General features: G+C 35.9%; 8 protein-coding genes and 1 long non-coding RNA gene across 40 annotated transcripts; 4 read left to right on the forward strand and 5 right to left on the reverse strand.

The window, feature by feature from the left end:
- Positions 1-1,948: 1,948 nt before the first annotated feature.
- On the reverse strand, positions 1,949-26,338 carry LOC129276552 (uncharacterized). 2 transcript variants are annotated; one of them, XR_010295725.1, is made up of 12 exons: positions 25,551-26,160; positions 24,025-24,189; positions 23,166-23,353; positions 16,935-17,146; positions 16,205-16,301; positions 14,542-14,673; positions 12,205-12,402; positions 11,731-11,821; positions 9,478-9,601; positions 7,590-7,794; positions 5,760-6,055; positions 4,519-5,484 (listed from the first exon to the last, which is right to left on the reverse strand). XR_010295725.1 is itself a non-coding variant. In XM_054912934.2 (11 exons), exons 1-11 carry the CDS (start codon positions 25,898-25,900, stop codon positions 5,901-5,903), a joined length of 1,917 nt encoding a protein of 638 aa, XP_054768909.2. In that variant the 5' UTR covers positions 25,901-26,338; the 3' UTR covers positions 1,949-5,900. The 2 variants fall into 2 exon arrangements, 1 of the variants encoding a protein (XP_054768909.2); XM_054912934.2 differs by having other exon boundaries at positions 1,949-6,055; positions 25,551-26,338.
- LOC129275779 (bifunctional peptidase and arginyl-hydroxylase JMJD5-like) lies at positions 25,665-33,425 on the forward strand. Of its 8 annotated transcripts, none has more exons than XM_064109609.1 (7): positions 25,665-25,754; positions 27,294-28,073; positions 28,924-29,122; positions 29,452-29,572; positions 30,004-30,167; positions 30,560-30,668; positions 30,938-33,425. In XM_064109609.1, exons 2-7 carry the CDS (start codon positions 27,326-27,328, stop codon positions 31,109-31,111), a joined length of 1,515 nt encoding a protein of 504 aa, XP_063965679.1. In that variant the 5' UTR covers positions 25,665-25,754; positions 27,294-27,325; the 3' UTR covers positions 31,112-33,425. The 8 variants fall into 8 exon arrangements, with proteins under 8 accessions (XP_063965679.1, XP_063965681.1, XP_063965676.1 ...); XM_064109611.1 differs by lacking the exon at positions 25,665-25,754 and adding an exon at positions 26,035-26,119; XM_064109606.1 differs by lacking the exon at positions 25,665-25,754 and adding an exon at positions 26,036-26,332 and having other exon boundaries at positions 27,286-28,073.
- A 2,300-nt stretch (positions 33,426-35,725) lies between these two features.
- On the reverse strand, positions 35,726-81,220 carry LOC129276551 (chromodomain-helicase-DNA-binding protein Mi-2 homolog). Of its 20 annotated transcripts, none has more exons than XM_064109590.1 (38): positions 80,932-81,220; positions 79,869-79,963; positions 77,591-77,665; positions 76,556-76,988; positions 74,002-74,099; positions 72,320-72,511; positions 71,295-71,438; positions 69,568-69,747; positions 68,693-68,920; positions 67,870-68,049; positions 67,133-67,375; positions 66,509-66,645; positions 66,008-66,119; positions 65,353-65,544; positions 64,678-64,814; positions 64,060-64,261; positions 63,302-63,423; positions 62,468-62,641; positions 61,882-62,023; positions 61,175-61,306; positions 60,525-60,642; positions 60,023-60,240; positions 58,699-58,843; positions 57,870-58,036; positions 56,913-57,099; positions 54,877-54,972; positions 54,367-54,443; positions 51,759-51,892; positions 50,945-51,089; positions 50,031-50,511; positions 49,277-49,667; positions 48,452-48,584; positions 47,677-47,872; positions 46,295-46,446; positions 45,327-45,564; positions 42,535-42,708; positions 42,084-42,131; positions 35,726-39,044 (listed from the first exon to the last, which is right to left on the reverse strand). In XM_064109590.1, the coding sequence occupies exons 1-38, from the start codon at positions 81,038-81,040 to the stop codon at positions 38,977-38,979; spliced, it is 6,495 nt and encodes a 2,164-aa protein (XP_063965660.1). In that variant the 5' UTR covers positions 81,041-81,220; the 3' UTR covers positions 35,726-38,976. The 20 variants fall into 20 exon arrangements, with proteins under 20 accessions (XP_063965660.1, XP_054768902.2, XP_063965669.1 ...); XM_054912927.2 differs by having other exon boundaries at positions 56,895-57,099; XM_064109599.1 differs by having other exon boundaries at positions 35,726-39,041; positions 45,453-45,564; positions 67,133-67,378.
- Positions 81,221-90,182: 8,962 nt separating this feature from the next.
- LOC129276174 (translocon-associated protein subunit gamma-like) lies at positions 90,183-102,297 on the reverse strand. The gene is made up of 5 exons (XM_054912599.2): positions 102,096-102,297; positions 94,858-94,990; positions 93,836-93,934; positions 92,377-92,508; positions 90,183-91,555 (listed from the first exon to the last, which is right to left on the reverse strand). Exons 1-5 carry the CDS (start codon positions 102,220-102,222, stop codon positions 91,489-91,491), a joined length of 558 nt encoding a protein of 185 aa, XP_054768574.1. The 5' UTR covers positions 102,223-102,297; the 3' UTR covers positions 90,183-91,488.
- Positions 102,298-150,926: 48,629 nt separating this feature from the next.
- LOC129275778 (adipolin-like) lies at positions 150,927-174,361 on the forward strand. The gene is made up of 7 exons (XM_064109481.1): positions 150,927-151,087; positions 155,033-155,144; positions 157,292-157,332; positions 158,283-158,447; positions 159,377-159,579; positions 166,642-166,720; positions 171,304-174,361. The coding sequence occupies exons 4-7, from the start codon at positions 158,304-158,306 to the stop codon at positions 171,400-171,402; spliced, it is 525 nt and encodes a 174-aa protein (XP_063965551.1). The 5' UTR covers positions 150,927-151,087; positions 155,033-155,144; positions 157,292-157,332; positions 158,283-158,303; the 3' UTR covers positions 171,403-174,361.
- A 14,033-nt stretch (positions 174,362-188,394) lies between these two features.
- Positions 188,395-218,704, reverse strand: LOC129275777 (protein RCC2 homolog). The gene is made up of 10 exons (XM_064109803.1): positions 218,482-218,704; positions 205,511-205,607; positions 204,580-204,723; positions 203,346-203,477; positions 200,222-200,310; positions 199,714-199,828; positions 198,150-198,313; positions 195,237-195,411; positions 193,346-193,451; positions 188,395-192,600 (listed from the first exon to the last, which is right to left on the reverse strand). The coding sequence occupies exons 1-10, from the start codon at positions 218,602-218,604 to the stop codon at positions 192,348-192,350; spliced, it is 1,398 nt and encodes a 465-aa protein (XP_063965873.1). The 5' UTR covers positions 218,605-218,704; the 3' UTR covers positions 188,395-192,347.
- Positions 218,705-224,953: 6,249 nt separating this feature from the next.
- On the forward strand, positions 224,954-238,800 carry LOC129276548 (UPF0415 protein C7orf25 homolog). Of its 5 annotated transcripts, none has more exons than XM_064109529.1 (11): positions 224,954-225,027; positions 225,524-225,829; positions 226,934-227,143; positions 228,382-228,625; positions 229,930-230,067; positions 230,658-230,761; positions 231,647-231,842; positions 232,548-232,732; positions 233,408-233,488; positions 234,199-235,488; positions 236,084-238,800. In XM_064109529.1, exons 2-10 carry the CDS (start codon positions 225,734-225,736, stop codon positions 234,361-234,363), a joined length of 1,419 nt encoding a protein of 472 aa, XP_063965599.1. In that variant the 5' UTR covers positions 224,954-225,027; positions 225,524-225,733; the 3' UTR covers positions 234,364-235,488; positions 236,084-238,800. The 5 variants fall into 5 exon arrangements, with proteins under 5 accessions (XP_063965599.1, XP_063965600.1, XP_063965603.1 ...); XM_064109530.1 differs by having other exon boundaries at positions 224,970-225,027; positions 234,199-234,417; positions 236,139-238,800; XM_064109533.1 differs by lacking the exon at positions 225,524-225,829 and having other exon boundaries at positions 224,978-225,027; positions 234,199-234,417; positions 236,139-238,800.
- Positions 238,801-239,075: 275 nt separating this feature from the next.
- LOC135156653 (uncharacterized) lies at positions 239,076-245,816 on the forward strand. The gene is made up of 3 exons (XR_010295710.1): positions 239,076-239,822; positions 239,869-243,175; positions 243,298-245,816. It is a non-coding gene; the product is annotated as an uncharacterized LOC135156653 (long non-coding RNA).
- Positions 243,179-274,121, reverse strand: LOC129275774 (rho guanine nucleotide exchange factor 10-like). The gene is made up of 19 exons (XM_064109528.1): positions 273,950-274,121; positions 271,729-271,908; positions 267,050-267,166; positions 266,299-266,391; positions 265,637-265,807; positions 264,230-264,283; positions 262,358-262,390; positions 255,983-256,074; positions 255,006-255,175; positions 253,864-253,970; positions 253,126-253,262; positions 252,654-252,745; positions 251,886-252,010; positions 251,358-251,689; positions 250,760-250,911; positions 249,390-249,532; positions 248,373-248,544; positions 246,642-246,914; positions 243,179-246,087 (listed from the first exon to the last, which is right to left on the reverse strand). The coding sequence occupies exons 1-19, from the start codon at positions 274,082-274,084 to the stop codon at positions 245,669-245,671; spliced, it is 2,997 nt and encodes a 998-aa protein (XP_063965598.1). The 5' UTR covers positions 274,085-274,121; the 3' UTR covers positions 243,179-245,668.
- Positions 274,122-288,358: the final 14,237 nt, after the last annotated feature.

Genomic DNA, 288,358 nt, shown 5'->3' on the forward strand with positions numbered 1-288,358 from the left:
CACCACCACCACCACCACCATCATCATCATCATCATCATATAGTTGAGCTAAGGTGGGGGCGCGGTGCATTAAAAAAGTCTAACAGAAGGGCTATATAGGGGCAAGAACCGCTCTCTCCCTAGTCCAGATTGGACCTTGTTGTTTGGAAGTGCCTTTTCCCAAAGCTAACATAGAGGGCACATGTCTCCCAATCTCTAATCAGCGCCAATCCACTCATCTTCCCTCCCCAGAAGATGAGTGGATTGGCGTTGATTAGAGATTGGGAGACATGTGCCCTCTATGTTAGCTTTGGGAAAAGGCACTTCCAAACAACAAGGTCCAATCTGGACTACTCTCTCCCCAACGTGGATGATGAATGAACGATGATGGTGGTGATGATGATAATGATGAATAAATGATGATGATGGCGATCTTCCTTCCTTTTAATTTCTTTCTTTCTCTCTCCCCCCCTCTTTCTTTCTTTCTCTCTCTCTCCCCCTTTCTTTCCTTTTCTCTTTCTTTCAAAAGTGGTGAAGATATGGGGGGGGGGGGTGTTTCGAGAGGAATGAATGGACATTGGTTCAATTCACAAACTGAGAAAGATAGTCTCCTTCTTTGTCTACTACTCCGTGTTAACAGTGCCTGTGTTAGAAATAGGGCCCTTTTTCAGAAAAACTCATGACAAAAACTCAACAAGAACTGTCAAAAGCATGAAGCGCTGGATTTATGATTGAAATTCTAGACCTGTAATCGACAACACGGTTTTTGAAACAGGAACCTTGATACAATTACTTTACTCAATCTCACCTGCGATCTAAAAAGGAAACTCAAAGGGCACGGTGGTTAAATTACTGTTGAGACACAGACATAATGTTAAATAAAGTCAGGAAATATATATTTTCCAAATACCGTTAATGGATGATTGTTTATCTGCAATGTTTTGACTAGACCGGTAGCCATAGAGGCTGAGGCGGGAGTTGATTTTATTGTGTATATAAAAAGACTGAAAATAATGTTAAGCACGCACGCTATCGTCATTTCTAAACTAAATTTAAAAGGATGTAATAATTAAAATAGCTAAGTCGGATACGTAGGCGATGTATATATAAAAAAATCTGATTAACTTTAAAGGGGGAGTGAACTGTGTGTGGTCTCTCATTGACTGTGTGTTATAAATACATAATCTTAAAATATACGTTTTAGATATCTACTAATACTACAGAGAATAAATTGACCTATAATTGTATTTGTATAGAGAAACTAAAATGTTTTGAGAGGAAAGGTAATTGTTTTGCTACTTGGTAACATAATTATTGCGGTATAAATGTATTGAGTAGTTAATTAGCATGTTTTCATTCAAGTGGGTCTATATTACTAGACTACATTAGCATTATGGGTCAGGAAACTGGCCAGGTACGAGTAGTTGAGGACTTGAGATGGCGCTAAAGGGCAAGTCCACCCCCAACAAAAAGTTTATTTGAATAACAAGAGGAAAATCAAACAAGCATAACGCTGAAAATTTTATCTTAATCAAAATGAGAAAGTTATGACATCTTTCAAGTTCACTTAGTAATCATAATAAAAAACAGTTATATGCATTTTGTGGTCTCAGTGCAAACAAGGGAACAATTGACATCACCCACTATTTCTTTTGTATTATATGAAATATAAAATATTTCAATATTTTCCTCTCATTGTCGTGTGAAACAATGGAAAGGATTTGTATGTTGATGATTTATTAATAAAAACATGAATTAAAAAAAAAATCGAAACATTCTTTAATTCAAACAATAAAAAGCAAAAGAAATAGTGAGCGACATCATAGACTCTTTCGTTTGAATGTCACTAAAATGCTACCCTCCCCAAATTTCTCTCTTTGTCTCTCTTTCTCTGACAGAACGACATCCATTTCAATTTCTCAACTGAGGTCCAACAACCAAAACAAAGGGATAAATCTCACATCATTCATACAACTACTGTATTTTTGTTTATTAAATTACAGTAGAAAACTCCCGTTGTTATTTTCAAAAATTAACTTTATCATACAATTTGTGTTAGGATTAAATATACATGAATGCATTCATAGACTTGAAGAACAAGCCCCAAAAATGGTGAAAAGTGAAAGACAAGATTCAGTTACAGCAACTGATGTGGGCCTACAAAATTTTTTGGGAAGGGGGGGGGGGGTGGTCACTAACAAAACTTTGTTCTAAATAAGCATTCTGGCATATGATACACACTTTAGGATTGCTTCTAACCATTTCCTATTGGAATAAGATTTCTATACTGAAACTCAAACTTTGCTTTAACTTACAAAGATCAATGCATGGAGGTATTATGGAAACAGAATCAATGCATCAAATTCAAGTACATTGATTTTGAGAGCAGGAACCTGGGAATCAAAGGGAATTTCCTCTTACTCTTTCCCGACACATAACAATATGACCTTCTTTATAATATTCTGTAATAATAAAAAGTAAATCGAACATTTAATATCATGCACAGGTCAGATCTAGACACTGATCCACACAAATAATAGTTCTTTTTTTATCAGTGTTATTTGTGTGAATTCGTGATAAAGCCCATTTTGCACAAAATAAATCTTAGTTCCGGTTATAAAGTAGAATTATGGAATGATGCGTGCTTGAATCACCATCAAGGGATATAGCTGCTTTATGCTTTCAATTCTTTCCTCAATTTCATAAATGAACAAAGGAAAAAAATATATTAATGATTGTATTTCCGAACTTCCGCGGCATTGAACAAAACAAAAAGTAAACAGTATTATCCGTTTCATGGTACAATATTTTGCATTCGGTGAAAGAGAGAGGTACTCTATTCAATTCGGCTATGCCTTGTTGAATAGTGAGCGCATCTTTCTGTACCATCACACTCACGCCTAATCACTATTTGTCTACTACACCATTGATTTCTGCATCTCTCTCATCTTGTGAGAGATATTAATTGTTTGTGATTATATTTGTGCATACTTAAATCTTATTCTTACTTTATTTATATATTCACCTCATGTAAAAAGGACCCAAAAATATGAATTTGACAAAGTACATATATTCAGGTTATGTTACACATCATACAAATCAATATAAGGAGTGGGCCCTGACTTCCATCAGCAATGGCTGCAACACATCATCTAGTATGACCACAATATAAACATCAAATATTCTTTTCAAAGATATATACTTGTATAAAAGTATTAGTACTGCATTAATTACCATAATAACATTAATTCTCATACTTTTCCAGTATCATAACTTTTAATGAATGTATACACAATGAGATTAGTATTACCAAATACAAATCAAATATAATTCATAAAACTATCATTTCATATCACCAAGGAATAACCTTGATGATTGTGGTAACTGTGAAAATTCATGGCTACTGAAAGAAAACTGGGGGGCGTTTCACAAAGATTTAAGTATGACTTAGAGTCGCACTTAAACGCCTTTTTGCGTGCGTTATAAAAGGCATTACCTCATTGGTCAGATCATGCAAAGAGGACCCGCACTACTGCCTATTGCATATACTGCTGCGTATCAATTAGATTGCGTGTTTTATTTCAGATACGCGTCAGCATTTAAGTGTGATTTAAGTCATACTTAAATCTTTGTGAAACACCCCCCTGATATGATTTCAATTGCGGCGATAAAATAGTGTATAAAAAATCAATATGATACAAAGAGTCAAAATATATACTAACAATTATATATATAAAAAATATGCATATTATAAAAAAATATGGGGAGTATTTCATGAAACAAATAGTCTATGAGTCTAACTATTGTTATAAGTTACTGAAATCCTTGCACCCGATTGGCTCAGAGCAAATATGTCAGTCAAAATAGCTGACTATTTGTTTAATGAAACACTCCCCCGTTAGTACTGTGTTCCTGGGAAGAATATGAAGTTAAGGTAATAATACATAACATGTGTGTTTATGGTGTATCATAAAAACAAAATAAAAAAGAAAGCGTCAGGAAATAAGTGACCAGCCACCCAAAAACTAACAATAACTCGCCCAAAAAGGATTTTTTTCCGACTTATATTGGGATTGAAATAGCACATCCTAAAGCTTTAAAATGATATATAACTTATTAAATTGGTCAACAATAACCCATGCAAGCACTTGTTTGAATGTAGAAAAAAATTAACAGAGAGTTCTGGGCAAAGAATAAAGAGAAAATGAAGTTTGAGGTTCACTCAAATATGAGATGTGAACATTATACAATCTCAGTGAAACTTCCAAGCAGTGCGGAAAATTATTCATCTTGACAATTTCAAATTTTGACAGTCTGATTTCTCTTTCAGATAAGCTAATTTCCTACTTCTTACTCTTTAAAGAGTATGTGCCCAGAAGTATGTATTTTTTGTACTTCGTATTTATTATTTTGATGTATTTATAGTTTGTGAATGATTATTTTTCTGTATAATGCACTTTTTGTTAAGAAAGGAGTCCGAGGACAATTTTTGTGTTTTTTATACATGACAATAAAATGAATTGAATTAAATTGAATTGAAAATCAAATTAAAATACGGGAGTACGCTTTTATATGGTAAAGTACCAACAAAAAAATAATAAATAAATAAATTTTGCAACTTGTGTATGTCCGTGTTTACCAGTATATTGTGATTGTTTTGTGTTACCTTCTGTATTAAAATGGAAATTTGAGTCTCCTTATAATCCTTGATCGTGTCTTTTGTAATCCCCCTTAATTTTTATCTTTTGGAAGTAATTAATTTTTTTCCAAAAGAATGTTTTATTTCTTGCCTTCGTTTCTGTTGAAGACAAAATAGGAATGTGGCCTCGCCGCCGCACCAATGAAATAGGTTTTTCTTTGGCCACGTGGAAAATACAGATGTTTTGCCAAAATACTGACTTTTAGGTGGAAAAATACTGAAATTGTAAAATAAAACTTGGCAGCTCGAATTTTTGTTTTAGCCGTTTACAGAGAACATTCCCTCCCTGGTTTTGGCCTGGCTTGCCACATATAAAAACCAAACTTAGTTAAGTATCTGGAATTAACGTTTCAACAGGAAATCTTATCCTCATGACAAGTTGACCAAAGGGAAAGAGAAAAACTTAGAGCAGCAGACTGGCTAAAGTTTTGAAATAAATAGTAAAAATAATAAGATAGTTAATATCTTTGTTACAGATAAACTCTGGAACTGGTAACAATTAAGTTAAAATAAAATGTTCACAGAATTGAACAAAACTTACACCAAATGATAAAAACACTTAATAAATTATATCTGCCAAACAATTTTTCTTGAAAATATATAATCACAGAGTAATGAGCAAATGAAGATCAGAAAAATTACCGGAAAATGTCTGTCCATATATTGTGTGGTCCCACATGTTGTTCCCTGTGTTATGTACACAAGGAAAAGCATGTTGTAATGAAATTAATACAATTTCAAGCAAGCCTAAATTATTTTGATTAAAGTTTGTTATTCTAAATAAGCATTCTGGCAAATGATAAACACTTCAGGGCCCTGTCTTACAAAGAATTACAATTGATCCAATCAATTATAAGTCTATGGAAATCCAACAGTGTCATAATTTTTGTCCAGGAAATTTGCAAAAATGTCCTTTGAAAACAAAGGCAAACAGACCAAATCGTCAAGAATTCAATGAATTTATGAAAATACATCATCTAGAATTTTTTTTGGAACAAAGATGTATCTTTAGATGTGTGTGTTGCTGGCTTTCCATAGTTGAGTTTGATCAGATCAATCGCAACTCTTTGTAAGACGGGGCCCAGGATAACTTCCAACCATTTTGTATCAAAATTTCATTTTTATACCAGCTTTAAAGTAGTTATCCATTAAAAAAATGTAATCACTGTCTTCTTTTGCCAAATATGAGGGAACAAAATCATATTTATACAAGTACTTTGGTTTAAATCAGTTTTTCCATTTGCTCCACGTATTTCTGTTTTACTATTTGGGCATCAATTAAAACCTGACGGTAATGAGTCCTCAGCTCCTCAATGTTTAGAGAGCGGTCAAACAATCCGTAGACATAATCTCGCCTCCTTTTTACTTCTGGCAGCGCTTGATACAGAGAGATGGGGGGAAAACACATTAAAAAGTTATTTTATTTATTTTTCAATTCATTCATTCATTTATATACTTACCTGTCTATCTAGATTTGTCAATAAACATCACAGGCTAATTAAAATAGCATGAATAGTTTCTTTTAATCAACATTTTAGTTGTAGTGAAAACCTTGTGTTTATTATCTAACACAAGACCTTAACCTGAGTGCACTTTCAACTGAATGATTAAACATGAGTATATGGTGCACATTTGAAATAGATTTCAAACACTTCCGAAATAGTATTCAGTTTGGGGAATATTTCATCATCCACATGGTTGAGCAATTAACCCATTGCCAACTGGAACCAGATGATCCGTGTACAAAGCCTATGTGAATCACAGATTTCAGCAGTCAACGGGTTAACATGCAGAATGACATAGACTGCATTTATCCACTCTCTTCTTGAATTAAGGTTTCAAAACAGGTTTCAGCGATTTTGTTGCAGATGGTAAATGCAAGTGAGTTTAGATGATGGGGTTTGGGGAGTTTCTTTGAATCGGGCAAATTTGTGCCATCCAAAAACACGTTTCTGCCAGAGACACGTTTTTGAAGGAGAGATTTACAGAATAAGATAAATTGCAGCATTGTACCTAATTTTTTAAGTAAAATTATCAAGTAAAATTCTATAGCCACAACTAGAAATATCACCGAAGGCAATTAATACCCCCATCCCATGTCTTTATCTCAAGACCAATGCTTGTGCCAATTTCACGATCATTGGTCAAAATCTGAGGAAGTAGTTTAATCCGCCATTAATTTTTCTGGGGTTTTGGACATAATATAATGTTACCATTAATGCAACACAATTTCTTACACATATGAAAAATGTGTCTTGCACATCTTTACCACAATACCAATGTGTGTGCCAAATTTTAGGAGAATTACATGTAGTTAGAAAATGAAGTAGTTCGATCCACACATTCGCAAGGACTGTCACCTGACCATAAGCTGATTTCCTACACCCCCCATAAAAAATTGTTTGGTGTCCCACAAAAAAGGAAACCGAGACTCCTAGTGGTAGATTTCAACATAGAAAAACGACTTATGGTCTATCATTTACATAATAATAGAATTCAGCTTTACCTCTTACTTTGATACCAAATATGATTTGAATGATTCACGCACAGATTATTTAGGAGAGTTTGAAATTTTATGCTAGAACCAGTTGCAGAAAAATGGGTTGAGATTTGTTTGTTAAGGTTATGACGCCCTTGCGTAAGAAAGGGATGGCTCATTAGCATATCTTTTTGCATTCTTTTTTAAGTTTCTTTCACTCGTCTCTATTTTTGGAATCACATCTGAGTTTCTGCGCAAAATGTTTCTGACATGCATCAGTTTTGATTATTTTTACTCCACTATGTATGAACAATTCACAAAGTATCAAATCACAGAAGTGATATCTAACTCTAAAGACGGGTTTCGTTTTTTTTGTGGGACGCACTATAGTTAAAATAGAAGCAACGTAATGATGTAAGAAAGTATACTCACTTTCTTCATCAAACGTTGGTTCTTCATCATATTCCATTTGCTCATCATTGTCATCTTCCTCATAATGGCCATGATCCTCCTCCTCCTCATCATCATCGCTGTCACCATCAGGCCTGAAACGTTGGTTCAGTGCTTGGTTTACTGCTCGTAATTCCCTGGCATTTGCAAGGAGCATTTCTTTAAAATGTTCTTCATAGTGCTTGTCCTGTCAAAGAAGGGGGAAAAAAAAAATGAAAATGAAAGGGATACTCCAGGCTGAAAATAATATAATTTGAACAGATATAGTAAAATCGGTAAAAAAAAAATGACACTTAAAACATACATGTAATCAAAATCGGACCAGCAATAACAAAGTTATTGTATTTTACAGCTTAGAATTTTAAAGTTTCGCAATATATTGTGTAATGATGCAATGAGCAAGCTAATGATGTCATATCATAACACACGCACCGGTGTGTTGGCTCAGTTGGTAGAGCGTCCGCCTCACAACCAAGAGGTCGGGGGTTCAAACCCAGGCCGCGTCAGACCAAAAGACGTTAAAAGATGGGAATTGCTGCTACCCTGTTTGGCGTTCAACGATTAAAGGGATAGAGCCTCGTCGATCTGGCACTGCATAGTGGCTGCCGGGCCCTCGATCAATTGGGCAACGCAAATTTTCAGAATATTTCATTTCATGTCTATTTCGAACAATAAAATATGGATTTTTTTTAAATATAAAATTATATTTTCATATTTCATAGTTCATATTTTGTCCACCAAGAATGAAAAAAATTGATTGACAACTGATTTAATGTATGTATGAAAATATGAAATAATTATGATTTCATGTAATAGCATAATGAATGGGAAAGTGGGGACATGACATCATCAGCACAGCTAATGAATATTCATGACAGCCTGCATTTAACTGTTTTCACAGAATATTGTCAAACTTTGAAATTCAATAACCTTGTTATTTTTTTTATCAGATTTTGACGATATGTTCAGCATTTTTCTCAGTGAATTTTACTCCATTTATTCAGATTTAATAACTTTCAGTCCTGAGCAATAAACTCATCTACTCATTACTGAAAAGACTTCTCAACTCATCTGAACTTATCTACTCTTTTCAACTCCTCATCTACACATTGCTACCAGTGCCCCATTGCATCAAAATGACTATTACAGTAACTTTGCCTTCCAATGGAATCTTCCATGGAATCCTTGATATTGATTGGCTGTTGAGTATAGTTACCATGGTAGATACCATTGGATGGTAAAGTAACCATAATAGTAAGATTAACGCAACTGGAGCCGGGACTTCTCATCTTTCATGCAACAAGTGATCTTTCAGAATTCTTTCAATGGACTCTCCCTGCTCTTTCAGTGATCTTTCAATGATCTCTCATGAGTCTTACAGTGATCTTTGCAAAAATTTTGAGAGACTGTCGAAAGATCATGGAAAGACTAATTAAGAACGTTGAAAGTTCATTGAAAGACTGCTGAAAGACCACCAAAAGACAATTTTCTTGAAAGACCGCTGAAAGACTGTTTTCAACCGTTTCAAAAAGTTTTGGGATTCACAAGGACTACGAAGACTACTGAAAGATCCATCAGGAATTGTGAAAGACCATGGAGATCTTTGAAAGTTGATTGAAAGACCTTTGAAATATCAAGCAAGTTTCATGGTCTTACAGCAGTCTTTCAGAGGTCTTGCTCTCTGTGGAATGGGGGTAGCCTGTTTACAGTCCTTTAATATATCACCATAGATACTTATCACTCCTTTACTTTCTCGCCTTTCAATTTTCATCTCTATCCCTTCACCATCCTACAGTCCTTTTAGGAACAACCATATGGTTAACATAAGCCTCCTTAATGTTAAGACAAATAAAGTTGAATTTGAACTCACATGATAGCTCTTGAAGTGTTGAAGGCACATCTGGTGGCTACCCTCTTCGTAAGCAAACTCTGTCTTCAGTGATTTGACCCTAGCAGCTCTCTCATTGATAGAAAGCTTAGCAACAAACGTCAACCTACATCAAAATTGGATTAAAATACAAATGGTAACATTCATAACCAAATTCATCTGAAATAAATTGGTATTATCAGTGTAAAAGTTTTGCAACTATTCATGGCTGAGAATAAGTAATGGTATGTGATTCGTCCAAGACTACAATGGTCCATTGTTGCTGGGTCAGGTGTAGGCAAGGTTCGAGCCATGTAGGCAGAAAGCTAGAAGCTCTGCGAAGGAAATGACGTGAGTGGTAAGGCTAACAGGATTTCTTTTAGCTCAGAAGTTTATATTTATCTGTCAGAGCTGTTAGAACCAAGCTACTGCAGGAAGGACCATGCCAAAGCTGCTCTGCAGTCTTTATAGACAATCTAACCTCAAGATGAACTCTCACTCTTGGGTGAGCCTGCAACACAATGCTGCCATTTGCTGGAACTGGTACTCTGAATGCTCAAGGCCGACTTTGAAGGACAATCTCTTCGGCTCTGAGTGCGAATCAGCTCAACAATGCACTACCCTGATGACGACAAAGACCGCGATCAGCTGAGTGTGGAATATATGAAAGACAAGAAAGACAGCATCCCATCAACCTATAGATGTAAACCGAACCCCAACTAACTGTTATCCTGTATGTATCAGTTGTCATAGCAAATGTGAAACTCCATTACTTGTTATGTTTTTATTTTGAGGGAGAGTAACAAACAACAAAAAAGTCATACAAGCTGTTATCTTCATGAAAATGAAACATAATTTGAATGAGAATTTGACCTTCCATAACTTGGACAGGATAAGATTTTTGAAGGAACGCTCCAAAGACTTACCAAGACTGACCGCGATATTTCACCTATCAGTATCAAAAGGTACCTTACCCCATGATTGGGTCAGTCAAACATCACTTATCTACAAAAAGGGAAAATTCACCGCGCCGAAAACTATAGACTAGTCTCGCTTACATGTGCAGTCTCTGAGCTGCTTGAACACATCACTTGTAAGCATTTGATGGACCACCTAGAGTCAAACAACATTCCTGCATCTCTACACCATGGGTTTAGATCTGGTCAATCAACCGTATCTCAACTCTTCATGACTGTTCATGATCTTGTATGAGTATGACAAAAGAAGGCAAACTGATGTGGTCATTCTTGATTTTTTAAAGGCCTGTGACAGGGTCCCTTGCAACAAGTTAATGCACAAACTTGCCAGCTACAGGATTAAAGGTACTCTAAATGCAAAAATTTCTCACCATTAGGGACGGACATCAATCTAAAACAGTATTCGTCACATCCGGCATGCCACAGGGCTTCATGCTAGGCCCATTGCTCTTCCTATACCATATAAATTACCTTTCAACCTGTGTAAAATCACAAGTACGCTTATATGCAGATGACTGCCAACTTTACAGGCAGATAAGATTACAGAGAGATCACCAGATACTCTAGGATGACCTCAGCAAACTAGAAACATGAGACATGACATTTAACACAAGTAATTTTAAATTAGGACTTCTTAGAAGTTTTTTTTTCAAAGTGGCATGGAGGATGTTCAGTTCATGAGTCTTTCTTACAGCAGGTCCTGCATTTGGTGCTAATCGATTTTTTCTCATTCTTTATTTTATTTTTGACACTCTATTTGTGTTCTGTGCTTACCCCCCCCCCCCCAAAAAAAAAGAACCCTCTAGTTTTCTGTGTTTTTTCCCCCTAAAGGATCCCGTCTACTCTTCAATGGAAGTGACCTCCCTCATGGCACTGGGATGCTGAGTATGTTATACACATAAGGCAGAGCCCCCTGCAAATCAGTTCTGACCGCACAGAAATGTTGTTAGTGCTAACAATGCGCGAACAGAAGCCCTGTTACAACCGGTAATGTGGCAGCAATGTCTAATGTTACAACAATGCATTACTTATACACATTGCAATAAATGTTTTGACTTCACAATCCGAAATATGTGACTGGGCTTACTGTTAGCGCTCTATTAGGCTGGCACTGTTACTGTGCGGCCGGCACATGTTGGTATGCTTAAATCTAGAAATTCAACCATAATGACCTTTATTTTGTAGCAAAAACTTTTTTTCTTGTCAATTTTTTTGTTAAACCAACAAACCCTCTTCATAAATTGTTTCCAGGGCCCTTCTCTCCGGGTTTCATACATACCTTGAATCTCTGTAGATGGGACTAGGCGGGCGAGCTGAATGAGGAATGATACCTTCAAAGATTACAACCCTTCCAAATCTAGGTAGGACACCTACAAGTAAACAGAAAAAAGTGATTGGAAACAACAATATAATAATACTATATTGACAATTTAAAGCCGACAGCAAATAACTCTATACAATTACCATGTAAGACACTTTATTATGTAGAGTGTTCCCAGGGGCAGACATGTTGGAGGGCAAACAATAAACACCTGTGCTTCCATCTGTGATAAATCATTGTTCTATGATTTGATGCACAGGTTTTCCATTTGATGCCTTCAATGTGATATCATCTTAAACTACTCTATAAGCAATAGTTGATGCTTTATTTGTTTACATATTAATGGCAAGAGTATTGCAGCAATATGGGTTAGTTTACTATATGGGTAATCTGCAGTAATGAGGGTCAGTCACACAAGGGTATATCACTCACTGATCACTGGTTCGGAGCTGTGGCCATTGAAGTGCAAGAATGTTGTTTCTCCATACTTATCCTCACTCCAGTCATCGGTGAGGTACACCAGAAATGTCCACTCCTTCTCTCTGATCTCACAGTCCTCGTGGATCCTGGTGTGATCGTAGGTCCTCAGGAGGTTGCAAGAGACATCATAGGGATACCACTGGTCGGTACCTGATAAAAGATAGCAAGATCAAAGATTTTAGGTTTAGGAAACATGAAAGACATCTAACTATTCAACAGTACTTGTGGATTCTGGATTATTTGAAAGATCTTACAGTCCTTGTGGATCTTGGTGTTGATTGTAGGTTCTCAGCAGATTGCAAGAGACATCATTGGGATATCACTGGTTGGTACCTGAAAATTTGATGGGTCAAATATTTTATGTCTGGGAAACATGCAAGACAACCACTTGTAATAATGCACCAGTGCTCAGGAATCAAGTATCATTAATAAGGTAAAAGAGACATCATAGGGAAACCATTGGTAGGTACCAGATGAAAGATAGTAAGATAAAAGACTTTAGATCTACGAAACATGAAAGGCAACCTCCTGTCATTTACAGCCCTTGTGGATCTTGGTGTGATCATAGGTTCTTGGCAGAATGCAAGACACACCATAGGGAAAAAATTGGTTGGTACTCAATACTGAAAAATAATAATAAGACAAAAGATTTTAGATCTAAGAAACATGAAACATCCGCCTATTCTAAGTCTTCATGGATCTTGGATTATAATAATCTAAATCAAAGTCCTTGTGGATCTTGGTGTGATCATAGGTAATCAGCTGGTTGTGCAAGACATCATAGAGATACCACTGGTTGGTACCTGATACAAGATTGTAAGATAAAAGATTTTAGGTCAATGAAATATGAAAGACATCCACCTATTCTAAACTTCTCATGGATCTTGGATTATTAGAAAGATATCACAGTCTCCATAGATGCCATACTGATAGGTTGTCAGGAGGTTGCAAGAGACATCGTAGGGAAACCACTGGTTGCTACCTGATAAAAACATGAGTCAAGGAAAAATGAAAGACTCCTGCCTATTCTACAGTCCTCATGGACCTTGGATTATAATAAAGATTTCACAGTCCTTGTGAATACTGGTATGATCCTAGGTCTTCGGGAGGTTGCAAGAGACATCGTAGGGAAACCACTGGTTGCTACCTGATAAAAAAATGAGTCAAGGAAAAGTGAAAGACTCCTGCCTATTCTACAGTCCTCATGGACCTTGGATTATAATAAAGATTTCACAGTCCTTGTGAATACTGGTATGATCCTAGGTCTTCAGGAGGTTGCAAGAGACATCGTAGAGATGCCACTGGTTGCTATCTGATTTTAAAAAAATGAGTCAAGGAAACATGAAAGACTCCTGCCTATTCTACGGTCCTCAAGGATTTTGGATTTTTTAAATCTTGCATTATGATAAAGATCTCACAGTCCTCGTGAATCCTGGTGTGAGGTTGCAAGAGACACAATAGGGATACCACTGGTTGGTATCTAACGAGAGACTGTAAGAAAAGAGATTTAATGTCTAGGAAACATCAAACACATCCACTTATTCCCAATGCAACATTTGCATCCTCTGGCAAGGCATTTATCTACATTTGCCACTCTACACACAGGTGTGGTAAATGGGTACCCGGTAGGAAGGAATTCCTTCAATGCTCAATGCGCCCAATCAGGGTAGCTGTGCTAAAGCCGGGGTAATAGTATGCAGCGCTTAGATACATTCGTATTAAGCGCTATATAAATTTTGCATATTATTATTATTATCATTATTATTATTCTAAAGACCAGAGAATCAAGCTGATATTATAGCCTGAGAACCAGTGAATTAAAAGCAACAGATATGGTGGTTCATGCAGAATGCTTGACAAATTATATCAAGGACTCATGAAAACTGCAATTCTTGTAACTTTTAGAAATAATAATAATATTCCGCATTTATATAGCGCTTAATACATCAGAACGACGTCTCTAAGACGTTACATTACATTACTTTACAGACATATTATTACCCCGGTCATCGGATCCTTGCATGCCCGCATACAATGTATGCACCTTTTCCACTCCCTGGGGAGCATTCCAACAAGAGTTCCAAGACTCAATTGCTAGGCATACTACATATAGGCTTTCACATCCTACCGGGTACCCATTTAACACCTGGGTGGAGAGTGGCAAAGTGTGGATTAACGCCTTGCCAAAGGACGCTAGGCCATGGTGGGATTCGAACACACGACCCTCTGATTACAAGGCGAGAGTCAGAACCGCTACACCACGACGCTTCCACACGGTGGAGACCTCACCTGAAATGAATTCAGCCACCTTCTGTGTAGGTGTCCACATCTTGCCTTGGACATAGCTTTCAATAGGAAATCCTGCAATCCATTGGACGTTATCACTGTCAAGATCAAGACTGTCATCGTAGTAGAATGTTCCTGATATGGGAGGAAAGGTAGAAGGTTTTTTGACTGATAATAATAATTTTAAATAAACATACAAATAATAACGTAAATAGCTACATATATATATAGCACTTAATAATTTGTGTTTCTAAGAGCTTTATATGCAATTATTATCCACTGCTTAATAACACACCTTATGAAATTAAGGATCGGATCCAAACAAGGGAGCAAGATATGCCACACCCCTTTATTTCAAGAATCACCACAGCAATAAGCTAAATCTAAGAAAATTGTCTTTTTGCGCCCCTAGCTCTATATTACAATTTGCTGTTTGTGCCACCTCTTTTCCAAAATACTAAATCGATCACTGGTAATTATTCTGCTACTGAGTCAGACCGAGGCACCATTTCACTGCTACTTTGAAGCCTCAGTCACATTTGCTCTAAGGCAGCTGTACGGCGAGTCAAAAAGAGCCGTTTTATTCATTTTTATTCAAACCACCTATATGTAGCTGGTACAAAAAATGTTAAAACAGCTGTTTTTGACTCGCCATAGAGCAAATGTGACTGAGGTTTCAGTAGGAATCACCCAATCAAATTATCATTTGTAATCCTCCATTTTCTGCATTTAAGAAAACAATGGTGTAACAGGAAAATGCTTCATGCGACCAAGCCGATGGCCACAATCAACTTATTAACCCGATGGAGACTGGTCGATTCTGCCAGAACAAAATTTTCTAAAGATCTGGGCCCCATCTTACAAAGAGTTACGTAACTCTATGGAAATCCATCAGTGTCATGATTTTTTATACAGGAAATTTGCAAAATGTCCTTTGTAAACAAAGAAGAAGACACCAAATTGTCAAGAAATCAATGAATTTATGGATATATATTCATATCTAGAATTTTTTTTGAACAAACACGCATTTCATTTGTTGACTTTAAGTTTGCTGGCTTGCTATATTTGCGATTGATTGGATCAATTGCAACACTTTGTAAGATTGGCCCCAGAACCCTCTTTACATGAGCTCAGTCTCCTATGGGTTAATGATCCTAAGATATTTAACTTGGGCAGGGGGCTACTCTAGGCTAAAAATAATATGATTTGAACAGATTAAGAAAAATCAGAAAAACCAAAAACTGAAAATTTGATAAAAATCGGACTAGGAATAACAAAGTTATGGCATTTTGAAGGTATGCATTATTCCGGTGAAACAGTTATAATCATGTCTTCATAAATACTCAATGAGCAATCTGATATCATATCCCCATTTATTCTTTTGTATTTTATTACATGGACAATTCCATAAAATAGGTACATCCGATCCCATATACATGTATGTGGGACCTTCATGAAATTTTCTGTCTCTGATTCCTGGTTATTTCGACAGTCTTTAATGCTGTCAAATGACCATGACTTGGTCAGTTTTTAAAGTGAATTAAAACTTATAAAAGGGGGTCGGATGTACAAAAAGGTTGATTATTTTATGGAATTTCAGATTTGGATTTTTTTGTTCTATCTCTATTCTTATTCCCATCTTTGACTGCGATATGAATATAGTTACCATGCTTTGGAACAAACTCTCTCAGTTTCATCAAATCATCTGCATCGAAGAGTCCATCAAAAATGTAAAGTCGTTTACCTTGGGATGTTGTATAATTCTAGGATTAAAAACAACACAAAAACAAACATAACATTATTATTATTTTTTACAGAAGGTAAGATCACAAAAATCTTGTCTGTACTAAATAATGATACCCCTCCCTTTGAATATACACTAAAAATGTGAAAGCTCTGCTGCTCATTGCATAAAGAGTTACATCTGTTGCAACTTTGCCATTATGGTAACTACCATGGTTACGGGGCTCAGTAGCCAATCACAATCAAGACGATTATCTTTGGAAAATGGCAACTTGTCAATGCTGACAACTTTCATCAAATGGTCCCAAATTTTGGTCACAATTACTGAGAACAATAAAAAAGATATAAATCATAACCACCAGGACGGTGCTAGTCGGCTTCTAATTTACATGAAGATATATATATATATACACATCACAGAAAAGCAAAAATATAAGTGGAATATGAAATAATAAAAAAAAAGGAATGGGCAAAGTAATTTTAGGTCTGTATGCAAGTAGACTGACTAGCTTTTTAAATAGTAATCAAACAGGAGTCTGTTTATAAGAAAATACGAACAACTCTCATGCAACCCAGCCCACTCACCCACCTGCCCCCCCCCAAAAAAAAAAAAAATATTTTTTTAAATTTTAGTAAAAAGAACTGAATCTCACCTTTGTCAAACAGTTTGCAACATCTTCGATAGATTTAACCTTCGACCCTTTCATCTCGGAGAAGAGCGTTTCCCGAGCTTTCGCCTTTTCTTCAAAGTGGAGTTGTCTACGCTGCCTCACTTCGCTCTCTTTCGTTGCGTTCATTGTGAATGACATCTTGAGACTCATCATGCCTTGCTTGAAATCCATGCTTGGAGGTTTCATTATGTAACCTGAATTATATACCAATGTCTTGTCTTTTAAATACTATTTTAAAATCTTGTATCATTGCAAAAAACCCTTTTTTCTATTCATGGTGTAGTGAATTTGCAAGGCATTTAAGGGTGAGAGTCACTTTTTTGGAAAAAATTGCAAAATTAAACATCGTTGAAATTAGATGTAATTAATATGCATGCAATAACAAATTAACATTTTTCTTTATGGATGTAAGCATTGATGTTCAAATAATACAACTGCAAAAGACTAGGGTGATCCAATGTAGCATAAAAGGGAGAAGTCACGTGGGATCATCGCGCGCTTCACTAGCTACGACATTCGTAACCGAATCTACCAATCTAGGAGGATCTTGAGAGGTCTCGAAGGAGACCCCATCTTCATACAGGAGAGCCTGACTAAGTCCAGATCTACTCTGTTTTGGGAAATCAAGTCCAAATACAAAAATAAATATAAAAGTATATGGACTCAAGATGGCCGCATTCGCGTCATAACAAACGATGGTCATCGACATACGCTGACAAAGGAAGCCCACATTCGAAGATTATAATCTACTGGAAGCATCTACAATAGCATCTCTTCAGGGTTTTGGATACAGTGAACTACATATTGTTCATTATAGGTTGTCGCGGTCAAACTACTTTATTTTATAGAAGTCGACCCTGATCTCGGATTTACCTTGTTACCATTGAACTTTTCTTTTTAACAATTAAGCTTGTCTGACGTACTATGCAGGATTATCCTTCACACCCAGGATTATAGTTGATCGCGCGTAAACAATTACTGATTTCAGCTTCTAATCTGATCTTCTCTGAAAGAACACTGACTGTAACGTATTTAATACCTTTTGGGTTTGCCTAATGAAGTGATGAAGTGGTGTTGTTCTATGAACTGTTGAGGAACCATTTTGTAATATTCTAAACGTAGCCGTTTGTTACCACACAGACCTTTGGGTCACTGTTTCGGTTAATTCTTTGGTACTTTTGAACAAACTTTTATGTATATTGTATTTATTTATTCATTTACTTTTTTTATTGTTATTGCATATACTTGTTGGGGTAATGGTACAATTTCCTTGTGTTCTTTGTAACAAAAATGTAAATTCAAATCATAAAGCACTTAAATGCACTACGTGTTGTAAATGGGTACACATATCTTGCGCACGGATTCCAGTTAAGGTGTATAATGATACTTCAATGGTCTTTTTCAACTGGGAGTGTACTATATGTATTTTCAAGCATCTACCATGTTTTATAGAAGAAAGCATTTAAGCATATAATGAAAATGAAAGTAATACACATCATCGTAAAAAGAAAGATAACGTTTGTTTGAAATATGATCAGATGTCTGATAAAGGTATTAAGTTTGTTCACTTGAATGTAGCCAGCCTTCTGAAAAATTACGATGAAATTAAACATATTTTGAATGTAAATGACATACACGTTTTTGCTTTAAACGAGACTAGATTGGATAGCTCCATTGTAGATAGTGAAGTTGAAATACCTCATTACTCTATCATTCGTGCGGACCGTGATAGGAACGGAGGCGGGGTGGCAGTTTATGTGCACGAATCTTTGCATGTTGAGTTGATTAATCATAATTCTCTTTCTGGGTTAGAGGCAATATGTTTACGGATCCACTTAAAAAACACTAAACCGTTATTATTCTTTAATTGGTACAGGCCGCCTAATAGTAGAATTGAGGTATTTCATCAATATGAACAATTTTTAGAATTTGCTTGTAGTTTTGATTGTGACATTATTGTCATGGGTGATATTAACTGCGATATTACGAAAAAAACATTTTATGGAAACACCAAGATCTTTGACCAAATTAATACTGTTTACTCGCTAAAATTTATAAATGACTCTTCATGTACCAGAGTGACAGATTCGTCTTCTACGCTTGTTGACCACATGTTAACTAATAACATGGATAAAGTGAAAGCTCACGGTGTGTTATGTAATGGGATGAGTGATCATTACATTAGTTATTTTATATGGAAATTCCAACAAAAATTATCATCTGGTGAAACTTGTATAAGGTATAGAAAATCCAAAATCCGTCATCAAAACTGGAGGATAATAAAAGATTTTGATGATATTAATGACGCTGTCAATAAGTGGGAAATAATGCTATTAGAAGTTGTTAATAAACATATGCCCTTAAAATCTAAGCGCATTCGTAAAAAATCTTCTCCTTGGATGAATAATGAGATCTTGTCTTTAATGAAAGAAAGAGATAAAGGTAAAAGAAAGGCCAAAACTAAAAACGATAATGATTTATGGAAATTATATAAAACTCTGAAAAATAAGGTCACTTTTGTCATCCGGAAATCTAAACGTAAATATTATTGTGACAAATTATCAAATGTAACAAATAGAAATGACTCTTGGAAAATACTAAAATCCGTTATGGGCAAAAACAACAATTCGTCTAATAGCACTTTTCCCAAAGTAATGTCAGATGAAGTGGCTAATGGTTTTAACAATCACTTTGCTAATGTGGCGTTGGAAATTGCTGATGAGTCAACAAATGTACACCATGATCATGTAGCGTCCACTCTGCATGAAAACTTTAAATTTTCGCCTGTCTCTGAAAACGATGTCTTGAAAGAGGTTCATAATTTGAAGAATACAAAGTCTGTTGGTCTAGATGGTATTTCAGTATATATAATCAAAGAATCAATTCCAGTTTTAATCGAACCTTTTACTTTCTTGATAAATAAATCTTTATGTGATGGTGTTGTGCCTGAGAAATGGAAAGTAGCCAAAATTGTTCCTATTCACAAGAAAGGTGATAAGTTTGAATTTAACAACTATAGACCGATATCGATTCTACCCTGTGTGTCTAAATTAATGGAAAAAATTGTGCAAAAGCAATTGCTTTGTTATATTCAAACTCATTCTTTACTTTCTGCTTTTCAATCTGGATTCCGTCCGAAACACTCTACCATTACTGCTCTTGCTAAGGTAACGGATGACTGGTTTCATTCTATGGACAATGGGCAGTATACAGGGGCTATTTTTATAGACCTTCAAAAGGCTTTCGACCTGGTCGATCATGCAATTCTCCTATCCAAACTTAAAAATATTGGTATATCTGGTGATGAATTGCATTGGTTCAAAAGTTATTTGACTAATAGAAGAATACGTACATCCATTAATGGAATTTTATCTGAAGAAAGGGTCATTTTTAAGGGAGTACCCCAGGGATCTCTCCTTGGACCCTTACTGTTCATGTTATTTATTGATGATATAATTTCTGTATTTAAAGAGTGCACCGTACACCTTTATGCTGACGACACAGTAATATATTTCTCACATAAAGATATTAGAGTTATCGAACTCATCCTTAATAAGGAGCTGGAAAGTCTATCTGTCTGGATGAACAGGAATAATTTGAAAATAAACTATGATAAAACTGTAAGCATGTTGATTGGAACACCTAAAATGCTTAAAAGGTCACAACATTTACAACTAAAAATTGACTGTCATTTACTGACTCAAGTGAATAGCTTTAAGTATCTAGGTGTCTTTGTGGATGAAAACATGAAGTGGGACTATCACGTAAATTATTTATGTAAAAAACTGGGGAGAATGATTGGTTATATTGCACGGCTAAAGCATTTTGTAAATTTGTCAGAATTAAAGTTAATATATAAGTCAATAATTTTACCTCATTTTGATTATGGTGACATTATCTATCAATCTGCAAACAAATCTCTGCCTGACCAACTTCAAAAAATTCAAAATAGAGCTGGAAGAATAATCTTGAAAATTGACCCCTATTCACACACTTCAACCTCTCAAATTCATTCTATTCTTGGTTGGGACACTATTCAAAAGAGACAGTATACTCACTTGATATTATTCATGTATAAGATTTGTAACAACATGTCCACTGAATATATGAAAAATTTGTTTCATACAAAAGATACTCCTTTACCCTCTTAGAAATGAAAATAATATATGTTTACCCAGACCTAGAACCAATAGTTGTAAAAGATCTTTCTCTTACCGAGCTGCATCTGAATTCAACAGAATCCCTTTGTGCGTGCGTAATGTCATCATTTTCAATTCTTTTAAAAATACATTTTTGAAATATATCTGTGCTAAATGAAATTAAACCACTGATTTGTACCGGGGGGAGGGGGGTAGGTGTAGGTTATATGATTTTTCTTTGTTTTTAATGATTTCACTTATATGTCTGATGGTCAACTTTCTTTATTTTATGGTAATCATAGCATTTTTGTAAGTAAACTGGCTCCATGGAAGACCAGCAGCAATGCATTATTGCAGCTGAATATGGACTACCAGCCGTATAATTTACTTTATTTTTTTACCTTTTATTATTGTATCTTAATATTGACCTCATCATATCATGTTATATGTATTTGTATGTACTTTGTATCTGTTATTTTATATACGGAAATAAAACAAACAAACAAACAAATGACATGCGATCAAATATCTTCCATAACTTTCAATGGAAAGAGGACACATCGAGTAGAGGCCACACAGGAGATATACCCCATTTGTTCTTTATTCTAGTACTTAAAAATGTCACCACTTTCCTGATTTACATCATATTTTGGTGATATTTTCAGACAGTGACATGCATATTTCATTATTCTACATTTATTCATATATGGGCTTGTTGTTGGGGATGGTAGCGAACTGTAAGTTCCTTTTTTTTTGGTGCAAAGTATTTTGGGGGGATCATATATTAGCACTTCATATGGCAGTGGGTCGTAAAGTCATGCGTTACTTTATGAACAGCATTACAAAGCACTTCTTGTTAAACATAAATAATCCTCTTTGTGTTCAGAGTACTACCAATGAATTCAAGTCTTTTCTTTTAAGTTCTCTTTATCACTCTAGCGGGTAAAATGGGCATATTTAAACAACATCATATTATTTACATAAGCTTAGTTTTTATAGTTTTCACTTCATATTTCACCTTTCTATAATTTGTGTCAGCAATCTGCATCTTCGTAGATGTCATTTATCAAAGTTGTTTTTTTATGGAATTTTTGTAATGTATATAATCATTAGCGTTTGTCCTATCTTACAGAATGTTATAGTATACAAATAATGAATGTTTATGAGTGCAATGGACACTGGACAGAATATTTCACGAGGTTAAAAAAAAAATCAATTCCACGAGGCATAGCAGAGTTGAATGGATCACTTTTACTGAATGAAGTAGTCTGTTCATTGCACGAATGAAAAAACATTCATTATTTGTTTTATAAGACACCTAAAAAAAAATCCTTTTCATTTTGGATTGAATTTGGTTTGATTTGGAGAAGATTTTGCTATGCAAGCATGGTCTCTGTTGATTGTCACATACATACTGTAGGTTTCACGGGCCTAATTACAACTGGCAGGCAAAAGATATTCATTCGAGCCAACCCATTCTCAATTTTTAAATTTGATATTGCTGATTGACAAAAATGAATGAATATGATTGACAATCTAACACTGGGAGGGAACCTACTGAACTTCCTTTTTTCCAAATTGGAAAGATATATCACTACTTTGGAACTATTTTTTTACTGGCGGAAGAATTAGGGCCATTTTACTCTCTCAAGTGATGAATTCGATCCTGTCAGGTGTAGTCTTCATAAATGCCGATTTATTCTTAAAATTAGCCTGTCGAGGTACCCTTTTCTGGTCAGGTATGGAATGTCAGACATATATCCTGTCCACTGGTAGTAAACATTCAACCCTCGAATTTCCTCCTTATTTTTTAAGAATTTTTTTTTAAGTGCCACTTTAACACACAAATCTATGGGAAATTAATTAGGCATGTGATACCTGCAACACGCTGCAACACCAGTGTGGTGCAAGTGGTCCTGGTGAGCATGCAATGGAAAAATCGTATGGATCCAAAATTACGTCATTGTACGTCATTGTAGAATGATCGATATCAAACTACCCATAAAATGACAAGGATCTATCTAGGTGAGTATATTTTGTGAGAAATTAAAATAAACCAAACTGAAACTCTTACCAACTGAGCTATCCCACACCACTGCTCTGTTATACTTGGGACTAAGAGCCACGAAAGTATCGTTGTTATCTTCGTAAAAGAGAAGTTCACCATAATCATTCTTGCGCCAATAGTGATTGAAATAAAGCACCACGGAATACTCCTTTTCTTCACCCGTATTATCCCTGGTCAATTTAATGTGGTCACCTCTGAAAAAAAATAGAATGCAAAGACAAACAAATTCATGTATTACGTTCAAGACCTTGCTACTCTCATTTCAGTGTTATCGTCAAATGGCTCCATCTTATCTGTCTGAGTAACTTGTAAATATGAACCTGTTCGATATAGAAGATCATTTTCATAAGGATTTATATAATTGTTAAGGCAAAGTTTTAAAGGAACTCTGGAATAGCGTCCCGCACAATTTAAGGCAAGTTTATACAATTGCAGTATTCAAATCTGCATATAAAAAGTACTTATTTAAGTGATAATATCATCATAGCATTTCTGGGGAATAAATAGTGATTAACTTTTAATAATTTAACAACATATATTGGTTATATCGCTTTACCCCGATACATTAACATAATCATAAACAAATTATGAAATACTCAGTATTTTGTCGATAGGGCCTATAGCAGAATTTCGACAATGTCGATCGATAATATTGAAATATCAACCAACACCAAACTTGAAGTTGAAACAGCATTTTCCTGGTTTAAGTCACCAGTCCATTCACTGTCGTTTATTACGTCAGCACTGGTGACTTCTTTCCATTCCCATTGACTTTGTACACAACGAGTGCACACACACGAGAAAGAGGTGACTAATTTCACGATAAGGCCATTGAAACCACCATTGCAGTGTCAGCTTACCATACCTTCTAAATACATTAATGGAGATGCTGAAGATCTTAAGAGTCGTTCTATCAACGCCCATTGTAGATGAGACTAATCCTTTCATGACTGAGATGAAGAGAGAGTTCTCAAATGGTCCAGGATCCAAAGATGCAGACCAAGGACTAGGACCATCTCTGCTGTTGAACCTGAATGTATGTTCAAAGAATTGTTTTAGTTTTAAAAAAAATGTTAATTTAATAATTTTAATGAATAGAGAAAAATCAAACAAGCATAACACTGAAAATTTCATCAAAATTGGATGTAAAATAAGAAAGTTACAACAGTTTAAAGTTTTGCTTATTTTTCACAAAACAGTTATATATGCATAACTCAGAGACATGTAAATGAGAGAGTCGATGATGTCACTCACTATTTCTTTTGTTTTTTATTGTTTGAATTATACAATATTTCAATTTTTGCAGATTTGACAATAAGGACCAACTTGACAGAACCATCAAATGTTAAAACAATGGTAAATACCACATGTTCCTGAAGGGAGAAATAAAACTTTGTTTCATCAGACAACAGGGAGAAAATTTGAATATTTCATAGTTCATATAATAAAATACAAAGAAATAGTGAGTGAGTGATGTCATCACACATCAGTCCCCTCATTTGCATACCGACCAGGAAGTGAATATAACTGTTTTGTGAAATTAAGCGAAAATTTGAAATGTCATAACTTTCTTATTTTACATCTGATTAATTGATGAAATTTTCAGCGTTATGCTTGTTGGATTTTTCTCCTAATTTTATTAAAGTCAACTTTTGGTTGGGGTGGACTTGTCCTTTAAATGAACCGAAAGTCTGAACTCTATTTACATGTTTCTTGAACAAAGAATGGCATATAATGTTACTTATGTAAATATAAAAAATCTACTACAACTTTCAATAACACCACAGAACTACATGTAGGGGAGATCGGGGTTAGTTGGAACGCGGGGTAAGTTGAAACACTGTAATTTTCTTTAACGCCTATCAAATAAATTTATGCAATACTGCCCTCAATTTATTGCTATTATACAACGGTGTTGTATTATTAATAGCAATTAATAAATTGAGGGCAGTATTTATTGCTATTAATAATACAACAGTGTTGTATAATAGCAATAAATTGAGGGCAGTATTGCATAAATTTATTTTACAGGCGTTAAAGAAAATTACAATGTTTCAACTTACTCCGCATCCCAACTAACCCCGATCTCCCCTACCTGTGCAAGATGAGGGAGAAATTAGACAGGAATAACTGTCTTTTATTATACTAGGGATTTATTCAGCAACTTCTGACATTACTGATATCAAACGTAGGTCGTAGTTTAGCAGAACAGCTGACGGTACAGAGACAGATAAGATACATACATGTATATTATATTTCATCCTAACATTTTTAGGATTCTTCTAATTATATGCTTTCACCAAACGCTTGCTGGTTCTACTTCAAGTTGATCATGAAACAGATTATTTGGTCAGTACGTGTCTCAGTGAAAATATAAATTGGCATACTCACTCCCATTCTGCAACCAAGTTTGAATAATCCTGCAATGTTGTCATCAACCGAAAATCCAAAACATCGTCAAAAATTTCGACGGGGCGCCCGTCTAAGGTTTGGTAAGATTTCCTATTTCTCCATTCTCGACACCCAGACGGTCCTGCTAAATTTTTGATCAAACATGACGACGTCTGATCATCTGAAAGAATGACAGGTTCAAATGTAGGTAGAAATCTTTCTGAGTGTATTAGTGAGTCCTGCTCAGATAGGCCACATAACATACAAATTACTGCTGTCAAACTTTCCAACATTCTTAGAAGATTTGCCATCATGAACTGCAAGCACTTTTGCTTCTCTTGCCTGACCATGAACTGCCAAATATTAACTTCCTGTGTACTCGGGCGCTAGGCACGGGTAGCTTTCCGCCGCTCTCTAAGCATGCTCTCGCTCAAAGCTCTCGCTGCATTGATATCTTGCATCCAGCGCGCGCGGGGAATTCCCTTATACCAGTCGATCGATGTTGGGCTAGGGTTAACATGCAACAGGTGGTAGCCTATATGTTACCAGACGTACGTGTACGTTGGGATGTACGTCGTAAGTGTGGTTGTAGTACTACTAGCCTGGGAGTGGTTGTGCACAGGACAGAAAGAGAGAAAGGTTCTCGCAGAAGATTGACTGATATCTCAGCATCATTCTTGGCCTGTTCCAGTTGTATAAAAGGTTGATTTGATCATTGTGAAGTCTTCAACTGATCTGAGCTGAACGAGCCGATGCTAATGACGTGTCTTTGAATTTTGATGATGAGTGCTATTAATTATGTTTATGTATTGTTATTGTAGGGCATTTCAGCTGACTTTGTGTCAGATCAGGGCAGGGGTGTTCCCCGTTTTTTCTTTAGTTCTTAAACAGTACTAACAAGTAACAACTGTCTGGTCTGTGATTAGACCAAAAGCTTCGGTCTCTGTTATGTTGGTTGTTCAGCTGAACTCCGTTGGCTTCACTCACCAAATACAGAGACCGAAGTTCTAGCGCGATCTGTACAGGGGACTCAATGGCCATATGTTTATGTACTTAAGATCGGATAAAACGGGGAAGTGAATTTGCGCGACAGCCGAGGTAAGTCACTGTTTTTGTTCCTTTTAACTTGATTTTTCTCCGTTTTTGGGCAATTAATGCCAAGAGGGAATATTAATTTGCATTTTGGTCGTGTTAATTTTCAAAATTTTTATTCATTAAAGACAAAAATTGAAGAGCCCCGACGGGGGGATTTCGCATTGCAAGTCCCCTAATGGTGGCTGCACGCTAGCGAGCCGTCTGTGTACGAGGAGAATTTAAAAAAAAAAAATGTTAAAAAACTCCTCGAAACAGACGGCTGCCAGCTGTCTAGTCTGTGATATGACTGGGGTCATGTTATTTCCTCAATTCTGAAAATTTAGGTATTGATTAACAGATATTATTACTTAGTTTAATAGCTCTATGGTTTAATACTATAGTTAGGCCTAGTATAATATTAAATATATTTAGTTTTCCATTCCATGTCCAGGCAGTCCAGCCTTAAAATAGTGAAGTGCCCACTATTATTCCAATTTTTGATGACTAGTTAATGAAAATGCGAATTTTACAATTTTTCATAATTAGTGCTCTTGATCTGTTGCTCTGCAATTATTATTCATGCACTTATAACAATAAAAATGACCCTTCAAACGTGTCTTACAAATTCAATATTTTATTTGAGGCTAAATCTGTATTTTACTATCACAGAAAGACATCGACATCAATTCAGGCTTGGAAAGATGATTCTACTTACAGTCCTCCTTCAGCTAATCGCAGTCATCCATGGAGCAGAAGATCTTCCCCAGGGTCACCTCCAGCCGTTTGGTCATCATCGACCACCAGACGTGGTCATTGATGAACTCTATGACTTGCCAGACCCACAGACCTTCTGGGATGAGTACGTGTCTATCGAGAAAGCTGCAATTTTCCGGGGAGCTGCCACTCGCAGTCCCGGCTTCATCCTGTGGACCGAGGAATATCTAAGCAAAGCCTATGGAGACGTTGAGGTTCGACTGGAAGGCAAGCGTGAGAGAAAAAGCGGTATCCCCGTTGGAGAGAAAGGTCTGGGTCGGGATACTGTACGCAACTTCCTCCAGACATTCCGCGAGAAGGACACCTACATTGTCTCACAGCTGCCGGAGCCAATGTACCAAGACTTCTATATCCCACCGAGCATCTCCTGCGGGAACATGCGTAACCGCATCATCGAGATCGACCTATGGATGAGTTCCGGAAACACACATAGTATCATCCACAAAGATGCATTCAACGCCATAAACTGCTTGATGAAGGGCACCAAGTATTGGAAGCTCATTGAGTTCAAGTATGAGAAGTGGCTCTACAAGACGTGGGAACCAAAGAGAGAGCTTGGAGGCAACTCACAGGTTGATGCCCACAGCATTGATCTTCTGAAGTATCCTGACATTGCCAAAGTCAGGTGGTCCAACATCACTATCAATGCAGGAGACTGCTTGTTCTTACCTAAATGTAATTACTTTTACATCTTTTTTCTTGTTATGCCTTGTTGAGTCAATATTATCATGGTATAATTCCTATTTATGTTTAAAGGTTGGGCTAGGTTATGATAAATCTTATTCTTTTTTGTTCGGGTTGAATCAAGTATTCTGTATTTTTGATGGCGCATGTAGCAAGATAAATTTTCCAGAGGTACACATGTTTATGCCTGCAAGGGATAAAATGATCCATTTGCTGTAGCAATCATTTATTAATACATTTCAAAGAAAAACATTCTACCAGGTGGAATATGCAAGAGAGCGACATCTTTCATTTATATTTTCAGAATCAGAGGTTAGGTTTTTTTCTCAAACAGTTTCCTAATGAGTTGTAATATATATCGTGAACCTTCTACCCGTGGTGCAAGCAGTGTGTAATTCACTGATAAGTATTAGCTATGGTTATGACAAGAAGGAGAGGCTTTAGGATAACTGGCATAAAACCAAATGAATTTGGTGTCATATTAACTACCGGTAAATGAAATGAAAACATGCCTGCGAGACATCAGTTAATATCTATTCCTTGAAACACAGAGCGCATATCAGCTGCTCTGCTAATATCATGTTGAGTTTTTGTAGAGCACTAAAGAGAATCTTGAAAAATTGATAATTTTCTTAATGAATTATCAAAATTTCCATTCAGTTATATTTTCTTGAAAGAGTGTGAGATAGTAGAAAGCTTTGAGCACCAAAATCAATACCCTATTTTTAGCCAGGGTAATGTAGGAGTGCCTTGATCACCCAACAATGTCAGTGGATGTGTGCTATGTAAATACTGTATTTTCATAAGAAATTGTTATTCTTTTGTTGTCTAATTCATCCAGCGTATTATCATCAGGTGTCATCGACGGGCGACCCCAATATGGCCGTCTCTGTACTCTTTTCTAGGCTTACCCAGTTTGACGATACAGGATGTGACCAGACTCCTATTGGTTTTACTCCATTGAGTGAGGTTGATGTTCTCTGGAGCTGGCCGGGACATGGAATCATGAGTATGGGTAATTTGGATGTCTGGATGTTAAAGTAAGTTTTCATTTTAAAAGTTTAATCTGTTAAGAAAAAAATTCTTTCCACGTTGTTATATAAATATGTGCCTTAATACTAGTGCATTTAACACTAGCTCGATGGAAAAATATATAGGCTTAAATCAAATGGTGTTGTTTTTTATTTTCATTTCATCTGTATAATGAAAATCTCCATTCATAGATATTTTCCTTCAAAGAATAACAGATCATTGTAAAAAAGTTAATTATTGCTAATTTCAGTACATGTCAGAAAGTTGGAATAATGTATAAAATCATACATAATTATTACCATCATATCATGTTTCTGTGTTTTTTTTGTGTGTGTAGAGCCAATTACATGGAGTTTGCCGAGGAGTATGGTGAAATGACTGAAGAGGTTATGAGAAATGATGTAATGACAACTTTCCCAGAACTAGAGGAGGAAGAAGTCAGGAGAACTGTGCATGAGGTATGTCTAATATACATATTCAAAATATTGTAGGCCTTAATTGTTTCCTGAAAGCTCAGAGATGCCACTTTTCTGCCTATAGTTTGAACTTTACATCTGGTATACTATGTGCATTCCCTTTCTCTGTTTTATAACTTTGCCTGACTTGTTTTGAGGATGTTTTTAACAAGAGATATATTTACAGTACAATTAATTGATAACATCTCATTCATAGACCTACTTTTAATGGGATTGCCCCCCCCCCTTCCATCCAGTGCTTATATGTATGTTGGCACAAAAGGATGACTTTTTGTGAAATTAAACTGTGAAACACTCCATGTCATGAGTCATGCATAACTCACCAATAGCTTTACGAAACATTCCCCTGGATGGAGAGTGGCAAATGTAAGTCTGTACCTGTCATATTCTCCTTCCTATCTCACCTCTTTCAGGCATGGAATGTTATCGACAAGTCGGGCAAGGGTTTCTTGACGACAGACGATATCGATGATCTTGACGTTGATACATGGAGAGAACATTGCATACGTATGACGGGACACGATCCTTCTAATACAGAGGAGTTTGAATTCTACTACATTGATGTTGGATTTATTGAGTAAGTTCATTTAGGCCTCGGTTCAGTACATGAAATTGTGCTGGCCATCTTCGAAGCTTTTCACTTAGTCTGTTGTCATTAAATTTACCTTCCTTGAAATCTTGATTCAGACAAATACTGCAATTTCTACCATTTGTTTTCAAGCGGAATATTATCAATGTTATTATAATTATTTGTTTCTCTAGTGGCACAAATCAATTAAATAAAAAATAAAATTGTGTAGTAATACATGCAGCTGGATTAGACAATAGTTTTGATGGGCCGACTATTATATGACCCCTGGAACGGTATTGGGACTAGATCCGCCAATTAATACATCTACCTAATGTTCTCAAACGATGTCTTATGTCAAAAGCATTATTGTTTCCATGATTTATCTTTCCATGATTTAGGGAGCTTTTGGATGGGCTAATGGATACTTACCCAGAGAAGATTACAAGGTCCATGTTTGTCAAGAAATACATTGGTGCTCTCGGAGGGACAGAAAAATATGCAGATGATGTAAGTCAAAACCTCCCATCTCATTTCCCTGAAAAATAGGGTTGGGTTTGCCCACAAATTTCAATTTCCAAAGGAGAGTGTAAAGGCCCTGTCACGTCGTTCCATGCAAGCCTCGCGGCAATCACCTGCAACTCGCCCGTTTTGAAGGCATAGTGCTTAATATCGACCGTTCCCTCTTTTTTTTAGACACCCTGTAAACCGTTGGGACAGTTATAACAACTATAATCCTTCTACATATTTCCTTTGGTTTGTTTTTAATATTTTCACAGATATTTGATGGGCTAGCTGGAGAATCGAGTGCTTCAGCCACCCCTGAACAGGTCAGAGCCAATATGGACATGGCGTTGAAGAAATGGAAAGAGAATGCCCCTATTGATTCAACTCCAGAGATTGATGACTCCTTTGAAATGAGTGATGTTCATTTGTTAAAAGAAGAACTCTAAAGGGAATCCGGGGCCCATGACACGAAGCTTAGCAGTCATTGTAGAATTTTCTTAACGATTAATTGCATTGACTACAATGTACATTTAATCGTTAAAATCAAGCGAACGATTAATCGCTAACCTTTGTGTTATGGGACCCAGGACTCTTTCTTGTTTGTTAGGTCATTATTTTATCGGTAAATGTATTCTTTTATTCAATTTTTTATTTAAGTTTCTTAAACCTATATTTTGTGTCTGTAGTATGTAAATTTCTGTATGTGTATTTTGGTAAGAAATATTGAACATCATACATGTATATGGGTACTTTGTTAATTTTTTTTAAATTTTTTTAATACATATATGTTTCATATGTAACATTTTTCTATGATTCATTTCTTTTGAGTACATGTTCTAATCTGTAACTTAACTTCTGGGGATGAAACCTTTTTTCTCTCTTTATTTCACATGAATTTTCATGCATCATTTACATGTTAACCCCTTGCCTGATTTGCAAACCAACATTGATTTTATGCCATTGAGTGCGGTGGATGTTCTGTGGAGCCGAGTGAGCTGTTCTGTTCTGGCTACCAACATTTCCCGCAACTCGTCCACAAGGCTTGCATGGAACAATATGAATTTAATTATAAAATTATTTGCTACTTGGCTTTGTCTTTGTCATGAATATGATAACTGGCATTCTTTAAAAATGTGGTATACATATATCTATGCAAAAAGATAAATAGGTAAAGGTAACTCTGCCTAAGTTGAATCCTTTGGGATCACAGAAATATGTTTGACTTGGGAGAAATATGACTTAAAGGTCTTTAACACATGTTTTGCATAAAATAGTATAAAATTGCTTTGTCTTTAAAGTTTACCTGTGTGTACATGCATGTTTGAACTCTGAACTGTCGCAATTATCAGGATTGATCGTATATCATGAGGTCAATTTTAATAAGCAGCGTTTTGATTTTCTTATTTTACATATTGACATAACATTGCGACCATTTGAATACTTCAATAGGTGTCTGCATTATCTGTGAGATGCAACTTTTTTTACCTTGTGCATGAAATTACCACAATGTAATGGTAATAATAATAATGGTGATGTCTTATTGATCACACACACCGTCCAAAGACACTCATGGCGCTAGCCCGGCAACAGTTCCTTTTAATATATATTTAAAAAATACAAATGCAAATGTAAACGTAGTCAACAAAGAGATCTTAAGTTACTAGTACTCCAGGTACAAAGGGTACATAATTTACAAAAAAAGGAGAAAAAGTTCAGTTTTGTATCACCTGCTGGAATTCCTAATGAAACTACTGGGTAATTATTAGTCTTATATTGTGTTATTTGTTTGTGAATTTTATAGTCAATTGGTTCATAGAACAAATGTTTATATATATATGGTGCTTTCATATTTGTTAATATTTTTTATCAGTACTTCCTAATAATCCAGATAATTATCATTTTGTCTTTCTCTTGTTTAATGTTTGGATATAGAGGATTGTTTAAGTACAATTGGCATAATCTGTAAGTGTTGTCTTCTTTCTTTTTCTTTAGAAGGGGGTTTATGGTATTCTTGCATATTTATACCAGGAAATGATTATGAATGATTGATTTTCTATAAGAAGTTTATTATAAATTATTGTATGAGCAGTTTCCATTTCAAATGACAGCTCCTTCCCAAGAAACGCTTTCCGTCTATCGCAACTCACAATGGATAGTGCGATCAATCACTAGTGGTAATAGATCATTTCTTTCTAAAAATTCAACCAATTGACCTACCACTTTTTTCTAATTTGATAAAAACAATTGCTGGTTTGAATCTAATTTCTATTCTTTTTTGTTTTGATACGATGACCAAGTTTTTATTTTGTTTCTCTTCATATTACAAAGAAAATTTATTTATTTAGAAGTTTGATTATAATAACATGTTAACATATATTTTGATTTTACATTATTCTACGTAGGCACCAGCCAATGTGGAGAACCTCTGGACAGAATTTTTAAATTCTTTTAGGTGATCCCCAGCATTGGCTGGTGCTCAATTTATATTTCTCTTGTAATGTTTATATTGAATCTGTTATGTTTGTTATTATCTTTCCTGGAAATACAATAAATAAATGAATATGTCTGAATGCTCATTTATCGCGATCTTAAACACATAGGAGTTATGCTGAAAATTTGTTTACAAACTTAGTTTTCAAATCAATCAATTACAAAACATGCAACTATAAGTTTTGTGTAATATATTGGTTATCAGTACTACAGTTTGGGTATGTAAGGTTCGAAGTTTGTAATTTGAATAAAACATTCTTTTATTCTTTTTTTTTTCAACGTTCTTGATTGTTTTTCTGTGTTGTCGTTGTCTTGTGTGTTCCATAAACAATATGTTGGAGTAGTTAATGCAACTGCTTATTTGTGATGAAATGAGAGAATCTAAATATTATTTATATTCTATTATTAATTTCCTCTACAGTTGATCTTACATACGAGTTGACTTTCACAAGTTGTATATATATATATATATATATATATATATATATGTGTGTGTTTAAAGACTGGGGAGTGTTTCACAAAGATTTAGTGTGAATTAATTTCGCACTTAAAGGGATGGTCCATGCTGGAGATATTTATATTTCAATAGAGTAATATTCACAAAGCAAAATGCTGAAAATTTCATCAAAATCGGATAACAAATAACGAAGTTATTGAATTTTAAAGATTTGCATTATTCCGGTGAAACAGTTCGAGGCATGTCTTTATGAATATTCATTAGATGGGCTGATGATGTCACATCAAATTTTTGGCATTTTGCTCTGTGAATTTTACTCTATTGAAAGAGAAATATATCCAGCCTGGACCATCCCTTTAAGGTCACTTAAATTCAAAGTTGCCTGTGATTTGAAAGGCATGGTGCTAAGATGACACACACTACTGCGTATTAATAAGATTGCTCATTACATAACATTTGTGAGCAAGCATTTAAGCACGACTCAAAGTCCCACTAAATTCTTTGTGAAATACCCCTAGATTGTGCAAAATGCATTATTTAGCTTTGATGTAGCATAGAAACCAGGGGTGGTATTCTGAAAATTGTCTTAACTTTTCTTGAAACTCAGCAAGATAACAGCTCGCTAATATTCTCTTAAATCTGTATTCTGAAAATTGTCTTATCTCTGTAAGGACGTCCCCTATTTCATCTCTGACACGCCTAATATTTTATCATCAACCAATCATTAAACTTTTTATGTTTCGGTCAACCAATAGAAGCGTCCCTTCTAAAAAATAATGAAGCACATTGTTGACATGCAGCGTAATTTCTTTTGCGCTACCGACGCTTGTGCTTGTACACTACTGTGCTAAGATACACGTGGCTTTTCTCAGAGTCATATTTTCTCTGACAAGATTCTTCATCTCGAATGCCAATTTTCAACTGCCGAAAAGTCTACCAATCCGTCGTTATAACGTCTTTGATATGTCTCCTTTTGTAAAACATGATGTTCTTGCGGGATGCAACAAGAAATTATTATTGTTGACCGAGAAATATCGCATTCAACATTAAGTTACAACAGCCCCCTACCTCTTGTAAATTTTCTTGTATTTTGCAAGGAAGTAATTTTCAGAATACCTTTTATCTCGATATGTTATCTTGCGCACAGAGATATATGCGCCATTTTAAAACTTTACGCATCATTGTAACTCTGACGTCATAAGCGCTTTTTATAGTTACAAGAAAATTTACAAGAGTTTTCAGAATACGGATTTTATTGTAACTCTAAAGATACAAGAATATTTCTCTTAAGACAATTTTCAGAATACGGCCCCAGATTTAGACATGTTCAGTTTCCACACTGTACTTTCACTGTTATTTTGCTTCCATTTGCTCATTCACTGCATTCCTACATCGAAGAGCTTCAGCAATGTCTGTATCATTTCCATTCAAATACAGTCGAGGCCAAAAGTTTACATACACCCATGGAATTCAGTGAAATTTGTTCGCTTGCCAAACATCGTAAAATTTACTTTATCTTCAGAAATCTAAATACTACCAAGACAAATTAGGTATCAAATGAAAGAGCGTATGAAGCTCTTTCACATGATTGGGATGCCGTTGGGATTAAAGTATATTTCGGGTGGAATATTCTTTGAAGAAAAAAAGTAATATTTGTGCCAATTGTATTCTATTGTTCGTCATTATATTTTCTAACATCGTTTCATAGAAATATATAATTGTCAAATGTATGATATATATTACATTTTCTACCATGATATGTCACCACTGAACAAATAAGTGTAATCTGAAAAGTTTGTGTTGAGAAGTAACTAGCATAAATATGAAGACTTTTTTTGGGGAAAACACCTAAATATTTTTCAGCTCCTGATGACAAAGCAATGTTATGAAGGGGCATTGTTTGATATAAAATTTGTCATGATGCACAAATATCTTATAAGACACATGTTATGATACTTGACAAGTATCAAGTTTTCTTTGAATTTCTTGGGTGTATGTAAACTTCTGGCCTCAATTGCATCTCTTAAGCTGTGTTGAGAAAAAGATTGGCATAACTGATTGCTTAGAATACCAAAGTAGCCACACACTATGAAATATACACTGGACCACACACTTTATTTGTTGTGCAATTATCTTTTCTTTTTAATTTCTCCTGACATGTACACGACTTCTCAGTCCCATCATCATTAGGTACCAAATGTAATAAATATGCATGGTGTTAATCATCTCTCATGCCTTTCACATTATAAGGAATGAATTAAATTAGTAATAAACACATTACATATGAAAAAAAATATTGGATACTTCTAAATTTACTATCTTAATCTAATGTTTTGCTAATATCTAATTTTTGTTCAAGATTAAGTTCTTCATAGACCTTAAGCATATGACGTCATGACCTCAAGTGCGCCCTCCCTCAGAGGATATTGGAATACATGTAAATGGAGTTGTCAGAGATGCGCCAGCTACAGATCATCAACGCATGGGAGGCAATAGCTTCAGCCTCTTCCATTTATTAATTTGCTTCTTTTATTATCAAACATGTTTTAAGGGCTCAATGTGGTCAACTGTACTGCCGCGCTCTAGGTTGAAGTATAAATTGTAGGATCGTAATAGAACCTTAAAGCATAAGGTCTATTACTTTATCGTCAAGTCATTATAACAAATACCCTGCATGTTTTCTGTTAGTACACATTATTCATGCTACAAAGAGAGAGAGTGCAATGTTGGGTATCGGTAACTTTTTTCATGGTCGTTACTTTTCAATAATTCCAACATCACTCTATCTTACCAATATTGAAATGAAATAAGAAGTGACAGTTTACAAATTGATTATTTTTGCCTTTCTAATGAATCCAGTCTTAAAAAGATATTTGCATTACATAATTCTAGCACTAATAAATAACTTACAATTTTATACCAGATGTATTATTGTAATGAAAATATTGAGATTCTATCCAGTTAGCTGTGCATTGGAGAAAAGTCTCTCTTCTTAGTGATTTTTCAGTTTTAAGTAGCCAAAAAGCAATGAAATATATCATAATCATTTCCATCCTCAGTACAATTTAAAGTGAATAGCAATTGCTACATTCAAACATGCTTCATGACACTACAGTGAGCATGCCCACATATCACATAAATTAGAAATCGATTGTAAGGCTATTTTTACGATTGATTGCATTGACAGTTATGCATAATCGAACACACAAATCAGCTGTACAATCAATAGCTAATCTTTGTGTAACAGGGTCCAGAAATACTAAGTGGTAGTCCCGGTAAGATTGATGTGATGATTTGATCCAGCTTATGTGATGATTGAAAAGTGAGAACAAAGAATGATTTCTTAGAATATAGCCAATAAAACACAATACCACAAGATAGTTGAAACAATTTCACAACTGGACGGAAATCAAATCAAATGCTATCATCAAATAGCAAGCCAAGGTTCAATAGGAAATATAATTACTGAAAGCTATCATGTGTGATTTTATCTATCTCATGAAGGGACAGCTATTATGGGTAGCCATGATGGCCCTGTTTCACAAGACTTGTTATAATAAAAGCCGCAAATCTGTGACCAATTCGCTTTCAACCAGTCAACTTCCTAAATTTCAGAAGGTTTTACCTCAGAACTTATGATAAACAAAAAGTTTGTTAAACAAGGCCAACATCTATGCAACTCGAATCTCTAATTAGTCAATGAATTCAAGAACTAAATTTATTGTGAAACAGTTTCTTAGGTTTCTTTTACATAAAGGTTAAACATATTTTAATAAGAGACATGTAAAGTGGAAGCCAAGGGGATATTCATTTTCTCTCTTTAGACAGGTGGCTTTTATTCAGGTGCTTGTAGATTGTATACTTAGATACTCTACCAAACATAAATGAACATTGCATGTAATTTATTTTCACTTTAAGATGCTACGTTCCCCTACACTTGAATCCACGTTAATCGAATCCTCAGAAACTGTTACTTCACGGAATACCCAAACCATGACATGACTACCTATACAATATCACACAGCCAAGACAGAATCATTTACAACCCGGTAGCCTGCTACAGCAGCAAATTTCAGCTCAAAAAAGGCACAAAATATTTCTCTTCATTTGTTTTCACCATTACCCTTCAAACTTTCTTCGTCGTTAAAGCATTTTAAGTTTTCTAAAAAGCTGGCATCATGTATCTATTTCTTTACAATATTAGATGAGACCACGAACATAGTGCTAAGGTACAGAATTAGATACGAGTCATGTCAGCAGCTACAGACACATTTCACACTATTGTACCAACAAGTAGAATCACTGAGCAGTGGTGTGTGCAGTCCCACGTGTAGAAAAATAATGTAGTGTTCTCAACAAGTACCTGTACTCTAAGATACACCTAATTTCTGTATACAAGGTTTTATACTATACTTAGTATATAAAGCCCTTCCTATCAGATTCCATGCTCATAAGGAAGCCATGTCTCTGGCAATGTGTCAATTACTTTCTTATAACTATATTACTGCTACATAGTTGTACAGTGAAACCAATATCTGTTGGTATTAACCATATATACTATACCCAACAACTCTCGACAGAATTCATTGAAACGCTTGAGGTATGTTTGTTTCAAAATAACCACCTTTTCATGTATCTGATCATTACCGATTTTGCATCATGATCAACTTTCGGTGAATCTCACATGGAAATCAACATAATATACAATGAAAGAGAACCACTTCTTAGCACAGCTAAACATGACAAACAATCTACATACAAATCTACAAGTGTTAGATAAATCTCCAGACAAGTACAATGATACAATTTTTCAACAACAACAAAATAAAATAACTACACCTTAATGGAATAATTAGATGAGGCATTATAAAAAAAGCACCTAAAGTATGACCAAAATATACACATTACGGAATACACATATATTGAACACTGTCGACAACAATGCATAACAGCATCGGTGCATATAAAAAAAAAGCACAAATGACTAGAAATAGAGAGTAGTTGATACACGTTGACCTAACTACATTCAGCACACTTCAGTAGATCACTACCGTAGTGTATTTATTTTTGATACTGCACATATGAAGATTTTGTGCTCAACATTTCCATTCTTCCACCAGCACCACCCCCCTTTCAGATTGATGTTGAGAACTATCAAGAGTTGTGTGCATTACTTCTTACACTCAACGAGAACTTCATTTTTTGTTTGAATGTAATGGCAAAAATACTTTCTTACACGATGGAGATGCATCTCATTCATTTATAGACTATGGAGTCTTTTTTTATACAAGTTTCACACAAATGGTCATAGTTTAATTTTACATGCTACAATGTACATTTTACACCAAAAAATGGTTGAATAACTTAGTCGATGAGGATGACTTCTTTCGAGCTCTCCCCACTGCTTTCACTTTTTCTGAGGTCTTTTGCTGCTGTAAAAAAATCATATAAAATAAAAAATAAAGTTGGGTAAGGTGATTTCCACCAAGAAAAAAGTGGAAAATAATCAGCATACTAATTCAATTAAGGATAAGCAAAAAATAATTATTCACAACCTAATTTGTCCAACAACCAATAATTAAATCTTCAACAATGACCTTTTATCTCTACCAACCCAATTATAAACTCAAATTGTATTGCTACATATCTGATAAGCAACTTTCTCAAACGAGACCTTTCATGATTGACAACTTAATGACCAATCCCCCAGTCCCCAGAAGATATCCAGGAACAGATTACGGCAGATACATATTCTATTCATGGGGTTGCATGAGGTGCATCCAAGTAGCCTAAAGACCATTAAAGGAGAAGATTAGCAGACTAGCAGAATAATACTTTTAATCGTGTACTGATACGCAACCTGGCTGAATTGCACATTGATACTTTTTAAAAAAATATATATACAAGCTACTCAGAAGCAGAAAATCTGGCCATTAAAGAAAGATTTTACAATTTTCACTTCAATCTAGAGAGTGGCAGTACAGTTGACCACCATGAGCCCTTAAACATGTTTGATGTTTGGTAATAAAAGAAGCAAATTAATGAATGGGAGACTCTTATGGATGAATCGATACTTGAACCAAAATAAATTACACTCTTTTCCAGATCACTGTTTGTCCAGATATTTTATGTCCTTAGTAAACTACATGTATAATTAACTAGTTGATGAATTTGAATTCTCTTCTTGAATGTAGCTGATCAAGTTTTTATACAGGGTAACTAATAATGCTTTTTGGCACAACAATTATCAAAATTTAAAGATCTATTCAAAATAACTGAAAAGAGAATAATTTATTTACACTTGTAATGTAATTTTTCTATTTTCCAAACATCTGAACTGGAATTTCATAATAAAGGTGCAAAGTGCTTCTTTCAGTAACTTACTGTAAGTCATCCAGTTTTAAATGCGGTTTACTTTACTTTACTCGATGCATCCTCCTCCCTCAACCCAACCCTACTTTGTTAGTAAAAATTTGTGTTAGTTTTTTTTTTTCAGGCAATAATTCTGATCGATGCAAACAAATAAATCCTCTCCTTTTAAAGTAAAATAAAAACTAAATGAAAACAAAACCAATGATTGAATGGATGGAGCATGTGAAATAGCCAGTTTTGTTCTATGTTTTAGGGTCATAAAAGGCGGTGAAATTTTCATCAATAATTTTAATCTGTCATTCTTCAACTACTTTTGATATCTTCTTGTCCAATGAATGAATGAAATAAAATGATGAAGTATGCATGCCAACATAAACTTATAAAATGAAAAGCAAAATCATAAACTGCTTAAAGTTTTGAGAATGTCTGGCACTGCCATATTGCTTTTTGATTACTTCCTTACATTAAATTCAATCTAATATCAACCATCTGTTTGATTTAGAGAGTTATGTCAAATTTGAAATTGATTTCCTGAAAATCATGCAGAATCCTCTTTGACATGCTCTGAGCATGCAGCAAATCTATTTTGCATTCATGATCATTTATGCTTACTATCCCAGTGAAATATTTGTCAAGCAATATAACTGCAAACTATTTGTGTCCCATGCTCACCAAACAAACAAAAACCCAAAGGAATTAAAGGAATATATTTGAATGCAAAAAGGAAAAGTGTTTCAATGGCTCAACTTCAAACTTCTGCTTGCAAAATAGCTGCTGGTTAATTTCAAAATAACTTGTATACTTTGATACACGAAACAGATGTTTTAACTATCTTTCTAACATAGCTTTCTCTACAATTGATTTCATGAACATTTAGTCTGCCTAATGCAACTGAGCATTTAAATCTATACCAGTGTTTTCCAGAAGCTGAAAAAAATTAAGCTAAACTGCACCTTTTTACCATAAATATATATCTGCTCATAGCAATTGCCTGACTGACCGATAGCTCTGCATCCATTCCTATAAACTCTTCTTTTAGTGAGGACATATGTGCAATGTCCTTTAATGTGTTATATATAAAAGTATGTCTCTACACCAGGACTTACAGTAGTAGGTCCCTTTGTTGTTTGTTAACATCCCCCTGAATATTGCTACCAGTCAATTTCCTATATTATGATTTTGTTATTAAGAAATTTACAGCTCTATCTAATTTGATCTAGACTGCTTTTCTTTTTTGATAGGCGAAAATAGTCTGTGTTGTTTTAACATTCTTTTAAACAGATTTGCAGATTACCAAGTATTAAACAACCAATACCAATAGATAAGCTCTAAATTGCTCACAACCATCACTGCATAGAAAATGGTCAGCTGTGTGCGTAAGAATGAACTTGATGAGACTTGTTTCTCTGGAAGCAAAGCTCAAAATATTCTCAAACTACGGGAGTATGAATAATTTAGAGCAAATCTTTATGACTTCACTAAGGGTTATATAAACAAGGGCAATTCCATAAAATATGTACGTCTGACCACTTATATGTTGGACCATCCTCGAATGATTTGTCTCTGTTTTCTAGTTCTCATAAACTTTTAATCTTCTCGGATCATAGGTTGAGGTCTTGAAGAATAGTAATGATAATAATAATAATAACCATTTACATGGCACTTAATACAATGTTTTCCAAGCGCTGCATACATCACCCCAGCTTTAGCTGGGCTTCCCTGATTAGGTGAGCCTTCAAGGAATTCCTTCCTACCTGTACCCATTTACTACACCTGGTTGGGGAGTGGCAAATGCAGATAAACACCAAGCCAATGGATGCGAGTGTCATGATGGGATTTGAACCCCGGAACATGTGGTTCAAAGTCTAAAGACTTGTCCACTGAGCCACAGCCCCTCTACTGAAGTGAGATAGAATGAATAGGGAAGACTGGGGGTCAGACGTACAAAAAAAGGGTTATTTTATGGAATTGCCCACCTTTCCATTTTACCAGATGCATTGCTATGATGTCTGTCATTCATGCCATTCAGTAAAATGAAGGTAACGAGTGTTAGTATAATAAAAATAATAGGAGAGTTTTTCGTGCACACCTTCACTTACCCGTGCTGGGCTCTCCCTTCAAGATGGACCCTTTGCTCTGGGAAACACCTGGGTGGGGAAAGCCAAGGATGAGATTACTATAATGATAATAATCACAATATTCCTTTTTTATATAGCAGTTAAAAGCATTGGTTAACATTAGTTTGACTGTTGAAATATCTGAACGGTGAGGTCCTATTTGATATCTGTGTGATATGCTGCAAACATAAAACTCCAAATGAAAAAAAAAAAACTGAAAATTATTCAGTGCCTTAAAAAAAGTGAAATATTAAGTGAACAGAAATATTCTAAAACCAAACTTGAAAATTTTTCCCTTCTTCACTTGGCAACGTGAACAGAACACAATAGAGTCACATATGAATACACTGGAAGAACAATTAAAATTTTTTTTTTCCCCAATTGCTAAGCTTTACGTTACGGGACCCTGCAATTCCTTTGAGCTACTACATACCTGAGCTGGAGATAGCACTTGATGCATTGCTGAGCATGGTGGAATAGTAGTTACTGCCGGAGGGTTGGGAGGAGGAGCTGGCTCCACTGCTGGAGCCCTTACCCCCGGCCAGGGCCTGGGGGCGGGAGCTGCCCGGTACTACCTGGACGTTACCCTGTGGGATGGGTTGAACAGCTGTAAGAGGGAGGGAGAGAGAGGAAGGTAGTTTTGATGAAAAAAATGATTGATTTTGAAAGCTTATTGAGAGGAAGGTATTGATGTAAATGTCGAGTAGATTGAGTGATGACTACAAGGGGGAAAAGTGTGATTGAAATGGTGAAGATGATTTGATATAAATTAGAAGATAATGGTTATGATTGGGAGGATGTTGCGGTGATGATGATGGTGGTGGTGATGATAGTGATGTAAAGATGTTATAATATTGATAAGATTGATGTTGATGACGATGGTGGTGGTGGTAGTGATGATGATGATGACGATGATAGTTGAGATAATGACAATATTGTCAAATATAGTATGATTAATTATCATGGATTCATTTTTTTGAAATAAAAAATTATGGATCCATAAACCAATGCATTATACCTCGGTCAAATTTGCTCTACGGCGGCTGTACAGCGACTCGAAAACAGCCGTTTTATTCATTTTCATACAAACCTAAATGTAGCTTGTACCTAAAATGTTAAAACGGCTGTTTTCGACTCGCCGTAGAGCAAATGTGAACGAGGTATTATTCTTATTTGTTGACAACAATCTGTTTTCTGTTTATTTCCAGACAACCCAAAGACATACCACTGTAATAATGGGGCAGTTGATAAAAAGAAAATGACAACAAGTAAAACAAAAGGAGATAAAATTGATTGCAATTCAATGGTGATGATGAGAGTGATGCATGGTGAGGTGTACTGAAAATGTACACATGTCAGTGTGATATCTGCCATAACACGACATGGCATAGCCCAGGGTCAAAATGGATTTTATATGAATATAAAGTGAAAGGGCGGGCAACTGAAAAAAAGTTCTGTATTTACAAACATTTAACCAATACATAAGATGTTATATTTGATTTGACTGCAGTAAAATATATCTGAAAAAAAGTTCTGTATTTACATACATTTAACCAATACATAAGATGCTATATTTGATTTGACTGCAGTAAAATATATCCCACAAAAAATAAAAATTAGAAATAAAATGATGAAAATGCATTGCTTTTATTAATTCAAGTAAATATTTTGTAAGAACTACCGTAGTGAGGAATAAAATAACAGATATAGAGCATTACGAGTATCACACAGATCTTTTATACTTTTCACGATAATGTGATAATTACTGAAGTCTTTCACCATGAATACAGATCATAAAACTTAAGCATGATCTAAGGGCCTGTATTCTACTTTCAACCGATAGAAACAAAACTTAACACATGATTTTTCCCTTGCGTGTGTTTAGCAAGGCTTGGCTTTAATTGTCTGCATCAAATGGCTCCAAACTATCATTTTTGCTGATGCACAAAATGTTTGGTGAAAGTGTTTGACTTTATGTGATGCTATTCAAATATATATTTATATTTTCTTTTCTTAGGCCCGTATTCTGAAGTCAGGTTTGATTTAGACCATGGTCTAACTCTGTGCTGAAATTATGGGAAGCCAAAAGTGTCAAAATTTTTATTAAGTTGTATGTTTCTTATGTTTACTGTGCTCTTTCCTGATACATCAGTGGTGAAGACAATCATCTATTTATACTTCCTAGACAATTATGAATGATTTGAGAGCCAAATGAACTGAAATATGATATCTCTACTGTTAGTGATTTATGTAGCAATTGGCTATCCATACTTAAACCACAACGTTAAACCTGAGTTTAAGTTAAACCCGACTTCAGAATACGGGCCTTAGAGTAGAATACAGGCAAGGGTGGTATTCTGATAGTTCTAATTAACTTGGATCAGACAAACTTAAGTCCACATTTTTATGGAATGCTTGCTTTTTAATCTTACATCTTTAATATTCGTGACAGAGTAAATGTGCCAAATAAACTCATTAAAACTCAATGTATACTTGTATTGTCCTTTTCTTTTAATTTCATAACAAAATCATTTTAAAAAGTCTGTTTACAGTGGAATTAGAATAATGTGTACTTGGTTGATAACTGGCCCTCTATAAAAGAGTAATCTGAGTTAATCTAGGATTAACTAAATTATTGCTATGAGAATACCACCGAAAGAGTTTACCAAGGAAGTGGGTGTCACGGATAAGGCACGGTGAAAACAGTTATGTCCTCAGCTCCAAGTATACCATCTAGAAACCTCCAAAAGAAAACCTTATACATTAGTCTTTTCAGTGCAACTGAGTATACAGAACTTATTAATTATAACTTTGTATTTTTTCCAGAAATCCACAGCACACATGGATGTATGAGCAAAATGAAAAGAATTAGAAATGTGCATTTTTTTTAAGAAAAAAAAAAGTTTGGTGAAAGAATAAATACTAGATAACAAAGTGCACTTTCCTTTGTTAACGAGAATGGGATTAATTTTGATGAATTCAAATCAAAGATAAGATTCTGCAACATTTTGTTACAGGAATTTGAATTTCTAAGGTTAGCCAGAGAAAGAGAAATAAATATGAAAGGTTAATGGTTTAGCTAAAGACCACCACACGAAGAATTCACAGATATATTGAATCAACAAGATTAAAATTGATAATTCATATTATTGAGGTTGATAGAATGAGGAGTGTTTTGTTAGAGGAAACCGTTTCTGTTGATGCCAGGTCACGACACGCACTTACTTCGACCTAGCGCTGCGGGGACATGCTTGGACGAGGCAGCGGCGGAGGCCACTGCAGCCGCTGCGATGGACTGGGCAGATACCCGGGAATGCAGCCCTGGGGCCACCTGGGTTAGGTTGTACTGACCGGTGGGTCTGTAGCCGGCGTAGTTGGTGGCGAAGCTACCACCAAAGCTACTGGAGCTGCTGTACTGAGCGTAGGGGTTGTGGCTGGAGGCACTGGCAACGTTTCCTTGAGCCTACACAAAGATGGGAAGAATGAAAAAAGTTGTGAGAAACATTGAAAAGCAATTCTTCCAATACATAAAGCCAAGAAAATAAGGAACAAGCAACCGAACATCTGCATAGCTGGTAGTATTCAAGAAACTGCCTCTCTATAAATGGATACTTGCAAATTTAGTGATGAAAGGTGGAAATGGCCATTGGCAGATATCTTCGTCAACCTTAAAAACAATTCAACCTTAAAAACAAGTCAACACTAGAGTATCCATATAAATTATTCGGTTTGCATCACCTATCATCACATAAGTGAATTTTCAGACACAGAAAAACATCATCCAATCAATAAACGTTCAAACAATTTGAGAATAAGCCTTAGCAGTATCTATTCTGGTCCAGTAATGCAAGGCTCATAAGTGATTGAGCAAATGCTTGATTTTCATGTTTGATTATATGTTGTGGTAAATGCAATCAATCATAAAAATTTGTTTTATGATCATTGGTAAGCTTTGTGTTACAGTTCCCTCGGGAGCATTTCATGAGCATTTTTTACCAACAAGTTGTCAGATCTGACAACTGTTCTTGATTTTTTTTAAACAGCCGATAGGAACTCTCACTATGGTAATTGTCGGATAAAACCGGACTTGTTGGATCAAATGTCCGACGAGTCCTTTTATGAAACGCTCCCCAGATCCTCTTCTACACTGAACCAAAGCAAGAAGGTCATAGGTTCCAATCCCCCGTACATACCTGTGGAGCTGGCTGGGTAGCCAGTCTGCTTAGGATGCTACGTTCCGACATCTGGAGCCTTGCAGCCACCGGTGGAATGCGTGAGAGGGTTGCGGGTAGACGGGCCACGTCCGACTTCATGTCACTCAGTAACTCCTCTAACTGATTAAGTACTGTGATAGAATCAAGAAGTTAATAAATGAATGAATGTAGTGTAGAGCTTCTACGAGCAAGGGAATGGTGAATTATGAGTTTCACAGAAGATCATAACCAATGTGCCATTATCTCTGGCTATTTCTCCATAGTTTTTTAGTTTCCAACATTACTGAAACCCCCCCACCTTTGAATATTTATTCACCTTTATGACACCTAGATAGATCCTAGTGATTTGATTGGTTGTTTGATATCAATCATTAGGCCCATCTTACAGTGACATCAACCATGCAATTTTGGATCCATTCATCATGCAATTTTGGATCGATACGATTTTGTCCATTGCACGCGCGCACTAAGCTAGACTGCTGCAGGCACTACTCGTGTTTGCAGTGCGCATGTTGTAATGACGTAACAATCAACAGACCAAATTTGCACTGAATGAGCATGTTTTGAATCGAAATTCATGAATTTCATATGAAAAAAATATATCACATTTTAGGTGTCATATAAACCAAATAATGATTTTTTTTTCATTCGTGCAATAGACAGAACACTTCATTCGGTGAAAGATGAAATGATCCATTCAACGAGGCTATGCCTCGTTGAATGGATCATTTCATCTTTCACCTCATGAAGTATTCTGTCCATTGCACTCATAAACATTCATAATTTGTATATTAACCAAATGACCAATAAGCCTATATCTCTATATTTTTTTTTGTTCATTTTGTAGTTTACCTGTTTCAACTTTATGTTAATGAAATAAAAACACCCCTTTTGTTGTCTAATTCTTTAATAATAAACTTTTAGTTACATATATAGACAAGACTGTTAATTGCAACTTATTTTTTTTTGCCTCTGTTTTAAGCTTGATATTTCAGTACTTCAACTTTTTTAAATTGGATTAGGTCTGTAATCATAAAGCAAGATCTTCAAAACAGAGTTGTCACATTAGTCTTCCATAATTTAATCAAAGATTTAAACCCTAATTATCTAGGGGGCTTTGCAAAATACTTGCAATCAACTGCAAGTCAATTCCATGCCTTGAAATTAATCAGAAGTCTTGCATTCGATGTCAAATTCACCATCATTTGCCAGTCAGCTTCTTGGATTAGAAAGTACAATATGCTACAGGGAGAACGGATCTATCATCCAGAAGAAGCAAAAAAAATTTGCAATTGACCACAAATGATTTCATCACATCACCCCTACGAATATCTTTGTGCAAATGGTCCTGCAAGACTCACCTTTATGTAGTACAGCATTGGCTGGTTTGTTTCCTGCTAAGGATTCCTTGGAGAGATGCTGATGGCTCTCGGCAAGGCATTCCACCTCTGCAAAGCGGGCGTTGAGGGCCATGGCAGGGTGGTTGGGGTCCTGGGTCAGGTTGAGGTAAGCGGCACGGCGAAGCTGCTCCTCGATTACCAAACCCTGCTCCAGAAGCTGTAGATGGAGAGGTCAAAGGTTATACATCATTATGAAATTACAAAAGTGGCTCCAAATGATATGATTGGTTGTGCGTACACAGTCATTCATTTGGCTCAATGCAGAGGTTTATCAATGACCGGTTTTCTGCAAAGAATAATGACATTTCATGGTTTGGGGATGAGGATGGCAGGTTTTGAAGTTTTTTTTTTTTTTTTTTTTGGGGGGGGGGTCATTCATGTTGATTACATTCTTCAGATGATGAAACTCTGGAACCAGTTTATTAAACAAACACAACTCCAAAAATCAAATGCCACATGCTATTTTAAAAATTAGAAGCATGCAATCAGAACTTGGTTGCGATCGTCTGGGTTGAGTTTAAAAGCAACATTTAAAAAAGCCCCAAATGATACAGCTCATATAAGTACAATATCAATAAATTTACAGTTTGTTTAACTGTTTTGTTTTCATAATTTTTCAGTATTACACAATTAAGGATCCACTTGGAGGAAAATATATTGAACACAAAAATACAAGAACCACATGTAAAATTGCTGGAGATAAGAACAGAAAGAACCAATTTTTTATTGTACAAACCTTGAACCTGCGAGCAAGGAACTTGTTCTTGATTTCCAAATAGTTGCCCTTGCCTTGATCGACCTTGAATGGTTCATTAAGGATGGCATAGGCAGGGTCATTCTGGATATCCTGCCAACGACCATAGCCATGTCTGATGGGGGTAGGTGTCGTAGGTCAAGGATCATCAACAGCAAGTTGTAATGGTAAGAGAAAATTACAGACATACTGGGATAATAGGAGTTTTCAATAATTCGCAAATTGTTATTTCTTTCAATGATCATGAAAAGAAAGTTGTGAAGGATTAGAATGTGACAGACACACCAGTGAAACTGGATTTTTTGCAATAATTCCTGAATTTGTTTATTTATTTTGAGGATCATCAACAAGAAGTTGGAAAGTTAGGATTGGTTGACAGCATGACAGAAATAACAGAGGGATAGTAATTTCAAAATAATTCCTGCATTTGTTAACTTTCTTCGTTTGTATTTCATATGAAAAGTTCCTTTGATTCAGTACCTGAATGCTTTTTAAAACCTTTTTGATGTTGTCAAATGTAAAATGTCAGTATACTGTCATTGCTGTCATGCAGGTTCCAAAGGATGTCTATTACATGGAAGAAGGTAGACACACTGTGGTTATATCAATATTGACATTGATCTTCATTAGAAAACTTAACAGATGACATGCACGTATATTCCAATGCAAGTCAGACAATGTGAGGCCATATTCAATCATTTTCAAATTAATATTTCAGACAGTCTGGATACTGTATTACATATTCAAAGACAAAACAGAGAATCAAAATGGCCACATGGCTATCTGTAAGTCTGTATTAAAGGATACTTGACGATACCATGCAGCAACCAGTAGTCATGCTTCCGATGCCAGATCTCAGCCTCGTTATCACACATCTCCTTAGCCGCTCTCTCCTCATTCAGCCACAGCGTATGAAGCTCTGTAAAACCGCCATCGGCAATGTTGAAGACAAATGGCCTCTTCTCTGGCTTCTTCACAACCACCTTCTCCTTTTCAGCCACTTTCTCCTTTTCTTCCTCTTCTTTCTTTGGTTCGTCCTTCTTGGTTTGGTCATCCTCCTTTGATTCTTCCTTGGTGTCTTCTTTCTTTTCCGTCTTGGAGTCTTCCTCTTTGGTTTCTTCCTTCGTTTCTTTGGTTTCACTATCTCCTTCTTTCTTTGCCTCGTCCGTCTTCTCTTCTCCCTTCTTGACTTCCTCATCTAGATTAGAGACAGGATACGATAAGTTGTTTTCTGTGAATGTACCTTATGGGTAGATGGTGCTATACAAATACTGCTCATCATTATCATAATCATCATCATATTCACCATCACCATCATGATTATCATCACCAACACCACCAACCATATCATCATCATAATCTTCATCATCATCATCATCATCATCACAATCATCATCATCACCACCACCATCACCCATATCATCATCATCACCATCACCACTATAATCCTGTACATTATTACAGTGGACATTTTTCTTAGTAAATTTCATGAAAAGAATGTAAACACTAACAAAATTATTTGATCTCCCTTCTCTGATAAGGACTTCCTTTCAAAACTCACCTTTTGTTTCCTCTTCCTTCTTGACTCCATCACCTTCCTTGGATTCCTCCTTATCAGTCTCCATAGGTTCATCCTTTGTTTCCTTGGCAGCGCCATCCTCTGTCTCCATCTTCTCTTCCTTTGCTGCCGTCTCATCTCCCTTCTTCTCCTCCGATTTATCCTCCTTCTTCTCCTCTTCCACCTCCATTTTTTCCTCTCCTTCTTTTTTCTCCTCATCTGCCTTTCCTTCAGCCTTGTCAGGCTCTGTTTTGGTTTCATCAGTCTTTTCTGATTTGGTTTCACCTTCGGGCGTCTTGGCTGCCTTGGCGTCCGAGTCGCTGGTCTTGGAGTCCACTGTACTGGCCGGGGAGGCCACTCTGGCTGGGGTGGGGATGGGCGAGGAGGTCCGTGAACTTCCCTTGCTTGATGAACCCTTGCCGGTCAGCTGGCTGATTAGTTCCGGCAGACTCACACTACCATTGATAGGCTCGAACTCTAGCACCTGATCAAGAAAAGAAATGCATTGGAAAAAAATATATTACACAAGCTGTACAGGGGCCCAAAACACGAAGGTTAGCGATTAATCGTATGATTGATTTCCACAAATGATCGTACATTGTAGTCAATCGTAGAAAAATGTTATAAGATCATTGCTGAGCTTTGCGTTACGGGCCCCAGGGTATAACATTATTTTGTCAGAAAGGACGTTACATGCTTCAAAGGGTACACTTTTTGTTTTGTTTATCTAATAGAAACTGAACACAGTATATTTATAATTATATTATTTTCATACTCTATGACAAGTCATGAAGCAACAAGAGGCAAACAAGACAAGGCTACTTGAAATAAATTCACTAATAAACTTTCAACGTCAAAGCATGTAAAAATTGCTACTCACACTATACGACAAGAGAAAAGTAAAATAAATGACTTGCCTTTTTCCTGATGAGGCTCATGACTCCTATCCTTGTGAGGACGTGTTGCCGTGACAACCCTTCCCTTGGGACACCATCAGCGAAGGTATCTGCTCCATCAGAGCCTGGTTCACACAAATGCCTCATGAACAATGATACGTAGGCCCTAGGGGAATTAAAAGGATTAATTAATTAACAGAAGATACAATGAGTCTATCAGATTATAGCAGGATTGATTGGGCATTGTGATATCTCTGTAATCCAAGCTACAGGGGGGAAAAACATGAATTGGTGCAGAGGTTCAGGGTCCGAGCCGTGGCCTAGTCTTTCGGATGGTGTTGTTACCTGGCGTAAATAAACTTGTCTAACTGATACACCTCAGTACAAACTCAATCACACATACACACATACTACCTACTTTAATATTCACTTTCCAAAAAACAAAAGAAAATCACAAGTGAGGGAAATAGTGAAAATAAGCACATTTTTCAGACAAAAATAATTCAATTTTCAGGAGCAGAAGAGACAAGATGCTATTAAAGTGAGATTCTTGCTAAAAGTGGCACAGACTGTCGATACGGTATGATACCTCATATCTATGTGATACTGCCTCCAGGGCCCCATCTAACAGAGAGTTGTGATTGATTCAAATTTTCAAATCAATCTTGTATTGCAACTGATCTAAATTTGAATAATTAAAAGATAAGTGGATCAATTCCAATTTGAGTTTAATCTTGATCAATTGCAACTCTGCAAAACAGGGCCTATATCATTTGCTGAATCAAAGCAAAACAAAGTTGTAAAGTAATAATAAGATAGGGTAATGTCCTCTCACCTAAAATGCCTTTCTGGCTTGCCCCTGAGATCTCTGACTAGCCACTGTGAGTTGTATGGGTCTTGGGGAGGCATGCCCCATCTCATGATAGCGTTCAAGAAAGCCTTGCGTTGACGGGCACTGAAACCAAGGACCTAGGCACAAAGTACACAGAAATTGAACTTATATTCAGATCTATATTGCAGAGATAAGACAATTGACACTAGGCCCCCCCCCCCCGTAAAACAAGTTACAGTTAGATTGGTACATTTGAATGACAAGAAATCTCCAGTAATATATAGGCTGCTATAATGATCATTCTGTCACCAACAACATGGATATTACTGATATATCAATCCAACCGAATGCTATCAATTTATATATCAATTTATGCAATCTGCTGTAGATAGCACACACAAACAATTTAACAAAAATGCATATATCACTGATCTGTTTATCCAGCTAAATATCATCAACGGTTTACCCCAACTCTGCACAGGAGTACTTCTTTCACTTTGTGAACGATTTTCGATAAGCCTGAGTCGAATCGATTTTAAAATCGGTGTTCGATCGATGTCATCGAACGCCGATGCAGATTTTGCAAAATCGGTGCATCGAAAAAAAAAAAAATACGTCGGCCGGCCGATTCATTTGGTTCACACAATCAAACATCAACATAAACAGTAATATCCGTCTCGACTACTACTTACTTCATTTATATTGCCCCCAAAATGAAACGGATTGTGTAATTATGATGCCTATTCACCATTAATTTGAAGTTTATTTCGATCATAGTTCGAGTCTTACTCGTCTGCACGGCTCGTCTGCTCGTGCCGAGATAATTTATGCATGATGAATTTATGAATGGAAGTCGCCATTGATCGTGCATGCGCAGTACTGTGCTTTAATCAAATCAGAAAATGGCCAGAAAATGGATGCGATCAACGTATAAAAGTAAATCTTGCTTTCATGAACAATATTAATATCATGACCATAGAACATGATTTCATCGTAACATTTAACAATAATTTGCATATGATAATCATTAATATGAATTTAGAGCTTGATGTGAAACGTTTGTATTTCGTTTCAATTTTCAATGGCGGACATCACATGACGATCGACTTGAGTGAGTGGAATCGCACTTGTCTAAAAAAATAATTACACGTCAGGATTGATTATCGAACATTGTCAACATGTAGAAACTCTTTTGATGATCGTAATATCACCATATAATAATATTTTACATGACACAACAGAGAAAAATTACATTTGATATTTTTTCCCATCAATTTGAAGCTTGTTTGTGCCCAACTTTGGGCTCTGATTTCATGAATGGAAAATATGTCAGACGTCATCGAACGCGCATGCGCATTGTGCTTCTTTTCTCGGAGCTCGGAGACGTCCAGAGATGGAATAAAAAATAAAAATAATGCCAGTATAATACTATTAATTCTTCCATATGAACATAACATACTTTGCTGACATCCGTCAATATTTTTAGTATGGCCATAAAATCTTATTAAATCGTAATTATTTTACATCCAATAATAATTTATATGAAGTTAGAGCTCGATCCGAGATAGTCGTATTTATTTCGATCACAAGCTCTTGTGTCTAAAATAAATGGATTATCATTATCAGGATTAAGTCTCGAACATCGTCAGAACTCATATTTTCCAATCTTTCCTCACAATCGTTATATATCAGCATTGAATACCAATTCAAATGACCATCCAGAGAAAATTACGTATTTATTTCCATCAATTTATTTGGAGCTAATTTTGGATCCAACTACCCCGCCAACTACACAATCTCAGGCAAGTTACAGCGCTCTCCCCGCTGTTTGCACTTGTTAGATGGCGCTGGCAAGCATGCCTGTCGTTTCGGGAGAGTGAGTGAACGGGGCTGCGGACGGGGCTGGTCTGTGCGAGGCTGGACTGCGAATGCTAGTTGACCGAAAATCATTCGGATCGACTCTGCGTGATTCATGTCTTTAATATTGTTTCATTTTAAACTTATATGTTATCATCTGCAAATATCATTGTTGAAGATATTTTGGGAAGAATTCTGCATTGCCCCCGGCCTTTTTTGTGTTTTGTGATCATGGAAAATACAAACGAACTTTGCTCTGTCATCTGCTTTTGCAACGCTCACCCGGCGCGGCCAGCGCAGACTGTCAGTGCATGTAGTGCATGCATAGCGCATGCATCGACGGCCGGCCGTAGCAAAAAAAATGACTCGATTTTCCCCGCCTTCAAATTTCGATGCATCGATGTTCGATCGAATTAAAGCTGTCGAACACCGGATTTCAAAATAATCGATATGACTCAGGCTTAATTTTCGATAACATCTTTGCTTTCAGCCAATCAGATTAAAGGATTTGAATGGAATATAACAGTAGTCAGTGAAAATCACATACAGCAACTGGTTTCATAATAAACTCCCTTATATACCACTATTTGAAATATACCGTAATTTTTTTTTAATCCCCCTGCTAAAGGTTTCTTCAATAAGTTCGGACTGGGATCAAACTCTCTTTTCAGAGAAAGTCAAAACAAATTTGGAGATAATTGATACTGATTATAATAATAGATCAATATTTGTTGTGAAATGGAAGTAAACTTACCTCGATTTGACCGCCAACCCTAGCCAGGAGAGGTGGGAGCTTTTCCCTGTCCCTCTCTGCTCTTCTACTCCTTCGAACTGGTGACAAAAACATAGATACATGATGGTTGCATGTTAGCAAGTATTTATGCTTAAAAAGTAGTGATTTGAAACAATAGATACTAAATAAAACTACAGAATGATGTAAGGTATTGTATGGACACTTCAATGCTATGCAAAATCCTGAACATCACTTAATTTTGTTTTATGAAGTACATCACAAAGTTTTGACACGTTATTTATAATTTCTTCCTTGAGCATTTGTTTTCTTTAAAAAAAAAAATCATATTTCATAATTATTACCAAGTCACCCAAATTGTCTTGTTTTGAATAGTCTGTGAAAACAATGATTAGGCAGTCTCTTTATCAATTGGTTCTCTCTGGTAGGGCATTTATTCAAATTACAATGTCTTTCAGAGGAATAAAACCTATTCATTGCTAAAAATCATTCTCCCTTGTAAGAGAAACTTACTGTTATCATTCTTGTCATCATAGTCCTGGTCATCCTCCTCATCATCGGTACCACCAGAGTAATCACTGAAGTCATCGTTGAGTTTATCATCCCATACTGCAAGAATTCAATGTGAGGGGTATGTTATTATACATATATCTAGGGAGAAAAATATGAACTGCAATACGCACAAACATCCAATGCTAAATAGAAAAAAAACATGCAAGTTTGATGCATAGTTAAATCATTCAAACACATCAATTTTCTTTTTTTTTTCTTCATACATTTTGCTATGCTATATCCATTTTCTTGACCCATTTTATTTTTCTCAAACATAGTTACTTTGCGTGACATTCATCTGCAAATTGGCACTCTCTACCCAAATGGGTAATGAACTGTCTACAGGCTACCTGGCAAAATAGCATTAACTTATATATTCCAACTTAGGCTTTCTGTTGTGAATTTCATTTTACATGCAGGAAATAATTGCATAAGACTCAACTATTTCAACTATTAATGTTAGCTCTGGAATAAGCACTGCCGTAAAATATTTTTCAAAATCTTTAATGTTTTAAATTATAATAATAACAATCACTTCTTATCAATTATTAAATTACATACAAAACAAATGATTGCAACTGAAATTTGTTAATATTGTTAGTGCAACGAGCAATACCAGTAACATTCAGACATTGTTAATGAGTAATATATGTACTTGCAAACAAAACACCAGTCACATTTTATCATGTTATGTCTACAGCTACTTAAACAGACAAGCACATGTTTTAGTTGTAACTTTCTTTTGAAGGAACTTCCATAACATTCACAGTAGTGTATATTTCGGTTGAACGTTATGTAAGTTCCATCAAAAGAAAATGGTATCAATTATCCAAACACACACATAGATCTGGCCGTGGAGGATTATCTAATGTTACTGGAGGTGCTGTGACAATGCTCAGCACCCCCAGTAACAATATCCAGAATAATCCTCCTTGGACAGGGCCCTGAACACACACTACACATATCCTTACCAACCCACACCCATTTGACTTATGATGATGGCAAAATAATTCATATTTAACTTCATTGAAGTTTGTCGTTGTGTTTGTAATTTCTTTCAGGTTATGACAATCCATATCCTTTGCAAATATATAATATTTTCTTAAATAATTTTCATCAGTACTTATGATTGTGTTTGATGTCTCAATATTCTTATCACAAATGACATACATTGTATTAGTGATTTCAATCTAATCATGATTGATGATGATGATATATAATATTCATGGGGTACATTGATTCTTTTTAAGATTATAAAGAAATGTATGGTAATGTGTTAATAAGACTAATTCAGAGTCCAATTAGACAATGCATAATAAATAAACAAAGGAACGATTCTCAAAGTATTACATTGATAATTATGCGCTATCAGGAAAATGAACTGCACGTTCAATTGCTTAACTATTGTATTTAACTATATTGTTTTGTAAGTTGTTTACAGATATGATCAACTTTAGTCTTTAGATGAAATCGAAGTCAGTTTTCTGATGGATCTCAAGCTACAATATGATACAGGTAGCTGTTCAGATTCATAAATTGACAGATTTTGGGTTCATCTTTGTTTGAATTTTTCAAAGTCACCTAAAATCTTTTCATAAATAATTGACCAAGTTATAAAATTGATCTGAGTGCAATGTATCCAAGATCAATATAAGTGTAACCTTTCCCAGCATATAAAAGTAAACATGAAAAAAATTATTTCCCCAACTTCCCAGCCCTATTTAATCACCTTATATAATCCAGTGGTTATTAAATTAGCCCAAGTGAGTTCCTTTTGTAAGTATTCCCATTAAATACCGATATGTTGTTGGTTATTCCAGGGGTTAACGACACGTAAATGGTGATGACGGTGATTATATATTTGTGCCGAGTCTTCCCATTAAATAATGATATGTTAATTATTCCACAGGTTAATGACATGTAAATGATGGTGATGGTGGTGAATATATGTGCGATTTTGAGCGCGGTTGTCGTCTTACCATTCTTCCCAAGCCTACCTCCTCTGCTGGTATCTTCCTGGGCAGCGTCGTTATAGTTAACCTGTCTCCTGACCCTCTTGCCCTTGCCCAGCGTCCTGGCCAGGTCCTCCTGCTGCTGCTCGTAGTGGTGACGCAGGAGCTTCTCCCAGTAGGCAGGATCCGATGGCTCCAGCTCCTGCTTGATGACCTCCGTCTCAGGCTCCGGCTTAGGGAGGAAAAGAGATTTTTTTTTATGGAGGAAAGATTTTTTAATTATAAATTATTATCATCATTATTATTAAAATTGTGGTGATGCAGGAGCTTCTCCCAGTAGGCAGGATCCGATGGCTCCAGCTCCTGCTTGATGATCTCCGTCTCAGGCTCCGGCTTAAAGGGGGAAGGAGCTATATTAATTGTTATAAAATTGTGGTGATGCAGGAGCTCCTCCCAGTCAGCAAGATCCGATGGCTCCAGCTCCTGCTAGGTGACCTCAGGTTCCAGGTTAGGGAGGGACAGGGAGAGGTTTATATACATGTCTAGACAAGCAATAGAGTCACAATCATTTTGGATGGTTATTGTTTTAGTGATGTATGAGGTATTAATCCATTATGTTTCAAATATATGTTCCCTAAAAATATCATGTCACAACGACAGAAGTTTTTTATGTCAATAATCAGATGTATCTACCTGTTTTGTTTATTTAATATAGTTTGCTCAATGTCTAATGCAATAAATTTGAAAAGAAATTGCTCAAAGAAGAACCTGAGATTCATATTAAACAGATATTTTTGTACTAGATAGTTCAGAGTTGACGGCTGTGAAAGGAGTCATTCGCGGCATATCCCTCTCTGTTTAAATGTCTAAAATATTGACTGCATAACTTGCCAATCTTAACTTCACAATACAAAATGATCATTTGTCGCAAGTTGTTCAGATTGAAGGCTTATTCAGAGCAAACAATATGAGCGAAAGGAATCACAGTTTGTTTCATCCTACCTCTTCCTCGGCCTCCTCATCCTTGACCACATAGCTGGCCACCTTGAAGGACTGTAGGTACTCATTGGACATGTCATCCTTGGGTTCCTCTACGTTGCCTTCCTTGGTCCTGTCCAGGAGATCGTTGACGGTCTTATCGTCCCATTGGATGGTGCCCTCGACTTCCTCTGTGGTTGTAAAAGGTAAATGGGGAGAACAGTTGGAAGATAGCCTCAGACAGCTTTCACAGTTGCGATAAGAACTGATTGATATTGATACAGATTAGTTTCACGACTTGAATGAATAGAATTGAAGATTTCTGATCAAAGGGGTATTACTCTTCTGCCTAATAAAACACATGGGTAGTGGATTCATATCCCAGCAACAGAATTAATTCCTTCAGCAAAAACTTTATCTATATTGTGCTGCACTTAACCGGGGGAGGTGAATGGGTACCTGGCAGGTCCGATTCCAAGAAAGGAACAAAGGGTTGCAAACACCAGTTGAGGCTAATTCCAGGGTAATAAATAGAGCACATTTCAATTGGCTACTATAGAGGCAGCGCTTTATTAATGCTACTAATCATATCACGCTCCTCAACCAATAAAAGCTAAAACATGACAACTTTTTAGTAATGACAATCATCATGAAACAGCATCCGGGTTTACAATCCTGACAACACCTTACACTGACAGTGACATCAACTCTTCCCAACTGACGCCACAGTCACACCGGCAAAAATCATCTTCAGACCGACCAAATATATTACCATATTTCTAATGATATACGTTTGATTGGTTTGGAGTTTAGTTTCATTGGTGTGACTGTAGCATTATCAAGTCACACTTACCTGCCCCTTCATCATCCTTGAAGAGTTGTTCGGTTCCAAACTTGAGGATCTCGTCCAGTTCTTTCTTGGACATAGCCCCCTTGGCCTGAGAGCCAAGACCGGGCCTGACCACCAAATGGGTCAACATCATCTTCTTCTTAGCCACCTACACAAATAAATGGTCAAAATATGTAATAATTATGAATATGTGTTATCTTTGTTTGTTATAAAAAAATATCTAAATGTAGTGCCACTTGCATTATAGATGAATAAGTTTGTGGTATGGTATAGCAAAGTAATGACATCACAATATTGTCCCTTGTGATATTACTGGGTTTTTTTTTCAAGTTAAAGTGAGCCAGCAATGGATCCACAGGATTGAAATGTGTTTGGCTATAATTCAATTGTACTCAAATAGCCCTTCGTCCACACTTTGAACCAATCAACGATCACTGATCTCTTCAATGCATTTGCACAAGAATCAAGTCTCTCAGAAATTAAAGCATGCTACATCAAACATTTTATGCATACCATCCCCAAACTCTCAAAATAATATAGCATCCCAAATCCTAATGGCAGAGCTGCCAAGTTGTATTTTGCATTTTCAGTATTCTTATCCCCCAAAATCAGTATTTTGACAAAAAAAATCAGTATTTTTACCGTGTGAGATAAATATTTTGTATTTTCCCCCAAAAAAGTGTATTTCATAATAAAATGCTTGGCGCACTCGCCCATCACGGCGCTCAAGCTGCATGCAAGCTAAAATGTGCACTGCTCTTGCAGATGAAAAAAAAAAAAACATTGAAACTTGTGTATATCTCACCCTGGTTTTTACAAAATGATTGAAAAAAAAAAACAAGTTACCTGAAATTACATTGATCTAATAACCATATTTGTGTACGTTTTATGAAATAGAGACATATAGAGATGATTTTTCTCAATAAATTTCGATTTTGTAAAAAAAAAAAAAAAAAACGGAAAAATCGTACTACTTGGCAGCTCTGTAATGGTAATCTTTTCGCAATATGAAGATTTAACCCTATCTGGCCAGGGTATTTTGGGAGTTCATATGGCCGGGGGGGCCTCCCAGGCCCCCCTTGAGATCTTGGCTGTCGACTGCGCGATCGCGCTGAAAATTGGCAAGCGGGTTATCTGTGACATAATCTACAAAATTGTATAGTATTTTATTTCATGCGAATTGCTATTAAGTGATTATGCTAATTTATGCATAATTAGTATGCAAAATCATTAAGCCACATCAAGCTCAACATATAGTATAATGTACAAACTCATCTCAAATACTGTAACTCTTGTGTTCTCTATCTATGAGAGGTTCTTGACTTACTTGAGTGATTCTCTCCTCCACCGATGCCCTTGTGACGAAGCGATAGATCATGACCTTGTTGGACTGACCGATACGATGCGCCCTGCTGAAGGCTTGGATGTCATTGTGAGGATTCCAGTCAGAGTCGTAGATGATGACAGTGTCGGCCGTGGCCAGGTTGATACCCAGACCACCGGCACGGGTTGACAAGAGGAACACAAACTGCTCGGCTCCAGGAGCTGTGAAGAGATTCAAAAATGATGTCAAGACTATTTGATCTGATGTATTATAGGATTACACACTTATTATTTTTAGAGCGAATAAGATGGCTAGAGCTTGTAGCACTTGTGCAATGGCAATCATCTTTTGTTCAAGCATTTTTAATACAAGTCTAAATGACTTCAGAAAATGTTACAAGTAGAAAAATCCCATTGTAGATCAGGAATGGCCTATCAAGTATTTAACGTTTGCTACTCATCATCTTTAATAACAAATTTGAATATTGGAAAATGAATGTTCGTACCATTAAATCTGTCGATAGCCTCTTGCCTGAGACCTCCTGTCACACCACCATCAATCCTCTCATACTTGTAGCCTTCACCTTCTAAAAAGTCTTCCAGGAGATCCAACATCCTTGTCATCTAAGAAACAAGATAAAGATATCTTTAGTTAGTCTTCTGGGAAACACAAGGGATTATTACCCTAGGATTAGTCACGTAATTCACAATTCAAAATCACAAAGCAGAAGGTGGGTGGTTTAAGACAGTGAAGGTAATAAAGACATAGAATGAAAGAAGCTTGTTTGCCTTGGTTGAATAGACTTAAACTTGAAGTGGAGGATAGTAGGCGGGTTGGGTTGAGGATAAAGGATGCACTTATTCGTGCAAAGTGGGACTGAAATGGTGGGAGGGGGGTTCATGAAAGTTGTAAGTACTGACTAAAATATCAGCTCTGTTAATTTTAGTGAAATCCTTGGTTGAGAAGCAGGGGGGGGGGTCATGAAATTTGTAAGCTAAAATCCTCGGTTTTGATTGGTTGACAAGCACTGATCAGAGAACGTGGACAAGCGTCATGGAAACCGTTGGTGCTTAGGTGTTCAGCAGGGATATATTACAAACATCATGGCTCAACAACTATCCTGCAGATCGAATAGCAGCTGCACTACTTGCTCACCTGTGAGAAGATAAGAACTCTATGATTGTCCTTCTTGAGTGCCTTCAACATCTTACTGAGGAGTACCAGTTTACCACATGCCTTGACCAAAGATATCACCTCAAATGCTCCATTCTGGAGTCTTTGAGCCTCCTGAAATGACAGAGCATAGAAGCAAATTTCTACATTTGTTCAATTTTTTTTTAATTTTAACCATGAAACTTTTCTGCTAAGGGTCAAACAATTTCATAACTAAATCATCATGACTACAGTGCCAGCTTAAAACTGTAAATTTCATAAAGCTGTTTTAAAAGTCATACAAAACTTTCTGGAAGAATGGAATATAGTAAAGCTAAAAGTGTTCCTCATTTAATTTTAACATATAAACTACAATTTAAATATGTAGATAAACATTTATTTACATTCTTTCTGTACTTAATACCTTAATTTCTATGTGAAGTCAAAATTCGTTAATATGAAGGTACAAAGGTTGAATTGAATTGAAATCATTTCCGTGTCTTCATTAATAACATATACAAAACAAAACAAACATTTCACGAAAAAAAACTATACAAAAGAAAGGTTATTATGGAAATGTGGTGGGATCATAAAAAGTGTGAAAAAAAGAAAACTTGTTTGGATCACAGTGAATTTTGCAATTGACATTCATAGAGTCACGTCTTACTTCAAACTCCACACAATTGATTGCATTAACATTGGTTACTTACAGCAGCTGCAGTGGGGAAAAGATAGGGATGGTTGCAACATTTCTTGAGATCCATCATGATGTTGAGGAGGGACACACTGCCGCCCCCACTCTTTGCATTCAGGGCCGTGAAGTTGCGGGTCAGGATATATTTGTAGTACTTCCTGGAGGTCAAAACAAAAGTGAATGGCTAATTAACAATACATACAACAACAAATTCACCAAACTGAATATAAAAAAAAAAGAAAGGAAAAAAACCACCAAAGACATCACAATATGTCTAGTAGCTATATTTCTCTCAGTAGAAAGCTCTATTGCTCTAGCTCGCCAAGTATCTGAATATAATCAAAACAATGACTGGCACTACAATTACATATGGAATATTCACAAGCGCTTTCTGGAAAGTAGAAAATCTATTGTTAAATGCCCTTCATGGAAATGACATCTTTATCAAGGGTCGGTGAATCGAAACAGCAGTTTAGTCTGTTACTCTGGACAAACAACATTGTGATTTGACTTGCATTTTCAATACATTTACTGTGTTTTATGATTCATTCCGCATCACTACGAAAACTTACAAATGACAAAGAACAAGAATGATTACATACTTCTGTAGGGGACTCAGTTCCACACGGACGATGAACTCGCTCTTGGACGGCATACCCTTGAGGACGTCAGCCTTGAGACGTCGCAGCATGTGAGGTCCCAGGAGGTCGTGGAGCTTCTTGATCTGATCCTCCTTGGAGATGTCGGCAAACTCGGCCAAGAAATGCTGTAGGTTGCTGTGCAGGTCAAAGTTCAAAGTTAACTTCTCAATGTGTATTATGCAATAACCAGTGTCATTTGTGTAAGGCCAAAGTACAAAGTTTGAAGATAACTTCTCAATATGTAATACTTGATAACCAGGGGTTCACTTCACACAAATCAGTGACATGTTACAAGCTACTATCATTATTCATTGAAACAGTACCATTTGATTGGTGGATGCCAAATTTGACAGCAAATTCTGTTATAAATTAATTTCATGAAAACACCACCATGATTACCATTTGATAATCCATGTTACAAGCTACTATCATTATTCATTGAAACAGTACCATTTGATTGGTGGATGCCAAATTTGACAGCAAATTCTGTTATAAATGAGTTTCATGAAAACACCACCATGATTACCATTTGATAATACTGTCTGCCAGCACCTGTCAAGTCTGGAAAGGGACTACTATGAAATAGATGTGATGTACATCTACAGAGTTCATATCTTGCAAAGCTTAAAATCTTGGGAAAGATCCTGAAAGCTGAATTTCTAATATCCACGCTTAATCTAATGCTCAAAGAAGAAATGTTTATAATTCTTTACCATGTTATAGACAGAGAAATAAAAATTTCAAACATTCATGATTTTTAGGTTCCCTCTAATGTAGGAATTGATGTCGGCTTACTTAAATTCATCTGGACTCATGAAGTTCAATAAATGGAAGAGTTCCTCTAGGTTGTTCTGTAGTGGGGTTCCTGTCAACAGTAGCTTGAAGCGGATATTATAGCCGCTCAGAATCCTGAAGAACTGTAACATAAAGGATAAAGAGATTCCATTGGCACATTTTCTTTACAAATAGCAATAGTAATACTGCAGGATTGAAGGTTTGCGACTGCTATGATGAAAATAATTTTGATCCGCAAACTCCCTCATTCACTTCATCAATATTGAGATATACATGGAGGCAAAGGCCATTTGCCCCTTAAATGACTGAAATAGCCAACAATGTAAATCGCTCATAAGCGAAAATCAAATGTATGATTCATAGCCAAAAACAACATATAAAGTTTGTGAATATCAATATTGAAGTTCACATGCGATACCAGTGACATAAGGAATGTAATTGCATAGAAGAGTACAATGCAAACTCATGAAAACTCATTAATACAAAGTACGATTGATCGCTAAACGGACTGACCAATCAATATCAATGACACATGCACATATGGTTTAAAATACTGACCAGGGACCAAACAGTGCGGTTCTTTCATATTTGTAATTGATCGCAAACCTTTGTGTTACGGAGCCCAGGTTATGCAAAATTTCAAGTTAAATTTTTCCCAATTTGAACAAATTTCTGTGGTCCGAAAACTAATGAAATACAGAAGTCATAACTTCTAGTGATAAGGTGAAAACAAATTAAAATCATTAAAATGAACTTACCCTTGACTGGTTGTTTTTGAGCCTATGAGCTTCATCGACCACCAGGACATCCCAGTTGACCGACTGGAGGGTGGTCGCATCGATGCTGATCAGCTCGTAAGAGGTCAAGAGAACATGGAACTTGACCAAGGAACCTTGTCTCATCTTGTAGGCCTTCTTGCCTCCTTTCACTGCATCGTCTTCGAAGGAGAACTCGTTCTCTCTGGCAGAAGAAAACATTGACAAATCATTAAATATCTACAGGGGCACTGTCTTTCAGAAGATTAATAGGCTTATGTACTGGAGCACTAGTCTTGACATAATATATTTTAGAATATTAAAGGGGAATCTAACCCAAATAAAAAGTTGTTTTAGAGGAAAAAGACTCAGACATATTGTAGGTGAAAGTTTGAACAATATCGGACAGACAATAAGAAAGTTATGAATCGATAATACAAAGCACACAAGAAAAGTAATAAAACAGTTTGAATGTTTGGATGAGTGCCATAGTGCCAAGAACTGAATAATAGAAAAAATATGACTTCAGTTTAGACTTGAAAGTCTCTTACTTTTGCTCAAATAAGAAATGAATTTAAGGCAGAAGTCTCTGCACGATCAAACCGAGTAATCAAAGTTTACCTGATAACAGCTCTGCTGTCTTTGTCTCCAGTGTATGTGACGACATAGAAGTCAGGAGCCCAGAACTCAAACTCTCTCTCCCAATTGATGATGGTAGATAGAGGAGCACTGATCAAGAAGGGGCCTTTGGTGTGTCCCTGAGAGAAAAAAGGATATGAAAATGATTGTACATTCAGATATACACCATGATAATGTTACTCACAGTAGACTACTAGACTTTTTTTTAATCATGGTAAAAATAATTTGAGACCACAGAAAATGAATAATTTGCATTGATATACTTTGATCATTACAAAACTGTGAAGGAAGACTTATTGAGATTTATGTATCAAAATAAACTTAAATTGACACCTCAGAAAATTGCATGCATGAGTTCTTTGTTTACAATGCAATGTAAATTGCTTTGGATGACAATAATGAATCTAAATTTATGAATTAGTCTTACGACTTTTCAATCATTGAAATCAAACCAATTTAAAAGCATTTTTTCTTTATTTTAACTGTTCTCTCTTTCAATATCATTACCTTCTCCTTCTCCTCTTCCCAATATCCCCCCGCGGCAATGCAAGTTTACTCTCCAAATAAAGAGCACAGCATACGATCACCCATCCCATCTCTTTCAAAAGGCATGGTTTCCCCCTCCCCCCTTCAAAATATACAATCTTGGTTACCTACCTCCTTATAGAGGGAGTAGAGGAAAGCGATGGTCTGGATGGTTTTACCCAATCCCATTTCATCGGCAAGGATGGTAGAGATATCATGAGCCCAGGAGTATCTCAGCCAGTTGAGACCTTCCAGCTGGTAATCGTGAAGCTTGCCTCCACAGGCATCGATGTACTGGGGTTGTACCTCAAACTTCTTCCTCAACTGTGAAACAAAGCACAGAAGAATGCATGGGGGAGTGTTGCATTAAACCTAAAATCACTTGCCAGTCAAATGCAGGTATAGCAGAGCGGTCAACTTTAATTGACAAAAAAAATCTTGTTCTCTATTTCTTATTATCCTACTTTCAAGCCTAATATTCAAATTTTTCTAAAAATTTTGAAAAACATACAAAAAATCATCATTCTTAGTTTCAAGAATCCTATTTCTAGAAGAAAAGTCCTATTTAGTGCCACTTCCCCTTGAAAAAAATATTCCGCTAAATAGGATAAAATCCTACTAATTCGCAGCCCTGCTAAAGGTCAGTAATAAGTCTTTTACAAAATTGCAAATTCACAATTAATACTTTTTTTTTTATAAATATTGATTCTCTAAAGCCATTTGTGACACTCTAAATTTGTTAACTCAAGCATGAATAATATTTTGTACATAGAACAAGGGTACTTACATCTGTTGTTGGTTCCAATTTCTGGATAGCTCTTTGTTCTCTTTCCTTGCTTTTCTTGTTCTTGCTTTTGCTCCTCTTTTTGCTCTTCACTGGCTCACCAAACATCAAGGCTCTGGTTGAGGGACAACACAGACATTGTTAGTGCTTGCATTTCTTGTTTTCTTATTCAACATATAGATTTTCTTTGAAGATATATGCAGATAACCTTGTAAACAACATCCCAATACGTCATGCACTAAGAAGGTACATTTTTGGTTGAAAAGGCATGTTTAGCATTGCAATTTTGTTGGTGAAAACAGTAATTGAAAAGAGAGAAACAATATTTTGAAGGAAAAGAAACCATCAATTCAATATTGTTGAAAAAAATGGCTAGAACTTTGCACAAGCAATGCACATCAAGTTTGTATTGCTGTACAGAATAAACAAATGCATTGGACAAGTTAGAGAAAAAAATATATACAACATATATCCTTTCAGAGCAAAATGAAATGTGATACTTACTTGAGGTCCCAGAAGTACTGGATTTGCTTGTTACCCTCAGGGATCTTTCTTACAAACTCCTCATCTTCCCACGTAGAGTGGTCATAGGCCAAGATCTTCCACTTGATGAAGAAGCTTATATTGCCATAGCGGTCAGTCTAATAAGTGGAGAAAGAAAAATAAATATTAGTTTATGTCATGAATATCAAAATAGAATGCAAGGTTAAGGCATTTCACAAGGATTGATTAGAGCTGAGCTTTAGGGTTACAGCTAATGTGCAATTGTGAACGGTAATTTTCATGAAATAGATGTAAAGTGAAACCTGTCTATAGTGACTGCCCGAGGGAAACAAAAAATGTTTGAACAGGCAGGTGGCTGCTACAAACACGTGGCCGCAATACACATGTTTCCACTAACACCAGTTTGACTGTTTGTGAATAACACATCTTGGAAGATGTGACCTTCAAACCTTTTCAAAATGATTTCCCTCAAAATAAGGAGGCAGGGGGGGGGGGCATTTCTTACAGGAAATGTTTACTAAAATGATCAAGAAAAATAGGAAAAGCATATAAAAAAAGCTTGGAATGGTACAAATTTAAGACGATTCCAATGTCTGCAGATGAATGATGTCCACATTTGCTTACCTTGCTATTAATGATCCTATGTATCTGCATCCACTCAGGCTGCACACCGTATTGTACAAACTTTTCAATGGTGGCAAGAATTTCAGCCTCCACTTCATCTTCCTCTTCTTCCTCCTCTGTGTCTTCGCCCTTCTTCTCAGAGTCTGTCTCAGATTTGTCCTCTTTTTCTTCCTTCTCTCTATCCTCTCCCTCTTTGGTCTCTCCTTCCTTGGCTTTGGATTCTGCTTCTTTTTCCTTCTTCTCCTGCTGGTTTGGATGGATAGAAGGTAAGAATTGATAATTTAGAGGAGTCGTATACACTAATTTTTTTTAAAATGCAACGATTATTATCAAGATATGAACATGTTCTATTCGTCTGCTTCTTTCTTCAGTTGGATGGATAGATAGAAGGAATGAAGAATGGAAAGTCAAGGAGTCATATGTACTTATTAAAAATATGAACCTGTACTTATCATTTAGATCTCTTTTATTCTACATGATGGATAGATAAAATGTAACTCAGGAGTCATATGCACAAATGAAGTCTTGTGAAACCTGTATACAAAGATAACCTAAGGGACAGAACAGTGAAAAATGGTCTATATGTGCAGGTAGTCTTTATAATAACAATAATAGATACATTAATATGTAATGCTAATTTTTTTTTTAAATCTGCCTATCATAATGAAATTAATGAAAGGTCATTTGACCAAAATTGCCCATGTGGTAACTGTGAACTGGTCTATTGTGTAACTTACTTGCTCTTTCTCCTCCTCGACCTTGTGTTTATGTTCTTTATCTGATTCATGATCATGATGGATCTTGGCTTCTTTCCTCTTGGCCCTAGCAATGCTCTCTTCGTCATCGAACGTGGGCGGGTCCTCCATGTCATTCTTACGGATGAAATTCCTGTGCAGGATACTGTGGAAAACCTCCATCTGAAGAAAAATTGTAATAATGATAAAATTATTAAAAACAGAACATTCCTTCTACTAATAAAAATAATGCAAAAAAAAAGGAATACATATGATGAGCATTCCTTGAAAATAATGTAGCCCTTAGACCTCGCAAATACAAATAAACTGTGTTAGAAAAAACCCAAATGACAAATTTTGTTGACATAAATAGGTTAAGTTATTTCAGTGTCATAATGTTATTTCATTTCACTTCTACATAATTATAATTTGGCATGAAGCAAAAAAAAAATCACTACAGATGATACAAAGATACATAATACATAAATGATTTAAATAATGAGGGAGTGAATATATTATGAACGAAGGAATAAATGGATGAAGGTTGAATGAAATAATAAAGTACAATATATGATTGCATAAATGAAAAAATTAAAAGTAAATTAATGCAGGGAATAATTTTCCTGGTATCACATCACAATTTGCTCCACATTTTTGAAAGACTGCTATGCATGAAGACTTTTGTAAAGCATATTTTTACATAGGACTGTACATAACTTAATTGAGAGCTTTTTTTTAATGACCAAAAATGCTATTCAAATTTGTAAAGCAAAATTATTCCCTGAAATGGATGAATGAATAACATTTTAGTCCAAAGAGCACTGACCTGTAGTTCTGACACCCATTCACAATGCCAGAAAGACAAGCCATGGAACTTGCAGAAGAACTCCCTGATGGGCTTAGGTTTCTGCTCGCGGAGCTTCTTCAGGATTGGATCCTCCTCCTTGGGCTCGGCTCCTTCCTCCGGCTCCTCCTCCGGCTCCAGTGGAGGCATCTCCGGTGTGTTCCATCTCCAGGTCAGGATCTTCTGGACACGCCCTGAAGGCGGTTCACACTGCAAGACGGAACAATATTGTCATGTCAGTGGCTGATCTATGCAAACCTTGTACCACGTAAGGCGCCAAACAGTGTTAAATTGAAAATGATTACACAGCTTCATTTCTATTTCCTGTAATTAGCACTTATTCTAACTTGCATTTCAAAGTACACATCTATGCTGCAAATGTGTAATATTTTCAACACTACCAGTCTGTAAAGATTTGTGTAGTCAATCAGCAAAGGCAGATCAAAGATTCATATTATGTAGCATGGAGCGTATTTCCAGGAACTGTATTTTTACTGTGGGGTGCACATTTTTCAAAATAAAGTCTCCAAAGTTGCATTATGTTAAAGTGGAAAGTACTGCTAGGATTGTAGGGCACACCCATGACAAATACTTTGGGTGATTTCAAGTTCAGTGTTGACCTTTTGGTGTTGGTGTTAGGTCAATTTTTACATGAGTATAACACCAAACATAAAATGAAGATGGTCCCGAAAAGTCACTCACTAGGTGTTGAGATGTCAATAATGTGATCTGGATCAGTTTTACAAACTCTTAATAAGTTTTGGAGCTAGTGGAAGCCATCCAAATATCAACACCTAACACCAGGGCCAACACCGGACTTGAAATCACCCAGTATAAGTAATAATATTTTGACTCACAGCACATCTGGGGCAGACCCAGTCATCTTCAGGGACTCTGCGTAGGGGTGGGTTGAGGCAGAAGATATGGTAGGAGGACGGACACTGCTCACAGCACAGCAGCTCCCCACCGTCATGGCAAACGCGGCAGAATTCCATGTGTTCGTCTGTAGGTTCAGGCTCAGGGACGCCCTCTCCTTCCTGTAAAGTAAAGAACATGAATGATGTGGAAAGTATTATCAAACTGTTTGTATGGAATGAGTAATTGAGACTGATAATGTAGTGCAGTGTACTAGTTGTCTAGACATGAGTTTTATTCGTATGCCTTTTTTCTCATGTAAGTGCTTAGCAAATATGTTCTGAAGCAGTTCTGAATAAAATATGATCCAGCAAATAAGAGCAAAAATTTAATCTTTTCTAATCATTTGCATTTTTTTTTTAATCAAGAAAGCTTAAATACATGTCTGGTAATATTTTCTTGCTGAATATGGCAATGCCTCAGATATCTTCTGTGATCATCAGTGATTGCTTAGTTAAAAAAATACTTCATTTAATTCTTTCTATTGAAACAAAACCTTTCCTGAGTCATTTTACAATGAAGATAAGCTACATTTTTTTTTAAAGACAATTTTTCTTAACAAGTCTTTATTCAAAATTTGTTCGATGAAAATTGTGGTAATGTGATAAGTATTATTCTAAAGGTTTTTTTTTTATGTACATCAACATATCGAGGTTGGTTTTTAAAAATTTGTTTGTAAGGCGAAACACATTGGCCTTTTTAACTCCCTATTAAACTAGAAAAGCACAGAATAGGTTCAGTGCACAAAAATCTATTTTCTGAGCTTTTATAGTGCAAAAGGTACTGATTAGTTTGTTTTTTGTTGAGCCATGGACCTATTACAAATGGACAATCAACAAGAGAATTTTATAGCCACCAACTGTTTTCAGCTGTCAAAATTGCTGTCACAGTTAACTTTCTCCTTAAACTGTTTTTATGACCTTACCTGTGGCGAGTGTTTACGCAACACTCATGTGAAGCGACCATTGTCACCGCGAAATCAATAGCCCTCTTTCGACCAGAGATTATCATGTTCTAGCTCTGATCTATCTGTGCGCGAGGGAAAGCCCCTGATTTATGTCACCAACAATGCAATGCGCTCTTAACATCCAGTTTTCAGTGCATGATATTACGCTTTTGACATTGTGCAATTGTCATCTGATCATGAAAAAAAAATCCTGTGAGATTTTCCGCCCATATCTAAATCACCTTTGGAGCGAAGGTTAGTGCGACTTTTGACGTAAAGATTCTTCTAGAATGAGGGATTTTTTAACGTCTTTCTGCACATTTTTCCGACGATTTTTTGCTGCAATTTCGTTGTAGATATTCTGATCTGCACCATGATAACAAAGAACTCTATGAGTGGTTGTTTGCGATGTACGTAAAAAATATGCGAATTCAATGCTGTTTTCTAGTTTCTGCGATCATTTTGATTGCACTAGCATTCGCTGCTGTGTATACTGCTTTTGGAAGTGAACGAACAACATCGCAATGTGTGGGAGCAGTGCACAATTGATTTCTGCTGTCCGTCAGTGAGTGTGTTTTGCGATCGGCTTGATGAGCGTCAGCTGTTCGCGCTTTGTTGATGAAAGGTGATAGGATTAGCGGTGACCGTGTAAGATTCAAAGGAGAGGTTTGTTGAATGTCCATTTGTAATAGGTCCATTGTGCAGCATTCTCTCTGAACTTACGCAGTGTGGGCAGCTCCATTTGCCCTCTGGTGCAGTCTCCAGCTCTGGGTCTAAGCACACCAGATGGTATGCCTTGGGGCAGGTATCGCAGAGAATGATCTCACCTCCTTGTTGACACACTTCACAGTAATCCTGATGGTCGGTCTGTAGAATAGTATACAAATATATCAGGCTTTGAGAAAGTTTAGAGGAAATTATTCATCCCAGGTTGATCTATACCGGTAGTCCTTGTTGATCTGTAACCTAGGCCTGAACGAATGCTAACCAGTTCCTGTGTGGGCTGTGCGCGGCTTCTACTCTACTCCAGTTAATGAGAGGTCCTCTGCGCTGCAGTGCTGAAGTTTCACTCAAGATGTAAATTCCATCGCGCATGCTAACTTATAGACTCTGTAGTATCGGATCTCGACTCACCTTGTTGGGTATGTTTATTCACAATTTTATCATCCTGTGTGAAATTGGTGAATAATAAACTAGACCAAATTCCACATTGACTTTTCAGATATCGGTAAGTAATTTGAGAGCGCTAGCTAGCTACAGTAAGGTTGCATTTTTTTTTTGCAGATAAACAGTATGGATCCGGATCCAGTCAAGTCAGGGAGCATGCACAGTTCTTCCTTGAGAGATGGTATTGAGCGGAGCATGCGCAGTCCTCCTCATGAAAGTATATCAAAAACTATTCTGAGCTATTTGCAGATAAAATGTGTCTTTACTATTGAAATTATACTCTATCACATGCACATGATAAATAATACATTAGAGTAGATTTAAGTAATTGTTTGAATTCTAACAATTAAAGTTGGAAACGATTTATATCTAATTGAAGCACATGAAACTGAACAAATCTAAAGAGTTCTACCAATAACTTAGGATTGCAACCAATTCAATTGTAAACATTAAGGTTTTTTCAATTAGTAAGTCTTTATTACACAGTTTTTATTTAATCTTTATTCATTTTATACTTGTTTACTTTATGACCTTCCAGCCATGGTCTAACGCAATGTAAATAATCAAAATTTGAATTTTACCTCATAACCATCTTCATCGTCAGAACTTGTCGTCTTCTTCTTTTTCTTCTTCTTGGCCGGAGCCTTGGGCTTTGCTGTTGGTTTGGGGGCTCTGTTACGGGGTGCTGGGCGACTTTCGGGCTTCTTTGCGGTAGCTTCTTCTTCTTCCTCTGCTATGGAATGTTCACTCTCACTCAGACTATCACTGTCCTCCTGAATATAAAGATGATCAATATTAACCAATCTTTCTTAGAAGGGATAATCTGCATTCATGTTTGCATGGCGTCTACAATGATATCTTGTACAGCACTTGCAGGTTTTCATTTGATGTAACGCTATACATGTAGATCTCAAGAAGTTGTTCTTATTCATGAACCTCATACAATGTACAATGCACTTGCATGAGATATTTCTTTTCTACCATATGTAGACAAAATAAGTACCGGTAATAGAACTTTCTATTCACAGATAGGCATTGTTAGTTGACTTGATGAATAAATGTTTTCTTAAATTATCAGGCAGTTACTATCAGATTGTATTAAAATGCATGATCTTAACACATCTCATGTGATTTCAGTTTAAAATGGGTTTAGGCAAAATGCAAACAAAATCAATGTTTGCATAGAAACTTACATCTCCAGGGTCAAAATTCACAGGAAACTGAACTGAGAGTATTTACATGTACTCATATTTTCACTAATTCCTACCAATACAGTCCTTCACGTTTATAATTTCGTGGAGCTCAATAAATCGCTCTCCTTATTTTTTTGAGGAGCTCAATTGAGCTCCTCAGAATCGCTCTCCTTGAGGAGCTCAAATCAATTCAATACAATACAATTACAATACATGTATGATAAATTGTAGATTTTTCTTAACATCATATATGGAATAGCTGTGTAGCTATTAATTAATCTGTGGTGAAACTAGGCCTGGGTCAATACGTTTACAAAATATCGCGCTCCTGCTTAAAAAAAATATTTAAAAAATACTGTACAAAAAAATTGCTAAAATTTCACATTTTACATCTTTAAATCCATGAAATGGCTATCTATTTTCCATAATTCCTTGAAATTATTTTGTTTAGTTGAAAAATCAGAAAAATGAAGAATATTCACCTCTTTCCTGACTCTGATTTGAATTTACACTCGGTAAATATTGTAGTCCCACATGTAGACTTCCATGGTGTTGCCATGAAAATCTACATATGGAACTACAATATTTACTGAGTTTAAAATCAAATCAGAGTCGGGAAAGAGGTGCATATTCTTCATTTTTTTGGTAGTTTCCAACTAAATCAAAATAATATCAAGGAATTATGGAAAACAGATGCCTATTTCGTGAATATAAAGATGTAAAATGTGAAATTTCAGCAACATTTTGTGAAGGCTTTAAAAAAATTTTTTTTAGGAGGCGATTTTTTGTTCTCCTTATTTTTTTAGGAGCGCCGATGCGATCGCGCTCCTCAAAAATGAAGGTCTGCCAATACAAAGTTTGCAAAAGTTTGATTAACATACAAACTTTTAAAGTTAACATATACTAATAATCAGATTCAGAAGGAAATTATAAACAATAGATTAGAATCACAAAGTGAGATATCATTCAATGAAAATTATCAAGGCCTTTTAAACTTTCTATTATAATGATACATTCTGGTTGTTGTTTTTTCCTGGCAGTTTGTTCGTTAATAAAAATGAAGAACTTACAGAGGGAGTTTTCCTCTTCTTGCTTAATCCTCCAACCTTTATCTTGAGTGGTGCAACAGTTTTCTTCTTCTTGCCTTTGTCCTTACCCTTTCCTTTACCTGGTCAAAAAGATGTACAAAGCAAATGTACATGAATTATGTATGGCAGAAGTACCAAACTGCAGGTCTAACTCTCATGACTTTGAATATGAAATGAAATTATATAAATAAAAATAATAATATAGGATTTGTATAGCGCACGTATCCACCTTGCTAAATGCTCCTATATTACCCCGGCTAAGCTAGTCTACCGATTCCATGAGTACTTCCTGCTGATACCCATTTACCTCACCTGGGTTAAGTGCAGCACAATGTGGTTAAATTTCTTGCTGAAGGAAAACACGCCATGGCTTGGAATAGAACCCACGTCCTTCAGATTCAAAGACGAGAGTCTTAACCACTAGACCATGACACCCCCCTACATCAGCCTACACTCCACTTCAACCAGTTCAAAGTAAAGCTCGGAAATTAAGGTGGTTACACTGGTTAATTAATCTGCAAGAATATTACACAATATCGAATTATCACACCTTTGTATGGGCAGTTTTATGGAAAAAATACTGAATTAACATTTCAGGAATGTGAATTTGTACAACTCAATATATTTTTAATACCGTATTTTCCGAAATATAAACCACACCCTTTTCCGTCGGGGCAATGATCTAAAATGGGGGGTGCGGTTTATACACGAACAAAGAGAAATCAGACCTCAGAAACTTGACTGACTTGACAAAAATTTAGGATATATAATGAATGTGCGACATGTTTGAAATGTGGACTTGTGAAAAGAATGAAATAAAAGTAACTTTTACACCATCTCTGTCTTTCTCTTGTCATCATTTAATTAATGATTTGTTGTGGCTTTCGCGGGACGCGAGTAGCCGAACGGCCAATCCATGTTCGGTGAGCACTCCTCTGCAGCGCCCGCTGGCATGGCTGGCCGCAGCTAGCGGCGTACAGGGAGACTGAAGCATCGCGCAGTAGTAAGATTTTACCGTTTTGATTGACCGAGCTGTTAGTGTAATTGACAGCTAAAATCATACCTGTTATTGACCAGTAGGACATTAACTTTTGAAGTTGCCTACTATCGCTATTCCAAACCAAAAATAAGAAAAATCCAAGAAAAAACAGAAATCTTGCTCGCTGCCTGGATTTGTCACAAATTTCTACGCGTGCAGCTACATGTAGCATGCGAGCTATAGTGTTGGAGCACCATCTATTGCTTTTGTAGCAACGCATAACGTTGTCAAGTCAAGGAAGCAATGATTTTAGGCCACATCTGCAGTTGATATGTCAAAGATTTACATTTTCTTCCATGAATTGAATAGTGCATTTACGAAAATATGATTTTGTATTAAATTTTAGTGATTTTCAGATTTTCTAATTTGAAGTAAAATATTAATTTCATACTTGTATGAATATCATGGACTTGATCTCGATATAGAAATAATTAAGAGAACAATTGTATTATTATTATTGCTAGCGTAACAAAATTGTGAATTTCATCCACATTTATTTCTTTTTTCCGTCTCTTGTTCATCTCTTCTCTCGATCAACCAATGAGGGGAAAAATATGATGCTACAATTTGCATTTCAATCTTTCTAATTTTTTTAAAATATGAAAAAGCTTTTGTTTTTCAAGCATTCTTGCGAATTCTGGTTTCATGTCCTTTTCCTTTTAATTCATATCAGGAAGCAACGCCAGATCATCCACCCGCCCCCCCCCCCCTCCCTTATAGAAATCTCTCAAGAGAGCGATATAACGCAATGCGCATGTGCTTTGCATGCAATATGCTCGAAAAGAAAAATAAAGCTGATCGACGTGACTGACAGTTCATATCGGCAAACAATTTGTTTCTCCGAGTCCGTTCTCAAATTATTTGGTCATGTGAAATAAACACAATTCCTGTTCGTCGCCAACATGTGATAGGTCTGTTTTGTGAGTAATCATGCAAAATATGTACAATTAATATCGTCATGAATCCATACCTGAGATAAACAGGAGGAATCACCATGGACACGTACACTGTATGATGAGCTCAGGGCAGCTGCCCGTACATTCAGCACCAAGCACAGGCATTGCATGAGCGAGATCATTGCGTCAAAATTGTCGAAGTAAAACACTTGCAACGCAAAAAATAATCACTTTTTCTAATATTTTATTGCTTCAGTATCACAGAGAAAACATGACAATATTGCTTCAAATATATAGAATATGACACAGATTTCACTATTTCTGAAGGACATTGATTACCTAATTTTTTTTTTCGAGAGTAAAAAATTAGGGGTGCGGCTTATACACGGCCACGGTTTATATTCCGGAAAGTACGGTAAACATAGTTTATACAGGACGATAGTGCAACAAACACAAGAAAATTTCTTTCTCACTCAGTGAAATAATGAAAGAATTTGACAAAGCCCACAACATCACAAGCAAATTCACTGCAATTGAAATTTGAGTAACAATCACAATGCTAGACATGAAATAGAATTTGAAGATAACATTTTCCCCTTACCTTTACCTCCCTTCTTTTCTTTCACTTCTTCCTCCTTCTCCTCTTCCTGAACCTTCACATCTATTTCCAAGCTCTCTCTCTTTGAATCCTCTTCTTCTTCTTCTTCAGCCTCTGCTTCCTTCGCTGGAGTTGGAGGTTTGAAGTCAATGACGGGCGGGGCCACTGCTTTCTTCTTCTTGGGGTTGTTGGCAGCGAATTCTTTCCAGAGAGCTGCCAAGAGGTTGACCAGCTTCTGTGAGTGAAGTTTTGGGGCCCGGTCCAAAACCAGAGGACGGATGTTATCAGTGTAGAGTTTGTAGTTGATGAGTTCATCGTAGTCGGATTCGGTGTACTCCATTTCAAACTCCTCGATGCCGTACTTCCGCATCAAGTCCATCGATGTCTCGGTTTGTGGCTTCGGAGGAGGGATCAGGTTCAATTGGAAATCCATTGGCTGAAAATAAAAGAATGAAATACATGTATGAAAGCAAGGAGATCATTTCATGCTACTGAAATATCATTGCATAACAATATTAAACATGTAACTACCCAACGTTAATGATGATTTCTTTAACATCAGTTTTCCAAGTGTCACTATTTGCTACTATGTAGGCCTACATTCAACATTTAATTTCACATGCATTGGATCATGAAAGAACATGCATAACATAAATCTTCATTATTCATCACAAACGAAAGTGAAACATATTTCAGAAAAAAAAAATAAATCATGAAAAAAATAGAATAACAAAGAATATTAATATAATGAAAAAGACAAAATAACAAAAATATTACAAACATTTTCAACACCTGAAATCAAAGTGAAAAATAAGGAACAATTTACACTGTAATATGTGCTGGAATGGAAGCATCTACTTGGAATCATTCTGCTTGGTGGAATTATTTTAGTTCACAACCCAACCCCTGCTTAACATGCCCCTACACACTTTTTCAATCAATCATCACATGCAACCTAAGTGCACTGATGTATCTAAGGGAAATAATGCCACAAGAATTTTGAAATTGAATGTCAATTTTCAGAGATGCGACTCCAACCTTGAATTCTTTCTTCTTTTTGCTCTTAGTTTTGGCCTCTCCTTCAGAATCATCACTGCCATGGTGGTCACTCACCTACATGCAAAAACAAGCCAAAACCACAAGCAAGAAAGATATTAATCCAAACCAAAAATGATGAAAATGTAACATAGACAGTATTCAATGGGGTCATGAAGTGATCACAAAGCATGTACACTGTGCAGTCAAACTAAATATTATTATTTTTTAAATACACGGAGCCTAGGGACGAATCCCCCCCCCCCAAAAAAAAAAAATGCTCAAAATAGCACTGAAAACTTGAATATGGATCCATGGAAAATCCCCAATCATTGCAGTGTTAAAGCTTATTGAATGTTGCACATTCATGCAGTATATGTGAAAAGAAGCCACAGGAAGAAGAAACAAAATTTGCCTGTCTTTAAGTGACATTTTCACCTTAAAATCAATTGCATGTGCATGTACTTGTCTATCTCAAACATCTAACATTAAAGGGTCTTTAAAGATTGAGTTTTAAACCTACATAAGGACTGCAAAACTTACTGGCAGCAAACCACAAATCGTTGTGTTGGTGCAAGAACACTCTTAACTCCACACTTTTACACATTGCATGCAAGCAAAAACGCCCTTAGCAGCACGTACATGTATAAGAGCATTGCGTAAGGATGTTCTTGCACTGACACAGCGAAATGTCTGTGTACATGTACAGTACCAGTCACAATTCTTTGAATCACTATTCCCTGTTTCAACCAGAGAACAATAGATTTGGTCCACTGATTCTATTGTTCTCTGGCCGAAACAGGTAACAGTGAGTCAAAGAATTGTGTACTTGATAGACTACATGACAAAACTGCTGCCATGACAAATAAAAACATTCAAAGCATACATTCAATGGATTTGAGTGCAGAGTGCAGATTAAAAACACTATCATCTTGTAAATGAGAATCCTGTGAGGACTCATGCGTTTTGTTAACACTTTCATCATGAAACTGCTTAAGAACAAATATAAATGGACCTTAATTTTTTTTAAAGATACGGTGGACTGTACATACATGTAGAAGGAACTGCCTAAAAAGAATTGTGAAATAATGGCAAATAAATGTGCACTTAAGAATTAATAGTTTTCATGTATTATATGATCATGATTCATTGTAAGATTTTGGTGATTAGGAATTGATACTATTTTGCTGCACATGACTAACATACAGAAAAGAGAAGATTTATGATTAAGGAACTACATGTACTGTACATGTATAAACATGTAGCTTGGACAATTCTGCTACATTTTTCCTTCATACATGTATCTATAGTACATGTATTAGAATACTTGAAGAGCAATAATTGACAGCACTTTTATACATAAAAATTTACTTCCCTCTTTACAAAGCTCAAATTATTTTATTTTTTTAGTTCAATTCCACAAAAAGCAATTTTAATAGAAAAATAAATCAAATATACATGTCATTGTAAAATATTGAGATAACTTGGATATTTTTTTTTTAATTCTTAAATTGAATCAAACATTTATTTCAGAGCATATCTGGAAGGTACATGTGCGGCCACATGCATATTGTATTCTATTAAATATGTAATTGTTGAGAAATTGGTTTGATACAAGAAAAGAAATATTAAAAAATACTACCGGTACTAAAAATTAACATCTTGACACTTTTATTGTAGATTAAAGTTTTAAGTAAACTATCAGTTTTTTATTTTGGATCGATCTCAAAAAATCATCTCTGTGATTTATGGTATTGTTTCATTCTAGATGATTTTTTTTAAGGGAGTAATCTTAAGATTCACCAAAACTTAAATACTTTAATCTAATGTACATGTATGCAACTATGATTTACCGATGACTGAAACTCTGCAAGTGCGATGAATTTAAAACAATAACTACTATATACAGGGCCCTCACAATAAGGTCTTCAAGCAGACATGATGTAGGCCTACCAATCCTTTCAAATTCTTCAGTAAAATGACAATGTGCAAATTAGTGAACAATCTATAAGTGAATGGTAACAGAAACAAATTAAATACAAACTTAATTATAAATGTATGCAAAATTATGTCTTTTTTCATACATGTATGAAGCCTTCAACTCAAGAAAATTTAATTTCTAATAATGAATTAGATATTCCACATCTACAACTTGTACATATTTATTCAAACTAATACAAAAGTGATCAACAGCATGTATTAGTCACCAACAATAAAGATGAAATGCATGCAATAAATTAAAAACAGGGCCCGCTTTGACTGAAACGCATGAACAAATTACCTCACTATCTCTCTTGCGTTTTTTAGATTTTCCATCCTTTCTTTTGTCCTTCTTATTCTTTTTACTTTTTTTCTTCTTTGGTGGGGTATCCCCATCTGTAAGAAAAAAAAAATTTACAAAAAAATGTTGACAAAATGTGCATCACTACAATTGAAATTAAACACTAAAATATTTTCAAGTTTAGCGGACTGGAAATTGCCATTTTAACCGAATGCCATGTACCGGTAGATATTCTGAAGTTAGAAATTTATTTAGAATCATAAACAACTTGATGAACATGTACTGTGTAGGATAACCCAATAATAACTTGCTACAAAGAATGAAATATATAATATATGAACAAATTTTCAGTCAAAATATTGCTTTCCTAAAATATTCTTTTTCAGTCAGACATTGTATTTTGCATTGGCAAGCGCAAGCAGCTAGCCGCAACTAATTCACTCACACAGCTGTTTTCATACATGTGTACAACACAGCAAGCAACACACGCTAAAAGCTATTCACGTGTAAGCTACACGCTACTACACACACACACACATGCTTTGTCAAGCACGGGCAGCGCAGACAAACCACACAGGCTCATTCATTCACCGTGCGAAAATGAACAGATTGATAATTATCTTCATAACTAATCCGCTTGCGGCTCTTCGCAAAAAGCTCTAATTTTCACAACTTTTTCAGTCCAAATCAAGAAAAATAATACCAGCAGAGTAAAACTAAATTGTCATAGCATAACATGGACACACATTTCTTAGGATTTGGCGCCGGGAGTTCAAAAAAGTGTTATTGGAAGATCGCCGGTGTTTTAGCGTTCGCTAGAGACGATGATCGATCACGTCGTTATTTTAGTTACGATGATCGGCGGACCTTGACCAATCTCGGATATATTGCTTAAAAATCACGATTTCGAGCTGAAAATTAACACGAGCATTCTTGGAAACCTAAAGAATTGTTAGATACACCATAAACTATGCCACAACAAAATTTGAAAGAAAACCAATCACTGTATCACACTCATAAAAATCGTCAATATCATCGATATTTTCAATAATCATTCACATACCGAACTCGGCCTGTTCGCCTCCCTCGTTGATGGCCCCACTCTCACCGGTCGTGTCTAAATCATATCCATAATCTTCCGTTTCTTCGTCCTTTTTGGCAGCTCCTGGCATTTTGGAATGATGTGAGAATATTCCGCGAACGGAATCCTCCAGCCAGAATACTCACACCCTGTCCCAAAGTGATGAAGAAAATCCGGGTTACCGAAAGGGGAGGAAGTCGGAAGATGGCGGAGACAAAACTTACCCCCTCGACAAAAGGGTAGTAAATCGTTAATTGCACATGCGCATAATGACGTCAGTGGCCCTTACTTCCATCCCATAATAATTACTTCTCCATCCCATAATAGTTACATCTTAGTTAATGGCATAGGCTAAGGATAGCTTACTACTGGGATATGTAAGATGTGTTTGGGGTGATTTTGGAGGGGACATATTTGAGTTATGATGAACTTGACAACAACATACCCTTATTCAATGAAGCATTATAAATTGACATTGTTTACAACACTCGGCTTATAATGCGTGTTTCTTTACAAAATGTACCTTATTTACATATCTGAAGCCTGCGTGGTATATATATGTTTCCGCATTAACATAATTTCATGAAAGTTCGGAGGCGCGGTCTTCCACGGCTCACATTCATATATTGACATTTTGACAGTTTTTATTTCAGCAAATCTTGTAGTGATAGTGGGAGATTTCTTTTCGAATCGAATTTAGGACATTGCAATTGAAATGTTTAAAACATTCTTACTATGTTCTTCGCCCAGTAAAGTACATCACCCTTTTGAATTTCTTCATTTCGTTCTTTGGGCCTACTCAGCAAAGGCATGAAAAATAATTTGAACTTTTTTATTTTCTTTCTTCGTTCAGCAAACTGGAACTTAGAGCTCATTTATACCCTACAGGCCATATGCATGCATTATGGAGACAGTGAAATGTTTTAAACTTGTTCATCTTGTTCTTCGCTGGGCAAAATCTTCCTCCATTTAAACTTTCCAATTTCGCTCTTTCGATCTGCAAATAGTTTCAACTTAGGAAAGTTTTAAAACTTTTTCATCCGCTTTGAACTCATACCCATGCAAAATTAAACTTTTTCGTTTTTCTTCGCTTAGGCTGAGGCTATAGGGGAGGCTCAGCTCCTTAAGACACTGATACTTTTTTGTCAGTCTCTTAACTGTACAACCAAACATCATAGTTTAAACTTTCTCATTCTGTTTGGTGTTCAGCAAAGTTGTACTCATTAGTTTAAAACTACCTTTCAACAATCAACCGTCTCATTTGAATTATAGGTTCAGATTTCTTTTATAACCTCGGTTTATCCCGAAGATACTCCTCATTCAGAACTTTGGTATGGTATATTATACATTTGCTTTGTAAGAACATGGACCTACTAGGGTCCATGGTAAGAATAATGCCAAATTCATGCAATGATCGATGTGCCATGTCAATCCGTGACAGGCTCCTTATCTATACTACCACATTTCACGGCTATAGCTGGTTCCATTTTACATGTTTTACTTAGGCAATTATGTATAAAAATCTAACATTTTTTGTAAAGCAAATTAACTCATTATCACCTCGTTGCATCGACGGGAATAATTGTTCGAGAAATGTTCCAACAATTATGTTTAAGCTTTCTTGAAACTTAAGTTCTTCGCACACCGATGCCCGATACAATAGATCCAGCTATCATCTTGATCATTTCCTACAGAAATTCTAATGTTCTTTCCTCAACTCATATATATGGATTTATGTCTATATGTCTACATAAAAATGTAAAACGTTTTCTGAATTAAATTGACTTATACATCACATTTTGTAGAATGTTGTAAAAGCCTAGCTGCTTTTACAACTTTTGCTCATTCTCCTGAAGTTTCAAATTTTTTGGTATGATTGAGGATTGTCTCATTCTCGTGAAGACGGTATATAAGAACACACTACACCTGTCGAAAAGTCGAGTTTGGGTAGTAATTTTCAAGACCAACATATATGCCCACACACTCTTCTTCTTCGCCATGCCAGGGAAACCTTCAGCAGTTACATCACCTTTTTATTGTTTCTTCCTCTTTTTTTTTTTTTTATAAATCCCCTTCATTTTTCTCCTTCCCCCTATACTACTTGAAAAGTCATATAATGCGGCGATGGCCCCTGCTCCCATTTGAGGCGCCGCCTCCCCCTAAAATTTTGAATACAGCGAAGCATTATGAGGTGGGTCGTCTTGTTTCCCGCGGCCCCTATAAAGTCACAAAAATATCAAGAAATCGTAGCGTTTGGCAATAACTGATTGGTCTAGAATAAGCCAATTTCCCCTCTCTTAAGAGAATACCACACTGGCGTACAGATGAGGGGCTTGGGGTTCTGAACCCCCCCCCCCATTTTTTTTTTTTTTTTTCAAGACCAAGAAAAAAAAAGGAAAAAGGGAAGGGTGAAGTATGATATTATTTTCTTAACATTATGGCGGCGATCCTGGGGGCGGGGGGAGGGGCTCAGTGCCCTCCACTTTTTGGAGCACTGAAAGTGCCCTTTTAAGCGAGAAAAAATGTCCCCTCACGAACGTGTTCTGTGCCCCTTTCACCTGAGAAAGACCCGTTTGTGTGTTAACGAGTACTCCCTTGCCTTTTTGTAAGTGGCCTTTCTCGAATCGGTGCCAAGAAAAGTGCCACTCATGAACGTGTTCTGTGTCCCTTTCAACTGAGAAGGACCCGTTTTATGTGTTAACGAGTGCCCCTTTGCCTTTTCATAGCCTCATTATAGGTGCCTGTTATTCAAATAAGTTGTTCTTAAAAAGCACTCTTTTCGTGCCCGATGAGCGCCAGGTTTCTCTATTTAGCTTTCTTAATGTGATTAATGCGCCAAATCCAATCTACAGAGTGCCCAAGGCGCATGGTATATGGATTCTTCTCCCTTCTGCAAACGGTGCATCCTTATTTAATCGCATAATCCCTTTCAAAATATGATTTGCCCCTTTCGCTAATTTATGTTACTACTTATATGAAGGAAAGAATTTGTAAGAGTAACCCTGTGTGCATAAAGTTTCATGAGTCATGTGAGTGGGGTATATAAGTCTTTTTTCCCCTTTGTTTTAGGAAAGTGCCCTTTTCGAAAGAAAAGTTTTAACTTTTGAATACAAAATTAATTTTGCAGTAGATTTTTACATATAGTATTCAGAAAATTATATTATCGTTTTTTTTATTCCACTTTCCCTTTCTTTATTTTTCTCCTTTTTTGTGGGGGGGGGGGGGTCCATGCACCCAAGGCCCCCCCCCCCCATCTGTATGCCAGGGACTGAAGGTGATAGCATATACCAGCCTATAATCACGACGGCCTTGTATGAGATACATTGGCCCTACACTGTATAAACACTGTTTAAAATTTTAAGCACGTTGTTTAAGTCCATCACTCTAACTATATAGTTTAAACTTTGTAAACAACTGTTGAAAAATATTTATAAACAACTGTTTAAACTTTTTAAACAACTATTTAAACTTTTTAAAGTTTAAAAAGTTTAAACAGTTGTTTAAAAAGTGTAAACAATTACAAATAAAGTTTAAACAACTTGTTGTTAGAGTGACAGGCTTAAACAATATATAAGCTTCTTTTTTTTTACTGTGTATATTAGTGAAAATATAATTCTCTCTGGTTTATTGCCACAATGCCCATAACCATGGCAACGCTGTTATTTGATTGACACTTTCGAAAAATGTAAATTTTACATGCATCTTCTCTCCAAAACAAGTGGGAATACTGCTGGACCAGCATTATGTGGGCATATATCCCTAGTTGTCATGTTCATGATTCTTTCAGATCTTACATTCTAATCTGGGGCCCGTAACACAAAGCTTAGCAATGATCGTAGAACATTTTTCTACGATTGGTTCCATTGAATATAATGTACAATCAATCATAAAAATCAAGCGTACGATTAATCGCTAACCTTTGTGTTACGGGACCCAGGCGTTTCTGTCTAGCTCCTCTATAACTTATTCCATATTGGCATCAATCTTGTAGCCCCTCACGACCATATCATCTTTTTTTTTGACCTATTCCATAATGTTTTTTTTTCACTTGCGGGCGTATGTGCCTTCTAATTATCATTCTGGTTGTTTGCTTGCAAGCATTCATGCTTTCTTAGCAATCAGGTAAAAAAAAATCACCACCACCACCAACAAATATATTATTAAAGGACAAGTCCACCCCAACAAAAAGTTGATTTGAATAAAAAGAGAAAAATCCAACAAGCATAACACTGAAAATTTCATCAAAATCGGATGATAAATAAAAAAGTTATGACATTTTAAAGTTTCGCTTAATTTCACTAGACATTTATATGCACATCATGCATGGTCGGTATGCAAATGAGGAGACTGATGACATCATCCACTCACTATTCCTTTTGTATCTTATGAAATATTGTAATTTTCTCCTCATTGTCAAGTGAAACAATGATTAATTCCTCCCTGAACACGTGGAATTAGCATTGTTTAATACTATATCGTTCTGTCAGGTTTGTCCTTATTGTCAAATCTGTAAAAAATGAAATATTGTATAATTCAAACAATAACAAAAACAAAAGAAATAGTGAGTGATGGACATCATCGACTGTCTCATTTGCATGTCACTGAGATGTGCATATCACTGTTTTATGAAATATAAGTGAAACTTTAAAATGTTATAACTTTCTTATTTTACATCCGATTTTGATGAAATTTTCAGCATTACGCTAGTTTGATTTTTCTCTGTTTATTCCAATCAACATTTTTCGGGGTGGACTTGACCTTTAATTTAATGAGTTTTAATTTGGGGTTGTAATTTTTCTTTCCAGCAATCTGCTTATAATTACAATCCTAGTCCTGCAAATTGTGAATGTTGATAGTTTAGTTGAATATTTATACTATTAAATATAAAACAATTAAACTTCGCATTAAAGTACTTTTAAACATAATTATTGTGTGTGGTCTCTCATTGTCTGTGTGTTATAAATACATAGTCTTAAAATATACATTTTCAGATATCTACTACAGAGAATAAATTGACCTATAATTGTTTTTATAGAGAGAAACTTAAATGTTTTGAAAGGAAAAGTAATTGTTTTGCAACTTGGTAACATAATTATTGCGGTATAAATGTATTGAGTAGTTAATTAGCATGTTATCATTCAAGTGGGTCTATATTACTAGACTACACTAGTATTATGGGTCAGGAAAATGGCCAGGTATGAGTAGTTGAGGACTCAAGATGGCGCTATTGGTTCGTATCTGCTTTAATGCGAAGTTTCATTGTTTTACTGTGCTTTAAAATGTTTTTTAAAAACATAATTTGTACTGCATTATTATATATTTTTTTCAACTTATATGCACTTATGTCTCCTCCATCCTAAAAATAAACTTTGCATTAAAATACTACTAAACATGTGTTTTATAATGCGAAGTTTAATTGTTTTAATGTGCTTTTTAATGTTTTTAACATAATTTGAAATGTTTTTTTTTTATACAAGTTGTCACAATTATTGGGGGGGGATGATAAAGTTTGCCCCAATATTTTCATTGGGGACAATCGCCCCTGCACCCCCCCCCCCCCGATCGACGCCTCTACCACATATCACATACACCGGGTGCCATTTTATAAAGAGTACAACAATGGTAACTTCGCCATTTCGGAAACTATACAGGTCATTTTTATAAGTGCTTTTTTGTATTTTTCATGACAATTTCTCTTCGCTCTTTCCATAATATGTATTTTTGTTCAAATTTCAATTTTACAGTAGCATTAAAAGACGAGTCCACCCCAACAAAGAGTTAATTTGAATAAAAAGAGAAATCCAACAAGAATAACACTGAAAATTGTATTATCTTATCTGTCAGTTACTTGTAAAATATGAACCTGTTCGAAATCTTAGATCACTTCATAATGATTTATATAACGTACCCGTTTTATGGCGAACGGGGGTTGCTCATGCAGCGCCGGAACTCTGGAATAGTATCCCACACAATTTAAGGCAAGTTGATACAATTGGGCAATTTAAATCTGCATTGAAAGCATATTTATTTAACTGAAAAGAATATTATCAAAGCATCACCAGCAGTCTTCCCTCTTCTTTTTCCTAAAGCGCATTGAGACCTTTGTAAGGTGTAATGCGCTATACAAAAGCTGTTCTATTAAAATTTCATCAAAATCGGATGTAAAATAAGAAAGTTATGACATTTTGAAGTTTTGCTTAATTTCACAAAACAGTTATATGCACATCCTGGTCGGGATGCAAATGAGGAGACTGATGACGTCATCCACTCACTGTTTTTCTCTGATTATAATTAATCAACATATTTCTGGGCATGTGGACTTGACCTTTAAGACTGATACATCCCTTGTAAATTTGTACCTGAAGAGCGCAATTGATTGCAAATATTTTCTTGCAGCACCCCCTGAGACTTATCAACTCCCAAGTCTTATTTTAAAACCGATTTTGAGAAAACTACTTAGAATCATACTGATCCTTTAATTTTATTCTTTCGTCTCAGATTGATTCTCTCCTTGGATTTGGGTTTCCTCTAAACCCACTTGGTCATCAACCACCCAATGCCTAGATGGTGTACTTCCCACTTTTTGTCTAATTACTATTTTGCACTTTGTCAAATATAACTTGGTTTAAGGGTTGGTCCAGGCTGGGGATATTTAAATCTCAATGGAGAACAATTCACAGAGCAAAATGCTGAAAATTTGATCAAAATCGGATACCAAATAACGAAGATATTGAATCTTAAAGGGGAATCCAACCCAAATAAAAACTTGTTTTTATAAGGAAAAGAAAAATCAGACAAGTTGATAGGTGAAAGTTTGAACAATATTGGACAAACAACAAGAAAGTTATGAATTTTTAAAAGTTGTAAATATTGGTAATCACTATACCCATGGAGACTTCAAATTGGCCGCATATGGGATGTCATAGTGATGTAAGGCAAGGACTACTCTTCCATGTACTCCAATACATATTATGGCTAAAATGTCATTTTTCCTAAAAGTTTTATTTCAAATTACATTTTTCTTTCAGGAGGACATAAAACAATATACTACCTGGGTTATATTTAGATTACTGCCCCAGGGGAATGGGTACTTAGGAGAAAACCACAAATCCCTGATAATAAAGTACATGGCCTATGGGAAAGTTGTCCTTGCCCCTCGTCATAATTTACCTACCCAGTTGCCAATTTGAAATCTACATAGTATTAGTGATCTCAATTTTAAAGCAGCTATAACTTTCTTATAGCTTGTCCGATTTCTTTCAAACTTTCACCATTCTGTTTAATCTATTTTTCTCCTTCCCAACACAACATTTTATGGCCAAGGCTGGTTTCCCCTTTAAAGATTTGCATTATTCCCCGGGGGGGCACTCAGTATATAATGAATAGTGGGTATGTGCCGCGGAGGGGACCCCCATTTTTACACTCAAATTTCCGTTCCAAGGCATAGCATTTTTGTCTTTTTGAGAAAAAAGAACAAAGAAAGCCGCTCCAAGGCATAGCATTTCCTTCTTATCGAGAAAAAAGAAGAAAGAAATCCGTTCCAAAGCTTCGCATATTTTTCGTTACGCCGTTCCGGTCGCATTGATTTACTACAAGGAGCTGCAATTTTGGTGAAAAGCGGCCGTAGAGCGCTTTTCGACCATCGCCTAAGCGAGAGCGCATCCGGCGGAGGCCGCGCTAGCTGCGTCATGCACGATTGCCCTTTCCATAGGGATGCATACGCACTCACAGAGATACGGAGATCCAGTTCCGAGGACCCCCGTTTTCACAAACATTTGTAGTTCCGAAGCCCGTTCCGAGGACCCTCCTTTTTACAATAAGCCCCGGATAAGCCCGCTCCAAGGCCCCCGTTTTTTGCCTCGCCCGCGGCACACCCCTACCACTTTTTTGATCGAGTGCCCCCCCCCCGGGCATTATTCCGGTGAAACAGTTCTAGGCATGTCTTCATTAATATTTATTAGGTGGGCCGATGATGTCATATCCCCACTTGTTCTTTTGTATTTTATCATATGAAATTAGGTTTATTCAAAAATTTTCTACCAAGAACTTAAACAATTGGATTGACAACTGATTAAGTGCATTAGTTATTTATTGCCGCAACTTATTTCATCATAATGGAGACATATCATTTACACACGTATGAAAAAATGAAACAATATTATATTACATGTAATAACACAAGAAAAAGGAAAGTGGGGATATGACATCATCAGCCCACCTAATGATTATTCATGATGTGCCTAGAACTGTTTCACCGGAATAATGCAAATCTTTAAAATTCCATAACTTCGTTATCCGAGTTTGATAAAATTTTCAGCATTTTGCTCTGTAAATTTTACTCTATTTATTTAGATATATTTTCAGCCCGGACCATCCCTTTAATGAACCCCACATTCATTTTACTACACACAGCAGTAGCATGTTACCCTTAGGAATCGTCGGATACAAAATGAAATATGTTGTTTCTTGTATTTATCACCCAACAAGTTAATTATTCCATTCAGTTCATATCGATTGTAAATAAGCGGTGTTAGACCAGGGGCTCTTACAAAGAGTTACGATTGATCCGATCAATCGTAACTCTATGAAAATCCATCAGTGTCATAATTTTTTCCACAGAAAATTTGCACAATGTCCTTTGTAAACAAAAAGAAGCACAGTGAATTTCCAAGAAAACAATGAATGCATGAATATACATCATAGTTAGAAAATATTTTGTACAAACATGTATTTTAGATGTCCACGTTGCTGGCCGTCCATAGTTGTGATTGATCGGATCAATCGTAACTTTTTGTAAGACGGGGCCCAGGTGTAAATTAGACGAAATCAGTAGGCCTTTCACCCAAATTGATAAATCCCCAGTTGCAGGACCTCCTCGGTTGATGGGAAAAATGTATTTAAAAAAAATCCTAAAGTAGGTCATGACAAACTCACCACCACCAATCCTCTACACACGCACCCCTCCCCCAGTTACTTGCACCCCCCACACACACACATTTCTGTGATTTCATCTCCTGCATTCTTTTTTTTTTTTGGGGGGGGGGGGGTCGATTTGTATTTAATCTTAGGAAGGAGGAATATGTGAATGTAGGATTATAAATAGGGTGTGAATCAATTATAACGTGTAAATTCATTTTTTTTTTATTATGTTTTTTAATAGAGGTAGATAACTCTTTCTCTCTACTTGCAAGTAGCTCACACACAAATGTTACTTTCAGGCAACAAAAAACAAATAATTTATAAAATAAGTGTTTTTAATATTATCAATGGATTCTTTTTCATGATGCAACACAGACAAAATGGAGAAAAACAAATTCTTCATTAATCTAATTCTTTTAAGAAACAGACAATAAATGTGACCTGAAAAAACCCCTCTAATTTTAACTTATTCTGATTCATGGAATGCATCATTTCTGTAAGGTAAAATACAGCTCACTCAGGTTTTTGAAGAGCAACAGTTAAAGGCATTGTGAATGAGTGGATAAGTCTCCAAACTATGAACCATAAGGTCCCGGGTTCAAATCCCACCACAAAACCCACATCCTTTGGCAATATCTTCATTTGCCACTCTCCACCCAGGTGGAGTAAATGGGTACCCGGTAGGAAGAAATTCCTCAAAAGCCAAAGCGCCTAGACAGCCCAGCTAAAGCTGGGTTAATAATAAGACTATCATGCTAAACATGCTGGGAGAAGTTTTCTGAACTGAAGTGGCTACCCTGGGTAAATATGACATAATCATCATCATCATTATTACCATAACAACTTGCACATTGTTGCAGTGGAATTATCTGATCACATTTCTCCCTAGATTGACAAAAACAGAATTTAAAAGCTCAAATAATTTTTCACCTTACTCCAAAAGTGAACCTTCCCTTCACTTCGTTAAGTCTGAGAATCCCTGGCAGTTTGACAATGAACATGGTTATGTAATATCTTCTTGCATAATTCAATGTCCAATAGAACCATGCAGTTTAATACTCACAGTATCAAGCAGGACCCAGGGCCTCATAACATAAAACTTAGCAATCAATTGTAGAGGTGATTTTCAAGATTGATCATGCACGATACTCAATGCAATCAATCGTTGAAATCATCCCTACTATCAATTGCTAAGCTTTATGTCACGAGGCCCAGGGGCCCGTTTCATAAAAGACTTGCAACTGTTGTAACTTTGCCAATATGGCAACTACCATGGTAACAGGGCTCATGAGCCAATCAGAATCAAAGTTACCATGGTAGCTGCCACAATTACAAAGTTACAACAGTTGCAAGTCCTTTATGAAACGGGCCCCAGGTGATCCATAAATCCCCCATTGTCACAGATCATCAGCACAACCATCTGGAAAGTGCTGTAAATATTTATAATTTATTTACCCATCAAATTATTAGAGAAAAGGCCACAAAAAGTCTTGAAAAAGGAAAATAAAGAATGACAAGAGAATGGAGATTTGAAACAATTGCAAATATTATTGATGTTCATATATTCTACACTAAATTTCATCTGACTACAAACAGCTAACAAATGAGAAGAAAAGGTGACTATTTCTGTCCTGTTGATAGGAGGGCCAGGAGTCCCGCAGAGAGCGCTTCTGACAGAATATAATTGCTGGAGAGAAAATTGGTCAAGGTAAATTTATTTCCTTTTTTTAAGCATGGATATTACAAATAGCGGTACTAATGTAATAGTCATCATCATCATAATCAGCAGCATCAGACGCAGCATTATTATCACTATTGTCACCTTCATCAGCTGCATCATTTTCCTCCTCCTCATTAGCATCATTATCATCATCATCATAACCACCACTATCATCACCCACTTCATCATCGCATTCCCCATTCGTCAAACCACCTTCATCATGACTATCATAATCATCATCATAACTACATGTTTCACTATCATCATCATCATCGTCACCATCATCACCATCATCATCAATGATCATCAGCAACATCACCATAATCATCATCAATGATCATCATCATCATCATCATCACCATCATCATCATCAATGATCATCATCATCATCATCATCACCATCATCATCATCAATGATCATCATGATCATCATCATCAATGATCATCAGCAACATCACCATAATCATCAATGATCATCATCATCATCACCATCATCATCATCAATGATCATCATTATCATCATCATCAATGATCATCAGCAACATCACCATAATCATCATCAATGATCATCATCATCATCATCATCATCACCATCATCATTATCAATGATCATCATCATCACCATCATCATCATCAATGATCATCAGCAACATCACCATAATCATCGCTATCCTCCTCCTCCTCATCACCATCACCACCAAATTCATTACCATCCTCATTTTCAACACCGCCTCCACAGTACACTGCAATCACCAACTGTATATTTATTTTTTTTCCAGAAAGGATACATGTTTGGATCTTGTGACTTGAGAGCGAAGAAAGACATGAAGAGAACGAGTAGAAGGAAGAGAGCATTGTTGTAGAATATTGAGAAGGTTGTGGCTTCGTAATCGGCTACTTCGTTCTTCTTCCACAGGATCCTGTTTGAGGAAAAAAAAAAAAAATAGCAATCAATGATAACACTCATATTCATGATTAAAGGTCAAGTCAACCCCAAAAAATGTTGATTTGAATACATAAAGAAAAATCAAACTAGCATAATGCTGGATATTTCATCAAAAATCTATGTAAAACAAGAAAGTTATGACATTGAAAGTGTTGCTTATTTTTCACAAAACAGTGATATGCACACTTCAGTGACATGCAAATCAGACAGTCGATGATGTCCTTAACTATTTCATTTTTTTTATTATACAATATTTCATTTTTACATATTTGACAAAAAGGACCAATTTGACAGAACTATATAGTATTAAACAAGGCTAATTCCACAAGTTCAGGGAGGAATTAATCGCTGTTTCACTTGACAATGAGGAGAAAATTAGAATATTTTATACTACATATAATAAAATACAAAAGAAATAGTGAGTGGATGATGCTATCAGTCTCCTCATTTGTATACCGACCAACATGTGCATATAACTGTTTTGTGAAATTAAGTCAAACTTTGAAATTTCATAACTCTCTTATTTTACAACCGATTTTGATTAAATTTTCAGTGCTATGCTTGTTGAATTTTTCTCTTTATATTCAAATAAACTTTTTGTTGGGGTGGACTTGTACTTTAATAAGCTTACTATCCCACTTCCTCTCCCAAACAACAACGCACCAACTTGATCATTTCAAATCTATTTCAGTCAAATTTCAATTACATGGCAACCTGACAATGAAGAAACAATTTCTTATTATCTCATAAAATCTGTACACATTATGAAAATGCTTTTAACCAAAGTTTCCTCCTCATTTAAATATCAAGTCAATATTACCTCAATCATAAAGCTAGTAAGGCTTGGGAAAATAAAAACAGTAAAAATTTATTTAACACAGTATTTATTTTTTTCCATAGAAGGGATACTCCAAGCTGAAAAAAAAACCAGATGACCAATAAACTGAGTTGTTCTTTAATAAAAATTTGGGTAGAAATAGATCAGAAATATCTTAATCAAGCTTGATCACTTGATTCACTTCGACAGACTGATCTTTGCATAAGCATCAGCCCCAGCATTTTTCACTCGTGCCAGTATGACCGTAGTACATTACTTTCACATAAAACCAAGATGAAGTAAATTGGAAGACAGAGGCTGAAATGGAGACAATGCAATTATCTATGTTAGTACAGATTTACACAATGATTTAAGATGCTTTCTCTTTCATAAAAAATGTGGGGCTGTCCCTCGTATTAAATGGGTTAGTTGGCAGGATGCTTGTGTAATCTATGTTTGAGATCAACTCTCTAGAATTTCCTACCTCTCGTCTTTTTCCTTGCGTGACATCTTCTTACTGTCTGCATCACTGAGCTTCTTCATCACTTCCTTGGTAACTGCATCCTCTCTCTTGGGAGCAACTCTGTCAGATGAATCAAACCATACAAACAATAAATAGTGCACATTAAATCATTTAAAGGGGAATCCAACCCAAATAAAAACTTGTTTTTATGAGGAAAAAAAAATCAGACAAGTTGATAGGTGAAAGTATGAACAATATCAGACAAACAACAAGAAAGTTATGAATTTTTAAAAGTTGTAAATATTGGTAATCACTATACCCATGGAGACTTCAAATTGGCCGCATATGTGATGACATAGTGATGTAAGGCAAGGACTACTCTTCCATGTTTTATTTCAAATTAAATTTTTCTTACATGAGGACATAAAACAATATACTACCTGGGCAGGGGAATGGGTACTTAAAAGAAAACCACAAATCCCTGATAATAAAGTACATGGCCTATGGGAAAGTTGACCTTGCCCCTTGTCATAATTAACTTACCCAGTTGCCAATTTGAAATCTACATAGTATTAGTGATCTCAATTTTAAAGCAGCTATAACTTTCCTATTGCTTGTACGATTTCTTTCAAACTTTCACTATTCTGTTTAATTTAGTTTTCTCCTTCCCAACACATTTTATGGCCAAGGCTGGATTCCCCTTTAATGAATGTACTTGGCAGACGGTTTATTCATCATAGGGGATGTTGCAAGAATTTTTTTTGCAATCAATTGCACATTTCAGATGCAGATTTGCAAGTGATGGATCAATTTTAACTCTTAAAGCAACTCAATTTGAACTTGTTGTTTTCAAGAAGCGTACCATCTATCAATTAAAATTTTTTAGATCAGATTATCTTTGTTTTGTGTAATTCATATATATTTTTCTATATTTTCATTTACTGTATATATAATTTTATTGCATGTACTTAATCTTCGATCTGTGTAAACATGTATATTTCAGCCATTGGCTTTCAATCATGTGAATTATTAAGTCAACTTACTTGTGCTTCAGGACAAACTTGACATTCTTGTATGCGAAGGCAACCAACCAGCTACTAATGAGTGTCATAATAACAAACATCACAATGGATTGAGACTGGAACAGATCTACCTGATGAATACGCCAAAACAACCCTGTGGGAGCAAGAGAAAATAGTCATTAAAATGCCATGCTTAGATTCAGAGTATAAACAAATTCATAAATGTGCAATGTTTATCATTTTATTTCATTAATGACAGTTGGCCACTGATGGGAGTGACCATAACTGAAATGTACTTTAAAGCTTAAAGAGATTTGTAGAACCTGATCACAATTTTTGGTTTTGAGATTTACAAGGAAATAGGCCAACACACATATGGTAGTGGGTTGACGTATTTCCAAACACTTTTCATAAATTCAATCATAATAAACACAATATTTTCTTATTTACATTATTACAACATTCATGTAACGTCCACCATAAATACAGAAATACCTACAAAAATTAAAGATGCTAAACTTTGCCAGGATCAATGCTTTAATGATAACTCTCTTTGGATCACGCACCCCTACACCTAGCCCCTCTTCGAGCTTCGCATGCAAAACGTTTTATTTGGACTTTTTGGTAATTTGTAAATGGTCATTGATGGTATGCCTATTTACCGAACGAACATGTTTTCTGTGAAAAAAGTTAAAAATTTGTGAAAATTGCTGATCAGCTATTTTGATATTTTCTTGTTTTGAATGTGAGAAATAGAAAATAGTTTGTTTTTGTCAGTTTGAAAATAAGTTTTGATTTCGCCCAGTCAGTAGAGGCGCACGGCCAATATGGGAGACTCTCTCCAATAGGGGAGACAATCTCCCACATTGGAGACTTGCTTTGCAAAAGGACAAAATAAACAACACCAACAAAAGCATGATTTTTTCCACCCAAAATTTTGTCTCACTGAGGTCAGAAGCCCATTTGTTTTGTGTGTGATTGACAACAAAATTCCTTATCAAAACAAAAGTAGACGGTGAATTTTTAAATTAAAGTAGACGGTGAAAAGGGGTATTTTAATTTTTCATGAGGAATCTGCTTATCACATTTTTATTTGCCGCCAAGGTAATCCTTTAGCAGCAAATGTAAACAAAGGAAATTGGTCTCCAAAACTGGAGACTGTCTCTGAAATTGGATACCCAAATTCTTTACAAAAGTCTCTGATATTGGAGATAATCTCCCACAATGGAGAGTCTCCAATATTGGCCGTGCGCCTTTACTGCCAGTTTATCATAACCGTAGGCGTAGCCGATTCAGAGTCAGACTTTCTATTCAATTTCCGTTTGGAAGAATGATGGCTTTCCATAGGTAGGGAGGACAATGAGCATCCTGGAACCCGCGACACTGCCTGCGAGGAAGCCGCAGCTCGCAAATGGTCCCAATGTCAAAGTATCTTTGCCAATGTTGATGCAAAATGAAAACACGATAAATACAATAAAAAATCTTTTAAAAATATAAATCTTAACATCTTCAAGATAAAAACAACACTCATACTCACAAATACTATACTTGTCCCTACTATTATCGTTCGTTATCTAAAAACTGGCCGATGCCGAAGATTTCAGTGGATTTTGTACCCAATTCCTCCCGAGTTTTCTCTCTAAACGCACGGCGAGACCAATGCGGAAGTGACCGTGTTTTTCCACATTTTGATCATTAAATTGCTTGGGATTGGCAACTGGTAAGTCTATGAAAAATGTGGGCTAACTTCAGCGAAAGAACTTTTGATAGAGATTCTGACGTCAAAAGTACATAGGCCCCGCCCCCTCAATCCAGAAATAATGATGAAAAAACTTTTAAAAAATATGATCCCGTGCATTTTTTGAGCTGCACATTATATGGTCGTTAGAAAATCGTATTCTAGTGTTATTCCTGTTGGTTTCATGCCAATACCTATCAGGGTTTTGGATTCCCAAGCAAAAAACAAAAAATGACGTCATCCAGTGCTGCTGAATATTCACGTTTCCGACGATCTTTTCGATCACGTGGTTACGATTCCTCATGAATATTGATGAATCGGTAGCGTGGCGCGACGCTTGACTTTTACGTCTAGTCTAAAAAACAGTCCTTTTTTTGAAAATATTAAGAGAAATACAGTCGCTGCCATGTAAAGTGAGGAAAATCAATCGAATGAAAAAAATAAAAGACTGGATATTAGTCTAAATTATTTATGAATGGAATTTTCCACAACTTGAATGGAAAGACCGCATGCGAGAGATCAAATGGCACATGTTCGACCCCAAGCCTGTCAAGAGACCCAGGGAATTCCCCTGATTGACGCAGAAATTCAAAGCTTGATCGATGGGCTTCAACATTCTATTTGAAGAAATAAAATTCAGAGAGGATGAGAGAGCGTGAGAGAGATAGGGGGGGGGGAATATCTGGGATTGAATTGCTGATAATACAATGAAACTGTTATTTAAACTAAAAAGTTATTTTTATAATTTAGCTCTAAAAAAATAGATATAATTGTTATTTGTTTAGGCCTGTTTTTATTACTTTTTCTACTTGCCTTTATCAAAGATTTTCCACTGTTGCTTTTACTCTGCTTGACTCATTTTTCATATTTTATTTTCTATTTTATTTTATTTTTTTTTTTGGGGGGGGGGTGTAAATTGTTACCTAGAGGTATGCGAATGTGGGCGTATCTTCTGTGATGAACTTGGACCAGCTCCACCATTCCACCTGGGCAGCTTCCTCGTTGTTGTCAAATAATAAGAACAAATCTTCGTGAAGACAAAAACTGCAGCATTTTATATTGCAAACCAAAGAATAGGCCTTCAATGTCATAAAGACATTGATATCTTTGCAATACGCCACAGCAGGCATTGTTGCACGTGTTGCACTGCACCGTACCGTATTTGATTTGATGAATGAAATGAAAATAAGAACGGGTTTCATGACATGAACCAAAGGGCACAGAGTAACTTGAACTTGTAAATGGGGAAATTCCACTCAAACATAAAAGAGTATTCTAAGCATAAAACTGAAATAATTGATATGTTTGATACAGTGCTATATTGTTATGGATGTTTATGATTTAGAGGTAAATTAATGTTTATGATATAGAGGTAAATTATGTTTGTTTCTACTGATACTTTTACCGATGTGTTCAAGTCACCCCCATTAATAAATGAACTTGCTTTTACTCTGCTTGACTCATTATTTATATTTTATTTTCTATTTATTTATTTATTATTATTTTTTTTTTTTTGGGGGGGGTGTTGTTACCTAGATGTATGCAAATGAACTATCCAACTTTAACAATGAAAACAAGACCCAACTCGTCTGGCATTTCTCATCATGGATCTCCGCAACTTAGATAGAAGAGCGCAAATTTGTTCAGTTTTTTATAATTTTCCGGTAAAAAGAGCACTCATCACGAGTTCTATTTATTATATTAGTTTGATCAGTACATTTTCCAGAATACATAACATTAATTATCTGCATGATTCGTTTCAAGAAGTTCATTTTTTCATTTTTTTTCAAAATTTCGACGTGATAATACATTTAATCAATGACCAAGGACCTGGATTGGAAGAAGTTATCGGCACATGCCAAGTTTTTAAGTTTTAGGTGAGTACTAAAAAAAATTGTACAGTGGGAATTGGAAGCAAGTTTCAGGACATGTTGCTGATGAAATAAAAATGAGGTGTAATGAGGCTAATCAGTATTATAAATATTATGTAAAAAATAAAAGTAAACTAGATTTATTTATTTTTAATGGCTGTTACGTTTAAAAAAGGGGGAAAAAAATATTTATAATTACTAAAAATAATATCCTAAAATTGGCAACGGCATGTCATGACTGTGGCTAAGGCCGGTCTAGTACCGTATATGCAGTGCATCAGTACCGGGTGCGCTGGCCGTGGCATGTCCGTGGCTACGTTCGAAGTTCTGACGGAGAAGAAAAGATGGAAATAACTTCCACCAAAAACATGATCTAGAAGTCGGATATGTCAAATGATCATCATTTTATAGGTAGGGATGTCACACAAAAAATTAAAATGTATGCAAACCATATCAAGCTGCACCTCATTTTGATCGGTATGATCTCCTCTACAAAATAAGGTTACGTTTTTTTAACGTTTATATGTTATATGTTAATTAGCCCTAATTAATTATGCGAATATACGAAAAAGTACCTGTCAAATGTTATTCTATGGGAGAACATTTAAAAATTGCATAAAATGGCTGTTAAACAAAAAATTGTGTCCCTATAATGATTTGCAAAGGCCAGCTTTACTCAAAATGATAAATTTGCATGATTTTACTTTATTAGTTTGAGTTAATATGCAAATTAGTAACTTAGTTATGCATAATTAGGATTCATTTATGCGATGTTACTGTTATTGGTATGTGGAAGTTGTAATGAATTTCAGAGAAGTTCTAAATAATCTTGTGCAATATATCCTCAATTTTAGATATTCCTAGTAATTAAGAGTGAGCAATAATGCAAATTAAGTACTCATTAATTATGCATATATATCTGCTTAATGAGTACTTAATTTGCATGATTATTGATATTATACATGTAGTGTGTGGAGTAATACCAGATTACCAGTCATATACATGATACATCTAACTTAGGTCTATCATACATCTATCATTTTTAAATATTTGATCTTTATGTTTATGTTTCTAAATTATTAATTCCAAGTCTTCTTTCTCCATGTCTTCCAGGAGCTTGTAGCTGTACCATATATTGCCCCGTCATCAGTATTTGATGATGAACCACTCTGGGTAGCCGGTTACAAGATTCGATCAGGCCCCCATTTGCTCAAAATGTAACCATTGGGCACACTCATCTTGACCAATTTTCCTTCTGTTAAACTAGTACTTGACCTTTAGTTAATTCAGTTAACTCTGGAGAATGGGAATGATTTAATTTCTGAGGAGCAAGCACTGCTTGTGAATAAGGAGGGGTGACAGCGAATGAGTATTTTGTGGAAATTGTGATGTGTAATTATAGAGATTGTGAATTCCAAGACAAGACAAAAAAAGAGAGATTACATTGTAAAAGCAAGATGAAGATGGTGTGGGAGATGTGCATACAAGATGTCAGCAAAGGATGATTTTGAAGCATACCGGAAGCAATGGTGAAAGCCAAGAAGCAGATTAGAATGAGGTTTAAGGGTGATTGGTGCATGCATGGGTGTAAAGAAATGGACTGAGCATGTGTTGTGTTAAAATTAGAAATAGTAGTATAGACATAAGTGAGAAAGTTGAAATTGAAGGCTTATTTCTGGACAATTTTCATACATAATACAATTTTAAATATTTAAAGCCCCCAATTCTATTCTGTATTGAAATGTTATATTGTGCAATATGTCATCAACCCCCCCCCTTTAAAAAAATGGGGATCACCTCATTTAATCTGATAAAAATTCACTAAGGCTACTTGAAATGTTTTGAATTACTAACACACATTGTATTCCATGTTTACCTTGACAAATCTGACATTTTTGCATTATTTATCAAAATCCCTCAAAGAAAAGTGATATTACCATACACTCTCTCACTCCCTCTCACTATAGCATAACATTCATCCCCATAAATAAAATAGAGCGGTCCGAAACGTAGTGCGCATGCGCACAATATATGGTGAAAATCAAGGGTCAGCCCCTTCTATTATCATCACGGGTAAAATAATAATTACATCTACAAAACGTTTTATGTCAACAAATTTATTTCTTAAATATAATATTCAACAACATTCATTTTTTTATAAAATGTAATCAAAATAAGTCTAAATTTTCATGACAGTATTGATACCAACAATTACAGGCCAGAAAACAGCCCTAAATAACAAGGTTAATGCCATTTAAGACGATCGATTTCCTACAAAATAGCCCTTGGTGATGCCCTTATAAAATTGCTTTGCGCAGGAAGGCGCAGTAACTTGATGAAAAAATGTCAACATTTTTGCATTAAATATAACTTTATGAACAACACTTTGCCTTTGTTTTTCTTCTGAGGGTCCATATATCAGATATATTTCCATAAAAACTCACTTTTTTCAGGATTTCTGGCATATAATTCAAGATTACGTCGGATTTCGAAAGGTTTCCCCGACAAAAATTACACAGAAATCTATGATATCCGATGTAAAAAATCTTCCTCTTTCCATTTCCGGTACCCATAATTCCCTCAAAAATACGGAAAATACCCAAATTAACCTATATCTACAGCTACCCCACAATCCTCAAATCCAAAATGGCGGATTGGCGAACATCGTCGAAAGGTCGAAACGATGTCAAAAAAGTCGAAATTTCGTTGAGGAAAAATCATCAAAATACAAAATAATGGGGATGATATGAAAATAAGGTATTTATTCTTGATAAATATGTGCTCTAAAATAATTTTGAAGTTTGTATCGCTTCGATTGAAGCGGATTTAAAAGCATCAATTATACAGTGGCAGATATGATTTTCGCCCGCTGTGCGTTTTGTGACATCGCTATTATAGGTATGAAATATGAATCATCGTTTATTTTTAAAGAAAATCGTAAATTTCTATTTATGGGGAGAGTTTTACTTTTTAGAATGCATTTTTCGTAAATAACGTCTCGTGCACAAGCTACCACAGACTACGAGCCGGGCTGCAGCGGCAAATTTAAAATTGAATATTAATTTAAGGTCGTTCGAAACTAGCTATTCATCGACCATTTTACATGACAACTAGCTTCGGGGAAGTTAGGGGGCTGAATCGGTTATCTCTGTCCCTTTCTGGTCTCACAAAGGCCATAGTTTGACACTTAATATCTTCACTTTTTGGAAACCTTTGGAACTGGGAGTTGGTATGTTTGCTTTGATTTTGTTTTCTCTTTCATGTCATTGTAAATAAAAATGTGAAGACGTTCAAATAAAAATTTTAGGATTTCAATTTGTCCACCCTACCATAGGCATAGTTAAAAAAATAAAATGCGTTAATGTGCACATTCGAAAATACATTTACCCAATTCTCTATAGAGGTCTACAATTTATTTTAAATTACACTCAAGACAGGCAACATTTATTTAATTAGCTGCATTTGCTGCAGCAGCACAGCACAGCACAGCCAGTCACGCACGGCAATGGAAATGCATTGCAACGTGGCACAGTACAGTAGCACACAGTGCAGTGAGTGAGATCGCGTTTCTCACACAACACAACTCAACCGACGATCGCGGATCCTGATAAATAAAATAACATTTACATAGGTAAAAACATATTTCTTACACGTTGGAATAGCCGAGACGATAAATGCATTTCCGTAGAATAATGCAGACGATTTAGTTGATACATTCCTGCTGAAATCTTGGAGCAAAAGCTCCTCTTCCTTCGTCAATTTCTTTCCACCTGCCATTTTTCTTCTGCAGCAGCCGTCGAGAGATTGGTCCAGCAATGGACGTAGATGGGGTACATCCTATATGTTTCCTGTGAATTTTCATGTTTTTTTTTTTTTTTTTTTTTTTTGGGGGGGGGGGTCAAGGGCCAGACTGTCCAATAATAAATGTTGGAGAAAAGGTGCTTTAAGAATGACTATTTCTTGATGTTTGATTAAATCGCTCATCTATAAGTTATAAGTTACAAAAATGCAATCCTACAATTATAACAATATTATGGAGAAACGAAGGCTTTGATTTACAGGAGAAAAAATTGAAATATTTCATATTTCACATATTATAAATACAAAAAAAAATGAGAAGGTAACGTCATCAGTTACCTCGTTTGCATACTGACCAGAATGTGAACATTTTTTTTTTATGAAATGAAAGTTTGGAATGTCATAACTGTTTCAATTCATTTACAAAATTTGATGCTTTTTTCATTGTTATGTTTGTTCGCTTTTCTCTTCATGTCGCGTTATTTTTGTCAATTACAAAGTTTGTATTTGTCCGTAATTGTAACCCACACATTGCAAATATTTTAAACAAGCACGGATCTACTGGTTTTCTTCCCTGGTATATAGATAAAATATTTTATTAAAGAAATATCTCACGTTTATCGGTGGCGTAATGGAGGGGCAAATGGACATTATGTCTTGAGCTCCCTTTTAAGCGGCAAACAATTATGAAGGAAGAAATGAAATGAAGAAAAAAAAAAGAGAATGTGAAGAAATGCCAGAGTACGAGTGGAAACTCAACTTTCGAACTGGTCCCTTCTGACATTACAAACTTGGAAGTGACACAATAATATTTAAGCCATTTGTAGGCTAGAGGTGCACATTTTTGCACTTACTATTTTTCGATTTATCTATTCACATTTCAAGCAGAATAATCAGTAAATAATTGCAATTCTCCTTTGCCCATTCAATTTCTGGCATATATGCATTAATTGTTCAGGTTCAAATACTAGAATATGCATTGATCAGGTTCAATCTCTATGCGGCTTCAACTCGACCAATACATACAAACTGTTCAAACTGTAATGTTTTGAGCGACAGATGGCGCTATACCACTTTTGTTGTTGGAGGCGCCAAGACCGAAATTAGTGAAGTAGAGCTTGTCTGGAAAGCCGGGCTGGAAAGTCCGGGGTTCGATTCCGGCTACAGCACTTTTAGCAATCAGGCATTTCCATATAACTCTATTTATCATACATAAATGCTATGCCATTAGCATTACCTACATGTGCACAATAATTGTTGAAAAAATGTCTATGAAATGTTTCACCAACCGAGCTTAGGGACATTGTTATATTTTCTAGATATTTCATTGGTTGATTTAAATGTCAATTAATATTTCCGCCAGTACAATTGCCATATAGGTAAAAAATGTACTTAATATTGATATGAAAACATTAATAACTATGTTAACTTGTTACATCAGGACCGTGTTAATGTTGATTTTTTTTACTATCCATGATCATTAATGTACAAAGGATTTTAATTATAACGAGATTTTCTAATCAAACAGTCTTCCTGCTAATACCTTTTTGCCTCATAATCTTGTTCGTCAATGAAATCAACCAGTTTTAAAAACATTAATAGTTAAAACTTAGCCAATCATAGTTTAAGTTCCATTTCAGTGGTCAAGTCCACGTTGCATCCCGTTGCATCTTACTTTAAACTGCTGCACGGTATCGATTTTAAACAGCGTTGCAGATCTTATGCACCTATTTTTGTTGCAATAAATAGGTAAATTTAATAGATACAAATTCCGTAAAATGCATTCAATTATGACTTAGAGAATAATCATCTGAATTCTCATTTGAACATTCAAAGATTGCCAAAATTAATGTACGAAAGCATGATGAAGTATTTTCCAAACATTTAAAATAAGCTCTCCAACAAAGTGCATACAAATATAATTATAATTCGAAACTGTTTCGACCACGGATTATTATCGTGGAACTACTTTAGAAAATGAAATTTCCCCGTACTACAAGCCCAGTTCGAGGGGGTATTATTCTAAGATCAAGAGTCGATGAAACCTAAACAAAAATCTAATTTACACCTCGGATAATGAAAAGGCCTTGATGATGAGTTAACAATGACGTGCTTAAAAATTGACGAATAAATGCCGCCAAATTTCCCACCCTGCCATTTGCCCGCTGCTTCTCAGAGTAGATGGCTTTCCATAATTTAAAAAAGGGGGCGTATAGCGCAAGTGTGAAATATATGGGGTTGTGCTTTGGGGGGCAGAAAAACACGTGATTTGAATTCAGTTGGATAAATTACCACCCCTTATATTTACAGAAAATTAATAAAAAGAATATTTATATGTAAAATAAATTGATTCGTCATTATTTTTTGTTTATATTTTGAAATACAGGCTCTTTTTGTTCTGTGGAATAAAAAGGAAAGAAAGAAAGAAAAAACTACATCATGATTATGAAGAATTTAGATCTGTGAATGTCCCATATATATATTTGTTTTCGGTAGGAAGAGTATACTTGTTGACAGAGTGAGCGAATAGGGGGAAGGGGCTGCTGCATTACTAAAAAAAAAATTTTCATTCATATTTTATTTTCCCTTTTGCATTTCTGTCTCTCATACCCGTTGTCCTATTTCTTGCCACCCCCATTTGCTGTTCTCATTTCCCTCTCTTCCTTTCTAACTTTCAAGCTCCCCCCTCCCCTCTCTCTCTCTCTACCTCATTCGACATTATATTTGCTGCCCCGTGAGCTACGCCCGTGAGTGCATTTTCTTTTACGAGCCAGCCTATTGAAATCATTCAGAAACAACGATGGAGCTATAATGATTGTGTGAAAATTTCAATAATCAGATTAAGATCCGAAAGTGAATTGCAGCGTTGTATGAAAAAATATCGCTTCCCACTTACATCCTTAAAAAAAACGGATGTGGAATTAGCTGTACTATACTAAATTGTACGAAAAGAGTGGAAATGATAATTCCACGCTTTTGTGTGTGTGTGTGTGTGTGTTGGGGGGAGGGGGGTGCAAGGGTGACCGCCCGTCTTATATGCAAATTCCGGGCTCCGACCATGCCTATAAAAATGCTTGTTTCATAATTATTATCGGGTTGCGAAATTAAAGCGAACAATGCAAGAAAGAAAAGGAGGATGAGCGTTTTAAGTGTAGTACATTTTATATGTTTCTGAATTTAATTACACTCTTAGGAAAAAAAGGTGAGAGCTGGAACCCTTTTGTCCCGTATTTGGAACCTTCGAGAATCAAGAAAAAAGGGTTCCCAAAAGATTTTTACGTGCCCAAGAACCTTAAATGGTTTTATAAATACCCCAAAAAGATTCCAAAGTAACAGTTTAAGGTACTTTAGAAGGTTTCAGGGAACCTTTATAGGTTCAAATTACGGGACAAGTATGGAGCCCTTTGAGAACCGGTTTTTCTAAACGTGTACATACATTATAGAATTATAGTACACGACCAACACCACCGCTCTTTCCATCTTTACCCCTCCTCTCTCTCTCGCTTTAATAATATTTCCCGCGGCTTTCTCAACTAATTTCATTACGCCACGTGGCGCCACTGCTATAATTTTAAGTCTGCATACTCGTCAACTGTTCTCTTCAAGAAATTGAATATACATTATGTTCTTAATAGCTAATTCAAACACTTACATGTAGAATGTCATATTATAATTAATATTACGTCAGAAATGAAAAAAAAAGAGTAGAGTATGATTTGTAACTCTTTCACTGTTTGATAGTCTTTCATGATAATTAGAATCATGTATGTGAATTAATAGTCTTTCGGTGGAACACACCTGTTGACAAAATAAAAAAGGTAAGTATATAATAAGATTATATTTTATTATTTTTGACCTGCCTAACATTATCATTTTTATTGACAAGAGTGAATTTCTGGTCAAATTGTACAAAATGTGTACCTGGAACAGAAAATGTTTGAAAGATGGCATGACACACATTGAGGTTACGCGCCGTTTTAACCGTCCAAATGATTAAGACAAATAATATTTCACACTTTCAATTTCTCGCCTGAAAAATGGGACGCATAGTTCGATTGATACCCTAAGGATGAAGCTGTATAGTTTTTCGATGGATATTAGAAACAGGTATTTCCGAGGGAAATCGAAAGAGGTGTTTCCAAGCCGTCGAGTAGGTAATAATCTTGCTTGTATATGCCCAAGGGGAGGTATTACACCTGTGTATACATCGCTGTTGTTAAGAGTATTCCATTCAAGTGAATATTTCCGGCGTGAATACCCCCCCCCCTATATGCAGATAGTTTCATTAGCGAGTTTTGCAATTGCAAAGGGAACGGATTCCACAACATAGTAAATCTATTGAAAATGCCCCTCAAGTCACAGTGAACATATAAAAGGTCTTGGTAAAAAAATTGGTGAGCCAGGGACAGATGATCGTCGTAAGTCTGCGCTGACGAACAATTGCAAATATGTCGTTTGTTCAGCGCCTTGGACGACACTGCTCGACAAAGACTGCTTTGTCATGAAGGGCTTCTTACAATAGATTCTCTACGTTCCAAAAGCGTCTTCGAAGTGTTGTGAAAACTCCCTAATACAACGAACACAAACTAGTTCCCTGACACCCACACTGTCCTAACTCTTCCTTTCCATTTTGAAAATATGTACTTTCACTATATTTGCCTGGGTCCATCACACGTGATCCTCTTTCTTTAGGTCCCCCTCCCTCACTTCCTCTCTACCCCCTCTCTCTTTCTTCCTTCTCTCCCCTCTCTACACCTTCCCCACCTATTACCGTTTTTCTCTTAGTTCTGATACAATTTCTATTCCCATTTTGACTATAGACTCCACAACAAGCATGACAGTGGAGTAATGAGCCTAAAATTTTGAGGGGGCTGACATGGCGTAAGGTGAACAAGTTCTAAAAGGCTGCGAGCGAGCAAAAAATCTTACATTTTTAAACAAAAATCGAATTTTGTGTTACATTTGCAAGAAAGTGATATCACATTTCACCCTATTTTCTCTTCCTTTCCTTCACTTTTCTCTCTTTTTTCTTCATAGTGAAACTTTTTTTTTTTTTTTTTTTTTTTTTTTGGGGGGGGGGGGGTCCGTGCCTCCAAGCCCCCATCTGTACGCCAGCGCATCATGAACAATTAAAATGAGACAAGACAATAACTATCATGACCATGGTTGTAGCGAACAACTTTTTTTTCCGGCGGGAGGGGGGAATTCTAGATTACATTTACATATTTCAGTGAGAGAGAGAGAGTGAGCAAAGCGACCAAACTAAATCTAAAGAAGTGGCTTACATTGGCCGTAGTGTCCACACATGGTGGACGTTAAAGAACTGAACGGTTAAAAAACCCGTAAATTTTAAGATGAATAGAGTGAAGTTACAATTGCATCCCTCTTTTTTTATTGGGGGATGGGGGTCTCTGGAATTACAAATGTGTCAGTTTTCTGCTCTGATGTGTAAAATCATATTTGCTTTGTAAAAAAAGAAAGACACCCTTTTTGATGATTGAAGATTGTTTATGAAAATTAAGTGTTGCAGGTATAATACAAATATTTTAAAAATGGGTTTATGAAAGTATTAGTTCACTCCATGATGTCACGATTTCGTATGACTTTTTGCTATATATTTTTTAATCAAATTTTGATAAAATCATCGAATTCACATAATTTTTGTTCGATTTTATTCTTTTTATCAAAACGAATTTGGCATCAGGAAGAATGTTCCTTACAGACGCAATGTCTTATTGCTTACTTAAAAACAGAATCAATTATAGATGATGGGACAATCCTCCCACTGGCAACGCTACCAACCTGTGATGTCGTATTGTCAATAGAAGGATCTCCATAGCATTACTGATTTCTACATTCAAATGCTCATATCTTTTTTTATCGTTTGTCCAACTGCTCTCAAACTTTCAATGCTCTCATTCTTTGATTTTTCTGGTTTCATACACGCTAGCTTGGTCCAAGGTTTTCATTCTTTAGTCTTGCCCCTCTACCAGAAATTCCCCTGTCGACGCCCCTGTGTTATAGGTGTGTTTTCCAAACACCTTTGGTCCATGCCGACTTCGCTCATGGCGACTTTACCATTTTGTTACTCTTATTTTCTTGATTTTTTTCACCTTTCGGGTGAGACCTATAATCTTAAACATGCATGACCGCATATCGGACCTATGCACTCTTTTCACCGGTGGGCAGGAACGAATGGGTAATTTTTTAAAAATCATAATAAGCGAGGGGGCAAGGCGATCGAGCTGACTACGAGGATTATTGTTTACTCATATGAATTGAAAATTGAGAATTGGATGTGCGCCTTGTTGAAAATTTTGCCATAAAAAAATACGTTTGGAAGATTTCAGGAGTTGGTGGTGGTGGTGGTGGTGGTGTGTGTGTGTGTGGGGGGGGGGGCAATCTCCCCTCAGGACCGCATAACTATTATCATGAAGGCCCCATTAGTTGTCAACAATGGGTAGGTCAACACTCTTTTAAAGTTACACAATCCCTTTAAAAGACAACGACAATTTCAGCAATAAAATCTCACAGTCAACCGTATATTCTTTCATAAACTCAGCAATTCTACAGAGCAATTAAAGAAATATTATAAACGAACTGTTTTCCTGATCACCTAATACTTTCCTTTATTTTTTCTTTCTCAACTTGACATGTGATGTTTGCAAAAGCAACATGAAGAGCGCAGTAAATATTGGTTATCATTGTCATTATGGTTATGTATCATATCAATATTATTATATTATAATATCACTATCTCGATCATACAATCTAGATATCCACTGCACTTGGCAAATGAGTTTTAGTGACTTTGTGTTTGTCATTCCAGGGTCGCGCAACCTCACCCAGACCTCACAACTCATGCGTAAAATAATGGACCTCCGTGGTAAAAATACACTATTAGTCATAATTTTAGCACCTTGTAGTTTTCTATTTCCCCTCGCTTTTCCCTTACTCTTCCTCCACCTTTTTATTTACATATATACCCTCTTTCTCTGCGTTTCTTTTCTAGTATTCACCCCCTCTCTTTCTCTCTCTATTTCACTCTCTTTATCCTGATCAATATCTTTTCACGCATTTGGTTCCACCTATTAAATTATAATACCCATACCTGTTATACATCTCATATAAATATATATTTTATTAAGTATTCTTTATACATTAAATACATTAAATATTCTTTATACATTCTTTCTCTCACATCTTTGTTTCCAAACCTTCAATGGAAGGGGATGAAACTTTATTTCCGTCTCGGGGCCGGGAGGGGGGGGCCATTTTTCAAAAAAAAAAAAATATGAACCTGTCCCCCAGAAAAAATCCTTTGTTACTTACAAGGGTTTTCTTGGGTATTTGGATGACTAATCGATCTTTAACCTCTTGCATTTCGTCTGATATTTCCTTGATGATAATGACAACCAGACCCTGGAGACAGGGGCGCCAGATCTTAAAGCCTGAGCAGCCCCCGAGCCCATCATGGCACCAACCCTCCCCAGGAGATCACACCAAGCGTCTAAACAACTTACCCGACCACCACCGACCACCAAAAACCCATCCCCGAAAAGGTGACAACGCCGACAACCTTAAACTTCCCTCACTATACAGCTCAATCCCGCTGACTTACACACAACGAATAAAGACCATTCGCACACCGGTGAAAAATAAAACGTCAAGTTAACAAAAAGACCCACGCTAATCATGCGTTAAAATCGGAAATAATTTCTTCCTAATTCTGTTCGAGCTTTTATTGAACCTTTCTTTGCTATGACAGTCAGAGACCGCCTGGTGGTTTCGTTCGCAACTTTGTTTCCGTTAAACGGCTGTGTTAAACTTCAAGGGAGAAAATAAAGCAAGAGGATGCACTAGATTTACATTAAACATCTAACAAGGCACCAGTAAACTTTGAAATAAAAAAAAGTATGGAAGATTTGGGGGAAGATTACTGACACCAAGTGTGCCGATTTGTTGAAGTTATATTTAACAAGAAATATAAATGTTCGAGACTATCTCCCCCATAACAACTGTAATATCCCGTACTTTTATTTTCTACCTTTTTCCACGAAGACCTTTTCTCTTCTTTTTTTTTTTGGCGGGAATACGATCCCTCCGCGATACTTCAACATCATCTCTTTGCTCTCAAGGAGCTCACTTCGACCGTAACATCTGGACAAGTTAGCGCCGGGCTGGCGGGGCAGATTTGAAACCGGGCGAGATCAGTAAAATAATAGTTTTTATTGACTTCGACAGCCAAGCATTATGGAGATAAATCATTACTTTTATCTTATCTTGGGTTTTGATTTTTCTTCCGTTTTCTCGTCGGTGCTCGTTGAGATCCGATCGATTTTGGTTGTAATCATCGGTGAACGAGGCTGGTCGAGCGGCCATCTTAAAGATCGTCTGTAGCGTGGAAAGGTCGATAAAGATGGCGTCAGTTTTCCACATCTGTGGTCACAGTGACGCCTTCCGCCAAAGATGAATTTTGGAGGAAAACAAAAGATGAAATAAAAAGACAAAAAGAAGATGAGTAGGTTTAAGAATTATACTAGGATAAAAAAAGCTTTTAAATAGTTTTGTTTGTGATCCGGTGCTGTCGTTCAACTGGTAGAAAGACCTGAAGCGCATGTATATTACCAATTCACCACCGATCAAGAGGATCACATTAAAATGACCAATTTTAATTTGTTTAAAAATTTCACACAAAACGAGGGTCACTTTTCAAATGCACGATCTCGCACACTGTTAGAAAATTTATCCTTAAAGTAAAAGAAGTTCCTGCAGCAGAGTCTCGAGAACACCTGTAATCTTACCAGATCATGTAAAATTACAGGAAATTTGTATTTGGTGATTAGAACCTCACAAATTTCCTTTAATAAAACGCCCGTTTCTCCTTTTTAAACAGACCTGTTCTGTTAAATTGCAGAAAAATTCATATTTTATGAATTTACAGAATGATTCTGTTATTGCTTTCTGCAAAATCTTCTTTTTTCCCTGTAAAATCAGGGTTTTTTTCAACAGTGCAACATTTAGTGAAATGATATAGGCCTTAACAGAAACATAGATGTGAATGTGTTCACGCAGTATCTTCAGTCGTAAATGAAAAGGTTATGATTGAGCATCGGTGAACCCTTTCTCCCTGTAATATAAGAAGGTGTGCAGAAACATAACCGGAAAAATATCTCAACCATGTTGACATTTTTTTGGTAATCACTTGTAGAGTTCTATATATTCCTTTTATCATGTTTATAGACGTACAATCACGTATAGATTACGTTTCAATGTGAACACGGCTATGCGTGGTCGACGATAATTACCTTTTCTCGCAGATGTTTTCAGACGGACGAAAATTCAACCATATCATCTAATCTCATAACTTTCCACCTTGGAAATCGATTTCTGTCTCTGACGCCGTCCCCATTACCAGCTCCCGAAGTGGATAAGAAACAAAAAATCGACGCGAAAGATGAAGTTCTCTCCTTTTGCTCTACAATATCGTATTCGTTATTACCTATCGCGCGCGTGTGTGTGTGGTGTGAGCGAAACCTTGGCCTCGTGGGTAACATACTTTCATGTTTTTCGGGAAATTCGAGTGTCATTCTATGGTATACGATTTGAAAGTTGCGTCGATGCTTGTTATGGATTTATCAATAGCGTCCTCTCCAGGCCATTTTACTCTTCTTCGTTCTTGGAGTCGAGAGAGGCACGATCGAAAATCGATTGCTGTTCAATTTCTCTCAGTGAAACTTAAATAGGAAAAACTTAGGGGGTGAGGGGGGGGGGGGGGGGTGAGGAGGAAGGAGAACTGAAAGGAGGATGGTAGTAATGGGAGGAAGATGAGGATGGCAAACGGGATCAGATTTAGTATAGGGCAAAGTGAACATTAGAGAAAGTCAACCAAGATAATAAAATAAAATAACAAAAACCGAAACACTTTAAAGAGAAAACGAAAAACTAGAGCTAACTTTTTTGCGTCATTCTAACGGTTTAAAAAGCGTTAGAAACAATAGACAATGGAACAATTAGAGAGGAATTGAAATTAGAGGAGGTTAACACCAACCCTTTTTCTTGCATAATGACAGAAAACTTAAAGATTTGTGAGAGAGAAAAGAAAGGAACAGAAGATAAGAGAGAAGGAAGAAGGGAGAAAGAAAGAGGGAGAGAGAGAGGGGGGGGGGGGGAGAGTGGAACGGGGTCCCGAAAACGGACAACCTGAACCCGAAAATCATTGGTTATTGGTTGAATAGTTCTCAAACACCGAGAAGAAATCTCTGCTCTGTGATTGGTCAATACTACGACGACGTCACAAGTCCACTGAAGCAAAGTTCTCAAGCGGAGCTCAACAGAAAAGAAGAAAAACGTAGCGATGGCCAGCTATCAGAAGGGTAAAACAGGATTAACTTCTTGTATAAAAGTAAGTTTGCTCTCCGCCGAAAAGGAATATCTACTGGAGTCTACCAATTAACGCAGTCGTTGACGGGCAGAGTACTTTAGAGAAATCGTTCTTTTTTTCTGAAAGCTTTATCAGTAATTCTCCAATCAAAAGGAATTCTTCAATCTTTTCCCTTCATTTTGGTTCGCTCAGGTGCCGGATCTTAGACTTATTTTCCCCAAAGCTGGAGGGAATTTAAGAGGAACTTACATAGAGTGGAAGTATGCATAACCTGGTTTTTCAGTTTGGATTTTAAAGGCCGGAGAGAAAGAAGGAAAATAGACTATTGGAAATAGCTCAGAAGGGGGTATAACTGCTTATCAACGGAGAAAAGGGAACCAAAAGATCGTGTGTGGGGAACATATTTACTCAATTCATTTTCTCCTTCCTCCCCTTTTCATACGCTGCCTCGTTTTTTATGATATATTTTGCAAATTCGCAACACTTCAGAACTGCATAACGTTGATTGCTCGAGACGTGTGGCGCAGCGCTGGTCCAGAGCATCACACCCCCAAGCTCCGGGGTCGCAACTCGCGTGTCAACCTCCCACAACCTTGGAGCTCGCACCCGCGTGGAGTCGGGAGGTGGCATAATTTTGGAGATATTCTTTTTGATCTTTCTCTCTCCCTCTCTCTCTTTCTCTTTCTCGATCTACCCACTCTCCAAGTTCTTGTTGGGGGAGGTATACAGCGTGTAAAGAGAGGGCAAATGAAGTGCGGATTTTGCCCGTGACCTCAAATACAAGTTCCAAGGAATGCGGAGTTGAAAGGAAGAAAAAGAACGTGCATGTACCGGTATAAAATACCCATCATAAAAAGGCAGTGTGTTCTTAGTGATGTTTTGGTTTTCATTGGCGCCCGAAAACCAACCATAAATAAGAAAAGAAAACAACTTTAGCAGGACCTATTGTTGAAGTCGAGAATTGAGGAATCTTCATTGGACAGCAAAAACAACAACTTTATTCATCCTAGGGCGAAGCAGGGTGTTGGCGAGGAATTGCAATCATTGTGATTGGTAAAAGTTAAAACGATGCCGAATTTAACAAGATGACGCAGAAAATACTATACCAGAGCATTTGAACCGTCCGAATGCTGTAACGGATTGGAAACCTTCATTTTTTACAATAATTGAAGACAAAAATCGAGAACTTTCTCTCGGAAAACGTGAAAAAAGTTTCGTAAGTCTTAAAGTTTATCATCAGTGCTCTGGATGTAATCTCATATACGGTACCGGTCTTCTTATGATTCTTGTTTGGTGCCATGTCGTATACCTCATGCAAGTAGCAGCGAAATTATACGGAAACGCGATAGCCCCTTTGTATATTGTATCACTTTGCTTCTTGAAGTCTAATCTTTGGATCTCGACACCCCTTTACCACATGACAAATTGTTGGCTTTGAATAGTGTGCTTTCGACAGCGTTGGCTAATTTTCCTTTAAGGTCATGTTGTAATGTTGCCATTCTTGGCGAGGGCAACAACACCTGCAACATAACGAGATACCACTTGCGAAACTCAAGTTCAGTACTACCACAGTCAGTTTGGCAACACGTGTTTGAAAACGTATTCATGGACATGCACTTCTCCTTCATCGAGGGAAACTTTCTCCAATTATTGTGACAATGACCCCCATGAACTGCGGGATGGCAATCGTTCCTACAGAGAAAGAATTATCAATCTCTTTATAGCGAATCTTCAAAGTTTTCTTAGGTCTATCGGAGGTCTATACGCTCGAGTCGATCTGGCCATAGTGCTTGTTATCTACGAGGTTATGAATTTGCTAGAGTGCCATTCTCATGTATCGGATGTTAATGTATACGAGTTTTGCATCACGCTGCTTTTCGCGCTTGAATGAGTAGATAAGGTGTACGGTTCGATTTGAAATAACAGGAGTTTCAGAAGATCGCCTTTTGTTCAGGAATGTAACGAAGAAATATTTGTACCTGAGGAATTCAAATTGTGGAAATCATATCTTTATACATTTTAAGAGGAAAATCATTTAGCGTGGATAATCTTTAAAATCCCTTTATTTAAGTCATCATGAACGACAATTACTCAAGGAAAACTGAAAGAAAGGAAACATCGAGAAGGTAACAGAATCATGTGAACGAAAGGCAGTGATAAAAGTGATAAAAATATCTATATTTATTTTGACACCACATGCGGCTATCCAAAGTCATAGACGCCGAGTTGAAAAGAAACGACATATCGAATAACCTCGACTATTGAATATTCATAAGTGTATGAATATTCATTGAGCATTAATCATGTATATGCATCAAGTATTTACGAGGACGGTGTTGATTTTATGCGGGTTGTGGCTGCACAGTTCGACGAGGGGCGTTTCCGAGGTCGAGGCCCAACCCACCAACGATGAATATATTCAAATGAACATGTTCCCAGACGATCCAGACGAAGACTACGGCAGTCTAGTCTCAATGGTAAGCATATTTTTCCTATCTTTACTTCTAGCACTCGAGAATATAGTTAGAGGCCCAGGTACGATTTGCCCGACATACCAACAAAAATATGGCCAAAATGTTCAAAATTTCAGTGTCTTCTTTCGTTTTAAGTTTTGGAGGTTCTGTTCGTCGAGGAATCTAGTCAAATAACAGGTTCTGACAATTTTCTCAAGTCTGATTGGGAAGTCCATGTCGAAAGATAATTTCTCTGTGTATAGAAATTGTAAAAAAAAAAAATTTCTTTTACATTGTTGCATCACATCTGAACGATCTCAATTTCTAATCGTTTGAATCGCTTCTTCTAATAATATACCACCCGTGTGAATATGTTTCATGATTCATCAAGCTTTTTGAAGAGCCCATTCATGCTCCCAAAACACGACAATATCTCTAAACCCCATCAATGGCTTCAGTCATTGTTCCTTGGAGCTTTTAAAGTCAGCTGGGCCCTTCTAATAAAAGGTGTCTGTCTCTGACCCCGACAATAGACAAGGAACAGTTAGTCCCCGGCAGTATCATTGTGGGGCCTTTGATGGTAGGCCTACGGATCTTTCTCATTCTCAGACCAATTATAGTCCCATTACCATGATTACCCCCACGTAACTTATACCTCAGCCACACAGCCGAAACCAATTCACCACCGATCAAAAGGATCACGTTATATTTCGAATGACGCAGTATCGAGCATTGATGATTTTTGTGTCGTTGTATTTGATCCACTGTATTGGTGGTTATAGCGCAGGTGCTGTCCATACGAAGGTTTTATCTTCGAGGTTTTGGTGAGCTTGATTTTAACGCAAAATACGATTTATCGAATCATAAATGTGCCCACTTGAACACGGCCCGGTGTCAGTATACCACAAGTGTTCAAGTTATCTCGGCCATATACTGCACAATTCTAATGGATTAAGTGTCGTTAAAAGGTATGTCCATTCGATAAAACATGTTGAAAATGCCTTTATAATGGTTAATTATGATGAACATTACTAGGTCAATTTATTTCCTCTTTTTTGGGGGGTAGGGGTAGTGCATCTACCTGGTTAATAACATCCCTGATAAATATAGGTTAAAATTGTGTATAGACGCGTTTTTTGTTAGACGCGTCCTATGTTCGTCGTGGTGCTTGAGGTATATAATGATCGAAGCAATAAAGGCTCGTTTTATAATATTTTAAGAAAAGCTTAGGGATTAATTACCTCGCCTGGCGTTCTATCAATAATAGCGACGTCTATTTGGAATGGATGTTTTATCTCGAAGGTGACATAAGCCGATTCCTTGCAGGTAGATGAAAAGAAGCGCCTTTGTTCGGATTAATTGCTCGGTAAATGAACGCGCGCCGTTTTGAGACGGTGGGATTGGTTGTCTGCTCGTTGTCGAGTATAACGAGTTTCTACACGTATACGGTGGAGACGAGGAGCTCTCAAGAACTTTTTGTCTCTTTTTTGAGTCCTCACACAATGCTCAAACAAATCAAACCGAACGATACCACCCAAAAGCCCCAACAAAACACAAACAGTGCCCACAACATAGGGTAAATAGTGAAGATGCAAAATGAAACACTCCTATAACGCCTTTGTCGCCAGTCGCGGTGCTTTTTAAAAACAAAATTGTATGCTTAGCCAACATTCAAAGCCATTTCAAAAGAATAAATAAAACTGTAGAAAGTTGAATATTATTTTACCTCATCTAAACTGTAAAAAATTATCGAAGATGTAAACCACTGTCTGATTTATACCACATCCCCATAGCTTACTCATAACAAAAATAAGAATTACTTGTCATAATCCATTTCGGAAGGCAGAAATCGGCATCTATACGGTGCCCACTGAACTGACCAACATTATTTTATCGAAACTTGAAATATTGACAGTTATATAACAATGCGTTTAGAATTCCATTCACCTTGAAAAAAGTAAGCTATCATGTTCATATGCGGGAGGAGATGTTAGATTCAAGGGGATTCAAGATGGCGTCCGTTTGGACTTCAGCTCTGGCCCGAGTCCCATGCAACCAGTCGCCGGAAATATCAGTCCCAAGTCTCCTCCTAATCGAAAGAAGATTCCTCCCCTGTCAAAACTTGTATGGTTTCAAATTCGTTGATATGCTTATTTGTGAGAATAATCCTCCTTGAGACGGGGTTCAATCTGTGTCCAATTTCTTAGGGTAGTATGTCCAACTTATGGATAGATTTGTACTGGCCAAAGTGGCATGTAACTTTCCAGAGAAGATGCGGATGTGATTCAAATTGCTTCATTCTATTTAAATTGTGTTGTTTTAATTATTTTGAATGAACCCGAGTTTTTACTAGGACATGAAAAGCCTCATATCTAGTCATTACTGCAGTATTTATTTTTAGATATCTTAGTTTATATACAATTATTATACAAATTTGATTAATGAAACATTTTACCAGAATATCATACTTATGCATGGATGCTTGTGAAAAAGTCTGCTGGGCAAACCCTTCACTCGAGTTAAGAGTCTGAATATGCAGCCTACTTATGCCCTGTGTACTGAAGGCCTGAAACAGCAAGTTTTGTTTGTGCTAGTCTTTGCGTGGAGACACACTTGCTGATCAAAGTTTCAATCAGGGTCTGTGCCTGCAGACTACTTGTGAACCCAGGTTTAACCCTATGTATGAAGATATACATTCTATCGTATCAGATCTTTATCACTTATGTGGTTTGAGATGTTTAAAACCAAAATTATATTTTTTAAAAATGTAAATACCATAACATACTTTACAGTTCAAACTATGTATTAATCAAATAAAAAAAATAGAAGCCATCAATTTGCATCTTTTCTTTTCTGTTGCAATTTACAAAGATGGGAGTTGAAATTTCATTGGGAGATCCGAAAGTTAAGTCATGATCTGTGAATAATATAAACGACCTTTCTTGATAAAAGCAGCCAGGCAACCGAAATATGCTGGACATATTGAACGGATATACGGATTGAACGGATATATGGATTAAGCGGATATACGGATTGATTGAGCTTACTATCCGCTACAGATGCTCTTCCGAATTTTCATTGCAATGCCTTATTCCCCAAGATAGTTACTTTCTATACAATACCATTTCTCTTTCTTTTTATTTTCTCCTACTTCTCCTCTATCACTTGTTATGTTCCCCTATTATTGCCTTTGAAAAAATACTTTTCTTTTTATCATAATTATTCATCATGACGTGACCATTATACTTCCCTGTCATAAGTGTCTTGAAGGAAAACAAAATCTTCTTCTACAAAAATGTTGTGTATTTTTCTCTTTTTGGTATAAAACCATCTCTCACGCATGTAACGGACTTTCATGACGTAGGCCCTACTTGATATGCCTGTAGTTTTACGATATATCAAATTTCAGATAATTATTTTAAGAAAGTACTTCAATATAATTAAAATAATTAAATCTTTCCTGACCAAAGCTTTAGGTAGACATTAGTTCCATCCACCTACCATAATAATTATCCATCATTGCGTTCCCATGGCAACACTACAAATCTTAGTCTGGAACAAATTTCGCCTGAAAATTAGAACCAAACTACCTCCTTGTGCAGATTTGACCAGGGATGATAATCTGGCTGTAATTTACTTTTCTCAATGATATGATCGAATCTGACAATTCAAGGAAAAAGAACGGATGGAGCTTTCAATTATCATTAAAATACCCCAAAAATCACAACAAAATGCATGTTACTTCTGCATCTCATCATGGTATAAGCAATTCCATACTTACCTTCAGATCTTAAGGTTGAGTAAGAATATATCAATTATCCTTTATTAACGAAAATCACCCTTTCTGCTTTTTCCAAATCTAAAGCAGTTGATGTGTCATTTGACTTTAATCTGTGTAGTTATGGGCACTACGTTTCGATTTTATAATTTCTTGTTTCTTATAAGTTCTTGTATTACTTTTTTTACATTTCGTATGAGTGTACTTTAAGGTCAGTGCTTGAGTACGATTACATTATGTGGAACTATTTTGCTTAACACTATATAGGCAATTAACAGGAAAATATATCCGTTTTTAACATGTAAATACCGAGATTCGTAGAGCCTACAAATAGCAATGTAAAGTTCGACTCGAATGGACATCATTTTGATTTCAACATGTTTAGTGGTGATGCACTTGTGATAGGAATACGATTGATTTTTTTTATTTCATCGTATTTTGAAATGATAAAAACGTTTTAAAGTATACACTCACAGCATGTCGCAATCACCAATGTTTAACAGATGAATAGGGCCTACTTACAAAACGCACGTGCGCGAGAAGTATTTTGATTTACAATGTATTTTAAAAGGGCGAATATCGGGGGGGGGGGGATGTTAATGATATGAAATTTGAACTAAAGAGTGCAAAGTCCTTGGTTTGGCTATAAACCCCACTCGGTTGGTTTTATATTAGCCGAGTATCAGATTGCAAAGAAAACACACACAACAATAAGATAAAATGCACTTGGCGACAAGTTTCTTGTAGAAACATCGTAAAGATGTGTACAAAAGCTTAAAAACGCGGCAGTAAATCGTTCAGATATCGAATGGATTGATCTCTCTCTCTTACTCTACATAGGTGCCATTTTTGGATTAAACATAAGGAAATAATGGACAGTTTAAAAAAAAAAGGTTACACAGATTTTATGATTCCTCACACCTACCTTTCTCTTAGATAAATCAATAATTACTTTTAGAGGTCAAATTTAATTTAGGGTAATCGACGTCAGGCTATACGACTATGGGGTCGCACGAAAGGTTGAAAAGCGTACCATGTCACTCAATATGATAAAATAAGTGAAACAATGTTACATGACAGAATTTACGTGATATAACTTCTGATTGTTTGCCCTTGACACGGATTTTTATATATACTGTGTACATATTTCAAATTAATCATAATTATATACCCCTAAAATTGACAAAGAACTAAAGAAACAAAATACAGTTGATACGGATCAGTGCACACTTAAGCCTCTAAAACTCATATCAGCCTGACTAAACTTTGGGACGTGAGGTTAAAGTAAATGTGAAGTATAACAATATCTCAATAACAATATTGCTAAGGGTTTGCATTTTATTTTAACATTAAAGGATATAACATTCTTTTTCATATGGCCGGCAAAACATAAGTTATGACCTTAATATTCGAGTGAAAAATCTGAAAGGGTTAGAGTAAAGACTTGATTTTGATATTGAACTTTATCATTTTCAGTCAGCATTAAAGGAGAATGAAAATCTTGGAGCAAGTTAGCTTTTGTGAATGCAGAAAAATCAAAGAATAAGATCAACAAAAGTTTGAGTAAAATAGGACTAGCAATAGAAGAGTTATGAGCATTTGAATGTCGAGATCAATAATGCTATGGAGATCCTCCCATTGGCAATGCGACCAAGATCTATGATGTCACAGATGAACAACTCTCCCCTTTTGGACACTGAAAATATACCCCAAAACATCTCTTTTTGCTCATTCTAATCATATATGACAAACGATGCATCAATGATATAATGTTGTGAAACCTCTGTACTTGTCCTCTCATAAAGAGAACACCTTACCTTGTGATAGACTCTATAAAAGTGAGAATATAAGTGAAATAAGTACTAAAGTAATGAGGGAGTTGTACGTGTGTGACATCACAGATCTTGGTCGCATTGCCAATGGGAGGATCTACATGGCATTAGTGATCTCAATATTCAAATGCTCATAACTTTCTTATTATTCATTCAATCTTTCTCAAACTTTCAACAATATGTTTCTTTGATTTTTCTCTTTGATATGGATTCAGCTGGTTTCAAGGGTTTCATTCTCCTTTAAGAAAAAAAAAGATATTTCATATGTCTTGAACTCTCTAAAAAGAGCAATTACTGATATGTTCACTCTAGAGAATGAAAGAAGATATCTTTTTAAAAGAAAGTGAATTTTTAGTTGAATTTAGGAATGAATTGGATGCCGAGTTATAAAATCGTATAGTGGCTGCTTAGGCTAATCATGCTTATTATCAACCTTTGAAACACTGAGAAAGAATATGATTTTTTAAGTTTCGTTAATTCTAGATTCCCCCATTTTCTTGTTAACCTGTTGACTTCCGAATTATGTAATTCTTAGAGACTTTGTACATGGATCACTCAATTCCAGTAAGCAATGGGTTAGTTTCACTCCATGATAAATTACTAGTCTCTGCGAAACAATTCAGGACACTCCTGGGGGAGCGCAAGAAGTGTACCAAAAAAAATCAACCTTCCCTTTTTACAGAATATTTAAAAATTGGTGTTAAGTTCACAAAAGAACCCTTTCTCAAGAGTGTGGATTCTTAAGTACGCGTCAAGTAAGCATGCGTGCAGGTATACATACCCCGACGACATTCCGATTTAGCGATATCCAATGACCCATGTCATCGTCCTGTACTTGTTTAAAGGATTTAGTGCGGATGAGTGAGGATTCTTGGTCCTCAGGTGGGCAGATCTAACAGAGGAGCCATTCTTTTTTACTTGTAACAACTGAAGACGGTAAGAGGTCCTTTTCGATTTAGCGGCAGGGAGAGACAGGACTTAGTCCAGGTTCCTATTCTGTGAGAAGCCGACAGAGTACACACATTCTCAGAAACTTCAATGATTGCGGAAAGAATGGGATGTTATTTGCGTGTTTATTTATGAAGTTTCGAGCTACTTGAAGTGCGCTTTAATCTCTCCGTGGTGATCGGAAGGTTTTGAGCTCAGAAAGCCAAACCACTTGTAAAAAAAATTGTAAGATGTGCCACCTGCAAAACTATAAAAGAATAGGGGTGGTTTTAGAAGTTTAAAAAAAAAAAAAAATCTTGCGTAGTACATTGTTGATGTTGAGTTTACAGGTGATGGAATTTTCTAGTTTAACAATAATCATTATGAATTTCCCACTTTCTTTATACTGTCTATACCTCCTCTCCCTCTGTCTCTCTCTGACCTGCATATAACCTTATCCTACATGCCCTAGGTTCTTCTCTTTCACACTATTAAACCCAATACACAAAATGAGAGCATGCTGATTCAGACTTGTCTTTTCTACCAGCCTGTTTTCTACTCCCTCTTCACACAAAATCTCAACCTCCCACACACACACACCCTAACGCACACACACACAAACATACCCACATACATGCATGTCCCTACTTAAACCTTATTCCATTCTGTCGTTCCTCCCTTCATGCATTTCCCAAATTTTCTCCTTTTTCATCCTTTATCATTTTTAATCCACAATATACACATCTTGTCACATATATAATACACCCATCGCAACTTTCCTTCACTCTCGACTTAACTTGATAATTTCGCGTCATAAAGCCGTAGCTTCATGACGATTCAGATTAGTTTTTTTTTAATTGTTTTAATTGGTGAAACACAGAAGTACACCAGTATTTGATTGATTGATTGAATTTATTCTTCTTCATTTCAAACAAATTTAAAAAGTAAGAACAAATCAGAATATGAATAACAGAAATGAAAAAAAGGGAACTCACTGGGAAGCATCGCTTGTTTATGTGAGTCCCCTGAATTAAATAACTGATTAAAATTTATCAAATACAAATAGAAATTAACAATATTCAATTGAAAAATACTAATGGGGTCAAGCTTCGTATGTTTATGCACTATATAAAACTTAATACAATCATTACAACATAATCATACCCGTGGTAAGTAATATACAAAACAACGATTCAGATAGTGTTTATAAAATAAATATTTGTTGAGCAATGTTAAACACAAATCCTAACTAGGCATTGATTATCATACATGACATACTTGTCGAACATAAATGAGTCATAAAATTGATCACCTCTCAGTGAAATGTCAAAAACTATTTGGCTCCGGGTGCAAAGTCTCTTAAATGCCATTCATCTGTATGTTCATTCAAACCTTTCCCCATGCTTTTCTACACTCTACTATTAATTTCACAGAACTTTATTGTAACTCTTAAAAGCAGACGATTTTATCTTCGACAAGTCGGAAAATGGGAACAATTCTCACAAAAAGCACACAAATCTTATCAATGATTCATAGTGACAGGTCATGTGTAACAATGTCATTGATAGGATACGATATTGGAGTTCTTTTGAACACGTTGAATGATGATTAGTATAAAAGCGTATGTCGCAACCTCTTTGCCCGCTGTGCACATTACATTGTTTAGGATCAAATTTTGGCCCGAGAGAGCGGGGCAGGATTTTCATTTCAATATGGCATCGACCCACACTCTTAAAAAAATAAAATATTTAGGCCTATTCATATATTTTCCAGTCTGCATTACTCTCCAAGCACTCATATTCACTGTAGCTATTTAGAATATTTAATCCTTTTTTACTGGTAAATGATTAAAGATAACGTTTTTTCTTTCTTTGAAATCTACAGAAGATGTTTTCTCCATCTTCCACACACAAACGCACACTAGTTCCGTTCCCGTTCTTTTTAACTCCTTAAATCTCTTTGCTTAATTTGGCACTTGTTCACTTTCTCGTTCCCTTTCACTCTCTCTCCCTCTCACCGAGAGCTCATATCCATTTCTCTCTTTATAATCCACCAGAATCCACCCCTTCTCGCGATACTTTCTCTCTTTCTATCCCACAAACACACACAGACACCCACATCATTTTAGATACAGTTTCATAATGACATTATCAACAGCTACATGACTGATTTTTTCATGTACCACACACGAACACACACAAACACACTTGACTTTAATTTTCTAACACACACGTATAAACACACACATGTAGCCAGTGATGACTACGTACTTTGTACATAACACATGTCACATTTAGACCTATACACCCACACACAAACACCCTCACACAATCGACAAAAACCTCCATGAAATGCTAATCAACTTTACCCACTCACCCACACGCACACTTTCTTCGATAAGATAACTGATACCACTCACTATTTGCTTTATACCCTTTATACAATCATTTCTGCGATTGGTTGTATCCCAGCTAGTAGTAGTATATTGTCAATTCTTGACGTCTCTCTCATAGTTTCTTTGCCCTGATGGTCGGTCGGCCCTGAGACCTATCGAGACCTCCAATGCTCCCCGGGACTCGTGGCGTCAGTGTTTACACCGTTTCGCTTTCAGGGGCTTTGTTTCGTGGCGTCGCGAAGGCTGAGCCCTGGTCGCCTCTTTAGTCCTCTCTCTTTCTTCCTCTCTCTGTCTCTCTCTCTCTCTCTCTCTGTCTTCTCCCGTCCTCTACATTAAAGCACAGTATTCTGCGTATTGAAAGAGAAGGGAAGAGTGGCGAATAGCATGATCTATTACTGTAGCAAGAAAAGTATACAATAGACCACAGTATCTTTCCAAGGAGTACTGGTTAACTCCTTTATCATACTCATAAAGTAACATAGAGCGTGATTAGATGAAGAGTTTAGTGTGAGCATGGAGGGAAAAGAGGGTGAGAGCTACAAGAAAGGGTAGTCTAAACTCTCTAAAAGTTGTAGAATGAATAGCTTCGTTCTACACGATTTCAAGCAAGTCAAGATAAATGAGAAAAGACAACCCCACACCCCCACAAATAGGGAAGGGGGGGGGGGCGAAGGAAGAACAAAGTGTAAGTTATCGCCGAAAAAGATCAACCCATCGTTGTATTATCAGAATAGTGAACTAACGAGCAAAACTAGCGAAAATTGTGGTGAAAAGTTAATAAGCAAAAGCGATTATATGATCAATTTATAGACTTTTTTTTATGAACCAACCAATCAAGGTTGCTTGGCGTTAAGTCTTGACACCTTCTTCAGAGATGCATGACGTCATGACATCGTCCAGAATCGTGAGATGGTGGCGGCAAAGATGACGTCACAAAATGTCATTATAAAACTGAGACTCGATGACTACCACAATTTCGTTCTAAATCAAAACTTTCCACAGGATTGCATTATGAGTTTTAAGGGTTTTGATACTTGTTTTTCTCGAGCCTACTATTATTCTTTTTAGAATTTCTTAATTCCAACGACACTGGCGATGAATGGATTGTACCGTCAAAATGATGTACATAGGAAAACTTTCCTAGCATAAAGAAAAAACGAATTAAGAACATGAGAAATAAAAGAATAAGAACTAGTGGAGGGAGGGGATATAAGGATAAAATGTTGAGGAAAGAATACCTGAAAATCAGGCAGAGAGGTAAACTATATGGGATGAAATTTGTGATAGAATAGTCTGAGTGTTTATCTGCGAGTGCATTGTAGACTCTGTGTGTGTGTGTATGTGTGTGCGTTGTAGACTATGTGTGTGCAAGAGTGGGAGAGGATATTGTTCATTCCACTTTGCAGTATATTATGCTGAATTATTCTTCTTGTAATATGACACGAAAAAAAAGATATTACGAATGCAACTGGTATGTCTGAACCCTCTTTATATTAAATCCACATCTTCAAGTACATAATCTCCCTAGAAAAACGAATAGTAACCCCTTCACCCTCAACAGAAATATGAATATTAAAGTATAGCTATGGAGAATTACAGGAATTCATTCCCTTTCTCACTTGAGCTTCAGAATGTGTTATTTCAGAAAACAAGGCCCGATATATTTCGAATTCCGACCATCCATGAACTTCGAATATCCTCCTATTTTGTCAAAATAAATAATCCAAAGTGCGCCTGTCAGGTGCGGATTTCTGGAGCTCGACATGCGATACGGGTCGAGATTTGAAACCGAGCATGTTCGTTCTCTGGCTGGCTGGCCGAGGGTTGTCCCCATCTTAAAGGGAATACCGAATCCAATTGACCGAAATCGAAATCACATGAGTACTAGAGCATGTTAAAACATCAAAATGTTTTCAATAATTCCAAAAAAAATCCGTCGGAAAATGAACATCCTTAACATTTTCAGTGAAGGCTTTCGAAAATGAACGTTGTTACAATTTTAAGTGAAGCGTAAGTACATTTCCAGTAGTTTAATCATTTCGTCCTATCACGCTTTAAGTAGGGACTAAGTATGTCGGCAACATGTCTTCACAGTGCTACCAGCATGCAAGCTAATCGTTCATCATTTTGCATGTTTATTGTGTGTGTATACTGAATTTTACTTGACCTTGGTTATCCTGACGTTAAAAGCAAATAAATTTTTGGTTAAAATTTTCATCATAGTTATACATCTCCCCTTTATTATGGCACATTTCTTCTTGTCGGTTTCTTGCAGTCGTTGATACGTCCCTATACAGCAGACAATAAATATTCACTGGAGAAAAATTAACCTTTTTCATTTCCCCTCTAGTTCTCGACCCCGTTTTCACATATACATTTCTTGGTTCAACGCCCGTTTGAGCCCCGAAGGTGCTGTAAATAAAACCATATATTATTCTAATATTGAGCTCAAATAATAGTAAAAACTTACAGTTTGTCCAAAATCTGAGCATGGAAACTGACATTAAAAAAATTAATTTCCACTGTATCTTAATCTGGTTTATCAAGATCGATTTATGCCATGTTTTTTCTCAATGTTTGTATTTCAATGTATTCAAATTTACAACTTAAAGACATTCGTTATTAAAAGTTAACAGTCGCGCCACTGAAATGACACAGGGCGCTCCTTTATGACCATTACTATTCTGAATGATACCATAATGTCCTCATTGCCATTCGCCTTTTGGTATGTTATTATACATTTGGGGAAGCTTCCGACTTCTTTGTTTCTTGACCGAAATTTCACATTTCCATCGCCTTTGCTGGAAGCCTTTTATTTATTCATTTTTTTTTTGGGGGGGGGAGGGGCAATTTGGCTTTTGAATGAAACATCCTCTGGCCCATTTCCTCTTCTGTTAACATGTGGACTGGTGATGTATTGTCGTAAGGTTTTGTATCTTATTAAAAAAAAAAGATGACTCTAGTAAAGGTCAATATGTCAGTTTGAGTACGTAACCTTACAAAGAGCTGACCATGCAACATTGACAAATAAAATAATATTGTTCATTACAAGTATAAGCACAGGCAAGATAAGGAAGTATAATCATAATTATTATTGTTATTATTATTATCATTATCACGTTCAAAGATTAGATTTTTTTGTATCGAAATGGCAAACTGAGTTGAAACTTGGAAATGTATTAATTGACATTCAATTTCAAAGTATTTACGACAGAGAGAAACATGCAGTATATCGTAGAAATGTGTTGTGCAGTTTTACTGTTGTACGGGATGTAATCTGTTTCAATGTATCAAAGTCCTTGCTCCCGAAAACTTACGAACTGGGGCAAGTCGTAACACCCAATCGTAAAATCATTATAAGATTATGAAAATGAGATTATGTTGGATCAGGATTTTGTTACTATTCGTAAACTCATTATCCAACAATAGATAATACCTTCATGATCTAACTGAGATCTGGATGCATTCAACCTCAATCTGGTGTGCACCAAACACTGATGGAAAAAGACATCTTTTAAAAATTGAAACTCTGGAGGATTCTTCTTATTTCAATTGCATAAAAATCAACCTCGTAACAGTGACAAAACAGCCTGTATCAACTATGCATAAACACTTACTTCTCGTCTGACCGCAATTTACGCATTAAACCGATTTAAGCTGCACTTTGAAGGTTTAAGCTCCCCTCTCTAAATAACTATTTTCTTGCAAATCTGAAAGCAAAGTTCTTTCTCCCTCCTACAAATCTTTTCTTACGGTCCAAATTCCTTCCGTGCCGTTTTGTATTTACTTTATTTCACATCGTTTTCGCGTTTGAAAAATAAATCTTTTTCTGATTCATGGAACACCAACGTTCCCCTTAAAGGGAGAAAACGCCCTTAACATAAGTCAGTTTTGATATCAGCAGGGCCCCGTCTTACAAAGAGTTGCGATTGATCCAATCAATAGCAACTATGGAAAGCCAGCAAAGTCAACATATAAAATGCATGTTTATTTAAAAAAATTGATATGAATGTACATCCATAAATTCATTGATTTCTTGACAATTTGGTGTGATCTCCTTTGTTTACAAAGGACATTTTGCAAATTTCCTGTAGAAAAAAAATGTGACACTGATGGATTTCCATAGATTTACGATTTATTGGATCAATCGTAACTCTTTGTAAGACGGGGCCTGAAGAACAGGAAAGCACCTCATATCGTGCATATGGCGACTTGTCATTGATTGCTTTTCTCTTTGATCTGATAGGCCGGGAGAATAGAAAATGTCAGTGAAAACCAAATTCAAAAGATCTAACATAAATTAGCAACTTCGCGATGTATTACCACGAGAAAACTGGATGATTTTCTATGAATTCGCTCATCAGTTAAAGATAAAAATATAATTTTGACTTCATGAGGTATCACACTGACTATTTTTGTACAAAAAAGATACAATATCATTGCAATTTCACGACGTATCAAGATCATTCCAGGAAAAAAATCTTTGAAAATGTGTAAATTAGGTAAAAGAATTTATATTGTTGAAATTACGCTCATATCGTAAATTGATAGCCAAGAAGGAATACAAGTTGATTCCGAGATTGCCCTCATTCCGTCTCTCAACGGACCATAATAATGTATGCAGTGTAATCACCAAAAGATACTTCTGTGTATGATTTTCGTTTATCATCAATCTCACTCTTCAATTTTTATTCCGTTACATTAAAGTCTTATTCAGTAACCTTCGTCTTTTTTTAAAAGGTACTCATTCACAAGAAATCTAAAGAATGCAAGAGGTTCCTTAATCTGAGTAGAGGCAAAGAAGTCACGTAATTCTATCTTTTTTTCCGGAATAAATAATTAAGATCCTCGTCTTAGGGGGTGAAGTACGGGTCCACTAAGGATTGGGAAAAGAAGGGAGATGGAGTATAATTTGTGATCATGATGATTCTACTTTTAGAATATCTGGTTCTTCAGGATTTATGAAGCCCTAAACTTAGCTCCTTATCACTTAGCAATTCAATTTTAAGTAGTTGAAAGCCAACTCAGTAAGATTTTATGAATATCGACGCAGGGGTTATTCATGAATAATTGACGACTTTAAGAATGATTGGAGCATGAGAAGCAAAATAGGGTTTTGATATCAGTCACATTAGCCAAATATCAAATATAACCATGATAACGATATTTAATAAAATTCTTACCGTAAACATATATAAATCAAATTATTTTTGTTCAGTGTAAAATATGAATTTGCCACAACGTAAATCAAAACGTTACAAGTATGGTCACAAGCTTAAACTTGAACAGGAAAACTGTGGACTTCCTATATGGCGTGTGATATTCAAGTCATTCATACAGTTGTCGATTACTTTATGAACATCTTTTTTGAAACACCCCAGTCCCTCATATATCATGTATATGGCTTGATTGTTAAATTATAAGCTAGGCCAATTTGTAATGCGCATATGTAATTTATGGCTCATCTCATCTAGGTTTCAGTCGCCGGGATTATCCATAAATGACTTAATAATTCTTATTTTGTGATTATACTGGGATATGTGTTTGAAAAAAAAAGGCAATGTGAAACTAGAATAAAGGTTAGGACCTCCTAGGACCTTGATTAAGATGTGTATTTGGTGCTCAATGTGGCGCCTGTGTCATTCTTGTCCAGCAAGTAAGCATTAGGAAAAAAATATTGTAACTCAACTTAAACCCATTCTATATTGTTTCTTCTGTCTCATATATAAATTAAGAATGTTCCCCTTTATTTAATTCTTTCTTTCTGCCTCTCTCTCTCTCTATTTCTCATTCCCATCTTCGTCACTCTTCTGTGGATCTCTGTCTTTCCCCTCATAATGCTCATTATCCCTTTTACTAGTCTCTTCATTTCTTTTTCATATCAAAGTTCCATAACTATCAGCATCATTTTTTTTCTTCCTTCTCCTCCATCCATATAGTTCACCCCTTATGATATCTTACTTTCTTTCTTATTTTGAAACAGCTGTATACGATTGTTTTTTTTTTGCCTTGTAAGGCACCCTCGTCGATTATCTTGCCTTTAAAAAGCGGGGCAGTCCAACACCAATTTTCAAGAGTTTTCTTGGCGCCTGCGTGAAAGGTTCAATTATAGGCTAAAGGAGTGGATTTGATCAATTGAGACCAAGATCCCATGATGACGTCTGGCAAGTTGCACTTATGTTCATCCTTGATTTATAGAATTAAGAGACAATGCCAAAACAATTTTAAAGGTGCTTTCAGAATCGAATGGTGAAAATCACCATTTTTTTAAGTTAAGAATCAAAATAAATGTATAAATGTACCATTATTTTGATGTCTACAATATAGAAACATGGAATGATGATATTTTTTGTGAGTTATAACGAAAGCCATCCAAGCAATGTGCTTTCCATTATTCTGAACCCCTCCCTGTACTTGCTGTATACCCTGCAACAACCAGGTACCAGTACAGTGCCTACCAATTCATGACAGCAGAGTGTTGTATGAGCACCCGTGGTCGTTATATGTCATCTCTGGAAACAAATTTCGATCCCTGGACTAGGATCACCTTGTTCAACCCAAATGAAAATGCATTTGATTTTGTTCATTCCATTTACCAATCAAAAACACTTTGTACAAATCTGCAAAGAGTTTTGAAAATATTTCGGGAGAAAATATGCTCATGAAATTCCACTAAACTCATGTTTCTGAACCCCAAATAAGGTGAGACTTTCTCATTATTTTGTAGCTTCGTATTCCACTCATAACCCTGATTATGCAATCTAAAGTGGGTGAGAGTATTCCCAATTTTCCTGCATGTGTTTGGACTTTGGGGTAGTATTTACCCATACTTGTCGTGCTTGTATAAAATATCTAGTTAAAGAAATCATAATATGCTTTGTCACTACTTCCATTTCTTCCCACCCTCTTTGTAAAATTCTTTTCCCTTCTTTAAATTCCCCTATTTTCTCGATCTGCCTTTCATAGAAAAATGTGTCGCCCCTTTCATTCACTGACGTTAGGCCTGAACAATACGAACCCATTCAAAGGTGGCGGACGGCTACTTTTGCCACTTTTATCACGGACTTAAATCTCTATCTGGCGTTACACTTTAATACTTCCACTTCCGAGTGATAGACGTAGATGGTCGTTTTTTTTCTTCTTCCCATTTTCTACATTTTTTTTTCATTTTAGCTTCGAGTGTTTGCTCTTTAATTCATTTGATATTTTACTTGGGGAGGGGGGGGGGGCGGGCTCCAATCTTCAACTTCCTTAACTTACTTTCAGAGATTGATGTTTTTTGTTGTTGTTTCTTTTCCACCGTCTTTCTTTCGTGTTTTTCTTCTATTCCTTCTTTTGCTCCTCAATCTGTTCCCTTTTTCCTTCTTCTCAAGTTCTATTGTGTCCTCCTCCTCCTCTACTTCTCTTCTTTTTTTCATCTGTATCATCCTATTCTAATTGTTCCTTGTGTTCCTCCAGTTGCAGTTTGATTCTTAAGTTGAGATATGCCTCTTTTGGAACAGAGGCAGGATCATATACATGTATGTAGTTGGTAGACTTAAAAAAACCCAATACTGTGGAATTAAAAGCATTATTAAAGGTATTGAGAACATTGAATACTGTTTTGGCGATGAAGAATAATAGATTACCAGTACATTAAAGAATAGAGATTTTATATATTAAATTTCCTGTGTTTCGCAGCTGTCTCCATAAGCTTGTGTCATACTTGAGAAGAGCTGCTATTTTTAATCATGTAAATAGCTTGTTGATTTGTTTGAGTCGTCTTGTGATTTATATTGATCAATGAATAGTTTTTTAAATGATGGTAAAATTTTCTTTGGTGAGTCGTATTGTGATTTATATTGATCAATAAATAGTTTTTAAAATGATGGTAAAAGTTTCTCTGCTGCTGATAAGAGTTACTTTTATGCCGTAATCATGCAGACTGGTAACGTTAAAGGGTGCAGCGACAGTAAGAGAAGTTCCATCTCTGCCATCTCTGTTTCTGTCCGCCCATTCTTCGTACAATCCCTACATTCCAAATTCTATTATGGCATTAACTTCGTTATATGAATTTGTTCTGATTCGATAAATCTGCACACTTAGGCTTTTTAGATTGTTTTTCGACACGAGTGAATACGAAGCTTGCTGCGCGCGGTTTTATCGCAGCTTGATTTCCGAATTCTCGTAGTTTTCTGTTCAGATGTTACTCTGATAATATTCATCATAATTTATTTTCCCGTTTGACATCTTTCATATCAGAATTTTTCAGGAGCTTCTTGTTCAGGTTTATGATTCACATTAAAGAAAAAAATAATAATATTTATTTGGAATATATTTGATTCCTTCTCTGTCTGTATGCTTTTTAAAAGTATATATAAAAAAGTATAGACATTATGTATGATGTTTTTCAAATTTATTACAATATCATAACTATATCAACATAAAAATTGTAGCAATGTTCATCCTGATATCTTGAAATTTTGTTAGAATTCAGAAATATTTTGTAACCTGATTGGGTAGTGAATAATAGGAAGGAAAAAAGGTTATTGTGCACCAAAGCTAACTACAAACCCGATTTTTGCTAATCAATGTGCGGGAAAAATTCTATTTAGCAATGCGAGAACAGTATCACGAACTGTAGAACTAAAGTTCTAATCTGGAACTAAGGCTATGGCAGGTGAAATATCTCGCGGCCAATCACCGCGAAAGCTGGTTCGTTAACACTTCTGGCTAAGACTTCAGTGAAGGCTCTGTACAAACGCCCATACTGCTATCGTCAATATTTCTTCTATGCCGGGCGATGGTGCACAAACCAAGAAACTTAAAAACAAAAACTCCCAACAAACAAAGTAACGTTATAAATCATACATGCGTCAGCGTCGGGCGTCAGCGTAATAATGTAGAGTTGCGTTATTGACATGTGCCGCACATTGCACACCTTAAACATCGTAGGCACTGAAAAAGAAAATGCATATTAAACATAATGATGCATTTTCCAAGATAAATATCTTCTTTTTGTATGATATAGTTCATTATAGTGACATAGACTGAATAATATTTTCAATGGCGTAGGCTATGACTATACGCCAATGAAAATGACACGTCTTGTTCACCAATTAAGCCTATATATACGTGATATAGATGTTTATATGGACATTTTGCGCAGTTTACTTTGCTCCATTTTAATCATTGGCAGTGGGAACACTCCAATGACGAGAGCGCGTTATGATTTTTGATATGATTGAATTTGACATCGCAATTTTATTCATTGTTTTTAAACAAGACCCAAGGGGCGTCTGCGTTGGTATGTTGGACATGCCAAAGGTGTTTTCCCAAACGTCAAAGGGGGGGGGGGGGGGAGGGGGCCAGGGGGTAACACCCTTCAAGCCAACTTTCGAAAAAACATTAATGTGATATTATTGAAAAACAAAATTAAACCCCTTTCCTTTTGTATATCCAAAGATAGTAGAAAGTACAATATGCCTAATTGGCTATGTAGTAATAACAGTAAACAGTAACTAATACTTTTTGAATTCCCCAGTAAAATAATATAAAGACAATAAAAGAATGAAAGCAGTTGGAGTTGATACAAAGTCAAGTGGTTGTAACCTATGTTAGATGTGGGCGCATGTGTAATGGATGCACAGCGGAAGGCCAAAAGCCTTTATCCGGGCTCCCGACGGACCAGAGCTTAGGTGATGATCGTCTCATTAGCCCCGCATTAGCAGCGGCTATTTCGGACGGAAGTAATTTCAAAATGGTGACGACTAAACGGATGCGATATTTTCGTGACTTTCTTTTCTCAAGATCTATTCCCAGTGATTTTATACTTAAAGATATACAAAGTAAAACCGACTGGCTTATTTCCTACCGTTTTGGGGGCCAAAAATCTATAATATCTTTCTCAATTAAACTCCCTCCAGCATACCGCTCTTAAAATATGATCTTAAGTGCTCTCTTAAAGTGTACCATTAAAGAACTTCCAAATTTATGATATTTTGTTCAGTTGTACTAACTCTAAAATATTTATTTCTAAATACACAATATAATACCTATGATATTTGTGTCTTATGAACCTTCGGACACCCTCAAGAATTGTTTTGTACTCTTGAGTTATTTGCTAGATAGCACCAATAGCATTCCTTTCCTCACCACAACAGCGCAAACGTTGTATCTTTTCGGCGTTTCAATAGAATCAGTTACTTATTTTGCTCTCTCTCTTTCTCTATCTTATTTTCTTTCACTATTTTCGTTACCGTCTCACCTTGTGGTCATTTAGTGTCATTTTTAAGTCCTTGTATTGTATATACAGTATCACTTAAATATAAAAAAGTCCTTGTATATCACTTACGTGCGCACGTGCATGTGTAATGAGACCTGTGCGTGTGTGGGTGGATGTGGGTGTGTTACGAGTGGTTTAGTGTGGATTTGTTGAAGTGGTTTAGTCTTTAATTTTTGGCAATGTCTTTCATTTCTTTTACATTCTCATCACAATCCATTGGGTGTTTCTCTCTGCGCACACGAACACCCCACACACACTCACCCACCCTTGCATACACACGCACACTAATTGTGATCTTGCGCAATCGCCGTCACTTCTGATCGTGATATCTCGTTGCTTCTTTCTCACATTTTACGTCTACCCCATTGACAAGGGAAAAGAGAGAGAGAAAGAGCAGCGAAGTGGGGATGCTATAGTCCCCAAGATGACCATCGAACACCAGGTATATACCCCTCAGTCGCCCTCTCTTCCTCTTCCATGTTGAATCTTCGGTTTCCCCGTACTAAATTCCTTTCACTTCTTTATCGTCTTTTCTTCTTTTCTTTCTTTCTTTCTTTCTATCATCCTCCCTTCCTATCTTCCGTCCCACATCCTTTGCCTCTTCATCCAAACTATTAGTTCTTTTCAATGTTTACAACCAGTCGAGAAGATGGCGGAACACTCCACTCTCTTTCATTTTGTTTGCTGACAGGCAATAACTTCAGATACTCCCCCCTTCTCCATGGTTCTATAAAAATTGCATGACAAAAGCAAGAAGCTCTTGTCTGTTGCTCATTGATAATAATCCCACCAACTGATGAGGAGGCACATTGGTATCTCTCTCAGCAGGTCAGTTACCCGACTTTTAAGTAATAACCCGGACTTGACTCCGGATAACCATCCTGAACTGATAACCTCTGCAAGCACCTTATTGCTGTCATTTATGAAATTTAACTTATTCGTTGAGAAAACACAAAATTTGTGAAGTGTTGGTTAGGCCATGCATAAATATAGGCTTAAATATTTATGGGATACTTCACATTGTTTATCTAAAAAATATGCATTGTTTAATGCCTCATTTTTGTCCTAAGAAATAATAGAGATATATCCGAAAGCATATCGCTAATCTGGTCAAAAGATTTGACACCCTTAGTAGTAAAAACATGAGCACTTTCATGAACTGCAATTAAAATATCATACAGTTCTCAAATTTTAGAATAGTTGTGAGAAGGATGACCATGCAAAAAGTGGGCCAACCCTTAATAAGCTACTCTCTCTAATCCGCTTCCAACCATATACTCATGCTCATAATCCATTTCCTATTCCATTTCCGGCGCAGACCATTTAATTTTGACAGGGAAATAGGAAAATAATTCAATTTCTCTACCCCTCTCTGTTTTACCAACACTCTTTAACACGATTCGAAAATGTCTCCTAGTCCGTTGTGTCGCTATGCATCAGCATGAATGGACGAAATTTAACCAATAACTTCCCAAATTTGTAAAGTTTTGCGTTCATCATCAGACCGATATCTACACTCTGTAATCAATCGCTATATTCTGCGCGCGTTTTTGTTTTCTTCTTGTCTTGCAGACGACCAACATGATTTTGCAATTTTTTTCGCGCCAAAAGCGAAAGGTTGGGTATATGGGCGACGAACAGATGCGTGTGGACAAGTGACAATAAATAACGGGGAAGGGTACACCGAAAAGAAAGGAAATTAGATTGTTCAAATAAATAAAATGATAACTTGGCGGCACTCCTTGCAGTGACATTGTTCAAGTCATGTTAAAATTGCAATATCATTGTCATCTTTTGTAACGAATTGAACAATGAGGGTGAAATGTGAATTTCAATATTAAAGGTTAGACCAGATAACATTTACGTACAAGTCTGTTAAGTTCAGTGTAGGGTTTTTTAAGTACACCAATCATGACCAAAGTTTTAAGAAAACGGCCATCGTGCATGGCAATTTTTTAAGAATAAATTTGAGAGGATATAAGCAGATAATCAATAGTTAAATTTCAGAGACAGAATTCAAATTCATTCTTTTTAAATTTTGTTTTATTTCATTTTCAACAGAACGAAATGAAAAGAACTGACCACTGCTACAGTAAAATGTGTTTTTTGCAGTAAAGTGAGTAGATGTGTATTCAAATTTTTAGCCTCTGGACTGAAAACGCATGCGAAGCATACCATAATGCCACGGACAGGAGAGAGAGAGATAGAGAGAGAACGAGAGAGATGGGGAAAGAGGGCAGACTTTTCTTACATCATGTTCATTTGCTTTAAACAAAAACTCTGATTGGCTTAGGTCAGTCATGAATAAGAGTGAAAGACCAATCAGGTTTGCTCTGTCAACACACTTGAAGATGTCAGTCTGTCAGTGATACCACATCAATGACGGAGATAAATGAAGATGGACGTGAGATGAATTTTTATAAAATCCCAACATGCAAAGCATGCAAATGGTAAAACGAAGCTTTTTTAAAAAGTTGTTTGAAAAAGTGGCTGATAATTGATATATATTTTAAAAAGGGGTTCTTTCCAAAAGTACTTGGACTTCCAAATCATGATTCATGTCTCTCACATTTTCTCATGACGATAAGTTATTACTCACATAATATAGATAAACAAATACATATATATATATATATATATGTAGGTCTATATGATAAACTATATTATTTTAGGTATTTGGGGATATGCATACATACAAGCCGAGTCTCAAATAGATACATAATTATTGCAGTTAAAATCACTTTACGGTTTCGAACAACAATATTCGACAACATATTTCAAGTTTTTAGTTTGAAAATCATTGTTTTTGGATTACCTCTCTCCATTCGCACGTACCAAAAATATACCAAAATAATGCAGTGTATAAAAACTCAGTCCCATTTTTTATGATGTATTATATAACTGGTATGTATATACACCATGAAATCTATCGTAACTGTCACATGGACAATACGGTATATGACTTTGAAGATCTTAAGTATCTTGCGTATCCACCTGAAATATTAAGTATGAGCGAAAGAACAACAGTAACACACATAAGACTTCTATGAAGTCGAGCGTTTTAAATCGCGTTTCAACTATCCGTAACAGAATCTGTGAAATTTCTTTGAATACTTGGCCCTCACGAAATTACACGAGACAAACCAAGGCGGGCGACGGCTTGGCAACCCGAGGTAGCCGTTGGGTCTGGACGTTCGAGTTGACCAACAAGCGGCCCCAAGTTTGCAGAGAGATTAGCGCCGAATTATCGGGTTTTATCTATTGAATTAGACAAGTGTTTTTGTATTTTTACATGTTCTGTTTTCCTTTCCTCTGCGAATCTTCATCTGTGTTCTTCGGAAAACAGTTTCGTCAAACATTGCATTCTTTTAACTTGTCCGTGTTATTTGCAAAGTTTTAACCTCGACGCCATTACCTCCATACCTAGTGTCTCCCTTGAACATAGTAATATAGAGGAATCAAATAATTGGTCTGCTACAATTATACTTGTAACACAATAAACTCTGTGTTGGGGACCATTTTGAGATATCCTTACGCTGAGTTGGAACATCAATTGAGCAAGTAACAGTCGTAATTGGCGCAAACTCTTGAAAAAGGACACACACACACAAAGATACGAATGACAGGTAGCAATAAAACTTTAGAGGGGTAGATAGAAGAGGAGAATTAAGGGAAACAGATATATAAATGAAAATAGAGAGGGTGGGGTGTGTTAAGTAAGGATGCTATCGATATCAGCCCATACACTATGGGCCCTACTGACAACGGCCCTGTTCCACAAAGCTCGGCGATTAATTACGAGTCTGACTTCTACGATTGATTGCATTGACTATTGTGTATGATCATTCATACAAAAAATTAGCCCCACGATCAATCGCTAAGATTGATTTCTTGACATGTTGCTCAGTGGGGTTAGTTATCCCTCAGGAATCGATATTACCACCGCTCATATTTATTTGAAACTCCGATAACACCGTTATGCAATACCGTAAATATAATTCTTTCTGATTTACACCATCAATATTTAACCCGTAAAGAGGGACCTTTTATAGCTTCCGGATTGCACTAATATGGCCAAACTTGGCGTTGACATGCGAAGTCATGAAATTACCGAAGTGCAAATTTATTTCTGAGTCACGTAAAGAACGGCATATTTGGTGTTTTATTGTCTTCTGCCATTCATCACTCTTTTTCGATTTCTTACAGAAGATGTGTTGTCTTTACATAACTTTGAGATTTGTTTTAGCATGGAGCTAAAATAAGTAGGATTGAGCAAAGATTGCTGATAAAACTTGGGGGGATGATTTGTGTATTTAGGAAATTGACCGCCCTGTTCTGACATTTGTTTAAAGGAGACATCCAAAGAATCAAAAGTATTTTATAATGACTTTATGTGGTCATCATTGTAAAGGGGAAGTATTACTAATCAGATATATAACTTCACTTTTCAAAATAGTGATCAGAGATTGCAGAAATCAGCTCTCAAAAATGATTTATTTTCATGCCATATTTCTGCCTTCCACCGGTCCTCTTGCGAGCTCCAGCTGAGTGACGTCACACAATGAGCAGTGAGCAGCTGAGTTGACAGCAGCCCATTAGAGACGATCTTTCCAATCAGCGTTTTTTGCTCTTAGAATTGTTTATTCCTCTTAAGATTGGTCTTGTTATATAGATAAAAGTTTGAATTTACTGAACAGTGAAAAAAAGTGCACATTTAACGTATTTTGGTAACCGATATTTAGCTTAAATTTTTTTTTTTTTTTCAAGAAATATATGTGAATAAACAAAGCATATTTTCACGTAGAAATCACACTTGCGTCACATTAATGTTATAGTCAATATAAAGCATAGACATTCTTCTTTATGACTGAACAAAAATTATGAAATTTCATTAAGTAGCAAAGTCAGGAAGCACAAAAAAAACACGGCAATATCCATCGCGAAATTACTGAAATTGCAGTTGAATTGCCGAAGCATTATTAGGAAACAGCGGCGAGCGGACTTTCTTTCATATATCTTAAAAATGCCTTCCTGTTAGGGCGATGGTCTGTGGCCAATTGCGTTGGCCATTGTTTTGTCATGTGCGAGGACCCTGGTTCGAAACTCGGATTTTTTTTTTCTGGGTATTTTTTTTTTATTCCTTCCCCGTCCCTACCCATCTTTTTTTTCTCTTTTTATTTTCTTGTGAAATTCTATTCAGACCTGTATTTATCAAATCTTCCTTCTTAATTGCTGCTTTTGATTTTCAAGTTCTTGATTAGATTATTTCTACTCTTATTTGGGATGGGAGGGGTAGAGTTAAAAGTCAAGTCCACATCAACTAAAAATTATTTGAATAGAGTGATTTCCCTTGTTGTTTTTACTCAAAACAGTCATATACACAAAACAATGATATGCAAATTAGAGTTGTCACTCACATCACATTCGTTTCTATTTTTTGTGGCATTTTGTTTTTTATTCTTTGCAGATTTGACGATAGGAAACTCTTCATCTGATCACAATAGGTTATATTTACGGAACTGTTAAAATAGTAATTATATAAATTTGAATCAAAGTTTTTATGAAATTTCCTGCAATATCTTGTTATTTTTCTTTAAATTCAAATGAATTTTTGATTGCGTGGACTTCTCCTTTACTCTTAATGTAGGGAATGCATAGCAAAATTTATCCAGAAACAAAATTGTCTTAGAATATGCAAATCAGTAATTGGACACATATGTTCACTTTTCTTTCATCCAGGCCACTTCCTCACATCCACCAGGCTTTCAGTCTTATAACAAAAATGATAAACCATCACACAACATTCACAGTGCTTCACAATAAATATTTCACTTCTGTTCATACATGCAATAAATATTGTGGAAAACAAATAAAAGGCGTACCCATATTCAAATACCGTTTAAAAGGACAAATATATTATACCTTTCGAGAAAAATCAGCACGTTAAATATCTGATAACAAAACATAATTATGGGGCACTGCAAGAAACTTATGTTCAATTGCAAATCAAGCGTAAGTCTTAAATTCAAATTCAAGCGTAATAAGGTCGAGTTGCAATCGCAATTCAACTACATGTTTAATCAAAGGACTTACCCTTGATTTGGGACGTGTGATTGAGTATAACATTTCTCGCAAAATGCCCTAGTAACATTAAAATTGTTCTTTCGTTTTAAATTGTGTGTTATTATTTTTGACAAGCTGTATTCCTGTCCAAGTCAAATTTCTTAGTTCTCTCCAAAACTGTGCTCAAAATTGTTTCCAAGATTGATAAAGAATTTTTTTCTTTTGTATCATTATCAGTCTACAACTTGCAAACCGTAGGTCCTGGAAAGAGTGAAGAAAAAAATGGCTATATCCAAATCATAGTAAAAGGACATGATGGAATCTCCCAGATTGAGGTAGCAAGCCGAGACCAGAAGTCACCAGAGTCAGCAATTGTGCAGATCTGTGTGTAGAAGAGAGAAAAAAAGAAATAGTTTAAATAATCAAATCAAAGTATGAATTTAATTATCGTGATGATTGATGACGTGCGGTGGCATGTAATTCCCGGTCAACAACAAATGATAGTAGGTTTAGACACCTGAAAAGTTCCACTCAGAACACTGGTGCTCTACCTCAAGTGATGTTTGTGTAGGCCCCACTCCACTTCACTACCGCTACACTACCGCACATGTACGCCACACCTACCCGGGTAGGTGTGTAGCGTAGTGTAGGCTGTAGCAGTACTCCAGTAGTGAAGTGGAGACTACACGAACATCACTTGAGGTACGGTGCTCTCTGAGTCTCTGTGTCATTACAAAGATTGCATTTATCTTCATTGTTGAAGGCATTACGCATACATATATGCAGCAACACTCTAATCAGAAAGAAACACCAGACTCTAATTTTGGCCCACCCAAGGGTTCATTACATGCCGCCGCGCACAGAAAATTCAAGCCATAGAAGTCGTGGACCCAAGAAGTGAGATCCCAGCACGCGCGACCCACTAGTTAGAAATCCACTGCCAAACGCGGTTCGTGGTTAGTATACTAATACTAACCTCGCAATACGTACTAGTAGTATACTAATACTAACCTCGCAATACGTGTGAGTGATTTTGGCCAGGAATCAGGGTAATCACTGCTGAAAATTTGTCTGGCTTCATGACATCGGCATCATGGTGTGTAATTCTGTGTATAATAAAAACTTAAACATTCCTCTGAAACAGCAGATTTTCAGCCATGGTCCATACCACTCAGTGCTCCTAAATAATTTAATCGCCTGCCTGAGTCCTGACCAGTTTTAGAAATCTGAAGAAAAAATCTGCTGGAATTGTGCCACTCACACGTATTAAGTATACTAACCTCGCACCACGAACCGCGTTTGGCAGTGGATTTCTAACTAGTGGGTTGCGCGTGCTTAGCCTGGAGGCGTCTGGGATCTCACTTCTTGGGTCCACAACACACGACTTCTATGGCTTGATTTTTCTGTGCGTGGCGGCATGTAATGAACCCTTGGGTGGAATTGTGCAAAAACATTATTTCTAAAATAAAAACTTTTTAATTTTAATAGTAGTTATGCCAAAATGCATGATTCTAAACTTATATCAGATCTGTATCTGTCATCTGACCTGAATGCATCGTCAGAACAAGTACAGTTTCCAAACATGCTTACCTTGACTTTTGACTGGATCAAACAGCGTAGCCTGCAACATGCATCGGGAGCAAGTGAATGGGACCGTGCAGCTTGGAGTTTTTCAATAGTTAGTAGAGCAACACAACGAAGACTGTCGAGTGGACAAAATCGATCTTTCCAGTTCACAATTCAATAAAAAACGGGCAAAATAACACAGTTCTGGTTCCCTTATAGTCTGAAGTTGTCGAAAACAGAATTCGGATGTCACATTACATGAAGAAAACGGTAAATTCGGAAGATATTGAAGAGGTCAGTAAGGTGATTCAGTGTATTATGCACAGAGGGATGATGAGCTCGATTATTGTGTGACGTCATTATTCTCGACTGTTTTCACTGCGTGAACTCATCGGTCTGGGGGCGGCTGGGGGGCTTAGAATGGTCTCTAATAATTTCATTTCTTGCATTTCCACGACATCAATAAGACTTTTTAGTGACATATTTGTGTATAAAAAGACAAGACCTTTCCATTCATATATAATTTGTCTATAATCATCACAAATCGTGAATTTTCTTTGGATGTATACTTTAAGGGTTCAATGCTGTCCTTAATGACGGTATACATCACCTGTTCTGTCAAAGCATAGAAAGCCAAAATGAAAAAAAAATCGTATTAACGTTTCTCATTACAACTTCCTTACAAAATTGTAACTGTAATTCATGATTCATGTTTGTGCAATATTAAATATTTTAAAGAGAAACCTAATTGAATGACCCCTGTCTTTAAAAAAAGGGAACAATAATGATGATATCCCATCTCACTTTACTTTGAGGGGAATAGACAGGTCGGCCCGCCCTGCCTTCAGCCCCATACATGTTCGACCTAATACCATTATCAACACGTCATTCTATATCCTGTCTTGTTTGACGTTCATTCGAAACGATTCGTTTCTCGATTAAATCAGAAAAATCAATCAATTAGCAATTCAAGTAACAAAGGTTCTCTCTCCTTCACTCACAAGGGGAAAATATTCTAAAAGAGGAGTGAGCTACAATGAATTGAATTCAATGGGTACGCGTTATAGTGATTGTGATTCTAGGACATGTAGAAAAATATATTCAGTGTAAACGTTCAAACTTCTGAACTTGTTCAACCCTTGCCCTTTCCTTTGCTTGCGAACTAAACATGCTAAATTATGCATTTTGATTATTGGAAACATGACTGTTTGAATTTCTTCTTTGTAATGTTTGGCCTTTTCGCCATTTACTATCTTCTGGTATAGGTTTAATGTTAAAACTCCATTTACAACTTTGATTTAATTCATTAAAATTGTTTTTTTTAAGCTGACAAAATATCAATAGAAATTTATCATGAAGAATAGGATGACGATATTCCAACGGATACCAAATACAAAAGCTAAATGTTGAATATATAAATTGAAAAAGTATGTCATGTCGATGAAAATAAACGGAATGTCTGTTATCTGCACATTCATACTCATGACCTGTCTTGTATTCTTTTTCTCTCTTTTCAGCCCCCCCTTGCTATTTCTATCGACCATTGGTTCCTCACTCTTTTTCGAAACTATTATTTTTGTATTCATGCTTGATTTCCACTTTCCCCTCCTCTCTCCATCAACGTCCAATGAAAGTCACGATAAATTATTCAGATATAGAAGGGGACAGGATAAACCGGAATCAGACAGAAATAAAAATGAGAAATTCTCACGATTTTTTTTTTTAAGACTGGGGTTTAGTTTTGAAACACAAAAGAGAAGCAGGATGAAATGTTCTGTATCGGGGCGGTTTCTCGGCACCAGACTCCCTATTCTAATCGTCTCGCTACATTTGAAAAACCAATATTACCCTATGGCAGGGCTGGGGGTCTGTTCCCACAGCCACTTTTTTTTAGATGGCCCCCACAAATTTGAAACTGCCCTATTGTATGCCTGCTCCTCACCAGCTTCTCAATACACAGAGTCATTTTCAAAGTAATTTATATATGTCATTTTTATTTCATTTCCATTCAAACATAATACAAATTAATACAAATTAGATACGAATTAAGGGATTTAACATTATTACAATAAGATAATTGAATAATCAGTGATTGTCAGACGGACTTAAGATTGTATTAAAAAATATAAAATAGAGCATTATGGAAATTGAAATGAAGCGTTTCCCTACCATCTGACCATAATTGTGACCATATTCGTATGATCATTTTTTTTTTGTCCAAAAAAATAATTCTTTTAAAATGTTGATTGATAATACTAAACAAGAGAGTTTTGTCATAATTATCTTCTAGAAGACGATTCAGATGAGCTAGAAATAACTCAGTCAACATGGTCAAATCCTCAATCATCGTTGTTTCAATGGCAGATTCTATAATTTCTACTCCATGGATAAATGCTTAATTAAAACATTGCCTTGGTTTTTTCACCCAGATTTTGCAGATTAATGAAGATTAGATCAGCGAAATCCATATTACAGTCATGATAATTGTTTCATCCCTAGTTGCAACTTTTTTTATTTTCACTCTGCAATAGATCTTTTTAATGTTCTATTTTGGTGTTCTGTCCTTCCCAAATTACAGATTGAAACAATTAATTGCAAATTTCAAAGACAAACTTCCTTAATCTAATAATCTGATATTAATAACAATGTGCATTCGTTGTCCAAACATTCTTTGGCTGTTCATGTTTTTCTCTCTGTGTTTATTTTCCTTATTCGTTCATGTTGATAAAGCAGAACGCGCCTAGTTTTGTTTAATCTATATATCCGGATTATTGTCTCACATCAATTTTTTTTTTTTAAAGCGTGGAAGAATATTAATGAAATTCTAGTTCTTTTGCATTACGGACAGAGGGCTAAATGACTTACCAGTGAGAACATACCCATATTTTGACTCGACTTGGCCTCTTGTAGCTCCGGTTTCAAAAGCAAAAAACCCCTTACTTCTTTTGCTCATTCGTCTTATTTTTTTTTCGAGGACTGCTTCTGATCATGAAGCTTTACCCTAGATGTCAGAGAACTCTTGAAGTTTGGGAATTTAACCCTCAAAATACAGAAGATTGGTTTAGTTATTAGGAAGATGTATATACCTTGGGATAATCGAATTGAAAGGGTTTAAGTAAAAAATTGGTGTATTTTGAGAAAGATTGTGGGGAATTTTCTATTAGAGAGGGGGGATATAGGAGTGAAAGAAATAAGAAGAGAGATAATCTGAAGAAGTTCTGATAGAGAAGAATAAAGCTAAATTATAAATGGAAAAGGAGAAGATCGAATTATTTAAAAAACAAAAAAGTACGCAAAGGGAGAGATGGATATGCAAAGTCAAGGAATTACATTTGAAAAAAAAATGAAATGTAGAAATCTGGATGGGATACAGAGCTTGGACTAGTTTCAGTTTCAGTTTCAGTTTAGTTTATTTCATTTCCATTTTCTGATAATAAACATAACAAACATATATATACATATGTATAAATGTACAAAACAAAATAAGTGTTATAAGTATACTTCAATAATCAATTAACAAATTCGTAGGAAATAGATGAAATGTATACAATTTTTGTTCAAGATACATTTTGATGATTAGACAAATTATAGATTACAGTTAGCATGTGAAAATGAAAATGAGGGACTTATTAAAAAGCGAAGCTTGTAATTGTAAGCCCCTTAGGATAAATTTGTAGTAATCTTAATCGTATGTAATTAAAAGTAAAGTAAGACAATCTAGACCATATATGAAGAATGGCAAAATAGGTTTGAATAACAAGGAAAGAAAGGGGGGGCAGTAACTACATAGGTTAGAGGGATAACGGAATATTAACTAGGGAAGAACCATAAGAAAAAAAACAACCACATCAACAACACTCGAGTCAAGATATATAAATTTCGATAAAATGGTCTCAGAATTTGAAAGAAATAAGCATAACAAAACTAAAACAAAATATGGCTCGATATATTAAATAAAAATCCCTGAAAAATTTACGGTTTAATGAAATAATCCAATAGGAATGAGAAAAATAACCATTACAGTAATAAAATGATACATAAAAATGAAATGAATGAAGGAACAAAATAAAGGTGAAAAGGTGTTTTTAGAAGAAGAATTTGAGTATGAACATGATGGAAGGGGGAAGTGTCGATTCATGATCCATAAGTTGACGTGACCACCGTAGCAGGGCTCTTTTGTATGTGCTGCCTGATAATGTATGAGATTGGTTAAGGGACCTCGCCACAATGGCGACTTCACTAAAACATGAGAAAATAAGTCTCGTATACAAAAATACAATGGACAAGAAAATGTCTTGTTCGATGTCTCTTGGCAGCTATTATTGATGCGGGAAAGAAGGAATTTTTCTGTCTTGAAATGGAGAGGTTTTACCCCCTCCCCTCTCACAAACAAACACACACACATCCACACACTCTCGCTCTCGCTCACATACAACCACACTCACATATCATCTCCTTTCTACACGACACATACACACCCACACTTACACACACACACCAACACATGCTCTCCTGTCTCTGTCACACATAATTATCCACACACTATCTCTCTCTCTCAAACACTCACACATTAACCTCTTTATATACACCACCCTCATTTTTACACACACACATGAACGCACACACACAAACAAACAAACACACACACACACACACAAACAAACAAACCGACATACAGTTTCTCTATGTCTATCTCTCTTAAGAAAATGCACATAGCCCCATATCCCACATACACCCACATCACCATAAGTATGTGTATCTGCATGAAACACCACACACCCTCAGTCACACACACTCACTTTATCAGCTCATGTCTTGCTCGGCGGTCGCCCTCTCTCCAAATGCCCCAATTCTGTTGTATTTTTTCTGCATATTTATATTTATGAAACCCTTCCTCCCAACAAATAAGAGCACCTCTCTCAAGTTATGAATGCTATTAGAAATATAATGGAAAATTCAAGTCCACATTCTATTTTTGTAAATACAATTATTTATAATTATAGTCAGAGAGCTACAATATTATTCACTTCTCTCCTCTCTCCCCCTTGCAGCCCCTCTCCAATCCCTACTTCAATACATGAGGCATAGAGTTTAAAGTGTAGCAGTCTTTTTTAGCCCTCAAACATGTTCCAATTCCAACTCTCCATGGATGCTGAATAGTCGATAGAAATTTGCCCTTTTCATATCGAAGACGTGTCGCCCCTTTTGTGAAGCAAAAACCCACAAAGGTTTTCCTAAACCTTGTAATCCCTACTTCTCCTTGTTGATTTTACGCCCCTTGAGATTGCGCGGTCATTTCAGTCCCCTCAGTCAAACCGGTCCCGTGTGAATCGCGCTTTGAAATTAGAGCCTGATCCTGTCGCGTTGTCGTTTTAGAATCCTTTTAAAGGCACAGGGAGTATAATATCGGATGCAGAATGAAAATGGTTCTGACCTCGCCACTACAAAATTAGGATACGCATTTAATGGATCCATCTGGATTATCATTAGGACCGATAAGCCACTAATGATAGATTAAACAAAAATCTAATCTGGTTAGTCTATCCAAAGGAGAAAAGACAGAAAGACCTGGTCGAGTGCTTGTATACATTATCGGATGCGTAGTTTAAAAAAAAAAAGCAATGGTAGGCCTATTATTTCTGGAGAGACCAATGCCTTTTTAATAAAGATCCCCAATATGTCCTCATCTTGCTTGGCATTGCTTAGCTCTATAAACTGCGAGCGTTCTTAAATCGGTCCTCATAGATCTTGCCTGCCCATATTATATCCATTGCGTTCGGCATGCTATAGGTTCTATAATTTTTGTTAAGAGCCTAATCTTCCTCTGGAAAACAACCTGTAACCCTGGCAAATCGATGACCAGGTTAGATGGTGTATGAAGTAGCGTGTGAGGGTGTGTGTGTGTGGGGGGGTCGTGGTCCTCACCCATAGTTTGACAGGAGTGCCGAACCTCCTTTATTATTATAGCCTTCTCGTTCCTAATTAGCAGAAAATGTTCCTATATTTTGTTATATAAGTGAAGAGATTTTCAGTGAAAAATGCATTTTCAACGTGAAGTCATTGATATTTTAAGTTAAGCATCTGAGTTGGGTAATTAGAAAAGCACTGCAATAAGCTTCTATACACATTTAAATAACTTTTGAAATCCTCCCCCTCCATGATTTCTACAATATCAAATTTCCATTTGTAAGATTACTATTTACTTCCAATTCAATAAAGGTAGAAGGTCGAAGAGTGTGCTCAAAGTTGATTGGTGATTTTCAATAATCTACATAAAAAATTAACTGTTTTACCTGGTTTTACCTTATTTCACGAATGTAATTATATTTATTTAGCTTTAAAAAGAAATGATTGATTGAAAAGGATATTCCCAGAACTCGGAGCAAATAATATGTTTCCAACACTAACGACATGCGATCATTTGAATTTATCAAGGTGCTTGTTGATTGTGCGATTATTCAATCGTAAAGCGTGGCGCCAATCCCGATTCTTCGATAATTGTTCCCATAATTTTGCTTTGATGAGCGTGCTCTAAACTAGTTTTCAAAACTAGGCTAACTCCTGTCGATAATAGGACCAAGTCCCTCCAGAATGCAAAACCAATATAGCCTAAGAAATCCCCCATGACTCCATGCTTCGGGCTTATTCACGAAAGAAGAAGTCAGTTTGTTTGCCCTGACGAAATTCCAAGATTTGTCCAAGACCCAATTTTGGCGCTTTTTTAAATCTTCCTCAATCGTGTTTAGTTTATCGCCTGCCGTATTCTTGTATATCTGAACAAATATGTAAACTTTGTCCTTTGTAATCAACGACTATAACACTGTTTGATTTTCGCGTAAAGAACATTTATCGGGTTCGAAAAGAAGGCGAGGAAAAGGTAAAGTTTAGAAAAGGCGTCGTCAACTGTTTTGAACTTACTGCCCCGGTCACACAATAACTTACATCAGCTTTAGGCCTATAACTTGAGTCAGATAGACCTTATTTAAAATTACTATAAACTGATTGTCGCGCTGTTACCTTTTTCGTTGAATTTTGCAAAAACATTAATTTGCAATATTTAGCTCATATTCAATAATGAGGAGGGGCTGCCTCTATCAACACATACAATATTCACATTTATTCTACAAATTTGGACACCATCAACTGGTAATTTGGCAATCAGTTTGCACAAACATACAATTCAGCTTATACTATATTATTAAACCCATAACATGATTATGATAATTTTATGATAATTATAGGAACATAAAGCGGGGACGCCCCCGAGTCTTGAACACTCGAAAACAAATGTGAATATTTACATTTCATGCCGTGTATAATTATTACTTCGATCGAGACTCAGTCAAAGTCTTGAAGCTTATACAAAAGAAACTTAAACAGAATTGTAAATATTCGTATGTTTTGAAAAGTACATTTTAATAATAATGATAAAGTATATTTTGAAGCAATTGTACAATTAAATTTCATTTGAAACCACATCACTGGCGATGCATTTTTGCGGCAACGTGTGACCAGGGCTCGAAGAAGATCGGATGCTTTGTAAATGAGATTAAAATGGTGATAAAGTATGTTCCGTTGGTAAGCATTAGCTTTTCGCACCTTTGAGCTCTTTCATGTGGTTTCATGTTTGAAATAGGGATTAAAATCCTTTAAGGTGTCGATATAGAATGGATTTCGAACGCTAAGGTGTTGATCCTTCGTTGCGGTAACCAGATAAACCGAGGGCTTCCGTAGACTCAAGTGTTTGATGGATTTTCCGCGAAAATTAGACGCGTGTTCGATTTTACTACCTTTCCAGTTGTCTAGCGTTTTTTTTTTAGATTTTAATCTAATTTTTGAAACAAATTGGTCACAATCCCTTTTAGTAAGTTTTGATTTAAAAAGTGACTTCAGAAACCTAATCTTCGAACATGACATGACGATTAAAGTTGCGCTTCGATGTGACAATATACATAATAAAATTTTATCTTAAAAGTGTATTCATCATACTTCCATAATTCTTCATTACCAACGGTTTCATTCGGACTGATAAAGTATTCAGAATGAAAAAAAAAACGATCTCATTGTCAGTGTTTGCCCCTTGTGTTCTAAATCAACGATTCTCCTCTAATGTTGAGAGAATTGTGTTGTGTGGTCCAGTGGTTAGAGCAAGCGGGTCGAGGTGGTCCAGTGGTTAGAGCATTGAACTCATAATCGCAAGGTTGTGAGTTCGAATCCCCACTCTGTCATTGTCTCCACTTTGATAAAAGACCCGAGAGTCATGTATGTCGTCTAAACCGTCAGCCACTATCACTGATTAACCTAGACGTCAGTTGGCATAGTGTCATGGCGGCCTGGTACTAAACAAATGAACCCGCCGAATGAATAAGAGAAAATGGCTGCTATTGGAGTTTTCAGACTAGCCAAAGTCATACGATCGTCAGCTGCGACTCTGTTTAGAACCAGCCCGCCATGACACCATGGCAACTGATGTCACATTTCGGTACTCTACATACCAGCTCGGCGTTTACCAGCAAAAGCTGTCCTGTCGAGTTCCTAAGGGAGTTACCTTAAACAGAAACAAAATCTTGAAAGTATAACAGAATTTACTTATTTGAATGTACGTCTGACTATATAGTATCTGTTTAAGATCGTCATGAACATGTTATGGCTGAATTTGACCAATATTCTAATATTTAACTATCTTTCAATAAAATAATGCCCAATTCTTATTTTAAGAACAAGCAATCGAGAAACATTTCTAGTGAAATCGTATCAGGTTGCAAATTTGTACTAGATTGAATAGATTGTCTTCTGAGTATAGTATGATAAAAGAGAATTTGTACACAAATTATATCATGAATGTTCCCCAAGATTCATGATATAATTTGTGTACAAATTCTTCAATTAGAAGACGATGATTTTGCACTATAGAAGTCAACGAACTCCTTACAAATTTACAAAATGTAAAGGTTAACGCACAAAATGAGTTCATCAACATGGAACGTTATAGTATTTTTCCTTCTTTTAATTTGCAGCAGACAGATGATCCACCTCGCAAAGTCGACCCCGAAGGAAGTTGGTTGTCGTTCGTTCGCCATTCATCGAGGGCATCGGGATCCTCAACGTCGACATCGTCATCGACATCATCGAAAAAGAAATGCGAGAAGAAAAATAAAGACAAAAAGAATTCAAGAAGATTGGTGAGTAGTCACTGTTTTTATTCATTTATCTGTTCCATCGCCACATATAAGTAATGTATCAATATTATGGTGGCCCTGAAGAACACTCGATGACAAATCACTGTGCTTAAAGTTTTGTGAATTTTGGTAGCCAATTTGTCGACTTTGGCCGTGAATATATAATAATAACAGCGAGTTTTCGCTCATCGACGAATATTCAAGTTTGTGACATTTTCATCGAAATTTGGCGATTATTCGTTTTGACAATGGTGATTTTGGCTTTCATCGAGCTTACTTTCTTGGCTTCAAGATCACCATACGACCACTTTTAGAGGTTTCATGAAGACAGTATAGCCTTATTTTTCGGAATATACATCTATGTGTTATCACTTACAATCTTCTGAAATATTAACAAATGACGGAACAGAGTTGGTTTGATGTCGCAACATTTGAATGAATTGCAATTTCGGAACTAAACTTGTTAATACATTCCGAAATTTGAGAGAAGAACAAACAAAACCTTTAAAGAAGGTGTCACAGAAACCTGAAACTGTAAAGACAAACTAATTGGTGTATTATGAGACAACCAATGGTGATCTTACTTCATTAAAACCAGGCGTTCACCAAGTAAAGTGTATCGTTTCGGCATTCCTCAGTTCAAAAGCACCCACAACAATCACGCCAAATGCATACACTCGACCCAGCAATCCAATCACATTTTCTCCTTAGTGTTTTTCATCAATACCACCTGACAATAGGCGACGGCTCTTGACATATTCAAGACGACGAAAAGCTTGTAGAAGCAAACTGGGAATGGTACCCTCTAGGCCATGTAAGTTAGGAGAGTGTTTCATGAGACAACTTGTCAGTGACTGAAAAACTTGCTCCGAGCCAATCAGGTGCGAGGATTTCAGTAGCTTATAACGATAATCAGTGATGATCACTGACTATTTGTTTCATGGAATGCTCCCCCTTGTCCGTTGCCCTGTTGAGAAGCGCCACTGGGAAGCCATCCTTTGTTTCACGACGTCTTCAAGCATTACGGGTGTCCGTTGAATTGTCATCGGGAGGGGGCTCGGGGGGTTAGAGGGGGCTTAGCCCACCGGTGATGACACCCCAACACTGAAAGCTTTTCTTCTATGTATCTTAGTTTAGAATCATCCAGAGCGTTAAGATGGACCCCCTGTCATTCTTGTTTTGATTGACAGTTATTCTTTCTATTCTTCTGATTATTTGTGACAGGGATGACAAGAGTCTTCAAAAAGAAGGTTTGACAATGTTATTAGACCCTTAAGAAAACCGCTCCTAAACTGGCAAAACGATCTTTAGTCTGCATGGTCTACACGGTTGCTTAACGGGTATGAACTAAAGTTCGATGTAACTCATTTATTTAAAGAAAAGAGAGATAGAAAAACCCTGAAGTATACAGGCTGCTGTGGCGTAAATTTGAGTATACTCAAAACCTCAAACATCATTTTTGAAGTCCGACGACCAATATAGGTATTTTAGTTATAAAGTTTTTCGAATGACACAAAACCAAATTATTGTGCCATTTAACTTAAATTACATTTGCAATCAATTACTACTGATTATGATAGAACTCAGACTCACACCCAAACACGAAAATGATACTCATTATTTTCGTATACATGTACTTCCAAATAACTACAACGCGAAAATGATATATAGAATTTCGTTATACAGTACTACCAAATAAAAGAAAAACCCAAATAACAATATAGCAACAAGAGAGTGGTAAATCGAACATGAATCCTTTGTTTAATGTTACTGCAATATCGGGGAGTGCAGGTCTGGTGCTCTTTTTTCTTCACCTTCACTTCGAAACTTTAGTTCGGCACCCTCCTTCATAACTTCGAACATATGAGTACGGGCATCCGTACCTTACAGGACAAGTCCACCCCAACAAAAAGTTGATTTGAATAAAAAGAGAAAAATCCAACAAGCATAACACTGAAAATTTCATCAAAATCGGATGTAAAATAAGAAAGTTATGACATCTTAAAGTTTAGCTTAATTTCACAAAACAGTTATATGCACATCCTGGTTGGTATGCAAATGAGGAGACTGATGACGTCATCCACTCACTTTTTCCTTTTGTATTTTACTATAAAATATTCTAATTTTTTCCTCATTGTCAAGTGAAACAACGATTAATTCCTCCCTGAAAATGAGGAATTAGCATTGTTTAATACGATATGGTTCGGTCAAGTTGGTCATTATTGTGAAATTTGTAAAAAATGAAATATTGTATAATTCAAATAAAAGAAATAGTGAGTGAGGGACATCATCGTCTGTCTCATTTGCGTGTCACTGAGTTGTGCATATCACTGTTTTGTGAAAAAAAGCGAAACTTTAAAATGTCATAACTTTCTTATTTTACATCCGATTGTGATGAAATTTTCAGTTAGTTTGATTTTCTCTATTTATTCAAATCAAAAATTTTCTAGGGTGGACTTGACCTTTTACTTCAAAATGAAATTCATTCTCATAAAAATGTCATGAAATGAAAATTTAATCATTCTGGCTAGCCTTTTTCGCCCACTCGAATCATTTCAGATCGACGACAAACCCACCTTGAACATATTTAAACTGTGGCTTGCTGGAGGATTAGGAAAGTAAAATAGTTTGTTCATCGTACAAGGTTGCTGATGATTGTTGAATATCAAGTTCCAAAGACCGTTTGTGTACAATCACCATCAGTAAACCAGAGCGATAGTTTCCGAGAGACCCATACATGGAAATCACGCTAACCAATTCATTTCCAACATCAAGAACTTTTCTTCCAGGGGTGTTGGTGGAAAAAGAACTTTCAGGAGAATGAAATGACCCTTAGCGACTCTCATTATTTTGCGGTTTTGTCGCCCAATTGTCGCCCTCTCATAACGACTAGCACGTCCTTGGGTGTGCTGCTTTATCGCATCATTTGGGTGAATAGTAAGAGAAAAGTCGATTTTTTTTTCAACAATTCTTTGTAAGCTAGGTGAATTTTGGAGAACATAACGAGAAGAGAAAAGGACCAGTGATGGTAAATGGAGCAAGTCGTGAAGCAATTAGTATTCACACCTTAGCCAAAAGATCTTATTTCACGGTTTTTACAGGTATTCTTGAAATTGAATTTGATAACAATAGGCAAGCTCAAATCGCTCCACGCGTCAACGCGCCATTACAACATAAAATATGTGGTTCACAAAATACGAGAGATACCTGGACGAAAAGTTTCCGACTTCCTAACTTCACAGTTCACAAGGCAACCCTTATTTTATATTAAAATGTTCTTTTTATTAATCCTGACTCTTTCAAAAAAATATACCTTTTTGTACTCTCAGCGTATAAACATCCCTTGCTGTTTTTTTTAGAAACTTTCAGTAATTCTTGCAGCCACCTCCAGTGATGGATAATGCCGATCAACCTCAACTATATGGAAATCCATCAATGTCATAATTTTCATACAGGAAACTTGCAAAATATTCCTTCGGAAACAAAAATGAGCACACTGATTGCCTAAACAATGAAGCATATACGATTTTTACATTAGAATTTAGAAAACATTTTGACCACACATATGCATGTGAGATGTTGGAGTTGCTGGCTTTCCATAGTTGTGGTTGATAAGATCAATCGCAATTCTTTGTAAGACGGGGCCCTGTGTGAGTGTTTCATAAAGTTGTTCCTAAGTTACGAGGGACTTTGCGAACGACTGGTGATCCTTTCTTAGGAGCTAAATAATCCAAAATTAAAAATTAAAATTTGGTGCGCATAATTTACCTTAAGAAATGATCACCAGTCGTTCTTAAAGTCGCTCGTAACTTGCGAACACCTTCATGAAACTCCCACAACAATAAGCCTCGAACCATCCAAGGCCTGCACAGCTAATGTTCTAGAAATTTGTAAATTCGTACATGTTTTAATTTTGCAATCACGTTTTTTTTTCATCTCGTTTTTTAGCCAGTAGCTGAGGGGCCCGCTGGACCGCCCGGGCCTCAGGGCCCTGTCGGCCCACCTGGGGCACAGATCACAAAGCAGGAACTACTTACAGAATTTAGAACATTGATAAGAGGTAATGAATGTGTGTAGATAAATGTTCAATTATGGTTTTTAAGTTTTTAAAAACATTTAGTCTTAAAAAAAAAGGTGTCACCGTTTTCGGAAGTTTCTGCATTTTTTTAGATTTTGTATTGTATTCACTGTAAAAACGATAGCTGTTTAAAATTTTAAGCACATTGTTTAACTAGCCCGTCACTCTTACAGCTATTGTTTTAATTTTCAAACAAGTTGTTTAAAAATGTTAATCAATTTCAAGAAAGTATGAACATTTGTTTGTTAGATTTATGGGCTTAAACAAGGTTGCTTAAAATTTTAAGCAACGTTTCTAATTGTATGATATTATTATTAAATTGAACGGACGTGGACAAGTGCGATACCGCTTTGGCGATCATTACAAAGACTTCATACGAACGAACAGTAGTCTTATATGACACATATTTCATTCAAATCATTGATAAAAACCTTCCTCTAAAGCTAACTTCCAGGACAAAGAAGTTAATAAAGGGGGAACTGACGGGCAATATATTACAACTCCAGCCAGAATCAAAGAAATTTCTATGCGACAGTTATATTTCTTTAAGAAGGTGTGACGGTGGGCAATACATCACGCGTGAAGGAGAGGTTTGGAAAAGCCCACTGAAGGAACTATTGAATGGGTTTTGTAGGTTAATGATCTCGCAGCTCCGTTTTCAATTTCTCGACAAGTGGGGGGGGGGGGAGAAATAGGAAAAGGGAAATGGGAGTTATGTAGAAGAGAGTGTTAACTCGGATGCTTTAAAGGGGCAACCGATAATAGCCCTTAAAGGAATTATTTCCTGATGTGTGGTCCCTTAATTGCGAATGGAAGCCAATAACACTTTAGCGGTTTCGGTTATTGATTTACACCTTAATTACCATCAATGTCGTGAAATAAGCTGAGATTTGCCTAAAAGAAAACGGAACATCGCATAATTAAACGGAGATGCTAACCCTCACACATTGGGTTCAGCATATAATCTTCAAGCAATTAAATTGTGATGAGAGATTCACTAGCAGAATTCAATGGCACACTTGAACAACCTCAAGAACAAGCCCGCGCTGGAAAGTGGGCAAATTAAAATCTATTTTGAGGGGTACGAATACTTATCCAATGAACCAATTGATAAGGACATACATGTAGGTAACATTGGTCGTATGCAAAAAAATATAAGTCTCCTTCTATAATTCAATCCACTTCAATTTAACACAACATTTATTTTTCTTCCGATTGACATTTCATCCAATTTTTCATATAAAATATACAAATCAATGATATAATAATAAACAATGAATGTAAGTAGTATGTAAATTATGTATATGGAAAAAGGTGTAAAAACCTATAGAAGGGTGCTTGTGTCGAGATACACCTGTAAACATATATGACTAGACATATATATATTTATGGGAGGACAATAATATACCCAGATTATCGCATTGTATCACAATGATAATAATATTGATAATTTTTTACATTGAACCAGGTGCCAAAGATATATTTTACAATCTTTGATCAGAAAACGATTTGATTCTTTGAATGTTTCACATGTGGAAGTTACATATGCCATGAGGTCACTAATTTGTATACAGACTTTTTTTCTTTATAATAATAATAATACATACATGACCTGACGTGTGACTTGTTAAAGCAGTATAACACTTAATAATGAAAGTAAATAAGAATATTATTTGACCACGTAATTCCAATTGCTTGGCAGAAGTAAAAAAAACACAAAAAACCCCGATCTCTCCGTGGTGGCTACAGCTACGCTCGTTTCATTACCTTAACTTTGATCAAGGACTTAACTTAGATTCCAGTTTGATTGTGCATTATTCCTTAACAATAATATTAAAACACAATTTTACAAAGTGATGGATGATAATGATGATCAATGACCGTTTTTATGGCGAAGGAAAGATCACAAATTCAAGGTTATATTTTTCAATAGATCTGACAAGTCGTTTGTTGAGGAATAAAATCAAATGTAGTTTTTCGATCCCGTTCCTAAAAGTCTTTGATCGTGCCGCTAGTTGACAAAGACGATGATTGTTTACTTTTCTTATTAAGGTAGATCTCGTATTTCCATTTATATCTAAAATCGTTTTCTTATCATTCTTATTCGTTTTTCTCGATCTTTTCAACAGAAGCGGCAGAAAGACGAGCGCAGATTATTATTGGAGAAAAGGTATGATTCACTACTAACTAATTTAGTGGGGGTGGCTGGTTCAAATGCGGGCGCAACCCGTTCACATGGATTTGTAGACATGGAAAGAGTGGTGCCCCAAATTTAGTGAACCCCACCAGAAAATGAACATATTTAAAGTATTCAAGTTCTATCATATTAAAGATATTCAATTATGAAGTCGGGTGATGAAATATTACATTAAATAAAGTTTGTTTCTCTGGGCTCGCCGAACATTGTAGTGATGTTGTCTATATTCATCACTCAGCATTATGAAAGAGTCCCCTAACCCTATGTTGTGGTTGGGTTCACTAACTTTCGAGCACAACTGTATGCCGATCAAGGATCTCAGAGAATGTGGAATGGGTATGAACATCTTAAAGAAACACACACACACACACACACACAATATGACAAGCAATTTTCCACCCAAAACTGTGATAATTGAAAAAAATGTCACTTAAAAAAGGAGGGTACTCTTTTTTTAAGTGTGGGCACAGTACCAGTTTGGGGGCATGGGGAAATGTGCTCATGCCCTGTGCCACACTTCCGATCCGAACATGACCCCCCCCCCCCCTTTATCATAAGAGCAAGGTATTGAAATACGTTTATATCCATACAATGGGGAAAAAAAAGATTCAATATATAGCTAGAAATTATATACTTGTCTAAAATTGTAAGAATAAAATTCAGACAAGATATCCAAATAAACTTAAGTTCAATCAAATCAGATTTCCCATTTTTACTCATTATTATTGTAGTAATGTAATTTCTTTTAATCTCTGCAATTATTCATAAAATGATATACATGAATGTTCATGTACTTTGACATCTTTCAAAAATAAGTTTATTTCATTGATTTTCAAAATTATTCCATTTTATTGCGGTCACCTAGACTCCAAAATGTCAATGCCTGCTAACCAATTTTCTATTATTTTTGAAACCCTTTTCAGTGTCCGAGTTGTCTTCTCAACATGACGGAAGGAACAGAGTTACATCTTCCGAATCTCGAAGAACTCGAGCTCCTTCCAACCCTTCCCATCGCTTTCCATTGTAAACTCAGTAGGGACCTTGACATTCCCGGGAAAAGTCTAATTGAAGTCGTCAATTTTAGAACGGTGAGTAGTTCAGATTCGATTTAATTGAATGGCCCTTGTGTACATGACGTCATAATCTCATAGCGCCCTCACTCAGAGGATATAGGAATACGCGTAAACGGAGTTGTCAGAAAATCGCCAGCAGCAGACCTCCTCCTTATGCAAAGCTGTTGCTTCAGCCTCTAAGATGGCGGCGCGGTGACGCCAGTGCATAAGGTCTATGATTGAAATTCCCATCACATATTATGAGTAATTGCATGAATAATTAGATCAGATATAACAATAATATTGAAGTGTTAGCAGGGACATGATTAATGCACATCGACACGTTGAAGTCACAATGGCGATCATAACGTCCTGAAAGTGTGCGACACACCGACATTCGTCTGCACAGCTCGACTGCCGATTGCTAAGAAGTTGGATGAGCCGTTCTGACGTCCAGAAAGTGTGCGACATTATTTGTCCGCACAGCTCGACTGCCGATTGCCCAGAGGACGGTTGAGTCGTTCTGACATTTGGCAACGAACTTGAGAACAATTGAATTCAATACAGCATCACGCCAAGGCCGATCCTCACAATGTAGCAAGAATACGTTTGGGTCGCAAAATTCAAAGTATAATGTCATGAAAATCATTAGGATAGTTTGCGGTAGTGTTCTTTGGGCCACGATCATGACTACATCCACAGAAGTGGAACTTTTGATTTAGTTATCTTTATCTGTATGTAAACTTGATAATTAAGCCTACGTTAATTCGGTTCTTTATTGATACGAATCACTAGCAACTCCTTTCTTAATCAAATACCGTATTTAGTTTATTATAAATCAATCAGATCAATAATTTCGACTGAATGTTCGAGCAGCCATTATGTTCTAACTGAAAATAACTGACTTACCTTTACATCTACCCTTTTCTCGTATTCCCTTTTCTCCTTCAAACCCCTGTCTTCAGCCGATAGATACCGGGTCATTTCAGCGAGGGCGAGGGTTGGATGTCCGCTCAGGTAGATTCACAGCCCCTCGCACAGCCATATACCAACTCTCTGCAAACCTTCACATAGGCCAGCGGCTCTCCGACGTCAAATCAAGAGAGCTCAAGCCGCGAGATAATGTCCGAATTCTCATCTGTATCAACTCCATGTGCCAGAGACACACGTAAGTACCACATTGTTGGATTGAAATGATTTGATAAAAATCCCCCTCCAAAAAAGGTTCCAGTACTAGCAATTTTTTCTCACTCTAACACTACAAATCTCACACTAACAAATTGTGTTATTGTGAAAGCTCTCAATCAGATATGACTATTTACGTCTGGACCGACCTTCTGAACGTCACCATTCGAAAGATGTGACCGGGGCTTGAACCTCGAATCTCTGCATCAATAGACCAGTTCGGAATTACCACATGGGCAATTTTGGTCAAATGACCTTTCATTTCTTTCATTGTGATAGGCAGATTTCAAAGCGAGATATTTTGTAAGCATGCCTTACATAGCAGGATGCAGAAATTGCATAGACCAGGTGACTAAAATAGCACACAATGAACACTCTATGAAGGTATTTGTTGCATTTCTGCTATGAATGCATTATCTTGTTGTTATATCAATATACTTGGCCAACTGTGAAATACCTGTCGCTAATGGACGCATTGTTGTTTTTGTGTGGATCTAATGAAAAACCCAATTCAAAACAATTATGAATAATCAAGACATCAAAGTTGGTGCTTATCTCATTAAATATTAAACCGCCATGTCACTTTAGTACCAATGACCTTCCTCTGATCATGCGCAGAATGGAACTCCGAACTGGCAACTTCCCACACGTTCCATTGATTTCAGGCGCACCCCACAACGTCCAGTTAATGTGAGTCTATTGCTTTAGTGTGTTGTAGAGAGTAAAAAAGAGAATGATGGCACTAGAAAGGAAACAGAATTATTCGATTTATAAGCTAATGAATTGAATTAATTAAAAAAAATAATAACCAAATGAATTAAAAAAAAATGTTTTTAGCTCTGACTTGGTGATCAAAATAGATAGATAGATAGATAGATAGATAGATAGATATATGGATATATCAAAGATTAATACTAGAAGGCCAATAAGCCAGTTCGGAGTTCCATTCTGCGCATGATCAGAAGAAGGTCATTTGTACTAAAGTGACATGGCGGTTATTTTCATTTATAGATCCACAAAAACAACAACAATGCGTCCATTAGCGGCAGGTATTTCACAGTTATTTCACAGTATTTCACAGTTCACATGCTATTGCATTCATAGCAGAAATGCAACAAATACCTTCATAGAGTGTTCATTGCGTGCTATCTTAGTCACCTAGTCTATGCAATTTCTGCATCCTGCTATGTAAGGCATGCTTGCATAATATCTTGCTTTGAAATCTGCCTATCGTAATGAAAGGAATGAAGGGTCATTTTACCAAAATTGCCCATGGAAGACTCCGAACTGGTCTATTATCAGTAGACATGGTAGACATGCATGCTTTCTAACAAGAGCTTGTCATAAGTTTGTCAGACATAGCAACAATTAACGTACACACTGGATTCCAGGTAGTCCTGTTTTGAATTCATTCACTGAAAACAGGGTAACAAAATGATAAAAGACCATTGCCAGAAGTGAACGTATTTAGATGAAAACATGCATCCATGCAAGCATTGCGTAAGAAAGACAGATTGAATTAAAGAAATAAAAAAAAAGAAATTATTTAACACATTGAAAATGAGAACAGGAAGAGGGAGTGAGCATGCAAGGGGGAAAAAAGATAGGTAGATGGATATGCTAAAGGAATGTAGGAGTGCTATAATTAATGCACACATGCATGAATATTGTCCACATAATCGGGGGGAAACAACGCACAATCTAAATTACAAGGATTTAAAATAAATCCGTTACGACTGTGAATAGTGACCAGTCGATGTTGGGATTTAAGATTTAAGATTAATCCACAAAGATTAAATGCTAATAAATTTGGATTTAAAAATCAATTTTTTTTTAGATTAACATTTAAATCTTTAAGGATTGATTTTAAATCATAAATATCGACTAATCACTATTCACAGCCGTTAAGAATTTCCTGTCTTTTTGGAGTGTACATTGCCACAAATGACGGTGTTTTTGCGGTTTAATGTGGAAAGAGAAACAAAACACAAACCCTTACAATGACAAAGAATTGCAATTATTATTACAATGTGTCTTGATTGGTGACTGTTTGAAATATTCCACCGCACCCACGGCTCAATGTCAATATCTCATTTTCAAACTTTTTTTCAAGGAATTCCTTCTGATCGTGTATTTGACCTTGGTATTGGTGTGAATGGTTTTTTTAATTCCCTGTTCCAAATTGTAATTTGGCAAATCGTCCACTTATCACGTGGTCTACATTCATTTAGTCCTATGCCATTCCGTCCATCAACATTTCTTCTAACAACCATTTGGTCCAATAATCACTTCTTCTAATCACAAGTTCGTCTATGACCATTTCGTCTCATAATGTTGGTCTAATATACATTTTCTTTTCATTCATTTCGCCCAATTAACACTTAGTCCAATTAGACAAAATTATATATGGACTAAATGCTATTGGACCAACTGGTTATTCGACGAAATGGTGAGTGGACGAAATGGCAGTTAAACCCTGTGGATAGTGGACGAACTCATGGTAGACTAAATGACTGTAGACGAGTTGGTAATTGGACGAATTGGCATTAGATAAATTGAAAATAAACCTAGTGGTCTTCCTAAAGGTATACACTTTAAAAACTGTTTTTAAATTCAAAGCATGTTTATGCCCGTCACTAACTGTTTGTTTTAAAGTTTTAAAGAAGTTGTTTAAAAGTTTAAACAAAAGTTAGAGTTAAATCTTTATTTTACACCGTCATTATCAAATACATCCCTTTCTTAAATTGTCTTGAAGCATTAGGAGTTTGAGCTCGTTTGGGGGTAAACTCGTCTACATTACAAATCAAATTTACAAGCAAATATGTAATAATGTCGGTGTATAGGCGATGTATGATTTTAACGAAATTTCTGGTCAAAGCATCTATCAAACTCTGGCATGATAAATGCGGAGCTCATTTTGTTGCCACGCTCTGTGAACGCTACTTCTTTTGTAAAGCAAAAAAAAAAAGGAGAAGAATTCAAATCTTTTTCAGAATAAATCTTACTCTAATGCCAATCAAACGATTTATCCTTGATTATCGTCTAAGCACGTTGGGGAACTGTCGCCTCTGATAATGTAACTGTTATGAATGTCTTTATCTGTCCATTCACCTTCCAGCATACGTTCCCATGATGCCCCGCTGTCATGACAACAATTTTATCACCACTCAATGCCCGCCATTTTGTCCCGAAAACAATAGAACGCGTCAAATTCCCATTCAAACCACACATATTCCACGGTGAAAAGGGTGTCCCAACCCCTCCTCCGCAGAAAAAAATGAAAGAAGGACACAAAAGCGTCTTTTGAGTTGTAAGAATAAGTATATTATTAAATATTAGTTGTAACAATGCTTATGCTTGGGAAAATTGAGACGAAATTCAATATTTTCGTTTGGAGGAAGGTCACCTACGTTTTAACACGTTATTGAATTGCATATAGAAATAAACCTTCAATCCATTGTTACGATGGTAGAATACTTCTACAATGTCAATTTATGTATATCGTTTTAGGATCAAGTTTATGTGGAAATATCATTCGAAGTCAAGTATGACTTGGCAAAAGTCCTACTTCATTCTCTCATCTAATATGAATTTCCATTCCCCGAATAACTCCACTTTCATGCGTTCCTAATCCTATAGTTTGTTTTCATATTTCTGAGGAAACCCCCTCCTAAAAAAATGTTGATTTCCATTCACCGGCCTTTATTCGGAATTCGTGTAATAATTACTTACTTCTCATCAGTACCATAATTTATTTCGTTCTGAAGTGTAAAGTCGCTCCAAAATTAAGTTAATGCCGTAAAGAGGAGTCATAGTTTGAATTATATAGTATTTAACATCATCTCTGTATTTTCTAACAATATATCGTCTAAGTAAATTATAAAATTATTTTCCTTTAAATGACGGACAATGAGTTGAAAATACAAGAAATAGCAGTGTTATGTGCATTTTTGTTTTGTGATGTCACAAGCGGTCAACTGTTCATTATGGCATGTGGGCTCGCTCATGTCAATTCCATAAATTTCAATTTCAATGGTTCAATAATATTTGTCTGATATAATAATGTAGAATTTACGAGTAAAATTATTTATTAATTTGATAATTATTATTATTCTGAGGAAATTGCATTTTACATGCATGATATATACGAGTGAGCTGCTCGCATGTAATGTCACTAATCTAAAAGTTCAAAATCTACAATTTTATTCTTTAATTGATTTCAACCAAACATTCTTTGGTATGTGTCCCATCATATTATGCTTTTATTAAAACCAAAGGGCGATCTTCCCTTTAAGAAATGACTTGATTGGATCTCGTGTATAGAGAATCCCACAGAAGAAAATCTCGCAGCGTGATAAAACCAACTTCTTTTCACTGCTTTTGCTTCAGTTTAATCGTCTTTTCCGGGAAGAATTTTACGCCAAATTTAAGACCCTCAAAAGCGCGGTCGCCACAAGTAGAGTAAAAAAGTATAAGTAAATGTAATAATAGCGTACCGCTTCAGATGCGTCTTTCAGTGTTTTTTCCCTTACAATAATACTCATGATACTGATGTATGAAAGATGGTGCGGGTGTGTGAAGAACGTCATTAGTTTGTCCGAAGTTAATCTGACGTGGCAGCGAGAGAATTGTACATATTAATTACGACCATTATGTTGCATGCTAACTCCCCTTGATATAAATGTTTACATCTTAAAAAATGGAACTCGGCTTCACAAAACTTTGTAAGACTTATTTGGCACACAAAGGAGTGTCCAGTCGTACTGTTACACACGTAATATGATTTTTTTTTCTAAGAAGTATCTGACATGGTGATGTTTCGTGAGAATGGTTCTTTTCTGGGAGAATCTCGGTACAAGAAGACAAAAAACTTTACTCAAGTATGAGGGTATCTCGTTGCTTTCTATTGGAGAGGAAAATATGAATAGAGAGAGTAAGAGAGAGAGAGAGAGAGGGGGGAGAGGGGGATTAAAAAAAGGGAGGGGGTTGAGCCATTCCAGTTTTGGAGAGAGGTTCCTGTTTACAAAGTAGCAAAGTACATTTTGCATAAAAGGAATACCTCCATGCATATTTGTGTGGTTTAAACGAAATAGGTTCAGAATAGGAGGTTACGGCCGTTAAATTCAGAAACTGTTTCAATAAATCATGAAAAAAATGATGTTTCAAAGTGCCCCTCCAAAGTGTGCCACCAACACTGCGAAATCGGAGACAAGAAAATCATATTTCGAAATAAATCAACCAATTTAGCGCCTGGGAGGAGGACATGACGTCTCCGGCGCCGATAAACACAAACAAGAATTCTGGAAGGATTCATAATTTTGTTGACAATCTTTTTTGTTTCTCTCTTTCTGAACTCTTGGTGAAACAGTTGATGTAAATTATTTCATTTTTGTGGATGTCAGGAGGTTATGAAAAGAATTCGGAAACATCTTCACACTGTTGTTGTACCGATGACAGATTTGAGAAGTTCACGGGGGGAGTCGATCGAAATTGTATAGGGCTATATACACCATGTACACTGTGAATTTACTGTTTTTAGTGTGAATTATGAAGCAAGGCGAATTTGAGAGATCTAAGAGGCACATCTGTTCTTTTATATCATAAAAATGCTACAAACAGCACAATATCCCATTTGTTACAGCTCAAAGACACGGCCGAATCGGTCTTCAATGTAATTTAGCGTTGATGAGAAGATTGTCCATTAAATACTGTATCAGTAAAGAAAGTGGCGACGTCTTTTTACGAAATAATGTAATGAGTATAGGGGACCATAACACATCTTAATTTACACTTAAAATTGAGAAGAACATTGGCTCCTAAATTCTTAATTAGCATTAGACAAGTGTTATAGTGTTGTAGATGTGGATTTCGCGACATAAATAAACGTAAGGGATATCGGAACAGAATTCTTTCTTTCAAAGTTGGAAAGTATCTACTTTGACGGGGGGGGGGGGGGGTAGCTGGTCACGTTAAGCGTGGTTATTAATTTCAGAAAGTTCGATTTGCTAGTTTTGTTTTATTTCATCTTGTCTACAAATCTACACTTTAAATGTAACGTTGATGCGCGGACGAGATTGTTTGTGTATAGGTTTTAGAGTAGGTCTATAGTATTGACTTCAGGGATGGGCTTTGGGATGGTGCCTGGTTATAATCGCCTTAAACTCTTTAAATAGTTCTTAAAACCTTTAAACAGATCTAAATATCTCGTGCTTCTCATTTAATGCTTGGGCTGGCATGTCTCTTCAATACCCTCACCTCTGCCCAGTGTTCTATTCACGGTTTTGATAAATTTCTTTGTTATGCAATATGCATTTTACTTAATTCTGTTTCGGGTTGTAAATTACCATTTCGCTGGCGGGTGGGGGGGGGGTGAGGGGGCACTTGACTGAAGATAAATTCAGTAGGCCTATATATGTGGCGTTCTGGACAAGTTTTTTTTCTCGAAATTATCTGCCGAAATTATGTTATGGTTAAAAAAAACTAATGTTTATATTAAATAATGATTGCCCGTAAATTTTGTTGCCATATTAAGCAAAATGCAATTTTAAGGCGCTTCGCGCTTTTCGAGCAACATCCCATTTCAAACCAAATCCAAGCTCCCCCTTCCTCCCTACAGATCCTTAAGTGAACTCAAAATAAAAAAATGATAATGATAAAAAATGCAATAAAATGAAATTAAATTAAATGATGTGATATGAAATGAAATGTAATGTTTTGATAACACCTCTATTCTTTCAGTCTCTCATTTTGCGGCCCTCTCTTTCTCTATATCTCTGTCTCTGCTCAATGCGGTATATGTAATTAAGTTTTCGTTTAGGTCTTTTTTCAAGCAATCTGCTTATGATGACAATTATTCTGCAAAATGTGAATATTATCATAAATGATAATATGGCACTATATAATTTTGGGAATGACATTTTTGTACTCTTAATCTATAGATTATGCAAAGCAAAGTAATTTATGTAATCACCATAATTATTATTTTACGAAAAACGTATGATATGTATTATATGAATGCAGAATGCATCTTTTTTTTTCAATACAGGTCATTAGAGTTTGTATCAGGCATGGAGAGTAACAGTCGAGTATTCACCGTGGCAGTATCTGGTCTCCTTCAAATAGAGGTAAACATATTATCCCCATTTTATATTCTTACAACCCATCTCCCCTCCCCACCACAAGGGGGCGGTACAGATCCAGAATGTTTAATGCATGAGGACATGTATAAAACATGAGCGTTTTATCCAATCCTACATGGGCATTATGCGCATTTTGACGTCATTACTCATGAATTAAACATTGACCTTCCAAAATCAACCTTCAATTTGGCCAAATGGCAGCCATGTTTGTTATGTACAAAAGATATGGAAAATCAAAACCGCGCGAAAATAGTTCCCTCTCTAGCACCCTTCGGGAGCTTACGTATACGTAAGATCGTATCTCTGTGCAGAATTTAGCACTTTTTTAAAAAGAAAATTGACAAGCCAAAAAAAAGAAAAAGATCATCGCTTCAATTACCCCCTTTCCTTTACTTTGATGTCTGGATGCCCCCTTTTCTTTTTACACATCTATTATTTTTTTCCCCAAGATTTTATCATTCTTCATGGGGGGGGGGGGGTTAGATACATCGTTAAATGTGACCCTTTACCCGTATTTGTTGTATTAGTCAATCTATTGATCGTAACTTCGAAACAAATTAAGTAAGCTCTCCCGGTGCGGCTATGAGGCGCCGAATGTACTAATATTATATAGAACAATTATTTGTTATATAATCATTATTTATTAAATAATAACTATTATTTATATATAATTTACATTTTATTTGTAAATAACTACTATTATATAAAATATCATTTCTAATTATTTATATATAATTCCAAGTAATACTTCATTATTTGTAAATAATAATAGTTCGACATTCCATTATTTATAAATAATGATTATTTGTTTTTCATTATTTATAAATAATGATTATTTGTTTTTCATTATTTATAAATAATGATTATTTGTTTTTCATTATTTACAAATAATGATTATTTGTTTTTCATTATTTATAAATAATGATTATTTGTTTTTAATTATTTATAAATAATGATTATTTGTTTTTCATTATTTATAAATAATTTGTTGAGTTTTCCATTATTTATAAATAATGATTATTTGTTAAATAATGAAAACGTCTACTTCATTATTTATAAATAATTTTTTCGAGTGCACCATTATTCTCATTATTTATAAATAATCATTATTTAATGTTCGAGTTTTCCATTATTTATAAATAAAGATTATTTGTTAAATAATGAAATATCTACTTCATTATTTATAAATAATAATTTTGTTTCAATATCCATTATTTATAAATAATCATTATTTATAAACAATTTTTACAGTTTGCCATTATATACAAATAATCATTATTTATATACAAATAACCATTATTTATTAAATAATGCCATTATCTATTAAATAATGCCATTATTTATTAAATAATGGAAAACTCGCTATAACATGCAAATGTGGGACCGCCCATGATATGAATATTCATGATGCGATTTCCTTTTTCGTGATTTTTCTTCACAAATTTTTGTCCATTTCCTCTTCATAATGACATTTCTTGAAGCAATTTTCTAGGGATATGGTCTGATTGTAATATTCTTCATTTTCTATATAACCTTGTCTTCGTAGAAATATCAAAAAGTGTAATTTTATACGATTTTTCCTACAGTTCACAATCCCCATAGGCGCGCGTGTATCGGAGGGACAACCGGTGAATCGACGGAGTGCTCTTCATCGAAATACTACGTTGGTTGGTCCCCGGAAGTGGCGGGCGGAATTTAGCCCGAATCCTCGATGGAAGTCGATCAAGTGCATATGAGCTGAGAGAGTGAAATATCAGTGTACTTGTACAGGCCCTTCTACTTTTTATAAATATTTATTGTTGCTTTTTTTGTTAAGTTAATTTTTCCTGGTGTAGAGATAAGTTTCAGTTCTAATAATGCACTTCAAATACATTTTGGAGTGTCTGTTTGAGGCGTTTGGGGCGATTTCACCCTGGCCCCAAAATGCTCGCAACGACAATACGGGGCCATGGTGACCCCTAAATTTTTAAAAACTTATTTTTCTATTGAAAATTATCACAAAATTCACCAAAAGTGTGCACGAAAGCCTTCGTATTTCACTTTTAAAACTCCAAAAAGTGCCCAAATGACAAGCTTGGTCGCTTCGCTGTGTCGCTTTCAACTTGAGAACGTTTACGCGTCTGCTTCCCCCCCCCCCTCCTCCGAAAGAAATTCTGTATACGGCCATGCTCTAAAGAGCCTGGCACATTGATTTATGTATACTTCATTTTCATTATTTTTATCTCATTATCAACATGGCCTTACGCAGAATTTTTTTCCAGGGGGGCCGGGGCCGGAGCATGACGCGCGTAAACTTTCTCAAAAAAATCTTGAAAGCGAGACAGCCACGGGACCAAGCCCAAATGACAAGCTTGGTCGCTTCGCTGTCTCGCTTTCAACTTGAGAACGTTTACGCGCGTCTGCCCCCACCTCCCGAAAGAAATTCTGTGAACGGCCATGCTCAAAAGAGCATATGGCACATTGATTTATATGTACTTTTCATTTTCATTATTTTTATCACATTATCATCATGGCCTTACACAGAATTTTTACCGGGGGGGGGGGGGGGGGGAGCAGCTAGGACGCGCGTAAAGTTTCTCAAAAAAATCTTGAAAGCGAGACAGCGAGGCGACCAAGCTCAAATGACAAGCTTGGTCGCTTCGCTTTTTTAAGATTTTTATGAGAAAGTTTACGCGCGTCCTGCTCCCCCCACCCCCCCCCCCCCGGAAAAAATTCTGCGTAAGGCCATGATGATAATGAGATAAAAATAATGAAAATGAAGTATACATAAATCAATGTGCCAGGCTCTTTAGAGCATGGCCGTATACAGAATTTCTTTCGGAGGAGGGGGGTGGGGGGGAAGCAGCTACGCGTAAACGTTCTCAAGTTGAAAGCGACACAGCGAAGCGATCAAGCTTGTCATTTGGGCACTTTTTGGAGTTTTAAAAGTGAAATACGAAGGCTTTCGTGCACACTTTTGGTGAATTTTGTGATAATTTTCAATAGAAAAATAAGTTTTTAAAAATTTAGGGGTCACCATGGCCCCGTATTGTCGTTGCGAGCATTTTGGGGCCAGGGTGAAATCGCCCCAAACGCCTCAAACAGACACTCCAAAATGTATTTGAAGTGCATTATTAGAACTGAAACTTATCTCTACACCAGGAAAAATTAACTTAACAAAAAAAGCAACAATAAATATTTATAAAAAGTAGAAGGGCCTGTACAAGTACACTGATATTTCACTCTCTCAGCTCATATGCACTTGATCGACTTCCATCGAGGATTCGGGCTAAATTCCGCCCGCCACTTCCGGGGACCAACCAACGTAGTATTTCGATGAAGAGCACTCCGTCGATTCACCGGTTGTCCCTCCGATACACGCGCGCCTATGGGGATTGTGAACTGTAGGAAAAATCGTATAAAATTACACTTTTTGATATTTCTACGAAGACAAGGTTATATAGAAAATGAAGAATATTACAATCAGACCATATCCCTAGAAAATTGCTTCAAGAAATGTCATTATGAAGAGGAAATGGACAAAAATTTGTGAAGAAAAATCACGAAAAAGGAAATCGCATCATGAATATTCATATCATGGGCGGTCCCACATTTGCATGTTATAGCGAGTTTTCCATTATTTAATAAATAATGGCATTATTTAATAAATAATGGCATTATTTAATAAATAATGGCATTATTTAATAAATAATGGTTATTTGTATATAAATAATGATTATTTGTATATAATGGCAAACTGTAAAAATTGTTTATAAATAATGATTATTTATAAATAATGGATATTGAAACAAAATTATTATTTATAAATAATGAAGTAGATATTTCATTATTTAACAAATAATCTTTATTTATAAATAATGGAAAGCTCGAACATTAAATAATGATTATTTATAAATAATGAGAATAATGGTGCACTCGAAAAAATTATTTATAAATAATGAAGTAGACGTTTTCATTATTTAACAAATAATCATTATTTATAAATAATGGAAAACTCAACAAATTATTTATAAATAATGAAAAACAAATAATCATTATTTATAAATAATGAAAAACAAATAATCATTATTTATAAATAATGAAAAACAAATAATCATTATTTGTAAATAATGAAAAACAAATAATCATTATTTATAAATAATGAAAAACAAATAATCATTATTTATAAATAATGAAAAACAAATAATCATTATTTATAAATAATGGAATGTCGAACTATTATTATTTACAAATAATGAAGTATTACTTGGAATTATATATAAATAATTAGAAATGATATTTTATATAATAGTAGTTATTTACAAATAAAATGTAAATTATATATAAATAATAGTTATTATTTAATAAATAATGATTATATAACAAATAATTGTTCTATATAATATTGGTACATTCGGCGCCTCATATGCGGCAGGCCCAAATATGTATGAAATAAATAAATGCAGTGAGCCATATACATGACTTTATTTTACATTTCTATGTTCTGGATAGGCCTATAAAAACAATGAAACAAAGAAGACAGTTAAAATAAAGTCTGTCACATTTTTTTTTTAAATTTCCATTTTCAGGAGGGACAATACGCGTCAGTGTACATCGACAATAGTTCAGGTCGAAGAATTGAGATCCAAGTTGGATCGGACTATAGCGGAGTCTTGATGGGAGTCTAATCGGTCTAGAGCTTCCTTCAAAATTAAGATGTTTTGAAATTGACAAATTTGAAATTGAAATTGAACAACTGCAGCGGCAACAACAATAACCCATTATCATGATTGATAGCGGATGAACATGAGACTATCAGTCGATGTTGGACGTCCTTTCACTGTGGTAGAAGTTTTATAAAAAAGGAAATTGGGAGATTGTTATCAAGTTTGAGTTCTAATCATTGATTTTATATTTTAGAGATAAACCATCGAATTTCCTTGAACCTTTACTCCGACCAAAAACAAGAAAATCCAGCTCATCTCAGAAGACGATATTTTAATGATCAGCTATGACAAGCGGCCAACCCACGTAAAGGACAAATGTGATATTTTGAAGCAGAGAAATCTTTATTTACTTCTACGTTTTTTTTTTCAAATTTGGATGTGAAAGGAAAATAATGCAACTTATTCATGTGAGCAACGTCATAAAGGCCTTGCCTATACATCATATCACATTCGAAAAGAGTGAAATGGATTACTGCCATCATGTAGACATTGCTGTTATCATTTTGGTTTCGAGTCGGTTCGAATGGGAACTAACCGGTTGTCAAGTTTCATCCGAGACCGATGAATGTGGATTGACTCCATACATTGCCGAACAAGGTCCGGCGATCGGGCCGATACTATCCAAGATGTGATCGGTTTGGAACCTATACTCTTTAGTTCTGGCATATTATTGTCTGCTTCTTGGATTCAGGCCGACACAAACTTATCACGTGATTCTCAATCGATAGCATTTATCGATGGCATGTAGCCTTCCTACTCAAAATCACGTGATTTCTGATGGAGTCTTAAAACTAAATTGAGAGGCGACCCTGTCAAATATTGAGTGACAATTTTAATACCTTACTAATGAGTTTGTTTCTTTACAAAATATCATAACTTGTATGAGTTGCTACATCGAATATTGAGTAAAACAAAATATTAATTTAGTTAATCAAACCACTGAAGGGTCTTAATCATTATCACAATGCATGCTAGTTTGCACGGTGTAAAGTGCAACGCTTATCTCGACAACATTTTGCTTATGTGTTTTTATAAACTATTCCTCTACTCATAAGCTTAAAGAATATGATTTAGCTGTTTAACGAGAAGTATTTTATGTATTCCAAAGGTAAAACTTGTCCCCCATACCCATAACCAGTTACCTGTGTAACATCGCCGAGAATTTTTGTTGTGTTCGTACAGAAATTCACTCATCGTGGATGGGAATACTCTATAAAAACACGCTCTAGGTTAAAATGCTTGATATGATATTTCGTAATGTTATGTTGTTGTTTCATCAAAAGTAATTCATTTTAGTGGCGAATAGACATGTGGTCATTTGTGATGTTTAGAGAATCTCACGATATCTTCTTATTCATTATTCAAAAATTGAAATAACTTGAAAAAAAATCATTATAACGAGCCTCAATTAGAAGATGGTAATAGATGATTACAAATATAATTACTTTTACAATTGGAAAAAAAATTAAATAAATTGCACATCGTTGACGAAAACGTGTTTTTATTCCACTTTGCATCATTTTATCTGATTCCAAGACGATCGAGTCGCAAAATCATCTTTACATTACTAATTATAGATATTTAAAAAAAAATTCCACAACGTTGGGTGCGATATGGAATTTTGTTTGTATTCAGGACAATAATGACCAATCAATCGATTTATGTAAGATATAATTATTATATGATATCATGATATTATCATGTGATTGAAGTTTGTGTATAGAACTATCATTGTATAAAATTAAAATTGTACACAGATGCATTATGGGTAGGGAAGTGACGTATCAATGGCAGTTGTTATGTGTATTTATCGTTCAAGATATTGAAATCTTCGTCATGTACCATGTCTCTATGTAATATAACTTATTGTGAACTGTATATTCCTTATTTATATTTAAAAATATGTACATTTTAGACTGTGTATCAAGAATATTGCAAGATGTCTAGATATTCATTTTATGATCAAAACAATATGTTGTAGAAGTTTTTGGATGTATATCACATTTTAATGGTTATGAAGATATTCTTGTATTTTGTTAATTAAATCAACATTTGACTGGAAGTGATATTGATTTTCATAAGACTTCGTCCGAGTTTCTTCTAGATTTCTCGTAAAATAAAATGAAATCAAATTAAAGATTTTAATATGTTTTAACAAAGTTGAAATCTTTACATGTACAACATTCGAAAATGTATTATGGAAAAAATCTGGAAAAAAAGGAATTTCCTTGGAGTTTCAGTACATGGTCTTCGAGAAAACGTAGAGGAACTTTTTCTTTTCATATCGATAAATATTTTTAGATAAAAAAGAATGTACCGCCACAAACAGATTTTCTGTCAACTGTTAATATTATAATTTATCTTAAATAACGATCCATATTGGATGACTTCCGAGAAAATATTTCAATGAAAGGAATCAAACTTTTCTGAACTAAATTTTATATCTTATATATATGAGCAGATTGTTTTGACTATCTAATGTCAAGAAATTTGTTTTCTTTCACTTTACCAGTGAATGATGTAGTATTTCGCATGGTGCTCGACCCTTGTTTATTAACTCTTCATCCAATTTGATGTCAAAATTTCGATATATATTTTATTAAAAGCTTGATAAAATATATTGTATTGTTATTATTATTGTTAAAAAGAGAATGCACTATTCTCAAGTTTGCCTATCTTTATTTTCAAGACCTTCGAATACAGCTTATTACTGCCATTATGACCACTGTCAGGTTCATAACGGAGCTAAAATGTACTTGAAATATTTATTTTTCGCATATTTTTGTATTTTTCTTTGAATCTCAGGGTTATGTTTTGTATGGAACCCTTAATTAAAATGCCATCGCTCTGTCTGTGTTAATCATCAGTTATAAATTCAAGTATGAATTCAATAGAATAAATAACGCTGTAATCATAAATACTTCAATGCGTCTGTTTGTCATGAAATTAATTTAAATAATGTCTCGTAAGATGATGACAACAATGGGCAGATGGTGGTGGTGGTGGCGGTGATGATAATGTTGGTGATGAGGATGTGGTGATGATGATGCTGGTGGTGATGAGGATGAGAATGATGGTGATGGTGATGATGATGGTGATAATGATGATGGCGATAATGATGATGATGATGTTGATGATCATGGTGATGATGGTGATGATGATAATGATGGTGGCGGTGATGATGATAATGATGGTGGCGGTGATGATGATAATCGTGATGATAGTGATGGTGATGGTGATGATGATGTTGGAGATGATAGTGACGATGATGTTGGTGATGAGGATGGTGGTGGTTATGATAAGGAGGATAATGAAGGTCATGAGGAAAATTGTGATGATAATTATAAATATGATGGTGATGACTATGATGACGATGGTGATAATGATGATGATTATGATGATGATGATGATGATGGTGGTCAATTACAATGATGATGATGGTAATGATAACGACGACGATGATGATGATAACGATGATGATGGTCAACTACAATGATGATGATGGTAATGATAACGACGACGACGATGATGATAACGATGATGATGGTCAACTACAAGTGAGAGGGGAGGAGGCATTACAGGTAATTTGACCACTGTGTATCCCCTGAAGTAAAGATGGGCATTTATTCTTCTGATAATGAAGAGTAATTTTTAATGGTGTCATTTATTTAGAAGTGGTGTTCAATTCTGATTAATTAATGTCTTTGAAAATTGATGGAAACCAGTAAAATTGAAGTTAAGATAGTTAGCATTGAATCGATATTTCTTCATGTAATTATTATTGAAATTATTCTAGATTAGCTCCGAGGAAAGACTTGCTAAGAAGTAATTCAATCTAAAGCAAACAAAAACAAACAAACAAACAAAAAGAACCGAGAAGCGTTACTATCTCCACAGTTTAGTGGTCGAATTCATTCTTACCCTGTTGTGAGCAATCAAAGTTGGTATATCATCACCAACACAAAAAGAATCTGCATTATAATGCACAGTTTAGAGAAATAAAAAAATAGAAATGATGTATCAAACCATGGAATTACAACAAAAACAAAAAAAATAATGAAAAAGGGGAATAAGATATCGAAATAAAGCAATCATACAAAACTGTTCTACGGGTGTTTTCATAAGAGAGGCTGCAACAAAACAAGAATGCTAAAGAAACATTTAAAAACATATTTATTCATTTTGTTTCTTTCACATCTTCACTAATTCAGCTGCACATCATAATCAACGAACACAAAGACAGAACTGGGGCCTGTTGCAGAAAGAGTTGCGTTTAAACGCAAGTCAAAATATCAAGCGCAAGTCCCGAATACGGGCGCTTCATTGGCTGAAAATCAAGTTGCGCAAGATTTTTTGAGTTGCGTTTGATCGCAACTCTTTCTGCAACGTCAAACAATTGGGCTCTGTTAATTAAAATACTTATATTATTATCATGATTAGCCAATAGCCATTACAAAATCACTCTAAAAAGGACGTCAAATTTTTGAACTCTAGCAAACATTGCTTAAAATTTTAAACAAGTTGTTTAAAGTTCTAGACAAGTTGTTTAAAATGTTTAAACAATTTCAAAAGTTGTTAGAAAGTTTAAACAACTTGTTGTTAGAGTGATGGCGGGCTAATACAACGTGCTAAAATATTACCGCGTAGACAAAACAAAAATAAGGCTTAAATCAATTACAATTCCCTCTCGACCTTGAGTTTTACGTTATGATTTCGAATGGCCCCTCATCGGTCGGTTTGTGTTCCCGGATTTGACTGCGACCGTGGCCGTGACTGCTGTGTTTTTGGAAGCGTAATTAGGTCATCGATCGTTGATCGTAACACTATCGGACGCGATCGTGGGAAGATGATAATTTTGAAACGTCCGACTTACAACTGGAAGGAAGCACGGGGGAGCGTCGGATGTCATCGTAACTCTGGAGTTGGACCATCAAGGGGGTCACATGGGAGGTTCAATTCTTAAGGAGGGGTAAAGATAAGGGGTGAAGGGGGGAAGGAAGTGGACATAGAAGGGGATTAAAGAGATGTGAAAGTGAGTGTTATGAGAGAGGATGGAGAGTGCATGTGTGAGTGGGTGGGGCCATTCATTGACCTATGGTGGGTCAGAAGGTGTAGGTCAATATAAGAGCGAAGAAAGAGAGAGAGAGAGGGGTGGAGAGGGAGAAAGAAAGAAAGAAAGAAGGAAAGAAGAAAGAAGGAGGAGAATGGGATGGAGGATGGGGAACTCTCTATAAAGAGAGGTCACATATCGTTGAAGAACTACAATATATATTTTTTTAGAATATCTTTTTCTTAGTCTGTTTCTTTCGTTTGTTTAATAGTACATATTTTATTTTAGCTAAAATTGCCACAGAATATAAAGTCTGATTTACGGGGAAGGGGGCAAACCTCCATGACAAACTAAAACATAAGAATTTGAAATACTGGTGTAGAATAACGTATAAAATCTATTCAACCTGAAGTAATATATAGTTTTGCAAAATTCAAGACCTGAGAACCAATTGAGGTTGTAAAGTGTTTCGGCAAACGAAATCAACATCCATCATAAACAAAATTTGATGTCAATGACTCCAATATACATGACCTTAAGAATGATATTCCATGCATGGTCGCTGAAGAAATACGATAGCGCTGTCGAATTACAGGCTACAACTTCTTCATCAGGAAAATGAGCGCCAACTAGTTCATAACATGCTTCAACATTTTGTTTGCTATGTTCCGCATTGTCTGCACTCTGTCCACACACATTTATTCTGATTTTCGGGACAATTAATATTTGGAGCCTGCTCATGTTAGCCGGAGACATTCCCCCAAAATGCTTCTCAAAATTTAGATCAACTTTCACTTGTTTATTCCAAAAAGAGCAGCTTTTTTCCCATGCGCGCCAACACAACTTCATAAAAAGAAATGTTCGAAGGAATGACGCGCTAACTTTATCATCGGATAGACGAAATGTCAAATATGACCCGACACGTAATTATCAAATTCATGAAGTTACATTTTTGTGATTCTTGCTATAAGTAACAATATTTCCGCAGGCGCTCTGGATCATATGAAAGATTAATGTCAGAGAAATAAAATTGATCTATAATTCTGGTCACACAAACGCGTGTGGTCGAGAAATGGAGTTTGAGTGTTTCCAAATCGTGCTTATTTTACATCCCAGCTTCAAACTGTAGTGCTTATCATTCAAGCGAAAAATAAATTTTCGTTAAAGTCATTCACAATACAATTTTACCATTCAACATCAACGATGAGTTTCATTGGAAAAGGGGGAGGAAGAAATAAGATACAGAATGCGGGCATTCGGTTCGCCATCACTTGCACAATAAGAGATAACAAGAGACGGGGTTTGCATTCGGGGCGCAGGGCTCTCCCACAATCAAATCACGAAAAAAATCGAAATCTATTGATATAATTAATGAACCACTTTGCCATGAATACATCGTCGACACTTCTACAGCAGGGGCACCGAGCCGGGGGGGTGGGGGGGGTGATGGCTGATTTGCCCTCCACCAGATTTCCCCTGATTGATTGATTGCTCGAAGATTTTTTTTTTTGGGGGGGGGGGGTGGTGGTCGGATGAGTGATAGTGCTTAAAACTGAAGTTCAAGGAGTTTCACCTACAATTTTACAAACAATGTATGCGATTGAGAAGCGCGAGTTGAATTTCTTTTAATATACTGATATGGAAAGGACCATTTTATAGATAATTTTTAGGAGTAAATGAATAGGATACATATTTCACTAAACATATAGGTCCGTCTATAATGCGAGCTCGAAGCAGGAGCTTACTTTTTTGGGGGATATTCAGACCCCAAAGATCTGTAGAAATGCATGAACAGGATCAGTTCGTAACGCACTTAGCACTTAGCCGTGGTGTAGTGGTTCTGACTCTCGCCTTGTAAACAGAGGGTCGTGTGTTCGAACTACTTTATACTCCTTAAAATCAACTCTTAAAAGAAATATCATTCAATCTTATTCATCCCATACTTCAAATTAATCCTCATTAACCACTATAAATTAAATTAAAAATATAAATTCTACAGCTATCTTCAGCACCCGCACCTGAATTGCACCCACTTGTTCATTAATTACCAATCATAGTCACGAACCCTTTTTTATGAGGCCGCCATCAATTACAAGCTTAACCGCTCACGATTGCGGTCTCCTGCGTTCATTAAATTTTGTTAATGTTCCTTTTTTTATTATTAAAATGTGAAGTATATGCCCACACCATGTTATTTTCTAATTATGTATTATGTTTATATTGTATACATTATGGATTATTTTGTATATTATACAAACAATGTAAATATTTTTGATAATGTATTGTGAACGCAGAAATATAAATAAATCAAACAAACAAGGCGTTAATCCACACTTTGCCACTCTCAACCCAGGTGCTAAATGGGTACCCGGTAGGATGTAAAAGTCAATGTAGCTTGTCCAGTACTGTGTGCGCCTCATCGGCGACTGACTGGAATACTCCCAAGGGAGTGGAGGATGTGCACACATTGTGTGCGGGAATGACTGATTAAATCCGATGACCGGGGTGATAATATATCTGTAAAGCGCTTAGACACGTTGTTCCGATGTATTAAGCGCTATATATAAGCGGATTATTATTATTATTATAATGCGAGCGCGAAGCGCAAAGCGATATTTTAGATATTCATAACTAAAAATAGGACGTTTTATGATGTGGGTCTCAACCCCCCTCCCCCCAAAAAATTATGAAAGCATTAAACGTGAGCTTAGATATATATTTGTGTACTCTGACTTGAAAACGGGATCTTCTAAGCGATATCATGCGGTAAACATTCGAATCTTCAACAATAAATGCTTAGCATTATTTTGCTTGTATAAATTACTATGACCCGCTTTAGAAAGTTTCGTAATTGAACTCAGGAAATAAATCGTAAATGCCCAATCCCCCAATACGCGTGTTTCAATGCTTGCGTTTGATTTTAGATTTGAATTTGATCGTAACACATTTTGCAACGCGGAGCCCTTCGCCAAACCTTCAAACACCCACAATATACGGTGACAGAAAACATTTATTACTACACAAGCCAAAACAGTGAAGGTGAAGGTTAGGACAATGCCTACTTTCGAATTTTGTAAATACAAGAGTTGTTGTTACGGGAGGATAGCTCAGTCGGTAGAGCGGGGGGGGGGGGGGGGGGTTCGGATTCCGGTAACTCGGGTTCGATTCCCACTTGGTGCGCTAGTGCCCTTTGGTAAGGCATTAATCCTCTTTATACCAGGTCCCTCGGAGAGGACCTTAAGCCGTCGATCCTCTGATTGCTTGCTTACAAGCATTCATGCTTTCTTAGCCATCAGGTAAAAAAAAATCACCACCACCTCCAAGAGAGTCCTTACTCTTTTCATTCTTTTTTAGAAAGAGGAGGTTGAAAGGGCGGGATCTTCTCAGAATATTGGTGCTTCGTCACACTCCTTGTGAAATAAAACACCGAACATTTTATCTAAATCGAACAAGGAATATTAATGTTATGACATCGTGCAATTTTGCATTATTTCGGTGAAACACTTCTATTCATGAATATAATGTATGCAATGAGCAAGCTGATGATGTCATATCCACACTTATCATGTTGTACTTTATTTTATGAAATCATATTTATTTAAATTATTTATCCTCCAAGAATGAAACAAATTGGATTGACAACTGATCCAATGTGTAAGGTAATCACTGCTGCAACTTATCTCGTTACAAGAGACACCTATCGTACACACATGTCAGGTATGGAAATATGTAATTATTATGTCATATATGTAGATGTGATATGACATCATTAGTCCACCTGTCATATTCATGAAGCGTGCATCTAACTGTTTTCACAAAATATTGCTGGACCATAAAATTCAATAATATTTTGTTATTTGTATTTGTGTTTGTTATCAGATAATGATGAAATATTCAGCGTTTCGCTTGGTGAATTTTACTCTCTTTTTTAGATATGCTCATTTTCAGCCAGAGTACCTCTTTAATCTCGCTCTGTTTTGTTTGTTTATTAATTTATTTTAGCTAAAAATCAGCTCAAATTACAAAATTTGGTTTACATGGTAGGGGGGTAAGCCATCAAGACAGCTTGAACTATTTAAGTTAACATACCGGTCCTGCTGGTGTAGAATCATGGGACCTTCGTTTACTGAGAAAAGATTGCACAGTTAAGAGAAATGGTGTTGTAGTTTAATATTTCTTGTTTGAGTCGAGTTTGTTTATTTGTTCAACTGTCAAATATTGTTTGTTTTAAAGAAGCTTCATTGGCAAGGAAACGCTAAACAAATCTTTGAAACTATGTAAATGTATATAGGCTCTCTTTCTGACTTTGGCCAGATGTTTTACTCTATCTCTCCCCCTCCCTCTCTCTCTCTATCTCTCTCGGTCTTTCCATGGGGAATCCGTTCTTCATTACCTCTGAGAATATCTTGATTGGTTCAACCGCCCAGCAGACTCGAATTCCTAACTCAATTTTTGGCGGCAACTGACTTCCGCCTCTCTTACCCTCTCTCTCCCTCTCTTTCTCTCTCTCCCTCTCGCAGGGCCTTCTTCTTAAACTTGGAGAAGAAAAGTGTGTTTTCCTAAGCAACTTCGCAGTCTCTTTCACCCGCCTGTCTGAATAAACTTGACTAAAAAGTTGTGATAAGTTCTCTCTCTCTCTGCCTCTATCTCGTGATGGTCTTGGGATTGGAAAGAAGAAAATCGTCTGCGCTACGGGGAGACAAGTTCAGTTACGTTTGGCGTCCACGTGTAGTATTCCCTTCTGTGACAAAGTCACTTGGGGGACTGGGCAGGTTCCCCTAATACCCCCCCCCAAATGAAATAAATAAAATAACAACATGGAGAGGTGGCGGACGAGGAGGAAGTGGGGGAGGAGGAGGAGGGGGAGGGAGGAAGATGAGGACGGAGAAGAGGGATGGTGGAGTAAGAGGAGGAGGAGGAGGGGGAGGAAGAGGGGGAGGAGGGGGAGGAGGAGGGGAGCAGGAGGGGGAGGAAGAGGGGAGAGCTAGGAGGAGGGGGAGGAGGGGGGGGGGGGGAGGAGGAGGAGGGGGGAAGAGGGGGAGGAAGAGGAGAAGTCGGTGAAAGAATATAAAAGTGAACTTGTGCCTTCAAAATCTGGAAATGTGCATTATTTTGGTATCCTTATCATTAATGTTCTTCAAATCTCTCTTTTTTAAATGTTGAGTTTATGATCGAGGGTAATGTATTCGAATCGTTGGAGAGAAAAAGAGGGGGAGAAAGAGTTAGAGAAGGAAGAGGAGTATGAGGAAGAAGAAGGAGAGGGGAAAGAGAACGATATGGAAAGGAATAAACAATACTTTGTTCGTCCAAATCAACAGGTTTCGATAGGGTAAAGTAAACATAGTGAGTTCACATGACCTTTTTATACCTTGCATGCAAACGAAATATATACAGTTGTGATGTAAACTATGAAACGCTTAATAAAACGAATACGATATACAGCATATAATTTATAAGACAATACAAATAATTTTTATCGCATGAACTCTTACGGTTTCCCTTGTGAATACTTTGCTCCAAAAATTACATAACCAGCTATCATAGTTTGGGGGCTTACTCATAGTTTGAGAAGTTCTTACTTTTGGCGCCAAAAGTTAGAACTTCACAAACTATTGGCCCCCACAAATAAAATATGATCGCTGATTTGCTGGTTACGCAGTTTCACTTCGATCAGTCATTGATATCTTAAATCGTCCTGTTTCATTCCTTTCACTCTGTATTTTTAATGTAAAAATAACTCATAGCGTCTTCTCTATATTTATGAATAATCATTATCCCCGCCATTTCGTTGAAGAAAAAAGAGAACCCTTTTTCTCTTTATGCTTGGTCCCTTATCACACCAAGGAAACCACTCCAAATCGATCAAAACTAGTGCGTTATTTCCAATGACACACATTTTGGTCGGTTATAGACTAAATTTCGTTGGAGGGACTGTACTGTAGCATTTTCTTATTTCAGATTTTGTATTATGACGTCATCGTTTACTGATCAGAAGAAATTGAATTCTGTTGCGCCCTCGCCGGGCAACCTCTGGCACCAGCTTAGCATGTTCATTACCGTGTAGATTTCCCGAGATGCTCGTAAAATAAAACCCTTACTACATTTCCTCTTGAAGGAAATAGGATTGAATAAATTGCTCTAAGGATTTGCGTAAAGTGTGACTGCTTTTTATTTTTATAAGAGAATAGATCGAGGGGCGTAGACAGGTTAAGTATATCGTTTAATTTACAATGTGACCACTGACAACCAATATTGACGTATGATATAAAGTTATTACCTGTTTTAATCCGGGGTTTTACACCGGACATTTTAGTCATCGTATGTCGACGTGCTGTATGTGCAGCCATTTTATCCCTTAATCTCTGAAATAATTAGCATTCCATTTTTTGTATATTTTCTTGAAATAAATCAACATAATTCATACATTTACAGGACTGGAATGATTCAAAATAAGAACCAAATGCATGAAACACAAATGAATTTAAAAAAGGCAAATAAAATATCAATAAACAGTAAATGGAATCAAGAGTTGCACTTTTTATTAATACCAAATTAAAAAAAATCAGATTCTTTATATGAAAAGATAATTTGTATTGTAAAAAGGGGATTTTGTTTTCATTCTAAAGAAATTGGATGTCCCCCCCCAAAAAAAATGTCCCAAGACCAGGGGAATAGAAGAAAATGAAAGGAAATAAAAAAATTGTAAAATATGAAATGACTTTCTGCATATCATATTAAAATTGTCATAGCCTATGTTTGTCGGTCTACGATGGCTAAAAGGTTCAGGAATGACAGCCTTAATAAAATCGATAAACTTATCACCACTGGCGTAAGTCATCGGAGATAGATGGGATAGCGCCATAAAACCTAAAAACAGCAATCTTAGTACTAAGTTATACATAGACAGTCATAAACACCGTGTGAGTAAAAAAAAAAAAAAAAACTTGACACCTCATTAATCCCGAATTTAAGGAAAAAAGTGCCATGAACATATGATTATTATATATGAGCTGAAATATTTTCTTCAAATAATTTGATACCATATTTATGTAGTATAGATTTATGCTTAGATAATCATATGCCTAGGGTGTCCTTTGCTTTGATGTACATTTTGATTTGCGCCAAAGTAAGGCATGACTGCAATCGATGAATCCAGATGTCAATGAAGTCATAATCCTACAAGGGTTGTAGTAAAATCCATTACAAAACACCCTTTTCAATAATTAACATTAGAATTGTAAAAACTTACAAGTTTATTTCATTGGGAAAGGTGTTTGCAATGGCGTTTACTGCAACTCATGTAGGATTATGACATAATTAGCATCTGGATTCATTTATTGCAACCGTGCCTTACTTTGGCAAAAATCAAATTTTACATCACAATAAGGAATGATTTTCCAAGCGTAAACACACACCACATTAATATGGTATCAAATTATTTAAAATACTCTTCCAGGCCATATAAAATGATTGTGTTCATGGCATATTTTTTCATTGAATTGGGGATTTGTAAGGTTTTACTCACACTTTGTGCCAATTGTAGTTTTTTTGCAACCGAAAGGGGGGGGGGGGGGGTTGTCCCTCTTTGTTTTACTTTCGAATTATTTATAATTATTTTATGGGGTTGAAGCAAGGGTCGGGGGTTTCTAATGAAAAAGAAAACTGGGGTCGACATATTCTTTAAAAGCCCTTGATTTCGAGCTACATCTTTTGTCACCGAAGTGTTTACACAAGAATTCCAACTAAACTTTTCTTCTTCCTTCTAATTTTCCTTCTGCCCCTTCATCTTTCTTTTCTTCCTTCTTCTTTCTTTAAAGGTGTGGGGTGCAAAATATAATTGATTGCAGTGGATGACAGATGATTTGTTTTAATGTAAAATAAATCGTGCCTTTCATTCATATTATTTAAATTGTCATTCATTCATTCCTTCATTTATTCCTTCATTCACTTAATCATTTATTTATTTATCATTATGACTTATCATTTTTTTTTTGGGGGGGGGGGTTGAAATTCACAATTGCCACTCTCACAAGACACAACAAATTCACTACTAAAAGACACTCAAAAATTTAAAGAAAACCCCATATTTTATTCTCAAAAGCAATGTACAAGCATATATCTCTACATTTTGACTACCCAATGTTTCTTGTTTAACGAATTCTTTACAAACATATATGACACAAAAACGGTACGTAATATATACGAAAATGGAATCGTTTCACAGGAAAACAAATAAATGACATGTGATATACTAAACCATTAAAAAAGAACCAAAAAAAAAGTTGAACATTTGTTTTAACATACTGACACTTAATACAAAGATTGTAGAATATATGAAAACTTCCATCAATTTGATAGTTTTTCGTGATTTTTTTATATCACTGTTGAAATCTAGGCATTGAAAATAAAGCAATAAAAAGATCCCACATCAAAGTGACATCTAAATCTTAAGAATTTGTAACTAAAACTGATTCAAGCAGTCATATTCACACAATTTGAATCTTATCGTTTATGATACCAATCAAAGGTATATATGGGAAACAAAGTGTATACTTCTCCAAAAAAAATGTTCCCACTTTGTTTCTTTTCCGTTCATCTTGATGGCCTTGTAATGACAATTTCCATAGGAAATTTCATCTAAAATCCTGAACATACTGAAAGTAAGTAAAACTCTTGTATTGCAGTGAGGCCTGTACAAAAATGATGTGAAGACTATTCATTTTAGAAAATAATTTGACAAAACATCAAATACAGACTATATCAAACTATAAATTAAATGCATATACAATAACTATAAAAAAAATGTACATGCATATTCCTAATCCCTGAATCGAAGATGAAAAACACTAATTACAAACAATGGACAAGTTAACGCTTACTAGTTATTTTTAACTATTTCCTAAAGACGGGTGCACCACGCTTCATTCATGAATAATGGATTGAAATTATTTGCTATGCTATGCCGGGATGCTGGATTCATTTTAAACACATTGTAGTATTGTTCAGGATATCTTGAAGGAAAATTTGTATTTTTGTTTTTCTGCACATAACAAAATAATCTACATTTGAAAGGCAGAATTTTAAACAAACCTTCCATATCATTTTGGGCAAAACAAGATATGAACTGTTGCAAAAAAGGAACAGATTGTCAGATACTTCAAACTGTAGATCAAAATTCAAGTACCTTTCAAATCTGAGCAGGAATTATGATGATATTCACGATATAATTCAAGAATTCAAAAAGCCAATTTTACTTTAAAGGAAACTCAAGTATTTTTCAAATCAAAGCAATGATGATGATACTCAGTGTTATTTCTACAACTTAAAAAGCCTATGGCTATGAGCGATAGCTCAGTCGGTAGAGCGGTGGTTTCGGAATCCGGTGACACGAGCTCAATTCCCACTTGGTGCACTAGTGCTCTTTGATAAGGCATTTATCCTCATTACCAGGTCCCTCGGAGAGGACCTTAAGCCATCGGTCCTCTGGTTGTTTGCTTACAAACATTCAATGCTTTCTAAGCAATCAGGTAAAAAATCAACACCAAGAAGTTGTGTAAAACTATGTAATCATTCCAAACAAATACAAATTGTAAACCTGAATCTTTTTTAAAATATATCAAACAGAGCCAACTCTGTTTCCAATACCTGAAATAAAATGTATCATTTATCATTTTAAATGCATACATGTAACAATAACACCAATGGGTATTGTAATAAGTATTACAGCTCCTCCTCTTTCTATTGTTTTTTTTAGGTTTGATTATCAAAATCATTAATGATTGTATCAAATGGTTACTGAGTAGAAAATGTGCAGCACATCTGTTGTTGTATAAAACATACTTTTATTCATTACATCAATACAAATATTGTTTTCTATCTATTGCTGCATGGCTAATGGGGCGCTGCAAGAAACTTGTGTTCAATTGCAAGTCAAGCGACAGTCCAAAAATCAACCATAATTGGACGTGCAAGTGCAGGCAAGTAAAAAAAATGCAATTTGGCCACTGTTAGATATTCGAGTTGCAATTCAGTGGATTCACAATACGGTGCGCCATCTATCGGTTGGCAGCGGACAAGCCAATTTCTAACTTTGGGGTCGATCACGCGCAGGCTCGGCTAGGCGCAGCCAGCGCATAGTGCTGGTGTAAAGATGCTTTAAAAATGAAAATCATATACTAGTAAGCGGAGGAGGAATAGACCAAAAACGGTCTAAATTTCCAAAAGAAATCTGCAGCAAATTTCTCTCCCACCTCCTAGACCCTGGTACACAGCATAATTTAATACTACCTGGCCAAGCCGCGTCAGGCAGCGCAGCATCATGCACTAGGCGCGCTCAGCAGATGTCGACTTTTTCCCATGATGCATTGCATTGAATTGTGAATCCACTAAATTGGGCACTGCTAGAAAGTCGAGTTGCAAATAACTGCAGATCGATTGCAAATTTCTGTTTAAACAAAGGACTTGCACTTGACTGTAGAGGACTTTCAATTTTGAATTGAAAGTAAAATTTCCTGTACCACCCAACAATATGAGAATGAGCATACATCATATCTTTAGGCATGGCAGATTGGGTATGAAGCCATGCGGAGATGAAACTACCACTCTTCAGAAACTCTAGATAGATTTCACAAAGCAAACATGGGGAAATATCATTATGGACATCCCCCCCCCCCCAAGTATGTAAACTAAAAGGCAAGTTTCATTCTTGACAAAAACTTGAAAAAAACCCAAATGATAAATAAATTTTATTTTTTTTCATTCTCTTTGTTCATCATGCATGTTTGTTATCAGTTGAGTTTTATCCATAGTTAGTAGTATATTTATGGAGAAATTATAATAAAGTAAGTCATGAATACATACAGAGGCCTAAATCTATACAGTTCTGACCAACTAGTGGATATACGGGGTAGCCAAAACAGAAGTTTGGGCTAATCATGTGAATACAACATTAGAACTGCAGTGTAATTTGAACCCCCACCCATTAAAAAAAAACAAATACAAATGATTTGTTCTAAAATACACTATATGACGGACATTATCTATGATATACCATTTCATATGGCAACAATCTTTAAGCTTTATATTGATTGCAGGGAACCTTACAGGGATCCTTTATATGTTTGATAGAGCAGTCTCACAATATGATACTATCTAAAACATTTACACTAACAAGACCAAGATAATGAACGGCACTAAAAACTTAACCAGAAATTAATAATGCAACAACACAAACATTGGGTATATCTTAACGTGACAGGCTAAGGAATTTCAAGGCACAATTATGGCAACGGAAAGCAATTAAAGCAAAGGTTTTGAATTCATACTTTTCTTTAAAGTATGTTTGAATGCAAGCAATTTAAATGACGATGTGAATGGGTATACTATGGAATGATGAAGATGCATAACAAGAAATTTAATGAACAGAGATACAGTAAATACATATGAAAAAATGGTGTTGAAACAGCTCAAACTCTTGAATAAACTAATTCTGAAGAAATATATACACTCTTATAGTATTCAAGATCATTAATAATCAGCCTATTACTACGACAAGTCCATTTACCGATCTTGGCAAAATCAACTGCTTGAAAATTACAGTATCAACTTAAAAAGAGTTGCTAGATATCAGAATTGTTTCTGAGATTTTTAATTCTTCATTTTGGCAGAATATCACTGACGTAATAAACCTGAAGTCATCAAAATAGCAGCAAAAGTTTGGTCCAATATGCCCTGCCATGAGTGTAGTCCCACCAATACAATTCTGTGTGTATTGCATTTAATTACTTTTATTGGCGATATTATCAGTTGCCTTTCACAAAAATTTGATCATGTTCAATATTCACAAAGCACATTTTTTTTTATTTTGCATTTCATACCAAAAAAATCAATGATTTTTTCCTTCACTTGTTCATTTCACAAAGAGTTCATTGCAATATGTTTGATGAGTTCATTCAATAAATATTTTGACATATCAGAGATAAGTGGATGAAAACGAGTACTGATTTCTGTGAAAAATATGCAGAAGGAAATGGAATAGTCAAGTGACAAGGTATATTTTCAACTTTATTTCATAATATTGTTTTCATGAGAGGAAACCACAAAGCATTAAATTGTGAATATTAATTTGTGTTGCAGCCATCAAATAATATTCATATAAAAGTTTAATCCATTTTTTTTCATTCTGGATTAATTTGGTATTTCAAATGAAAACAAGTTGACTGCAGAGTTGGAATTTTTATAAAATCCTTAGAATATATCTTGATTTCAAACGCCTTCAGAAATCAAAAGAAAAGTTAGCATTAACAGAGAGATTTCATTTTTTATAATAAAATCATAACAAGCACTGAAAATGATTGAGAATTCACACACGAAATCCGGCTTTGATAAACTTACGATCAATATAACTCAATGGCATCGACTATTTTAACCTTACTCACTTTCCAATGAAAATTCAGATTTTGGGGAAGTTACGATTGAAAGGTAAAGCAATATTAATGGTATATTTTATATATTGATGCCTGGGCCATTTCATAAAGCTCTTAGTAAGTTACACATAACTTTATGAGAGACTGATAATAATAAAATTAGAATTAGAAGCACACACGACTAGAATTCCCACTTTATGTATAATGGAAGTGAAGTTTCTATGTTAAAGATTGGATTTCAACTTTACTTGATGAGAATACAAGTTATTCAGAACTTCATTAAAGCACGAGAAAGGGTGACCAGTCATGAGTAAAGTTGTGTGCAAAGTCACATGAACTTAAAAACAAGGGGGGGGGGTGTTTCACAAAAAGTTAAGTGTGACTTAAAATCATGTTTAGTGCTGACGCGCACATTATATGTAACGCACAATCTTATTGATTAATACGCATGATTTGACCAATGCGGTCATGCGTTTTAAACGGCACCCAACTGGACATTCAAGTGCGACACTCAGTCATACTTAACTCTTTGTTAAAACCGCCCCAGGTCAATAAAACACCACCCTTACTGCATATATAGATAATTGTAATTAACATCATAGTGGTAGAAAGTGATTACTTTATAAGGTAAGATGAAAATAAAGCTACAAAACTTTGGCACAATATTGTCTACATGACAATTCATCATTGTTGAACTGCAATATGGATGAAAATGAAGAAGTAAACAAAGATGGAAATTCATGAACTGCATTCCATACTTTTCCACACTTCTTCATTAACACATACATACATGTGCACGCAATCTGGCTAAGAAAAGAATTATTACAAATAAAGATGATCCAAGTGAAATTTTTTACGGTTTTGTTAATAAATAACAATTCCTTTTTCCAATTGTTTAAAAAAATGAGGCATATACCAAAAATGAGTAACAAATGTTGTTATGGTGCCAAACGGAGAAATCAGGCGATTACATTTTCATGTCAGGTGCTCGCACCTGTCACATGATCACATTACAAATAGCCAAACGGCATTCCTGAGAGAAAAAATCTACATTCAAAAGTACTATCTGGTTGCAGTTAACAAATGCATCTTGTTTGCGTTAGAGAGCATACATGTAGATCATGGCCAACCAAATTCTTTTAATAAAAGCGCAAAAGTAATCTGTCTAGAGTTACTCATCGGACGCAATACTTTCAACTACCTTTTTTTTCTAGATTTGAAGTAGATGATTTATATTTATTAGCATAATTTATCATTTTTTAAAGCATAAAATCGTGGGATTTGTCTCACCATAATGTACATGTACATGAACGCTATGAAAGAAGCTGCTTAGCCTCGTCGCATCATAACGGGCAAGGCTTTAGGATGACTTAAAATTTCTGCTGGTGTATTGAAGAGAAGCAATTTTTAAGCTTGAAATAAAAAGGGTGAAACTGAAAAAAAAAATGCCATAGTGGTTTGGCAATGATATGACTTTTATAGCATCTGTGCAGGACATTTAGACACCAACTCAGGCAGAATATATATATCATATTCCACTTTGAAAATATACAAAGAAACGTGACACTAATTCAGAGGTATATTCTTGAACAATAAATTATCTTTACAAAACTACAATTCAAACACACATTGTTATCTTTCGAGTACCGATTCCACCTCACATACTGTTGCCATCTCAGGGCCCCGTCTTACAAAGAGTTACGATTGATCCGATCAATCGCAACTAGCCACGGCCAGCAACGTCAACATCTATTATTATGCATGTTTGTTCAAAGTATTTTCTAGCTATGAAGTATATTCATGCATTCATTGTTTTCTTGAAAATTCACTGTGCTTCTCTTTGCAAACAAAGGACATTGTGCACATTTTTTTCAAAGAAAAAATTATGATATCGATGGATTTCCATAGAGTTACGATTGATCGGATCAATCTTAACTCTTTGTAAGACGGGGCCCTGCTGATTGTCGGCCCTAAGGCTATGCATCGCTCTCTGAATTTTGGAGAAAGAGGGGAGAGAGAGAGTCAGAGAGATGGACAGAGCCAGACAGACAGACACAGAGGGATAGAGAGAGAGAGCAAGCGTGGTTGGTCCTTAAACTTTTTAACATTTTTATTTTCTTTGAACAACTATTTTCTCAACAACTTACCCGCAAAAAAATCCTTCTTCCCTCACCTATATAGTACATTACTGGCAAATATTCTACCTTGAATGCAATCAAACAATCCATTCATTTAAATACCCCTCACCGATACTACAACTCCTTATAAAAGTGGAAATCTGTACAGGTAGATGTATATACACACACATATCCCATTTCATACTACATGACAAAATATGTAGTCTGGAAAATACACATTTTTGTTAGTTCAAATGCTTGGTATTTCACGGGTTCAAAGAAAATCCTTGTATTTAATCACAATTGTAATGCTTTTCATATTTGTTTGCTTGAAGATCTCTACCCATAGGATTTGCATTTAAGATCACCATGCTATGATCTACTTTCTGTCCCACATATTGACAAAATTGTTGATCCAAAATTTACAGTTATTTAGCAATCAAGTAATAAGACAGCTCAGCTCAGCTCCGGCATCGACAATCGATTTGTTGAATGGAGAAAAGGAAAAGTAAATAAACCTTACCAGATGTCCAAGAAGTTCATTAAATTATCTTCTTTTATGTATTTTTAAAATTTGGTCCTTGCATATAATCATTGACTGAATCATTGTGCAAAGGATGTGATTTGATATTAAGGCTTGGTCCCACTGCACTTACGGATGCAGAGAGGATGTAAAACGGAAAAGAATCTTGCCATCCATCGGAAAAAGTTATGTATCCGTTGTGTACTCTTTGCATATGTGTTTCATACGCTCTACATCCATCGAGCATTTGTCCACTGTGATTTGATTGGAGCCACCCCTGAAATTTGCTTATCCGCTGTATCCGTTATGACTATGTTTTATGTCTGTCGGCCAGTGGGACCAAGCCGTTACTGTTTATTACGTATTACTGAGTAGTTTTCACTGCAATTTTATTCATTGCATCTTCTGAGAAGTTCAATGAAAGATGAAATAGTGGGGACTACATTTCAATGACTTCTCAAATATGAAACAGATCTAGAGCTATGTGATGGATAGCATTCGTGTGAGATAAATCAAATAGACAAAATGCTAGGCGAGTCTCCTTTATTGAAGCAACCAATGGCAATTAGAAACGGTATTGTAAAATGGATTCATAACATCGACATCTCAACGAGTTGTACTATATAAATTCTAAGGCAATCTCTGATATTCAAACCCTGGTTTCCTGTGATGGTAAACAATTATTCTTCACTTGATACAAAAACGGACAAACAAAAACAAGAAACAAAAAACTAAAACAGAACCTCTATCATTCACACCTCTTGCACGAATGTTGTGTGGTCTTCGGTTTCTTAACTTCCCGGTGTGAATACCGGAAGCTTCGCCAGCTCTTCTTTGTCTGTTTCGGTTTCGTCACGAGCGATGAAGAGGGAGTGGCCTGATCCACAAGTAAGCTGGTGGATGTAGACGTTTTCAAGTGGCCGTGATTTTTTGGCGGTCGTCGAGGATCTGGATTCGCCCTCTCCGTAGGCGAGCTCGCCGTACGTCGGAAATGGGCCCCAGCTGATGACGGCATCATCGGCGGCGACGACGATGGAATGATTGCTGGTAGGGAGGGAGAAGGGTTAAATGAAGGCTATTTACATGGAAATCCTCTTCTTAAAGCCCCAAGCTCAACTTATCATTGAAAGTAATGTCTTGAACGTACAGTCCCCTTGACGTGTGCCCTTCCAAAAAAAGATATATTTCTGTTTTCTAGCTCATATGAAAAGTTGTCGAGCACTCAAATAAATCATGGCTTGAGTGAATTAGATTTTAAAAGAGAAAAATTGAAGTTGTTTGTAAAGAAATATTATGTGATAGAAATGTTGCATTACATTATATGAAGGATCATGGGTGCGATGGAAATATAGTGAAACCTAGTGGGAGAATGTACAATTGTATAGAAGTGATAAAGAAATACAAATGCAGATGGACACAACTGTAGATGATATCAAATCTATTCATGGTAAATCAATCATATGTGGATGGGATTTTTTAGAATCTCAACAAGAGAATCACATTTCATCACTGGGCTGTTAAAACCTTGTATCTCAAAGCTTAAAAAAGAGAAAAACTCAGGAAATAGCTTGATTTTAAAGTTATGACAAAAGTAAAGCAACATTCTTTTGCCTAGAAAGAGAGCTCTACGAGAATATCAAGACCATTTTCAGACAATATTATGTGACCGTCATTGGCGTGTTACTAAAAATACAGCTTTTTCTGAGCTTTCATCAAAATGTTTATATTTTGAGATAAAAGGATTTGACAGCTGGGCAACGATCTTCTTTAGTTGAAAGGACAGTATTACCTGCAACCCATGCTCCTGACGTTCCAGCCACAAAGGTCAAAGACAGGTTTGGGATACATGGTGGCTTCCCCCGAGGTCTTGGCTTGACCCCAGAAGAACAACTGACCTGTAAACAACAAGGAAAGAAAAACGGTTGATTGTCAATCAAAAGGACTCAAAGGCAAAAATCAATTATCTTGCGACTTTACATATGTTATGATGAACAGAAGAATCGGTCATTTTACACTGATCTTCTTGCGGTTTCTAGCTGTTTTGTAGTCACTTTTTAGCCGCTTGTTTCTTGTTTGTTTTTTAAGCCATTTCTCCTCCTTATTTTGCAGTTTTATAGCTGTTTTCTCCTTAAAAACAATAAATTTTGTCCATTTACATTCCACCATAGGGATTAAAACATGACACAGCTACAGAACAGCATATTTTGTCCATGTTGAACAGCTTGGTGTCACTGGGTTTCGATACAGTCTGTCCAAGTCAAACCGGCCGTGGCGGGACCAGCAGGCATTACTATGAGTGATACTGCTAGATATGTAATTTATGTAGTAGGTCATTATTTCTATGACGTTTTATAGGCAGGGATACCAGTCAATTTTACTCACTTAGCCTGAAGAGTCCGAACATTTTAAACCCCCATGTGCTGTATAAAGCCAGATGCACACCACACGATTTGTTGCAAACCGGAATACAAAGAAATTGTAAAAACATTTTAAATAAACATTCGAACCGATAATATCTTAGTAATCAGAGTTCAGAATAGTGGTAGTACTGTAGGAATTAAAGCAAAGTCACTTCAAAATCATAATGATGTCATCATCGACTGCTACTTGAAGCCGTCCAAAAACTAGTTTACTGGAAACTAGTCGTGTAATGACAACGCTCGAAGCAATCTTGGAAGCGATCTTCCAAACCAGTTTGGAAAACTACCTCAAGGTGTAGGTTTCAAGATCGCTTTGCCTTGTTAAACTGGTTTAGCGTAAGTGAGGAGACGACCATTCTCCAGGAAGTGCTCTTTTAACATTTTGATCACGGTACTCCACAGGCTGTGTTTAAAATTGTCTATACTGCGGTTTTAAATTTTGCACGAAACATGCCACCCCCATAGAGAGCATTCCCGTAGCAACATGACCACTTTACGTGAAGTGGTTTTGAAAACAACTTTCGGTTGATGAGATGAGAACGCCAGCAAAGCGATCTTCTAAACTGGTTTCCTAAACCGCTTTCCGGTAGTAACACGTTTTAGAAAGTATAATGAGAACTGGGTCAATGACTGAAATATCAATGTCTTCCTTTCATATAAACCAATCCATACACCCGTCTTTTTGTCACAACAAAGCGTCTCAGGAGCCACAAGCCACAAATATGACTTACACTTTTACTTCAAGAATGATCGTATATGTGAATTATTCAAAATTCCTTTTCTTGTTTGTAAAATCAGAAATGATCTTGCACCCTCTTACCTACAAAATCTAATCTCTAATAAAGTTCCAACATCTCGAAATCTCAGATCTTCTTCTTCTACACACTTGTCCCTTTCTCCTTCTCGTACATTTACTCGCTATGGTCAGCGTGCTTTTGTAGTTAGTGCTCCCACTCTTTGGAATCGTCTCCCTCTACATATCTGTCAGTCCACCTCTCTTGAATCTCTCCTCAAAACACATCTCTTGTCTTAATTTATTCAATATTATTAAGTATTAATTGTAATCGTATGTAATTGTGATTGATTTACATCTACCTTTATTTTATTTTATTCTTGTTATGATATGAAAAGTATATGTTCACTAATTTGTCTTATGATTTTTTGTTATTCCTTCTTAAAGCGCTTAGAAACAATTGTTTAAAGCGCTATATAAATGCAACATATTATTATTAGTAAATGGGAAGAAAACCACTGTCTTACCTTGTTCTGTAATCACCATGCAGTAGCTTGATCCTGCATTGATTTTTGCCACTCCCTTTGTGTCAAAGAACTTGACGCTCCTTGGGACTGGTTCATCCTCAGGCTTCTGGTGTCCTAGGCGACCGTATCCGCCAAAACCCCATGTGAACACTCTGTTCTGCATGTCGATAGCAATCTAAAGAGGGGGGAGAAGAAAATTATGGTAACACCGTTTAGCATCGGGTTTCAGGGGACCTACAAGACTATATCCACTAAAACCCTGTGTGAGCGCTCTCTTATGCATGTCCATAGCGATCTGGTATTAAGTGAATGGATTGGTCAAACTCATTTTATGTCCACCAATATTTCCAAGTGTTAATTTATGTTTGTTTCCTAAAAAAAATAGTCTTGCTATTACTGGTTATACTTGTGGATTCAATATGATTGTTCCTCCAGTCAAGGGATATTGTTTCCACAAAACATAACATTCAATATTAAATGAACTTCATTAGGTTAACTAGTGTCAGAAAAATTAATTGCAAGAAAATTATTAATATTCACCTTCCTCTCTTTCCACACAATGATGTTGGCACTCATAAAGTCAATTTCAAGCCAAATTGTTCATAGTACTTCATGTACGAGTTACATAAACACATGTGTTTGTGTGACATAAACAATGTTTAGGGACAGTGATTTTCCGCGATCACAGAAAATGGACGGAATTCACGTAAATGGCCTTTTGAAACGGAAAACGGCTTTCCAAACGGAATATCACAGACACGGAAAACGTATTTTTCCTCAAAATGCACAGAAGAGCAGCAGAAATTACTTCAAAATCTCAACAAAATATGAACACGAACTGGCCACAAAACACAATCTCACTTCGCTTCAATCATGACAATCCACACATCGTGACAAAAACATTCACGAGCTGAAATATAGCGACCAAAACAAGTACCAACGTAAGTAGAAGGCAGTAACACAGCCGTGTGTTGCTGTCCTCTACGTTCGGTGAGTAACACCACGATTGCGGTACGGTATACTCCTCAAATCCAAAATGGCGAATAGGCTAATGTCATTGCCTGCTCAGAACGATGTCCAAAATGCCCGAAATTATCGATAAAATTTCATTCAACCCTAAAATAATGCCAATAATGTGAAAGGTGAGGATGTATTCATGCTAAATATGTTTCTTAAAGGAGAGTGAAAGCAGAAAAATCAAAGAATACGATCAACAAAAGTTTGAGTAAAATAGGACTAGCAATAGAAGAGTTATGAGCATTTGAATGTTGAGATCACTAATGCTATGGAGATCCTCCCATTGGCAACGCAACCAAGATCTATGATATCACAGATGAACAACTCTCCCCTTTTGGACACTGAAAATATACCCCAAAACATCTCTTTTTGCTCATTCTAATCATATGACAAACGATTCATCAATGATATAATGTTGTGAAACCTCTGTACTTGTCCTCTCATAAAGAGAACACCTCACCTTGTGATAGATTCTATAAAAGTGAGAATATAAGTGAAATAGGTACTAAAGCAATGAGGGAGTTGTACGTGTGTGACATCACAGATCTTGGTCGCATTGCCAATGGGAGGATCTACATGGCATTAGTGATCTCAATATTCAAATGCTCATAACTTTCTTATTATTCATTCAATCTTCCTCAAACTTTCAACAATATGTTTCTTTAATTTTTCTCTTTGATATGGATTCAGCTGGTTTCAAGGGTTTCATTCTCCTTTAAAATATTTGATGTACTCGTAAAGATTCGATGAACGTTGATGTCAAAGCGTTGTCAGTACAGTGGCAGATACAAATTTTGTCCAGCGAGAGTATTGTCACATCGCTACTCACAATGCAATGTGTGATGATTTTTTAAGGAAACGGAATTGTCACTTTTTCATGTACACAAAGTCTGTGGGGAGACAGAATATCTGTTTTTCAGATATGCTGAAACAGAATTTAAGATTTTCTGAAATGGAAAATCACTGTCCCTAAATGTTTATGTCACATTTGATCGACTTCTGAGCCATTTTGGTTAAAGGGGAAGTTTACCCTGAAGAAAAGTTATTTGTCAAAAAGCAGAAAATATAATAAAGAATATTGGTGAAGGTTTGAGGAAAATCCATTAAAGATTAAGAAAGTAATTATAATTGTAAGTTTGGGATTTGTGATGTCATAAACAAGTAGCTGCTCCATACATGTATATGTTATGTAATATAAAATGCATAAATTCTGAAGATACAGTAAAAACAGATTTCAATTTTCTGAGAAAATGACATTTCATTGATTCATTATCATACAATGAATAAGAAAGCTCCTCGCATATGACGTCACAAATCAAAGAATTAAAATTCTCATATCTCTTTTATTCTTTGATGGATTTTTCTCAAACCTTCGGCAATATTTTTCCTGCTATTTTTACAACAAAGTTTTTGTCAGAGTGAACTTCCTCTTAAAATATATTCTGCCTGTATTTGACATGTGTAATCAAACATCACCATACATGTATTTACTTATTTTTATTCCAGATCAAAGATCAAAACCCAAAGTACAAGACTTCCGACTACTAAACCTAGGCCTGTTAATCATAATCATACCATCCCCAAGAAATAAATAATGGGTAATTTATATAGCGCCATCGTAGTATATGTAAAAATCTTGAGGCACACCTGTTAATACCCTGGCAATAGCTTGCCACTTCCAGTGAAAAGTGTATATGAGGAATTAATCCTGCTAGGTACCCCTTCACCTCACTTGAGTCAAGTGCAGCACAATGTGGGTAACTTTCTTGCTGAAGGAAAACATGCCATGGTGGGATTAGAACCACTGACCCCCTGATTGGGGATGAGTCAGAACCACTGGGCCACCGCACGCCCACAAAAAATAATTCAAGATAAATTACTCAAGTTTGAGCTCACCGAGTGGTTGTTCCCACATGCGATATCTTTGATGACTGTGCCTTCGAGGTGTTTGGTTCCTTCCCGTCCCTTTTCTAAGAAACATGTGATTTTCTTGGGAGTTGAGACACATTCTGAAGAAAGCTTGGTGGCCGTTACGCTGTATTGCCCATTCGTATTGTGACCTGTATACACATGCAAATTCATTTTCAATTTTCAATTTCAGGTATTATATCATCCATCAATGTAAAATCAATGAAAGTCAATGGACATAGGTTGAGTGGTTCAAATATACCACATTAATTAATTTATGAATTTCATAACAGTGAAAAGGTAACACATAATTAAATAAATCTGGATGGTTTTCATAAAGCTGTTCATAAGTTACAAATCACTTTAGGAAAGAGTTGTGATTGATCCGATCAATCTCAACTATGGAAAGCCAGCAACGTCAACATCTAAAACAAATCTTTCTTCAAAATATTTTCTAGAAATGATGTATTATTCATGCAATCACTGATTTGTTGTCAATTCAGTATGCTTCTTTTTGTTTTCAAAGGACATTGTGCAAGGTTCCTAAAGAAAAAATTATGACATTGATGGATTTCCATATATAAGTGATTGATCGGATCAATCGTAACTCTTTGTAAGACCAGGGCCCTGTCTTACAAAAAGTTATGATTGATCCGATCAACCTCAAGTATATGGAAATACATCAATGTCATAAATTTTTCTTAAGGATATTTACACAATGTCATTTGAAAACAAAGAAGCATACTAAATTGTCACGAAAAATAATGAATGTAGAAATATACATCATATCTAAAAAATATTTTGAACATGTATTTTAGATGTTTGACATTGCTGGCTTGCCATAGTTGTGGTTGATTGGATCAATCATATTCGTAACTCTTTGTAAGACGGGGCCCGGATATTTGATTTGTATTCACATTAGATGAAGTTGAAATCCAATCTTTTTAGATTTAAAATTTGCTTTATTAATAGGCAGAAAGACTATTCCTATTTTGTCATAGCAGAGAAAATATGAGTATCTCATTAAGCACAATAAACGATCATCGGTAGTGCGTTAACCCATTGTTTACTGGAACCTGTCCAAAGTCAGTGGGAATTACAGAATTCAGCAGTAAATGGATTAAGTTGTGTGTAACTCACTAGCTGCTTTGTGAAATGGCCCCCTGACAATATGCATAATATTGGTGAATATCAATGACACAATTATGTATATTTTCTACAAAACTTCAGGGTCTCGCTTCATTCGAAACTTTCCATTGTAGCAACATATCTAATAATAATAATATCTGGATTCATATAGTACCTGAGGATACAAAGCGGTCCTACCATTACCCCGGCTTTAGCTCGAGCTGCCATCACCAGCGCTTAGTGCGTTCAAGGAATTAATCCTGCCGGTTACCCATTCACCTCACCTGGGTCGAGTGCAGCACAGTGTGGATAAATATCGTGCTGAAAGAAACACGCCATGACTAGGATTGGAACCCACAACCCTCTGTTTAGAAGGTGAGAATCAAACCACTAGACCACGACACGCCCACAATATATCTCTCACCTAATTGGCTGTATTCCTGGCTACCGAATGAGTGGATAACCCCTTTACAATCCAGGATCATACTGAAGTCTGCTCCACAGGCTACCTTGACAATAGGGGATCCATAGTAGTTTGGCTGTAACACAAAGAATGAAATACAGAACCAAATATAAGTTCATAAGTTATTGTAGTCCAAGTTCATGGAAATGTGCTTTCCATCAGCATTACAAACATACATGAAACACATATAGAGGAATAGAAAAATGGCGAACAATACATGTAAAACATACATGTGCGATTCCTCACCAGAAGTCATGGGGTTCATGTTGAGAGAATATTCTCATTTTACCTGTATGCGATCATGATACATATTTATAGAAATATGTGTGTCATTATCCTTATAAGATTCATTATATATTTTTTTTTAAACAAGTACAGGGCTCAAATTCAGAGCACTGGGCGGGCCACCCGGCGCCACCCAGCGTAGCAAAAACTATACATGTATCTACATCTATATACATCATCTCACCTTACATGGTGTCCCTACAGTGGAGCTTTGAACACCGATTCCACACTGGCCCATTCTGTTATCACCAAACGAAAACACTGTGCCCTCATCTGCAAGGAGGCAATGGATTTACAGTTGAATTGACAACAATATATCAAAACTTCACATACTACACTGTATTTACATGTTATAATTCTGAAATGAAATAATGCTGAGTAAGGGAAAGTCCAACAATGGAATGATTTATTAGTGCAGATCTGGGGCCTATTTCATAAAGACTTGTTCGAGTAACAAATGCACCATTTCTATAAAAAATTTAGAATCAGAAAATCCGAAAGGATTTCAGTCGCTTTTAACTGTTACTGCAAATTCAAAACAAGTTTTGTGAAATGGGCCCCTGACATGGCCCTCAGCACAGGGCTTCAATTTTTCATAACAGATTGATGAAATTTTCTATCACTAAGTCCTGATACATTATACAAATATACCAGGCTTTGATTAAGTATAGCGGGAATTATTTTCCGAAGTTGGAATGGCATTACTATTTTTCCCTCAGGGCGAAGTCCCGAGGGAAAAATAGTAATTTGGCCAGTACTACCGAGTACCGAGGGTAAATAATTCCCTCTATACTTTCGGAATAAAGGCCTGATATATTTGTTTTGTATCCTTTAATAAGGTAGAACAATACTCTTGTGCAAGTAGTTCATCTTACCTTAATCTGAACTTAAATATAGATAACGCGCTGCGCAGACTGATCTACTTTTCCCAAAACCACACGCTCAGCGGAATGCGGATTTGTGCCTGCGCCGTCCCTTCACGGGACTTGCCCAGTAGAGTCAACTCGCTGACCAAGAGATTGCATGATCTGTGACGTCAATGATGGAATAGTCGACTATTCCATTATCGACGTCGCGGAATAGCACATTTTCTTCGGTGGGCGTTTCATTTTCGACATCATCGCAAAATAGTGAGAATATGTTTGGTCACATGATGCTATTTAAACCAATCAGCATACAGGATTTAATTTATGAAGGATATAAAAATGACTATGGGCGAGTCCTTTTCAGGACCAACACGTACCCATGAAATAATATATGATGTTTGATGAAACCACTACACACTATGAATTAATCTATAAATGATAATAACCCTGTCCATTTGACAAGAATTAAATAAAATTGAGCAATAACATTAAATAAAATGTGGTAAATAATCAGTTCGTAATTAAGATTTACAGACTATGTTATGCACACATCACGACTTTAGTTCAGATGAACTTCTTTGGGTGAACAACCCCTGATTTAATCCCTACAGCTTGCTCTAATACACCATTTACGAGCAAATTCTGCAGACCTGTACAAGTACCAGCATAAATACCCAAACATGGACCCTGTCTCGTTAAATATATAATATCAATTGTACACTTGATTGTAACTCCTAGTCACTAGTTACTCCCTCAGTTATAGAAAAAAATGTACAAAATGTTTTAATCAATTGAAAATATCAAACACATCGTTTTATATTGCATCGGAAGACAAGGGCCAAGTCACATAAAAATGCAATCAATCATAATTGTTAATGCGAATCTACGTAACAAGTACACCTCTTTGTGGAAAACCCCCCTACAAAGATTCAGTCACATACATACAATTAATTTGGTGGATTGACAATACGGTGTGCCATCTATCGGTTGCAGAAGACAGGCCAATTTCTAACTTCGGGGTCGACATCGTGCCAGGCACAGGCAAGCGCAACAGTGCTAGTGTACTGCAATGTGACTGGGATGCTTCAAACATGAGAACCATGAGGCAAAAGCGGAGGAAGAATTCAACAAAAACGGTCTAAATTTTGCAAAGAAATATTTCTCTCCCATCTCCTGGACCATGGTAAACAGCATCATTTCATGCTGCGCCGGCCGAGCCACGTGGGCCAGTGCAGCATACCTGCATGTATACACTAGCGCGCGCAGCAGAGAGGTAGACTTTTTCCCATAAGGCAGACCTTCATTTTTGAGGAGCGCGATCGCGCCGGCGCTCCTACCGTGCTCCTTAAAAAAAATAAGGAGAGCAAAAAATCGTGCTCCTAAAAAAAAATTAAAAAAAAAAAAAATATGAAAAAAAAAATTGCTAAAATTTCACATTTCACATCTTTAAATCTATGAAATGGTCTTCTTTTTTCCATAATTCCTTGAAATTACTTTGATTTAGTTGAAAACTATCAGAAAAATTAAGAATATTCATCTCTTTCCCGACTCTGATTTTAATTTAAACTCGGTAAATATTTGCAGTCCCATGTAGTCCCATTTGTAGATTTTCATGGCAGCACCATGAAAGTCTACATGTGGGACTACAATATTTACCGAGGTAAGTTCAAATCAGAGTCGGGAAAGAGGTGAATATTCTTCATTTTTCTGATAGTTTTCAACCAAATCAAAGTAATTTCAAGGTATTATGGAAAAAAGAAGGCCATTTCATGGATTTAAAGATGAAAAATGTAAAATTTTAGCAATTTTTTTTTTTTCAATTTATTTTTTTATTATTTTTTTTTAGCAGTAGCGCATACGACATCTTGTAAACGTATTGACGTGACCCAGGCCTAGTTTCACCACAGATTAATTAATAGCTAACACAGCTACTGCATATATACAATGTTAAGAAAAATCTACAATTTATCATACATGTATTGTAATAAATTGATTTGAGCTCCTCACGGAGAGCGATTCTGAGGAGCTCAATTGAGCTCCTCAGAAAAATAAGGAGAGCGATTTATTGAGCTCCACGAAATTATAAACGTGAAGGACTGATAAGGCATTGTGAATTTCGGGCTGTCTGCTGCAACCAATAGGTGGCGCACCGTACTGTGAATCCATTGAATTGTGCATTTAATTGTCACCCCAAGTTTCTGAAGAAAAAAACCACATCTGAAAGTTACGATCAATTCTTAAAAATCGATTGTGTCTCTTCTCGTTACACTGACCCGTCCAGGGCCCAGTTTCATAAAGATTTGTTATAATAACAAATGTACAATTCACTCTCAGCCAATCCAATTGGATGACTTCAGTAGCTTTAAACTGTTACTGCAAATTTGTTATCATAACAAGTTTTATGAAACCGGCCCCAGAAAACAGTAGAATGGTACAATTCACCTGTTAAACACATTGTGTGGTTGCGTCCACACGAGGCAGTAACAATGTGATGATCCTTGAGTTCTTCAACCAGCGTAGGGGCATCCCTCCTGTAGTCATCGCCATGACCGAGTTGTTCCCTGTCATTACGACCTAGAGGATGAGGGTGGATAAGATACATTAAAGATAAATACCAGCTGTGGTAACGATCTCAAAATGAGTTCGAACAGAATCCAATGAAATTACCACCAAAGTGTTTTTATGTATAAATAAAACATATACAGTATATGTGCCAAATAGTTCTGGAAGAAAATACGTAACTGCTGAGAAATTAGCAAAATAAGCATGGAATTCCATCAAATGTCGGGTATTTTTCGAAGCAATATTATTATATGTCCCACATATGCTTTCCTGTGTAAGTGATCATCAGAATTATCGATTTTGAGCCAAGATTTCATGATTTTACATTAATGTACCAGATCTAGATGTATGATAATATTTAGACAATTAACCTTGATTTAATAGACTTTCTAATGAAATAATTGTTTGCAACTTCTGTCTTTTACCTTTAAATAAGTCTTGAGAAAAGCTTTAAACTGTATAAGCTATATACATTGACTAAATATTTCACAATTTCTTCTAAGAATGGGAATTCACAAAAAGGACAGGAAGTGCTAATGTTACCATCTCATCCATTACCCCTTATGGCAACAAATTTCCCCCCTCCCCCCCCCAAAAAAATGTAAAAAACATGACTACAAAATAAAATTCTAATCAATATGATGATTTCCCCACTGACATTTTGAAGTGGAATTTTTTTTCTGTCAATACAGAACTGGACATCTGTTGATCGATTAATCTTGCCAGTTAAATAATACCTCTTCTCACCTCATAGGAACACTATTAAAATAAGGACCTGTTCACTTGATGGTAACATCTTACAAAGAGTCGCGACTGATCTGAGTAACCACAACTATGGAAAGCCAGCAACGCCAACATCTCAAAAGCATGTTTGTCAATTTTTTTTCTCCAGATATGATGTAGATGCATACTCGTACATTCATTGTTATCTTGAGAGTTCAATGTGCTCCTCTTTATTTACAAAGGGCATAACACAATTTCTTGTAGGAAAATTATGATATAGATGGATTTCCATAGAGTTGAGGTTGATCAGATCAATCACAACCCTATATAAGAAAGGACCTTGAATTCTCTGATTCCAATATTCAGAAAAAGGAAAATTGACAGAACTAACCCCATGTCATGGCTTTCCCTTCCTCTGTGATGATAACACTGTGGCAAGAGCTTGGTCCAGAATGGACATTACGGACCCGGATCCCGTCAAGAGCAGAGAGTCGATGCGGACCCCACAGGTTACGTCCACCAATGATTGGTCTGCCTGGAGGAAAAAAAAGAAGATTGATGAGATATTGGAATGTCAAAAAAGGTGCGCATATATGAGTACTTTTCTAATCATGTAATTGTTCAATAGTATTGAGTACACAATCAAACAATGTGATAATACATAGTCATACAAGTATGTACCAACACTAGAATAATCATAAATTAAGCTTTAGTACAGCTTTCAATACATTAGAAAAATGTCTAGAGCTACAAGTTTTACAGATGTGTTTTTAAAGGAGCCAACAGCACAGCTATATAAACGTATTAGAAAAAAACATCTACATGTACATTCAAGTAAAATCTGCTTCCAAAACAAATCGTGTTTACCATGTCAAGGAAATCTATTTTATTCATGAAAATCTAGAAATTAATCAGATCAATGAGGGATTTTTTTTTTCTAAACTGACAATGAAGACCTAAAAAGTCTTTTATTATTAACAATTTATTTTGGCTACAAAATACAAATGTAGCACTCCATAGCTCAACTCTGCAAAGCTATCAGGCACACAGAATTTGGTTGTTAAGCACTTGGGTCCAAAATAGAGCACAAATAGACTTCAAACAAATTTTCTTGGTATCATACCAAGAAAATTTGTTTGAAGTCTATTTGTGCTCTATTTTGATCTGCTCCCTATCTTTCTAAGACTGCTACACAAAAGTATTTTGTGTAGCAGATATTTATATAGGAATGTACAGAACTTAGTTGAGAGCAAATCTCTAATTACCAAAAATGCTCAGAAAAATTATTCCCTGAAAGTACATGTAAAATAAATTAAACTTACTTGCAGCTGCTTTGGGCAATTTGTTTCTGCCGATCAGGTCCCAGTTTGTGCCTCCACTGAAAAGAAGGGTACCCACAAAGGGAGAATCCTTCAATTTCTGAAAATAAAGAGAAAAACGGGAAGGTAAATGAAAAGGTTGAAGTTAATTCACAAATTGGGAGGAGATTTAATTAATTAAAAATCAAATTGTTTAAAAAATAACTTAATAATATTATCTATGGCTGTATTTACACTCTTTCAGTGTGTTATTTTTAATAAATCTGAGCCCCATTTCATAAAACTTATTATGATAACAAATTTTGCAATAACAGTTAAAAGCTACTGAAATCCTTCAATCTGATTGGCTGATATTAAATTTGCTATAGAAGTTTTGCATTTGTTATTAAAACAAGTCTTCATGAAACAGGATCCTGCTTGATATTATCTATAACAATACACCCACTCTACTGAACTGTGCATAATACTATTAAATATATTTTACTTAAATCAATCATTCAAATTTTGTACATGTATCATCGATTTTATCTTGTATTGTACATGTAACCACTGTAATTCAGTCTTTGGACTATGAGAATTTTTTTTTTTCAATACTTCATCAAAAATGCTTGAAGTAAATCTGATTAAAAAAAAAAGATTTTGGAGAGATTATGCTTTTTAAAAATGGCAAAAATCTACAATGTAGGCTTTCTTCCACATTTCAATCTAAAAATAATCATAACAAACAAACAAAGAAGATATTGATCATCACTACAAAATGTGATCAATATAAATATGTTGTGCATGTACATGTACATGTATGTACAGATGTGCACTGTTTATCTACATGTATGTCTGCTAACATAGCACTGAAATTCACATTTCTCCTTTTTCAGGTCCCATGGATAGGCATGATGTCAAAATGCATATATGCATTATGGAAAGGCCCAAGAATTACTTTAAAAAATAATTGAATAATGTGTTCCAAATGGTCAAATGGCAATTAATTAATTTCAAATTAAACATAAGTCTTTGTCCTCCTTTGTGTATTTATAAAATAAAACTAAAAATTTGGAAAATTATGACTATGACTGGTCTTCAGAGGAATCACATAATAATAAAAGAAAAGAATGTCTAGCTGTGACCAGCAGTGTGTGTTGCCAATTTGTTTAACTCAATATATATAATGATTGAAGGATAAATACTCTTGAAATATGCTTATACAGATATTCCTTTACAACGCGATATTAGTAGATGTGCATGTAGGCCCCCCACTTACAAGCTGAGTCACTCAGTTCCATAATTCATATTTCCCTTCTTTTCCTTTTAACTCATTAGGTTGTATCAAATATGGAAACAAGCTGCACACAGAGAGAGGCACAAGTGCATTATTTATTCCTGAACTATACAGTATATATTTTATGTACATGTACATGTACAGTGTCCATGTTGCTAGCTATGTTTTTTTTTATTTGAAATATTCATTCTATTTGCCCAACCTTTTACAAATACCTATCATTTACATGGGAACAATGCAAAACATACAACTGCTCAGATTTGCAACAACAGTAATACATTATACAATTCATTATGACCTCTCATTCATGAAAACTGACCTCCTAAACAACCTGAAGTCATTATAATGTACATGTAGAGTTATCAAATTCTGAGCATGAGAGGATAAAGTGACCTTTTGACTATATAGGAATTATAGAAATGTGCATTATTTTGGAATCCTATCAGTCAATTCAGGTCTTATTTTTCAATGTTGCTTTTATGAAGGTAATAGGCTTACATTATAATAAAACAACTACAGATTAGCATGCTCACCTTAACCTTTTATGACAAAGTGACCTTAGGAATAATTTAGAGAAATTATGGTCAATTCAGGTTTTTTCCCCCATGTTGGTGGTATGAGGGTAATAGGCCTAGTACATGTACATGTACTTCTGGGGTCCGTTGCAGAAAGAGTTGCGTTTAAACGCAAGTCAAAAAATCAATCGCAAGTCCAAAATGCGCGCTGCTGATTGGTTGAAAATCAAGTTGCGCAAGATTTTTAGAGTTGCGTTTGATTGCAACTCTTTCTGCAACAGGCCCCTGGTAATTACAATTACTACAATTTGTTTTACTAATAATGTGACATCTACATGTTTTATTATCAAATTAAATAAGGGAAATTTGCAAATTGCTGTAAGCTTTATAATTTTTTTTTGATTGGAAAACATTTATTTCAAATAAATAATAATTAGGCCTATATGTGCTTCACAAATTGAATCAAGTTTTGCATGAGATATTCAAGAGAAATAGTATTAATATGAATTTTATTGAATTACAATATTATAGGCCTACACTAACAGGATACATGAAATCACCAACTTCAACAATCAAATCAAACATCAATGACAATTATGAAATAAGATTTATATAATATGATTATAATATAATGCACATTTATTTGTAACACATATAAAAACAAAATCACTTTGTGGGGAAAATGTGTTGCATTGTATTAAATGGTACTAAGAAAGATTTTAATCTTGCTATCAAAGGATATGAGTTTTAAAAAAAGAGTATAGAATTTGAATCTATTCAATTTTTCTTTATTTCAAACTGAAAGCTCTGGGGTTGCATTTTGAGTAAATTTTTTTTTATTCAATAGACCTTTTTTTTTAAATAATTCATAAATTGAGAAATACTGTAAAGTAAGAATTTGTATATTATTACAGATAGTATAGTTAAATACATTTCATATTTAAATCATTTACAACATAGAACCTAGTACATGTAGGATCTTTGTTTACATTAGTAATTATTTAAACATAACATGTGTACAAATATTTTATCAATAAAATTAATTTAAAAAATCCACAACAATATATTCAACAAAAATCATACAAGAGTTTAAATCATGAATTACTTTTAAGATGTACACTGTACAATCATTATAATGCACGGAACACACATAAAAATTTAAATGCAATACTCTTTACAGATTTCAAATTTGGTGACAGTATGCGAATTTCAACAAACTCTGAATGTGTGCAAACTGTGCATGAACACTTGCATTTTATTGATTGCTCAGGTTTGGCCAGATGTTAAGATCAGGGGAGCTTTTCATGAAACATATATATATATAGACTTTTCACTTGAATATTGTTACAAGCTACTATAATCTATGCATCTGATTGGCTAAGAGTAAATTTGTCAATGAAAGTCATCATTTATTTCGTGAAAAGTTCCCCAGGTGAGGTCAGCCTAAAATTGAGGGCTGCATAATGATGCATATATTTTGGCACTCACTATCATCAACTATTCTTTCATGACATGATAAATTATACTATATAATTTGTTGAATTGTTAAATTGTCAAATTGGAAAAACAATGTTATACCCTTTTTACACACGCTAAAATTTCCTTAACCCCGTACTATAGGTGGGGCTAAATTGCCATTTAGCCCCACCTATAGTACGGGGTTAAGCTTAGCCCACTTTCTTTTTACACAGCATTTTTGCAAAGTGGGCTAACCCCACCTTTAGTACGGGATTATTTGGCCCTGCAAAAAAGCAGGGTTATCCCAGCAATTGCGGTGCTAAGAGCGATAGTACGGGGTTAAGATCGCTAGTGTAAAACGAAAGTAGGCTAAGCTTAACCCCGTACTATAGGTGGGGCTAAATGGCAATTTAGCCCCACCTGTAGTACGGGGTTAAGGACATTTTAGCGTGTGTAAAAAGGTACGAGTGAAGTACTTGTACTACGAATGATCGACAAAAACCACTAGTCCGGGGTTAGCGAGTTTCGTGTGTGAAAAGCAAGCATTCCTTATCCGGGGTTAGCGATAACAATTTGGCATGTGTGAAAAGGAAAAAAAATAGTACGGGGTTAAGGATAGTACGGGGTTAGCGATAGTCCGGGGTTAAGAAAATCCTGTGTAAAAAGGGTATTAATTTATATGCACAAACAGGGAAAAAGTGCAAGTCTATAGAAATTTTTGATGTTGACAACTTATACTTATTTTTTTTTCTTGACACTTGGATCAAGAGGGATTTTATAGTTTGAATCAACTGAGGCAATTTTGATGTAAAGAGCAGGAGGAGAGGGAGGAGTAGAAAGAGGGAGGAGGCGGAGGAAGAGAAGTGGAGCAAGAGGAGGGGGAAAAAGAGAATGATAAGGGAAGCAAGAAAAGGAGAAGTAGTCTTGAGGAAGAGTAGAAAAAGGAGAAGAACAAGGAGATGGATAAATAAAGAACAGAAAGGAGGAGAAATATAAGGGGGAAAGAGAGTCTGTAGAGAAAAGGGGGAACATTTATATGAAGACAAAAAAAATTCAAGAAGAGAAATAAGTTATAAGAAAAAAAAATCTAGGAATGAGAAAAAGAATGAAGAAAAGTTAAAAAGGGAGAAGGAACAGAAGAAAAAGGGGGAAATAGGAAATAAGGAGACGCAGAATGGGAGACAGAACTTAAGTAGAATAAGACAGGGTTCCCAGCTTTTCAAGAAAACAGAATTCCCTGATTTTTCCCTGATATAGTTTAAATTCCCTGATAATCATTTAATCCCATTCCCAGTTTCACATGTTTTCGAAGTACATGTAGTTGCAGCTACAGTGAATTACATGTAGACTCTATATTCTGTATAAAAACAGTTAATATAAAACTAAACTTGTTTAACGTTTAGGGGTCATATTCTGGCGACAATTTGTTTAGGGGCAAAAATGTGTAAATGAAGCCCGCGAAAAACTTGTTTAAGGGTTATTTTGCACACAGAGAAAAATTCATTTGGGCCAGAGGTGTTACTGTTAATTTGTTCACGCATGGCGGCACCCGGAAGGGGGCGGGGGCAGTCAAATATATTGCTGTACACACGCGTGACCCAAAAAACGCGTTTAAAGGGGTGTTCTTTCAGTTTTGGATGCGGTCCGCGTGTGGACTCGTTATGGGTATCAAAAACACAGATTTTCAAGAAAAAGGGTGGTTTTGAAAGACTGGTCAATGGTCAATCGCGGGGTCAAACGTATTTAGGGTATGTTTTTTTCCCCAAAGCCTTTTTTTAAGACTAGCCAAATGTTTTATTTCCCAAGCTTCCCCCCCCCCCCCCCCCCGAGGTCATATTTTGGCGACATCTTGTTTACGGGCCAAAATGTGTAAATAAAGCCCGCGAAAAACTTGTTTAGGGGGTTATTTTGCACACAGAGAAAAACTTGTTAGGGGGTGTTTGGATATTTCTTGGTCACGTCACGCATGTGTACAGCAATATATTTGACTTGACTTAAAAACTTATTGATTTTCTGCGGCCCATCGCACCTGAAAAACTCAAAATAACAGAGCTCTATGTTCGCAACTATAACACAGTCATTGAGTGGGATTTTTATAAGACATGCAGTTAATATGAAGAATGATATCTTATAATGCAGCGCAGTTCTTTGAATTTAATAATGTAAATTTGTAATTCATATTCGTCTTTCATAATCGCAAGCGGTTCCTAGCTATACTAAGGACTTACAGGCATGCATTGCTAAGCATACTGAAATATTCTAAGCATGCACTTGTGCACCCATGGGTACATTACCGCCGCCGTCCACAGGATAAACACTTGCACGGCACTTGCAATGGCTTTCGGGCTATATCTTTTAAATTAGCAATATATATGGATTTAAGATCAGATAAGCTTTTGATATGAAACTTACAAAACGATATGAAGCCAATTTCAATTCCTCTCTGTCTTTCTGGTACTTTATATCGATGATTTTTCTTGATGTCGAAGCAGGCATGGCGCCGATTCGCTGGTTCTCTCTATACGCACAGAGAGGGCGCGCGATATTATTTAATAAACTTGCTTGTTTACGTCAGATCAGCTGTACTGCTGGTTGCGTTCTAGGCGCTCCGCATTTTTTTCGCTGTTCAGCGTTATTTTATGATGTAGCGCCATCAGCGATTATACGTGACATGCAACTTGTTGATTTTTGGTACAATTTCCTATTATGCGCTGGCGACTTGAATCTAGACTGTTCGATAGGAAAAATTCGCATTTCGATTGTTGTTTGCGTAATTTCCACCGCAGTATGAAAGATGACCAAGGACGGATCGAACGAAGTATCGTGCTTGAGATTTGGAGGTAAGCGATAAAAACACTTTTATAAATAATTTCCAATTCCTTTTTACAATGAACTTAAATCATACGATCAAGATTAACATAGTGGAAAAATATTGAAAGGTTTGCCGTGTTTTAGTCCCTCACATTCGTGTGATGAATGAAAACGTCAAAATGCACTATGAAATCACATGCGTTGTGCGAGGTTAGTATACTATTACTAACCTCGCATGTTGTGTGAGTGGCACTTGTGACCCTTTCGCACATTGCTATATAATGCAGCGCTTAGAAACATTTGGGCAAAATCGTGATATAGGCCCCGCTCGAGAAAAACTTGTAATCGATTATACTACCTCAATATCTAGGTTGCTAACTTCAGCTCACTATATATACTCGTGATATAGGCCCCGCTGCTGTGTTGAATGGCTTTGAATGTCCGTTTGCGGGGCCTGTTTCACGAGTATAGTACTATAACCGTTATATAGACCCCGCACTACGGCACTTCAGGCACTCCAACACAGTAGCGGGGCCTATATCACGAGTATATATTAAGCTTGCATCCTAAGATAGTCGCGAAACTGGCCCCGTCCAATGCGCTTTTCCCAGCGTTCGCACGTGTTTAGTCGCGAAACTGGCCCCGTCCAATGCGCTTTTCCCAGCGTTCGCACGTGTGTGGGGCTCGGATGACGGCTATTAGTATACTCGTTATCGAGGCCCCTTGCACTGTTATATAATGGAAAATAACGTGGTCGTGGGGCTTGTTTCCCCAGCCGGTGAGAATTATCATGGGCGGGGCTGTAGGGGGCCGGGGGAGGCTCCAATTTATTTTCCAAATAAACAAGGAAAGAATGTCATGGGTGGCGCTGTAAGGGGCGGGGGGGGGGGGCTCCTTATTTTCCAAATGAACAATTAAGGAGAGATAATGATTTACTTCTTCAGAAATTTATTTGTGGATACTTATTCATTAATCATTTGATTTATCTGTTTTCATTTTTTTTTCTTTTGTGATGTAGAGAGTCAGAGGTATCATTCATTTTTAATTATTTTTATGTGTAAAATTTCATTTATTTATTTATCAATCTATATATTTAAATTGATTAATTAATGTATTTATATTTATTCATTAATAATTTAATTCATTTTTTTTTCTTCTTCTTTTGTTATAGAGAGAGTCAGAGTTATTCGTTTTTAATTCTTTTTATTTGTGGAAGTTCATTTAATTTATTTATCAATCTATTTTAATTGATTAATTAATGTAGGCCTATTTGTATTTATTTATTGATCATTTAATTCATTTGTTTTCAGTTTTTTTTTCTTTTGTGATATAGGGAGTCAGAGCTAGGTATCATTAGTTTTTAATTCTTTTAATGTGTGGAAGTTCATTTAATTATTTATCAATCTATTTTAATTGTTTTATTAATGTATTTATATTTATTTATTAATCATTTAATTTATTTGTTTTCAGTTTTTTTATGTGATAAAGAGCGTCAGAGGTATCATTCGTTTTTAATTATTTTTATGTGTGGAAGTTCATTTATTTATTTATTATCTATTTATTCATTTATTATATTTTCATCTTTTTGTTATCTGAGGTCTTATGTTGATACAGGGTCATACATTTCATTTATTTTTCATTTATTTAAAGGTCAAGTTCACCCCAGAAAAAATGTTGATTTGAATAAATAGAGAAATATTAAACTAGCATAACGCTGGAAATTTCATCTAAATCGGATGTAAAATAAGAAAGTTGTGATATTCTAAAGTTTCGCTTATTTTTCACAAAAAAGTGCACAACTCATTTGCATGCAAATGATACAGTTCCGGACTCGCTTTTTTTTTATTGTTTGAATTATACAATATTTCATTTTTCACAGATTTTACAATAAGGGCCAACGTGAATGAACCATATGTTCAGGGAGGAATTGTTTCACTTGACAATGAGAAGAAAATTGGAAAATATATTTCATATAATACAATACTAAAGAAATAGTGAGTGGATGGCGTCATCAGTTTCCTCATTTGCATACCGACCTGGATGTGCATATATAACTATTATTTTAAATTAAACTAAACTTCAAAATGTTATAACTTTCTTATTTTATCTGACTTTGATGAAATTTTTAGCGTTATGATCGTTCGATTTTCCTCTTTTTATTCAAATCAACTTTTTTGTTGGGGCGGACTTGTCCTTTAAATCAAACAATTGATATATTTGTTTGTATTAAACTTTTTTGTTTTATTTGATGTTAGACCATTTCAACCATTATCGTTAATTTATCTTTTTTTGCTTATGGATTTGATCTCTCTGTGTACCATATATTATTATACAAAATATATTTTGTTACCTCATTGAAGCCAATACGCGAAACGTTAGAAAGAGAGAAAGAGAGAGAGAGAGAGAGAAAGAGAGATGGCCTAATGCGCATTACTATTTCAAGTTCTCCTTCGTATTGTTTCACTTACTTATTCATTTCCTGGTTTATTCATATATTCATTTATTCGTTCATATTTGCACTGTTTTGGGAAAAGATGTTGTCTATCAATTGACACGATAGGCCTACCCTTCAAGGGGGCAGTTTACCCTGACGCAAAGTTGATGATAATCAAAGCAGAAACATAGAAAAAATATTCGTAACCTAAAGGTTTGATGAAAATGTATATTTTTATTGTCACGCATTTCGGTTAAGAAGTTCGATATTCTCTGATCAAATATTGCCATTCTCATACTTTAATTAGTGTTTATTATATGAAATAGTACTCTACTCATTTATGTTATGAATGTCTTGCTAAGATAAATTGTGAATGTCACTTTCACTTGCCCAGTAACCTACACAATCAAGGTATTAATGGATAATTTGTTTTTCTGTTCCAATCATGTAGAAGCGAAAACGGAAATCAGCCCCCTTAGTTTGGTTTTTGAAAACACAAAAACAAAATCACAACGAGAAAAACGTGTTGTCATTTGGCATTTGTATATAAAAAAAAACAGAAAAATGAAATTAGAAATACTTTTGTGCTTTATCTGATTTCTCATTCTAAATTTGTGTTTTTATATATAAAAAACAATCTCAGAACATGCCACGAATCGTGACCTCACTGTCAACTAAGTAATATGTACGATGCAACTGCATGACAAACAGCGCCTGTTGGATGTCGCCTAGCAACAGGATACTATGTGAGTGGTAATTAAACTACATGTAAATCAATGTAAAATAATGATATTTACAGATAAAGTGTTGAACAAGATGTCCCCCCCCCCTCTCTCTCTCTCACTCCTACATGTCAGCAGTGCTTAAAAACGTACCCTTTTCGTGTCGATATATATCAACAAAATTCTTCTCGAACTTAAATCGCATTCGCATCCTATTTTCAAGTGTGAAAAATTCAGTTCGCGCTCCTCTTTCATATCTTGTTCATGCGTTACCGTAAAGTCCTTTTCCCATTTTCAGTTTAGTAATTAAATATTGAATAAACGTTTGCTGTTTAGGGTTAAAGAGAGCTTACCCAGTCAGCAAAGTATCTGGCCCAATATGGGGCCCATATTGGCCCAGATACTTTGCTGACTGGGTAGTGTGCTCCATTCATATAGCTTTTAACACATGGATTATAATTTTTAAAAAATGTTCACAGTTATCTCGTTTAGTTCGGCCGTATAATCATGGTAGGCATATCTTGTTGGTAAAAATTAAATTAAAATGTACATAAACTTCCATAGCACAACCCCCCCCCCCAAAAAAAAAAAAAAAAAAAAACACTTTTACCTCTTCCTCTTTGACTGGCCGACTATGGATTTCATGAATGGCAATGTGTCCGACCAGCCTGTATCCCCGCCCCTTTAAAAATACTGGACCCGTCAGTACCTGTGTGTATATTTTTTTCCTGACAAATTCAACCAGACAGACCACCAACTGTCTTCTCAAATTTGAGCTCCCCCCCCCCCCGCTACGAAATCTCGGATCTGGGGGACACATTAAACTCCTGAAATAAAATATCACAGAAAGGGAAATAGTAGAATAATTCGTGCATAAAAATAAATTTTAAGAACACATTGAGACACTTTTTCCGAAATTATTAAATCTTTTAATAAAAACGAGAAATCGGGGGGGGGGGGGCAAGGGTGTATGAATTAGTAAATAAATGAATACCATATAGGCGAAGAAAAAATGCGATATTTGGATGGTGAATTAATGAAATGACGATCAATCAATATTTTTTTTGATGAAATTTTCGGCATATTATGCTCAGTGAATTCTACTCTATTTATTAAGCTATAAATACTTTCAACCCGGACCATCCATTTAGGTTTTAAAATGAATGCAGGAAGAGAAAATAGGTTAGCTGTAGAAATACTGGCATATCAATGAACGGTATAGCTTTTTAAAAAACAAAAGGTTATTAAGGTTAAAAAAAAGTACTTTGAAAGAAGGGCCTACTTTTATACGCAAAATGAATAATATACATAATGATAGGCCTATCCCCAATTGCCGGGGGGGGGGGGGATAAGTCTCAGTAAAATATAGATTAATTTAATTAAGTGTAGATATCCCTCAAGCAATAATGAAATTGACCAAAAGGACTTAAATGGATGAAAAGTGGGGAGGCGGAGGAGGCATTTATGAAAGGAATGGAAAAAAAAACCAAATATACACAGGAAGCCAGATGAGTGATTCAATATTGAATAAGAGAAGAAAGCTGATTTCAAAAAAATATTGACTATACTTACATCCAGGTGATTATAAATAGATATATGATACATGAATGAATAAATGGATTCAATCGCAGCATTACGTCAAGTGAAATATTGGGGAAAAATCATTTACAAGAACTATGTAATTTGATTATTGATGACACCTCCCCATAGGCGGCGGAAGCGGGGGGGGGGGGGGGGGGGGGGCAGGTCCCCCCTAAATTTGCGGTGGGGGGACGGTCCCCCCTAAAATTGAGGTTGATAACCTTTATGCACCTCCCTCCCCGCAAAAAATATAATTAAAATGAAATGCAGGGGGGCTCCAATTTATTTTATAATAATAATATTATAATAATAATGAACTTCCACACATAAAAAGAATTAAAAACGAATGATAACTCGATCTGACTCTCTATATCACAAAAGAAAAAAACTGAAAACAAATAAATTAAATGATTAATGAATAAATATAAATACATTTATTTATCATACATATTAATCAATTCAAATAATAGATTGATAAATAAATAAACGAAATTTCACACATGAAAATAATTAAAAACGAATGATACTCTGACTCTCTACATCACAAAAGAAAAAAAAACTGAAAACAAATAAATTAAATGATTAATGAATAAATATAAATACATTTATTTATCAATATAAATACATTTATTTATCATACATATTAATCAATTCAAATAATAGATTGATAAATAAATAAACGAAATTTCACACATGAAAATAATTAAAAACGAATGATACTCTGACTCTCTACATCACAAAAGAAAAAAAAACTGAAAACAAATAAATTAAATGATTAATGAATAAATATAAATATATTCATTTATCAATATAAATACATTTATTTATCATACATATTAATCTATTAAAATAGATTGAAATAAATGAACTTCCGCACATAAAAATAATTAAAACAAATGATACCTCTGACTCTCTATATCACATAAGAAAAAAAAACTGAAAACAATAAATGATTAATGAATACATTAATTAATCAATACATATAGATTGATAAATAAATCAATAAGTTAATAACTGTAATAACACATAAATAATTGTTTATTTGGAAAATAAATTGGAGCCCCCCCCGCCCCTTACAGCGCCGCCCATGATATCCTTTCCTTGTTTATTTGGAAAATTAATTGGAGCCCCCCCCGCCCCTTACAGCGCCGCCCATGATATTCTTTCCTTGCATATTTGGAAAATAAATTGGAGCCCCCCCCCCCCGCCCCTTACAGTGCCGCCCATGATATTCTTTCCTTGTTTATTTGGAAAATAAATTGGAGGCTCCCCCCCCCCTCCCCCGGCCCCCTACAGCGCCACCCATGATAATTCTCACCGGCCGGGGAAACAAGCCCCACGACCACGTTATTTTCCATTATATAATAGTGTAAGGGGCCTCGATAACGAGTATACTATATTATAGTCGTCATACGAGCCCCACACACGTGCGAATGCTGTGAAAAGCGCATTGGACGGGGCCAGTTTCGCGACTATCTTAGGATGCAAGCTTAATATATACTCGTGATATAGGCCCCGCTACTGTGTTGGAGTGTCTGAAGTGCCGTAGTGCGGGGCCTATATAACGGTTATAGTACTATACTCGTGAAACAGGCCCCGCAAACGGACATTCAAAGCCATTCAACACAGCAGCGGGGCCTATATCACGAGTATATATTAGTGAGCTGAAGTTAGCAACCTAGATATTGAGGTATGATCGATTACAATTTTTTTCTCGAGCGGGGCCTATATCACGAGTATGCCAACATTTGTAATAAGCGATTATAATTGACAAATGTTGCATCATTATTATTATCATTATTGACTGCCCCCTCCCCCCCCCCCCCCCCCCCCCCGGCATGGCCATGGGTACGGCAATTATTTGACTGCAACTACTCTGAATTACAATTAAAAAATTCTATGGCCAAGATCTCATAACAAAGTGGCTAGCTTGTGAAAGAAACATTGGGTAAAGTAAAGCGGTTTCATTCAAAGCGGCATGCAGCATGCAGTAACCACTGGCACTGTCCGAGGGTTACCGGAGCGTCTCGGCATGCTCGGTGCGGCGCGAGGGCGAGCAGCGCAGCGCATGTGAGCACCATGCCGCCGTGGTGCAAACCATGGGCATGTAGCGGTACTTGTCCCCATATGTGCCTATTGATGTAGTACACGGCGTGCATTGAAAATTTGCTACTCACGATTGTCTCTCTCGGTTGTTGATTTTCAGCTGCTGGACGAACTTGCTTCAGCTTGGGTTTCTTAATTTTCCTCGGCTTACTATCTCCTTCTTCTCCTGGCAGTCTCTTCTTTCCACGAGGCATGTTGGCGACTGGAGAAAAGCAGATTTCCGGATAAAAACAAAATTATAGCGGGACAGTAAACACAAAGGACGCGAGATCGGGAAAAAGAGACGTTGTGTGTACCTAATTAGCATAATGACCTTTTAAAGGTCAAAATATACCGGTATTCCAAGAAAAGGAAAATACCTTTCGAGGTTTGTTTTTGTTTTAAGTGCTCTTCCCCCAATCCAATTACCTGAGCGCCAATGACATCTATCGATTATTGTGATTATACTTTAATTAATGGATCATTATTGGATAAAATTTATTTTTTCATCATTTGTAATATTGTTACCATGCAGCATCTTCATCATCATCATCAGCATCATCATCATATTCAGCGTCATTATCATTCATCTTCATCATCATCATCTTCATCATCTCCATCATCACCACCACCACCACTAGCGTACCTACGGGGGGGGGCAGAGGGGGCAGTCTGCACCCCCCCCCGACGAGCCACAACCCATGCAAAGGACGTATCCCTGCCCCCCCCCCCCTGACGAGCTTGAAAGACCTTTTTTGCCCCCCTGACGAGCTTGAAGCTTTTTTTTTTTTTTTTTTTTTGCTTGTCAAATTTTTTTCTGGTACGAAATCCTTCATTTGTGATTGAAGACCTTTTTTTTTTTTTTTGTTGGCTTCTCAAATTTTTTTCTGGTACGAAATCCTTAATTTGTGATTGAAGACCTTTTTTTTTTTTTGCTTGTCAAATTTTTGGGCGGACGGTTTTGCCCCCCCCCCCCCCTGTGAAAAATCCTAGGTACGCCACTGATCACCACCACTATCATCGTCATCATCATCACATCATCATTAACATCATCAGCAGCATCATCATATTCATCGTCATTATCATTCATCATCATCATCATCGTCATTGATCACAAAGATAATGTTGTTTATAGGGGACGGTCCTCCATCTCCCCTGAATATCGGGCCCATCGTGCATGGGGATCCATTTTTTTAATACTCATTCAGTTCAATTACGTCGCTATAAATTAATTTTTGTCATATGTGTATTTTTTTTCCATAATGGTTAGTTTCGGTCATTATCGCTCATTTGGTTTACGTAGCAGACGAAGCTTACCTGCTAGTATATAGTATACCTACGCAGACCCGATTGCAAATCAAAATCAATTCGGGACTCGATATTTGCTTCATAAAACTGTAGCTATGTTATAAATATCTGTAGGCAAAGTTTTATAGTAGAAGAACATTTTTACTTTCAACATTAAATGTTTTAATTAAGTTTATTTGGACTGTATTAATTGTTTCAAATGAAAAGGGTCTTGGAACGGAAACTATCATATGTTAATCACGTGACGTTGTACACAGAAATATGCCATGTTCTGCCTGCTCGATCTCAAAGTTTGGGGAAAAAATGAGATGTAACCATTATACCAGTCATAAAGTATTATACATCAAACTGTAGGTAATCTATTTAGCATTGAGATGACAATCAATCTCGACCTCTTTGACCCTCAGGGATATTCCATTGGGAAAACAAAGGTGCCAGGGTCTCGAAAATATGGTTGATTTTAGACCGTTTGCCATAGCAAGAGTTGTGAACATGGACACTTTCAAATGAACAGCGAGACGTTATTGGTGAATTAAATGTAATTATATTTACATCAAATTGATGGAATTGAATAAACTTTTCACACTATTATCAATCTGGTGTGAGATTATTAATAATTATAAAGATATACCCGAATTTCTGCAATATCACGTCCATGAAAACCACTGTTCCCTGTGTTGAAGCTGTGTGTGTGGACTTTCGGACACTCAAATGCACGCGACTAACCATTATGTCTTCAGACTAAGTATTCACTTTGTTCTAGATGATTTGAATGTTATATTCCGTATTTTTTGTACAATTTTTTTGTATTATATGAATAATCATTTTACTTTGTGAACAGTGTTTCGTTGATATACTGTTACTTGTATGATTTTTGAACTGAATGATTTTAATAAATACTATTACAAAACAAAACAATTTTTTTTTACAGGTGTTCAGATATTTCTTTTAACATTTGTTCCCTCGATCTCCTCATCACAAACTTCGCATTCTTTTCCAATTCTCACATAGGCCGACTAACCTTCCTCATTTGGACCTATCGGGGCTTCTCCCATTCACTTATACATCCGGGGCAAGCTGGAGCCTGGGGGTTGCATGCAAATGAGCTTTGCTCCTATTTATTTAGAACCCTTACTTGGGGGCATTTCTTTATTGAATTTTTGAAAAAGGGCCCCTCTCTGGTCAATGGATCCACTTTCAGTTTCAGTTTCAGTTTGGTTTATTTTCATTTCAACTCAAGTCAATTTAACAGCAAAAGAAATCATTACAAATATATAAATGAATATGCAAGTATATACAGTATGACAATATGACATAGATAAATAAATATTTACAATAGACACGAAACAATATAACCATATTAATAATGATATTTACAATGAAGTAGGTAATCATAATAATAACTGTAGACTATTCATGATAAAGAATTTTGCATATAATTTCTTTTATTTATCTTTACTATTTAAATAAATGTTGAGGAAATGGAGGGATCCACTAAAAAGCAGGGCTTGTTGAGTGTGGATTCCTCAAAGAATAAAGTTAAAAGACAGGTTTGTAGGTATAAGTATAAATGCAAGAACGAGAAAAAAATCCTAAAAATGCTATTGTGATGGATGGAGTACGGAAATGATGGATGAATGTGAAAAAAATGTAACCGAGAAGAAAGACTGGTGTACCTGTGTGGATGAAAGAGAAAGAAAGGGAAAAAATAAGGGTGATGGCAGATGAAAGGGAAGGACAAAGAGGAAAGAAGAGAAAGAAAGTAAGAAAGAGAGATGTTGGGTCCTGAGCGCTTAATTTGGACTTACTCTATAAGATTCGAGAATGTGCTTTTTTAGCTTGATTTTAAAGCAGTTCAGACTAACGGAGTTAATGATGTCGTGACTGAGTGTATTCCAGTATTTAGGACCGTAATAGGAAATTGTTTTTTGTGCAAGTTGAGTGCGGGTACGGGGAAGGTGAAAACGGAGGGATTGTCTTGTTGGGTAATTGTGAATGGCGTTATTTTTTGTAAACATGTTAATTAATATGTTTGGGAGGGAGTTTGAATTCAATTTGTACATGAATTGCCCTGTTTGAAAAGGAAATAGATCTGGAAGTTTTAAAATATTCGACTTGTAAAATAAATTGGTAGTATGAGAACGGGGAGGAGCATTATGTATAATTCTTATAATATTATTTTGTAAGATGATAATTTTGTCTGTAAGATATTTGTTGGCGTTACCCCATGTCATTATTCCATAATTCAGATAGGGAAGTATTAGGGAGGAATATAGTGTAAAAAGTGTTGATTTTGGAAAAAAGTGTCTTATTTTATTCATTACACCAATATTCCTGGATATAGTTTTGGATATATTTTGAATATGAATGTTCCATTTCAATTTATCGTCAATCATGAGACCTAAAAATTTGGTTGAAGAGACCCTATTTAGAGGTGTGTCATCCAAAAGGATGTATCCAGGTAGATTTTGCAAAGTATTACTAAATAACATAAAGTTTGTTTTCAGGATGTTAAGGGATAATTTGTTAGCTTTAACCCATTCAACTACATGTCTCAGTTCACGATTTATAGTAGATAATAGTGTATTTTGGTTCGCATGAGAATAAAATAATGTCGAATCGTCTGCAAATAAAATGAAAGATAGAACATCTGAAGATTTATAAAAGTCATTTATGTATATTATAAATAACAAGGGACCCAGTATGCTACCCTGCGGAACTCCACAATTTATTTGTCGCAATGCAGAACTGTGATTATCTATTTGAACAAATTGTTTTCTATTCGATAAATAATTCCTGAACCATTCCAAGGCTTTCCCTCTAACACCATAGTGTGACAACTTTACTAATAGGATATCATGGTTAATTATATCGAAAGCCTTGGAAAAGTCCAGGAATATTGCAATTGTATGTAAATGTTGATCAACGGCATGTGATAATGTATCGATGCATTTCAATACCGCTTGAGTTGTATTGTGATTTGCTCGAAAGCCAAACTGTGATTCGCAAAAAATATTATGTTTGTTTAAGAAGTCTGTTACTCTAATAAATACGATCCTTTCCAAAACTTTGGATAAGGATGGTAACAGTGATATTGGTCTGTAGTTTTTCGTTTCAGATGTGTCTCCTTTTTTAAATATTGGGATTACTTTAGCAATTTTAATGTTATTTGGTACAATGCCACTTCGTGGACGTGTGCCTCCCCTTTGGCCCAAAATTTAATATACCCTAGTAATAATCATAGGCGGATCCAGGGGGGGGGGGCCAATATCATTTGCAGATTTTTGCATTGTGCACTCGCATTATTTGATTTGCCAAGTAGGCTTACATATTGTCTTTGTTTATTCCATAAGATTCTTTATATATCGATTCTGTAACAGAGTACTTAAAATCCCCCTTTTATGAGTTTATCAAAAATTTCGTCTCGCGATTTGCGCTAGCATTATTGTTGAAAATATATCAACTCATAAATCCTATTCATGATTACAAAAGTGCTTGAAGTATTCAGTTTTCAAGCCTAAATGTCAACAGATTTCACTCACTCATTAGGCTCATTACATTAATAAATATGATAATAAAACTTTCATGAATTCCTAATAACTAAATTGTCCCTTTTTCAGAAAGGAATATCGACAAGTTTCATATCGCGCTTAGGAAGAGGAATAGGAAGATATTCATCATTTCATATGATAACAAAATGTCCTTAGGCCTTGAATGTCCAGGTCCTAGGTCAAAATGATAATAATAATATCAGCTCGCGCTTCGCACTCGCATCAAAGTGCTATGCACATCCTTTTCACAATTCCCCTATATATATATACACAGTGCTTTAGATTAAAATTATAATTATCTAAAACTAAATTACTCTAAAATTATCAAAGTTTCAGATCAGAATATCAAAAATTTTCTGCTCGCGCTTAGCGCTCGCAATATTCATGTAGAAAAATACCAAATTACCCATCCTTTTTCATGATTTACAAAACATGAATAGAGTGTCCCATTTCTTAGGTCTGAAATCTCATTTTTTTCTGCTCGCGCTACGCGCTCGCATCAATAAATATTGTTTGGTTTTATATCTATACCGTTAATGATTACAAAGAGTGCTTAGAATGTCAATTTTTTAGGTCGGAATGTCAAAAAAAATTCAGCTGGCGCTTCGCGCTGGCATTATTCAATAGTTGAAATATGTATCGTCTTCATGGCTGACTGCAAAACGTCCTTAACAGGTCCCTTTACGATCATGCCAGAACCCATATTAAAATTTTCTGCTCGCACTTCGCGGTCGCAGTTATTATCTAGTTACATACGCATCTTGTTCAGGTTCACAAACATTGCCCAGAATATTCAATTTTCAGGACAAAATACATGAAATTCCAAACATTTTCAGCTCGCGCTTCGCGCTCGCACTTTTTAAATAGGGCTAATGAGATTATTACACTTTTTATGTTGTTTTATAAGAATAAAAACTAAGAAATAACTGTTAGGACAACGGCGTTTTGCCCCCCCCCCCAAAAAAAAAAATTCACGACCAAGAAAATAAAAGAGAAAAGGAGAGGAATAAGGGTGAAATATAGGCCTATTATTTTGCAAATGTTATGTCAAAATCTATCACAAACTTTGATTTTTGTAATAAAAATTTCAAAATTTTTGCGAGCACTTCTTAATAATTTGATGCGATACGCCATATCAAGCCCCCTCCAAATTTTGGCTCATTACGCCACCGGGACAACCCATTCAAAGAAACAAACAAAAATCAACTTTTAGCTGCCGATCGGGGAGAATATGGGTGAAAAAAATTTCGGGCCCCCCTATTGGCGGGAGCTGGATCCGCCCCTGAACAATGGCTTACAGATGGGGGCTAGGGGTGCATGCCTGATCCCCCAGAAAAAAACAAAAAGAATATCACGACCACAAAAAAAAGAAGGAAAGGAAAAACAAAAGGATTGTTTATTATGTCAAAATCATTCACAAAATTAAAATTTTGTAATGAAAATTTCAACATTTTTGCTCCATCGTTTCACTCACTCGCCATTTAATAAAAATAGATTTTGTCCGATAGATCTCTATACAGGCCCTCTAAATTTTTGGCTCAAAATTACGCCACTGCCGAGGACCAGCGCGGCGGTACGGGACCCACGTTAGAAAATCCCGGGCGGGCAGGCCAGTCATCCCGGTGAGAACAAAAAACAAAAACAAACCAAAAAATAAAAACACAAACATAGCTCATCGATCGATCGATCGAGGGTATGGGCTTATGGCACAAATGGCTTTCCATATAGAGCAAGGAAGACATCTTGAACTGCACAGAGAGTTTTTTTGCGCCGCCGCTGGTGAGCGAATGTTTGTTAAAGACTTAAAGTTATTGAACGGTGTTTTTTACTATGTAAATTGAATTATTATATTAGACCATGATTGTTAATGGCACTAATAAACTATATATGGTAAATCTGATATCCGACGTCTTAGTTTATTTTGGCGGGTTTTACTTTGTTTTTTATGTGCAGTGCGGTTTGTGTCAGTCCCACTTGCTTTTATTCATGTCACGCATGTTGTGCTTCTTGGATCCGACGTTTACACTCCAGTCTGTATTCTAGGAAATTATTTCAAGATTATTTGAAAATGTACCTTCTTTGCCAGATAAAATGGAAACTGATGCATACATCAGTAGAGGTGCACAGCCAATATTGGAGACTCTCCAATTCAGCAGAAAGTAGGCCTATATCTCCATTAATAAATTTATCAAAGACTTTTTTAGAAGATAGTTTTGGCATGCAATTTCACTGTTTTTTTTTTCAGGACCATTTTTTGTTTTGTTTATATTTGCAGGAATTGCAGCAGCAGAGGAATTATTACCTCGGTGGCAAACAAAAATTTGATAAGCAAATTCCTCATGAAAAATTACTCCTCTGCATGTCTACTTTTGTTTTAATATTGTCACATTTTTGTTATCAACATAAAAGTTAAAACAAATGTTGAAAATGAAATGGGCTCTTGTCCTCCATTGTGACATTGACATGACTGAGACTTCCTCAAGCGATGTTCGTGCAGGCTCCACTTCACTACCGCTACGCTACGCTCCACCTACCCAAACATCGAGCCCGTGAACTCGCTCTGATATTCCGAGTGACAAAGGTGGGATTTTTATAGGGGAAAATATAAAATTCATGCAACATCGCGATCTTTAAAAACAAAACTAATATTCTTACTTTACACAAAGTTTCACTTCTTTTCCATGCTTCTATAAGTCTCAAAATTGGTGATTTAGAGGCAACATGGAGTTCCTCACACGTATAAATAATTCGCTGCCGATTTTAAAACATCGCATGCGCATGCGCGAGGGTCCGAGCTCAGACTAGGCTATTGCCCTCCTAAACTGAGACAAATCATGAATCCAATATGTTTACACTGACTAGTTCACATGGTTAGGGTCTGCATTTAACAGGTGAATGAATATGAGGAGAAATCCTGGAACCCGTCTTACAAAGAGTTGCGATTGATCCGATCAATCACAACTATGGACGGGTAGCGACGTCAACATCTAAAATGCATGAATGTTCAAAATGTTTTGTAGATGTGACGTAAATTACATTAATTATGTTTCTTGACAATTTGGTGTGTTTGCCTTTGTTTACAAAGGACATTTTGAAAATTTTATGTAGAAAAAACTATGACACTGATGGATTTCCATAGAGTTACGATTGATTGGATCAAACGTAACTCTATGTAAGACAGGGCCCTGATATTATTGAAGAAAAATAATCCTAGAAAACAAGGACGATCCTCATTTTTGGATGGCTGGTATGAGTCAGGTCAATAAAATCATGCACGGCAACGGCTTAGGAAATAATGAGGGTGATGGATGATTACACCCTCATGACAGCCCAAATCGCCCCTAAAATTCCCCCAAAATGCATACATTTGGTGACCATCCTTTCCAGAGTCGCCCCTAGATCAGTCACAAACGATATTCATGATTATTTTGAAAATCATTCTAACAGACAGAGCAATGGTATTTGGTATTTTGCATGATGGCTTGTTGCCCCCTAAAAAAGTAGCCCTTATAATGAAAGAAATAGCCCCCCCCCTAAATTTTGCAATCGTCCCAATGTGGGAAAACAAGATAGCTCCTAAAAATCTATAATAATTTCCTACCTACAACAGCATTGACAGTGATTCAAGTAATTCACAATTTTAAATGCATATACTCATTTTCTATTTGTTTGTTTGCCTTTACAGATTATCAATGAACAGAGTAGAGATTTGAATTCAAAATTCTCTATGGAAGCAATCAACATGGAGAGCTCACTCGCTGGGGAGTTGAGTGCACTGCGGGACAGAGCCGAAGATTTGATGAAAAGAGCGGATCTGTTGAAAGCCAATGGGAACATCGCAGGAATCGGAAAAGTAAAGAAAAAGATCCAGTCTGAATTGACTTTCATTAAATCGGTGAGTGAGAGCATTACTAGATTCCAGCTTTGAATTATCAAGTTAGCCATATGAACTGCTTTCATATAAATCAACTCTTTGATTGTGGACATTGATGGCAAGACAAAGAATTTCTATTCACTAGTTTAAAGGGGTACTCCAGGCTGAAAATATTTAAATATGTATATGAATAGAGTAAAATTTACAGAGCAAGATGCTGAAAATTTCATCAAAATCTGATAACAAATAACAAAGTTGTTGAATCTTAAAATTTAACAATATTTTGTGAAAACAGCTATATGTACGTTGTCATGAATATTCATTAGGTGGGCTGATAATGTCAGATCCCTACTGTACATGATATTATAATGGTTCCATTTTTTTGTACATGTGTGAATGACATGTCTCCTTTATAATGAAATAATTTTACATTAATGAATATCTAATGCACTATTAAGTTGTCAATCCATTTTTTTTTAGTTCTTGGAGGACAAACTTTGAATAAACCTAATTTCATGTAATAAAATACAAAAGAACAAGTGGGGATATGACATCATAAATTTGCTCATCGAATATTCATGAAGACATGCCTAGAACTGTTTCACCAGAATAATGCAAATCTTTTAAATGCCACAGCTCTCTGTTATTCCTCGTTGGATTTTGATCAAATTTTTAGTGTTTTGTTTGTCTGATTTTTCTTTATCTGTTCAAATCATATTACATTCAGCATGGAGTATCCCTTTAAGGTATCCACCTAGCAAGGTGGATACGTGCGCTATACAAATCCTATATTATTATTATTATTATCATTATTATTATTATTATTATTTTTATCATCATTATCATCATTATTATTATTATTAAATGAAGGCATACATGTACACACTGGGTGTAGTCAAGTTTAGTGTTAGCAGCTGTTGTTGGCAGCTGATATCAATGTTTGGTCACTTTGTTCACCAGCTTCAAGACTAAACCTAGTGGCCATAAAGTCACCTTTTTTGCTATCATTAATGTAGCTGTTATCATACTTGAAAAAATAATTTGTAGGTTGGTACTAGGTCAGGCAGCCCGATTCACTCTCTTAACACAAAAAATCTCATACTAACAACAAACTTGAACTTGCCTATTGTTGGGTCTCCAAAACGTGCTACAATGTTCTCATTATCTCATTATTTCTTTTATTCCTGTTCTAACTAAGGAAACACCACACTAACACCAAATGAAAACACCACACCGAATTCTTTATTTTTCTTTAAAAGCTCCAAGAAGGTAAGGTGCTTCCCAAGAAGAACCAACTCAAGAGCACCAACCTCAGTCACCTTGACGCTCTTCTCCACACGGTCGAGACCTTTGATCATGTGACCGCTGTCCTGCGCCCCGTCCACTACGAGACGGAGGATGGATACGTCAGCAGTCTGCTCGTGGATGTCGTTGGCCACAAGGGGAAGTCGTGGGTCAAGATCACGGCTCGGAAAGCAGAGGCGTTACACAGGATATGGGAAGGTGCGTATAGGATGCCATGGTATTTGCTCTGGTGGTAATGAACCTGGATGAATATCTGTGTTTTATTTGAAACGGGAACTCTACCTCAGACTTAACTCCCTAAGCCTTGTCCCTACAATACATGTATTTGAATCATAACCCCATTACAGCTCTACCTCTATGATCCTTATTCTGAATGAACTCCAGGGGAGCATTTCATCAACATGTTTTGTCTGACAGGTTGTCAGGGGCCCGTTGCAGAAAGAGTTGCGTTTAAACGCAAGCCAAAAAATCAATCGCAAGTCACAAATGCGCGCTGTTGATTGGTTGAAAGCAAGTTGCGCATCATTTTTTGAGTTACGATTGATCTGACAACTTCCTTGATTTAGATTGGCTGAGAAGTGATGTTACTATTGCAATTGTGGGATAAAACATTTGACAAGTCCTTTAATGAAATGCTCCCTTGTATATCTTAAACCAAAGTCACGGTTAAATTATTGATAGCCACATGTGAAACAAATCTGAAAATTCTGAGGTTGTTTCACAAATAGCTAAGTCTGACTTAAAGTCAGCATGATGGATGATTTCTGAACAGTGTATGTTCCCTGCAAGTGATCTGACCAATACCATAATGCAATATGTCAACAACAACAAATTGAAAATGGCTAAAACTTTTTTTTTTAAAGTATCAATGATAATTCAACCACCCGTTTTCTTCTTATCTTGTTCATTGTTTCTTTTGTCCCTTGTTCATTTTTTTTATTCCTTTTACTTTCTGATGTATAAACTGTGTTTTTTGTTATAACTTTTATTTTGCAAAGCCATACCAGGCTTTTCCAAAGGTTCTCCTTTTCCATTATCATTCTTTTGTAAATGATGAACATTCTTTATGCATTATTGTTTATATTTTATATATATTGTATGTACATTGTTTGTAACAATCATGTGAATATTTTTACGAGAATGGAATAAATAAATGATCAATTCAATTCAATATGTGACCAGCCACCCCGAAACCAGCAAGAAATCACCCAAAAGAAATTGTTAGAATTTAATTAGGTTTGAAAAGTACATCTTAAGTACTTGACTGAATGCAGAAAAAACTAATTATGCTTGTTGGAAGACCAAATGACTATTTTGGCTATATGCAGAGAACCTCCCCTGGTGACGTATTGTTGGTTTTGGGGGTTGGCTGGTCACAAAGACCATATGCAACTTGGAATTTAAGTGTGATTCATTGTCAGACTTACATCTAAAAGAAACACTTCCTGGAAATGTTTTGGAGTCCTTCATATTATAGCAAAACCATTTTTAATTCTGTTCAGGTGAAGGAGAGTATGGTGAACAGAACATTGTTCAGCAGGTGGCGCAGTATCAGGACGCCTCTCGCCAGAACCTCATAGACTTCTCTCCTCCGGCTGTTCACGTTGTCTTCTACTCTGGCATCACGCAGGAAGTGTCCGGTGAGTGGCAGTTCTTTTGTTTTATGTACCCAGGATCTTCTTTTCACAACCTTGGGACCGTTTCACAAAGGACTTGCAACTGTTGTAACTTTGCCATAATGGCAACTACCATGGTAACAGGGCTCAGCAGCCAGTCATAATCCTCGTAAGCCCATAATCCTTTATGAAACTGGCCCCTTATGCCTGCTTTTGTGAAATTGGATAAGCATAAACATGGCAGTCAATGGGGATTATCGGGGGCTGTTATATTATTTTCCAGGACCCTTTTGAGCATTTCGGGTGTGAAATTGCCCTGAGCCCCTGTATTATTTTTTCCCTGCAATTCATGTATTTCATCGTGGTCCTACCAGGTACCCATTCACCTCACCTGGGTTGAGTGCACCACAATGTGAGTAAATTTCTTGCTGAAGGAAAACACGCCATGGCTTGGAATCGAACCCACGTCCTTCAGATTGAAAGACGAGAGTCTTAACCACTAGACCACGACGCCCCTTTGGGTTAAAAATCAGTGAAACGCGAACTAGGTATTTTGTGATGTCATCGCTTCGATACTCTATTGATATTGTCTCCATCCTTCCTATCACCCACAGCCGAGTTGTTTGATCTTGGAGCTGTTGTACATGGTCATATATACCAGACTGAGGAAGAGATGAAGAATATGAAACCAGACATGCCAGTCTTTCAACATGAGGAGGTGAGTGTCAATAGCCACTTGGTCCAATACCAGATGGTCTAATACCAGTTTGTCTCATTCCCAGATTTTCTATATATCCACTATAGCTTCACACTAAGGCCCGTATTCTAAGGTCAGGTTTAACTTAGACCACGGTCTAACTCAGTGCTAAAATTATGGGGAGCCAAAAAATAAAAAAAATTGTTTATATTGTTATATCTCTTATGTTTACTATTTTGTTTCCTGTTGCTTTCATAATGAAGGAAAATACTTCAGAATACTTCAGTAATCTTTCCCAGACAATTATGAACAATTTGAGTGTCAAGTGAGTTAATAGATTGTATGTGTACTGTTAGGGATTTGTGCCCCCGTTGGCTCACCATAGTTAAACCACAACTTAAACCAGGGTTTAATTTAAACCCGAGTTCAGAATACGGGCCTATGGCTTGTATTCTGAAGTTGGATTTAATTCTGACTCTGCTCTGAAGTTGTGGTTTGACTATGGATAGTTAATTCTTTTGAGATTTAATGCAGGCAAGACTGCCAGGAGCATTTTTCTTGTTAACATCATAAATCTTTTTTTATGATGTTAACAATGTTTGTGCAATAAAAGATAAGTCTCTTTTTGCATCGTTTGTCTGGTTTTCCTTCCCCTTTCCTTTTGAGGCCTTTATCAATTTCAAGCTCTAAGCTTAAGATGAAGGTCTCCCACATTTCAAAATGTATTATGTCGATATAAATTATGTATTTCAATTAGATTATTAGGATGTATATATGCATATGTTATTCATTATGACAATTGCTTATTGTTATGTTATGCTAAGAAAAAATGATTACACTTGTATATACTTTTGTTATTGGAATGTGGAAATAAATCAAATCAAATCAAATCTTTTTTTAAAACAGGAAGATAGTGAGCTACCTCCCAAGTCGGACTCAATACCCCAAGCAGCTAACATGGACGTGACGACGATGATAGCCCTGGTGTCCGACCTTTGCCATGGAGGAAGTAGTTACTCCTTCAACGAACCCGTCATAGAAGAACTCTCCCAACAAGAGAGGCAGAAACCATTATTACCAGAGTTAGAGAACTTTCTTAAGGGTAATGAAACAGGGAAAAGATTATTTGATCTCTTTAAAAATAGTTGGACTAGAAGGTTATGAGGAAGTGAAAAAGTCTTAAAAGAAGATGTAGTTATTCCTTCAGCAATCCTTTTAAAGATCCTTTATGTGGGGGTGTCGTGGTCTAGTGGTTAAGACTCTCGTCTTTCAATCTGAAGGACGTGGGTTCGATTCCAAGCCATAGCGTGTTTTCCTTCAGCAAGAAATTCACCCACATTGTGCTGCATTCAACCCAGGTGAGGTAAATGGGTACAGGCAGGAAGTTATTCCTCAAAAAGCTGTGCGCACCGGAATCGGTAGACTAGCTTAGCCGGGGTAATACAGGAGTGCCTTGAGCACCTAGCAAGGTGGATACATGCGCTATACAAATCCTATATTATTTATTTATATTTAAAGAGGAACTCTTTCAACAAAAGAAGCAGAAAAAATTTATTACCAGAATTAGAGTAATAAAACAGGGGACAAAATATTGAATCTCTTTAGAAATGAATTGCAGTTAAGTTCTAAACTAAATGAACATACTTGGGTATTTGCTGTTACCCAGATCAATGTACATGATGGTGATGATGATGACGATGATGAAGACAATGATGATGATGGTGATGATGACGATGGTGGTGGTGATGAAGATGGTGGTGGTAATGATGACAATGGTGAGGATAATTCTGTGTTTTTTGCTTGATAGATAAAGAATTAATAGCATGCGAGACGGCTAAACACGACTTCCAGGCGATACTAGAGACGATAGGAGGGTCACGAGAGAAGGAGAGAGCAGAGGAATTATTACAGAGGCTTCATATAGTCCCTGATCAGCCTTCAAGTAGAACATTAATGTTGGCATCCTCCAATAGAATAAAAGACAGAGCCAAGGTAAAGATGAATTCAATCGAAACAAATTTGATCTATGGTTATAAAAATGTGCAAATTACCAACAGATATCCTGATAGGATTCCCATTTGAAATTCATAAAAATTAACTCCATCTTTGAAAAAGTAAAATACATTAAAGTTAAATTAAGATAAGAAAGTTTCTTGAAGATGTGATACCATGTACAGTTTGTTTGTACATGTACATTTCTGTATTATAATGATATATTCAAAGAAAAGGTATGATATATTTCTGTTTTGTTTCTATTTTACTTTAAATTTCATGGGTTTATATCCAAATGTTAGCTTAACCATATTTTTTTACATTCAGTAGGTCATAGTATGATATTTTTTGTCATTCTTTTTTTTAAGCAATGTGCTTATGATAACAATCCTCCTGCAAATTGTGAATGTTATAATAATTTGGTAGTAGATCACATTTGTTTAGAATGATATTTATAATTTTGTTTCCCTACGATTCATGCCAAAAATTGTTAATGAATATGTTAAGTCTGTTATGTAATGAAAAATGTATTATCTGAATGATATGAATGCAAAAGTAATCAATAAATCAAATATTTCATATCTTGTATTTCCCCTCCTCATCGTCGTACACAAACAAAATGATTTGAATGGCAATCTTATTTAATTATTTCATCTTTCTGAATACTTTCTCTAGGTAATATTTGGAACAGGCGATGCACTCAAGATGATAACCACCACGGCTAATGAAGCCTTTGTAAGAGCAGCTTCCAAACAGGTATGTACTCCATATTACAAATTGATGTAATACTTCTCTTAACCCACAGTAAAGGTTCTTTGAATTTTAGCTACTAAATAAATAAATAATAGTAAACATATATATCATGTGTTAAGATTCTCTAGATAATATTACAGATGTCATTAATAGCATTATTTTCTAAACCCCAAAGGAAATATTTTATACTTTTGTCATCAAGGATTCCTTGCTTTTACCAGTGGCTAAAAAACAATGCATGGCATATTTGTATTGTAAACCAATGTTTTATATCATCAACTGAAATCTGCTTCAAATTAATACATTCATGCATTTGAAGAGGATAGCATGCTCACTTGCCAAACTTGATGAAGAAATCTTTGTTTCATATTCATATTTTGAGATGAAATAGAGTAATATCTGTAAAAGCCATGCAATTTATTTGAAACTCCACTAAGACTAAATGACAATAAAGTATTATGCTTTAAATTATAATGACCTTTATTGAAGTGAACTACATTTAAAAGAGTGAGGTCAAAAGGTCGACTGACTGGGAAAGGAATGTTGTACATTACTGAAATCAACCTTCCTGTAATGAACATCTTACTTCCTCCAACCCAACATTCCAAATCAACAAAGGTGTTAATTACATCAGGCCACCTGTCGATTGTGTTGTGAATTTCACTAGGTTGGAATGTTGGTATCATCCTCTCTTATTCTTTATTCGCTGTTAGGGCGTGGCTTTCTCCGTATTCATCCACCAATCACGAGCCTTGACAGAGAAGAAACAGCAGAACCCAGCCAAAGCATCCCCATCTTCCTCTTCTAGTAATTGCAACTCATTAACCCACAGTATACAACATCCATTGGGATTGGACAATAGCAATAGCTACCCATAAACCTGACCAATCATGGCTAGGGATTCAAAATGACATTGGAATGTCTTGTAGCATGTGAGTGCAAGTGAGAGGTTATACTTATCTGTTGATTTTCCGTACTATTATGATTTATTTATTTATTTGTATTGTTAAGGCCACTAATGAAAAGAATGACATAATCAAAAGAGGGAAACAGAAAAAAAGAGGGCAAAAGGAAATTTCTGGATTTTTTAAGGGGACAAAAGTTAAGGCAAAATTATTGGAAATCGCACACACAAAGTAGTCAGTATTATGACAATCATTGTTTTTGAAAATTTCATTAGGTATTATCTTCAGGAAAGACAAAAAAGTGTTTGGTTAGATATTAGTATTTGTATGAAATCAAGACTAATTGTGATAACAGTTGTGATATAAACTGTTTGAATTCACGGCATGTAAGTCTTCAATTTGCATTTCACACGGCTATATACTCTCTCATCGCACAATGATTTCATGAATAATTCCAAGTATCCTCTGAATATTGCTGTTTCTATGAAGTATATAGAAGGGAATTTTGATTTGTTTCTTTGAAGCTACCATATAAACAAGGTAGAAAGAGGTGTATTTCTTTTGACTTTTTCTTTGCAAATTATGATATCTATTTGCAGAAAGGACAGTATTCCAAATGATACAAGAGTTTTCCAAAATCTATACAAGGCTTGTAATTTGGCAAGGAATTTATTAACTTTATATTGGTAAGAAGGGAAGTGCTAATCTTTATGATTTCTTACAAAAAATTGTCACAATGTACAGAAAGAAAGTATTGTCTGTCAAAGATATCATAAAGAAACATTAAAAAAAAATCAAATTAATTAGTTTATCTTACTTTCAAAAGGATTGTCACAATGTTCAGGAAAAAAAAGGATTTTCTGTCAAAGATATTAAAAAAAACCCAAATTTATTACTTTATCATACTTTAAAAAAGGGTTTGAAAGATTACAAAGTTCCACAAGATGAACAGGTATCATTTTTTAAGAAGATTTGTATGGTGCATCTCTAATCTATTACAAATTTTGTGTGAAGTGAATTTAAGGAGCGAAATATAGGGGCTGTTACACTTGAATGCCTTAGTCAGCGTATACCGAAGTACGTAGGCTATGGCATGCCGTTTTCTTAATCCTGATCCTTAAAGGAGAATGAAACCTTTGGAACGAGATAGCTTGTTTGAAAACAGAAAAATCAAACAAAGAGATCAATGAAAGTTTGAGAAAAATCAGACAAATATTGAGAAAGTTATGAGCATTTGAATATTGCGATCACTAACGCTATGGAGATCCTCACATTGGCAATGCGACAAATATGTGTGATGTCACTTGTGAACAACTCTCCCCATTACTTTAGTATATATTATACTTAAACTGCCTCTTTTATGACATCTATCAGTAGATCATGTTTTCTTTTTATAGGAGGGCATGTAATACAGATTTTTAAAGAATACATCATGGATAAAGAGTTTGTATCACCATAAGAAAAAGCAAAAAGAGACAGTTTGGGGGTATTTTAGAGTCCATAAAAGGGAAAGTTGTTCACATGTGACATCACACATCCTTGTCGCATTGCCAATGGGAGGATCTCCATAGCATTAGTGATTGCAATATTCAAATGCTCATAACTTTCTCATTATTTGTCCGATTTTTCTCAAACTTTCTTTGTTCTTATTCTTTGATTTTTCTGTTTCGACAGAAGCCTACTTGTTCCAAAGGTTTCATTCCCCTTTAATGTATTTAATATGCTTCTTTGGCCACATTCTTCTTAAGGATGCTTTAGAGACTTACTGGTGCTATAGAATGAAAGAGGACACGTGGACACCAGCGCTTGACATTCCTCTCTTAGCTCAGTGATGGTACTGGCATACAGCCCATTGATCATAAGCTGATTCCGAGAAAGAGGGGAACATTATGATGGGCAACGTCAGATTCTGATCTGCCACTTTGATGAATGGAATTTTTAACATTGAGAATTGCTGACAACACATTTACCGTGTTTACACTAAATCGGCTTTTGCATCGGCTTTTTCATAGCGTGTAAACGCGATTAACTTGCGGTTCAGAATCGGCAATTTGCACCACCAAAGTAGAAGGTTCTGAACCGCGAGCCGATGCAGAATCGGCTTTTTTACTACGTGTAAACAGAAAGCCAATTCTGCATCGGCAATTGGTGCGCATTTCATTTTCTTTACCATTGTGACGTAATTGTAAGCGCACGGATCCAGCGTTGTCGTTATTATGACGTATATTGTTGGTGTGCGTATCATTTCAGGTTTTTGCATCGGCTCGCGGTTCTTAACCGCGAGCTATTACAGCATGTAAACGCAGTGCAAGATAACCCAAAAGCCGATTCTGCATCGGCTTTTGGTTCTGAACCAAAAGCCGATTAAGTGTAAACACGGTTGTTAAAATGCAATTTTGTTATCCAGAATGAAATGCTTGATATGAGGAAATGGAATTCAATGAAGAAATGGGATTCAAGGAGAAAATGGCTGGCCACAAATACAGTACATCAGCATACGCTAGCTGAAAGTTCAGATGGGTGTAGCATAAATCTGTTTTTAAGTTAAGAGCGACTTGATGAGCCACTGGTGATCCTTTCCTGTGGTAAATGATACACACCATATGTTTATCAGTGTTGATCTTGTCTCTAAAAAAGGATCACCAGTTGTTGGTAAAGTCATTTGGAACTTACGAACAGCTTTATGAACACCCACCAAGTGTGAAAGCCCCTTAAGCAAAATGTCATATTGTCAAAAAAATTGCAAAACAAATTTCAGGAAGGAAATATTGTAATACTCATTCGTGATACAAAATATTTTTTTTTTAACTATAAACTTGAGATTTTAAAGAGTTGAAATAGAACTTGACCATTCTTTGTTATATTCTGTGAAGTGAAAAATGACAAGACTTTTTTCATATGCCAAAGATAGGGAAAAAACCCATAGATGAGAGATTACAATTTGTATATAATTTGCTTTTGGCAAGGTTATTCACATACACGATATTTGTGGTGCTTTTCTGGAGTAGCAAAAAGTGCTCAATTGCTATAAAATTGTAACATGAATATATCATAAACAATTTGATGTAAAATTTACAAGGTGAATAAGAGATCTGCTTTTGTTGATTTTTTCTAATGCAATTATGTAACATGCAGTTATTTCAATGTGTAAAGAGATACGAGTATGCTTTGTCGCTTGGTTTCGCCCAAGCTTCTATATGTTCTTTTCTGCATGAAATTATTATTTCACAAGTGTTTCTGAAGTTAAAGATTTTTATTGCACTGAGAGTCCATCTATTCACTTCTATTATTCAAGTTTCATTTTATTTTCATGTGGAATTAAAGGATGAATTCAAGCCAAAACCAAATTTGAAGAGGGTGAAAAAAATAACAGGAAGATATATATAGTGTTATTGGATGAATAAGATTGTACTTATTAATGTTACATAATAAGTAAGAAAGTAAGGACATTTCAAACTTTTACACAATGTTGTAAAGAGATAAAAAGTGTATAATTATCATGTTATTGATGTGACCACATAACTTTTTCCTTTTTATGCATTTCATCCTGAGAATGTGTGGAAAATGATCTTATTTGGTGATTTTAAGGAGGATCGTGTACAGTTATGTAAAAAAATGGAAAAAGAATCGAAGTTAATACAGTTGTGCTCAAAAGTTAGTGAACCTCTACACAAAATGCACTCCTTCATGCCGAGTGTTGAATGTAATAATAATAACGGTATATTTACCCAGGGTACCCACTTCAGTTCCGAAAACTGTTCTCCCAGCGGGCCCTGCTATTATTTTTACCCGGCTAAGCTAGGCTACCGATTCAGGTGCACACAGCTTTTTGAAGAATTATTTCCTGCCGGTACCCATTTACCTCACCTGGGTTGAGTGCAGCACAGTATGGATAAATTTCTTGCTGAAGAAAAACATGCCTCGGCTAGGATTCAAACCCATGACCCTCTGTTTGAAAGGCGAGAGTCTGAACCACTAGACCACGACGCACCCCCAAGAAGACAACTACACTACAATGTTCGATGAGCCCAGAGAAACGAACTTTATTGAATGTAATATTTTATCACCTGACTTCACAATTAAATATCTAAAAACATGGCAGAACTTGAACACTTTAAATATGTTCATTTTCTGGTGTGGTTAACTATCTTTTAAGCACAACTGTAAATGTTTATGGGGATAGATTCTCTAATGTATATAATTTCATGAAATTATGCAAACTTTAAACTTCTGGACATTATATTTTCATCAGACTAGGGTGAAACTTCTATTTTCTTGGGGATATTTCCCAATCTTTTAACTCAACTTGCCAAGTGCATCTCAAAGTGGATTGGAATGTAGATGACCTTAATGCACATCAATGTGTTGTTTAAAAAATGTATTAAACAAGAAAACAATTTGTAAACCCAACTCAATCATGTATTTCTATGCGTTTCTGTTGAATTCTGTCTTGAAAATATGTATAATTTTTGCCCTTTTTTGGATAAAATGGAGAGGACCTATTGTTTTGTAGAGATTTGGAGATGGATTTATGCACACAAAGCCTAACACACATCAACCTCACATAAACACACACATGTTTTGATCTTTACAGAAGCAGCTGCTCTCATATGATGTCACAAATTCAAATCTTTATGTTCATTACAAGTGACTCTAACAGAAGACACAACAAAAGAAAATGTATTTTTTATGAAAAGAAGATTTCTGTCATGATTTGACTAGCTTATATTGTACAAGGAGTTGCCTATATTACGGCATTTTTTTCTTACTTTTGACTAGACACACGCACACACATGGGGGATTATTCTTAAAACATAATCTCTTAAATCTCTTTTTTTTTTTACTCCTGCAATATCATAAGATCTTGACTTCGGTCATTTTATACATACATGAAAATCATTGACATATCTACAATCAAATTGTCTAATTTTAAAAACTGTTTGTCCTATTTCAACACCCATAAGGATCAAAAGGATTATAAAATGCATAATTATATAGTGATTTGATAATTTTTTGATTATACATGTATGATACACAACATTGCTTGAATCAATGCAAAATGAGAATACAACAACTGGCTTTTAATTTAAAATTGATGTTCAAAGTAAATTTGCACCATGATTAAGTAATGATATTCACACAAAAATAAATATATTTTTTTGTCAATTAATATAGTTCATTTGAGCTTCTCTTATGTATAGATGCATACAAAACTGCAACACATCGGTGCCTACGTAAGCAAGAAAATTCATAGTCATGAATTCTAGAAATTTTTGCATTTCCACTTTGTCCATCATATTGCAAAGCAAGCCAGAAAGTTAAGTTAACTTCTTATGAAACATGAATCCCATTACTTTTCCATTTCAATCAGGGGGCACAAGCTACAGTCCTGGCTCATGAAATCTGCTGTGAATTTACCATTAAAGATATGGGTATATTTTTAATTTATAGCAGTAGTACCATATTAGTGACATATAGGGGGGGGGGTGTTTCTTGAAACCATATCATTTTGAATGACCATATAGACAACCCAATTTCCTTCATCACCTCAATCTAGACTACGAAGATATCAGTTTAACATTCTCAATATTATGTTAATATTTTCAGAGGATATTTTTGCCTCAAACGTTTAGTCACAGTATGCAAATGTTGATCAGTATATATGCAAACATGTGTTCAGTGCAACATATTTTGGCCATCATCTGAATGTAATCTTTTGAACTCTATCATCAGGAAATTTCTTGGCTTGTACTTTGGTTGATTGTAAAGTCATGAAGAAATTTATGAAACAGCTTTGTGAAACCTAGGTATAAAAAAAATACATGCAAAACATCTTTAAACCAAGAAAATATTTATCAGCAACAACTTAAACACAAAGTCAAAGACTTGCATCCCATAGAATTGAATCTTTCTCAAGGATCATGCATTATTACAACATCATAACATAATAGATTTACATTTAATACTCAAAATCAATTGTAACTTTCTACATGTATGGTTTGCGATTAATCTTAATATTGTTCCAATTAATTGTATCGTTGATGTTATCTTTGATTTTACTGGGACTGAGGATCCAGCCGATAGAGTATGTTGCTAGACTTGTATAAATACACTATTGGAGTTTATAAGCTAATTTGATTTGTTGAAAATCCAGAAAATTTAGCAAATATTTGAACATATAACAACCAACATTCCAGGATACAATGTATATCACATGATGCAAAAGCTTAACATCATCTGAATTGATCTTCAATTTGACTTTAAAAATTAATACCTCTGGAGTGAGGATTTCATATATTGCCACACCCCCTAAAAATGCATTCAGTACCCCTTACATGAACATTTTAAGGATTTCAATCAAAATGAACTCAATCCATCTTTAATTTTTAGAGAGAAGGGCCAATTCCACTGACAGATATGCACAGGTAACTAAAGAAAACAGCGTAAGTTCTGGTCATGTGTATGGTCATGGCCTTGCAAATCAGTGTATTGATTATTTCTGAACCAACAAATGAATGCATTTTGTTAAATCTCAAACCGATTATTATTAAAATTCATCCCTACCCCTACATTAAAATGAACAAATGAAATAGAAAGGCTTGTCTTCAGATTTTTTTATACATGATCAGATGCCGGAATGAAACAAAAAATATAATTTAACCTCTTCCTAATCCTTCAAAACAGGCAAAAATATATATGACTTCTATCCACTCATGGGCATAAATGTCATATAAACAGTATTTCTCTTTCAGTTCCCTTTAAGAACAAAACATAACAGCTTTTGGTAAAATAACATGTATACAAACATAACACAAGAAATATAAATCAATATTTCAATATAGATAAACTTTCTTTACACGTCATTTCCATTCTTTGTGAATTTATATCATATAGTGAAATTGGTGGCATTTACCCCCTTTTTTCTCAGGAGGAAAAAAAAGAATAGCAAAAATAAAAGTATATATAAGCTGCTTTTGAGACATTTCTGAAACTAGTTTCGCACCATAAACATAGCACATAATACATGCGGCGGACAACAGAAATTTGGACGATTTAAGTTTATGTGGTGGCACAGTGTCTAGAAGAATCAGAAAAACAACATTTGAAAATCTACTGCAAATGCGATGCCATGGAGCAAAATGTGAAACATATGTATAATCCTCTTCTTTCTTCTTTTTTTTAAGTTTTGTGTGATTTTCAGTGATTAGTTTGAAATAGTTGTGTACAAAATAATCTAGAATATATACTGGTGGAAACTACTGAACATAAATTGTTATAGCATAACATAGTCTTTGCACCTTACCGGTACATTTCGTTTGTCTCCACACACCTTGCATTTTGTTCTTTTCTACAGAAAACATATCTTTTTACTGCATTTTGCACATCATTCTACATGCCTGGCAACACAATATGGCAATTTACACTCTACTAAATGTAAATATCTCAAATCTACAAAAACATTTTCATTCTAAACATAATTCTTATTAGAATAGCATAAAAATATTCCAAGAAAGTTTTGTTTCTTATCATGTAGAAATAACATGATGAAATGGTAGAAATAAAGTAAACATACAAGCAGGTATTTAATTACAAAATGGGCATTATTCAACTACTTTACAATATTTCTTCGTTCCATAACTTCTGTTTCGTGTCAATAATTTCAATCCACCAACGCAAGCCTGATATTACAAAAAAGAAATTGGCATTTACAATAATAAAATTTGCAAATATGAAATCAATATACAACATGAACAAGGAATGTATACAAATGATACTCAAGCAAATATATACTCACATTCATTGAAACAAATACATTAATTTCAGAATTTGACAAACCTAGCATCCAAAATAGCATCTAAACTAGTGCAATGACTGAAAAACATGTTTTGTGGATTGACAACTTAGAAGTAAAGTTCCTCTAAAAGTCTACATGAAAATGGATGCACGATTTAAGTCATAGTCTGAATGCAATGTAACACATTGTAAACACTTCTTATCATGGAATAGTTTGATTCTTGCATTCCTTTTGTTTCTCGTTGATTTATCACTACTCTGCAAATGACATTTCAAAGTTCTGTCTGAAAACCCTGGAGACAATAATTCTCCTTAAAAACACTGACATTTCTGACTACATAGTACCTGGGTACAGGATTAATTAAAAATAAACTGATCTACAGCTATCGTAATTGTCTTTAAAAGGCTAATATACAATTAATACTATTTACTCTAATCAAGTATCATGCATCGATAGTTCTTTGGTATAAACACACTTTTGTGACCTGCACAATCATTCCATAGTTTATCGTTGCCCTTTTACCTTACGATTTTCTTCAAGAAAGCTTCAAAAGTCCCAATTATGAATTTGTGGCTAAAATCCCATTTCTGTAAATGCTTACTTCTGATTTGTAATGTATAAATAATTATAAAGAAAATAATAAAAGGAGAGAGAGAGAGAGAGAGAGAGGCTGGGGGGGGGGGGGTTAATAATGGACACTGCAACAAATATATTTATATATTGTCAAGAGGGAGTGGTATTAAAGTAGAGAAGAATAAAAAATCTTCATTCATATTCCCTCTTTTCTTTTCTCACAGAGAAAGGCATACCAGTAGATATAGTAAAACAGCTCCACGCCCCTGTAAGAATAACATATGCTTTTGGACCAATGGATACTGTATAGTTGTTTGTTAAATGAATACATCTCAGCATCATTTATCTCATCTAAACTTGAATACACATCTTGTAAACTGAACATTGGTGGTTGAATATATTTCAAGGTCTTTATTCGTCTTATAATAATATTTTTTTGCCTCCGACGAAGATTCTGCTAGGATCGAAAGCTTAGGCCCCTTTTGACTTTCTAATTTACTCCATTGGCTCTCTTGTATTAGATAAGCAGTTTTCAGCAGCTTCTTTTTGCCAATAATAAATATCATAAGGATAATGACATACATATTTCTTGTTATACAGGTAAAATGAGAATCCTCTACATACAAACATGCCATGACTTCTGGTAGAGAATCATATTTCTGTTTTGCATGTTTGGTTGCCCTTTTCCATGTTCTCACATCCTGTATATACCATTAGTGTTTCATATGTTTGTAATGCTGTAGGAAAGCATATTTCCATATACATGTAATGGACCATATTAAATATGAACTTATATGAGTATACAGTAGAGAATGTTTTAAAAAGACTATAAGGTTATTCACTCAATACCTTCAATGAGGAGTAGCTAATGTAATTATGCATCTTGCCAAAGGAGCTAGTACTGGGATGGGATTTGAATCCGAAACCTTGTGGTTCACATTCAAGTGATGTCACCTTTGAACCAGAACACATACAATATCCAAAACTTCCTTCATATTCTACCATCAGCATGACAATGAGTGAGTCTAATAAAGGTTTTTTTTTGTCAAAAGATAATTTATAGGTATTTTCCCCGAGAGCTGTTATAATCTACTGGGATCATTGCATCTGATTGGCTAAAAGAAAAACTGCTTATGAAAATCACATACAAGATGCATCATGAGCCAGATGGATGAGTCTAATCAAGGGGTATTTTCAAAAGGTAGCTTATCAGACATTTTCCCCGAAAGCTGTTATAAGCTTTTGAAATTGTTGCATCTGATTGGCCTGGAGCTAAACTGTATATGAAAATCACAGACAAGATTGTTCATGAGCCAAAATGGACGAGTCTTATGAATGAATTCTGCTGTCCCATGACAAAGTTTCTTACTAAACGAAGAAAACGTGTCATTGTTCTACGATTAAAAATAGTTACTTGCTTTGAAACATCTATATATCTGAAATTGGAGGCTATGTGATTTTATTTCCTTAAGCATCATGTAGGACATACAGAAAATATCTCAAATCAATAAAAAAAGAGATCAATTTTGGAGAAAAAAAATGGAACTGCAGAATTATTCACATATGCTTCAATTTTATGACTGAAAGATATATATAGCAAAATTTGGGGAAAAAAACTTCTGCAGAATTCCAATTAATTGTCTCCAACCGTCTAACAACAGATGTTGATTTTGATTTGATACTAGTACTGACTCTTAATGAAAACATGCATAAGATAAACCAATACCTGAAATACTAGAGTAAGACATCGTCAATACTGTATTGGGAGATAAATGGAAACATCTACTTTATTTTCTAAAGCATCAAAATCATCGTTTAACATACATATATAGTAGGTATATGGGTACCGGTATTAACTTAGTTCTTGCTTCCTCGAGGAAATTGTCCAACGTTGTTTCCCCGGTTCAATTATAGGCATAAGCTTTAAATACTGGTTAGAAACCATTTCACTACTCCAATACTCTTCTAAAACCTAAAATACAAAATGAAATGCCATAATGCTCTCAAAATATTACACATTAGGAGTATTTCAGAAAATAACACATCATATGAAACAGAATTGTGACCGTGCAAAAAGAAAGCTTGCATTTATGGCTGAATAATTTCTCATACAGATTATTGTATCTATATTGATTCGTACACACAGCTCCCATTTATTGTTTTACTATTCCCAAACTTCATTGCCTTGTTTCTAGAATGTTTATCATCAATGGTAAGTTATAAATCTTATAAGCTACTAAAATGATACAATTTGATTGGCCAAGAAGGGTACGATTATTGAATTCTATTTTTTGTTGTTGATCACTATTTTTATGCAACAGGGCCAAGCATATAATAATGAAGCTCCATGATCCATTGGATTTTGGAATTGACCAGTCAGGATTGTTGTTGCATCATGGGCTTCTTCACATACAGGTTGATCATTAACCGATCAGAAGGCTTGTCTTAAATGTGAAACTGATTGCAGAGCTTATTATTGATCCTCAATCTCCCCTGTTTGTTTCTCAGTATACTACCAATCTGAACCACTTCTTGTTTAATCAAATGTAAAATTTGGTTTAATACAATGCAATTGCTAATATAGACCTTATGCATTGATGTCATCACACCGCTATCTTAGATGCTGAAGCATGCATTGGTGATCTGCAGCTGGCGCATCTCTGACAACTCTCTTTATGCATATTCCTATATCCTCTGAGGGAGGGCGCTATGAAAATATGATGTCATATGCATAAGGTCTATTTTCAGTTATATTTTTCACAACAAGCAGATAATGTCTAAGAACCATTCACCAAATATTGAGGTTGATTTGAAACATAATTTGGGCTTTATAAAATGCAGTTGCTATTTTTTTCAGTTATATTTTCCCCCAACAAAAGCAGATACAAACAAATATGGTATACACTGGGGTTAATTTGAAACCTGCCACATAAGCAGCTTAGCTTCATTGGATACATTCTCCCCCAACCTCATCAGGTAATCATGCCCCTCCCCACCGCTTATCACCATTGACGTCGTACTTGTGACGTTGGCAGACACTTCGACCTCGCTCGCCGAGCCCAACCGCCCCGGTTGGCTCCCATCCACATCGTCCTTTGCTTCGTGGCAGTGTGTGACCGTTGTGGATATGCCGTTGGTAGTGGTGGTGGTGGTTGTAGTGGAATGGTCCCCGTTGGTTGCTGTTGATGGGTTGCCGTTGCTGTTGAACGTGAGGTTGAGGTAGTCAGTCATGGGGGACATGGCGTTGTTGACGAGATCGGCGGTCTGGCTGCCGGACTTGAGACGGCTTGAAGGGGTGCTGAGGTCTGACAGCGATCGCGAGGCATCACCTGGATTGGATAAGAGTACAGATTGGAAATTGTTTATGTCTTTATTGCAAATTGGTGACCACAGGTGCCAGTGAATTATCGATTATTTATTTTATAAAATGATGTGCACTATTTCCTACTTCTTACTGCCTACATGTACTTCTACCGGTACTTCTTATCAGCATCAACATCATCAACATCATTATCATCATCATCACCATCATCATCACCATCATCATCATGGTCATCATCATCATCATCACCATCATCATTATCATCATCATCATCAATATCATCATCATATCATCATCATCACCATCATCATGATCATCATCATCATCATCAATACAATCAACACTTTTCTTATCTTCTTTCCCCTCATCATCAACATTCTCATCATCATCATCATCATCATCATAAGCATCATCATCATCATCATCATCATCATCATCATCAATACAATCGACACTTTTCTTATCTTTTTTCCCCTCATCATCAACATCATCATCAACATCTTCTTTTCCATTACTATAACCAATATTACTTCCACCAATATCACTTCCACCATCACTTACTCTCTTCATCCTCTTCCCGTGACGAGAAGAGCACCCTATCGTTGGTCCTGTTCAGCTCCATGGCAATCAGCATCCTCACGGGTCCCTTATGTGTGTGGTAGGACACCATGGCAGGGCCGTTGACTAGGGGAACCCCCTCTAGGCGTGGCAGGGGAAAGTTGACCAAGATACCGGTGTTTGTCCCCACCCAGAGGGACCCGTAGCAAGCCAGGAGGGTGGTGACATGGACAGGCGAGGTCATGTGGAGGCTGGATTGGGCCTTGGACGTCACACCTGAAGAAAATTTGAAGAAAGGAAATATAAAAGAAGGTGAAAATCACAAGAGATAAATAAATATAAAAAAGGTTAACCCCCCCTAACCGTATTTGGAAGGAAGTATCTAGAATGGGGGGGGGGGGAGGACTGCACCAACATCATCCATGAAAGTTGAATTCTCGCTCGAAGAAATGAGTATTAAGAATATAACTCAAGGAAAAATGTATCAATTCATACATCAACCATGTACAGTTGAGGCCAAAAGTTTACATATACCCATGGAATTTATTGAAATTTGTTCGCTTGCCAAACATCGTAAAGTTTATTATATCTTCAGAAATATGAATACTACCATGACGATTTTTGGTATCATATAAAAGAGCGTATTAAGCTCTTTCACATGATTGGGATGCCGTTGGGATTAAAGCATAGGCTATTTCAGGTGGAATTTTCTTTGAAGAAAAAAAAATAATATTCGTGCCAAATGTATTCTATTGTTTGTTATATTTTCAAACATTGTCTCATAGAAATATATAAATGTCAAATCTATGATTTATATTACATTTTCTATCATGATATGTCACCACTGAACATAAAAAGTGTAATCTGAAATGTTTGTGTTGAGAAGTAACTACCACAAATATGAAATGTTTTTGTAAAGTTTTTATTTCTAATTTGTCAAAAATATGAAGATTCTTTTGGGAAAAATGACACCTAAATATTTTTTCAGCTCCTGATATCAAAGCAATGTGATAAATGGGTATGACATACTCATTTGTTTGATATCAAATTTGTCATGATAGCACAAATATTTTATAAGATACAGTAAATTTGATGATGTTTTACAAGTGTCAACTTTTCTTTGAATTTCCTGGGTGTATGTAAACTTCTGGCCTCAACCATGTAAGCACTTCTTTGTTCCTGAATATCAAGAATTCATTAAAAAAAAAAGTCATCTCATTTCGTGATAAAAAGGTATAGCCAACAGCTCACTAAATTACTCATCTTGAAATAGCATCGTTTGAAAGAAACTTGCAGAAACCATATTTAGGACTGTCTTTTGAGCCCTGTTACCATGATTAGTATTTTAACAGAGATAACAGCGATGGTAAATTGAAGCAACAGGACCCTATTTCATCAAATTTATCATCAATTACAAAATGTTAAAGGTCTATGATAAATTTACTTCTATCCAGTAGAATTGTGGGATTTCAGTATCAGACACTTGGAACTTAAATATACCTTATGTATATGATGTCATAGTTTCATAGGGCCCTCCCTCAGAGGATATAGGAATACGTGTAAATGAAGTTGTCAGAGATGTGACAGCTACAGATCACTAATGCATGCGAGGCAATGGCTCCAACCTCTGAGATGGGGGGGGGGGGGGTGATGATGTCAATGCATGAAGTCTATAAAGAGCTCTATGAAACAGGGCTACGAGCGTTCACCACAGATTTGCCTAGTCCCACTTACTTGCAACCATGCGACCTATTGGACTGCCCACACTGATGTCTTGCAGTAGCTCCATAGTCTCGGTGTGGAAGAGTCGTATGCTATCACACTCGGCAAAGGAAACCCAGACGCCAACACCCGCTACGACCATCTTATCGATCACCATGTGAGGGTCGTGCGCTTCAAAGCTCACCTAAAATGGGGAAATATAATCAAGTTAAAGGGAACCATTAACTCATTAATTACCAAATTCTGTAAATTCCATAGGCTTTGCACAGGGCCCATGTGATTCCAGTACTCAATAGGTTAAGGCTGGGATGGTAGAAGATATTGAGTGTTTATTTTCTTCAGATGAAAAGAAAATGGACACAGAAAGTATTCCATATCCATGACACTGCATAGGTCTTGGCAGACATAACATTAATCAATGTCAAAAGAAGGAGGAGAAACAAACAAAAATGCTGCCAAATATAAAATTGGAATATCTGTAGAGTACAATTATTTATATACTGGTACAAAGCATATGGCAATGAATACAACTGTTTGCTATTTCAAAAGTATAATGATAATGAGAAAAAAAAAAGGTAACTGAAAATTAATACTTAATCCAATTGAGAGCTGAGGAAAGAAGACCATGAAGACCTTGATTAATATTATGTCCAAGTTTTATGAAATAGACCAATACAATTTCAGAATTATGATGGTAATTCAACAAATACCCCCAAAATTGCAAAATTTCATTGACCTCAAATGACCTTTGACCTTGGTCGTGTGACCTGAAACTCGCAGAGGATGTTTAGTGATACTTGATTACTCTTATGTCCAAGTTTTATGAATCAGACCCATAAACTCTCAAAGTTATCATGGTAATTCAACAAATATCCCCAACTTGGCCAAAGTTCATTGACCCTAAATGACCTTTGAACTTGGTCATGTGACTTGAAACTCAGGCAAGATGTTCAGTAATATTTGATTACCCTCTTGGCCAAAAGTGGAGGAAAAATACCAATAAAAAAATGACAAAAGAAAATTTCTCACCTGTTTGAATTCACTTTCAGTGTCTATAAGATGTACTTTATTTTCACATCCACACCACATATCATTGCATACAGCCAACAGACATGTCGCAGCTCCATCGCCCAGCTGTGATACTCTAGGCTCTTTGACTTTCCATTCTCCCTCTGGAATAAAAATTGAATTAAAAACAATTCACAACCATGTTTTTTTAATGTGAATGCAATGTATATGACAACTTGTGTTAATCTCGATGTGTGAGTGATTTCCTTGACTTTGTAAAGGGAGTTGCCCACAGAAAAATGGTATTTCCCTACAATTTCCCTGGTTATTCACACAAGCTTTTAGGTAATTGTTATTTCCCCCCCCCCCCCCTCTTTTTAGTAGGTTTTCTATCTTCCTTCTTTTCCTTTTCTTTTCTTTATTGCACCATGAGCATCTTTTTATGATGGATACCAGCGCATTACAAATGTTCATATTATTTAAAATATTGTAAAGCTTTTTTTTTTTGGGGGGGGGGGGCAAGACATAAGACTATTTACTTGTTTTCAGTATCTTTCTACATTCTTAAGTATTTTGACGATGGGAAATAACAACGCATTTGTCGATGTGGCAATATACTTGAATGTGCATTATCGTGATTTCTTGTAATCATTTCTTGTTCACAGTGTACAATGTAATTTTTTATGTTGAAATTCATCTGCATACCAAAGTGCACGACGGTTAAACAATGGATCTTGAATATAAGACCTGCACAATTTTTTCAACATGAATCTAATCTTATTTGTAGATGTAATACTACTCCTCCATTGTAAAGAGACAAAATTTCTATAGTTGAGTTACCGTATAGCTGTAACCCGGGCACTGTATCACAAACGTTTGCAATCAATTGGAAAATGGTGATGGCCAATCAAGAGCTTTGTACCATGCTCAGTTTGTACAAACCACTGATCAGGAACCATTCAGAGCCATTCTTTCATGTTTGCACTCCATTGCAAAGCTCTGTGATACGGGGTCTAGGGCCCCGTCTTATAAAGAGTTGCGATTAATCCGATCAATCACAACTATGGAAAGCCAGCAACGTCAACATCTAAAATATTTTCTAGATATGCTGTTTATTCATACTTTCATTGCTTTCTTGAAATGTGATGGTACTTCTCTTGGTTTACAAAGGACATTGCAATAATTTCCCGCAGAAAGGAATATGACACCGATGGATTTCCATACATTTGAGGTCGATAGTATACCATCGTAACTCTTTGTAAAACGGGGCCCAGGTGTAGACAATCACGTAAGAGTTTCTTCTTTGATTACGAACTTGATTGGTGTACAATATTAACAGCTAGATGATATTTAAAAGATTCTCTTGAAAATGTTTTGATGATGAAACTCACCCTTCGTCCTGACGTATATAAGTACTGATCCATTGGATAAAGACATGAAGACTCTATTGTTGAGGTACTGTATAGCTGTGATGGGGTGGGTGGCTTTGAAGGTTGCTAGAGGCTCACTCTTGTCAGATTGGTTTATTCTGTAGATTAACACCCTTTTAATGAGATGGGATTAGGAGAGAGTGGAAAAATGGATTTAAAACAGGAAGAAAAAAAACTTTGGCTGCCAGCTTAAGAGAATCTAATATCTACTGACATCTATTATTCTTTCATCATCAAAATAATTAGAATTTACACAATTGTCATTGCCATCATCAACATCATTGTCTCACCTCCATCATCATCACCATCGTGTCATCATCATCATCACCATCATCATCATCATCCTCCGCATCATCATAGTTGTCATCATCACATCTACCTTCACCTCCTCTATCATCATCATCATCATCATCAACACCACCATCACAATTATTATCACCACCACCACCATCACCGCCACAATCAAGGCAAAGGTGTTACCTCTCAGTGGGGCAACTTGCACCACAATCCCCCTCCCTCCTTCCATTCACCCCCCCTACAACCCTTCCGCCCCACTCACCTTCCCGTCTCCGTCCCCATCCACACCGTATGCCTGGTGAAGCAGTAGTCCCCCTTCCTCTCGTTCTCCCTCCTGTTCAGGTACCCGCCCATCGGTCCCGGTCCGCTCCAGCCTGGGACGCACTCCATGCACACCACACACCCCTCCGTGGTCTCAAACGTCTCCAGGAGCTGCGGAGACGGGGGCATGAACCCGACCAGACTGACGTGACAAGTCGTCTGGTCGGAGCTGCACACCCAAAGACAGTTCCTCGCGCCCTCGTTCTGGAGGATGCCTTTCCGTCGGCTGCGGTGGCCAGGTTGTTCTAACGGGCAAAGTACCGAACACTGGAACTAGAAAATTGAGAATACATAGGATTAATTGAAAGGCAGTGGCTATTTCCAGTCCAAATGTCTTTGACCAAAAATTAACGACAAATTGCATATATAATAAAAGGACTTACGCTAGATTTTAGTGCCCTGTAAATCAGGTGTGCTGTGTTTTAGAAAACCGTATTAAATGAAAAATAAAGCTCACGCTTCAATTTACCTTTGCTTGTTGTCGTGTAGGGAAGACGGGAAGAGCTTTCATGATGAGGGGTACGCCAAAATTCATCTCTGCATGGGTTGTGTCGCCCTCATCTGGTGCATACCAGCCAGGATTGTTATGAGGTTCTGAAAAAAATTAGAAAATCAAAGTAAAACAGTTTAAATTGTGAGTAGATATGAACTAAAACCACAATGAATGAATACGGTGATTTTTTTCTGTATTGGCAGATTCCTTAATGTACTTTCAATTTCTTGGCATACTATTATTCATATCCATTTTCAATTCCCCATGTCTCTTCTTATCATTTACAGGGACATTCCTAGTCAACTTTAAGCAAAAAAATTATGACAATCTGCAATAAATAGTGGATCTGCTTCTTGCCAAAGTACAAAATGATTGATTTGGGTTCATCAAAATTAAATTTGCAGTTGATTTCTGTTACACCCTATCAATCTCTACTTATATAATTTACATGGTAATATCTTTGTACAATATCGCATCTTTTTCAAACTCATTCCTCAAGGAGCACTCGGGAACAAGATATGTCAGTTGCAGTTGATCAAGGTGTACAGCATTCATTCAGAAATTATCATTGATGCCTTCTGAATTTTCTGTGTGGAGATTTTAATCCCTTTAAAAAATATGTATCTGTTTTTTTGCGGAGATACTCTCACATCCTGTCTTTATTTTTACAATGACACAACTTCACTACATCTCTATTATTTTTCCTTAATTTCCATGTTATTGGTAGAAGAATTGGAAACCTACTCATTCCTAGTTTTGCAGTCTCCAGAGCCGTGATCCAATCGAGTTTGATCTTGGCGCTCACAGCATCAAAGACAATAGTGACTCTTTGATCCCTGCAAAACAAAAAGAAAACATAACATATATCATATATTATATTATTTATTATTATTAATAATATGACAAGATCTTGAAATATGACATACATATACAGTCCAAGATCTGTTCAAACTCTCACCTATAAATTATTTGGGGTTATTGAACATTAATAACAATAACTCAAATACCTACTTTATTCAGTGTAAATGAATTTCAGAGAGAGAGAATCCTGAAATTAAAAAAAATTAGTTAAAAGTTCTTGTAAGTATAATTCGCAAGATGTGTTCAAACTTTTACCCAAACGGCTTTTTTCGCTTTGTGCATTATTGTGATTTTAACATGCACAATCACATACATGTATATAAAAAAAAATTCACATATGATTGAATCTACTTACATCTGAACTGACGGAAGTGATAACTGAATTTTACTGACGTCTGCCTGCTTGATTTCTTGCCCTTTCTTTGTGATGAGTTTATTGATGATTTCACTCCATTCATCAATATCATCTCTTGTGAGGACACCATAGGTACCCTGCAAAGAAATAGGTGAATCCTTCAGTTAGTCTATTAACTTGGATAACACAATGATTTGAAATGAACACTGCCATCTGCATGCTTGGTATTCTTCTCACTTAATCATGAACCCATGACTAAAATGATATACAACTTTGAACCCCATAGGAACAGTGCTTTAAAACAAAGTGATTATAATCATTGACTTGAATGCTGGAAATTGAAAGCAATTTGGATCCTGGAATGTTCAAGGCTTTCTGGGGAAGTTTGATATTGTAGATATTTTTCTGGCTTGCACCCAGTGAATAAGATTGCACATTCGATCTTTAATATAAAAGTAAGAAAAAATCTTGGAACCAGTTGGATTTCAACCTCTCATCTACTGATTGCTGGTCAACAACTTTCATCAATGGTCCATGGCACAGTCAACATAAAATAAGAACAAATATCTCGGTACCTTTTTTTATTCTTCAGAAATTTCTGGACAACGATCAGATACAATTTATAATTTGAAACCCCACATCCAAACCTATTTCATTTCATATTAAACCCAGTCGAAGTCATTCACGTGTGAGGATATGGCTTTACTTATCACTAGTATAGTATTTCTACAGCCATACCTTCAATGTTCCTATCAGTGCTCCAAGCTGCTTGACAACGGCAAGGTCATGAAGAAGGTCATTCCTCTCCTGGTATAACTGCCTTGTTGAGCCACCGTAAAGGTATTCTAAAACACAAAATTAGAATAACATATACAGTTGGTGGTCACAAACTTCCCCTTTTTGTGTTCTTTTTTTATATTCTCATTGCATTTTTTTCTTTTGCTTTTGTTTGTTTGTTTTAAGTGATACAAATTAAGTTTAAAGGTGGTTCAACCAATCAAGCTCCAGGCTTATGTTATCGCACCAATGAACTGTTTGTTCATTATGTGCTTTACATATTTTATATACTTTTACATATTCTCTATGTAATCTCATGCATTGTATTCATATTGTGACATTGTGAACATGCATGCATGAATGAATGAATGAATGAATGAATGAATGAATGAATGAATGAATGAATGAATGAATGAATGAATGAATAAATAAATGAATAAATAAACAAACGAATAAATAAACAAATAAACAAATAAACAAACAAATAAATAAATATTGCTGACAAAACAATATTGCTGCCAAAACATTGTAGCCTAACATTTCCTAAGAAATAGTATAATAATTTTGTGACCAGGCATGTCACCACAGTATTAGATTGTTTATGTAAGCCATGTAAATGTAATTAGGTGCTTGTAAAAAAAACTAGTTGTTATATACAACTATAAATGAATTTATTACCTGCACAAGGAGAAATATATTACTGAAATTTAAAAATTGTTAAAAATCTGCATAAATCATATTCAATAGTATTCTATAACCACTTTTCCTTTCTATAATTACATGCATAATTGAGTTGAATTGAATAAATGACTTGATTAATTAAAAATATGTCATAACTTTATTCTAGGCTTAGCGGTCCTTTTTCTCATGACAGTGGTGTTGCTAAATTCCCTACGTTGAGAGCAATATTTCAGAATCTGTTTGAATTAAAAAAAAAGGAATCATATAACTTATATTACATCCATAAGATTCAGCGTCCAAAGCCAAAATGATATCATTTAAAAGTCCCTTGGAGAGGACTTTAAATCCATTGGTCTCCTGTTTAGGGGCATATATCATTTCTTCTCTCATGAAAACAGATAAAATTATTAATTCCTCCCTACCATGTTCATCCATATGTTGTGTTGTGATCTTGAGTTTGCCCGGCTCTGAGGACATCTCAATATCTGTCCCCTCTATCGTCGGGTTGATTACCTCTACTTCTGTCAATGGAACGCTCCACCTGTGTTTGAATCTGGGCATGTCCATTGATCCTGGGGAGGATGGCTGGCCACTGGATGGGAGGGACAGAAAAATTAGTTAAATGATGTTAATGTTATTGGATTTATATTGTTTCCAGTATTTCAATGAAATTTTGCAAATTACTTCTTTTCCTATTATGCATTTAAAAAAATCACAAGACAGAATTACAATTTTGTCTGAATGGAAATTTCAATATCATGAAAATCTCCAACACATATTCCGTAAATAAAAATAAAATAAATAAAAAAAAACCCTACAAGGGTTAATTATGGCAAGCAATCATATAATATGCAAAGTCTCAATATTGCTTTCTTAATTTCTGTCACCACTCTTATTAAAATAAGTACTTATCAGGTTTTGAATCAAGAAAAAATGCATCCAAATAAATACAGTAACCTTGATTTTATGTTTCTTATGTTTAAGTTTTTTTTGTAATGGGTTGGCCTATCACAAGGTATCTTCCTTTTTTGGCCATTTCCCTCCTAATTTTTTATAACTTATTTGATGTATATTGTTATTTTATACATTTTCATTCATTGTCTATTTTAATATGTATTTTATCTTGAGGAGAAATAAAGAAAACTTAAACAGTTGGTGATTATTTCCAACTTTGGCTTGTAAAGCGTTAAAGAGACCTATCATGATAAAATCCAGTGGCATCAATTCGCAAACTTGTTTAACACTTGGCATCGATTGCTGGAAAATGCTATAGTTCAGGGACATTTCAGACAATTTTTGCTTTGTGAAACTCTTCCCCTTTGGACCAAATTTTCTTGACTTTTGAGAAAAGAAAAAGATCTTGTCCTTCAGGTGATCTCTCTATGTTAGGTATACCTACTTGTTAAGTACTGTAGTGCATACAAGAAGGTCGTTCAGCATGAAGAGCCGTCTCTCCTTACATTTCAACTCCTCCCCTTGTCCATCGTAAGCCTGTAACACGATGTGAACGGCTCTTATTAGATTACATAATCAAGGTAAAAAATGAATTAAAGAGCTATTCCCAAGAAATAAGATTAACACAGAATATAATAATTGAAAATTGTAAAAAACCAAACTGCCATAAAATCAACAAATTAATATTATTGCCGACCCACTCCATCCTCCCTGGAATATTATTTTATACTACCTTGTACTTAGACACTATCTACTACAGAAGAGGAGGTAGGGCAACAATACGGGCACTTTTTCTCTTTCTTGGAAATATCCTTAATAGCAAATAACATTGGAGCCATTTCTTATTGACAGAAATAGATATATCATGTAAACACTTGGATCGATCTAGACTTCTCTATACTAACAGAGAAAATGGGAGCTTACCCCCCCCCCCCCCCAAGGAAAAAAGGAAAATAAATAACACAACACAAAAAAAATAAACAAACAGAAACATAAAACCCTCAAACAAAACATTTGAAGGCTTATCTTGTCCCCTTTCTTTTACTTCTGGAAATATGTCATAAATATTTATAAATTTAAGGAGGGGGGGGGTGAGGCCCCTGACCCCTTAATACAGTCCTGTTCATTCTACCTACATGCTGGAAATGGAGCTAATCATGCACAGACTACGTTACACATGCACAATAAATATTTACAAATCATACACCGACTGCAAGAACATTTAATCTAATATTGACATCAGACAGTTCAAATATGTGTAATTGATTCAAATTAGACAATGTCTACAGCCATGCAAACACAGCAAATATGAAGCCCAAATACATGTACATGCCATTAATTGAACTTTCTATATGATTACATACAAATCAAAACTCAAGTAAGGTTAATTGAATTCATGGTCTTTGAGAAAAATATATTTTAACGTTTATTTTATATCATAATGCTTCTTATATGTTTTAATAACTTCAATAAATTCATTCATTCATTTATTCATATTTTTCACTTAGTAATATCCTTATTACATTATTTTTCTCAGGGGGGGGGGAAGAAAATTTATATGAAAAAAAAAATAATTTCCATGTTCAAGCGCACACTTGTAAGATAAACCAATGTATATATGATATCAAAGTGGGCTTGACATTGACATTTTGAACTTTTTTCCAATGTTCTATTCTTAAAGGATGCTAAAAATATAGGACTATAAATTGGCTCATTTTCTTTGAGTCAAGAATTATAAAGTGAAGATATGGGAAGAAAAAGAATGCGTCTAGAAAGGCAGAGACAAAATACACCTGAAGTGAAGAGCTAGGAAAAACACTAAAATCAATATTTTGGGTATAGGCAAATGCAAGACATTTTTTTGTTGTATAAAATTACCCAGCCTTAGGAAAAAGGAAATTATAAAATGCAATCCATATCATCCAAGGAAAACAAATAAAGGGACCACATGCTTGTGACGAAAACAAAAGTTAACTACCACATACCACAAAACATTGGGATATACACTATAAAGGTGTTGCTATGGAAACCCTATTGAGTTGAGTTACCATGGAAACAATACACCACTACATTCTACTGCCCACATGCCAGCAATCAGTTAACCTTCACAGAGCTATTTGGTCGATAAATCAGAACAGAGATTTGTTCATGCTCTAGTTCTTTAAAAAAGTCAATATTGTTGAAGCCAAGACATTTAGATTTGAAGAGAAAAATGACAACCAAAAGGTTTAAGAATGCCTGTTTGTCATTGGTAGTCCATATTTTGATATATGGTTATCAAAGAACCACATTGTCTCTTTTCATAAGAAACATTTAAATCTTTCAAGGCCGAATCAGGGAGGGAAATTTTTGAGTGAAAATATGCATTTAGAGTCAATTTCAAGTGACAGTGGGAACTGTCAAAATTTATTTCAAATCAGTTTTGAAATAAACTATTTTAAACGGCGCAAATTACATTATTTCTTTATAATCCTCACCTCCCAAGAAATTAGAATTAAAATGCTATGTTCATCAGATGGATTGGTTGTTTTACTCAGTGCTAGTTAACAAGAGGAAATTTTTTTTTTTTTTAACTGATTGCTGGCAATGAAAATATATCAAACATCATAACCAATGTATTACAAAATTTTTACAAGAACTCACTTGATCCTGAAAATGAATATTAATAAAAACAGAATAGGAGACAACAAAAGATGCATTATTAGATACAAGATAAACATACACCATATAATAATGCATCATTCACAGTGAGAACATTGGAATGTAGAAAAAAAGGGGGTACATATATATATTTCATATTCCATTTCCAGTTTAGAAAAAAATGTAAACAGATGAATCATACAGGAAAGTAGATAAAAGGTGGTTACATATATGGGCATTTTCACCACAGATGGACACAGAGGCAAAAAAATGAAGTTGATATTCATGTAAAATGCTTTATGTTTTTTAATAAAACAAGACCTGAAGTTTCTGAGACAAAATTTTTTTCCGACTCTGGCAGCCATTTTTTATTTCAAAATGGCTGCCAAAGTATGGATACAAATTAGTGTTGAAAATAGTATATTGATACATATTTTGTTTTGACAGATTTTTAAAGAACAGGTTTGATCATGATGTTTTCGCCTGTGATTTAGCTTGCTATTATAACACTTTTTAAAATCCCACAGAAAGAAACACCAGTAATTCATTCATCTGATAAAAAAACATTGATGAAGTATGTGATATGGTATGTAATGTCAGTTACCGAAAACATGAACTTTTTTTTCTCATTTCCTGGAAAAGAGGATATATTATATGAAACTTGGTAGATTTCCTCTCTAGGTAACACCCCTCCCTTCTACACCAAAATTAAAGATTACCAATTAACAATGAAGCCATAGGGTACCATTAAATATATGTAATGTCAGTTACCAAGTGGAAAATGTAATGTCAGTTACCGAGATGTAATGTCAGTTACCATGATAAAACGTTGGTTACCAATATTGAAATGCAAATATGTGGTCAATTTTATGGTGAAGAAATATTGTATACTTGTTATTTAAGTCAAGTCACACCAGAAGGAGCTTGCTATTGACTTTTAAAAGGTATACATGTAGTTCACAAGGAATACTATATGAGTTGCATTCCCATCGTGCAAAAAAAAATTACTATGAAATTGTTTTGTACATGCACTTACCAAGTACCTAATTGTTTGTATCAGACATTTTTTTTTTTTTTTTTTGGGGGGGGGGGTAGGGGGTACTTTTTCCAACCTATTGCCTAAATCTGCAACATTTTTAAAGCTTAACATTGTGATGAAGGGGATTTCCAGGGTCCCTTTTTTAGTTTCTAGGATTCTTTTGAGCATTGCCTCGCTAAAAGTAAATTCCTGGTGTTTATACCTGTTAGTAGTGTGGATGTGTGATACAATTTTGTTTTTGGTTTACAAGTAAAGATGAAAAGTGAAATATGACAGTTCTGATCAATGTTGCATGGATCTACTAAAACTGTGGTGTTTTTCTAATTTACAAATAGTTCAGTTTCAGTTTAGAAGCTGGAGTTTATTTTTTGTTGACAGCTTATAAAAGAATTAGCAAAGAAAATGATTAAACAAATTATGAAGAGAATTGAAATCCGACAGATATGAACAAGCATTGCTTGCACTGACCAGAATAGAAATCAATAAAACTACATGGCTGCATGAGATTCATGGGAAGGGGTACATGTAGCCTAGGGGAGGAGACCCTTATTCATTTTTGCCTTTTTTGAGGGGAGGGGGAGGTTGGAGAAGGAAAAGGTTTAAAAAGTCAATATAAAACTGATAAATATATTATGGGTGTATAGTCAGATCCATGTGTACAGTCAATGCAATATTAAATTACTATAGGAAAACATGTAGCTGCTATGACCCCCCCCCCCTCCCCCCCGAGTAAGTAAAACATACATTTCTTATCTTTTGATAATTAAAAATGTGAAGTATTATGAAACTTTTATGATTTTAAAAAGCCTTACATATACATGTAAGTACCAAGAAAAGTATGCCTTTGAAAATCATATAGCACTGGTAAATGTTAGTGTGTATTGTCAGTTACCGACAAGTAATGATAAAAATGTTCAAATCAAAGAAAGGAATTAGGAAAAAGAAAAAGTTTTTCATTGAAATGTTCCTAAAAACTCGGGTATACTTCCACATCAAGCTCACTTTCATGTGAAGCCCTGCACAGAAGATACAATGCAATGATTCCACACATTTGACTTCCATGTGTTATCTCTATGGCAAATTAAGTGTAATGTCAGTTACCGTAATGTCAGTTACCAGCATGGTTGTGGAAAAATTATCATAGTCCCCAAAAGACAAAAACAAATTTTTTAATATTTTGACACATCTTAACCTAGTAACGGAGGTATATTTATATATTCAAATTATTACTCTATCTACTCAGGGACATGAGATATTTCAATTTTAATGAACACCCTGAAATTGCATGTCCTTTTGCGTAATGTCAGTTACCGACACATTTTTGCTTGCTGATGCGTAAAAAAATGTGGTTACATAGGAAAACTTAGTATCAGAGTATACAGCAAGGTTCACTTTATTAACTCTATCAAAAGCAAACTCCCATCATTTGTTGTTTTAGAGATACACACAATGAAAGGTGTGAAAACATTGTGCCGTGTAATGTCAGTTACCGTGAAAATGCCCATATACTTCATATTCCATTCCCAATTAAAACAAATGTAAACAGATGAATCTCGGAGAGATGAAAAAGGGAGTTACATATATACTTCGTACTCCATTCCAAATGCAAATGTGACCGTATGAATCGGACCAAACTGGGACAATAGAATATATCATTAATGAGAAACATGATGAACAAAGTGGGTTTCTCATACTAGGATACAGAAATACATGAGGTGATGCAATTGGAAGATGGGGCGTTGCTATGGAAACAGTATTGAATTGGGTATGAAAGGATCTATGAAACTGATACCAAAGGTAAGAGTAGTCTGAACAATGAGAGACAACAATGCATTTACAGTTATCGATCTCTAAACATCGATCCCTCAAGTGAATTTTCTGAAAGTTAACTTTGCTTAGTATTAGTTGATTTAAATATCTAAAGGTTGCTATGGAAACAGCATTGAATTGAGTATGACTGGATCATGAAACTGATACCAAAGTTAAGAGTAGTCTGAATAATGAGAGACAACAATGCATTTACAGTTATCGATCTCTAAACATCGATCCCTCTAGTGAATTTTCTGAAAGTTAACTTTGCTTAGTATTAGTTGATTTAAATATCTTAAGGTTGCCATGGAAACAGCATTGAATTGGGTATGAATGGATCTATGAAACTGATACCAAAGGTAAGAGTAGTCTGAATAGTGGGAGACAACAATGCATTTACAGTTATTGATCTCTAAAAATCAATCCCTCAAGTGAATTTTCTGAAAGTTAACTTAGCTTAGTAATAGTTAATTCAAATATTCAAAGGTTTTAAGAATGTTAGTTCCACTTCAGGCAATTAATGTACATACACAAATAGTTTTCAGTAATAAAAAAAAACATGGTTAGGATTTTGAACTTTATAATTCTAATTAATTTCCACACAATGTAAGTTCAGTAAGTCTGTTATATCAATAGGTTATGGGGGATCGGGGGGGGGGGGTCATCTTGCTTTTTCTTAAATAAAGGAGGAATATCAAATTCTTTTATTTCACATCTCTAAAAACAATGTGTATGCATCCAACAAAATAAATTTTGATACACAATGGAATTAAATCCCAAAGTCATTGTATCAATGATCGCAATGAAATATAAATAATTAATAAGAAAAAAATATGGTACTATACAAAATCAGATCTAATTTTTCCTTTATCTACAAGAAAAGTATTGCCACATTATTCAAGTTTTGTGAAATCATGTGTATAGATAAAAACTGCAATAAAAGCAGTCAACTCTAGTTGCACATAGTATTGTTGAGTGTCTTTAATGTGTGATATCTACAATGAAAGCGTATTCAATAAGGCTACAAAAATACGATTTAATTGAAAAAATATATAATTTCCTCAAAGAAATATATTTAAAAAATTGTCATGAATGTAATACTTGAGAAGCATGCTCAAAATGCAGCAGCTCTCATTTTTTTTCCAACTGATATTTTTTCCCATCAAGCCATTACTACATGTAGTTAGAAAGACCAAACAGAGAAATACACAACAGAGTGAAAACAGATAAAACAATCAAAGTAATTAAGTCTTTTAAGAGGGATTAGTTGATTTGGTTACCATATGTCAAAACACTGGGATGGAAAAAATTTATAATTTCAGGGGGTCTTACCGATGTTCTGTGACTTCGTGCTCTGACAACAACCTTTGACATTAATCATATAGCATAATCAATATTTTTGCAGATAATCAAAAGATGATATCCTTAATGCTTGGTGAACTTTTGACCTTTGAACTTAGACTTCAGACATGAAGTTCATTAATGAGGATTGTTAATGTTTTTTTTGTATAATAAAGCACATCATGAGATTTGTTATCAATAATGTCTGGTATATCAATCTCGAACAGACTCAGTGATAATGTGCAAAAGATTACAAGTATTTGTACTCTACAACATCAAATCCACACCACCATATGTATAATGTGGAGACAACAGTTTGCAATAATACTGGCCAGCATTTTTTTCCCTTTTTTTTTTAAATGTAACAATCACCTAAGTCTGAAACAAAAATAAATGGGAAAAGTCAGTCGACCAATATATCCATTCATGTCATTACTAAAAAATCTTTGACAAATCAAAGAAAATACTCTTGAGGAATAAGAAATACAGATCAGTACCAGAGAGAAGCAAGAAATCATATATAAATGTTTTCTTTATTTTGATAAAAAAGTAAGTAGACAGTAGTTGATAAACTACATTTATTTTCAATTTTTGAATCATGACTTTTTGAATTGTACAAAATTCATCATTTCAGAATGCAGGATAATGGCTGTAATACGATTTAAGACAGAGAATACTTTTTGGAGCCCCTTTCATTTATAGGACTAGAAACAAGCAAAGAATATGCATAAATCAAGATCCCATTCCATTAATATCAATTTAAAAAACATTACAAATATAAAGAATGTACCCATATTCATTCTTCCGCCATGCCATCTCATAGCAAAGATGAATTAGAATTGAAATAAGCATGACAATAATGTAGAATTTATTTCTGTTAGTGCATTCAGTATGCAATAATCAAATAGTTTCATTTGCTTTTAGTAGAGCCATGCAATTTCACTTTCATACCTGTTTGGAGGAAAGCCCTCTCAATCGACATCTTTTCTGGGTTGTATAAAAATAATAAACCAAATGCTGAAACCCTCAAACATGTTTGAATATGATGGGGGAGAGGGGGGGGGGGGTCAACCGCATTTGAACTAATGGACAGAAGTATATCATTTATACCGATTTGGCCAAATGGAGATCTAGCATGTTGAGATTTTGGTTGGTATTGAGGAAATATAAATTATTACTCTCAAGTCATAAGTGGCAAGGTTACTCTAAGAACAATGGATGATTGAGCCAAAACCATCATCACTTTAAATTCAAGCAATGTGCTACAGATTATCAAATGGCTAAGCTTTAAATGCAAGAAATGTAACAGGGCCCCGTCTTACAAAGAGTTACGACTGATCCAATCAGTCTCAATTGTATGGAAATCCATCCATACCATAATATTTTTCTACAAGAAATTTGTACAATCTCCTCAGTAAACAAAGAGAATCACACTGAATCTTCAAGAGAACGATGAATGTATGAATATATATATCATATCTGGAAAATATTTTGAACAAATTTGCATTTTAGATGTTGACGTTGCTGGCTTTCCATAGTTGCAATTGATCGGATCAATCGTAACTCTTTGTAAGACGGGCCCCTGGTCACCAACCCTCTCCCAAAAGGAAGTCTATTACTTCTGTAATAGCCGAGCAAGGGGGTGTTTCACAGAGAGTTGAATGTGACTAAAGTCATGCGCAAGTGTCCACTTGCGCAAGTCTCATTGATTAATATGCAATAGTGAGCGTTCCACGAGGCCGATCTGACCAATGCGGTGGTGCATTAATACATGTCACAATTTGGAATTTAAGTGCAACTTTAAGTCACACTTAAATCTTTGTGAACCCCCCAGGTTTTCTTGTTTTTATAGGTTCTACTCACTGTTTGTAACATATCATCTTGTCTGATCAACCATCGATTCCTCTCCGACGACATCTGGAAAAGAGACAAAAGTAATAATATTCCATAATCATTAAGGAAAAAAGAAACTGGTATATAAAGACCAACTAGAAGTGGTCTTCATGAACACATGGAATACTCCTTGAATATATGTTTAAATGGGGAATTATTATTCAAGACAAACCTCAGATAGAGAGTCCCTCAGACAGGACTCAAAGGCTCTGATCTCCTGGTTGCTCACTTACAAGCACAGAGAAGGCTCTCTTAGCAGTAAGGCTAAAGAAATCAATGACTATAAAACCAATAGCACCAGAGCTTATCCCCTGAGGCAACATCCTCCAGCACTTCTCATCTCTAGGAGACTACAAACCCAAGAGCACTACTTGACATTGTGGTTCCTGATTTATGATTGACAGCAAGACTGAACAACCTTGAAAGATAACCAAAGGGAGCCCTCTTAAGGCGACCCAAGTGCATGCATCAACATGGAAATGAGACAATGAACTCCAATGAGCTTCAAGATTAGCAGTTTGACGTCACCAATACATTGATCATTCAGACCTAGACAAGAACACTGCCACTAAGAGCTCCCCTGTGGGTATACATTCTCAGACACTTGACATCAGACATCACTTCTTGAAAAGATTGACATTGACGTTCTTGATAACTGTCTGAAAATGCTCCTTACTTGATCAACATGACTGCATAATTGTCCTACAATGTCTCCACTGGCTACAGAAAGAGAATATTAGCACTGCAAACAATTAAGCAGTGAGCTATTTAAAGCTGTTTTACAAAGCATCACTCTATGATTGTGTTACCGACTGTAGCCTATTTGGTCAGATATGACACTAGTAATCAGTGCCATATTTTCCAGTGTGTGACCAACTTGGTTACAGAATGGATAACATGGCATGATTTCGTTGCCATGTTGTGACCCATGAACAACACATAGATTGGCCAGACTCCCGAAATATTCAGCACTGACTAACAAAAAACAAGGGATCTCTTGTAGGGCTCTATGAAAGAGACATAGCTTTGAAGAGGATTTGACATCGAAGTTCCTAGTAAGCTCCTTGACTGCATGTCTCTGCTCAACCTTCTACTACCTCTTGCTGCGGACACTAGCTAGGTCCTCCAAGTTTGTAAGATTCAATTGGAATAACCAAAAAGAGCCTTCAAGACTCTCTAAAGAGTACAAAGTACATACAGTGTACCCTTAAGGGGAATTTGACATTGAGGTTCTTCATGAGTTACTTGGATTCATTCCTCTTCCCAAAATCTTTATTCCTCTTGTTGAGGGTACAAGGTCTCAAACTAGGTGACTTTGAATTCGATACTCAGATACCCATAGGAACCTCGTACAGATACTATCCTTAACATACATACCTTTGAAGAGAATTTCACGTTGAGGTTCTTGATGAGTTGTTTGACGGCATGCCTCTGTTCACTTTGTTTCTTCCTTTCGTTGAGGACACTGGCCAGGGTCTCTAGCTTGGTGAGGGCCAGCTGCAAGGGCATCCTGTCTGGGTGTCCTTGGTGTGTTCTCTTCAACAGATCCTGAGCGAGAAACAAAATATAGAAGGTTGCTTCATCCTTCATTTCCAAAGGCAAATGGGCATTTTGAAACATATATGGTAAAGTTAGAGAGTACATGCAGTAAATACATGTAGGAGTAATGTTTAGTATGTACTTTTACAAATTTAAGATAGGTCTACCTTGCAAACAGTTACTAGAGTCCATATTGCACATCATTCATAGGTTAAGTTTCAAGAGAAGTTTTATATAATGCATTTATGATTGATGCGGTAATGCTTTCATATCAAATTTTCAATTAAATTCAAAATGCATTTAACATGGACCTTTTCATTTGCTTACAAAGGACTCAATCACATTATTTCAACTGACACATTTAAAAACATTTTGGCACCTAGGTTAAACATTAAGAAACATGATCATAATAAGTATAATATGCAGGAAATGACCAGACCAGTATAGCCTACCAGAATGATGAAAGTAGAATAAAAACAGAAGATTTCTACATGTTTTACCTGGAGAAGACAGATGAATTGTGGAAAGCGCTGAACTGGTTTCAACATGAGCCCATATAGACTCAGTCGATCGCTACTGGATTGCTGACGACTCTGAAATAGAATAAAACTAAAGGTGAGCATAGTATTTGAAACTTTGCCTAAAAAGAATTGTTACAGCATTTCTTATCATTCCTCTTCATTTTCTCCTCCTTCTTCTGCTCCTCTGCTTCCCCAGCTCTTTCTCCTCCCCCTTCTTTGTCTACTTTGTCATTGTCTTACTTTTTTCCCCTCTTCTTTTAGTTCTTCTCCTTCTTTTTCTAGTTCCAATACTTCTTATTCTTTTCTTCCTTTTCTCTCTTTTCTCATTTTCCTCTATGTCGCTAAGTCGCTATGCCTGTTTCTGTGTTACTCTTTCATTGTTTCTTTCACTCTTTTTCCTCTCCCAACCTCCTTTTTTTTAATCTCTATCTCTCACTTTCTCCCTCCTAACTTTCAGCCCTCCCCACCTCTCTCTCCTTTTCCTTCCCTCTCTCTCCTTTTCCTCCCCTCTCTCCTTTTCCTTCCCCTCTCTCCCTTTTCTCCCTCCTAACTTTCAGCCCTCCCCACCTCTCTCTCCTTTTCCTTCCCTCTCTCTCCTTTCTCTCCCACCTAACTTTCAGCCCTCCCCACCTCTCTCTCCTCTTCCTACCCTCTCTCTCCTTTTTCTCCCTCCTAACTTTCAGCCCTCCCCACCTGTCTCTCCTTTTCCTTCCCTCTCTCCCCTTCTTACCTCAATGAATTCCCTGAAAGCTGGTTTCTGTGATGCGGTCTTCTTCACCGTCTCCATGGCATGTGTGAAGTTATTGACGTAAGCGCTGTACACCTCCAGCACCATGGCCTTGGAGAACTGTAGGCACGGTGAGAAAATCAAAGAATCATTAGACAACAAAGACTCATGCAGCAATCGATAATGATGATGGGTAAAGATAACAGAAATAGTAAATTGGAAGTTGTAGAGAAGGGAGGAGGTAAAGTAGTAGATAGAATGCATCCTTGCTTTCAAGGGAATAACCTTGGAGAACTGTAGGCACGGTGAGAAAATCAAAGAATCATTAGACAACAAAGACTCATGCAGCAATCGATAATGATGATGGGTAAAGATAACAGGAATAGTAAATTGGAAGTTGTAGAGAAGGGAGGAGGAGGTAAAGTAGTAGATAGAATGCGTTCTTGCTTTCAAGGGAGTAACCTTGGAGAATTGTTGGTATGGTGAGAAAATCAAGAATCATTAGACAATTTGAAAGTGGGAAAGACCAAAGCAAAGAATAATAACTGAGGAAAGAATTGAACAAAGGATGGATGTTGGACCAAGTAGACGCAGGGGTAAGATAAAATGAACCACTTGCTTCCAGGACGATAGCCTGGGAGAACAAAGGTATGGTGAGAAAATCAAAGAACAGTTATGAAAGTGGAAAAGACCAAAGCAGTGAAGAATGATTGAGGAAAGAAATTGAATAAAGGATGAAAGAAGTTGGAGCAGGTTGAAGCAGGGGGTAAGATAAAATTAACCACTTGCTTCCAGGACGATAGCCTGGAAGAACTGTTGGTATGGTGAGAAAATCAAGAATCATTAGACAATTTGAAAGTGGGAAAGACCAAATCAGGGGAGAATGATTGAGGAAAGAATTGAATAAAGGATGGAAGTTGGACAAGTAGACGCAGGGGGTAAGATAAAATGAACCACTCGATTCCAGGACGATAGCCTGGAAGAACTGTTGGTATGGTGAGAAAATCAAAGAATCATTAGACAATTTGAAAGTGGGAAGGACCAAAGCAGGGGAGAAAGATCGAGGAAAAAAATTGAATAAAGGATGGAAGTTGGAGCAGGTCTGAGCAGGGGGTAAGTGGACAAGTGGTAGATAAAACAAAAACTCGCTTCAAAGACTATAGCCAGTGAGATCCGTAGGTATGGTGAGAAAATCAAAGAATCATTAGACAATTTGAAAGTGGAGCAGACCAAAGCAGTGAAGAATGATTAAGGAAAGGAATTGAATAGAGGATGAAAGTTGGAGCAAGCTGGGGCAGGGGGTAAGTGGACAAGTGGTAGCTAAAATGAACCAAACGCTTCAAGGACAGTATAGCCTTGGAGAACTGAAGGTATGGTGAGAAAATCAAAAAATCATTAGACAACAATGAAAGTGAAAAAGACCAAAGCAGGGAAGATAATCAGTGTGGTGAAAATAAAAGGCATAGAGATCAGAAGGTTGAGAGTGGAGAATTGGGGGGGGGGGGTTGAGTGGATGATAAAATGATATATAAAAAAGTATCATATGCAACCAGGTATATGGCTTTGGAGAGCTGAAGGTATAGTGAGAAAATCAAGTGGGAAAGTGGGAAATACTGGAGCAGCAGGATAACAACGACTGTAAGAAAAGGTGTTTTGTGGTCAAAGGGTATTGATATAGAATTGGGAAAAATGGAAGTTGGAGGGGTGGGGTGGGGTAAGAGGTAGTTATAATGGTTGATAAAGTGGTAGATTGAATAAATCACATGCATCGAAGGCTATAGGATTTGAGAGCTAAATGTATGGTGATGAATCAAGAATCATTGGACAGTATGAAAGTGGGAAAGACCAAAGTGGGGGAGAATGATCGTGGTAAAAATAGAAGACATAGGCCCGTATCCTGAAGTCAGGTTTAACTTAGACCATGGTCTAACTATGTGCTAAAATTATGGGAAACCAAACGTTTAAAAAGTTTGTTTACAGTGAATGCTTCTCATGTTTACTGTGCTCTTTACTAATTCTTTAATGGTGAAGACAACTGTCATACTTATTCTTCCCAGGCAGTAAAATAATGTTTTGGGAGTCAAATGAGCTGATACATTGAACCTCTACTGTTAGAGATTTATGTAACAACTGGCTTTCCATAAACCACAACTTAAAACCAGAGTTTAAATTAAACCTGACTTCAGAATACGGGCCATTGAGATTAAAAGTTTGAGAATGGAGGGAGGGGGTGAAGGGTTCAGTGGATGATAAAATGGTAGATAAAAACAAATCTAAGCCAACTTAAACCTAGCTGAAAGCCTGTTTCCTTTAAACTCTTTAATCTAATCACTGTACACATGCTCTATTGATTTCAATCATACTCCAATTTAACACGACTTCCAGTATGGCAGCGCTTCTATCTTTCACACGTATACGCGCCGTCCCTGGCCGGAATACATCCTTATTGATTCTCATATGGAAAAGCAGGACCATTTTGCGGAGATTTTTTTCATTATTGAATGCAACTAGGTGTTATGAATTTGTTAGCAGGCATTGATTTTTCAAGGCGAGTGAGAAATGGATACCTTGTGTGTACCTGAACTAACAAAGCAACTTTCTTAAATTCTGATTGGTGTTTGAAGGTTGCTAAGTCATCATTTTGTGATAATCATTATGCAATTTGTGGCTTGATTTAAAACTTTGATTCAGAGTCTCGTAAATATATTACGTCATGGATGAGTAAAGATAAAATATTAGGTATGCACTTCATAATTCCCCACTGCATAATTGCGTTGGCCCTGGTATCAGGAAAGTCGGAAAGAAAAAACTTTGACATCATTTATCATGCAAATAAATGTAGAGACATTGTAATATTATTAACTTGCTGCCAACTAAAAACAGAGATTCCCTGTAGAAAACTCACAGGAACTATATAGAGTTCAGTGGTCATTTGGTTAGTGCTCTTACATCATTATCAAATTTCTGACATCGTTTAAAATCTATTAAAACAGATTAGTGTTCTTTTATCATTATCAAGATTCTGTTATCCTTTAAAATTTATATACATCTGGAAATTACCTTTAATGTCACCATCCGAAAGACGTGACATCAATTTGTAACTCCCCACGCAGTTTGAATTACAGGTGCACGCCTAAATGCCTACATGTAGTTTTGATTTATATGAATAAGTTTTGCTATGGTCAGAACGGCAAGAACAGAATTTCTATAATAATAATAATCCGCTTTTATATAGTGCTTAATACATCAAAACGACGTGTCTAAGCGCTTTACAGATATATTATTACCCCGGTCATCGGATTCAATCAGTCATTCCCGCACACAATGTGTGCACATCCTCCACTCCCTGGGGAGTATTCCAGTCAGTCGCCGATGAGGCGCACACAGTACTGGACAAGCTACAATGACTTTCACATCCTACCGGGTATCCATTTAGCACCTGGGTCGAGAGTGGCAAAGTGTGGATAAACGCCTTGCCAAAGGACGCCAGACCGCGGTGGGATTCGAACACACGACCCTCTGTTTACAAGGCGAGAGTCAGAACCACTACACCACGGCTCCTCTATCAAGAACATTTCATGTCTAAGCTTCTGTAATTGACAGATGAAGTTCACCTGTGCATGCGTCATTGATCAGTCTGACAAATTATGGTTACGTTGGCTTTCCATAGTCCAAACTACTTTGAATCCACTACAAATTTTTACAGTACAGGGCCCTGATATCGTCTCACTCTATGTTACTGAAAATAATCTTACAAATCTCGGGATTTGACCCAACTTCTGCCTGCCAGAAAGCAAATTTACAATCAATGAAGACTTCTCGCAGAAAGGATAACATTCGAAGGTGTCATCAATATTCAAGTTAGTTGTCGCATAGGCCTCTCGCCTTGCAATATCCAATGTCCCCTTTGGGTGAAACACTATTTTTACAGCATGTAATATACTAAAAATCTGACGTTTCATTAGTGGTACTTCAAGTAGTTGATATTAAAATAACACCATAGGTGTATTGATTTAATAGATTTGCTTTAGGAAATATGCCATCAGCACATGAAATGAACTCCTTTATTCACAATATGTGATATTGATTGATTTGCCTGTGCCCGCTTTCACAAAACAAGCAGTCAGGATTAAATATAAAAATATCAATAATTTAAGTATCGAAATCATGAGATCTGACTGCTCGTCAGTACGTATGCTACAAGACTTGGAAATGATTTTTTTACAAATATTTTTGTTAATAATTTTCATGTTTTCTGTAGTCAAGGCTCAAGAATACCCCAACTATCTCTGTTATGATATCACATATCTACCACAATACAAACCTACTGAATGTATGCAACAGAGTATCTGCTTTAAAGAGAAACGATGGGGGAAAAATGATAATATTAATGTAAAGAGAAAAAAAATTGAAAGAGCGAAAGAAAGAGAGGAGATACAGAGGAAGAGGAACAGACGGGGGGGGGGGGCGAGTTAGGGAGTAGGTGGAAACAACACTAAGTGAAAATTGCTGTACAAAGGTGACAAAATCAAAAGAGAAAGAAAAAATTTAAAAAATGTGCCAAAAGAAAGAAAATTCAGAGAGAAAGAAAGCAAGTACAAAAGGCTATATTCTGCATGGACAGAAATAAAGAAAAGGCACGAAGACATTTTGTAGCAGCAATCCTCATGTTTTCAACTCACCGATGCAACAAAGACATCACCAATCTGTTCAATGTTATCCCATTCCTTTATCCTACTAGCGAGGGCGATCTGGAACATTAGATGACATTGGTAGATCCCCCTCACACGGTAGAAGATCGTCTTTACCTTCTCCTTCTCCAACAACGGGGGCTCACTCTCAAGAAGAGGCTTTTCGTAGGCCTATAGATCAACAGTAACAGAGACATTACAAATAGTAATAACAATATTCCAGTCTTGTATGATGTAAAGCACTGTGTCATCGTCTGACATCTTTAGCGCATGAATTATATAATATACAAATAATACACGTAAGCACAAGCATACAGGGCCAAATAATGAACGATGTGCAAGAAGAGCCAATGGATATATCCATTTGGCGAGTCGAGCACAGAGTTCATTATTTAGGTCCTCTATGCACAAGAATGCGTACATTGTTTGTTTTATACACCCCCCCCCCTCCATGTTACTGAGTTGCCCCGAATGTTATATTTGATCTAAATTCTAGATAATTCTAGATAATACCAGACCTCGCACTATCCTGCACTCTGACGTCAGAGTGCAGGATAGTACTTTTGGTATGATGTCAGAGTGCAGGATAGTGCATTTTGGATGCAATATTTAGTGCAATTCGCTGAATATCATGTTATCCAATTTGGACCAGTCAGATTACAGAACATTCTTTGGAGTTATATGATATTAACCTAGGTTTAGCCCAGCAGCATTAAAGCACACAAGTATTTCAAGCAACTAAATTCCTGCCTGGTACCCATGTACATGTACTTCACCTGGGTTGAGAGAGGCAAATATAATTTAATGCCTTGCTGCTAAAGGACATTGATGCTGCCGCGGGGATACAAAGGAGAGAACAAATGAAAATTTGGAGTAAAATTTCATGTGAATAATTTTTCTGTTCTTTTAGCTATAATCTATTCACCTTCTAATAACAAAAAATAATATCATACCAGTTGAACATTGAAAACTAATACATTTTTTTTCTGGCAATTAAAAAAACTATTGAGAATTAGAAAACTCAAGATGTCATGTTTTTTTTTAAAAGTGACATAAAGGCAATGCTACTAACATTTTTCAGTTTCAGTACATATGCCTTTTTCATGTACAACAAATTAATTTTCACAAGGATAGTATGAGATTTATTTTTGCCTTTTCCACTTTTATACATGTACTCTTATCATTTCCCTGAACTTTTTTTGTGATTTTGTTGCATTATCACATTACCACCTACAAAATCTGTCAAACATTACTCTTCCAGCTACTCATATTGATATTCAAATATCAAATAACTCTATGCCTCCTTCTTTGACTTTCTTTGTTCTTTTCCCTCTTCGCTCCTCTATTTTATTCTTCGGGGAGATCCGAGAGTATTTGCTTCTGAGCAAGATTGCCTGTAATTTACGTCACAACTCCCTTCTCCTACTAAATGCCACAATATAATCTTCCAATCTCGATGGCAACGGTAGAAGATCTTCCTACACTTAAACTCCTACTCATTCTCCTAATGATGGGCTACATAACGCCCATCTACAGCTGTCCTAAATAATAATTTAAAAAATTTGAAAAATATTCTGTTAAAGTCTGGGAGGGTATTTACTCTCGCCAATATTCTGAACTCAGGTTTAATTCAAACTCTGGTATAAAGTTGTGGTTTAACTATGGATAGCCAATTCTGACACAAATCTCTCACAGTATAGGTTCGATTTGGCAGCACATTTAGTGCTCATTTCATTTATAAGAAAGGTGTTCTCATCACCATCGGAGCACGGGGAAAGCACAGAGAACATAAGAAATGTACAATGTAAACAAAATTTTGACAATGTCAGATTTCCATGATATTAGCACAATTAGCATAAAAATTTAACAAGGTTTTAAAAACAGGCCTCTGTGCTTGAATATTCCTTGACTCAGTTTGAACCATATCTGGATTATTCTAAATCTATCTTAGATAGAATTTACCTATGATAATTTTATAATACTGTTTCTCCATGTTTTAAAAACTGTAAACTATGATTAAAATATTTTTTCTCGACTGAAATAAACAGCACTTCTTTTTGGAGAGGAAATCTTTATTTCATCTTTAGAATATTCAATTTATGTATATTGGATCTTAGCTATCTTGGTCTTACTGAGAAAAAGTCTTTGCAGCCTGCATTGTATCACCTATTTCTTCTCTGGAATGTTCTATTATTCCACAGGGTGTTCTTACCTGGACTAGCCTCTGGAGGGACATCATATAATTCCTCTCACTGTCTACAATGGCCTGCACCACGTGTCTCCTCCCGATCTGCTCCAGGGAAAGCCCCTCTGGCTGGGGTGGAAGGGTCGGAGGTGGGTGCTTCATGTGGGATAGCTTGACATCAATGTAGTGAATGTCATCTTTATCTGAAGAAGAGATTTACAGAGAAAGAAAAGACTATTGTTAATTCAAAATCAAGGCATTTTCATCTATTTGGGCAATGTCAATGAAACAGGGATGCTTGTTAGAATGGCTGAACAAGTCTACAATAATCACCAAAAATTTACTCCTTTCTTATATCAATGGGCTACAATACAATGTGCATGATCATAATTGCGAGGAACTGAGAAATATATGAATAAATAAATAAATTGAGAGGGACTGACTGTATAAAATACCAGACATGCTTTCTCATTAAGCAAAATCAACATCACCATCATCAGAAAATACTACCGCCCCCTCCCCACCCCAAAATAATACTGAACAAGCACAACATGCATGCATGCTTTACTGAGCAGTGTTGATATGTATTTTGTGTATAACATTCATTCCTTGGGAAAGACTTGCACATCACCATACACATGCAGAGGACAAAAAATTGATAAAACATTCAACCTGTCTTCATAATTCAATAGTAAATACCAGAAATTGAATGATAGAAAGTTTGAGCAAATGGCCTCTACAAGAAAGTAGTTTTGTCCCCTGTTACCCCTCTTTCCCCATTTTCTTCTCTTCCTCCCCATCTTTCTTTCTCCTTCTCCCTCTCTCTGTCTCTCAACACCCTTTTTCCTAACTGCAGAATTGTTTGAGCTTTACCTGACATATAAAATTGAAAAAAGATGTTTATCCTCAAAATGCCGAAACACATCAACAGACCAGCATGTTCATGTCCCCTCTGATAGAATAACAAACCTTTCGCAATCTAACCAGAGAACATGACTTTCACTTGCAAAAACATCTTAAAAATAAGAAAAATTTGATGAAGTGTGTTTATACCAATACCAATTGTGTATTGATCATTTAATTTCTTATCCATGCAGAAGGCTTTTAAGCATTTTAGATCACATGACCTTGATAACCATAATCATAATGACAAAGCACATTAATGAAAATGATGATGATAATGGTGGTGGTGATGTTGACGACGATGGTGCAGGTGGTGATGATGATGATGACGACGATGGTGGTGGTGTTGATGATGGTGATGATGGTGGTGGTGATGATGACAATGATGATGATGATGATTATGATGGTGTTGATGATGACAATGATGATGATGATGATTATGATGGTGTTGACGATGACAATGATGATGATGATTATGATGATGATGATGATGATGATGATGATGATGATGATGATGATGATGATGATGATGATGATGATGGTGGTGATGATGATGATGATGATGGTGAGGATGATGATGATGGTGATGATGATGATGGTGATGGTAATAATGATGGTGATGATGATGATAATGATGATGGGTGATGATGGTGATAATCATGATGATGATGCTGATGATGATGATGATGATGACGACGATAATGATGATGATTATGATGGTGAGGATGATGATGATGATGGTGGCGGTGATAGTGAAGATGATGATTATGATCACAATGGAAGGTGATGATTATTGAAGATAAAATGAAGTTCACTAACCTCTCAACAGAAAAATCTAAATCTATCAACACTTTTTCACATTATACCTTTTTATTTTAAAATGCTTTAAATGTATCTCAATGTTCACTTTTTTGTGCTTTTTGATATCAAATCAAATGACAATTTTTTTCATTGCTACACTTGATACCATGGGTCTGTATTTTTTTTTAAACCTTGATCATAATTTTCAAAGGAGTGAGAATATTGTTGTCATGGGATAGTCATTTATTAAAGAATTGATTTACATAATGTTTAGTGACATCATCTTACCTTTAAAAAAATATATATAATTGCATTTTCATTTGCTCATCTGACTCTGAGAGTCTTGTCTGATTGAAATGACACTGAGAAAAGGAGAAACACATTTTTTTCTGTATTTACATTTTTATTTCATGTTGCAATTTCAAATTTGCCTGCTTTCATTCGTATTTTACTTCTTTGAAAAAAATATGCCTTGAGATTAGCTGAGAATTTTTTATTTGAAGTTTTAACCAAAAAACATTTATTTGTTCCCAATTATCTTCCTTGTTCGTACATCCCACTTATTTTCTTCTTCTGCTCCTCAACACAGATTTTCTCCATTAAATCCATACTTCATAGAAAAAACTTATCTCCATTTTCATTTCTATCTTTTTTCATGTAACTCATATTTAACCATCTCTTGTCTACACATGTTGACAATTTTTCTTCTCCCTACTGTCCTTGTCCTAACAAATCAATTCAAACATTCTGATTCATCTAACTTGGAAAAGGAACTAACAAAATTGTATTTTTCAATTACCCTAGTTTTCACAAAATCAAAGAAGCCCTTTCAACTTGCCGCCGACATCAATAGAATCTGTCTCCATCCTTTCTCATTTTTAATTCTTTTCAAGAAAGAGTATTTCTTTGTCATTTTTATTTTAAGAAGCTCTTCGTTGCAAACTGAGTTATGCTTATTTAATTATATATAATCACTGCACAAAGTCGTATCTTGATAATAACCTTGACCTTTTATCTAGTTTTGAATATGTTTTTCTTCCTTTCTTGAGTCAAATATATACAGGCAATTCATTAAGGCTTAGTGGAAAGTTTTATGTGTAAATAATAAGATAATGGACAAACTAGTTTATTTTAAATTTGTGTAAGCACTTAGCCAAAGTACGAGTATAACACCAAAGTATTTTGTCGAAGTACACCTCTTAATCATCTCAACTGACCAGGCTTTCTTTGACAAGGCTTCATGAAAAAAATTTTTTTTCCAAGTGAAACTACTAAGTACTCAAATTGAATTTCAAATTTTAAGTAATGAACTTAAAAGAGGACAAAGCAATATCAAAATAATTGACCAAGCTTTCTAACATTTGTGTAAATACTTATCAAAGTCTTTGAATGTACACCATAATATTTCTTCCCAGTAAAACTATGAAGTAATATAGGCCTACTCATACTTCAAATTCAAGTATTTAATTAATAGAAGCCAAAGGAAAATCATCAAATATATTGAGCATTTGTAAGATTAGGCCGAGGTTTTAAATAGAACACCAAAGTGTTCTCCCAAGTAAAACAATCATAAATACAATCATATTTTTTAAAAATGATTTAACAGAGATTCCAGAATATGTGATCTGAGTAAATACTTTGTGACTATTTTGAATAGAACACCAAATAATTTTTTTAAGAAAAACAAATCAGCAATATAATCATATTTCAAAGAAAAGTATCAAATTTAAAAGCGAATGAGGAAAAATGCAAAGAAAAAAAAAATTATCTCTTTGCAATTACCCTTCTTAGGACAGCATTTCCTCAAATTACATTTTAATTCCATTTGAATCATGACCCCATCAGTTTGAGCGTGCAAAAAATGCCTTTAATAATTATAACACAGTTCTTGCATAGTGCATATCACATTAAAATATAACGTCCCTATGCGCTTCTAAAGGACTTGGATATTATTACCCTGGCTTTAGCCCCTCAGCCTTTTACAGCACGAAAGCTTTTCAAGGAATCAATTCCTGCCAGGTACCCATTCATCACACCTGGGTTGAGTGCAGCACAATGTGGATCAATTTCTTGCTAACGCAAATTATGCCATGACTAGGGTTCGAACCTATGACCCTCTGTTTGAAAGTCAGAAGACTGCCGCAACAGGCCACAACGCTCCTTTTCATGTGCATCGAAAAGGGTGACTGAGAAAATGTTGAATACCGGGTAATTGTTAATGTGAATTGGGCATGTCTTTCTGCTTTCTTCTCCTGCTTCAAGCTCAAGCGCTTCCCATCTTGCATCAAGGTCCCCCCCCCCCCCCCGCATCTTGTAAATGTCAGCAACTTCAGAACGGACATAGAACTCGAGATGTGCCTTCATGACGGTAATTACATTTCAGTTCATTTTCCTAATGTCATAATTTCTTGACAACCTTTTCATCATGCTGGATATTCGGAGCCCTCTATGACCTCAAGAAAAAATATATGTCCCCGCCTTTGTATTGCAAGGAACTTATACTCCGCGTCGATAGCGAGTTATGAAAGTAATGCTTGAAATGTTCATTTCAATTACTCTACTTTAACGGAGGACAAACACGGGTATGCTCCGATGGTTTAATATTGAGTCGTTGTGCCCGCAGGGGACTGTTGCGACCCAATTTGACTGCAGGGCAATATGTTTACAATACACCAAATGGCGAGGCATAGACTTTCACCGCTGTCACTTACAGAAGGTCGTAAGTCCGCGATAAGAAAAGGGAGGGCAGATTTTGACTGATTTTAAGTATTAGTGCAAGAATGTTCCGAACACTTTGTGCGAATCACAATGAAGTGGGAATGCCCTTGCACAATGGGTGATTTAAAGTTTGTAGTTGGTGTAGTGTTAGTGTTAAGAGCATGAATCAGGCTGTCTATTAACCTAGCTCCAACATCAACATTGGGTTTATAAAACATTCAACTATGTTGATAATTCAACACCTAGCCACATCAGTCCAAGCAATATCAACACCAGCCCCATTTCAAATTTGGTGTTGGTGTTAATATAGACTCAACACCAATATCAGCTATCAACACCAAACTTGAAATCACCAAATATACAAGTATTCTTGCGTCATAAGTTACTAAGGCCATTCTTGCACCAAAGCATCAAACTGGTGTTGTGATAATGGACCTCATCGCAGCCAGGCCCAAAGCAAATTCTGCTTTATGTACTAAGTATCTATTTCATGTTGACAAAGCAGACATATATTGTAGTCAGAATAACAAAGGGCCCCAATTCTTGAATCATAAAATTCTTTGGAGAAAGGATCCCGGGGGGGCTACTCAACTAGATCGCTGAGCACATCTCAGATCTCAGGTTCCTAAAACCATGGACCTATGAAAGCTGGACATTCATCGGTTAGTTTATGAATTCACTAACATCTGACTGTCATTGTCATGTGAATAACATTCTCTTCATATCTATCTCCTGTGATACCATCATGGTCGCCGTCAATTAAACCATGAGTTACAGAAGCTTTCGGTGATTAGACATTTAACATTAGACAAATTGTATGCGCAGAAGGTAATAAATTACCTGAATTCTCGGAAATTAATGTGCAGTTCTGGTTTACAAATGGTTATCTTAGTTCCATGGTTTTTATTTGGAAAAATGTATGAATATTTCAAGATAGAGGCTAAAATGAAATTGATTGATTGTAATTTATAATCAAATTTTAAAGATTTCCTCATAATATTCCAGAGAAACATGGTGGGTTTCTTGTAGGGGTCGTCCCCCTCTCGTTGTTAGAAATGTCATTATGAGTGTGCAGAAGCGTGCAAATCGATAATAATAAATTTGATATCACAAAAATCGTCTGCTTCTCAATTTGCTGTTCCAAATCTGAAACATCTTAATTGAAAGGTATAATCTGCTACAAGACATCAGCCAACAAACGGCAAAAAGAGCAAAACATTCCTTTGTGAAGATCAGATTCGCCTTGGTAGTCGCTATTGTCAAAGCACCTGTATGTTATCATTAATATGCACATAATCAGGAGACGGCGACTATGATTGCATCAAAAGAATGCTCGCGTTAATCGTCCATTTCTTATAGGTCCACGCTAAAACTAAGTGTAAATTTATTCATTTTTAAGCAAAACCATCTCATTTTTTATTTGTTATCTGTATATTTTACCTCCTAAACAAGTGCAATCTACAAAACATGCTAATGATTGGCAGACTTGCTTAGCTAGGGTAATACAGTGAGTGGTTTGAACGCCTAACCAGGTGGATATGTGTGCTACAAATACCCGATATTACTACTGCTAGTTTGGAATAACCATTCATTCAGCATTTCACAATATTACTCCCCTATAATATTTCTTAAAACAGAAGTTAACAATAATAGTGCTTTCACCTCATAACTTATTCGTTTCTGATCTTGAAATTGCCTAAATAGACTGCATTTTTCAAAGCTTTTAGATAGAGGTTCCTCGTTTCTCTAGCACTGCACCTCTATGAAATCCAAACATTGTCGTCTGTACAACATAGGAACAGAACGGTCTAGCTTTAGAGTTTATTTGTAAGAGGATAGTCCCAAAAGCTCTGGAGGGATACAATAGATTCTCAAATAAGCTAACAAGATGAATTGCTCTTTCGACAATTCTAGGATCTGCATGAGCATGAATCATATTGCAAGTGATGAATTTTGCATAACATTCCTATGAAGGCTGTTTATATTTTTTCCTCTCAAGGAACTGCAACAAAAAATATAATACTGCCAACTGCGATCTGGCTCAAGGAAACAAGTATTTACAACATGATCGAATGGCTAATGGTCATTTATACCACTTCCAGGCTACAGTGTTTCTTGCTTTTGAAGGTCAACTTCAGTTGTAGAAAACCCGTAAATTTTTAATAAATAAAAAAAATAATCAAATGAATAAATAGATAAATAAATAAATGACCTCCATGTGCGATTAAAGGTTAAATGGAATTGTTCGATAACAAGCACATCAGGTAGGAAAACAGATTTACATGAAATCAAATAAAATATGGAAATCAGTTTCATAAGTGATTACCCCCCCCTCCCCCATTATGTGATCAAAAGTTATTGACGTTGCATCGTGACAACTATCATGTCACAGAGGAAAACGGATTTACCGGAATTTCAAGAAAATTATGTATGGCCAGTGTGTAAACAGGTCATTCACATTTAAATGGAAACAAACTTTTAGATATCTCAGGTCATGGAACTTTATTGTGATTTTCATCATATGAACAATAATGCAAACATCTTTTATCATGAATCCTTTTTATCCTTTTATTAAAAAATGTGATATTATCATTTATACATCTAAACAACGGGAAAACATGGCAACCCCCTACGGACAGTACCCTTTTGAAAGTACAAGGCAAATGCAACCATCAGAAAATATGATGTAAGATAACATCTAGCAAAGAAAAAATATCTTTTTATTTCTTTATCAGATTACTTTAAAATTCAATTTAAAGTATCTGCATGACATCTCCTATTTACAGGAGTCATTGACATTTATATTGTGTAAATTACTCACCTATTAAAATGACAACATGCGATTTTGCAGAATATACATAAGGACAATAACCCTTCCAAACAAATCACTTTTAGTACCTTTAAGCCCAGCGCATACAATTGTGTGCCAACATGCAACACTCTACAGCTGTAAAAACCTTGTTTTAAATTATAAGCAATGCTGTTTGAGTATACATCACTCTAACATTTATTGTTTAAAAGTTTAAAAATAACTTGCTGAAAAGTTTAAACAATAGTTGTTAAATGAAAGTCTTAGCCAGTGTTGCTTAAAGGGGTTAAACCACAAACCCCAACCATTAACCAGTCTATAAGTTATCTCTAAACCCCACCCAAAGCCCAACCTCGAACTACTCTTGAATTAACAATTTTCATGTTTTTTTAAAACCTTTTTATCTAATCCCCTTCCTGCAATTCTAAAATCCTGCAAAAACTAATCCTATCTTTTATAATAATGATAATAATAATAATAATAATAATAGCCATACTTCTAATGCGCACATATCCACTCCAAGGAATGCTCAAGGCGTCTGACAATTCAATAAATATTTAACATAATAAGCAGTAAATTAGAAAAATATCAAATTAAAATATCATCAAAGAAAGTTTGAGTGATTTTGGTTTCCACCTTTTATAGAACAGACTTATTTCAAATCACAAAAATTTACAATTATTTGTGATTGAAATTAGTTTGTGAAATGTAAACAAAAGCAGAGACAAGTGGTTTATGTATCAATGTGTGACAAAAGAGGCAATTAAGAGCTAACAACCATTTCCACTGTCATAAAATGATACACCGGTCTCATTAAAATTCATAAAAATATATTTCTAGATAACAGTCGCCCACATATAGAGTTCAGTGACCAAGCAGACATGTATTTTTTCTATAAACTTTTTTAAAAATAAAATCTCTTCATCTTGCACAAAAGAGATAGATGAGTATCTTTGAGTGTTTATAAACACATTCCCTTGATGGGATAATTTGATGTGCATTACATTTAGCACTTTCCTTATTACTTGGGGAATAACTTATCTCGCAAAATGAGGGAGGAAATATCAACTAAAATACTTCCAAGGCAGTGTCATTTCTTTGAAAATTTATCATTTAGGAATATCTTTTCTTGGAATATAACAGGACCAGTATATACATAAACAAAATAGAAGACAGACATTTTTCTTGTCTCATTTCTGAAAATAACCCTATTGGAAAATCTTCTTCTTTAAATATATGGACACAAAATCAAAGAAAGTATTAAGACAGACAATTTTTTTTTAAATCAATTTTATAATTCATAGTTGATGATTGTGTAACTAGTAGTTCAAAGGTGGAGAGCAAAGGTTACCTAATTAAGAAGGTCCTCAGTGCAAAACCTATGCTAGTGCTGGAAATCATTAGTCTTTAAATTATGATCATTAAAAATTAATCAAACCATTTCTTTCTTCAAAAGTATAATGCAGCACTAAGCAGATATAGTATATTCACTGTATGGGTGAATACACGGTAAAAACGCCCTTAAAAATGTTAAGCAATGCTGTTTAAGCCCGTCACTCTAATTCAAACTATTATTTAAACTTTTAAAGAAGCTGTTTTACAAAGTTTAAACAATTGTTTTTACAGTGTATGTTTACTTAGACTACACTACCGATAAGACTAATATTATTTTCCCCCTTTCGAATACAGCATGAGCAATTAAATACAATGTCGATAAACATTTATATATATAGATACATATTCAAAATTAAGTAAGCAAGTTTGATATAAGTAAAGAAAGTATCAGCATTTGGTTTGTAAATAGTGGCACAATAGAACATAAACCATTTAATGTTTATTCATTATCATTTTTGTTTGATAGATCTCCAGGGTAAAAACTATCATTATCCTCTATATAGAGTGTTTTAGCGATACATTAAAAACGCGTATTTTGGTCCGCATCAATTGCCCGGGCAGTATCAGAGCGTACCCCTAAAAAGGACCGAAATCCGACTGACATCCCATAGGCTCCTGTACAAAATTTGACTATGAGACCATATTCAACAGTCTAGTGCGCATGCACCAATGCCTGAAATATACAACGTGTACAACAATGAAAGCAATGTGATGCGCATACATCACAATTACGCTCAATGACATAATAATCAAGTACATGGAAGTCGCATCAACGACCTAAATTGATCATATGCAGTGAGGATGCCATAAAGATAAGTGATATAACTTGTTAAATCAAATTTCTCCCTCTTTTTTTTTTGGGGGGGGGTGGATGGGATAGATGATAATAATTATATTGGATGGCTTTATTTCATGAAATACCAGAAATATTCCACGCGTTACAGCCAATATTTTCCCAAACTCTTGGAATATTTCTGGTATTCCATTCCGAGCCATGCACTATATTATATAAATATTTCTTTTTCATAACAATCACGAATACGGCAAGAAGCATTCTTTTTGTTAACATTCTTATGTGTAAGATCTAGAGGTATTGTACTGATTGTAAACAGACGACTGCATATCCCCATCTTGAAGCCGTGTAAGGAGAGATGCTTGAATGTTCTAAACTGAGGAAGCCTACAGGTATAAGAACAACCTCAAGTCCCCTTTTCATATCAAAACATCAGGGTAGGGCTTCATGAAGGATTTTGTAAGGGATTTTCACTGAATATTTGTTATAAGCTACTGAAATCCTTGCACCTGATTGGTTGAGAGCAAATTTGTCACTGACAGGGTGGTTCATGAAACACCTCGTTGATGATATCTGCAGAATCAAGTGATTGGGGTGCAGCGAGATGAGGGCTCTTTGAGGAAGAAGGAACAAGTTTCGGGGGTCTAGATAAGGGGCGCATCGCTTTGTGGAACCCGAGCCGGTGTCAGGTTTGGGGTTGCATCATGTATGAATAGTTGGGTGTTGGTTATGGGTTGATTGAGGGGGCTAGATTAGGGTAGGAAATCAACAGGTTTCCATAAGATGAATCGACCAGCAGAGAGGGTAACAAAGTGAAATAGGAAGCCAAGATGTAGGATGATTGATTGAAGTAAGCCAAAGACTTTATTCATACAAGGAATTATAAAAAATTACAAAATAATATATACGTATATATATATATATATATATATATATATATATATATATATATATATATATACAACCAAAAGATGAAAACAAAATTGAATGAATATGAAGCACTATCATTAATCACTCTACAAAAGGGTGACTTTTTATCACATTTTAGTCAATTTTTTTTATAATGCCATACCACCCCCCAAAAATGAAATAAAAAAGAGAAGACAAACTGGGATACATTACATTGGGGTTGTGGAAATGATGTTCTATCACATCCCTGCCATTCATTATTCTAGAAACTGGAAATGCCATTCAAAATTATGCTTGAAGCTCGTGAAATGTTACTTTTGACAGCCAAAGAACATTAATCTGAAAATTGATGGGGGTACAGTGTCATATTATCTGCCTTGAATATAAAGATATGTCTGTGAGATCAAGATCATGGAATTACTATCTCTGAATGTTGCATCAGTTCCAAATAGCGTTTTTTACTTTTGCTAGGGGAATCGATGCCTGGCCATCCAACGTTCAAACGTTAACAATGCAATGGGTCTATGTGTGTGTGGGATCAGAGATCTTTGGTGTATGTTTTATACATGAAGAGGAATGGGGATTCTAGACTGTCCAAATAGTCTGGACACTTGTCCATTCTATTTTCACTTCTTATATGTCACACTTATTCAGCCTATTTATCACACTCGTTTGGCCTATTTCAACGCTCATTTGTTCATAATTTATTGTGATGACACAAAAAAAGTAAAAATTTTGCAGTTTTGCTTTCTTTTGAATAATCACTAGCTATATAGAAAGACGGAAGAAACTACAGTATGCATTAATTCATATATAAGATTTTACTGTAGTTTGCCTTAACATTGTTTAATCTCCAAAAGAATAGAAGTATACTCTCATATCTGCAGAGTCAAATTTGACTCAGAACGACTCCAGCTTTGGAGTCATTCTAATCTGAGTCAAAGTGACACAGATACCAGATTAATTTGACTCGGAATGGTGTGACATCAGCTCAAAATGCACAAAATTCTAAGTCTAGGTAATTTGGAAAGGAGTCACTTTGACTCCAAACATAGTTGACTATTTAAAGGCACTATATCTGAAATTATTTTTTGGAGTGCCGTGGGATCAAATGCAACCCCAAACAGTTGATATTATGAGATGCTACCAATTCTTAGAGGAAAAATGACCTTACAGAATATGCTTCGGAAACACTAAGATGGTGACATGAATGATAGAAAATGGCATACAAAAAGAATAGTAATTCAAGTCATTATACTGAAAGTATCAACTGCCATATGGTCAGGAACATATATTTTAAAATGCATGCACTTTATAAGGTAAGACCAACTATAGCATATTTTAATGTAGAAAGAATTGCAAAAGGAATGAATCATTTTACCATCTACTGAAACAAGAGATAAAATTATCATTGTATATGTAGTGGTACTCCACTGTCTCCCCTTCAGAATATTAAATACAATTTTGAAATGGATCACGAGGTACACAAATAAAAATATTCTCCAGGTTCAACTTCTCAAGGAAACCTAAACCTTCCATATCCAGAAACATAGGCAAGTAATTCTTTGGATGCCCAAGGCACTGCGAATGTGAACCCCGCAAAACTATGTGACGTCTGTAATAGGAGATGCCCAATGTATATCTTATGAGAGGATGAAAGTACTTGGGATTGAGATTGGGTGGATGAGGAAGAGGGAAAGAGGGAGGGGGAAAGGGAGGGGAGATGGGAGGGGAGATGGAAAGGGAAGGAGGAGGACAGAGGGGAAGGGAGGAGCGAGGGAAAGAGGGAGGGGAGAGGGGAGGAGAAAGAGGGAGGGGAGAGGGGATGAGAGGGGATGAGGGAAGGGAAGAGGGAGGGGATGGGTGAAGGGAGGGGAAGTGGGAAGGAGAGGGAGGGGAGGAGAAAGAGGGAGGGGATGGGTGAGGGGAGAAAGGAGGGAAAGTGGGAAGGAGAGGGAGGGGAGGGGAGGAGAAAGTGGGAGGGGATGGGTGAGGTGAGAAAGGAGGGGAAGTGGGAGGAAAGAGGGAGGGAGGAGAAAGAGGGAGGGAAGAGGGAGGAGAAAGAGGGAGGGAAGAGGGAGGGGGAGAAGGAGGGGATGGGTAAGGGGAGAGAGGGGAAGTGGGAGGAAAGGGGGAGGGGGAGAATGAGGGGATGGGTAAGGGGAGAGAGGGGAAGTGGGAAAGAGAGGGAGGGGAGGAGAAAGAGGGAGGGGATGGGTGAGGGGAGAAAGGAGGGGAAGTGGGAAGGAGAGGGAGGGGAGGAGAAAGAGGGAGGGGATGGGTGAGGGGAGAAAGGAGGGGAAGTGGGAAGGAGAGGGAGGGGAGGAGAAAGAGGGAGGGATGGGTGAGGGGAGAAAGGAGGGGAAGTGGGAAGGAGAGGGAGGGGAGGAGAAAGAGGGAGGGATGGGTGAGGGGAGAAAGGAGGGGAAGTGGGAAGGAGAGGGAGGGGAGGAGAAAGAGGGAGGGATGGGTGAGGGGAGAAAGGAGGGGAAGTGGGAAGGAGAGGGAGGGGAGGAGAAAGAGGGAGGGATGGGTGAGGGGAGAAAGGAGGGGAAGTGGGAAGGGAGAGGGAGGGGTGGAGAAAGAGGGAGGGATGGGTGAGGGGAGAAAGGAGGGGATGTGGGAAGGAGAGAGTGGGGAGGGGAGGAGAAAAATGGAGGGGATGGGGGAGGGAAAAAATTAGGGGAAGTGGGAAGGGATATGGGAGGGGAAGCAGAAGGGAGAGGAGAGGGGAAGAGGAAATGGGGAGGGAGTGAGAAGAGAGTGAGAAGAGGGTGGGGAGTGGGATGGGTAGAAAAAATACCGGGTAGGGAAAAATAAAAAGAGGAAAGAGAAAGAGAGTAGGAGAAGAGGAGAAGATAAGGAGTAAAAGAGGGACAGGAGAGAAAGAAGTAGGAAGTGTGAAGAGAGGGAGGAGGAGAAGGAATAAATGGAAAAAAGAGAGAGCTAAAAGAGTAGAAGACAGAGGTGAAACAAACAGAGAAACAGTCTTCCGTTGTGGTTTCCACTTAAAGTTACAGAGAACTGAATGTGCTTCACCAATTAACCTTGAACAAAAAAATGAAGTCATCCATCCAGTATCAAAACAAAATTCATGAACATATTTTATGACTTCAAAATAGGCAAAAAGGAGAAAAATACAAATTGTCACAATTTTCCCTATTCAATTAATCAAAGGGTGGTTTGAATTACAGCCATGTCTTCAGAGAATACGTGCAATTTTAGCGAACGCAGTCATAAGTCAAACTAAAACAGCCCTTGCAGAAAGGCCTTGAAAAACAAAAGGTCAATTTTCCAATCTAAGAATAGATTGGACAGATAAAACAAGAGAAAGATTAAGATAGAGGAAGCGATCCGTGAGACATAAGTTAGCCTTGATTTTTCAGTTAATTGCTGGAGGTAGTGCACGCAATTGTCATAGCACTGAAACACAATGCTGTCTCTATTGCCCGAAGGCAAGATGATGAAGGTGACATACAATTCCGCACGGATCTTACAAAAATGTTCTTATTAATGGGCACGATCGATGAATGTACCAGAATAGGCATATTAATGTTCTTCTTTTTATTATTCCTAAGGATAGGGTTGTGGTAAAATTATGCCCTGTAGCAACAGTAGCAGCTCTACAGTGGTGTCAACTTCTTTTGTCAACATGGGGGATCTTCATTTTGTTTTAATTTCACTCGCTTTAGGATCTACTCTTGGATTAGGAATTATCCAAGGATGTATTATAATCTTCAAATATATCTTCAGATTTTGCAATCTAGTAAACTATAGATGCTGTGTTAAGACATATAAAAAATATATAAGCGCAGACTATAGATCTAACGATACTAGATACGATACTAGAGACAATAAAATGCAAATTGTTCTGAATGTTCTCTCTTGGGATTTGGGTCTTTTCAGGTACAGCTAGCAGGGGGAATGGATGGGGGGTAGCTCAGGCATGGCTCCCGACTGGAACTTTCTGTCAGATCCCCTTGACAAGCCTTGCTCGAGCGCTGGTGGTCAGTTAGTTGCTCACCGATTTGAGTCGGCTTGTGCATGCACACAGATGTCATGTATCTCATATGACAATTTTTTACACACAACATAACATCTCATTGTC

Source organism: Lytechinus pictus, chromosome 14 (assembly GCF_037042905.1).
Source record: "Lytechinus pictus isolate F3 Inbred chromosome 14, Lp3.0, whole genome shotgun sequence".
Taxonomy (NCBI): Eukaryota; Metazoa; Echinodermata; class Echinoidea; order Temnopleuroida; family Toxopneustidae; genus Lytechinus; species Lytechinus pictus.

Bases quoted from the DNA above. Each gene is read 5' to 3' on its own strand.
- LOC129276548 (XM_064109529.1), top strand. From the start codon at position 225,734: ATGTTCGTGCAGGCTCCACTTCACTACCGCTACGCTACGCTCCACCTA. The intron at 227,144-228,381 runs GTGAGTGAGAGC...TTTCTTTAAAAG, and splicing joins AATTGACTTTCATTAAATCG to CTCCAAGAAGGTAAGGTGCT. The intron at 230,068-230,657 runs GTGAGTGGCAGT...TATCACCCACAG, and splicing joins CATCACGCAGGAAGTGTCCG to CCGAGTTGTTTGATCTTGGA.
- LOC129275774 (XM_064109528.1), bottom strand. From the start codon at position 274,084: ATGAAGCACCCACCTCCGACCCTTCCACCCCAGCCAGAGGGGCTTTCC. The intron at 251,690-251,885 runs GTAAATTGAAGC...TCAATTTTCTAG, and splicing joins CTACACGACAACAAGCAAAG to TTCCAGTGTTCGGTACTTTG. The intron at 249,533-250,759 runs GTGAGTTTCATC...TTTTTATTCCAG, and splicing joins TATATACGTCAGGACGAAGG to AGGGAGAATGGAAAGTCAAA.
- LOC129276552 (XM_054912934.2), bottom strand. From the start codon at position 25,900: ATGGTCAGGCAAGAGAAGCAAAAGTGCTTGCAGTTCATGATGGCAAAT. The intron at 24,190-25,550 runs GTGAGTATGCCA...ACATACATTCAG, and splicing joins AACTTGGTTGCAGAATGGGA to GTTCAACAGCAGAGATGGTC. The intron at 17,147-23,165 runs GTAAGAGTTTCA...TATATAATTCAG, and splicing joins GGTGTGGGATAGCTCAGTTG to GTTACATAATGAAACCTCCA.
- LOC129275778 (XM_064109481.1), top strand. From the start codon at position 158,304: ATGACGGAAGGAACAGAGTTACATCTTCCGAATCTCGAAGAACTCGAG. The intron at 158,448-159,376 runs GTGAGTAGTTCA...CCCTGTCTTCAG, and splicing joins AAGTCGTCAATTTTAGAACG to CCGATAGATACCGGGTCATT. The intron at 166,721-171,303 runs GTAAACATATTA...TTCCATTTTCAG, and splicing joins CTGGTCTCCTTCAAATAGAG to GAGGGACAATACGCGTCAGT.
- LOC129275779 (XM_064109604.1), top strand. From the start codon at position 26,069: ATGCAACAGGTGGTAGCCTATATGTTACCAGACGTACGTGTACGTTGG. The intron at 29,573-30,003 runs GTATGTCTAATA...CACCTCTTTCAG, and splicing joins TCAGGAGAACTGTGCATGAG to GCATGGAATGTTATCGACAA. The intron at 30,669-30,937 runs GTAAGTCAAAAC...ATATTTTCACAG, and splicing joins CAGAAAAATATGCAGATGAT to ATATTTGATGGGCTAGCTGG.
- LOC129276174 (XM_054912599.2), bottom strand. From the start codon at position 102,222: ATGGCAGGTGGAAAGAAATTGACGAAGGAAGAGGAGCTTTTGCTCCAA. The intron at 93,935-94,857 runs GTAAGTTGACTT...TTCATCTGACAG, and splicing joins AAGTTTGTCCTGAAGCACAA to AGTTGCTCCCAAGAGAGAGG. The intron at 91,556-92,376 runs GTATCCTTTCTG...TTTTCTCTCCAG, and splicing joins AAGTCACAAGATCCAAACAT to CAATTATATTCTGTCAGAAG.
- LOC129276551 (XM_054912926.2), bottom strand. From the start codon at position 81,040: ATGCCAGGAGCTGCCAAAAAGGACGAAGAAACGGAAGATTATGGATAT. The intron at 60,241-60,524 runs GTACGAACATTC...ATCTCTTCACAG, and splicing joins GGCTATCGACAGATTTAATG to CTCCTGGAGCCGAGCAGTTT. The intron at 39,045-42,083 runs GTAAGTGAAGGT...ATTTTTTTACAG, and splicing joins GAAGGGAGAGCCCAGCACGG to CAGCAAAAGACCTCAGAAAA.
- LOC129275777 (XM_064109803.1), bottom strand. From the start codon at position 218,604: ATGCCTCGTGGAAAGAAGAGACTGCCAGGAGAAGAAGGAGATAGTAAG. The intron at 203,478-204,579 runs GTTAGTTCTGTC...CTCATCCTCTAG, and splicing joins AGGGAAAGCCATGACATGGG to GTCGTAATGACAGGGAACAA. The intron at 199,829-200,221 runs GTGAGATGATGT...TTTGTGTTACAG, and splicing joins CTGTAGGGACACCATGTAAG to CCAAACTACTATGGATCCCC.